Source organism: Panthera pardus, unplaced genomic scaffold (genome assembly GCF_024362965.1).
Source record: "Panthera pardus isolate Hobbes unplaced genomic scaffold, ASM2436296v1 HiC_scaffold_11, whole genome shotgun sequence".
NCBI lineage: Eukaryota > Metazoa > Chordata > Mammalia > Carnivora > Felidae > Panthera > Panthera pardus.
The window spans coordinates 79812388-80099449 of NW_026526666.1; the positions used below are offsets into that span (position 1 = coordinate 79812388).

At 42.7% G+C, this 287062-nt stretch overlaps 7 protein-coding genes and 2 long non-coding RNA genes across 26 annotated transcripts; 6 read left to right on the forward strand and 3 right to left on the reverse strand.

Moving 5' to 3' along the window:
* Positions 1-289: 289 nt before the first annotated feature.
* Positions 290-16848, forward strand: SFPQ (splicing factor proline and glutamine rich). Of its 3 annotated transcripts, XM_053897724.1 has the most exons (13): positions 290-1204; positions 1894-2082; positions 2420-2721; positions 2811-2906; positions 3939-4135; positions 4253-4337; positions 5052-5169; positions 5501-5549; positions 5630-5751; positions 8160-11339; positions 14524-14571; positions 15268-15354; positions 16757-16848. In XM_053897724.1, exons 1-10 carry the CDS (start codon positions 395-397, stop codon positions 8295-8297), a joined length of 2106 nt encoding a protein of 701 aa, XP_053753699.1. In that variant the 5' UTR covers positions 290-394; the 3' UTR covers positions 8298-11339; positions 14524-14571; positions 15268-15354; positions 16757-16848. The 3 variants fall into 3 exon arrangements, with proteins under 3 accessions (XP_053753699.1, XP_053753695.1, XP_053753701.1); XM_053897720.1 differs by having other exon boundaries at positions 8160-14571; XM_053897726.1 differs by lacking the exon at positions 8160-11339.
* Positions 16849-49844: 32996 nt separating this feature from the next.
* Positions 49845-76027, reverse strand: ZMYM1 (zinc finger MYM-type containing 1). The gene is given in 11 exon segments (XM_019429845.2): positions 49845-52821; positions 53563-53600; positions 54265-54402; positions 55285-55438; positions 57773-57854; positions 57856-57977; positions 58065-58233; positions 64143-64392; positions 64582-64654; positions 66494-66663; positions 75792-76027. Coding segments are annotated over 10 exon segments (3423 nt in total). The 5' UTR covers positions 66590-66663; positions 75792-76027; the 3' UTR covers positions 49845-50520.
* Positions 76028-93420: 17393 nt separating this feature from the next.
* On the forward strand, positions 93421-135775 carry ZMYM6 (zinc finger MYM-type containing 6). 8 transcript variants are annotated; one of them, XM_019429859.2, is made up of 16 exons: positions 93421-93589; positions 94708-94874; positions 103661-103745; positions 104621-104870; positions 107817-107985; positions 109771-109962; positions 112872-113022; positions 113446-113561; positions 114632-114907; positions 115078-115228; positions 115814-115986; positions 117293-117440; positions 118886-119026; positions 119472-119512; positions 132003-132147; positions 133858-135775. In XM_019429859.2, the coding sequence occupies exons 2-16, from the start codon at positions 94782-94784 to the stop codon at positions 135687-135689; spliced, it is 3963 nt and encodes a 1320-aa protein (XP_019285404.2). In that variant the 5' UTR covers positions 93421-93589; positions 94708-94781; the 3' UTR covers positions 135690-135775. The 8 variants fall into 8 exon arrangements, with proteins under 8 accessions (XP_019285404.2, XP_019285403.2, XP_019285405.2 ...); XM_019429858.2 differs by lacking the exon at positions 93421-93589 and adding an exon at positions 93674-93888; XM_019429860.2 differs by lacking the exon at positions 93421-93589 and adding an exon at positions 93674-93876.
* On the reverse strand, positions 117512-118929 carry LOC109255287 (uncharacterized). The gene is made up of 2 exons (XR_002075167.1): positions 118869-118929; positions 117512-117564 (listed from the first exon to the last, which is right to left on the reverse strand). It is a non-coding gene; the product is annotated as an uncharacterized LOC109255287 (long non-coding RNA).
* Positions 119089-137333, reverse strand: LOC128775611 (uncharacterized). The gene is made up of 3 exons (XR_008420456.1): positions 137222-137333; positions 126499-126610; positions 119089-119385 (listed from the first exon to the last, which is right to left on the reverse strand). It is a non-coding gene; the product is annotated as an uncharacterized LOC128775611 (long non-coding RNA).
* Positions 137232-140414, forward strand: TMEM35B (transmembrane protein 35B). Of its 4 annotated transcripts, XR_002075166.2 has the most exons (5): positions 137232-137339; positions 138768-138948; positions 139051-139105; positions 139403-139584; positions 139861-139972. XR_002075166.2 is itself a non-coding variant. In XM_019429868.2 (4 exons), exons 1-3 carry the CDS (start codon positions 137232-137234, stop codon positions 139098-139100), a joined length of 339 nt encoding a protein of 112 aa, XP_019285413.2. In that variant the 3' UTR covers positions 139101-139105; positions 139861-139973. The 4 variants fall into 4 exon arrangements, 3 of the variants coding, with proteins under 3 accessions (XP_019285413.2, XP_019285411.2, XP_019285410.2); XM_019429868.2 differs by lacking the exon at positions 139403-139584 and having other exon boundaries at positions 139861-139973; XM_019429866.2 differs by lacking the exon at positions 138768-138948.
* Positions 140415-144474: 4060 nt separating this feature from the next.
* LOC109255231 (platelet-activating factor receptor-like) lies at positions 144475-145482 on the forward strand. The gene has a single exon (XM_019429746.1). It carries the CDS (start codon positions 144475-144477, stop codon positions 145480-145482), a length of 1008 nt encoding a protein of 335 aa, XP_019285291.1.
* A 34540-nt stretch (positions 145483-180022) lies between these two features.
* Positions 180023-243091, forward strand: DLGAP3 (DLG associated protein 3). Of its 5 annotated transcripts, XM_053897785.1 has the most exons (13): positions 180237-181070; positions 197657-197692; positions 202244-202326; positions 203634-204791; positions 209198-209403; positions 209717-209789; positions 220438-220651; positions 220940-221253; positions 221585-221670; positions 239594-240078; positions 241018-241109; positions 241347-241490; positions 242219-243091. In XM_053897785.1, exons 4-13 carry the CDS (start codon positions 203685-203687, stop codon positions 242435-242437), a joined length of 2940 nt encoding a protein of 979 aa, XP_053753760.1. In that variant the 5' UTR covers positions 180237-181070; positions 197657-197692; positions 202244-202326; positions 203634-203684; the 3' UTR covers positions 242438-243091. The 5 variants fall into 5 exon arrangements, with proteins under 5 accessions (XP_053753764.1, XP_053753760.1, XP_019285435.1 ...); XM_053897789.1 differs by lacking the exons at positions 180237-181070; positions 197657-197692 and adding an exon at positions 180023-180210; XM_019429890.2 differs by lacking the exon at positions 197657-197692.
* A 4809-nt stretch (positions 243092-247900) lies between these two features.
* On the forward strand, positions 247901-251918 carry SMIM12 (small integral membrane protein 12). Of its 2 annotated transcripts, none has more exons than XM_019429936.2 (2): positions 247901-248034; positions 250986-251918. In XM_019429936.2, exon 2 carries the CDS (start codon positions 250991-250993, stop codon positions 251267-251269), a length of 279 nt encoding a protein of 92 aa, XP_019285481.1. In that variant the 5' UTR covers positions 247901-248034; positions 250986-250990; the 3' UTR covers positions 251270-251918. The 2 variants fall into 2 exon arrangements, with proteins under 2 accessions (XP_019285481.1, XP_019285482.1); XM_019429937.2 differs by lacking the exon at positions 247901-248034 and adding an exon at positions 248239-248261.
* Positions 251919-287062: the final 35144 nt, after the last annotated feature.

Here is a 287062-nt window from a genome sequence, read left to right on the forward strand (position 1 = left end):
CAGGAGCTGATAGGGCCGTGGCTTATCAGGGAAAACTGCTCTGGCGAACCCATTCAAATTTCTCACAGCAAATCACAGTGGCCTGCAGCCAACTCCTTTTCTGCTCATTGGCCAACTGGAAACTTCAGCCCCTCCATGCCTCCCTCCTCTCATCCGGAAGCCAATCGGAAAGATTAGCGTTCCGTAACTTTGTGTCATCAAGTACCGTACTTGCAATTGGCTATTGGAGCTACAGATCGAGAAGTAGGCGGGGCCAAGCCAGCTGGCCTATATAAGAGGAGGACAAAGGCGGCGCGCCGCCTGTGTCATCCGCCATCTTGTGCGAAGCAAGGTGGCCTCCACGTTCCCAGAGCGTCTTCTCCGCTTCTGCCTCGACCGCCCCTTGATTACAGACATGTCTCGGGATCGGTTCCGGAGCCGTGGCGGTGGCGGTGGCGGCTTCCACCGGCGCGGAGGAGGCGGCGGCCGCGGCGGCCTCCACGACTTCCGCTCCCCGCCGCCCGGCATGGGCCTCAATCAGAACCGCGGACCCATGGGGCCCGGCCCGGGCCAGGGTGGCCCCAAGCCCCCAATCCCACCACCGCCTCCGCACCAGCAACAGCAGCAGCCACCACCGCAGCAGCCGCCACCACAGCAGCCGCCGCCACTTCAGCCACCGCCGCATCAGCCGCCGCATCAGCAGCCGCCGCCGCCGCCACAGGACTCGTCCAAGCCCGTCGTTCCTCAGGGACCCGGCCCGGCTCCCGGAGTGGGCAGCGCTCCGCCGGCCTCCGGCTCGGCACCGCCCGCCACTCCCCCGACGTCTGGGGCCCCCACGGGCCCAGGCCCCACCCCGACCCCGCCGCCCGCTGTCACCTCGGCGCCCCCCGGGGCGCCCCCGCCCGCGCCGCCGAGCAGCGGTGTCCCCACCACCCCACCTCAGGCCGGGGGCCCCCCGCCTCCACCCGCAGGGGGCCCGGGGCCCGGTCCTAAGCAGGGCCCAGGACCCGGAGGCCCGAAAGGCGGCAAAATGCCAGGCGGGCCGAAGCCCGGCGGCGGCCCGGGCCTAAGTACTCCTGGCGGCCACCCCAAGCCGCCACATCGAGGCGGCGGGGAGCCCCGAGGAGGCCGGCAGCACCACCCACCCTACCACCAGCAGCACCACCAGGGGCCCCCACCCGGCGGGCCTGGTGGCCGCAGCGAGGAGAAGATCTCCGACTCGGAGGTGAGTGTCTCCCGGAGGTACGCGTCGGTTTCCCTAAGATGGCGGCGGCCCCCTCCTCCTTCCTTTCCCGGCCTCCATTTTGTCGGAGACCGGAAAGAGCGCGTGCGCGCGGGCGGCCGAGGGCGGGGCCGCTGCCGGAGTAGGGGGCGGACGGCGTGGGGCCTCTAAGAGGCCCGAGGGAGGCTGGCCTGGGGAGGCAGGCGATGACAAGCTGCCCAGGGCCACGTTAAAGCTAGCGGGTCCTGGGAACCAGACTAGAGCGTGCTGTGTAGGGTTGGAGAGATCTGGGAACTTCCGGCCTTACCGGAGCAGGCACAAGTCATGTGGGTGACAGCAGGGTTTTGGTCATTTTTTTCATGTAATACTTGATTTGTCTTAACGTCTGCTACGATATAGATTTGTTAGCGACACTAAGCATATACAGCTGACGAGGTTGCTCATGTAGAGTCGAGTCTAGAGAGGGCTGTAGGTCTATTCTCGAGTGTTCTGGATGGTTTGGGCTGTTTGTTCGGATAGTTAACTGCATTGGAAATCCGCAAATAAGTGAAATTTTGTTTTGATTTTAAACGGCATTGAAGAATAACTCCGTTGGTGGTGTTACCCAGGCTGGGAAAAGCGAACATTGTTACTGAATTTTCCTAGTTGATGAGGTGACTGGTGTCTGAAAAATTTCCTTTCTTTTTCATTAGGGGTTTAAAGCCAACTTGTCTCTCTTGAGGAGGCCTGGAGAGAAAACTTACACTCAGCGTTGTCGGTTATTTGTTGGGAATCTACCTGCTGATATCACAGAGGATGAATTCAAAAGACTATTTGCTAAATATGGAGAACCAGGAGAAGTTTTTATCAACAAAGGCAAAGGATTTGGATTTATTAAACTTGTGAGTTTTTTTTAATTTAATGTGGATTTAGAAGAGTGTTTTCATCTTTTGCTACTGCAGACGCTAGTGTTCAAACCAACAGCAATAAGTTGGTTTTTAAATTTTTCACCTTTTTTACAAACAAGATGCCACTTACATGGCGAATAATTGTCGGTACCTAAGAAAAGAGGAGAGTGGGTGGATAAGACATTTAACTACCTACTCTGAGTGGTGTCTGGGAGGGCTGCTTGAACTGAGCCTGAGGAAGAATAGGAGTGGGAGTTAAGCTTTTAACAGTTTCAGAGTGGACATTAGCCAATAGGAGGTTATTAACATGAGCATGTCTGATAACTTTCAGGAATCTAGAGCACTGGCTGAAATTGCCAAAGCTGAACTTGATGATACACCGATGAGAGGTAGACAGCTTCGGGTTCGCTTTGCCACACATGCTGCCGCCCTTTCTGTTCGAAACCTTTCACCTTATGTTTCCAATGAACTGTTGGAAGAAGCTTTTAGCCAGTTTGGTCCTATTGAAAGGGCTGTTGTAATTGTGGATGATCGCGGGAGATCTACAGGGAAAGGCATTGTTGAGTTTGCTTCCAAACCAGCAGCAAGGAAAGCATTTGAAAGATGCAGTGAAGGTGTTTTCTTACTAACAACGTAAGTTCTTGTGCTTATCCTAATTTTTATTTATTAACTTGGATGAGGAAGTTGAAACGAAGTTAAGACGGAACCATTTTTGTTATTAGAACTCCTCGTCCAGTCATTGTGGAACCACTTGAACAATTAGATGATGAAGATGGCCTTCCTGAAAAACTTGCACAGAAGAATCCAATGTATCAAAAGTAAGATTGATTTAAATTTTAAGCATTTTTCTTATTTAAGTCCAAACAATTTGCAGTAACTTTTCACTTTTGCCTAGAAAATGCAAAATTCTTCAAATGCATATATGCTTGATAGAAATCTAAGGCTCAGGAAGTTTAGAGGTTTTGAAGCAGAGATCTTCAAATGCCTAGTATTCATTGTTGAGATAGGCATAGTTTACATGGAATTTTGTTTTGTCTTTAGAACAGTTGTGTGAATAGGTATTTTCCTTTTTAAGAATGGAAAAAAAAATACTCCTTGATTAGGCATTTGGTTAGAGGAAACAGAATTAGGAAATGAGGAAGGTAGGATTGCTTTTCAGTGCCCATTATTTTCTGTTACCATACAATTCTGGGACATGTATTACTTTTTTACATAAAGGTTTAAAAATTTTAAAATTTTTACTCATTTTTGAGAGGGTGGGGAGGGGCAGAGAGAGAGGGAGACACGGGATCTGAAGCAGGCTCCAGGCTCTGAGCTGTCAGCACAAACTGCAAGATAACAACCTGAAGTGAAGTTGGGCGCTTAACTGACTGAGCCACTCAGGCGACCCAAAGATTTTATTTTTAAGTAATCTCTACACCCAATACGGGGCTCAAATTCATAAGGCTCAAATGCACAACCGCAAAATCAAGAGTCATGTGCTTCTGACTGAGCCAGCCAGGCATCTTGGGACATGTATTATTTTTGATGTAAAGCTATTTTTTAAAATTTATTTATTTTGAGAAAGAATGCAAGTGGGGAGGAGCAGAAAGAGAGAACCCAAGCAGTCTCCATGTTGTCATGATGTGCAGAGCCCAACTCAGGGCTTGATCTCATGACACTGAGATGACCTGAGCCAAAACCAGAAGTTGGACGATTAACCGGCTGAGCCACCCTGGCGCCCCTGCCATCCCCTGCCTTTGGGTATTTCTTAGAGTCGATAGGCCAGGGGCAAAATCAGTGTTTTTAGGGTAATTGAGTAGTCTTTCTTATGTGCATCCACAAATCGGTTCATGTTGAAATATTGTCAGGGAGAGAGAAACCCCTCCTCGTTTTGCCCAGCATGGCACATTTGAGTATGAATATTCTCAGCGATGGAAGTCCCTGGATGAAATGGAGAAACAGCAAAGGGAGCAAGTTGAAAAAAACATGAAAGATGCAAAGGACAAATTGGAAAGTGAAATGGAAGATGCTTATCATGAACATCAGGCAAATCTTTTGCGTCAAGGTAAAAAAAAAAAAAAAAAGATCCTGTTGTGTAAATTTCACTGATAGGCTGAATTGCTTTTTGAACTTTTTAGAACCCCACTAATGTGAATTCACAACAAAATTTTCTAATGTTTAGATCTGATGAGACGCCAGGAAGAATTAAGACGCATGGAAGAACTTCATAATCAAGAAATGCAGAAACGTAAAGAAATGCAGCTAAGGTAAAATTTTGTTAAACTAAATTAAGCCTTTTCTTCTGCATAAACATTTAGAGGAAAAGATACACCTAAGTCTTGCAGGTGAGTGTGGCATACAGAGGTTAAATACGGACATATGTCAGTGTTGGTTTGACACTAAATCGGAGTAGAGTGTAAGGTTTTCATTTAGGACACCAATTTTCTTTGCCAGAATGCTTCTAGGTCTGTTCTAGACTCTCTTTAGGCTTTCCTGTGTGTTTGCTTTAATCTAGACTTTGTAATTCTTTTTTAATGTTTATTTTTGAGAGAGAGGGTGAGCGAGCTAGGGAGGCGGCAGAGAGGGAGGGAGACAGAATCCAGAGTGGGCTTTCTACTCAGAAGAGTGCCTGGCTCAAACCCATGAACTGCCATGAACTTGGAGAAGCCGAAGTCAGGTGACTAATCGGCTAAACCACCCAGGTGTTCCTCTAACCTAGACTTTGTAAAGCTCTGAGGCAGACCACTAGCTTTTTCCAAGTTGACTTATTTATTTTAAAGTTCATTAATTTTGAGATAGCATAGCATGGGAGAGCACAGGTAGGGAGGGGCAGAGAGAATCTCAAGCAGGCTCTAACTCACAAACTGAGATCATGACCTGAGCTGAAGTCACATGCCCAACTGACAGCCACCCAGGCACCCCTTCAAATTAACTTTTAAAAGATGTGGGTGACCGTTCATGTGCTTGATGAATATTTCCAGGCAAGAAGAAGAACGACGTAGAAGGGAAGAAGAGATGATGATTCGTCAACGTGAAATGGAAGAACAAATGAGACGCCAAAGAGAGGAAAGTTATAGCCGGATGGGCTACATGGATCCAGTAAGTAAAATTCTATTGCAGTCTAGTTGGAGTTGTCTACAAAACTTGTAGGTACCAAAAATATGAAGTCTTACTAAGTTAAATATAACATTTCACTTTATAGTTTTTGTTTTTACAAGTGTATTATGATACGCTTTGAGTTTTATCTTCTTGGCTGGGCCTAAAGATTTCATTGGTTAGGAAGAAGCTTTATCGGTTTTTGGATAATTGAATTTCAACAAGTGGTTTCAGGATACTGATTTTAAAAATAGTCTTCATCTTTGAGTTTTGGAGATTTTTTTTGTCTAAGAATTCTTGGTATGGACATATGAAAGGGATTTTTTTCTTTCAGAGAGAAAGAGACATGAGAATGGGTGGAGGAGGAGCAATGAACATGGGAGGTAAGCATGAAAATAATATTAGCAGTACCATTCAAGAGCTGTATTCTGGTTGAGTTGTAACCAGCATTTTTGTTTCCTAGATCCCTATGGTTCAGGAGGCCAGAAATTTCCACCTCTAGGTGGTGGTGGTGGCATAGGTTATGAAGCTAATCCTGGAGTTCCACCAGCAACCATGAGTGGTTCCATGATGGGAAGCGACATGGTAATGTATCCTGTGTGACGTAGTACAAAGGAAATTCTCATTTTTCACAACTTACGTGTGTGTGTTTTGTTTTCTGTTTTTTTTTTTTCTTTTGTTTTGTTTTTTTAAGTAGGTAACTGAACCTCTTTTTAGTTCCCGTATCATGTAAATCATAATATTGAGGAAAACTTTGGCAACATAGAAGAACTCAGTATGCGGTAACCTAAACAGAAACGGTTGCCAACAAGAAGTCAATGCTGTCAGTAGTATGTTGGAGTTCTCTTCGGCAATAAGTAGACATAGGTGCTTTCCATTATATTGCTTGTGTACTTTTGCACTCTAGCACATGGCAAATCCAAATTCTAAATGTTAGATGATGTACCTGATTATTCTACATCCACGTGAGAGTAATCAAATGGCAAACTGTCATTCATTAAGCTGATATTTGCCATAAGTATGAATCAGACTTGCAGTTTATAGTTTTAGGCATGTTTTAGTGATGTGTAGGACTTTGACCTATATTTGGTGTGGTTTCTACCCATGAGAAGGGAGTTGTTTACTGTTTTGACTCGTCGTTTCCCACTTGTTGGGCCTGTCAATAGGTGCACCTTCTAAAACACTGACATCTCTATATTGCTACAGGATAGCAACAATCCATGACCATTTTAAGCATACTAGTTGTGTGCATTTGATCTGAACCTTCTTGATGCTTTCATATTTTAACTGTACAGGTAGTCTGTCAGGATGCTTTAGAAACAACCAAGTGAATTGGTCTGAGTGGCTGTGTTAGGGCTTTACAAATCCATAGGAAATTTGAATATTGGATTTAGAGGTGGGTTTAGAGAAGTGTGCATTTTCATAACTGAGTTGAATATGATTGGTTCACCTACAGGCTTTTGGCAAAGGAGAGGGAAGCTGCAACACATAGCTCTTTAGGTTTATTTTACAAATAGGAATGTAAGGATTTATTATGGGGTCTAATCCATTTAAAGCCTACTTGAGGTTTTTTGAGAATTAGAATCATAAATAGCTGGTTGGGTAAATGTAGTGTTGTTTTCTTCAAAATGAATTTAAAAAATAACATGGGTAACATTTTGGTTTATACGCTTCCTAAAAGGCAGATTGTAGGTCTGTATCAAATTTGTAAAATATAATTTGGCATGATGTTCCCACAATTGAGATTTTTTCTGTCTCCTGTAACAGGTAGGGTTCTGAGATGTAATAACATAACCGTGAAACCCCCAAATTTTCTCATGGCTTTTGAGAAACACCGTACAATGCGTTAAAACCCTGACATTTTTAGGTTTTTGAGAAATAGTTTAAAGAATTGAGATTCAGTTTAAGTAGTCCTATAGTATATAGTAGAAAACATGTTTGAACTATGTATAGGAAGTTAAACACTGCTTTTTTCCCCTCCCTTTTGGAGTGATGTTTTCTGTAACTGATTTATTTTGAATAGAATTTGTAAGGCTTTTGTGCTTTGCATATCAATAGGATTTTTCTGTTTGGGAACATAGGTTTCTAAGATTAAAGTACTTAAAACTAGATGGAATTACGAATTCCTGCTTTACTGCAGTCACTTAAGCTTGGTGTTAAGCTGTTTGGGAGATCCCCAAAACATGGAATCATAGCTAAGTGTCCGTAGACTTTCAAAGACCCGAAGGAAAAGCTGGGCTGGTGTGGGGGTGGGCTGTATATTTAGTCAATTTGCAACTATACTACTGTGAACATAATTGTCTCTGCTTATTTAGTGATGGTTCTGAAGGTGGTATACCTGTGAGAATATGGCAACACTTTTAATGAAGTTACTGTGCCGGTTAAGTGACTAAATCTGTTAGTCTTTTATGCTTTTTCTTTTTGTAGTCTGGTAGCATTTTATTAAAACTTTGAACGTTTTAAGATTCTGCAACTTAGCAGATGTGTCTTAAGATCTTGAAAAGCACAAGGTTTCTTATGCAGCTCATGCCACTAACTGGTGAGTAGGTCTTTGTCACTTCATTGAGTGAATTGAATCTGTCTGGTTGGGCTTGTTAGGCTTACTTGGAAATTAAATTTCCTGTTCAGACCTTGAAAGTGAGAAGTTTGCAAGCTTTTGCAGTGGGTTAATCTGATGTGAAATTTCTTAAAACTCATTTTGGAATGGGTTTTCACATCTGCACTAATTCTTAAATTTTTTAGCACTACAGGGAAGACCTATTCTTTGAAACAGGTGTATGAGAATGGCTCAAGTGGGAACATACCACAAGGCATGTATTATCGTAAACTAATTTTCAAATTACCCTTTTTTCCTTTCTATGTTCCCGGTACCTGTGGATCGACTCATTGGTGATTGTATCGACGAACGTTGACTACGGAACCTTCTAAAATATTTACTTAACACACATGGACATCAACTACATATAATGAACTGTTAATTACTGTTCCAATAGCGTACTGAGCGCTTTGGGCAGGGAGGTGCGGGACCTGTGGGTGGACAGGGTCCTAGAGGAATGGGGCCTGGAACTCCAGCAGGATATGGTAGAGGGAGAGAAGAGTATGAAGGCCCAAACAAAAAGCCCCGATTTTAGATGTGATATCTAGGTTTTCATTCCAGTTTGTTTTTGTCTTTTCTTGTTTAGATACCAATCTTTTAAATTCTTGCATTTTAGTAAGAAAGCTACCTTTTTATGGATGTTAGCAGTTTATTGACCTAATATTTGTAAATGGTCTGTTTGGGCAGGTAAAATTATGTAATGCAGTGTTTCAAACAGGGGAATTCTTTTTCCTTTTTATTTCCTTTTTTTTTTTTTTTTTAACTGTATAATGTCCCTCAAGTTATGGCAGTGTACCTTGTGCCACTGAATTTCCAAAGTGTACCAATTTTTTTTTTACTGTGCTTCAAATAAATAGAAAAAATAGTTATAATATTGATCTTCAACTTTGCCATTCATGCTTCTATGCACATTAGGCTAGGTATTCCACTTCGAAAGCATGAGCGTGTCTAGGCCTTTGAATGGCATATGCCATTTCTGGGAAATGTATCTGTAGGCTAAGCATTGCTTTCTACAAATAAGTACCCCCTCCCCCCCCCTTGTTTTAAAAAGAAGAAATGCATATTGAAGTAGTTTCATGATTTGTTTGGCATTATAGGAAGCAAGCTGGTGCTAAGTATTTTTAAATGGTTATGTAAGCAAGCTGAACTGTAACTCTTCCTTCAGGAATGTGTATTAAGATTATGGAATGGGTGAAAGACTTGGTAGGGGGAGAAAGTGGGTATGACTAAATGGATCTTTATGGCCCTATGATCTATCCTTTCCTTGAAAGTTTCTGAAGAAAAAAGTGGAAAGATCATTTTGTTGCATTCCTCCATTCTTGTTTTTAAAAGAACAAGTCCCAAGCCCTACAAATGGCTTGTATTGAACTTTCATATTTGAATTAAAGATTGTTAAACATGAAGCCTTTTCATGTATTACTTCAAGCGATTTATGAAGATGGGGTTTAGTGTGAAAAATTCAACTTGCAAGTAAGAAGCGTAGTAACCATGAAGTAGGTTTAGCTACGTATACATTTGTACTCTGTAACTTTTACATCTCCTTGTGCTACTTCTGGTGGACAAAATCTGTAGGGCTATGAAAACTTGTTCTCTTTTCTAAGAACTAGTGGTGACTGTTAATGACCAGTAGCGTTGTAGATCACGATTCTTACTGTAAACTATTTGTTAACCTGCTTTTCTATAGTTTACTTTTGATGTAGCACTAAATCTGGAGAGAGTTGCTCATGCTACACAGTACAAATACCCCTTTCTCCCACCATAAAGTTTTGGAGTGTTTCGATGGTGTTGTCAGCTGATTGTCAACTTCATTGAATCTCCTTCCATTAGGATAAGACATTCTGACTTAACATTAAAGTAGATTGTTATTGTTGTCTGATAGTACGATGGGAACCTGTTTTCCCAGCGTATGTATGTTAGCAGAGGAACAGCTTCCTAAAAGTAGGTAAAGTAATTGAATGGTTTGGCTTTGTTCTTAGTTCCATTCAAATTTGTACATTACAGAACTCTTACTATGGAATGTGTCTTCCTCCTTTTCACCTCTGTTCTTGGTGCTAATTGGCAAAGGTAAAATTCTAAATCAAATCTTCGTTAAATGCTGAAGTTTAGTATTGTGCCTGAGTACAAAGGGAAACCTCTTGTTGAAACCCTGAGCACTTTCTGCATAGGAAACTGGATAATACTAAAAGTAAAACACTAGTGGAGTATAAAGGCATGTCACTCAATTCTGGTTGTGTGACTTGACAGGTACATGGTGTGCTAATTAAGGAAGAGAATCTCCTTAGAATATGTTTATTATTTCTTCCCCAAGACACTTGGAAGTCGGTAGTAGTTCCACCATAATTCTATCCATGAGGAAGTTTTGTCCCAAGTCATTAATTGGTGATATGTATGAGGTTTTCTGTATGGAAACAAGGGTCTGGATTTGAAAGGAATCCATTACAATTTGATTGAATTGTATGGTAGGGACTCCACTAATGATAAATTAAGGGGTGTTCATGGGACACCCACAGAGGGTGAACGTGAATGTGTGTGGGCGGGGGCTGGTGGGGAAGTGGGAAAATCTGCCTATAAAATTAATGTTTCAGTTTATTTTTCAGATTACATGCCTTTCTTTATAAGGGATGCTGGCACAGACCCCTAAAATAAGCTTTTGTTAGTACTGTACCTTTGAAGAGTGGTGAAGGATGCTAATGGATAATCTCCTGAAAGTTGTGGTTTTGCTAGCCTTACTGTGGGCTGTAGAATTGCTAAACGTTGTTTAGCAAATAATGTTGCTTAGTTTCCACTAAGTTTTGCCTTTTCCTCACTGAAACAGCAGTGTACCAAGGGTTGTAAGCTACTCAAAGAGACTTTCAATAAGTCTTGGAATGCATATGGTAGTTTTTAGCTTAATGTGAATTTAAATCCTCTTAAAAAGGAGTTTCCTAAAAGCTGATATGAAATGGGTGGGAAAGGGAATGTAGTACTTTTGAAGTATTTCAGCCATTTTTCTTATTTAAAGAAACCAGCTGCCCCCATTTCCTCTTCTCCACTTTCTCTCGTAATTTTAAGAGGAACACTGATCATTTTAAGCTTATTACTCCTAATCTTTAAACTGCATTCTCTACGAGATCCCAGTGTATTCAGTAGGTACCTTATAAGATTAACTGAATGGCTCACATTATTTAGTGAAACCATAATCCTCTGCTTAGAACACTAATTAAAACTCCTAAGAAGTCCTATAAACCCCACCACTCTTTATATAGATGTATTATACCACTAATACAAACAGATAATAATTTGGGAAATTGTAACGTTACGCCTGTGCAATTTTTATAAGTGGCATATTATGGCAGACAAAAATTTAGATACTTGGCTTTTCTCGGGCAAGCCACTACGTTGTGGCGGGATGTTTTCTGGTGTTCTTGGACTGCAATTGTGCACTATTAAAGTAGTGGCCTGCTACATAACTGCATTTAGCCAGCATTTCTGCAGTGCGTAACTGTGAGGAACGTAGTACCGCAAATGGCAATGGACATTAGGACCCGGATGTAGTATTCCTGCTTGCTCCAAGATTCTCATTGCCGACTGCATACAGGTAGGTAACAAGCAATATAATCTAACTTGGTGACTTGCTATGTACTTTTATTCCGTGGGCATTCTGACATCACACTTCTGACCATGAAATTACAGTGCAGCACCTAACACTTGGATGGTAAAGCTAGCTGCTATCAAAACTGCGTGGGTTTGGGTTTCAAGCTGTAATTTGTCAGGCAGAAATCAGTGCTGTTGCAGTTCTCAGATAAAAAGTGCAAACTTGATTCTTTGGTACATCTGATGCAGTTGTGTGGTTTCCTTTAGTTGCATTGTAACTGAAGAGAACGTGGAACACGTCAGTGGTGTGGGGGAGAGGGAATCAAACCATACTTGGAAAGTAGAGTGCTTTTAGCATCTTGACATGGACTGTAATAGCATGTGATACTGAGTCTCTGTTGTAGCAAACTGACCTGCCCATAGGTCAGCAATATCCATTTCAGAATGCAATCTTGGTAATCATTCTGCAGGTTGGAGTGAATTAAGACTAAAAAGTACAGTGGTTTTTTTTTTTTTGTTTTTTGTTTTTTTTGTAATGTGACTTAAATTTTTTTTTTAATGGGCTTCATGGGAATACCTTTGTTACTAACGTGGGCTTAGATGGGAATCTAATGTGAATAGTTCCAAGTTATGTGACTTGTCTAAATATGTCTATGCTCTAAACCTGGGGGAAAGTGGTGTGGCATGTTGACTTGCCTGCAGTTGAATACACGTTGGGAATCATTTCCCAATCCTAAGACTTCTTCGTCGTATTCTGTAGGATGACTGCAAATGTTCAGAGTAGATTTTTGAATTTGGTTCCCTTAGCTTTAGGGATGTGATGTTATAATCCAAAATGCTTACCAAAAATAAAAAAATAAAAAGTCTTCAAAAGCAGCTTTGGTTGCTTAGGACTTCAGCTTTGTAAGCTTTGCATCGACTGTTGTTCCAGACCTCAATTCAACTTAACTTTGGTCTCCGAGCTGGTTTTTAGCTAGCATGCATGGAAACAGCTTTCACGTATAATGCTTTCTGCTCTGTAACTGGAAGTTTGGTTTACTTTGCATAAATGCCGGTGAAAACTCTTCGTGACTATGAGAATTTTCTTCCATTGTATCAAGAAAAATGGCTTGCTCTTTGGCAAGCAATTCACAAGGTGGGGACAAATTTGTACTTTAATACGTAGTCTATTCAAACAAATACCTTGACTCTCCTGTTAGGTGAAAAAGCAAATGGTGACTAGTTTAGCTCTTTGTTAATAATACAATGCAGTTCAAACATAATGCTCAATATTAGTGACAGTAGTGTCGCTAAATTGACATACAACCCCGATGGGATTTTCCTGTGGCATAATCCATTAAATCGGTGGCCAACGCTTGCTACCGTGATTTAGTGATTCAAGTGTTTAGAAATAAAAGCTCAGGTTCATTTCTTAACAGTCAATAACAATTTTGAGAGAACGTACTTGTTATAATATATGGACTTGAGGAACATCATTGGGGTGGGGGGTTAATTTTGCTTCATTTCTGCTTATTTCAAGATGAGTAGGCTTTTGCACTTTGAAATGAGAAACCTGTGACTTAAGTCAATTCTAAACTAGTTTCGATTTGTATGTAGCTATAATTTGTGAATCTTAGTGTAGAGGATCTTAAAATCACTCACTCAAAAAGCTGGGAATAAATGGGCTTCAGTAACACCACTATACCGAGGTGCTTGCATTGTATTTCATAGTGTTTCCTTGTTGCAAACCAGAATTATTCTTTTTAATGAGAATGGTCTAAAGTTCAGAGGTGTGATGCCAGAATGCATTTTCGTACTGTTAGGCCCTTGGAACAGATACCGGTGCTTTCTGAAAGATGAAAGAAATGGAATGGGTGCTCTTCACACAAGGTTGCAAAACCTACCAAGAATGTATAATAGTCTCATTTTTCCCCAAGAAAGAGATGCGTGTGACTAGTTTTGGACTTTTAACCTTAATGGGGGTTGCATGTCTCCTATTGTTAATCATTGTCAGCTGCAGTGACATGATCAACAGTCCTGCATTTTTATTGCCTTTCCCTTAATGATTTTGGACAGGTTTGAGAGAGCCAGGATGCTTGTTCTGGGCCTTTATTTGGTTTTGGCTTTAGCTGATAATGTTTCAGTGTCTGTCAGCTAGTGCAGTTCTCAAATGGCTGCCTATTAGGGAAAGAATTCTGAGGATTTGACTGCTCCTAATCATCTGTCATTGCTGCTAGATAATGATTGGCAATTTTTAAGACTCAACTGTGGAACTCTCACAGTTGTACACCATCAACCATAAAAATGTTGCTTTTGAACACCAGTGCTGAAAAGATTTTATTTGGAGGGTGAGAAGGGGGCTGGATGCAGAGTACTAGGATAATCTGGAGGATGGGGGAGAATGCAAAACGATATAGTATCCCTTATGGATGGTACATGTGCAACAGGGAACTCTTATTTTTTATACCCTTGGCAGTAACTGATAATCAGGGAGGAAGAAAAACCTGGAACTTGAATTAAGGCTGATCTTTCTGGTTTTTGTGCACTGCGGCCCTACCAGGCATATATATAGTGAAGGTGAATGTCTTCTCCCTCAGAAAAATGCAGGTTCCTTGCTGTCCCGAATAAGGCATAGCTTTCCTGCCCCAACTTAAAACTCAGTGAGGACTTGGAGGGAAAGAACGAGGCAAATACATAGGATTGCAGGATAACAGCTGCAGTGTTGTGTACTGTGGAGTGGGGAGGGCACTCTTCTTGGAGGACTCCTGCTGAAGGTGGTCAGTCCACCTGAGAATGGAAGACATACTTGAATGGGGGGCAGGGTATGTGCTTTTACATGAAAAGAGAGCTGATGTTAAAACTCATTTGGTAAGGTAAACGTTGTCACATACCTTCACATAAGGGATAGTATATTTTGGGTTGCAGTCAAACTGGATTGTGCTCAGACTGGTGAAAATAGCAGTTAGGCTTTTGTATTTCAATTAAGATACAATTTTTATTTGAATTCAGCTGTCTACTTTATTACTTTACATAAGAATAATTTTAGATTTTTTCCCCCCATCAAGTTTCTTCCTGTTGTTTTTTTATTCCGTAACTTGCCCCCAATCTTTTGTCTCTGGAATTTACTCTTTAAATTTTGAAGTTAACTAGCATTTTCAAAACCTTTATACCCTTGTCTTTTATATTAACTTTCTTTTATTATTCTTTAGGTAAGAATGATTGATGTTGGCTGATATTGGAGTACTCATTCACTTCAAGTAAGTTTCTTTAGAAGTCCTAACCTGTAGAAGAGTTTGAGTTTGATTTGTAAAAAGGTTAAATAATTTGATTTAGCTATGTGGGGCAAAACATGTTTGATTTTTAAGATGTTTACCTCTCCTAAGATAATGTCCGAGTGTTTTGTTTCTGAAAATAGTTGTTTGCATGTGAATGTGAGTGGGAAAGAGAAAGTGGGGAGTATTTTATTATAAAAGTGTCAAACAGTAGGAGAATTGAAAAAAATGGTTGGATCTGTACCTGAAACTAATAGAACTTTGTGTGTCAGTTATACTTTGTTATTAACTTCGTATATTAACATTGTATGTTACTTTTACAACTATAGAAAAAGATACATGGTTATGTAGAGAAAATGGGCAAAGAAGGCTTGAATTGGTGGAGAATTGCCATCTTTTTAGTACTCTAAATTCCACTTTTGACCCATTCAGAATGGGTCATTGGTAGAGGAGGAAAAATTCTGAAGTGTTATGTGAAGAAAATTTAGAATGTCACCTTGGTGTGGGCCAGGTCCTTCCTAAGTAAAAACAGCAAAAGAAAATACAAACCACTGATTGGAACCCAGACCTGTACCCCAGAATGTGCCTCTTGTTGATGTGAGAATACAGTGTACATACTAACAATTAATTTAAAAAAATGTAATATGTAATATGCTATATAAATTCTATTTTTAATGATAGGTGGATAAGCTATTAATCTCAAGACGATATCCCACAACATGAGCCAAGAAGGAAAGCCACAACTTGTTAGATTCAGGAAGTGTCTGGGTAAGTGGAATCATTCTTACTTTGTAAACTGCCTTCCGGACAACTCTTGGGTGTTACAAACATGATTATTTATGTGTGAATATTTCATTTTAACTTACTCTGTGTTAAAACTTCCTTGTAGGGAATATGTTTTTATAGTACATATTTATAATCATTTTAACAGCCTTCTTGAGGTTGTAGGTCTTGTTTGTTGGTTTGGCTCAAGCCTCAGGAAAACAGGGACTTCAGTTTTCTGTAAGAGTATGTATGTATATCTACCTTTGTCCATTGAACTATGCAGAGGAGAGTTTGGAAAATTTAAAGTTCCTTGGTTGTTTTTGTATTTTTATTTTAATGTTTGTTTATTTTGAGAGGGTGTGTGCGTGAGCCAGGGAGGGGTAGGGGCAGGAGAGAGAGAATCCCAGGCAGGCTTTGAATTGTCAGCACAGAGCCTGACACGGGCTTGATCTCATGAACCAGGAGATCATGACCTGAGCCAAAATCAAGAGTTGGGTGCTTAACTGAGCCACCCAGGTGCCCCAGGGTTCCCGGTTTTTTAACCACATAGTCATTTGATGGGATCTCCTATAGTTGATCTCATCTGGTTGATGTATTAGAAGGGTTGGCAATTTTGGGGTTTGTGTTTGTTTGGTTTTGTGAGTTTTTTTTTTTTTTTTTTTTTTTTTTTTTTTTTTTTTTTGAGAGCAAGTGTAAGCGGGGGAAAGGCAAAGAGAGACAATATCTTAAGCATGTTCCATGCCCAGTGAGGACTCCCATCTCATGACCATGAAGTCATGACCTGAACTGAAATCAAGAGTCAGATAGATGCTTAAGCGACTGAGCCACCCAGACACCCCCCGGGTTGGCAATTTTAAAGAAAACTCAGCTCAACTCTGCTATTCTACCTGGGAAAGCCATCGTAGACAGTAGGTAAACAAATGGACATGACTGTGTGCCAGTATTTTACAGTAAGGTAGTAGGTGGACAATAGCTTACTGTCTTCTCATCTAATACAAATTGCATAAATAGATAACTAGATAATCACTCAGGTTTAAAGGGCTGTCATAATCGTAGTTTGAAAAGAGAATAATGTAGAAATAGCAATAATTAATTGACTATATCTTAAACCTAGGGAAGGTGCCAATTAATGGAGTATCTTAGATCTTCCTTCCAAGAGTGGTTGCTACTTAAGTTCTAGTGAATGGAAGTAAACTTGAATCAACTAGCTGGTGACAAAGTCTGGTGTTAAAATAATCTGCCTCTTAAAGAATCCTTAATTATATAGGTCATTAAATATTGTTAATACCGCACTCCTTGATTAGTATTGTTTGGTGTTAGGAAGTTTACTTGGTGCGAAATGGTAAATGTTTGAGAACTCTGATTCTTAACATATTTTGGAGTAATTGTTTCTTTTAATTGGCAGGATCAGGTGAACTGTGTCCAGAAAACCAGTGAGGAAGAGGGCAAAGAGGAATGAGCAACCTAATTGTTGTTAATAAAGACATTTTAAAATCAGATTGTGCTTTTATGTGTTTTGGTTTTTGTTTTTAAGTTAGGACCTTTTGTTTCCTAGAATTCTCCTTATATGTCATCACCTTGTTTCTAGGTGATATAAAAAGATGCTCCATATTGTGGGCATAGAACTGGTTATAATTCAGGACTCTTTCTTGGACCTTTTTGACAGAGCTACTTCAACATTAATTACTGATCAACCTTAACGGCCCTTCCTCACTGTCCTAACTAACCTGATTTAGCCATCGATAGTTTAAAATTGCCTTCATTCTTTATAGGTTTTATTCCTAAAATTAGCGTATGATGAATACAGCAATTAACTACATGCCCCTCCTTCATTGGGTTTCAGGCATTAATAGCATTTTGTGTCCCACTTTGTATTTTACAAAAGAATCCTCAGATGCTGGTTATTACAGGGTACTCCTGTTAGTTCACAAAGAAGCACAGACAGAATTACAGCTTGCCAAATGACGAGGTTTCCTCTAAGTTGAATTTCATAATGCAGTAGCATATGGACAGGGTCTTTGAATATAGATGTAGGGAAAAGCTTGCTGGAATTGACTGTAAAATCTGCTTAGTAAAGAACTTTGGAAGTAAGATCTGCCTTTCTCCTTTCACTCTAGTCGTTCTTGAAACTTGACAAGATGTTAGTCAAAGGACTCTTTGGCACTAGCTTAAGCATTTGGGATAAGGTGTGTGAGGCCTATGTTTAAAAGGTAATTCTGTTGCTAGGTCTCTGGGCCTCATTTGTATAGTGCAGAATTTCAGAAAGTGCTAGTTTGTTAGCTTGCTGTAAGTAAGCAGAAGAGAAGAAACTTGGAATTCAGAAGTTTGCTCAGTGTTACTTGAAAAAGAAAGCCACAAAGGATTGTTGAAAGTGTAACAGTCCCCCCTCCCATGGGATTTGCTTTGAAAACGCGTGTGGTCAGTACCAGGGATGAGGTCAAGACCTTGTTTTTCTCATACTCCTAGTCCTTGTTTCACTGTGGTTGGCATATGTTTTAGAGGCCAGCCATCCCAAATCCAGAATCTTCTCAGTCCTTTTTTTGGTTCAAGTTTTTATTGCTCCTTTCTGATTGCTACGTTAGGAACCTAATGGATCTCTAGGCAAAAATTAGTACAATGGTTTAGGGGCATAACGGGATCTTAACTACTGAAGTTCAAAGTATTGAGCTATTTGCCCAGCCGTGTTATCTGCCAGGTTACCCAATTTGCAGTTTGCTTATCAATAAAATGAACATAACTTACTTTGGGCAGTTGGGATAGAAATTGATGGATGTGGTGTTTAGCACAGTCCTGGCTCCAAAGTTGCACATGTTACCTTAAAATGTATTTATTAGTCACCAGGGTTCACAGGCAGCAAGTTAAGAATTCTTCTCCCTGTTTGTACAGTGTAATTAGGTATAACCGGCAATTTTAAACTTGATAGCAAAGAATAGAGGAATGTATTCATTTTTGGTAAGCTTTTAGACCATAGAGTCTAAGAGGAAAAAATAGGAATATATCCTTCAGGCTGAAGGGCTTGGGAAGTCCTGGGAGAGGCCTTTTAACTTGGGCAAGTTACTTCATTAAACAGAGATTCTTACTTAATGTTACCAGTTGTATGTGGGTAAATTGGTATTTTTAGTATTTGGCCCAATGTTGGGTAGATGTTAAGTGCGGAGACAAGGTGGGAGAAAATAAGCCTGAGAAAGCTTAGAGCTCAAAATGTGACAAAGTCCACATGATTCTGTAGCAAATGATGTGTGAGGCTGTAGTGTCTTGGCCTAAAATGAGTTTCAAACATACTGAAGTCAGAGGAACCCGATATTCCCCAAACTGATTTTATAGATTCAGTGCGGTCCCAGATGACTTATTTTTTAAATTTACTTTTGAAAGAACATGAGCAGGGGAGGGGCAAAGAGAGGGGGAGACAGATTCCAAAGCAGGCTCCACATTGTCAGCGGAGAACCTGATGTGGGACTCGAACTCAAGGTGTTCATTCGTGAGATCATGCCCTGAACTAAAACCTAGAGTCAGATGCTTAACAGACTGAGCCACCCAGGCGGCTCCCCCAGATGAGTTTTTAAAGTTTATTTTGAGAGAGGGAACACAAGAGGGGCAGATAGAGAACCCCAAGTAGGCTCCACATTGTCAGTGTAGAGCCCTACTTGGGGCTAGAACCTATGAACCTGTGAGACCATGACCTGAGCTGAAGCCACCCAGATGCCCCTCCCAGATAACTTTGAAATCGATAAGCTGATTGGGGCGCCTTAAGCGTCCGACTTCAGCTCAGGTCACGATCTCGCGGTCCGTGAGTTCGAGCCCTGCATCGGGCTCTGGGCTGATGGCTCAGAGCCTGGAGCCTGCTTCTGATTCTGTGTCTCCCTCTCTCTCTGCCCCTCCCCCGTTCATGCTCTGTCTCTCTCTGTCTCAAAAATAAAAAATAAACGTTAAAAAAAAAAAAAAAAGAAATCGATAAGCTGATTGATTCTAAGATTCATATGGAGGTTTACCTCCTACCATGTGCAAAAATTAGAGCAAACTACCCTTAAACTCAGGTATTCTGGTTGCTAATGCTGTATAATAAATTTATCCAAAGGAATTTGGTACTTCGATCAGTTTTGTGAGTCAGGAATTTTAAAAGCGCTTGACTTGGCCATTTTTGTTTGGGATCTCCTGAAAGTGCAGTCAGTTGATGGGCTGTAGTCCTCTAAAATTTCAGCTTCACATTTAAGATGGCTTATTGGTTGACATGGTAGAAGGTGGTTTTTGGCCAAGAGCTTACCTTGGGCTGTTGCCTGGAGTGCCTATTTATGGCTTCAGCATGACCATCTCAGAGTAGTCAGACTTACATGGCAACTGGCTTCCCTCAGAGTAAGAATCCCAAGAAGCCCCCATGAAAGCTGTATGACCTTTGTGACATGGCTTTGTCACTTCCTCCATGCTCTGTCTAAACAGTCACAGCTCAAGCAGATTTAAGGGGAGGGGATCTGTCCCCCCCCCACCTCTCACCTCTAATTGGAGGAGTGTCAGAATTTGCAGGTATGTTTTTTGTTTTTGTGTTTTGACTTTAATTTTTAAGTGCAAATATGTTTTTTTGTTTCCTTATTTTGAGAGACAGCGGAGGAGGGGCAAAGAGAAAAACCCAAGAAGGATCCTCGCTGTCAACGCAGAGCCCGACATAGGGCTCAAACCCATGAACAGTGAGATCATGACCTGAGCCAAAACCAAGGGTCAGATGCTCAACCGACTGAGCCACCCAGACAGATAATGTTTTAAGACCACTACTGTCTTGAAATTCATAGGCTAATTAGTTATCTGTTTATTTTTTCATTTATCAGCAATACATTTGATCTTAGCCAAAAGACCAAAAAGTGATCACAAACCAGCAGTGGATTTTGTTGTCTCTTGTGCATATACATATTTAAACAAGTGGAGATACAAAGATGTCCTGTCCTCAAGATGCTCTTCTGGTGGGGAGGTCTACATAGTTGAGAAGGAAGAGAAACCTACACTTTTATGTAGGTCACAGAAGTTTATTCTAATAATATTCTTCACAACCATTCACTAGTCCTAGACATATGCTGAAGCATGAAAGTAAGAGAATGATCTGTGTAGTGGTAGGCAGTTGGATATTATTTATTTTTAAGTAAGCTCTGTGCCCAACATGGGGCTCAAACTCATGACTCCAAGATCAGGAGTCGCATGCTCCACCAAAAGGCAGCTAGATGCCCCTGACTATTGTTTTAGATGGAGATTTTAACAAACAGTGCGCTTAGCAATCATACACAGAAGGGATAAAAAGGAAGCAGGGTTAGAGGAAAGTTGAAATGTGATGTTACAACAGAGGTCTCAGCCGATCCATGAAGTCTTTTAGAGTTGTCCCAAATTGAGTTAAGGGGGTCGAGCCCTTTTGTCCCGCCGGATATGGTCTGTCTCTAGTGGAGTTGGGGAAAGATGAGCATACACCTGGACGAGGCATCTCCTTCAACTGAGGACAACTCCCAGAGAGGGACTGCAGTTTTGAGCCTGTAGGACGGCTGGGGAAGCAAGTGCCTTAATTCTAAAAGGGCTATCTGGTGGCATACCAGAGTCCAAAACATGTTTACCTAAAGCTCAGGGAAGACTACTGGACTGGCAGTATATATATGAGAATCATTAGCATCTAGGTAACAGATGAAGTCATGGGAGTAAATAAAATTGTCCAGGAAGTACATATACGATGAGGAGTGAGGCTCCTGGGTGGCTCAAGTCAGTTGAGCATCAGACTTTTGATTTTGGCTCAGGTCATGATTTCACAGTTTGTGGGTTTGAACCCTGAATTGGGGTCTGTGCAGGTAAGTGTGGAACCTGTTTGGGATTCATTCTCTCCCTCTCTCTCTCTCTCTCTCTCTCTCTTTTTCTCTCTGCCCCTCCTGCCCTCCCTGCTTATGCTCTCGCTCATAAATAAATAAACTTAAAAAAAAAGAGCCTGAGGGTGCACTTCTGAGAATACTAGGATTTGGGAGTAAGAAGAGTTCATGAGAGATGAGAGAGGATACAATGAAGTGATTTTAGGGACTCCAGGACAGGAGAGAAGATAAATTATAAAGCAAAGATTTAGAGGCAGAGAAAAGTATTAGAGTCTAGAGTGCAAGTAGATGGCTCACCCTTGGTAGGAGAATTTTTTATTCCTCTGAAACCGGAGGGAGGATTAGGGCATCTGATGTTAACCCTGCTAATGATCCTACTGTTTGCTGTGCTGTGAGTCAAAAGAACCTGTCTTGGGGTGCCTGGCTGGCTCAGTTGGTAGAGCATGCAACTCTTGATTGTGGGGTGGTGAGTTCAAGCCCCATGTTGGGTGCAGAGCTTACCTGAAAAAATGAAAGAACTTTTCTTACTCGGATCCACTGAGTTTCATTTTTAGCACATACGGAAATGCTGGCAAGCTCATGAGCTTGCTTGCTTAGTCATCTTCCTTGGAGTCTTGTTACTCCTTGCCATCCTCTATGAGGTTGGAGTTGTCTTTTGATCATATATAAAGTTCATTTCTTATAGACAACATATTGAATCTTGCCTTTAAAAACTTTTTTTTTAATGTTCATTTTTGAAAGAGAACACAAGGAGGGGTGGGGCGAAGAGAGAGGGGGACACAGAATCTGAAGTAGGCTCCAGGCTCTGAATGTCAGCACAGAGCCTGAGGCAGGGCTTGAACTCACGAACCGTGAGATCATGACCTGAGCTGAAGCCTGACGCTCAACCGACTGAGCCACCCAGGCACCCCTGAATCTTGCCTTTTCATCCAATTTGACGATCTCTGTTTTTTATTTGGAGTCTGCTTTTGACCACATATTTAGTATTATTACCAATATGGATTTAAGTCTCCTACCTTATTCTGTGTTTTCTATTTGTTCTATCTGTTCTATGTTTCCTTTCCCCTCTTTTCCTGCGAAACATAGAACAGATAGAACAAATAGAAAACACAAGAATAAGGTAGGAGACTTAAATCCATATTGGTAATAATACTAAATATGTGGTCAAAAGCAGACTCCAAATAAAAACAGAGATCGTCAAATTGGATGAAAAGGAAGATTCAGGGGTGCCTGGGTGACTTAGTCAGTTAAACATCTTGACTTTGGCCTAGGCATGATCTCGCTATTCCCAAATTCGAGTCCCATGTCATGCTTTGTGCTGACAGCTCAGAGCCTGGAGCCTGTTTCGGATTCTGTGCCTCCCTCTCTCTCTGCCCCTCCTCCACTTGCTCTCTCTCTCTCTCTCTCTCTCTCTCAAAAATAAACATTAAAAAAAATTTTTTTAATAAAAAAATAGAACCTTAAAACATCTTTTCCCCATCCTTTGTGTTATTGTCATACTTTATTTTTGCTTGTGTTATAACCCCTAGAAATAAGTTATTTTTGCTTAAACACTCAAATATATTTTAAACAAGTTTGAAAATTAGGGAAAATGTCATATATATGCATATATGGCCTTTTCTCAAGAACTAATTCCAGTGTCTTTACTGCTAATGCCACAGTTGTTTAACAAGGTTCCTCTGTTTTGGATAGACAGAACATGAATGTTTCCCTGGCCTGTGTAAGCTCTAGGTTCATTTACAACTCCTTGATTGTTCTTTGTTTTTGTTTTTGTTTTTTTAAGTTTATTTTTGAGACAGAGATGGTGTGAGTGAGAGAGGAGCAGAGAAAGAGGGAGAGAGAGAAACCCAAGCAGGCTCCATGCTGTCAGCACAGAGCCCGGAGTGGGACTTGAACTCACAAAACCATGAGGTCATGACCTGAGCCAAAATCAAGAGTCCAACACTTACCTGACTGAGCCACCCAGGTGCCCCCGCAGACAAAGAACAATTACTAAAAAAAAGAACAATCGGGTCACCTGGGTGGCCCATTTGGTTAAGCATCCAACTCTTGGTTTCGGGTTGGGTCATGATCTCACGGTTGGGGAGTTCGAGTTCCATGTCAGGCTCTGCACTGATAGTGGAGCCTGCTTGGGATTCCCTCTCTCCTCCTCTCTGTACCCCTCCTCTGCTCACACTCTATGTGTGTCTCTCAAAATAAAGTCACTAATTAAATATTAAATAATTGTACTTTGATCTTGTGGAGTCTCATTCTATATGTGCACAGTTTGGTGCAAGGATTCAAATGCCAAAGATTTCTAAAGAAGCTTTATACACTGGGTGCCCAGCTGGCTCAGTAGGTAGAGCATGCAATCTTGATCTCCAGGTTGTAAGTTGGAGCGCCATATTGGGTGTACAGATTACTTAAAAATTAAGTTTTAAATGGAGCACCTGGTGACTCAGTCAGTTAAGCATCCGACTCTCAATCTTGGCTCAGGTCATGATCTCATGGCTCATGGGTTTGAGCCCTGCGATGGGCTCTGTGCTGACAGTGCAGAGCCTGCTTGGGATTCTGTCTCTCCCTTTGTCTGCTCCTCTCCCTCTTTGTCTGTCTCTCTCAAAATAAATAAGTAAACTTAAAAAAAATTAAAACTTAAAAAAAAAAGAGGCTTTATATCGATTTCTTTCTCTGCATAGCTCCCTCCATTCTAGTGGTCTGCTCTACAGATTCCAGCTGCTTCAGCCTCATCAAACGTCCATCTCTTCTCCTCAGTGCAGCAGACTATCAAGCTCTGCTTGCAGCCCTTTTCCTATCCAGCTAATTGGATAATGCCTCCAGGCAGGTAGCTATGACAAGCCCTCACCTCATTTGTTACTTTTTTTTCAGGATCACAGTACTGCATAGCCTGTTTTCCAGTGTGTTATGAACTGGCTTGTATCCCTCCCAAATTCGTGTATTGAAGCCTTATCTAGTACATATCAGAATAGGACTGTATTTGGAGATAGGGCCTTTAAACAGGTATTTAGGGGCACCTGGGTGGCTCAGTCGGTTAAGTGTCTGGCTCTTGGTTTCAGCACAGGTCATGATCTCATGGTTCATGGATTCGAGCCCCGCATCAGGCTCCATGCTGACAGTGTGGAGCCTGCTTGGGATTCTGTCTCCCTCTCTCTGTGCCCCTATCCTGCTCACTCTCTATCTCTCCCTCTCAAAATAAATAAACATTAAAAAAATTATTTTAATACAGAAAATAAACAGGTAATTAAATTAGGTCAAAAGTTTGGGCTCTAAACCAATATGACTGGTGTCCTTATAAGAAGGGGAAGAGATGCAAAGGCTATGCAAGAACACAGTAAAACAATGTCAGTGGGCAAGCCAAGAAGGAAGGCCTCAGAAAAAGTCAAACCTGATACCCTGATCTTGGACTTTTGGCCTCCAGACTTATAAGAAAATTAATTTATATTATTTAAGCCATCCAGTCTGTGATTTTTATTAAGGCAGCCCTAGCAATCGAATGCACAATGTGGGGTGCCTGGGTGGCTCAGTTGGTTAAGCTTCTGATTCTTGATTGAGGCTCAGGTCATGACCTCATGGTTTGTGAGTTTGAGCCCTTAGTTGGGCTCTGTGCTGATGGCATGGAGCCTGCTTGGGATTCTCTATCTCCCTCTCTGCCCTTCCCCTCTCAAAAATAAATAAACACACATTAAAAAAAAAATAATGCATAATGTACAGTGAACAGTTATTCAATATACTTTGCATAGTTTTCTGGTTGTTTTTTTGTTTTCGTTTTGTTTTTTAGGCTTTTTTAAATTTTCTGGTTGTTTACGGAAGGACAAATCTGGTACCAGTCCTGTGTCTGAGCTAGAAGCTGAATCCAACAGATTTGTTTTACCAGAGGACAGAACAAGTTGGAAAAAGTTATAAATATTCATGCAAGTCTCTATTTTACACTGGAAAACATGATGAATATTAAAAAAAAACAGCTTTATTAAAGTATTAAAGTTATAACATCTACAATAAGCTTTCTCTCTCTGCCCCTCCACTGCTGGCACACCCATGTGCGCGCTCTCTGTCTCTCAAAAATAATAGGGGTGCCTGGCTGGCTTAGTCGGTTAAGCATCCTACTTCAGCTCAGGTCATGATGTCACATGAGATTTGAGCCCCACATGGGTCTCTCTGCTGTCAGCACAGAGCCCACTTTGTATTTATTCTCTGTCACCCTCTCTCTCTGCCCCTTCCCCACTTGTTCTTTCTCTCTCTCAGTCTCTCTTTCAAAATAAATGAACTTTAAAATAAATAAATAATTTTAAAATATACATAAAAAAAAAGAAATTCCATTTATTCAAATTGGTGATTCTGGTTTCCTTCTCTCTCTCTCTCTCTCTCTTTCTCTCTCTTTTTTTTTTTTTTCTTATTTGGGGCACCTGGATGGCTCAGTTGGTTAAGTGTCCAACTTTAGCTCAGGTCACGATCTCCCAGTTTGTGGGTTCAAACCCCGTGTTGGGCTCTGTGGTGACAGCTCAAAGCCTGGAGCCTATTTCAAATACTGTCTTCCTCTCTCTGCCCCTCCCCCGCTCATCCTCCATCTCTCTCTCTCTCAAGAATAAATATTAAAATTTTTTTAAGTAAATAAAGTTTATTTATTTATTTTGAGAGAGCAAGAGAGCATGAGTTGGAGGGGGTGGGGCAGAAAGAATCCCAAGCAGGCTCTACACTGGTCAGCACAGAGCCTGACTCCGGACTTGGTCTCATGAATTGTGAGATCATGACCTGAGCCGAAACCAAGAGCTGGTCACTTAACTGACAGACACCCAGGTACCCCTCCTTCTATATCTTCTTATTTAAATAGTTTTATAGATTGTTATATTTTGAAATTAGATTTTTAAAAAATTAAATTGCAAGTTTTTCTTTTATAGTTATCATGAAAGAATTCTTGGTTAATATTTATTTTTTCTTTTGTACATACCATTTTGTGAAATGTCACTATTTTCCATTTTTTGTTATACAATGCATAATCATCAAAGTTTTATTTCTTGGATTTAGTCATTCTTTATAAAATAGCCAGAAGTTCCCAAGACTTTTAAATTGTCTTCTTTTCCATCCAGTTTATCTTTTTGCAACACATTCTTCCTATTCTGTGAACCTAGCAGGTTTTTAAATCTATAGCACAGTTTTATATAAATTTAACACTGTGTATTAATCTTATATACTTGATCTGATTCTTTTTTCTTTTATTCTTTTTTTGTATTTCATTGCTGGGCTCTTGCATCTTTCTGATTGCTGTCCTATGTTGCTTCCTACCGTCTGTGGCCTCCTGACTATTCAGGCTGTTCACCATTCTTTACATCCTCTCAGTACTTATTTTATTTCCTTCTCCTTTGAGCCTAAATTTCCTCTGGATCCACATAGGGTGCCTTAACTTCCACAGGCTGCTTGCACTTCTTCCTTTTCTACTGTTTTCTTTTTCTTCCCTGGACAAACGTGTTCATCCATTTAAAAAATAGCCACCATGGGGGCTCCTGGGTGGCTTAGTCGTTTAAGTGTCTGACTCTTGATTTCAGCTCAGGTCACGATCTCACGGTTTGTGGGATCAAGCCCCACGTCAGGCTCTGTGCTGACAGCGTGGAGCCTGCTTGGGATTCTCTCTGTCTCTCTCTTTCTGCCCCTCCCCTGCTCACGTGTGTGCTCTCTCTCTCTCTCTCTCTCTCTCTCTCAAAATAAATACACTTAAAAAAAAATTAGTCACCATGGTCATTTCCTAACCCCCTTTTCTCTTGTGGGTTTTCATCCTCTTTCTTCTCCTTCCCTCCTCCCTTTCTTTTTTGTTTTTTTTTTCCTTAGTGTGTCTTGTTTTGTACAGCCATTACTTGAGCCTGGGGTTTTTTTTGAACTTTTTTTATTTTTTTATTTTTTTAATGTTTAGTTATTTTTGAGAGAGAGAGAGAAAGAGACAGAGATGGAGTGTGAGCAAGGGAGGGAGGGCTTTGAGAGGAAGACACAGATTCCGAAGTAGGCTCCAGGCTCTGACCTGTCAGCACAGTGCCTGATGTGGGCCTTGAACTCACAAATCGTGAGAACATGACCTGAGGTGAAGTTGGACACTTAACTGACTGAGCCACCCAGGTGCCCCCTTCTTTTTTTTTATAAGGTGTTCTAAGATGTGGGGGCGCCTGGGTGGCTCAGTTGGTTGTGCATCCGACTTCGGCTCAGGTCGAAGCCCCGCATCAGGCTCTGTGTTGATAGCTGGGAGCCTGGAGCCTGCTTCAGATTCTCTGTCTCCCTCTCTCTCTTCTCCTCCCCTGCTTGTGCTCTGTCTCTCTCTGTCTCTCAAATATGAATAAATGTAAAAAAAAAAAATTTTTTTTGAAAAAAAAAGGTGTTCTAAGATGTGGCTTATAGAACCACAAAATATCATCTAGTTCATCTAGTTCCTTTTGGTTATGAGGAAACAGACCCAGAAAAGATAGCAGGTGCCAACCTTGCTGTGTTCAGTTTTTTCACAGAATGTTTCTTCAGCTCATGTTCAGACAAGCTGGTTAGAACTGAAAGGATACAATTGATTTAAAAGTTTTCTTCTAATGGGGCGCCTGTGTGGCTCAGTCACAGGCTCAGTCAGTTAAGTCTCTGTAAGTGTCTGACTCTTGATCTTGGCTCAGGTCATGATCTCACAGTTTGTGGGTTTGAGCCATGCATCGGTCTCTGTGCTGATGGTGTGGCGTCTGCTTGAGATTCTCTCCATCTCTCAGCCCTTCCCCTGCTCATGCTTGGTCTCTCTCTCTCTCACTCTCTCTCAAAATAAGTAAACTTAGGGGCACCTGGGTGGCCCAGTCAGTTAAGCATCCAACTTCAGCTCAGGTTGTGATCTCATGGTTCATGGGTTTGCGCTTCATGTCGGGCTGTGTGCTGACAGCTGAGAGCCTGGAGCTTGCTTCAGATTCTGTGTCTCCCTCTCTCTCTGCCCCTCCCCTGCTCATGCTTTTTCTCTCTCTCTCTCCCTCTCCCCGCCCCCCCCCCCCCGCATAAGTAAACAAACAAACTTAAAAAAAAAAGTTGCCCTCTAACACAGTGATTCCCAAAGTTGATTGTGCCTTACAATCACCCGAGGAGCTTTTTTTTTTTTTTTTTTTTTTTAATTTTTAACCTTTATTTATTTTTTTGAAACAGAGAGAGACAGAGCATGAATGGGGAAGGGTCAGAGAGAGGGAGGCACAGAATCCGAAACAGGCTCTAGGCTCTGAGCCGTCGGCACAGAGCCCGACGCGGGGCTCAAACCCACAGACCGAGAGATCATGACCTGAGCCGAAGTTGGACGCTCAACTGACTGAGCCACCCAGGCGCCCCCGGAGGAGCTTTTAAAACAATAGCTTCATTAGCTTTTCCCCAGACTTACTGAATCAGAGTCTCCAGGGGTAGGACAGATGGGACTTTATCTGAATAGCTTATGTCTTGCCAGATTTGGGAACTGATGTTCTAAGGCACTAAAAGAAGAGGTGAGAAAATGTTTACTTGCCTTTGGAGTAAAATTCTCTTTGCTAAAAAATTAAACTAATTTGGCAAGCAAGACAGTGGCAACTTAGGTTGTGACACAAAGTAGGTGACATTTGTTGAGTCTTTGTAGTGTACTTAGCAAACAACTTTTCACACATCAATCCATTTAATCCTCAACGCAACATTGAGTTAGATTCCCATATTATCCGCATTTTACATTTAAGGAAACAGAAATCTGAAAAGATGAAGTAAATCACCTTGGTTCACAGAGTAGTCAAGTGGAGAAGCAGATGACCCAGAGCTGGCTAGAGTTAACTGTTGGGAATTTTTCTAGAACTTTTGTACCCTGTATCTGGAAACCGTTAGAATTTGATTCATCTTTCTGAATATATACTAGTAGGCATTAAGCTGTATTCCTTTCTCATTTATAGTGGTATTTAAATTCTGTAACACATAATGAAGTTTATGTTCTTTAAATATATAGATTACAGGGGCACCTGGGTGGCTCAGTTGGTTAAGCATCCGACTTTGGCTCAGGTCATGATCTCGCGGTTTATGTATTCAAGCTCTACGTTAGGCTCTGCACTGATAACTCAGAGCTTGGAGCCTGCTTCGGATCCTGTGTCTCTCTCTCTGTTCCTCCTCCACTCATGCTCTCTCTCTCTCAAAATAAATAAATAAACATTAAAAAAAAAAAAAAAAAAGACACTCTTAACTGACTGTGCTGCCCACATGCCCTGCCAGTTGATTTTGGGGGTGGGTGGGGTGGGAATGTGTGTGTGTGTAAAACATGTTTATACACATGTTTTACATGTGTATATATATACATGTTCCCACCCCCATATATAGACACACACACACACACACACACACACACACACACACACACACCCATGTAAAATCTGGTCTAAAAGTATGATTTGTTTTTCAGAAAATGAACTCAAATAGTGTCTTTAAAAAATTTTTTTCTTTAAATGTTTTTATTTATTTTTGAGAGAGAGATAGAGCATGAGCAGGGGAGGGGCAGAGAGAGAGGGAGACACAAAACCCAAAGCAGGCTCCGGGCTCTGAGCTGTCAGCACAGACCGCGGCTGTGGCTCGAACCCACAGACCCCGAGATCATGACCTGACCCGAAGTCGGACACTCAACCGCCTGAGCCACCCAGGCGCCCCATCAAATAGTGTCTTTTGTGAAAATGAAATCTGGTACACAATCATACTTCTCTCAATTTGAAGATACTCAAAATCCAAGGAACTAATCAGTTAATTCTGAAACAGAATTTATTCGGTCATGTATTAAAACTCTTGCATTTAATTATTTCATAAGAAAAGCCCCTAAGTCTTGCCCTCTGAGCTCTTTAATAATAATTTAAGGTAGTTTTAGCAAGCTTGTTAGTTGTTTTGTAAGCCTACAGCAAATCAGAAAAAAAGGCTGCTTTGGGGCAACTGACCGGCTCAGAGAAAGCATGCCACTCTTGACCTCAGGGTCATGAGCTCAAGCCCCATGTTGGGTGTAGAGATTTTTTTTTTTAATTTTTTTTAACATTTATTCATTTTTGAGAGTGGGAGAGACAGAGCATGAGTGGGGGGAGGGGCAGAGAGTGGGAGACACAGACAGAAGTGGCTCCAGGCTCTGAGCTGTCAGCAGAGCCTGACACAGGGCTCAAACTGACGGACCGCGAGATTATGACCTGAGCTGAAGTTGGGCGCTTAAGCGACTAAGCCACTCGGTGCCCCCGGGTGTAGAGATTATTAAAACACACACAAACACACACACAAAACAAAGCAACAACAACAACAAAACAAACCTTAAAAAACAAGGAAAGAAAAAGGGCTGCTTTGATTTAGCATGCTGATAGTGAAGAGTGCCTGCCATGTGTTTGCTTAATGCCAAGAGGCTGCTTTCTCTGAAGAGGATTTCTTCTTTCCTACTAAAGTAACTTCTTTTGGCTCTTAGAGCTTTGCCTCAAGTGTCACCATTTTTTGGTACCTTCTCCAAATGCTTATTTATCACCCAACCGACTGAAACACCCAGGTGCTCCTCTAGCACACTTTTAAAGAACTTGTTCCAGGGGCGCCTGGGTGGCTTGGTCGGTTAAGTGTCTGACTTCGGCTCAGGTCATGATCTCACAGTCCGTGAGTTCGAGCCCCGCGTCGGGCTCTGTGCTGACAGCTCAGAGCCTGGAGCCTGTTTCAGATTCTGTGTCTCCCTCTCTCTCTGCCCCTCCCCTGTTCATGCTCTGTCTCTCTCTGTCTCAAAAATAAATAAACGGGGGCGCCTGGGTGGCGCAGTCGGTTAAGCGTCTGACTTCAGCTAGGTCACGATCTCGCGGTCTGTGAGTTCGAGCCCCGCGTCAGGCTCTGGGCTGATGGCTCGGAGCCTGGAGCCTGTTTCCAATTCTGTGTCTCCCTCTCTCTCTGCCCCTCCCCCGTTCATGCTCTGTCTCTCTCTGTCCCAAAAATAAATAAAAAAAAAATAATAAATAAAAAATAAACGTTAAAAAAATTAAAAATAAATAAATAAATAAAGAACTCGTTCCAGATATAAAAATTTTAAAAGACAGGGCATCTGGGTGGCTCAGTCGGTTGGGTGTCTGACTTTGGTGCAGGTCATGATCTGACACTTTGTGAGCTGGAGCCCCGCATCAGGTTCTCTACTGTCCGCACAAAGCATGCTTTGGATCCTCTGTCCACCTTTCTCTCTGCCCTTCCCCAACTTGTGCACACGTGCTCTCTCTCTCTCAAATAAATAAGCATTTAAACAAATCTTTAAAAAACAAAGTAAAGAAGACTTCCTTTTATACTCAAGATGGAGCATCAGAAACCAGATCTACCCCTACTGCCTAAAACAAAACAAATAAACAAAAACCCAGGCAACATACATGATGTAATGGTTTTCAAAGCACTGGACGTCAGAGAGCGGACGGTGGTTGTTGAGAGATGAGAAATAAATGAGGAGAGACTCCTAGTTGTCCCAGCACACTGCCTTGGGAGAGCTTCTGGGCTATGGTGCAGGAAGAGGAACCAGGTAGAGGTCAGTGAACTGAGTTAAAGGAGATGCCGCTGAGTATCCCGGGTGGCTGCAGTTCATAGGAAAGACAGCCTTACCCAGAGAGACAACCCCAGATACTGGATAAAAGAACCTGAAGCAGATAGTCCTTTAGCGTGAAGTATTATGCTTACTTGGCTAGGAGTTAGGCTGTGTTTACTGTTTCCTATAGCTGTGGTGTTAGAGGCTAGGCTTTGTGTCCCTGTTTTTCTCCTTTGTTGCCTTGGGCATCCCTAGAGACTCCTTAAATACGGCCTGAGGCTTGAAGTCCTTTTAGCTGTCATCCTCTGCTATTATACAGGAACCCTACTGACGTGGTTATGAGGTATGGAGGAAGAGGAAGCATTCTGTAGTCCTATGATTCGGTCTCAGTCAGTGAGCCCGAGTTGGGTATTTTCCTTCCCCCAGGTCTGTTAGGCCTTGGTAAAACCCTAGTCAATTAGGCTCTGGCAAAATGGTTTCCTTTGACAGCAGGCCTTGTGAGTGAGAACAGAGAGACTTGGAAGTATTTCACAATGGTTACTTTCCCTTTCCTTCTGCTGGAAGCACAAGGAGGATTTTTCTAGTTTTCTTTGAGAACCAGTTGGGATCCTGGAGAACTAACACAAGTATGGAAGCTCCCCCTAAGAGTAGGAGAGTGGGTGCCTAGAGATCTGAACTCTCAAGGTTGTCCACACTGAGGGTCTGGCAACCTGTGCATTACAGTTTGAAGTGTTCTACTGGTGCTGGCTAGTTTCTGCTGCAGGCTTTTCCTCCTGGGCTTCCTCACCCGGTTGGCTGTGATTTTCTCTATCTGCCTATCTGTCTCTCCAGTTTGGGGACAGCAGTTTGCCCTGTGACTTCAACTTTCTGGTGAATCTAAGAAGAGCTATGGATTTTCAGTACATTTAGCTTTTCTTGTTGTGAGGACATGAGCATTGACTTCCAGACTCTTTGTGTGTTAGTCTGGAAACTGGACATTTGTAGAGGGTTTCCCTCAAATATTCAGCGGAGTACTAATCAGCTCATGTGTGTGAAGAATCTTCCTGAGGCCAAGATAAAACCATTAGAATAGATTAGAGAACAGTGCCTGGCACTCACGTAGGGCTGAAAATAGTGCCTGGTCCTACCAGCCAGACTGGAAAATCTCCTAATTCTCACTGGGATGATACTCAGGAAGGTCTTGCCTCAGTCTAATTAGCCCTAGACTGAGTACTGCTTCACACTACCAAACAAATTATGAAAGCAAGAACAAAAAGGATCAAGCTATTTACAAGTAACTGAATCAGAACAAAGATCAAGAAGGTTTATAAAAATACAAAAATATCCAGTACTCTTCTTTATCCATTCATCCATCGATGGACATTTGGGCTCTTTCCATACTTTGGCTATTGATAGTGCTGCTATAATCATGGGGGTGCATGTGTCCCTTTGAAACAACACACCTGTATCCCTTGGATAAATACGTAGTAGTGCATTTGCTGGGTCGTAGGGTAGTTCTATTTTTAGTTTTTTGAGGAACCTCCATCCTGTTTTCCAGAGTGGCTGCACCAGCTTACATTCCCACCAACAATGCAAAAGAGATCCTCTTTCTCCGCATCCTTGCCAGCATCTGCTGTTGCCTGAGTTGTTAATGTTAGCCATTCTGACACGTGTGAGGCGGTATCTCATTGTGGTTTTGATTTGTATTTCCCTGATGATGAGTGATGTTGAGCATTCATGTGTCGGTTGGCCATCTGGATGTCTTCTTTGGAGAAGTGTCTATTCATGTCTTTTGCCCATTTCTTCATCGTCTTTAAAGTATCTTTATGTCATCCTCATTTTTGAAGGGTATTTTTCACTGGATATAGAATTGTACATTATCAGCTATTTTCTTCCTGCTCTTTGAAGCTATATCATCTAGCCCCTATTTCTCTCTAGAGGTCAGTAATCAGTCTAACTATTGCTCCTTTTATAGTAAACTCTTCCCACTCTCGACTGATTTTTTTTCTCTTCATGTTTGGCTTTCTGTAGTTTGTTTCTCTATGATATATTTAGGTGTAGGCTACTTTTTATTAATCCTGCTGGGAATGTTTGACTTCTTGAATCTGTGAATTAATGTCTTCCTTTATGGAAAAAAAAATCTCACAAAAAATTCTCAGCAATTACCTCTTCAAATATTAATTCTGCTGCAATCTCTCCTAAGACTCCAATTAAACAAATGTTAGAATTTTTAAATCAAATCCTCTATGACTGGGATGACTAATTTATTGTCCATCTTGGAACACTTCCAATAATAATTAAGCTATTAATAATAACTAAAAGTACTAACCTCAGGACACCAGGCATAAACTGGACTGCCCAATCCACCATGCTACATGGTCACTTTATGTCTTTTATTTTCTCTCCTGCTTTTTTTTTTTTTTTTTTTTTTTTTGTTTACTGACTTATTTTGTGAGAGAGAGAGAGCTCACACAAGCAAGTGGGGAGAGGCAGAGAGAGAGAGCGAGAGAGAGCGAGAGAGTGGGAGAGAGAGAATCCCAAGCAAGCTCCACACTGTCAGTGCAGAGCCCGACACGGGGCTTGAACTTGCAAGATCATGACCTGAGCTGAAGTCAGATGCTCAACCAACTGAACCACTTAGGCGCCCCAATTCTTATTTTCTTTTTGCTTAGCATTTGTACACTGGGGCATGAGTGACATCAAATGTTAGGTTCATCCTCTCCAGATTTTTGCCCTGAGTTCAATCTTGGTCTGGTATTTCTTTAGCAATTTGATTCTTTTAGGGAAGATTTAACAAAAATATTATATGTAGTCTTTTTAGTTGTTATCAGATGGAGTAATGGTCCAAATTTCTAAGTTCACAATTAATAGAAGCTGAAGTCATAGACACATTTAAGTGTTTTTAAATGTATTACTTTAAAAAATATTTTTTTGTTACTGAGTTATAAATCAATTGAATTGTGATCAAAGAATATTGTCTGTATGATACTAATTCTTTGAAATTTTATGAAAGTTGATTTATGACCTGATAATCAATTTTTGTAAATGTTCCATGTGTGCCTGAGAATATGTATTCCCCAAATTGGGGTGCAGTGTTCTATTTATATCTATTGACTCAAACCTCCTATTGGCATTCCTTAAATCTTCTAGAGGTTTGCTTTTTTGTCTGTTCTTCTTATCTGTAATTGAGATTTGTGTTTAATTCTCTAAGTATAGTGGTGGATTTGTTCATTTCTTCCAGTAAATATATGTATTTTTGCTTCAAATATTTGAAGGCTATGTTGTTTGGAATGTATATATTTAGAATTGTTTTTCTTTCTGATACACTGAATTTATTATTATTATGTAGTAACACCATCTCTTTTTTTTTTTTTTTTTTTTTGGTCATAAAGCCTATTTTTAGGGTATTAATGTAGCTATGGCAGCTTTTAGATTACGTTTGCTAGCTACATCTTTTTCAACCTTTTAAGTTCAACGTGTCTGGATCTTTGTTTTAGACAGGTCTCTTTTGAACAGAATATAGAGCTAAATTTGGGGGCGCCTGGGTGGCTCAGTTGGTTGAATGTCTGACTCGATCTTAGCTCAGGTCTTGATCTCAGGGTCATGTGTTGAAGCCCTGTGTTGGGTTCCACACTGTGTGAAGTCTACTTAATACATTTTTTAAAAGTTTCTCTGGATACAGAATTTTAGGTTGATAATAATTTTTTCTTGGTGCTTAAAATAGTATTCCATTTGTCCTCTGTTCATTGTTGCCATTGACAAATCTGCTATCAACTTGTCATTCCTTTGTATGGTTTTTTTGTTTTTTTTGGTTTTGTTTTTTGTTTTGTCTTTTCATTCTGTATGACACTATAGCTCAGATGTAGGTTTCTTTTTATCATCCTTCTTGATATATATTTGTATCTCCTAATTTATAGTTTTAACAGATCCAATAAATTATTGGCCATTATCTCTTCTAGTGTTGGTTCTCTTTCATTCTCTTCATTTTCTGATTTTTCCCCTCTTGAGACTCTGGTTAGACTATTATTACTTTTCATTCTACCCTTCACTTCTCATTTTTTGTCACATCTCATTGTGTCTGTGTCGTATTTTGTTGTCTTTGCTTTTGCTGTGAAATTAAAAAAAAAAAAAATTGCCAAGACCAATGTCAAGAAGCTTACCACCTATGTTTTCTTCAAGGACTTTATTGCTTTAGGTCTTACTTTCAAGTCTTAAATCCATTTTGAGTTGATTTTTGTATATGTAAAGTATGTGTATATTGTAGGATCTAAGTGTTTTGTAGTGGGAGGTCCCAATTTTTATCTATTAAAATAGGTCTTAGGAATCATCTGCCATCTTGTTGTTTCTGTAGCTATCTTAGATCTTCATTAGCCTACTGAACGTTTTTTTTGTTTGTTTGTTTGTTTGTTTTTTCCAGAGACATAGATTCCATAATCCTTTTCTGATATCCTTGTTTTTAACTGTTGTGGCTTGCTGAACCAAAACAGTTAAATTTGACACAAATTCAATGTTCTTTCCTTCAAGAATTAATCCTCCTCCTGGGCTCAAGTACTGAACAAGGAACACCTAGCCTCACATAAACTTGTGGATGTATTTTTTACCCGAGAAATCTCAGATATCCACAAAAGACTGGAAATCTCAGATTTCTACACAATTCTCCCAAATAACAAGCTTGATAGGGAAATAGGCATACACAAATCTGATTTTGTAATGGAAGTGCAGTGTAATATCCTTGGGTCATGTTAATGACTACAGATCATGGGAACAGAAGCCAGTTCCTTTCTATTTCCCCAGAATTTGTCAACCCTTAGTTTCTTCTTTTTCTTTTGAAGGAGACTGAGTTCTGCATTGATGTGATTGAAGTCCCTCCACAGGATTCCTTTGGGGCTCTTCACAATAACTGCATCCTTTCAGAGTAATGTGGACACTTTCTGGAATGTTGATAGTATGATAGTTCTTCAGTCTTGTAGTAGATGTGGCCAAGAATTTTAAAGTCTATCTTGTGAGGCATTTTTGTTGAATCCTTTTTAGTAGTTATATATCTCTTTCTCTAATCTGGGAAATTAAAAACATTTTTAAAAATTTGGACTTAATTTAAAAAATTTGGACTAATCTGGCTGGCTCAGTTGGTGGAGCATGCTACTCTTGATCGCAGGGTTGCAAATTTGAGTTCCACATTGGGTGTAGAGATTACTTAAAAATAAAATCTAATAAACAAACCAAAAACAAAACAAAACAAAACAAAACAAAACAAAACCCTTTGTACTTAATTTCAAACTTACAAAAAGTTTTAAGAATAAGAGTAGTACAAAGAACATCCGTGTATCATCATTGGCTCAGTGTCACCTACTTATTTTATTTATTTAAACAATTAAAAAAAATTGTTTTTAACGTTTATTCATTTTTTGAGAGACAGAGAAACGGAGCACGAGTGGGGAGGGGCAGAGAGAGAAGGAGACACAGAATCCAAAGCAGGCTCTAGGCTCCGAGCCCTGTGTCAGGGGCTGGAACTTACAAACTGTGAGATCGTGACCTGAGCTGAAGCCAGACACTGAACTGACTGAGCCACTCAGGCACCCCTCAGTGTCACCTATTGGTAACATTTTACTCCATTTACTTTACCATGAGTGCTCTTTTTCTGTGCATACAGATGTGTATTACACATGTAATAATTTTTTTTTTTTTAAAGAACCTTTTGGTTGTAGTTGCTATTTTGGGAAATAATTTACTCCTCCCCACCCCTTTCTGGAACTCATTTTATACAGATGTTATTTCTACTTCTATTCTTCATATCTCAACTTTTTTTCATTCCTTCCATTTCTTTATGCTTCCTGTTGCTTCAGGACAATTGCTTACCCTGATCTCTTTATCAGGTTATTATTTTTCCTTGGCTGTAGGCTTTCTGTTGTTCAACCTGCCTCTTTCCCCCCAAATTTTCCCATTTTTTTTTATTGTAGTAAAACACACATAAAATGTGCTATCTTAACCATTTTTTAAAAATTAATGTTTATTTATTTTTGAAAGAGAGAGAGAGAGAGAGAGATCAGGGGAGGGACAGAGAGAGGGAGAGAGAGAATCCCAAGAAAGCTCTACACTGTCAGTGCAGAGCCCAACATGGGGCTTGATCCCACGAACTGTGAGATGACCTGAGCCAAAATTAAAGAGTTCAGAGCTTAACCAACTGAGCCTCCCAGGCACCCCTTAAACATTTTATTTTTTAGTTGGCTCCACATCCAACATGGGGCTCAAATTCATGACCTCAAGTTCAAGAGTTGCATGCTCTACCAACTGAGCCAGCCAAGCATCCTTTCATTGCAGTTTTGATGTTCCTTAATGATTGGTGGTATTGAGGATCTTTCCATGTGTTCATTGGATATTTGTTTATCTTCTTTGGAGAAATGTGTATTCAAAATCTTTGAACATTCTTGAATCTCATTTTTGTTGTTGCTATTGTCAAATTTAGGAGTTCTCTATATTCTTATATTAATTGCTTATTAGATTAATTGCAAATATTTTCTCTCTCTGTGAGTTGCCATTTTATCCTGTTGATAATGTCTTTTGGTGTACAAGATTTATAATTTTTCATTAAATTTATCTATTTCTTTTTTTTTTTTGCTTACGCATTTGGTGTCATATCCAAGAAGTCATTGCCAAATCCAGTATCATAAAGCTGTGCCCTATACTTTATTCTAAGAGTTTTATAGTTTTAGGTCTTACCTCTAGGTCATGATCCATTTTGTGTTAATTTTTGTTTATAATGTTAGATAAGAGTCCAACTTCATTCTTTTGTATGTGGATATTCAATTTTTCCAGTAGAATTTAAAGAAAATACTATCTCCCCCCCCGCTTTTTTATGTTTATTTATTATTTTTGAGAGAGAAAGACAGACTGCAAGTGGGGAGGAACAGAGAGAGAGAGAGGGAGACACAGAATCCGAAGCAGGCTCCAGGCTCTGAGCTGTCAGCACAGAGCCTGACATGGGCCTCAAACTCATGAGTTTCAAGATCATGACCTAAGCCAAAGTCAGATGCTTAACTGACTGAGCCACCCAGGTGCCCAGAGTCTTTTCCCCTTTGAATGGCCTTGGGACTCTTGTTGCAAATCATTTGATTATATATCTGGTTTATTTTTGGAGTGTCTGCTCTCATTGTTTTATATGCCTATCTTTATGCCAGTATCACACTGTTTTGATTATTGTAGCTTTGTGTATTTTCTAGTTTTCCCTCTTGTTGATTTCTAACTTCATCTCATTGTGGTCAGAGAAGATACCTATCTTTTAAAATCAGCTGAGTCTTAATTGTAGCCTAACACATGGTCTGCCCTAGAAAATGTCCCACATGTGCTTGAGAAAAATGTGTATTTTGTTGTTAAGCGTCCTGTATATTTCTGTTAAATCTAGTTTTGATTTATTGTGTTGTTCACGTCCTCTGTTTCTTTACATAACTTCTATGTGGTTGTTCTATCCATTACAGAGAATAGGAGGTTTCCAGCTGTTATTGTAGAACCATTTCTTCCTTTAATTCTGTAAATATTTGCTTCATATATTTTGATGTTCTGACATTATGTGCATACATGTTTATAGTTGTTATATCTTCTTGCTGTACTTGCCCTTTTTATTAATATATGATGTCCCTGTCTCTTGTAACTTTTCCTTTAAAAATTTTTAAAAATTTTCAATTGAAAATTTTTTTTGATGTTTATTTATTTTTGAGAGAGAGAGAGTGAGAGAGCAGGGCAGGGCAGAGAGAGACGGAGACACAGAATCTGAAGCAGGCTCCAGGCTCTGAGCTGTCAGCACAGAGCCTGATGTGGGGCTCAAACTCGTGAACCGTGAGATGATGACGTGAGCTGAGGTCAGACACTCAACCTACTGAGCCACCCAGGCACCCCTAATTTTTATTTTTTAAAGTAAGCTCTATGCATAGTATGGGGCTTGGACTCAACCTCTAGATCAAGAGTCACATGCTCTACTGACTGAGCCAGCCAGGTGCCCCTCTTGTAACCTTTTTTAAGTATATTCTGCCTGATTTTGTATAGTCACCTCTGCTCTCTTTTTGTTACTGTTTGCATAAAATATATTTTTCTATTTTTCCATTTTTTCTTCTTCCTTCCTTAGTTTTCACACCCAGCATAGAGCCTATGTGGGACTTGAACCTGAGATCAAGACCAGAGCTGAGATCAAGAGTTGGATGCTTAACTGACTGAGCCACCCAGGCTCCCATTTTTCCACTTTCAACCTGTGTCTTTGAATCTGAGTATTTTGTAGACAGCATATTATTGTATCATTTTTAAAAAAATTCAATCTGCCAATCTCTTTTTGTCAGAGTTTAAAAGTAATCTAGAGTAATCTAGAAAAAACATTTTCAGCTTGTTCACTTCCTTGGCCACCTTCCTAGAAAATTTGGCCTGTGTAAACAGGGAGAAGGATCAAGAGTCAGCACCATTTCCTAGATATAATGTAAGAATGAATGAGATCATGTAAATAAAAAAGTTACTTTTTACTTTCCTCCTTTTTAATGTTCTTGGTAGATGGTCAACACTCAATAAAATGGTACTTAATACTGATCATTTAAATTAATTAATTTACTTATATTGAGAGAGAGTGTGAGCCAGGCAGGGGTAGAGAGAGAATCCAAGAGGCTGCCACTGTCAGCACAAAGCCCGACATGGGGCTTGAACTCACGAATTGTGAGATCATGACCTGAGCCAAGATTGAGTTGGATGCTTAACCGACTGGGCCACCCAGGTACCCCAAAACTGATAATTTTAAGTTGACATTGTATATATCGTAATTCTTCTGCCTCGCTTTTATTAATTGAACTCATTTGGCAAACATCAAAATCATATCAAATAAAACTCTCCATCTAATCCATACATATTCTCTGTTCTCTTTAAATTCTCCTTACTAATCTCTAGGGATTCCTTTTTACTGCCCTGCAATCATATACTTTTTTCTTTATTAAAATCTACTTCATGTCATATCCTCTTTTTTCAAATGTGTAATGCCTTTTCTTTCATCTTCATTTTCAGCAGATAACCTTATTTCTTATTTCATTGAGAAAACAGAAGCACTCAGAAGAGAAGTTCCATGAGCTTCTACAGTCATATCTCGTGTCCTACCTACACCTGTAAATTCCTGTTCTGTTATGGATGAAATTTCCTTATTTCTAGCTAAGGCCAACTCCTCCATTTGTGAACTAGATCCTATCTCTTCTCAAAGACATGATTCCAGCAAATCTTTCTCTTTTCTACACATTACTTAACACTTTTAAAGATAGTATATATTTCACCTCTTTGCTTCGTTATGGTTTATCACCTCCCACTAGAATGCAAGCTCCATGTGAGGTGGGATTTTATTCTGTTAAATGATGTATTCCCAGTAGCTATCTGGCACATATTAGATGTGCTCAATAAATATTTGTGTACTCTTATTTGGGAATATTGTCTAGTATTTAAAAGTTTATACATCCACAAGAAGAATGACAAAGAAAGAAAAGGCATACCAGTTAGAAATGAATAAATTGTCCTTATTTGCACATGACAAAGTCTATGTAGAAAATCTCAGAGATTTTACCAAAAAAACTTCCTAGAACAAAGTGAGTTCAGCAGATTTGAAGGGTATAGAATAAATACACAAAGCCCAATAGAATTTCTTTATACTAACAATGAAAATGTAGAAAACAAAATGAAAAACAGTACCTGTACAATTTCTCAAACATAAAATAGATGATCCTCCCTTCCTTTCTTATTTCCTTATGCAAGATGTTAATGTAGGGGAAAACTGGGTGAAAGATATGTGTGAACTCTTACTTCCTGCAACTTAATATCAACCTACAATTATCTAAATATTGTCTAATTTAAAAATATTATATAAGGCTGATAGTTGGTAGATTTTTTAAAAAGATTTTATTTATTTTTATTATTTGTTTACTTATTTTTGTCTTTTAATTTACATCTAAGGTAGTTAGCATATAGTGCAATAGTGATTTCAGGAGTAGAATCCAGTTATTCTTCCCCTACATATAACACCCAGTGCTCATCCCAACAAATGTCTTCCTTAATGCCCTTTGCCCATTTAGCCATCCGCCCACCCACAACTCCTCCAGCAACCCTTAGTTTGTTCTCCATATTTAGGAGTCTCTTATGTTTTGTCCCCAAGATCTTATTTTTAAGGAATCTCTGCGTTCAACGTGGGGCTCTAACTCATAACCCCCAGATCAAGAGTTGTATGCACTACGGACTGAGCCAGCCACGTGCTCCATAGTTGGTAGATTTCTGATATTTTGGGGAATATTACTTCAAATATTTTACCTTTAAGCATGATGTTATATATTGGCTAGGCCTATACAAATATACTAATACTAATATTACCTACATTTTGTTAAAGGAATAACTTTTCTAATTTTAAAAAATTTTAACATTTGTTTAAAAAAAATTTTTTTAACATGTATTTATTATTGAGAGGCAGAGCATGAGCAAGGAGTGGGGGGTGGCAGAGAGAGAGAGGAGGAGACACAGAATCCGAAACAGGCTCCGGGCTCTGAGCTGTCAGCACAGAGCCCGATGCAGGGCTCGAACCCACAAACCACGAGATGATGACCTGAGCCGAAGCCGGATGCTTAACCAACTGAGCCACCCAGGCGCCCCTTAACATTTATTTTTGAGAGAGCAAGACAGAGCACAAGTGGGAGAGGGGCAGGGGGGTGTAGACACAGAATTGGAAGCAGGCTCCAGGCTCTGAGCTGTCAGCACAGAGCCCAACGTGGGACTTGAACTCATGGACTGAAATATCATGACCGGAGCTGAAGTCGGGTGCTAAACTGACGGAGCCACCCAGGAGCCCCAACTCTAATTTTACCTATGTTTTAAAATCAGGTACAAATGTTAAAAGCCTTATCAATATATTTTTTTAGTGTTTATTTTTTGAGAGAGAGCATGTGCACATGCACGCATGTGTGAATGGGAGAGGGACATAGAGGGAGACAGAGGATCTAGAGCGGGCTCTGTGCTGACAGCAGACAGACCGATGTGGGGCTCAAACTCACAAACCATGAGATCATGAGCTGAGCTGAAGTCGGATGTTTAACCGACTGAGCCACCCAGTTGCCCCACCTTATATAATTCTGTAGTATTTATTGAGATATTACTTTCTTAATTTGATATACTATTTTGTTGCATTTCATTCATAAGTTTTCTAACACTGAAACACCTTTACATTCCTGACATAAACTCCAATGGGTAATACTACGTCATTTACAAAACATTTCATTTATAGAAAACTTCACATACAAAAGTTGAGTAACTATACAGTGAGTCTCCTATGTACATATCACCTAGATTCAACAACTATGAAATCATGGCCAATCTTGTTTCATCTCAACCTCCTCCACCACTTTCCTCCTCCACCAAAGTATTTTGAAGTCCCAGATTTCATATAACTTCATCCAATAACATTGGAAATACTTACCTCTAAAAGACAGTGACTTTTTACAAAACATAACCACAATGTCACTATTAGGCTTTCACAATTAACAATTCTTTAATATTATCAAAATCCAATGTTCACATTTGTTTACAGTGGGATCCAAACAAATTTCACATATTGTAATTTGTTGACAGGCCTCCTACTTCTCTGTTAATCTATAGAATCTTCTGTCATATCCTACATTTTTCTTGTAAGTTTTTATTAAAGTGTTGTTTATCCTGTGCAGTCTTCCAGTATCTAGATTTTGCTGGTTGCATCTCAGTGATGTTTAATATGTTCCTTTGACCCAATCTTTCCAGAAATGAGCAGTTAGATGTAGGTTTTGGGGTTTTTTTGTTTTGTTTTAATAAAAGGCAGAAGATTTATTTGACCTGAAGAGAAACCAGATTATTAGATCTAGGGACTTGATGAAATTAAAGATTGAATTCTTTTGGCAAGAATACTTCATGGTTGGTTCTGTATCAGTCAGGAGACTGAAACCACATGAGTTATTTGAAATATATATATATATATATATATATATATATATATATAATTTTAATGTTTATTTTTGTGTGTGAGAGAGAGAGAGAATGGGATGGGGTAGGGGCAGAGAGAGAGAGGCAGACACAGAATCTGAAGCAGGGTCCAGGTTCTGAGCTATCAGCACAGAGCCCAATGCGGGGTTCGAACTCACCGACTGCAATATCATGACCTGATCTGAAGTCGATGCTTAACAGACTGAGCCACCCAGGTGCCCCTGACTTATTTGAACTATAGAACTAAGAAGGAACAAAGAGAGCACTGAGGTGTTATAGAAGCAGCAATTCCAGGTGACTTCTACCATCTGTAGCACTGGGGGGAAAAAGAAGAGATTGGAATTATTAATCCTTAAAAGCCTGGAAGAAGAGTTCTGTGGAATTGCAATCCAGACCTCTGAGAAGGACACAAGGCTCAGCTGGTGCTGATGTCCATTGGGAAGTACACAAAGTCTGGCTGTCCTTTAGCGACAGTAGCAGCCATGCATGATCATTGCCTAGATCCATTAATGCAAGAGGGGTAATTCTAATTTCATTATTCTTTCTTATTCTGATAAATTATTGTAAAACCACCCCTTATGTTAATGCCTCTCCAATTAATCTAGTTATCTGAACCTCATTCTCTAGTAGATTCCTCAGGTCCAGGGATCATGGAAACAATGTCCCATGAGTTTGTATATTGATGACAGTTTGTGGATTTTATGCTTGTAAGTTAATTTTGCTGGATATAAAATCCTAAGTTTATGTTACTTCATTGTTTTCTGACATAGAATATCATTATGAAAAACTATGAAAATAATCAGATTTACCTTCCAAGTGACTTGGCTTTGCGTGCCTGGTTGGCTCAGTTGGTTAAATGTCCAACTTCAGCTCATGTTATGATCTCATAGTTCTTGGGTTCAAGCCCCGTGTCGGGCTGTGTGCTGACAGCTCAGAACCTAGAGCCTGCTTCAGATTCTATGTCTCCCTCTCTCTCTGCCCCCCACCCACCTCCCCGCTTGTGCTCTGTCTCTCTCTCTCTCAAAAATAAACATTAAAAAATATATATTAAAAAAAAAAGTGACTTTGTTTTTTTTGGCCTGGATCCTCAAAAGGATTTATTTTATTAAAACTTTTTTATTGTTTATTTTTGAGAGAGAGTATGAGCTGGGGAGGGGCAGAGAGAGATGGAGATACAATCTGAAGCACGCTCCAGGCTCTGAACTGTCAACATGGAGCCTGACGCAGGGCTCAAAACCATGATCTGTGAGATCATAACCTGAGCCAAAGTCAGATGCTTAACAGACTGATCCATCCAGGTGCGCCAAAATGATTTTCTTCTTTAAATGAAAACATTAATTTTTTTTTTTTTTTAGGCCATGACTATTCTGGGTCGTGTTCCTAGGCACACAGTGTTATCTTTTCAATACATAAAGTCATTTTGATTTCAGGCAAGCCCCCTTGAATTACAGTGTATTGGGTCCAGTAAGGACACAAGCCATATTAGCTACTTGAGTAGAGGGAATATGAAACCAAAGTAATGAAGTATAGAGTTAACTAGATTACTGAAAATAGAAAGAAAACCCAAGATGTCATAGAAGTAACAGCTTAAATTCTCAGAGATGAGAGAACGAATAAAGGAGCTAGGAATTAAAATTTACAGGGACCTCATGGAGCTGAGAGACCTCTGAGGAGGGATGCTGGGGTCTTACAGGAGGGGCATGATGAAAGTGGTTCTGCAAGTGTTGTAAAAACTGCAGCTGGATTCAGTTTCTGCCAGGGAAGGAAGTTCTGCTTCTAGAATGAAGTAGCATTGCTGGAATGATGCTCACAACCACAAGCAGACATAAAGCCCAGGAAACAGATGGGAAGGAACAAATACTTTCTCTGACAGACTCGCAGCCTTTCTCTAGTGCCCCCTATTGGCCGAGGTTAACCAAGACCCAGCTAGAAGAGCAGAATTGCCGTGGTTTGGACTTAAAGCTTTACCATCATAAAAGACAGAATGCTGGGTGTGGAGCAGAGACAAAATCTTAATAACTGGCATATAGTTTTTAGTGTTTGTTCTTTTCTATTGCTTTAGATTACTGGATAGTTCTGAAGATTTCTTCTTTGGGGCACCTGGATGGCTCAGTTGGTTAGGTGTCCCGACTCTTGATTTCAGCTCATGTCATGATCTTAAGGTTTGTGGGTTCAAGCCCCACGCTGGGTTCTGTGCTGACAGCTCAGAGTCGGCTTCAGATTCTGTGTCTTCCTCTTTCTGCCTCTCCTCTGCTTGGGCTCTATCTCTCAAAAATAAACATTAAATATTTTCTTCTTTGAAGATTCCTTTTATATGGACATCAAGTCTTCTATATTTGATAACAGTTTCTCTTGAATCTTTTCAAAGTCTTTTGTCTTCTAATGTTTATTTTTTAAATGTTTATTTTTATTTTTTATGTTTATTCACTTTTTGAGAGAGACAGAGACACAGTGTGAGCAGGGGAGGGGCAGAGAGGGAGACACAGAATCCGAAGCAGGCTCCAGGCTCTGAGCTGTCAGCACAGAATCCGACGCGGGGCTCGAACCCACGAACCACGAGATCATGACCTGAGCTGAAGTCAGATGCTTAACTGAGCCACCCAGACGCCCCTGTTTATTTTTGAGAGCGGGAGAGTGTGTGAGTCAGTGGCAGAGAAAGAGGGGGACTTAGGCTCTAAAAGCAGACTCTGTGCTAACAGCACAGAGCCCAATGTGGGGCTTGAACTCATGAACCGTGAGATCATGACCTGAGCCGAAGTCAGACTGATGCTCACCACCCAGGCACCCCTCAAAGTCTCATCTTGATTGTAAACATTTTCTTCCTTTCCATCCTATTAATTACTTAACTTGAGAGACAGAGAGAGCAAGGGAGAATTCCAAGCAGGCTCCACACTGTCAAAATGGAGACCAATGTGGGACTTGAACTCACAATTCGTGAGATCATGCCCTGAGCCAAAACCAAGAGTCAGATGCTTAACTGAGCCACCCAGGTGCTCCTCCAAACTTTTTCTTAGGGATTATGTCGTATTCACTTTGGACTTCCTTCTAGTTTAGTTTTCACTTTTGAAGTGCCTTTTCTGCCTTTTAATTTTTTTTTTTTTTTAAATTTTTTAACATTTATTTTTGAGACAGAGAGAGAGCATGAACAGGGGAGGGGCAGAGAGAGAGGGAGACACAGAATCGGAAGCAGGCTCCAGGCTCTGAGCCTTCAGCCCAGAGCCGGTCGTGGGGCTCGAACTCACGGACCGCAAGATCGTGACCTGAGTCGAAGTCGGATGCTTAACCGACTGAGCCACCCAGGCGCCCCAATTTCTTTTTTAATTAATGTTTAATTTTGAAGGAGAGAAAGGGTGTGAGTGGAGGAGGGTCAGAGAGAGAGGGAGACACAGAATTCAAAGCAGGCTCCAGGCTCCGAGCTGTCAGCAGAGCCCGACACAGGGCTCAAACTCACAAACCGTGAGATCATGACCTGAGCCGATGTCGGACGCTCAACTGAGCCACCCAGGCGCCCCACTGCTTTTTAATTTCTAATGCTTTCCTGAATTACTATCTTTTCAAATCTTTTATTCACTTATCTGAGCTTTTCTAATGGTTATAGCTTTCATAATTTTCTTAAATTTTTATACCTTGGTTTAAAACACTTAATTGTGGGGGCACCTGGGTGGCTTAGCTAAGCATCTCACTTTGGCTCAGATTATGATCTCGAGGTTGGTGAGATTGAGCCCCACAATGGGTTCTGCATTGACAGCACAGAGCTTGCTTGGGATTCTTTGTGTGCTGACAGTTTGGAGCCTGGAGCCTGCTTTGGCTTCTGTCTCCCTCTTTTTCTGCCCCTCCCCTGCTCACACTGTCTCTGTCTCTCAAAAATGAACATTATGATGAATATATTAAAAAAATGAATAAATGTTAAAAAAAAATTTAAAAAGTATACTATTTCTGTGATCTTCTATTTAATGCATTTCTGGTAATCCTTTATTTAGTAATATTTCTGATAACAGTTTATGTAAGAAGTAGAACATGGGCTGTGGAGTCACACTGCCTGGGCACTAATCTTGGACTCACCATTTACCAATGTGTGATCCATAACCTCTTGTCGTTGTTTTCTCTGTAAAATAACAGGTTGTTGAGAGATCTAAATGAAATAACATGTGTAAAGCACTGAGAAAACACTAAATGACATAGCAGGTACTCAAAAAAGATAGCTGTTTTACTGTATTTTCCTTTTTCAGGTCTAGGTTTTTTGTTACTGACTTTACAGACTACACACACACACACACACACACACACACACAGAGTAAAATCCAAAACATTTGAATATTAAAAAAGAAGCCTAACCTCTTAAAATTAATTCCTGGTTTCAGGATGATATACAAACTACAACTATAAACAGCTAGAAAATAATGAAAATGAGAAAAACACATGGTAGACAAAGGTGACTTCAGAGGAAATTTCATAGCACTAAGCACTTTCTTTTCTGTATTATCATCTATCTACATAAAGAACTGATAAACAACCTCTTCTAGTATCTTTCTTGGATTTCCACATTAGAATGCTAAGTTTTCATTGGAGTTAGGGCCTTATTCTCTCATTGGATCTCCAGCAGCTAGAACAATGCCAAGTATATAGTACTTGCTCAAAGAATATTTGTTGAATGTGCACATACCACATATATAAATGTTCATTGGCGTATTATAAAAGTGCAAAATCAGAGAGTATAAAATGTCCCTTTATAAATAGAGAAAGGATGGGGTGCCTGGGTAGCTCAGTTGGTTAAGTGTCTGACTTCAGCTCAGGTCATGATCTCACAGTCTGTGAGTTCGAGCCCCGCATCAGGCTCTGTGCTGACAGCTCAGAGCCTGGAGCCTGCTTCAGATTCTGTGTCTCCTCTCTCTGCCCCTTCCCCGCTCATGCTCTGTCTCAAAAATAAAAACATTAAAAAAAATTTAAAAAAAAGAGAAAGGATGAACATGTATTTCATATAATAGAGTATTATTCAGCAGTTAAAGTAAATGAACTAGAAATTCATGTATAAATTTCAAAAACAACATTGAGTGAAAAAAGCAAATTGCTGAAAGATATGTACAATGCAACTTACACAGAGTTTTATATTAAGTTTATAAGTATGAAACAAGGCTATCTTTCAAGTATAAAATTAGACATGCATGTAAAGAAGCACAACAAATAATTGTTGCCTCTGGGGAAAACAGAAGAGGAATGCTCTCAGTAAAAGATTTGCAAGGGAGCTTCAACTTCATCTGTAATATTTTATTTCTGAAATAAAAATCTGGAGCTTGGAGGTGCCTGGGTGGGTCAGCTGGTTGAGCATCCAACTCTTGATTTCATCATGATCTTATGGTTCGTGAGATAGAGGCCTGTATCAGGCTCCATGCTGTGAGAAGCCTGCTTGGGATTCTATCTCTTCCTCTCTCTCTGACCCTCCTCACTCTCTGTCTCAAAATAAATAAACTTAAAAAAAAAAAATCTGGAGCATGGTAAAATGTTAGGATTTAACAGGATTAAATGTTACCCGTTATACTCTTTGTATTTTTATGTTAAAATCAAACATAACAACAAAAAAACCCCATAGTATTATTAAAAGGCAGGGCTGATAAATAAATCTAAGAATATGTGTGAAAAACAAGTAAATAAATCACTTTGGCCTAATCAAAAAAGGATATAGAAGATCAATGAGGAAAGTAAGTATAGTTTATAGAAAAATTTAAAATACTTTCTATACCTCTGAGTAAATACATTTTTAAAAAAGCCTAAATAAAATGGATGCTCTTTCTAGAAAAATTACAAATAAGAATTGATGAGAAACAGCAAGGGGAAAGTGGCAGAGAAATATTCCTAAAACAAATAAAATTCTAGGACCAGATACATCTACCACTAAATTCTTACAACTCTTTGAGGGACACATTTTCCTTTAGCCCCTGAAGTTTTATAAAGTATAATGAGAAAAAGAATCCTTTCTGATTATTTAAGAAATAGCAGTATTTTCATAAAGTACATTAAGAATTTATATTGTATCAGTTAGCTATTTGTGTCAACCAAAACCACAGCCATATTTAAACAGGACAGTTCACAGGAAAAGGAAATATAAATGGGTCAAGTAGATACCCAACCTTCTTCTTAAGTGAAAATGCAAAATTCCACTGGGATTAATAACAGACTGGCAAGAACCAAAATGTTTGGGAACAATGTTTATACAGATTGAAGGAAATAGGCAATCTCACACATGGTTGGTGATGTGGCATCATGCATGGCATAATTCTTATAGAAATCAATTTGCCAGTTATCTATCAAGAATAAAAATGTATAAATTTTCTGACCTAGTAATTCCAATTTAAAATTTTATCTTCGAGTTAACTCACTCGTGCAATATGACCTATGTGTAACGTTATTAAATGCAGCATTACGTATAATGGCAAAATATTGTGAAGAATTAAAATGTTTGTCACTAGGGACTATTAAAATAATTATGGTACATCCATACAACGAAAATTTATGCAGTTATGAAAAAAAATCAAGAAACCCTTTAAGTACTGATATGGGACAATCTCAAAAATATGTTAAGTGGAAAAGACAAGTTGAAGAACAGTGTGCACTGCAGAGTATGATCTATGAAAAATATCTCCAGAAAGATATCTGAGAAACAGACAACACTACAGGGAGAAATGGGTACTAAAAAAAGGGAAGGAGACTTTTCACTGTACACCATTCTGGTTTTTGAATTCTGAATCAAGTGAATGTTACATGTTCTGGTGAAAAAAAATTTTTCTTAGGAGATAAAATTTTGAAATAAAAACAAACATTCCAGCAGAAATACAAAATTCTTTTAGGTAAAACTCAAATTAGCAAGTGTTACATCTCTTTCATTGGATGGATAAACTTTTCCACAATCCCACTGAGTCTTTCAGGTTCCATCAGTTTATTTACCAATTCCTGCTCAATAGCCATTAGGGCTAGGCCACTAAGCTTCTCTTGTCCCATGGTATGACATAAATATGTTTTAAGACGAGGCAGTGTAGAAAATGAGTTTTCGGCACTTGAAGTAACTGGCCAAGACAAAGCAATATATAACAGCTTTGATATGCAAGGAATATTATTGTGAAGACCATGCTGGATAAACAAATAGCCAAGATTGATGAAGTTGATACAATCATAATCTATGACAAAGTTAAGCTTTGCATATTGCCGATAAAATCTAAGTTCTGGGATGATGTCTGCGTCAAGTTTATAAAATTCTTGGACATGTTTGGCTGTTGCTTCATTTAACGGTTCATTCCATTTAAATAATAGTTCTGAAATTTGCTTCATTTTGCAATAATCAAACTCTGAAAAACATAATTTTAAATTATTTAATATAGTGTCCAATCCTTGGTAATAAATATTAATTTTATATTGTTCTTCTGTTGAGGTAGGAAAAAAAGTACTATCTGAATTGCCAAGATCTATTGTTTTCTGAATTTTTCTTCTTTTCTGAAAAGAAGGTCTTTCAACTTCAAAACTTTTACTGGTTATTTTTTGACATATTTCCTCTGTTCCATCCCAGATAGTTTTGAAATAGACGTCATTTCTTTCAGATGATAAACATTCCAAAATTGCTTCTATTTTTGAAGACAATGAAAAAATATCTATGGTTTCACTCTGAAGCTCTTTGGAAAGAATTCCTGTAACACTTAACACTCGATAAAGAAATTTCAAACAAAAGATAAATTCAAATTTGGAAACCAATGTTAACAAATCACTCAATTCATCAGCCAAACTTGTATTTGAAGAATGGCTTGCTACAAATTCCAGTGTTTCAATAATCTCTGGAAGACCCTCGATCACTGATAGTAACATACGATCATGGGCTGTCCAACATGATTGTGATGTATGTTTCTTGCATGTTTTGTTTTGACTTAGTTTACAAATATTTTGAAAATGTGCAGACATTTCCCCAGACATATGAATAGTGTTGAACAAAGAGCTGAGAGTATTTAGAGTAATTCGGAGTTCTTTTACTTCTTTACAAAACCTAATTACTGCTAAATCCAAAAAATGGGCATAACAATGTATGTACAAAGCTCTTGGCTCTTCTTTCTTGAATTCTGCTGCAACTTTATTAAATTTTCCCCTCAAATTCATGGTACTATCATAGGCCTGGCCGCATATTTTACTCAAATCAACTCCAATTTGCTGCAGGTAAGTTTTGATAGTTCTATGTAAGTCAGTCCCAGTCATCTCTTCAACATCTATGAAACCCAAGAATCTTTCTTTTATTAAGACAGCCTTTGACATTTTTTGTGGGTATCTTACACAAATGGAAAGCTGTTCTTTAGTGGCACTATCAGTTGTCTCATCACATATTATTGAAAAAGCTGGGGAGACATTGATTTCATTCACAATATCTTGCAGTATTTCAGTCTTTATTATTTCAATAATATCATTTTGAATTTGTGTACTATTATAGAAGTCAACTTGTGAATTCAGAAGTCGGAATACTTCCTCTCCTTTATCTTTTGCTCTGATTTCTAACAATTCTAAAAAATTGCCTTTATTCACAGTTGAAATCGACTGATCATTTCCCCTTAATGATAAACTCTGCTTCCCAAGAAATAAAATATTTTCAATTATAAGCTTTAGGTACTTTTTATTTCCTTCCATCTGTTTTGAATGGATAGATAAATTATCATTGACAGCTTCATCACAAAACTGGGATTCCCTCCAAAACTGCAATGACTTCAAATGCATTTCACTTTTTTCATGCTTTCTGAATTTTTCCAGAGTCTTTTTCCAATTAGAAATTCCTTGGGCTGCTAATGATTCTCCTCCACAACTAAAATTTTTTTGGCAGAACAACTGGCATGAGTAACAGAATGTCACATCCTTTTTAATACTGCTTTTCAAATGCTGGAAATTTGAACACCAAGATTTCTTAACACTTCGTGATTTATCTTTAACTTTTAGTACTTTGGAAGTAAATTTTGGATGACATAGTCCATCACTTATTTTCACAGATTTCATATTGTATGTAGCATCTTGGTTTGACACTTGATCTTTCTGTACTTCTACACTGGAGCCAACTGCATTCTGACTGGATATTGATGAAGATGGTGAAAGGCTTGACTGTTCAACACTATTATTAGCAACACCAGTACTTGATTCACTGGGTAAACTCTTAGAAATGTTTGGGAGAAAAAAACAAAAACATTTGTTTGAACAGTTATCAAATGATTAAAATATCAAACATATCTATTCTAATAACACAAGAAAATGAATAGGTACGTTGCAACATGAGCTCCACTAGGGGGAAACATTAACAATTATTTATAACGTAAAGTTGCGATCTAGATTCAACATTAAATGTTCAAAGAATCTTGGGGTGCCTGGATGGCTCAGTTGGTTAAGTGTCTGACTCTTGATTTTGGCTGAGGTCATGATCTCATGGTTCGTGAGATGGAGCCCCCTGTTGAGCCCCTCTTCAGCGTAGAGCCTGCTTGGGATTCCTTCTCCCTCACAGTCTGCCCCTCCCCTGCTTGCTTACGCATGCTCTCTCTCTCCCTCAAAATTAAAAAAAAAAATGTTCAAATAATCTTTTGGTATGTAATTGTAATAAAAATAATTTTTATTGCTCATAGGACTATAGTATTGAAAAAGGTAATAAAGAACCCAAAGGAAAAACTATGACTAATAATACTTATGTTTAAATATTCTTAATAATTTCAAGTCAGACCTGAGACTTGGGAAATTGAATATGAATACCAAAAGATGTTTATTGCTCAACTTTTTTGAGTTCTAGGATGAAAACAGGAATGAATGTGGTCATATATATGTATATATATGAATTGTGTGTATATACACACAAATATACTTAACAAAGAAAATACAGCATCAAAAAATATTAGGAACAAAACTTACATCTACAATGACATTTGCTGTTACTGAAGAAACTGTATCTGCTAAAATAAAATAGAGTATCATCAATTCAAGATCTTATACTATAATCTACAAAATAGCATCATAAACCACAATTGCTTATTTCGTATCAGACAACAAAAACAAACTTAGAATAGGGGCGCCTGGATGGCTCAGTTGGTTAAGCGTCTAACTTTGGCTCAGGTAATGATCTCACGGCTCGTGGATTTGAACCCTGCATTGGGCTCTGTGCTGACAGCTCAGAGCCTGGAGCCTGCTTTGGATTCTGTGTCTCCATCTTTCTCTGTCCCTCCCCTGCTCGTGCTCTCACTCTGTCTCTCTCTCTCTCTCTCAAAAATAAACAAACATTTGGGGCGCCTGGGTGGCGCAGTCGGTTAAGCGTCCGACTTCAGCCAGGTCACGATCTCACGGTCCGTGAGTTCGAGCCCCGCGTCAGGCTCTGGGCTGATGGCTCGGAGCCTGGAGCCTGTTTCCGATTCTGTGTCTCCCTCTCTCTCTGTCCCTCCCCCGTTCATGCTCTGTCTCTCTCTGTCCCAAAAATAAAATAAACGTTGAAAAAAAAAAAAAATTAAAAAAAAAAATAAACAAACATTAAAAAAACTTAAAACAACAACAAACTTAAAATAGATTTATCAAGGATGGGAAAACAGTGTATATGTCAAATATCTTTATTATCAATTTTACCTTGTGAGACATCAGAGTTCATGATGGGTAGGGAGACATGAGTATCTGCCAGTGACACTATATTGCTTATAATTGGAGTTGTATCTTTCTTTGGAGAAAAGAGCCCCGTTGAAGCATCATGTACCATGGAAACATTTACTGATAAAAATAAGAAGATTTCTCAAAAACCAGGCAGAATCAATCAGAAAGCATTATTTAATAACAAGTTATTTCAACAAACAATGGAAATATCTAATAGCTTTAGGTATTGCTGGATATGAAGTAAGGCTAAGGAATAGGTAGGCTCTTTAGGATAACACATTAATAACCTTAAACTGATAAATTACATTTTCTATTATTTTGTATATTTTATCTTTGCATACAATTTCTTAGTTCTTTATACACCATTTGCTTGAAATTTCAAGCAAATCTTTACATGAAATTACCCACAAAGAAGAGAAAAGAGATTCCTATAGAATCTCCTAATGGGTATCATTTCTAACACTTCCAAGATTCTTAACCCTCAACATGAATGGAGCTAGACTGGTTTCTAAGCTAACAGTGCAGAGATTTCCATCATAAGCCAGTTTACATAATGTACAAGCCCCAGGAGAATCATTCACTTTATTATCTATGTAAATAGCACCAATGGTTCTATAGGAGGCTCTCTGATGGAATACAAAGTTGGCTCTGGGTTATTTGTGCTTTTCTACTAGTGAACTTCAAACTATTTCCAACTAGCTCTACTTCCTGTAAAAAATGTAACTAACTACTAGCCTTGTTTTTACAAAGCAGGGTTGAGTACAAAATTCTATATTCTAATACAACGATTTTCATAAATAAATATTAAGTCTCTGGTGGTGAAGTAGACTTTCTTTTACATAAAACTACTGGAAACTTTTTTTTGCAACAAGTTTTGCATTGTTTTGATTTTTAAGTCAAAAACTTAACCTTGAGATAAATCAAGGTTATAAATTAAAGGAAAGCAGTAATATTCTTCAATAGTTTCTAATCCTCTGATAACTGCTAAATAAACATTACCTGTAGAAGATTCCATCTTAGCTTTATTGTAAGCAGAGAAACAATTAATAGAACAGAAAAGGTCTGTCTTCCCCAAGTCATTGGTGGTCTCAATCATTTCATCTGAGGGCTTCAATGATTTGCAAAGAACAGATGTAAGTGTTTTGGCTGGTTTCTGTTTAGAGATTAAAGTAATATTCATATTCCCGGTATATGATATATATTGTTAACAAGCAAAACATATCCACCATTACTGCTATTAGCTGAAATATAATAAGTAATGATGATGAAGCCCTGTTTTACACTTTCCTAAAAGCCAGGAAAAAAAGGCACTACGGATTACAATGACTAAAATGAGGGAAATAGATCAATCCAAAATATAACTATTTGTGTTATGTCTCAGATATATATTAGTTGCAGCAGTAATATATACGCAAGCAATGAAGGAGGTCACAGAAAATGTTTCTCAATCCAGGCAATCAAAGCCAACTGGATAAATAAATAAAAGCCTTAAAATTATATCTCTTTCCTCAATTCCACTTTGGATATAAACTCAGGGAAGCCTTTTATTCGTGCTAAGGAGGAGCCAGAAAAGGGTGCTTAATTAAGTTATAACATGCTGTGAGAATTACTGTTTTTCTAGGCTAACTTCATGGTAAAAATTGCAAGCATATTATAAGAAGGCAGCACATAAGCAGTAAGATGTATAGAATATAGTGCATTCAGTAAGTGTACAAAGGTAAAGGATATAAACTGAGGTTCACCATCTATTGTTTCTACTGAAAGAGGAATCCTCATTCCCGGACTAGGCAATGGTGAAAAAGAACTGCTTTGGGGGACATAAAGTGCAAAGACAATTGAAAATATATAGGTTTTCTTCTGTGAAAGAACAGGATATTGGCAAAGGAATAATGAAACAAAAAACAGAGTCTAACTTTGAAAATTCTTTTACCCTTTATTAGTATGACTTTTTATACTGAGACACCCCTAACAATTCATCAATATTTAACATCAAGTAATAATAGTACTATGTATCATCTGTAGTTAGTTAATTATTCATATGGGAAAAGTAATAATTAATTTACTCTATTAAGATGTGGGGGGAAAACAATGTGGTCAAAGTATATTTATATCAAACAATCCACTTAAAAAAAAGTCACCCCATTTTTAGATTCATAGATTTGAACAATTTTCTAAATCTTTTTTTTTTTTAATTTACATCCAAGTTAGTTAGCATATAGTGCAATAATGATTTCATGAGTAGACTCCAGTGATTCACCCCGTATGTGTAACACCTAGCACTCATCCCAACAAGTGTCTTCTTTAATGCCCCCTTACCCATTAAGCCCATCCCCCCACCCAGAACCCCCCCAGCAACCCTTAGTTTGTTCTCTGTATTTAAGAGTCTCTTATGTTTTGTCCCCGTCTTTATATTATTTTTGCTTGTCTAATTCTGGATTACACTTAACTAACAATATGGATTTTCTCCATTATCACTATTACAATAATATCTGATATGCAGGGTGTAGTGTTAAATGGTGCTTTTTAAACTCCTTTACCCAAACCAGCCCTACCCCATCACATAGGCTGAATAACTAGGTACTCAAAACAGGCTCTTAAAAACAGGACAAAGCCTATTTATTGAGTGTGACTGATAAAGAATGAAAAGATGGAATGGCATTTCTTGCCTTCAGAAGGCTCCCATGCCTTCCATTCTCCCATTTCTGGTCCAAAGGCAAGATACTCTCATGGTGTGGACATTCTGTCATAGATAAAAGGTGGCTCATAAATGACCTGTTTGAATTGTTCAGACTTGCTGAGAATCCCATCTTCAATTGCTTATTTTTAAGGAAGAATTTACAGAGATAGGGAGTTGGGTCTCAAAGCATCATCTGAACAAGCAAGACAACAGTCCCACCTCATGAAAGGGGCTCAAACCACTAATTGTGTTAATCTCATTTAGTCCACCAAAGTAGAACCAGCTTCTCTGCTCTCAGAACCAACCACCAAAGGTTCTCCCACCAGAAATAGAAGATTATTTCTCACAGATTCAGATAAGCCTGTGACATTCTTGATTCACTTTAACCTTGCTTAGGGTTTAAGAAAACAGAATTAAAAACACCTTTGTGGTTGAGTCTTACTGACCAGTAGGCTATTGTTATTTCTGCTATCTCTAATCTCAGTTTATAAACAAGCTTCTATCTGCGTGGCTTTTTTTCAAGGCAGATGATCATCCTGAGATATTTTAGGAAAATCTCCATACAGCATTTATCATGAATTGCTATGTAAGAGCAACTGTCAGAAGTCTTCAGAAGTCTTTCATTTCATCTCCTTCAATGTGTTGCCAACTGAAACTATTCCCAATGGTACTAAAATCTAATCCCCACATTTTCCTGAAGTGGAACCACTCACAAGCAAACTAATGGAAGGAACTCAATCTTGGATTTTTCATTTAGTCCCATGCAAATTCCAGTGCAGTGGTCCTTATGCAACAGGTCTTTATTTTTACCTGCTTATATGCTGTCATACCCTTTGAACTAATAAAGTAATGGGACTGGCCTTTCATTGGAAGTATATGCAACAGACTAGACAGTGTGATCGTAAGCCCTACAGTTCTCACAACAGATCACAGGAGGCTGTTCAAGTGAGAGTGAAGAACAGGCATTACTACAAAGACAGTGTTTCACATTCTGATATTTTACTTCATACTGAATCTAGGATTTAAAAGAATTCACTAAAAATGCTAATATTTAAGCAAAATAATCAGAATCCTTAAAGTTTAAAAAAAAATTACAACTTACAACAGTAGTCTTCTGACACATGCTGCACTTGGTTAAAATGTTATTAGTACATATGGCAACAAATGCTTTTCTTTTTTCTTCATATGATGAAAGACAAGACTGGCTGCAAAAATTTTTGCTAGAGTCATCCAGCTGGATGCTGATCACATCCTTTAGATTTAAAATGTCTCTGAAAATAAAAACAAGGGCACTATTAAACACTTTTATAAGTTAAAGCACACTCTCAAGTAACCCTCTCCCGTTTCACCTACTTGAGGAGTGTGCAGCAGCAGTAATAGCCTTGAAATAAGAAAACCTTTGGTATTTAGTTCTAGGACTTACATTCAGTAGTGATGGATAAGTCATTTATACTCTCAAATGTTAATTCCCTCATCTATAAAGTAGGGACTATAAATTTTTTTGTAGTATTTTTTTTGAGAGAGAGAGAGCATGAGCTGCAGAGGGGCAGAGAGAGGGAGAGACAGAATCTGAAGCAGGCTCCAGGCTCTGAGCTGTCAGCGCAGAGCCGGAAGCGGGGCTTGAACTCACGAACCATGAGATCATGACCTGAGCCCAAGTTAGATGCTTAACTGAGCCACCCAGGTGCCCCCAAAGTAGGGACTACAAAGCACATCTGAGAGCGTAGTTTTGAGGACTACCTAGTCTGTATTAGTTAGTGCTAGTCATAACAAAATGATGATGAGAAATCACATATTCATTCCTCAGCAAATTTGGAATCTACAAAATATATCAAAGTACAGTCTACAAAATTCCAGAGATCCTCCAGAGACTTTCAAGGGGTTCACAAATCAAAACTATTTTCATATTAAAATGTTATTTGTCTTTCTTGTGTTAACATTTCAAGTGATGGTGTAAAATCAACAATGGGCCACTGCAATTCCACTCCTAGATATGCACCCCAAAGAAGTGAAGGAGTACTCAAAAAAGGATAGACACATGCATGTTTCTAACAGCACTATTTCAAATAGGTAAAAGATGGTGCCAAGCTGGCTCCATCAGTAGAGCATGCGATCTCTGGACTGTGGGTTCAAGCCCCACGTTGGGCCTGGAGTTTATGTAAAAAAAAAAAAAAAAAAAAGCTAAAAGATTGGAAACAGCCCAAATGTTCACCAATGAATGAATGGATGAACAAATTGTGATATATCCATACAGTTGAATATTATTCAGCTGTAAAAAAAGAACGAAGTACTGATATACATGTTATAACATGGATAAACCTTGAAAACCTTATGCTAAAAGCCAGACACAAAGGGTCATATGTTGTATGATTCCATTAATATGAAATATCCAGAAAAGATAAATCCCCAGCAAGAAGACAGACTGGTAGAGACAGAACATTTTACTTTGGAGAACAGAAATATTTTGGAATTAGACACCCTGAGTATACTAAACATTACTGCAATGGCTTTTTGTTATGTGAATTTCACCTTAATAAGCTGGGAGGGAAAAAAAAGGCTGGATAAAACGTTTGCCAGAGCCTTAGGCAAATTAAGGCACTTGCACCAAAATGTCCTAGTATTTGTTATTCACTGCCATACATTCACTGTAAAAATCAATTTATTGAACTTCACCCTTGACAACCTCTTTTCAGTATTCTGTGATGAAATGGGACACAGGCATAAAGTACTTCCCCTGCACACTAAAGTATGATGGCCGCCTCAAAGAATATCTCATGTGGGAATGTTAACAGTTACAACCTAAGGTAGCTACTTTTTTTGTGGAACATATTTTCACTTGAAAGAACAAACTATTATCCAGAAGTGAGTATCTGGTAAATATTTTCTCAAAAATGAATAAAGTAAGACTGTAACTTCAAGATAAACTGGCAGTATTCATTGCCAATGATAAAATTTGAGCTTTCATTGAAAATTAGAATTTTCAGAGGTGCCTGGATGGCTCAGTTAAGCGTCCGACTTCAGCTCAGGTCATGATCTCATGGTTTGTGAGTTTGAGCCCTGTGTCGGGCTCTGTGCTGACAACTCAGAGCCTGGAGCCTGCTTCAGATTCGGTGTCTCCCTCTCTCCCTGCCTTTCCCCCTTTCACGCTCTGTCTCTCAAGATAAATTAAAAAAAAAAAATTGAAAAAAAGAAAAATTAGAATTTTGGGGGTGCCTGGGTGGTACGGTTAAGCCATTGACTAAGCAAGTCAGTTAAGTATCGGACTCTTGGTTTCAGCTCAGGTCATGATCTCAACAGTTTCGTGAGTTTGAGCCCCATATCAGACTGTATGGTGACAGTGTGGAGCCTGCTTGGGAGTCTCTCTGCCCCTCCCCCACTCGTGCTGTCTCCCTCTCAAAATAAATAAATAAGCTGAAAAAAAAAAAAAATTAGAAATTGGAAAATCTGCCACCTCCAATTTGATTGCTTCCCAATAGTTAAACTTTCCTGATGAGATTAGTAGTGATGATGAGGATTATTTTTGGGGGTGGTGATTTTTTTTTTTTTTTTTTAGCAAATGTGATTTTTGAAATATTGCATAAAGAAATATGTTAACATTTAGAAGATCTGCATAACTCAGTGAACCATTATTTCCCAAATTATTATACCAGGTAACAAAAATCATTCATTTATGGGTAAAAAAAACATTCAAAGTACAGACAGACCAATGATTGTAACCTAACAAGACCAATGAATTTTAACCAAACAGTACAAAAAAATTTTGATATGGTTTCAGATTCTACATTCCAAATAACCTTTAACAATACTTGGGTGGAGTGCCACAGAAGAGCACCACAAAATCTAAAAGGCTATTAAAACACTCTTCCCTTTTCCAATTACATATTTGTAGGATCAGTTTTTTTTCACACTTCAGCTAAAACATTTTCCAATGAACTGAATACAAAGGCAGATATGAAAACTCAGCCAGACATTAAAGTGGTTTGCAAAATAAAATCATGCTTACTAAATTTTTCTTAACATTTCTTCTCATCAAATTAAAAAACATATATGGCTAGTTTTCATTAAAAAATCTTATTTATGTAGGGGCATCGGGGGGGCTCAGTCAATTGGGTGTCTGATTGTTGATTTTGGCTCAGGTCATGATCCCAGGTTGTGGGACTGAGCCCGTCAGGCTCTATGCTCAGCATGGACCCTGCTTGAGATTCTCTCTGCCCCTCTCTCTCTAAAATGAATTTTAAAAAATATTATTTATGTCAACATGCACTGAGTTATTATTTTTAAATGACTGTTTTTAAATAATGAGCTTAAAAATTTCTCCATTTTAATTTCTAACACAGTATATATTAGTAGATATAACCTATGAACTAAAGCTCTCTGTCTCTTCAATAATTTTTAAGAGTATACAGGGGTCCAGGGACCAGAATGTTTGAGGACTGCCAAGATATCTGGCTACTTAGAACGTTCAGAATATCAATCATTCAGTGTAATAATTATCCAGATGAAATACTCCTGAAATCAGCACTATTTTAACACTTCAACATTTACAAATTTTTAGTGTATTATGATCTTTCTGCCTCTTAAACAAATGGTACCAAAAATAACAGGTTCATTTCATGAACCCCAATCAGTCATTTTACTGGTTTAAGATACAGTTCTAAATGCAGTATCTGAGTTGTGCTATCCTTGTATTTCATTTGACAAAAATTTTTCTAGGTTTCACTGTGTGCCAGCTAGTGTTTAGGCACTGGGAATATAAACAGGAGTATGATCTGGTTCCTAATCTCAAGAGGTTCACGGTCTAACCGGGGCAATATCAATTTTTTAAAATATTAATGCTATGATTAATATTATGGGAATTATGAACACTACTGAAACACAGACCATGGAACAACTACTCCGAGTGGTTGGGAGTTAGGAAGAGAGGACGGAATGGTGTGCGAATAGACAAAAGGTAAAGATATTGGAGGCAGACCTTTAAGACAGAAATTAGCCAGATAGAAAGGGAGGCAGAAGAAACTGCATCGGCAGAAGCATGAAGTCTGAAAACGCTTACTGGTTTTTACTGCTACCAGCATACTAGATTGCTGGTTTCTAATCTACTAAGGCCTTATAAAGAAAAAATAAAAAAATGAATTTTCTTAAAAGTGCCTACAATTAGCTTAAACTAACTCTTAAGCATCAACTGAACAACTTTCCTATATATATAAGTGTTACAGCATTAGTGCACAGGGATATTCTGAACTCTATTGGTTGCTTTCAGGATCTCTGGTTGGTTCCACCTGGGATACTAAGGTACAGAAACAAGAGTTCTTCAAAAGAAGTCTTCTCTAACATAATTTAAAATGTCATTTTCAAAGCTAACTTTCATTTGGTTCATAAAACAGAATAAAGATTGCAATAACTCAAAACAGATTTTAAATCACTGCTATAAAAGAAACTTCAACAAGGACTGATAATTAGCTAAAACTTGAGAACTACGTATTAATGCAAGATGCTAATAAATGTGAAGGAAAAACAATTTCAAAACAAGCACAGGTTACTCTGAAAAATGGATGGACTCTCCTAGCCTAAGCACTACCACCTTTCCACCAACGTATACAATAGTATTTTGCATCAAAAAAAATTCTGTATTCCAAAGAAAGTAAAACTTGTTTCTTGTTTTTGCTTATACTGGATTTCTTTGCCTTAGAGAACTTACTATATCTTTCCTGTTTCAGCCTTTTCAATCTACCTGGGAGATGTGCTGAAGATGTATAATGGGCCAAAATAGTAACATGATACCTTAACTTCTGAGGGCCTCAGTTTCCTCAAAACCAAAAGAAAATGTTTGGACTGGATGATCTCTAAGGTCCCTTCCAGTTTTATGTTTCTGCAGAGAAAGAAAGCAGACTGAAGAAAAGTGCCTTACAGCCCTTAGCAAAAAAGAAAAAAGACACAGTATTGAAGGGTTGAAAAAGCACAAGAGAAAGGTCAGTTTCAGGGTCTAAGACTTGCAGCAAAGGGTAACACCAAAGCGCCAGCAACCAATAAAAAGGATTTGTAAGTTTGTTAAGAGAGTAGTAATAGTAATAATTAACATTTACTGAGTTCTTATTACATGCCACTATTGTTCTATCACTTAAATCTATTATTTAACGCTCATAATTCTTATGTACATTGAATTAAACAGATGGGAATACTAAGAAGTTCTCAGTGCTTTTCAAACTTTAGCATTATATACGTATCATCTGGGGACAAAAGCACTTCTGATTCAGTGGGTCTGGGTGAGACCTGAGATTCTGTGGTTTTATTTAACAAGTTCTCAGATGATACTAATACAGCTGCTATAAGATACAAAATATAACCATAAATGGAGAAAGCAAGATTCAAATTATGGCAATCTGATTCCAAAATAAGACATCTGAAAGGAATTTATTGTATTTACAAGCAAAACTGGTGACCTATGTGTTTTCTTCATTCTGAAACAAAAACATCTAAAATTTAGCAATAGCATTTCATGAGCGTTAACAAACCAGAATATTATGATAGGAGTCTCAAAGCACACTGATCTACATATCAGGGTAGAGTTCAAAGTTCTGGACATTTTCCACTAATTCATTATGAAATTAGTACTACTTCCTTTCTCTGCATCTAAATTGCCTTACATATGTAAAAATTAAAAAAAAAAAGTTAGCAATAAAGACCCCGACAGTAGCTCACAGAAATCTTGAAAAGATATCTATCCATTTATGTTTACCTGTGACTATTCGATTTTGCAAAAGAATCAAATAACTTCATTACAAGAGAAACGTTATATAATTTTATACCTTGGAAGATCCAAATAAACTGTTATATGATTAATGTGTTAGTGCATCCTATACAGTTAAATGATAAAATAGAATGGGCATGTAATAATCCCACTTATAGAGAATTTCGACTAGAAAGAAAAGTAAATTTCAGAAGTCACACTATTTAAAGTTGAAGAGAACTAGAACTCCCTATGTTTTAATTTGTGCAAATCTCTCAATAAAAAAACTATTTCTGAAGAATCTAATAAAGGAAGTGAAAGCAGAAGCAGCTTCTTTTCACTAAATCAAGGTGATACTACTTCAGAAAAAATGAAAATGTAGGTAATTACAACCAAGACTGATCGAGCTCTATGTAGGGGAAGTAAAAGTGGGCATAATTTAGAATTATATACTTTGAGCAGTTTGAACAAGTTTTCTTGGGAAGAGCTGGTGAACTGGCAGATGAAATGTATTCGGTGATACAAAACGTGGAGCAGAAGAGCTGAGTAGACCCCTTCCTCTGATAAGCAGTTTGCCCCTTCTGAAGAATTTTTTTACAACCAGAACAGGAAACCTGAATAGCTGTGGTTGAAACTGAAGGAAGCATTTTATTCATGCCAGATGATGTCAGAGAAAGCTGAATGCTTGTAGTCAACTGTGGAGCTATAAACACAAAACAGGAAGGAAGAAAATTAGTATTTACATAAAATTAAGTAGGCATTCTTTCATTTTCATTTAGAGGTTATTTCTCCTGGACGTGAAACCCAAAACAAACAATGCACACTATTCAAACATATTCTAAAAAAGCAGAATAAATTGGCTATTACATTTAGAATAAAGTGATTCTATTACCACTGTCTGAAAATGTAGTATTTATTTTCAGTTCATTCTCCTGAGTTTTGGGCTGCTGGGCTTGACAATACTCCTAAAAAAGAGATGAAAATAATGAATACACTGTGTATAAAACCAGCAGTTATTCAATAGAAAATGATAAATTATGTTTAAGTCTGTTCAGTGAATTGTATAATTAAACTGAACCATAGTACATAGGTGAACACTCTCCTTTTGGTGATCTTTGACTGACAACACCAATAAATCACATTATGTGTAATCATAACTAGATGTGACTTCAATAGTTTTTGTTCACACAGCCCTTCAGGAGCTACTACAAACAGAGGAGACACACTCAGTAATGACATCTATTTTCCATCCTTGTTCCAGTCATTAATAGCTAACTGTCTTCATAAAGACCATCAACACAAAAGTTGTTGGACTGGCCTAAATGAGTCTTACAGAGGAGGATGTTTCAGAGCAGCAGACAAGCTATCTAAATGTGATTTATGTGTTTGAATGTCCATAGACTGAGGAAGCAACAGATACTTCCTAGATGGACAACATTCCCCAGTGACACCAAGTCAATGAGAGTCATATCCTTACTTGATACTGACTTACTTTAGGCTATTTCTAAACTGAATATTAGAAATAAATTAAAACTGGGGCCACCTGGGTGGTTCAGTCGGTTGAGCATCCGACTTCAGCTCAAGTCATGATCTCATGGTTCATAAGTTCAAGCCCCGCATCAGGCTCTGTGCTGATGGCTCAGAGCCTGGAGCCTGCTTCGGATTCTGTGTCTCCCTCCCTCTCTGCTCCTCCCCCAATTGTGCTCTGTCTCTGTCTCTCAAAAATAAACAAATGTAAAAAAAAAAAAGTTTTAATAAAAAAAGAAAGAAATTAAAACTGAATTTACTTTTTATTTCATTAGAAATTTCAGCTGGTTCATATATAAACATTCTAAGGAAAATTTGGCCCTAGTACAGAATACTCACAGCTTGAATCAGTTTGTCACTTATAGGTTTTTTAGGATATATCTAAAAAAGTTTAAGAATAAACATGAAACTAATTTGGGTAAGATAATTACAAAAAAAATACAAAATTCTAAGGATTGAAAATGTACTAATTCTACTACTTCAATTGAGTCAGTAGCATAAAAACATACAATTAGTTACTCGTATGGTTTCTAGTTAATAAAAATGAAAAAAATGTGTTACCCTTAGCTAGGCCCATAATATCCTAGGCAATCCTTGTATCAATCCAAAAACCCAATTCCAAACATCTATTCTTCTCTCAAATCATATTCTTGCATATAGTTGTGATGGCACTTGACACAATATACTTTATATGATTTGACCAACTACTTTAGGGAAGATAAAGATTTAAGATTCTCTTTTCTAAGTTTATTTACTTTGAGAGAGAGAGAACACGTACATGTATGTATGAGAGTGAGGAGAGGGGCAGAGAACAAGGGTGAGAGAGAATCCCAACATGTGGGGCTCAAACTCACAGTGAGATCATAACCTGAGCCAAAATCAAGAGTTGGAAGCTTAACTGGCTGAGTCACCCAGGTGCCCCAAGATTTAAGATTTTAAACCCTTAGGGACGCCTGGGTGGCTCAGTCGGTTGAGCGTCCGACTTTAGCTCAGGTCATGATCTCACAGCTCATGAGTTTGAGCCCCATGTCGGTCTCTGTACTGAGCTCAAAGCCTGGAGCTTGCTTTGGATTCTGTGTCTCCCTCTCTCTCTGCCCATAACCCACTTGCATTCTGTCTCTGTCTCTCTCAAAAATAAACATTAAAAAAAATAAAAAGAAAATTATTTTTAAAAAAACAAAAAAAAAAGATTTTAAACCCATAAACCAGCATCTGCATAACTGGAATGTACACTTAAACGCTGTTCTAGAAAAAAGAAAATAAAGTAGAATACTTACCTGTGCATTGTCAGGTTCTGTCTTAATTTCATCCAGCTGCCCCAGTTGTGGTGCCACTGCTTTGTCACATTCGCTATCTATCGGTGATTCTTTCATCTTAGTATCTGATGCAAAGGAATCCACTAGTTCCAAACTAATGAATTTCTTCTTGGGGAATAGTATCCAGGTTCCTAACATAAAATATGAATTAATGGAGAGCCTGATTTTAAAATTAGTCCTTTTAAATATGGTAGGTTTCTGGAAACACAAAAGGTCTTTAGACAGCTTGGACTCAAGGTTCCTTCACAGTACCAACACTGGCTTTCTTCCCTTCATTCATTCACTATTCCCCAATATAGCTTTGCTGTATAATTCTCTGGTAGACATATCTATGCTTTCTTCTGGGACTAGTCCTCTCCACTTCTATTCCCCCAGGCCTGACTATAGCATAAACCACCAAACTCACAAGTTTACTTTTAACTTATTAAATAGTCTTAGGAGGGGCGCCTGGGTGGCTCAGTCGTTTAAGCGAACGACTTCAGCTCAGGTCACGATCTCACAGTCCGTGAGTTTGAGCCCCGCGTCAGGCTCTGTGCTGACTGCTCAGAGCCTGGAGCTTGATTCTGTATCTCCCTCTCTCTCTGACCCTCCCCCACTCATGCTCTGTCTCTCTCTGTCTCAAAAATAAATAAACGTTAAAAAATTTAAAATAAATAAATAGTCTTAGGAAATGTAAAGTCTTCTATCCAAGGTTAATCCAAATACCTGTACTCACTACCTCTCCCCCAACACTGCCTTCCTATAGAGCCAGTTATTATCTGTATCTTCAACTCTACTTCCCCTCCTTATTGGTTCTTCACATATAAACATTCAAATACATTCAAGGATCCAACTTTTAAATTTTTTTTAATGTCTATTTTTGAGAGTGAGAGACATAGAGCATGAGCACAGGAGGGGCAGAGAAAGAGGGAGACAAAGAATCCAAAGCAGGTTCCAGGCTCTGAGCTGTCAGTATAGAAGGATCCAACTTTTAAAGCTATTGCCCTCTCTCTGACTACTCCCTTCATTCATCCTTGAAATTCTCCCTTTCCTTGAATCCTATGACTCCAAGACCTATTTCTCCTATCTCTTTGCTGGTCTTCTTCTCTTTAAGTTTATTTATTTTGAGAGAGAGACAGAGAGCATGAGTGTGGGGAGGGGCAGAGACAGATGGGAGGGAGAGAATCCCAAGCAAGTTCCACAAGGTCAGCAAAGAGCCTGCTGCAGGGCTTATCTCATAACCCATGAGATCATGACCTGACTCAAGATCAAGAGTCAGATGCTTAACCGCTGAGCCACCCAGGTGCCCCACCTTTTAAATATGTTTTGAATCTATTTTTCCATTACATTTCATGCCTGCCTTCCTCCACCCCCATGAATGGATTTCTTTTTGGTAACTAGATAAGATAGCTAAAATCCAAAATCACAATATAAAAGACTGTTGCGCATTCAGGCTTAAAAAATAATTCCAGGGGCATCTGGGTGACTCAGTCGGTTAAGTGTCGGACTCTTCATTTCAGCTCAGGTCGCGATCTCACAGTTTGTGAGTTCAAGCCTCACATTGGGTTCCAAGCTGACAACGCGGAGTCTGCTTGGGATTCTTTCTCTCCCCCTCTCTCTAGCCCTCCCTGGCTCAAGCCTGCACTGTCTCTCAAAATAAACTTGAAAAAAAAAATCCATTTTACAGCTTTTGAAGAACTAAAAGTGCCTTTTAAAAAATGTTTATTTATTTTGAAAGAGAGAGAGACAGAGCATGAGCAGGAGAGGGACAGAAAGAGAGGAAGAGAGAGAATCCCAAGCAGGCTTCATGCTGTCAGCACAGAGCATGACACAGGGCTTAACCTGAAAACCATGAGATCATGACCTGATCTGAAATTGAGTCAGACGCTTAGCTGACTGAGCCACCCAGGTGCCCCCACAAGTGCCTTTTGATTGCTCAGTCCTGAGGCTCCTTTTTCAAGGACAGACTGGTTCTTTGTATCTTCTTTTCTCTCATCTGAGATCTTTTCCCCACTTTTCTGGTAGCTTTTACTAAAATCCCTTATCACAAAGCAAAGAATTAAATGAATCCTTCAGGCCTGTGAAGTAAAATAAAAGCTCTTATGGCCTCTGCCCAGCCCATACCAGCAAAGTAAAACTCACTGGAAATTAACTATTAAACTATCATTCACCTGAAAGAAAATAGGTAAGTCTAAAAATAAATTAAAAACAAAGCACCTATCGGGGCACCTGGGTGGTTCAGTCAGTTAAGCATCTGACTTCAGTTCAGGTCATGATCTCGTGGTTGGTGAGTTCAGGCCCCACATCCAGCTCTATGCTGGATAGCTCAGAACCTGGAGCATGCTTCAGATTCTGTGTCTCCCTCCCTCTCTCTCTGCCCCTCCCACTTGCACTCTGTTTCTCTCTCTCTCTCTCAAAAATAAATAAAACATGGGAATGCAAGCTGGTATAGCCACTCTGGAAAACAGTATGGAGGTTCCTCAAAAAACTAAAAATAGAACTACCCTATGACCCAGCAATTGCACTACTAGGCATTTATCCACAGGATACAGGTGTGCTGTTTCTGAGGGACACATGCACCCCAATGTTTATAGCAGCACTATCGACAATAGCCAAAGTATGGAAAGAGCCCAAATGTCCATCAATGGATGAATGGATAAAGAAGATGTGGTATATATATACAATGGAGTATTACTCGGCAATCAAAAAGAATGAAACCTTGCCATTTGCAACTATGTGGATGGAACTGGAGGGTATTATGCTAAGTGAAATTTAGTCAGAGAAAGACAGATATGATATGACTTCACTCGTATGAGACTTTAAGAGACAAAACAGATGAACATAAGGGAAGGGAAACAAAAATATATAAAAACAGGGAGGGGGACAAAATATAAGAGACTCATAAATATGGAGAACAAACAGAGGGTTACTGCAGGGGGTGTGGGAGGGGGGGATGGGCTAAATGGGTCAGGGGCATTAAGGAATCTACTCCTGAAATCATTGTTGCACTATATGCTAACTAATTTGGCTGTAAATTTAATAAATAAATAAAAATAAAAATAAAAAATAAAACATTAAAAACAAAAACAAAGCACCTATGAGCTTTTGCATCTTGGAATCCTTCCAATGTGTCAGTCATCACACAAATATGAAAATAATGGAAAGCACCCTGAAAGTGTAATTAATCTGTAACATGTTTCTGAAGCAGGGGAAAACAGTATAGAACTGTTGGAAAAACAAAAAGAGCAAAAAACACATATGAATAATAAATCCAGTACTTCCTTTTCCAACAAGATGCACATTAATGTAAAATAAGTCCTAGAAACCCTTTTTTTTTTTAAAGATTTTATTTTTGGGGTGCCTGGATGGCTCAATCAGAGCATGTGACTCTTCATTTCAGGGTTGTGAGTTTGAGCCCATGTTAAGTGTACAGATTACCCAAGCTGTACCCAAGAGACAGATGCTGAACTGATTGAGCTTCTCAGGTGCCCCCCCAAAATCTTTTATTTTTAAGTAATCTCTACACCCAACGTGGGCCTTAAACTCATGACCCTTAAATCAAGTCACATGTTCCTCCAACTGAGCCAGCCAAGAATTGAAACCTTTTTTTTTTTAATGTTTATTTATTTTGGGGAGACAGAGTACAAGCAGGAGAGGGGCAGAGAGAGAGGGAGACACAGAATCTGAAAACAGGCTCCAAGCTGTCAGCACAGAGCCCGAAGCAGGGCTCGAACCCACGAAGTGCAGGATCATGACCTGGGCTGAAGTCGGGTGCTTAACTGACTGAGCCACTCAGGTGCCCTGAAACCTCTTTTTAATATAGTCTCTCACCTGCCCCAACTGGGGCTAAAAAAAAAAAGTTGAAGAGCATTAATTGTACTAGGCTCAATGTGGCACATATTCCTGATGGTTACTACTACTTGGTAATAACCAATTAAAACATTTTAATTTAAACCAAAGAGGAATATAACATGAAGCAAAAAACAAAATTCACATTAATTTTTAAAGTAAAACAGGAGACTGCAAAGAATTACAAGCTATTAGGAGTTATTTCTAGACATACAAACAGACCTCCACAGAGAATGTATGTACTTTCCTCCTGGAAAATTGGTACAATACGGTTTATATAAGCTTGATTCTCCAAATTGCTTACCCTTAATCTTTTAATTCTTCCCCAATATATTGTGCTCATACTGTTCTCCTACCTGTAAAGTCATTTTTGCCTATTCAAATCCTACTCAGCTTCTAAACCAACTCAGCTCCAAGTTTTATCAGATTGGTAAGAATTAAAAATAAAGCTGATAGGGGTGCCTGGGTGGCTCAGTCGGTTGAGCAACTGACTTCAGCTCAGGTCATGATCTCTCAGCTCGGAGCCTAAAGCCTGCTTTGGATTCGTATCTCTCTCTCTCTTTCTCTCTCTCTCTCTCTGCCCCTCCCCCGCTTACGCTCTGTCTCTCTCAGTCTCTTAAAAATAAATGAATATTAAAAACATAAATAAATAAATAAATAGCTGATAAATCTAGGGGTGCCTGGCTGGCTCAGTCAGCAAAGCATGTGACTCTTTTGATCTCCAGAGTCCTGAGTTCAAGCTCCAGGTTGAGTGTAGAAATTGCTTATTTAAAAAAAAAAAAAAAAATCTAGGCAAAACAGAGTAGTCTTCAGTATGATAAACCCTCCTACTGAAAACAATGATAAAATTAACAGGCTTTGCCCCTGAGGGCACTTTCCAGGGCAGAGGAACAAGCCCAAGCAGAAAACAGGCATACTGAACTAAGGAGCTGGGAGTTCTGGGTCACCAAAGTAGTTGGAACTCTAGAGGCACAAGGGAGAGGTGAGAACCAAGGAGAAATAACCCCCCCAATTTGCATACAAGTATCCTCCTCCTCCACGTATTAGCTGACTTCCAAACTGCATATCAATACTCTGTAGATATGAAACAGAAAATAGCAACTGGGAGTCTAAAGAGCTGAAAAGAGATTATAGAAGCTTTGCAGAGCTAAGAACAAAGTTGAAATTTAAGCCCAGCAAAGGTAGAGGGGACTTGGTAAAGATCTGGACTTGCAGGTGAGACTCCAGGGGAGCACCATGTGCTAGGAGTACAGACCAAAACCCAGGAGAAAAGACTACTCCCTAGAAGAAAGCAAACCAAAAGTAAATAAGCCCTAACAAGGCCTAATACTAGCCTCAACAGGATTAATGTAATCTGTAAGAACTGTCTGCCTGCCTACAGGAAACAGCACTCTCTGGAGTTAGTGCAGTTAGTCTTTAAATTTTTTCATCCACAGTGTTCACAGTACAGTAAAAATGTATGGGTACACCCCAACCAAAAACTCCCAAATAAGACTGACTGAAAATCAATTAAAAGAAAAAAGACAATAAAACTGACCTACAGGTGGCTAATATTGGTATTATCAGGCTAGGTCTTTGGCACATTTGAGAAAACAGAGAAAAAGAGAAGTTTAGCAGAGTCCTGGAATTAAAAAAAAAAAAAAAAGAGTTAATGGAAATTTTGAGAATTGGAAAATAGGGAAATTAAGAATTTAATAAATTTTATATCAATAGTAGAAAGTAGTTCAGACTAATGCATAAAAGGGTAAAACTACAAAAAAATGTAAGTAACATGTGGAGTATGATAATATATCTATTTACAGATGTAAACAGAGTCCCAGAAAAAGAGAAAACAGACAATGCAACAGATATAATATTTGAAGAACTACCGGCTGGACAATTTCCCCCAGATAAAGAAAAATACCAAACCACACAAATTCAAGAAGCTCTATGAATACACAAATGAGGAAAATACAAAAGGGAAACACAACTATGTATGTTATAGTTACACTGGTGAAAACTAAAAATAAAATCTTAAAAGCAGCTGAAGAATAAAGACATAACATACAGGAGAACAAAAATTAGAATAAAGTTGTTTTCTTGTCAGAAACAAGTTAGTCCAAGATGCCTGGGTGCCTCAGTTGGTTACGCATCTGAGTTTGGCCCAGGTCATGATCTCGTGGTTTGGTTCCTGAGTTTGAGCCCATATCAGGATCTCTGCTGTCAGCAGGGAGCCTGCTTCCGATCCTGTGTCCCCTTCTCTCTCTGCCCTTCCCCGCTCACACTCCTTTCTCTCTCAGAAATAATAAATAAATTTAATTTAAAAAATAAACAATGAAGTCCAGAAGCCAATGGAGTATTTTTAAGATGCTGGGGGAAAAATACTATAAAATTCTCTAGTCAGTAAAAATATCCTTCAAAAATAAAGGTGAAATAAAGACATTTTCAAATAAATGAAAATGAGAATTTATCACAAGCAAACCTATACTGTAGAAATGCTAAAGAAAATTCTTTAAGTGAAGTACTCCATGGAAATTTGGTGTAAAGACTGGAAAGGGAGAAGTAAATAAAACTGCTTTTATTTGTAAAGAGCATGATGGTTGTATACATAGAAAACCCTAAGGAATATCCTCTCTCCCTCAAAAACAAAAACAAAAACAAAACTTGAATAAGTGAACTTAGAAGGATCATAGGATAATACAACATCAATATTTAAAATTTTTGTCTCTCGGTGGCTCAGTCGGTTTAGTATCCGACTTCAGCTCAGGTCATGATCTCGCAGCTCATGAGTTCGAGCCCCGCGTTGGGCTCTGTGCTGACAGCTCAGAGCCTGGAACCTGCTTCGGATTCTGTGTCTCCCTCTCTCTCTGACCCTCCCCTGCTCATGCTCTGTCTCTGTCTCAAAAATAAATAAAACATTAAAACTTTTGTCTCTCACCACTCCACCATTGTACTAGAGGTTTCAGTCAGGTTAATACACAAGAAAGAAAGAAATCTTGAGGGAATAAGTAAAATTGTCATTATTTATAGATGACATGTTCTATACATTGAAAATCCAAAAGGATCTTCAAGTAACTGCTGAAATTATTAAGTAAATTTAGGAAGGTCAATATTCAAAAATCATTTCTTTTCACTATAACAATTAAATATTTTAAAACAACCATTTTCTACAGCATCAATAAAACATCAAATACATCTAATGAAATATGTCAAGATCTCTACAATGAAAAACAAAACAATGCTAAGAGAAATTAAGAAAGATATAAATAAATGGAGAAATAAAGCATGCTTGTTGATTGACTTAATACTGTTAGGTCAGTTTTCCCCAAACTGAGCTACAGATCAGAATCCCAGTTTTTGTGGAACCTGCAAGATAATTCTAACATATATGCAACGTATACAGAACCTAGAATAGCTAAAATAATCTCAAAAAAGAAAAAAGTTGGAGGACTTACTAGTGGTGTGGTCACAAGAAAAATAAAGTGACTAATGAATGAGTCCAGAAGCAGTTATACTCTAACATTTTACTTCTTTGCATTATAGCTATTTCTTTATACATGGCACTCTGCAAAAACTTGTTTTATTCACTTGTGTTCTGTAAGCTTTTTTACTATCTTGATAGAAAAGCTGGAGGGGCGCCTGGGTGGCTCAGTTGGTAAAGCATCAACTTCGGTTCAGGTCATGATCTCACAGCTTGTGAGTTTGAGCCCTGTGCCAGTCTCTGTGCTGGCAGCTGAGAGCCTGGAACCTACTTTGGATTCTGTGTCTCCCTCTCTATCTGCAGCTCCACAGCTCACATTCTGTGTCTCTCACTCTCAAAAATAAACATTAAAAAGAAAAGCTGGAGGCAGAAGGCTAAATGCTTTTCAAACCAAACTAAAATGTCCTTGCTTAGTTCTACAGGCAATGCGGAGCCACTATTTATGAAGTATTTAGGTACTGGAATTAGAGTAACGATTAGGATGTCCCAACACTCTATTATAAATACACTGCTAGCACAGTATAATTACAACAATTTAAGTGTATGCAAGGTAAAAAGCAGAAAAGAGGGAAGAAATCTTCTAGAAGATAAAATTTGAGCTAGGTTTTAAAGTGTCTACAAAGGATGATGAAAAGTATATTCCAGGTATAGAGACGGCATGTGCAAAATGACAAACGTGGGAACTGTAAGAAGCGGAGTTATTGTTAAAGATAAAAAGTAGTGCTAGTGCAAGGAAATAACATTTGAGAAGCTGACATGGGTCATATCAGAAAGGTCCCTGAACACCAAAATCCTTGAACTTAACTCTTGTAAATCAGTAGCTTTAGGGGTTCAGCAAACATTTCATTCATATTATTTTAAAAATGTACTTTAAAAATCATGAAATATACTTAATTCTATAATATACCAAATGTTAAGTATTTTAGAGACTTCCAAAGCCTCAATTTATGCCAGATTAAGTGACCTTCAGAAAATAGTTTTTCCTGCCATCTAGCTGAATACAGCTCAATTCCTTGTAGCTACAGCTCAATTCCTTGTAGCTTTGTCAGTGACGAGTTAAGAGGACAGCTTTTCACCTATCCTTTTTGGATTGTGACCTGTTATATGCTCACTCACAGAAAATCCCAGAAGCAAATTCATTATTCTAGCAAGGGCATCTACTTCCCTAATGCTCTTGCTTCAACCTACAAGTTAAATGGCAAGGGTGCCTGGCTGGCTCAGTCGGTAGACCATGTAACTCTTGATCTTGGGGTTGTGAGTTTGAGCCCCACCTTGGGTACGGAGATTACTTAAAAATAAAATCTTAAAAAAAACGGCAAACTGTTGAATCCTGATACGGTCAAGACTAAAATTAATATAGTTTTGTTATAAATATTTTATTTTTAGTTCTTGTTATAAATTTTAAGTTCTTGTCTTATATATTTGTGATGAGGAATACAAGTTACTGTCAGGTGTTACTAGTGATCCAACTCTTGCTGAAATTGCATCCTAAGAAAGCTGGAAGTTACTGATTGCACACACTAATCCATGCAAACCAAAATACTCTCAATCCCCGTGCATTAAGGCAAAATACTGAAATAAAATGATAAAGACTGCACCTTCATCTAATCCCGATTTTATATCCCAATTCAACGAGTCAAACTTTTGTAGTAACTATTCAATCTCTTTTAGTTGAGATTCCGTATACACGTCTATTTGCAAAAGAACTTCCATGATGTCTTTTTTTTTTTTTTTTTTTTAAGTTTGAAAAGTCACCACGGCTTAATCGAGAGCCACCGGTACGATCAGATGAATGTTTTAAAAAAAGAGGCCGCGGACAGAGACCAAACGCCGAAAGCGCAGTTACGACGCAGGGGCAGTGGGCGGCGAGAAACGCTGGAAATGCTGGACAAGGATCCCCCGACTCTGCGGACAAGGTTAAAGAAAAGGACAAACACAACCAGGGGCCTGACCCGAGTTCCCGACTCTCACATGGCGGAAGCCGCACGCAAGGAACCATCTTTAGGACTCCGGCCCGACCCGACGCTTCTTCCTCCCTCTGACAGACGAAACTCTCAGCCCCTTTCTGGTAAGGCGCGGGAATAAAGACCGACAACACAGCCTCTTAAGGAGGCTTACTAAATCCCCTCAGTGAGGATCGCCGCAGGACGCTTCTCTAAGGAACTTAACTCTGACGCGAAACAGTCAGGTAGACCCCGCCCCTTTCCCGCCGAGCTGTGCGGCCGAGCATGCGCAGCGCAGCTGGCCGGGAATGATCCAGTTCCCCTTAGCAACAGAGGGCGGGAAGAGCGTTTACAGTCCCGTGGGATCTGACGTATGAAGCCATGCTAGATAGCCACAAATTTGGACACTTAGAGGCTGGGGCAGCGTCGGGATGGACCCAGGAATGGCAGTTAGATTTACTGGATTCAAAAGATGGGTCTCTTAGCAATTTCTGTAAATCCCCAATTTCTTCATCCTTGGGTGCCTGTGTCATCTGCACGTGGATTGGAAAGACAGGGTTGGAAAAGTTCAAGGTACAGAGTAAATTACCAGTAAAAGGAATTACCTGCAGCAATAGAGGGGGTTCAGGCTTTTTGCATTTGCAGGTGGTCTTAGTATATTAAGATGATCCCAAATGAGTGTGTAAAAATCATGGTTTATTTTATTTTTAAAAATTTAAATCCAAGTTTGTTAACATATAGTGTAGTAATGGTTTCAGGAGTAGAATTTAGAGATTCATTACTTACATATAACACCCAGTGCTCATCCCAACAAGTGCCCTCCTTAGTGTCCATCACCCATTTAGCCCATCCCCGCACTCAAGTACCCTTCACCTCTCCTCAGTTTGTTCTCTATATTTCAGAGTCTCTTATGGTTTGCTTCTCCGTTTTTATATTATTTTCCCTTCCCTTTCTCTATGTTCATCTGTTTTGTTTCTTAAGTTCCACATGAGTGAAATCATATATTTGTCGTTCTCTGACTTATTTTACTTAGCATAAGACATTCTAATTCCATCCACGTTGTTGCAAATGGCAAGATTCCATTCTTTTTGATTGCCGAGTAATATTCCATTGTATATATATTCATGGTATATTTTATTTGAAAGCTTTTTAAATGTTTATTTTTGAGAGAGAGAGAGAGAAAGAGTGCGAGTGGGGGAGCGGGAGGGGCAGAGAGAAAGGGAGACACAAAATCCGAAGCAGGCTCCAGGCTCTGAGATGTCAGCACAGAGCCTGATGCAGGGCTCAAACTCAAGGACCTTGAGATTATGACCTGATCTGAAGTTGGATTCTTAATCAATTGAGCCACCTAGGCGCCCCATTCATGGTATATTTTAAATGCTACTTAACAAATTAACATTTTCAACACCTAAAAGAGTATAGTATCGAATAATTGTGCTATTCCTAAAATCATAATAGGATTATAAAAGATATATAGAGTTGAATGATGAATTTATTGCAATCTTGTCTTTGACCATGCTTCCTGAGATATTATCAAAAGTCTATGTCCAGGTCAAAAGGTCCTCCTGACCCCTGCTGCTATGATCCCTAAATGTCCTCTGCAGTTAACCTTAAATTCAGACCCTTTGGTGATTCTGAATACTACATTGGTAACTGAAGTTAGTCTCTCCAAGTTATTCTTATGTTCCTAATATAATATCTAGTAATTATGTGTATCATTTTATTATTTGTTCTCTGTTCCCTTTCCTTGCCTTCTTTTGGCTAATCTGAACGTTTTCTAGTATTCCATTTTAACTATTTAATTTTTTTTTAACGTTTATTCATTTTTGAGACAGAGAGAGACAGAGCATGAACGGGGGAGGGTCAGAGAGAGGGAGACACAGAATCTGAAACAGGCTCCAGACTCTGAGCTGTCAGCACAGAGCCTGACGCGGGGCTTGAACTCACAGACCGCGAGATCATGACCTGAGCTGAAGTCGGCCGCTTAACCGACTGAGCCACCCAGGCGCCCCCCATTTTAACTATTTATGACCATATATCTTTGTATAATTTTTTTTAGTGGTTGCTCTAGTGACTGCAATAATCATAATTAACTTTTTATAGTCCACTTAGAATTAGTATTTTACCACTTCAAGTAAAATGTAGAAATGTTATCCCTAAATAAATCTGTTTATCCTCTCTCTACCCTTTTGTTATAGTCATTTTATGCATTAGAATTCTAAACCCCATCAGCCAGTGTTAATAATTTTTGCTGTCAACCAGAAAATATTTTATTTATTTATTTATTTTTGAGACAGAGAGTGAGAGCAGGGGAGGGGCATGAGAGGGAGGGGGAGACAGAGAATCAATCCCAAGCAGTCTCTGCACTGACAGCACAGAGCCTGATGCGGGGCTTGAACTCATGACCTGTGAGGTCATGACCTGAGCCAAAACCAAGAGTAGGACTCTTAACTGACTGAACCACCCAGGCACCCCAACCAACAAATATTTTTAAAAGAACTCCAGAGGAGAATAGTCTATTATGTTTACTCATATATTTACCACTTCTGTTCTTTGACTCTTTTTTTTTTTTTAATTTTTTTTTTTTTAACATTTATTTATTTTTGAGACAGAGAGAGACAGAGCATGAACAGGGGAGGGGCAGAGAGAGAGGGAGACACAGAATCTGAAACAGGCTCCAGGCTCTGAGCTGTCAGCACAGAGCCCGACGCAGGGCTCGAACTCACGGACAGTGAGATCAGGACCTGAGCCGAAGTCAGACGCCCAACCGACTGAGCCACCCAGGCACCCCGTTCTGTTCTTTGATTCTTGATGTTCCCATTTCCTTCAGGTATCATTCCCCTGTTTGAAGAACTTCCTTTAGCAATTCTTTTAGAGCAGGACTGTTGCCAAGAAATTATTTTTGTTTTTCTTCTCTAATAATGTCTTTATTTTACCTCCACTCCTGAAGGATATTTTCACTGGATACAGAAGTGTGTTTTTTGATAGGGTGGGAGAAAAAAAATCCCAGTGAGGTGGTGACCATCAAATGACCATCACTGACCTAATCATAGTACCTGAGAGGTGGAGGACTCTGATTCCAGTCTAAGTCATATAATACTAATTTTGACACCTTCCCTCCCTGGTCCATCCATTTGTGATGTCCAACTCTTGGACAAATTATGTAAGCCAGTAGATTCTCTTTGTACTTAACCTACTTTGATTTGGTTTTCTATCTCTTGCAGCCAAAAGTCCTATCTAGTAAATGTACTCATGAGCAATTGCTGTCAACAAATGTGTTTTATTTTCTAAGTTAACATAAGTTTATCTAAGCAAGATAAAGCAATTGGTCTATAAGATGTGTAGACTATTGTTTCTCATAAATGAATGACTCGTGCAAGTAAAAAATATCAATGAGAGATAAGCCCTAGGTTTTGTCTAACAGCTTCAGGAGAACTGGAGCACTGAGTGCACATCCCTGCTTCTGATAATAGGATTGAGAAAAGAAAACACTATAAGAAAGATTGAATCCTGGTCCCAGGTGAGGATTTCCATTGAGTGTGTAAATTGCTTGTTCACGAGGCAGTTATCTAATTTCTGAGACATTGATTTGTATTGTATACTTTCCCTCCCTTGCATCTTTGTCAGAGAGATTTTGGTAGGGGCCAACGCAGAAGCTGTTGGAAGTCAAGAGCTGTCTTATGTTTTATAAAAATTCAACCCGACTGAAAAGATTATGAAAGTATCCAGGGAGTATGTGTATGTATGAGTGTGTGTGTGTGTGTGTGTGTGTGTGTGTGTAGGAGACAGGGAAGTGTCTTAGAGAAAACCAAGGAAGAAAAGGTTTCAGAAGGCTAGGAAGAGGGTGAAGGTCTATAGTGTGATTTGAGGAACGTGTACCATGTTCTTTAACAGCGCTGTGGGGAGACAACTGGACCCTGAACATAAGGAGTTTTATCCTTGCTGAAGATGCGCATGCCAAAGCCACTTGTCCTGTGGAGAACATGCAGATTGGGGCAGTGGCTGTCTCCAATAACCAATCTGGACTATTGAGCCAATCGTTGCAGAGTTTCCTTGATGCTTCAAGGGGGGTGGGGGGGTGGGGGGGTGGGGGGGATGGGGGGGTGGGGGGGGTGGGGGGGGTGGGCCCACCCTAGGAACTATGCAGACCTCTGGTGGCCTCCTTGAGAATGCCAATAATGACTGAGATTAAATTTTCTGCCAGTGTTGCAGTGTGAGGCTTCAGATTTGGAAGAAAATAAAATATTATTTTCTCCATACCTGAATATGCCCTAAAAATCATCGCTGTTACTTCTGGATGAAGCATCAGAACCCAACTTAATTCCTTGACTTACCTCTTTTGAATAAATAGCTGAAGAGAGAGGCCCAACAGCAGTCAAGCCATAGTCCTAAAATTCCCCAGGATCTCATCGATAATCAGTGGCAATCAAACCCTTAGGAAAACACCTGGATATTAAGAGTATTCTGGGGTGCCTAGGTGGCTCAGTCGGTTGACCTTGGCTCAGGTCATGATCTCACAGCTCATAAGTTTGAGCCCTGCTTTGGGCTCTGTGCTGACAGCTCAGAGCCTGGAGCCTGCTTCCAATTCTGTGTCTCCTCTCTGCCCCTCCCCCACTGGTGCTCTGTCTCTCTGTCTTTCTGTCTTTCTCTCAAAAATAAATGTTTTTTTAAAAAAAGTATTCTGCTTTGGGTCCAAGAATAGGAGTTCAGAAAGAATGAGAATTAATCCCACAACTTTATTCTTTGAATTCTATACCATCCAAAAGGCTTCTTATATATCCTCCCCCCCAACCATAGCCTGTATCACTTTTATAATGGAAAAAAAGCTCCATAAATTTCAAAGAATGATGCAAAATCGTAGTATGAGATTTAACTAGATAGTTAGTACACAGCTAATTGCCAATAACAAGAATAAGAATGAGTCAATTCTGTTTGTCTCCTTAATCAGCCCTTTTCCCTCTTCATCAAGGTTCTTTATGCTGAAGAAAAAATTTAAAAAGCACCCAAATTAAGTGTAACATCCTGTCTCAGGACAACTATTTGAAATATATATACTTTTTTTCCCCTGGTTATCAAACACACGAAATGAAACTTTCTTTGTAGGTCTTTCTCTGCATCTCTGCCTGACATGCACTTTCTCTGTTTCTGAAACTATACGGTCTTTGTCTCTTTTCAGCCCATCTCCTAGTACTTAACACAATACTGGGTAGGGAGTCACTTGATACATGTTTGTTTGATGAATGGATGGGTGAATGTATCCTTTCTGCTTCAGAATATCTTTGTTTCTATTTCTCACTGTTACATCCTAGGGGATGGTGGCATTATTCTAAGAGATGGGGAATACAAGAGGGGGAGGGGAGCTGTTGAAAGGGTGGGGCATTGGGGCAAATAATGGGTTCAGTTTTAGGTATGTTGAGTCTGAAACACCATGAAATACCCAAAGATAAATATTTAATAGGCAGTTGAATAAACAGTTCAGAAGAAATATCTCGGGAAGAGTTGTAGTTTTGCAAGTTACCATACAGAGTTGATGATTATAGCCACAGAAGTGGGTGGTGAGAGTACGTACACTCATTGTGGGTAGAGTGAGGTGAAAAAGCCAAAGACAGAAACCTTAAGGAACACTGATAATTAACAAATTAGTGTAGCTATAGGAACACAAGAAAGGAACTAAGAAGAAATGGCTAAGGCCATATGAGGAAAACTCGGAGAATATGGTATCACAAAGCCATGTGAAGAGAGGATTTAAGAGAGGATGAGGTCAATAGCAGCAATGCCATTGAGTGCTGAAATAAGGACTGATAAATAGCCATAGGATTTAGCAACAAAGTCATTAGTGAATTTGCCACGAGTGGTTTCTGTGGAAGGCAGAAGCCAGATAGCAGTGGATTGAGGAGTGGCTGTGATAGGAAGAAGTGAAAACGAGTGTAGTCAGCTCTTCTAAGAGGTATGTGGCTGTGACAAAGATAAGGTAGTAGCCGGAGAGACACTCTCTCCTTTGTAATTGGAGGAAAGAAAGAATGGTAGGTTTAATTGCAGAAAACTTTTCATTTTGTGCCAGGAACAGAGGAAGTTCTTATTTGACTGTACAGTATTTTCTCTATGAGGATAAGAGGTTATGTCTCCTGCTGTGAGTGAAGTTTTGGGTCAGAGATTTGAAGAGAAAGGAGAAACTGAATAGTCTTTGTGAAGAATGGAAGAGAAAACTGACAAAAGAGCCATGGGAGGATTTCTAGACATACCATCAGCCCAGTTGAGGCTGAGAACCCTGAGAATTTATATTTGTGCCAGTTTGGTAGACTCTATGACTTTTATCAACAATAATAAGCAGCGCAGGTGTGGGCATGGAGAAGTTGATTTAGGGTTTTTCCAGGTAGAAACGAGATAAGGTCCATAGAAGAGAATGGAGGATATCGGCAAGTGACTAGTAGAAAACATAAAAGGAAGAGAAGACAGCAAAAGGTGAATAAATAGAATGAAAGTAGACTGATGGAGGAACCAGAGGTCTTTATAAAATAGAAGGGCAGCTTTAGAGGGAGAAATTGAGTGAGAAAAAATAGGGTGTGGTCAGAAAGTGGGATATCTTAATATATTATTTCCGAGGAGGAGCAATTTTAGGCAAAGGATTCAAGATGTGTCATTGGAGTGGGGAGGCGCAGGTAGAAAGGGGAAAAGTTTGCTGAAATTGAGAAGCTAAATAAACTGAGAGACAAAGGTATTAGAAGTGTCCACGGGAGGGGCGCCTGGGTGGCTCAGTCGGTTAAGCGTCCGACTTCGGCTCAGGTCATGATCTCACGGTTCGTGGGTTCGAGCCCCGCGTCGGGCTCTGTGCTGACAGCTCAGAGCCTGGAGCCTGTTTCAGATTCTGTGTCTCCTTCTCTCTGTGACCCTCCCCCGTTCATGCTCTGTCTCTCTCTGTCTCAAAAATAAATAAACATTAAAAAAAAAAAAAAAAAAAAAAGAAGTGTCCACGGGAAAGGTGAAATCGTGGCAGAAGAGGAAAATGGAGCCGGCAGCTAAATTCTTCAATGAATGTTAAAGAGTGACTAGGAGATAAGTAGATGCCAGTAATAAGGAGGGGTACTCAAAGCCTGATGAAATGAGCTTTAAAGGAACATGAATTTTTACGTAAGAGTAGCAAAAGGGGGCATAGGGGATATAGACCCAACTTTAAATCCTAAGGCAGATGGGGGGTGCCCGGCTGGTTCAGTCAGTGGAGCATGAGACTCTTGATCTCGGGGTTCTGAGTTTAAACCCCATATTCAATGTAAAGATTACTTTAAAACCTTAAAAAAAATCCAAAGGCAGATGGTATAGGAGACTGAGCATCCTCCAATTTAGAGAGCTGCAAGTGAAGTAGTTATCATTAGAAATAAACACAGCCTGGAGACCACAGAGGAGCACATTGAAATGAAAGGGGGGGGGGGGCGGGGGAAGGAATTGGATCCACACATATTTTCAGATGCAAATGCTAACTCTATCACTTACAACCTTGGCACAAGCTGGGGAAGCTGTTTAACTAATTTTTGAGACCTCTAATTTGTTTGTAATCACCATTTCCCTGGCAATATGATCTTTTGATACCTATAATAAAGTGAGGAGACCATCTCTCTCCACTTTTGTGTTGCACTGTAATGTGTGTGTGAGGGGGTGCTGAAGTAGGGTTAATATTGGTCAGAAATTTTTGTAAAAACTGATGTTTCAAGTTTTGAGTTTTGTTCTTTTTTGTGTCTTCTTGAGACCTCATTCTTCCCCTGTCTTTCCCTTTCCCTAGATGTGACACCATTTGAGCCGAGGCTGAATCAAATCCAAGTGACAGACACTGTATTCTGTCCAGTAACCTATCCACTGTCCCTGAGGCTTCATTACTGCACCAGGCTTGTCCCGATGGCTTATTTTTTCCTTTCACAGGAGTTCTCTCTTAGAAGTCCCTTAGAAAACAGACTTCTTGGCTGTCCTATCAATTAGGTAGGCCTGGAGAATATGTCTAGATCCTAGCCATGGGGCCATTTTGGGCTTAATCTGGTTTCCCCACATTATGAAAAATCTTTGGAATTAGAACTGATGTGAGGTCTCCATGATATTTGGTTACAAACATCTAGCCAATTTCATCGTATTCTATTATGCCTGGTAAGTAATAGATGCACAGGTTAGGTTAACTTCTCTTTCTTCTTTGGTCCAAGTATCGCTTCTGTAATAATCACCACACTGTAGGCTAATTATCTGTTTGGTTGTGTGTCTCTCTCAGAAAGTGTATGTGCCACAGTTTTCCAAATTCTTTCAACCAACCTCTTATTCAAGTCTCCCATTTGTTACTTCCCCTTCTTCCTGAGGAGTATTAGTAAAAACACATTATCTACTTTGTGCCTTATGATTCAGTATTTTTCATGTCTAGGGGGCTTTTTTGCTTGGAGAATACTCACAGCTTGTTTGTTGTTTAATGCCCAATTGCCAAAATCCTATTTCTAGTAAATAAAATGTTGAAATAGTTTTTCTTGATCATTAAACCAGAATACACATTTGATTAATTCTCTGAAACAATTTAAGCTGGAATTACAAATTTAATATGGTTGATACTTTTGAATATCTCATAGGCGTTAAATATCAGCAAACTGTGCACAAACACAAAGATGACAAAATCGACTACACTTGTATCAATTAGGTAGGCCTGGATTGAATATTCAATGCCATGGGTTGACTATTACTGTATTATTTTTGTACCACTTTTATATCTCTTAAGATTATATTTACTTTCATATTTTCTTAAGGTTTCAGTAATAGCATTTTGATTATTTTCTGGGATTTCAGAAATTTTACCAAATCAAATAGAAAAAGAAATATAATTTTAAATCAGTTGAGGTTCCAGGATCTGTGATATCAACTAATTCTTTCTTGGTTGGGACATAAGACCTAGTTTTGTTGTCCAAGGTAATTAAGACCATTTATTTAAAACCCTTTTGTAATAGTAAAAGTTTTTAAATACCATAGGATTTATAATCCTCTGTCTTCCTTATGGTTTTTAAATTTTGAAACTTAGTGTCTATTTTGGAAATTATGTAAGCTCTAAGGTTTGCATGACCAATAGCCATCTTGCTATTATATGACATTGATCTGCTTAGGAACTTATGTATTTATCAGTATCTTATTATAATTACTAGAGCCATTTTGTTGTTTTATCTCCTGAAAGATAGAATATTGATTTACCCTTCTCATTCTTAGAATATCTGTTGAACTCTATTTTTACTTGCTTTTTGTAAATGTGGTGCTGAATAATTGACAGACTCGCCTTCTATCTGGTCGTGATAATTTTACAAAATTACTAGTGTTGATGGCTCCTTCCTCCTACCTTTTGGTTCATTTTTATCTGCTTGTTCATATGTAAATCATAGATCTAGGTAAATTATATGTGGATATATTTAAGTCTTTTTACAGAAGAAAAAAATATATGTGCAGCCACACCTGTACATGCAAAGACATACACATTACTAATCATTAAACATATATTGTATTCATCCTTTATTGTATTAAAATTTTTTTGTTTACTTAAAGCTATTTTTTTGTTTACTTTTCCCATTTGAGTCTTAGTATGAATGCATAGCCTTTGTAGATTTTACTTATTCCAATTTTCTCTAATTATGACATTTTAAATTATTTAAATTAAATTATTTAAATTTAAATTTAATTATTACAACTTCACCACTGGGTACATCTCTAAGTGTTATCCTTTTAGCTCCGCCCCTGACATCCTTGAAACATCCCTCCTTTCTTGCCATAAGAGAATGTTCTGAAGTCATACTATTTTTTCCCCTGCCCCATATAATCAGCCAATTTGCAATGAATTCCAGATAATTTTGGTGGATAAAACTACTAAAGATCAAATTTAGGTGTTAGGGATATACATGAGAGTAAATGTGGAGTCAAAATATTAGAGCTGCTATGTCTTTTAGTAGTGACAAACCTGGAAAAAAAACCAAACGAGGTCGTGAAGTTGCAATGCTATTTTCCATTTTAACATGTTATGTTACTTAATCATACTTTTCTTAGACTACATGGTTCCATTGAGCACTAATGCTTTCCCATGTATTGACAGGCATCATCTTGTTCTATGAATTATTTGCCCTTCTGAGAGTCAGGGAGGCCCTTAGGAATTGGAGGGCTGTTGCTCTCAATAGAAATCCTTGGACATCTATATATGTTTTAGTTATTGCATCTGAGTCATGAACAATTAAAGCTGAAAAAACCTTTAGAGACTTTCTTGTGTAACATAGGCAGATTACAGATATACTGGACATTTGTCATTTTTGGCTGTCTAGCATCCAACTCTCCCCCTGTTTCTAAGCATCCTGATCTCCCTTTTAGGAAAATTCTCCATTGTAAGTAAAGACAATTCCCTTGTCTGCTTCCTCTCACAGTGGAATAGAAAGGGATTGATTCTTTCTGTATTTCTTTCCTGATTTGGCCTGTAGCTTAGTGACCTAAGCTATGCCAATCAGATGATCATTCTCAGAACTTTGAATCTTGTTCAAGGGATGTTGTGAGAGAGGCTTTCATATGTTCATCAAACCCCATTTTCTTATCCTCCTGGGCATACAAATATACTACATTTTTCTTGCAGTCGGGTGCAGGCATGTGACTTGATTTCTGGACAATGGAACATAGAAACAATGGCCAACATCTAGACCTGACCTATATAAACCTCCCTCATGTGATCTTTGCCCTTTCTTTCCCCAACCATTGGCTGAATGGAGAAGACTCCACAGACATAGAAGAGGATAGAGCCACAGAATGTAAAGATTATGGGTCCCTGAGACAATGCCTGGAGGACAGCTGCCCAGAAAAGCCACTAGAACAGGAGTACTCATGTTGGACTATTGTGTGAGACAGAGACAAATGTTCACATTGTAGAACCTCTGTAATTTGGGAGTTTATCTTAGCAATTAGCTTACCCAGACTAAAAGACCAATTGTTTGGCATAAAGTTTATTTTAGCAATTATCAGTGACTTGGATCAAGCTATTCTTGCTGACAGATTTTGGGATTCTGTTCTGTTCATTGTCTAAACCTTTTCTTAGATTTTCTCATCATTCTCAAGGCCACCATATTTTCCCTTTTTGGCTTAAAACAACCAGACCTGGGGTGGTTGGCTGGCTCAGTCGGTAAAGCATGTGACTCTTGATATTAGGGTTGTGAGTTCAAACCCCATGGAGCCTACTCAAAAAGAGGAAGGAGAAGGAGAAGAAGAGGAGGTGGAGTACGCTTAATTGATGAGCATGGAACTGTTGACTCACTATATTGTACACCTGAAACTAATATAACACTGTACATTAACTACATTAGAAAACCAGTCAGAACATAGATGGGCTCTGCGCTGAAGGTGCGGAGCCTGCTTGGGATTCTCTGTTTCCCTCTCTCTCTGCCCTTCCCTGACCTGTACTTTCTCTCTCAAAATAAATAAATAAACTTAAAAAAAAAATAACATAGACTCCTTCATCAGCTAAAAAATCGAGGTTTTAAATGGTAAGTGTTTTGCTCTAGGGCACAATTCATAAGTGGCATGTCTAGGATTACTAACTTGACTTTGTATCTCCTGATTCAGCATTCTTTCTGTGTACTCTTGGGAGTTTCAAGGGGGCCAAACAATTAGCATTCCTCTTCCCCACTAACTTCTAAACCAATTGAGAAATAAGACTTAGGAAATGGTAAATAAAGGTACACATCACCTTCATTACTGGGAAAAAGGCTAGGTTGGAGGATAAAGACTCCCCACATGGCAGGCCTGCCCCTGCGATACTTAAGGCAGAGAAGAGCCAAGGAAAACTAGTTTCCTGTTGACAACTTGCTTCCATGTAGAAAGAAAAGTCCAAATTGCATAGTTTGTCCTTTCAAACTCTCTATTTAGACAAGTCACTACCTCAACTGACAAAGAACGACAGAGCAAATAGAAGTCAGTACTTCACTGTTAATGACTGACCCTTTGTATAAAATGTGGGAAATAAAATATATATCTTATCTATCAAAATAGATATTTTGGCTGCTAGAGATATTTTACTTCTTTTTTTATTTTTAAAAATATTTAACGTTTTATTTATTTTTGAGAGAGAGAGAGAGAGAGAGAGAGCGCACGGGGGAGGGGCAGAGAGAGGGAGACACAGAATCTGAAGCAGGCTCCAGGCTCTGAGCTGTCAGCACAGAGCCCAACACGGGGCTCAAACCCATGAACTGTGAGATCATGACCTGAGCTGATGTCAGACACTTAATTGACTGAGCCACCCAGGCACCCCAAGACATTTTACTTCTGATAATGTATTATTGTATAAAACACTGAAACAAAGTCCTCTAATATTCTACCTATTGTAGATAAGTGTTAACAGTTCGGTCTTTTCTTATGACTATGCTAAAATTGAGATTTATAGTATCAAAGGATTAATCTGTGTGAAGCACCCTGTGTAGTGCCTGGTACAGAAGGAATTCATTTGCTTCCTTTCTTTCTTCTTTCTTAATGCCCCAGAGCTTTCTCTAGTCTGAGAATCTCTGACGGGTTGAGCTGAGCTGATGTAACCATAGAGTCCAAGATGTGCCCTGGCTTCCAGAGTGATGGCACACGTATGCCTGCCAGAACTGCCAGAGAGCAGTAGTTAGGAACCTAAGCCCATAGCGGGGACCCTTGGGGCAAGAGCTGCTCAGCCAGGCCAGGCCCATGGCCTTTCCTATTCTCTGGTCCAGGGATGTAGACCCTCACCAGAACCAGAGCTTAGGGCTGCCTCCTGGGTTAGCACACTGTCCTGTAAAGCTCTCTGTGTGGGCTGGAGGGCCTGTGCCCTCCTTCTGAGCCTCTCCCAGAGGGGAGTCAGACACAGGGCTGGGCCTCACAGGGTACTTGGCGTGCTGTTGCATTCACGTGGCACCTCCCACCTTGGCTCTGCCTGTAACTCTGTGAGATACTGACCCTGGCCTTGGAGATGTCTAAGCCTGTTTCTCTCCTCTCTGGATTTCCAGGCTTAACAGAAGAAAAGACAGTGAGGAGCTAGGGACACAGTTGGAGAGTGTGTGGTAGAGGAGGCAGCACTGACTGCAGGCTTCCTCAGCCTGACTCTGCCTCTAATTCAGCTCAGATGTTTCTTCCTTCCTCCAGGGAGTCTTTCCTGAAAGCCACCTCTCTTCCTCCTCGACCTGGTTAATCACTCCTAATTCCTTTTTTTTTTTTTTTTTTTGGAGACAGAGAGAGAGAGCATGAGAGAGTGTTCATTTGCTCACTTAACCGACTGAGCCACCACCCAGGCACCCCTAAGCATCCAACTCTGGATTTTAGTTCAGGTCACGATCTCACAGTTCATGGGATCAAGCCTGGTGTCAGGCTCTGCACTAACAGTGCGGAGCCTGCTTGGGATTCTCTCTCACCCTCTGTCTCTGCTCCTCCCCTGCTCATGCTCTTTCTCCCTCTTAAAATAAATAAACATTTTTTTAAAAGATAAAATTTAACTCATCCATTTCTATGTCTCTAGTGCTTAGCACCAGCTCTGGCTCAATAATAATTGATAGCTTTAGTCATGGTGATTGAGAAAAGGAAAGGAAGTACCCAGGAGCTGAATTATGTAAGTGGGAATGAGGACAGAAGAGGGAGAAGGAGAATGCCTTCCTAGGGCCTAGCCAGGGTTTATGATCAGAACTTTCCTGAAGGCAGGGCTGTCCACTGTGAAAGGAGTTGCTAGGGGGGAGTTAACTCCCTGTCTTGAAAGGTGTGCAAACAGAGACTGAAGATCGCCGTTGCAGTGCTGCAGCAAGGATTCAAACACTGCACAAGCTCAGACCATATAACCACTAAAGGGCCTTCCATCTCTGAACTTTGAGATCGTGGTAGGACATAGGGCTGGTCCCAGAGAGGTACAGCACTCCAAAAGCTGCCTGTCTGTCTAGGCATGGTCAAGGTTGCCTGGAGGCCACTTGGAATAATGTCACAGCCTAATGAACCCCAACTCCTATTGCTTTCTTATACATGCACACCCATATTTACAGTAATTTAAATCACATACAACTTACATAAACTCCTGCCTGTATATAGATGTTGCTATGAATGTTTATCTTCATATATTCTTTTTTTTTAACTCTTTTTTTTTTAAGTTTATTTATTTCAAGAGAGGGATCAAGAGTCAGCAGTTTAACCAATTGAGCCACCCAGGCACCCTATCTTCATATGTTCTTCACCGATAAGCATGTTAAAACCTAACTTCACCAAATAAACACTCATCGACCCATGTTTATACACATTTCCTCCACTACCCCCAGGCCCAGGTAAGCTATGGGGCTTCCTCCTCTTGGGACTGGCCAGCCAGTCCTGAGAAGGGGAGAGGTGGAGAAGGCTTGGTCTGCCTATGATGGATAGAACTGATCATAAAGAAAAGGGTTCACTCTGTGCCCCCCAAATCACATCCATTTTTCTGAGACAAAACTCTATTCTGGTTGTGTCAGATTGTTATTGGACAATGCCCTGTGTTTCTTAGAAGCACTTCTGTCTAGATGAGAGGGTCTGTGAGGCATTGTCTTACAGCAGCACTCTTGAGTTGATCTTGACTTTGAGGCCACATTTACCTGCAATATCCTATATGTGATTTTTCTTCTGTGAGGTTATTTCTTGTTTTGATGATATTTTGTTAGCTGGAGAGACTGTCCTGGGCCCTTCATATTTTGTCTAATTTCTGCTTGAAAACAAAAGTTCCTTTTTTAGCTTATCTTTTGCAAAATCTTATCACAGGTAACTAAAATAAATCAATAGGCACTTTTAATATTCTGCCTGGAAATCTCCTAACCAGATCCACAAGTTCACTAACTACATTTTCTATCTTCCATGTTCTTACAGGTGGCAGTGCTGCAAAACATTTTGCTGCTGCATTACACTGGTTACTGTTTCTCTAGCCTCCAATAACAATTTCCTCACTGCTCTTCCAGCCTCCACTAACAGACTCCTTGTTGTCTTTCCAGACTTCTGCTGGCTGCCTGGTCCCAAAGTCAATGTCATGTTTTAGATTTTAATTATAGCAGTACTCCGTTTCTAGATATCAATTCTGTAACAGTTACCTGTTGCTAAATAACAAAGCACCCCAAACTAACTGGCTTATAATAAGAAGCATTTATTCATTCATGATAAATAAATACATTATCATCATCATCATCAAAAATCTGGGCTTAGCTGGGTAATTCTTCTGCTTATTTTGCCTGGGCTCACTCATGCGGCTGTAGTCATCTATCAACCTGGAGGATCTAAAGTGGTTCCACTCACATTATGTGGCATTAGTGTCGGCTATGGGGCTACTCTCTGCACATGATTTTTCAGCATTCAGTAGTTTAACCCATCTAACCTTGACATGTGGTGAGAATGTTGCAAGAAAGTGAAAGCAGAAGCTGCAAAGATTATTGAGACCTACACTTGGGAATTCACATGATATCACTTCTTTTTTTTTTTTTTTTTAAATATTTTTTTCAACGTTTTTTTATTTATTTTTGGGACAGAGAGAGACAGAGCATGAACGGGGAGGGGCAGAGAGAGAGGGAGACACAGAATCGGAAACAGGCTCCAGGCTCCGAGCCATCAGCCCAGAGCCCGACGCGGGGCTCGAACTCACGGACCGCGAGATCGTGACCTGGCTGAAGTCGGACGCTTAACCGACTGCGCCACCCAGGCGCCCCTCACATGATATCACTTCTGTCACATTCTGTCAGTCAAAATAATTCACAAAGCCAACTACAAAACAAGGGGCAGGGCCACAGACTCCCTCTCTTGATGAAAGAAGTTGCAAAGAATTTGCCATATTTAATGCCCCACAGGTAAATGCAAAAATTCTAAAGCAAAATTAATATTTAATGACTTTATATTGAAAACAACACAGCAGGAAAAAGATACAGATGTCCAATATTACCATTTCCATAAGGCAAGAAAGTGAGATAAAAATTATATGCTTAGAATGGAGGAAATACATTTGTCATTATTTTCTATATAGTTAGAAACAGAAAAAAAAATTGAAATATGGATAAACTATTAGAATTAATAAATGAACTCAGCAAAGGTGCTGGCTTCAAAACCAACATACAAAAAACAATTGTATTTCTATACTTACACTGGAAATAAAAACAATTAAAAAATGAAATTTTACCATTTAAAATACCATAAAATATCAAAGGTCTAGAATAAATCTAAAAAAGATGTGTGATCTCTATACTTAAAAACTATAAAATATTATTAGGAGAAATTACAGAAATAAATGGGGAGATATAATATTTTCATGGGTTGGAAGAGTCAACCATATCTTAGTTTCCAGGCCTGCTGTAAGAAAGTGCTACAAACATAAATTTATTGTCTTACAGTTTGGAGACTTGAAGTCCAAAATCAAGGTATCAGCAGAGCCTTGTTCCTTCTGAAATCTGTATGGGAGAATCCTTCCTTGTCTCTTCTAGCTTCTGGTGTTTACCTTTAATCCTTGACATTCCTCAGCTTGCAGCTGCAGTACTTCAGTCTCTGCCTCAATTGTCACCTGTTGTTCTTTCCTCAAATGTCTGTCTCTATGTCTCCTCTTCTTATAAGGACACAAATTATGTTGGATTAAGGGTCCACCCTATGCCAATATGACCTCCTCTTAACTAATTATATCTGGGAGAAGATAATTTGTAATACATATTTTCAAGAAAGGACTCATTGAGAATATATACCCATGATAAAATGGCATACAATCCAATACAAAAATGGGTAAGAGTCTTGAACAGGCACTTCATAAAAGAGGATATCCAGATATCCAAAAGAGGGCTCAACCTCATTAGAAAGCTGAGAAATCCAAATTAAAACTACAATGAGGGGCTCCTGGCTGGTTCAGTTGGTGGAGACAGTGACTCTTGATCTCGGGTTTGTGAGTTTGAGCCCTATATTGGGTGTAAAGATGATTTAAAAATAAAATATAATAATAAAAATAAAATATCACAAAGAGATACCACTATACCCCCACAAAAATGGTTAAAATTAAAAAGATGTACAATAGTAGCTATTGGCAAGGATGTGGGGCAACTGTAACTCTCCATTTAAGTTTTACGTGTATGTAACAAGCAAGTTCACTGCTAGGCATAAACCTAGCAAACTTGCAACAAAAGACAGGAATGTTCACAGCAGCAACATTCCTAATAACCAAGAACTGGAAACATCTCAAATGTACATAAATAGTAGATAAATTGTAGCATGTTCATAAAATGGAATACTATACAGCAGTCACAAATCAAAAAACAATTTTGAATGGAAAATACCACTTGGCTTCGAGCAAGTTAATTAATCTATTCATTTACATCTCCCAGATAAAAATTTGTACCTCTTGCAGGTGTGGTGAGGATTAAGTGGAATGATGCCGGACAAGTGTTTAGCAAGCACTTGACTTAATAAATGTCAGCCATTATTTATTTTTATATTCTCTTAACAGGCCATCTTTCTGGAAACCGGCATTAAAGAATAGTGCAGGATTTCTAATGCCCCCAACTTCCTGCCCCAAACTCTTACTTCTACCTTCTCACGCTTGGGTCTTGGTCTCTTTAAGAAGTCAACCATAATTGAGCAAAGGGGAATCCTGGGAAGACCCACTCGGCTCAGGTCCGGGGCATGACGGGAAACGGGGGGGGGGGGGGGGGGGGGCGGAGACCAGGGCTGCGCACGCACGGTTGGCTGGGTGTTGCGTTGTGATGGATCAAGCGGAAGAATTTCAGTAAGAGGAAATCATCCTGGTCTTTGGGCGCAAGCCATTGGGTCCTAGGCGGCCTTACCCACCCCGGTACTCCCCGGGAGCCGGGAGGTGGCCAGAAGGTGAGCGCGGCGGGTGGCGGCGGCCAGGGCTGCGCGGGGCGGGGCGGCGGGCGCGCCACGTGATGAGGCGGGCACCGGGTGGGGGCGGCGCCGGACGGGTTGCGCGGCTGACGCCGTGCGGATTTCGCTGCAGGGACGCGGTGACAGAGATTTGCGGGTCGCGTTCTCTCTCCCTCCGATACAACGTTGCCGCGTTTGTACTCGGTGACGGGCGTGGAGATTATTGGTGGGGACGAGACTTTCGGAGCGAATACCCTACTCCAAAGAGGGATGAGCACCCTTAGATGGTTGTAACTGTGGCAAGTGGTCGAAAGTTCTCATGTGTTCTTCCCCGCAGGCTTTCCCACCAGTTGCCCATTTCCATGCCTGGCTTGACTCTGGATAAAGACAACTTTGGGGGGCTTCCTTTTTGGTTCGGGTTTAGAACGTTTACCCTTAGGGGAACGGAAATCTGCTGAATGGCTAATAGAATTTCTTGTTTACAGGAAAGCATTTAAGAAGCAAAGCTTAGGGGGGCTTATTCGTGGGAATGGTTCCCAGGGAGATCCTGGAAGGTGCAGGTGGTCCACTTTAAACAAGGGTGTACTGTTGTTCACTTGTGATGGCATTTGGAGCTCTGGTCTATCTTTAGGCCAAGAAATGGGGCCCTTATGGAGGCCTCCAGCAGCGGCTGAGTTAGAAGTGGGGGTGGGGAGCTTGGTGTGTCTCCACTTTGAGAAATAAAAGCAGAGGTGGGCCTCCAAGTACTAATTCTCCTGGAGTCAGAAACTGTTTTCCGAGTCCTTTCCTCTGAGCGGTTGGTAATTTCTTCCCATATTTTGGGTTGCTGCTCTGGTTCCCTTTGTAACTTTCAGCATTTGAGAGACCAGAGCGTTTGGCTTTAAAGTTATTAGGGAGGTTGGGAGCTGTGGCCGGGAAACTTTCCTTATGTGGTGAGAACTACTAAAGGAGCAGAAGGAAGGAGAAGGGGAGACTAGAGTTAGTTATGGCCCCAGAAGAATTGTTTTTCAAAGGCTCAACTCTAAAGCCTTGAGCGCAACACAAAGCTTTTAATATAAACATGAAGGAAAAAATGAGAAGAATAAACCTGAATACCAATCCTTTATGTTGTATTTTAGGAGTCCAGCTATCCTTTCCCAAGAAGAAATCTACTAGCTTTAGACTGGGGAATTCCTTTACGTAAACAATTAGAATGAAAGAACCTTTGGATGGTGAATGTGGCAAGGCAATGGCACCACAGCAGGGGCTTCTGGACAAAATTAAAGAAGAACCTGACAATGCTCAAGTAAGCATTTCATTTTATTAAATAAAAAAATTTTTAAAATTCTTTTCTATCTGGTGAATTCAGATTTTTAGTTAGTCAGTTTCTGGCTTGTATGTTAAAACAACCCAAGCTGATTTTTCTCCCCATTAGATGGGTAAATCGGTTTTTCTGCTCTGTAAATGAGACCTTAGTAACTGTTTATTTCTTTTTGTAAAAGGAAAGTAATATGTATTACTGTTTTTCTATACTTGGTACCTTTTTTTTTTTTTTTTTTTTTAATTCTCTTGTATCTGACAGTAGTTTCCTTTTATTCTGTAAGTATTTGTGGTCTGTTCTGTATCAGGGGATCGAGGAGTCCGTTTAGTCCTTTCCCTCATTGAGCTTATACATTAGTGGGGGAGATAGACATTGCACAAGTAATTAATCAAATAATATATATAATTACACACTATGACAAGTGCTTTTCAAGAAAAGCCTAAAATGGGGAGTCTGACCTACGTGTGGTTGGGGGCAGAGGCTGGCTAGGGAAGGCTTCCTTGCGGGAAGGATGTGTAAGCTGAATTATGAAGAATGAATGGACTAGGCAAATGCATGGAGAGTGTTCCAGACAGAGGGATCTGCATATAGGAAAGCCCTGAGTTGGAAAGATGCATGGTTCTTTTGAAAAACTGCAAGACCAGTGGTCCTGGAACAGAAAAGGTATGAAAATGGTGATGATGATAATGTTGATCATAACACCAACACTGATAATAGATGGTATTCATATATCAATGTGTAGTGTATATTATGTGTGACTTCATAAATATTAACTTATTATTATTGATATATGTGCTTAGACTGTGGCAGACATCGTTCTCACAACCATGTTATTACTCCCATTTTACAGATGAGGAAACCGAAGTACAAAGAGGTCAAGCAATTTACCAGGGATCACACCTCATAAATGGCAGACTAGATTCAAATTCAGGTAGTCAGTCTTCAAAGCCTGTGTTATTCTGCCTCTAGGATGAGGCTCATGCTGAGAGCATTGGGAAGACATTGCAGGATTTTAAGTGGGAGAATGAGATAAACATGTTCAGAAAAATCATCTAGCTATCCTTAGGAACCTGGATTGGAAACCCGGATTGGGGATCAATATGGAGACATTGGTTAGTTGTTTTGGCAAAAAATGATTTTTTTTCTTCTTGGACAGTTCTTTTGCTTGAGACTCTAGTTATTACATAAGCAAATTAATAATATTAAAAATATAAATAATATAATAAAATAATAAATGATGGTAATATTTTATTTCTCATACCATCTTAAAGGCAGTATTATTTCAGGACAGGGACGCCAAAAAGCTTTGTTTCATTCGTCAACTCTATGTCTTCCTGTGCTGTGCTGAGAAGGCTTATGAGGTGTGTCTGTGGGGTGTGGGGTGGGGGATGGTGGCATCCATGACATTTATTTTCCCCCCAGATGGTAAATTCTTACTCTTCTTCTTCCAAAGCTGTTGCTTTGTTTGCCAAGTTTTGTGGATTCTACCTTTGAAGAATTTTTTTATTGTCTCTTCCTTTTCTTCCCTATTTCTTATTTCTCATTTGAACTGCATTTCCTACTCATCCTTTTTCCTGTAGTCACAGCCTCCCTCAAAACACTGTATAATGATGCTGTTGTGTCTCTACAGATCTGATGACACCATTCCCTTTAAAGACCCTGTCTCGTGTGATACAGTGTGAACTTTTTAGTGTCACATCCAAACTATCCACGTTTCAGCCTTTGTTTCTGTCTTCAGTATCATTGGTTATCCTTCCCACCTTTTCGAATCTACTCAGTCTGCAAATTATCTGCATTTTACTCAAAAGCATATCCTGTTGAGTTTTGTTTTCTCCCTTTGCACATGCCATTTCTTCTGCCCGTGGTATTCTAAACTAGGCAGCTTTGCCTAGATTTTCTCCTCTTTTAAGACATAGTTTAATAGTCACTGGGGTAGAATTAGTAATTCTCTTTTTTTCTATTGTATATTGCTTTCACTTTTGCTGTAGCATCTATACATCAATGAATTTTGTTTACATACACTCTGGTCTTATTTGACCTGAATCCTCAATTCCTGGGCAAATGACTGGCACAAAGTACATGCTCAAAAATTGGAATAAAAGAGCCTCTGTTTCACAGATGAGGAAACTGAGCCTGAAGGAATAAGTGACTTCATCAAGGTCTTGTAGCAAGTTGGGATACAAAACCAGTTTTTTAAAATTCCAGATCCAATTTTTCTTTCATTATGCCTTGTCTGTGGTACATAAATTTAACAAATATTGTGCTATGAATTGAGTGTTCTTTCTGAATATCAAAATTATGATAATGAAAATCCCCCTAACAGTTTACATTTTAAGTGTAAGTGGATACGAACCAACTCAGTTCTCTTTGGTTTATATTAAGGCTACTCAAGGTGAATAGGCTGTAATTTTTTTTCATAATTGATAGTGTGGGCTATGATAGAAAAGCCAATTAAACAAATCATGTGTAGTGTTTTCCATGTTGCATTCGAATTTTGGAAAATAGGAGGCAAGAAATAGAAAATGTTTAATATTTTCTGATATTAAAATATTCTGATAATATTTCTGATAATATAGCCTCCCCCCTCCCCCATCTGAAAGTAGTGTTCCTATGAAAACTTTTGTAAGCTGAAATGGTGTAAAATGAATTGATTACCATTGGTTTATATGGAAAAATTTTTGAGTATTCCTAGACCCCCCAAACTAACCACTCTTAGGCTTTTCTGATACCTTAGGACACATCTTACTCCCAGGTGCACAAAATAAATGAAGAGAAAGCACCAATGCTTACATAGTTCAGAGCTACAGCAGCATCAAGTTGATGCTGAGATGCTGAGTGTGGTTCTTGGGAAAGGAGCTCGGTCGTGCCACTCTCGCTTCTCACGCTGCACACTGCTCTGTAACTGTTCTCTGCAAAACAAAGCTGAAGGCTGTTTTTCGCTTTTTGCCTTTTCTCTTAAAAGTGAAAATCTTCAGATTTCTTTTGGTTGGCAAATGCAGGAACTGACCTAGGTCTTTTGTGAAAGCAAAGTGGAGTTACATGAACTTTTGAAAGGTGGGGAATACCTCTACTAAGAGTCTGTTCTGGATGTTAAAGTCACAGTCGAGCTGTCATTCATTCACTGAGTTTTTATTCTTGCTAACTGTGATTCATAGTACTTGTTTAACATTGTTATGAGTGGTGTACATGTATTACTCCATTTGATGAGCAGGACCCAGGAATTAAATACTATTACTATCCCTGCTTTACACATAAAGAAGCTGAGACAGGTAGTCACTTGTTAAATGTCACACAACTAGTAAATGGTTGAGCTAGAATGTAAACCCAAGCAGTCTGGTTCAAGATTCCCAACCCCTTAACCATGATACTGTAGGCTAAGTTGTGTTAGTTATTTAGTTTTCAGAAGATGAAAAGACAGGGCCTCTGCTCTCAAGGAAATTAATAGTGTAAGGAGGAATAAAGATACAGGAAAAAGGGGTAATTATTTATTGAGCGTGCCTCATCAGAAGCTGTGTTAAGCATGCTGTATGCATTCTCACTTAAATTCTACAACCATATGAGGGGCAGATCTTTACTCCATTTTACACATGAGGAAACTGAGAAAAGGAGAAGTTAAGTAATTTGCCAAATTCAAAGGCAGCATCAGAACTGGAATAGGAACTGGCTTCAAACTTGTATTCTTTCTTTTTTTTTTTTTTTTTTTTCCAAACTTGTATTCTTTCTGTTGCTTTGTGCCACCTCTGTACAGATACAGAATCACAGTCTTATGTAATTACTCTAAAAAAATTGTGTAAGGTACATTGGGAGAATAGAGGAAGGAGCCCTGAAGTCTGTCTGGAGAGGAAAGAACAGCTTCATGGGGTAGGTAGCACTTGAGTTGTAACAATTAAGGTTTTCAGGCATAGAAAATAGCATGTGTCAAGTCATGGAGAGGAGAGCGAATGTGGTATGTTTAGTGGTTGAGTGTTCAACAATAAAGAAGAGAAGAAAAGAGAATGAATTTGAGATATTTAGGTAGGGTTGATCAGACCTAGAGATAGCATATGAGGTATGTGGGTCAAGGAGGAGTCCCAGAGTACTTAGAAGTGTCTGTCCTCGGTAAGTTGAGTTTTTGATGATACAGTTTACTGAGGGGCTAGGAACAGGATTGGGGGGAAGTAATAAGTACCGTTTGGGATCTGTTGTGTTTATTTTTAATGGTTTTTTTCTTTTTCTTTCTTTCTTTCTTTCTTTTTCTTTTCTTTTTTTTTTTTTGAGAGAGAGAGAGATGCGAGCATGAGCAGGGGAGGGATGGGGCAGAGAGAGAGGGAGACACAGAATCCAAAGCAGGCTCCAGGCTCTGAGCTGTCAGCGCAGAGCCCGATATGGGGCTAGAACTCATGAACTGCAAGATCATGACCTAAGCTGAAGTGGACGCTTAACCGACTGAGCCACCCAGGTGCCCTGGGATCTGTTGTGTTTAAAGGGCTGGTGGGACATTCAACTGGTAATTTGCACTGGGAGGCATTTGCATATATGGGTATGGTATTTAGAGAGTTGCACTTTATCTTAGCCAAAAGGCCAAGAAGTGATGGTATTTAGAAATTTGGTGTAGTGTTTCCAGAGAAAATATAGAATGCCCAGTTAAATTTGACTCTCAAGTTAACAGTAATTATTTTTTACTGTAAGTATGTTGCATGCAATACTTGGGACATACTTATACTAAAAACTATTTGTTGTTTATACGAAATTCAAATTTAACCAAGCTTTTATATTTTTATTTGCTAAATCTGGTAACCTCATATAGGTGATAATTGAAGTTACGAATATGGATGAGATTGTTCAGGGAAAAAATGTAGAGAGAGGAGAGTAGAGCTCACGTCAGAAAGCTAGGAAATGGATTAATTTAGGGCTTCAGAGTGGCTTCAAAGTAGTTCCTGCAATCAGCAGCCTCAGCATTACCTGGATACTTGTTAGAAATGTATATTCTTGGGGGGCGCCTGGGTGGCGCAGTCGGTTAAGCGACCGACTTCAGCCAGGTCACGATCTCACGATCTCGCGGTCTGTGAGTTCGAGCCCCGCGTCAGGCTCTGGGCTGATGGCTCGGAGCCTGGAGCCTGTTTCCGATTCTGTGTCTCCCTCTCTCTCTGCCCCTCCCCCGTTCATGCTCTGTCTCTCTCTGTCCCAAAAATAAATAAAAAACGTTAAAAAAAAAAAAAAAAAAAAAAAGAAATGTATATTCTTGGACCCTGGTGTAGACCTTCTGAGTCAGAAACTGGGGTTGAAGCCCAACAGTCTATGTCTTAACAAGACCTCTAGGGGCTTCTGATACCCCTAGGGTTGAATATAAGAACATAAATGAAGGGTAGAAAGACATAGTAATAAATTGAAGTAAGAACCAGAAGACAATGAATGGAATCATTGGCAGTGTCAAATGTATCTGAGAAGCCATGTAAGATAAAACCTAAAAGTGTTCATTGGGTTAAGCAACTGTGAGGTGATTGGTTAATCTTAAAACAGTTTCAATTGAGGGTGCCTGGCTGGCTCAGTCAGTAGAGCATGTGACACTTATTCTCAGGGTCGTGAGTTCTAGCCCCAGATGGGGGTAGAGATTACTTAAGTAAATAAATAAACTTAAACAAACAAACAAACAAAAAACAGCCAACAGTTTCAGTTGAAGCAGTAGCCTGATAGCATTAGGTTCAGGAGGGAATCAAATTAAGGAAGGGGCACCTGGGTGGCTCAGTCAGTTAAGTGTCTGACTTCGGCATAGGTTATGTCTCATGGGTTTGTGAGTTTGAGCCCCACATCTGGCTTCTCTGCTGTCAGCGCAGAGCTGGCTTCAGATCTTCTGTCCCCACCTCTCTCTGCCCCTTCTTCTCAAAAATAAATAAGCATTTAAAAGAAAAATAAAGAAGTAGAGAAAGAATGAGGCACTTTTTCACTGACTGATTGGAAGGGGAGAGAAGAGGGTAGTAAGTAGTTCCTTAAGAAATAGGTTCCTTATAACCTGAGAGGAGAAAACCAGCATGGAGGTGGTGAGAGGCTGAAGGTACATGATACTATGGAGTGCTTAAAGATGGGAGAGGGAGCAGGATCCCAAACGCAAGCCTGTTTTTAGTCAGTCGTGTAAGAAGGTTGCTTTTTCCTGGAAGATAGGAGGACAGTTTGTTGATCAATTTGTAGGCATGGTGGTGGGGGGGAATCAGAGTGTTGAGGGAGTTCTTTGTTTCTGTTTTTCTTGGTGAAATTTAAACATCAGGGAGCTGGACATTTGCATGGTTGTGACTTAACAGTGATGGTTTGGAACAGTTACTTTGTGAAGTAAAAGGAAATAATCGGGGGAAATTTAACAGGCATGTTAGAAAAATATTAGAGATTGAGTTGATAAGGCAAATTAATTTTATATTGATTCTTAAGTGTTCTTTTTGGTAATTTGAAGGAGGGTGTATATAGGTACTTTTAACTTCCTCTCTTTTTTATGCAAGTGCCAATAAATAAACATTATTATTTTAGTATATGTAAGACTATCCACTTGGACTCATTCATTCAAGAAATATTTATTTATTTGTCTATTGATTGATTTAGTTTTTCAGAGAAAGAGTGGGGAGAGGGGCAAGGGGAGAGAGAGAGAGAATCTTAAGTAGGCTCCATGCTCAGCACGGAGCCTGATGCAGGACTTGATCCCACAACCCTGGGATCATGACCTAAGCTGAAATCAAGAGTTGGACACTCAACCAACTGAGCCACTCAGGTGCTCCTCAACAAATATTTATTTATTTATTTATTTATTTATTTATTATAGTTTTTAAAATTTTTAAATTTTTTAATGTTTATTCTTAGAGACAGAGTGTGAGCTGTGGAAGGGCAGGGAGAGAGAGACAGACAGACAGACAGACAGACACACACACACACACACACACACACACACACACACACAGAATCCGAAGTAGGCTCTAGGCTCCGAGCTACCAGCACAGAGCCCGAACCGGGCTCGAACCCACGAACCGTGTGATCATGACCTGAGCCGAAGTCGGATGCTCAACTGACTGGGCCACCCAGGTGCCCCTCAACAAATATTTATTAAATGCTATAATTGCGAAAGTAATAAAAGCTAGCATTTTTGTGTATAAATCATGCTTCAGTTTTGGCTTATCTGTAAGGGATCATGCTACATACTTCATCTGTATTAAATCATTGATCCCTCCATCATGGCCCTGTGGATTAGATAATATATTTTGTAGATAAGGAAATTGAAACTAGAAAAGATTAAAAAATGTGTTTGAGTCAAGATCACATCTGCTTCTGCTTCTGTCAGAACCCAGAGCCTTCTCTGTTAGGTTATGTTAACTGTGCCACATGTTGAGTGTGCAGAGGCAGAAAAACAGATATGGTGCCTGTTCTTGATGGCCATGGTCCTTTCAGTCTTGCACATTTGGGGTAAAGAAGGATGCTAGACAAACAAATTATCACTCAAATAAATAAGAAGTGACATATTGTGACAGGTGCTATGAGTGAAAGGAGTTGGGAGCTTAATTTCTGGTGGGGGCTGGGGTTTGAATTCATTATAGTAATTTTTTTATATTTGTCCATCTATGAGGAAGATAGCATGGCTTTTGAAACAGATAGACCTGGGTTTGATTCCCGTTTGTGCACTTAGTATCTTTGTGACCTTGGACAAAGTGCTGAACCATCTCTAAGCTTCACTTTCCTCACCTATAAAGAAGATACTGTAGTTCCTACTCATAGGCAGCAGCTCATTTGGCACCACAATGTACACTATGGGAAGTGGTAAATTAATGCAGTGGTTCCTAGTCTTTGGCATGTAATAGTCCAAAGCAGTTCCAAAAGTAGCTTTGGGAGCTGACATACCCATCATTTATTTTGCTAAGTATTGGGATGTTAAAATACAACTACTATTTATTATCACCATTGTTTCAGAAAAGTAAGACTTTTTTTTTTTTTAACTTTTTAATGTTTATTTTTGAGAGAAACAGAACACAGTGGGGGAGGGGCAGAGAGCGAGAGGGAGACACAGTCTGAAGTAGGCTCTGAGTTGTCAACACAGAGCCTGATGTGGGGCTCAAACCCACAAGCTGTGAGATTGTGACCTGAGCTGAAGTTGGACGTTTATCTGACTGAGCCACCCAGGTGCCCCTTAAGTTTTTATTTTGAAATATGTAAGGCTGTTTTTACAACAACATAATGTAGGATGGTTGTGATCTCAATAAAGAAATCTTTTTTAAAATTGATATATGTATTTTTAGAATTTTGTCTTGTAAAAAAATAAAACTTTGTTTTATGATTATATTTCATCTTAAAGCATTTTAAAGAATACATAATTAGAATAAATCTGATTTAGGCTGTGATGATGTTATGTATAACAAACAGATTGCATTGTGTCTTTATGCCATTAACAGATATGACAGTTTGTAGATCTGTAATTGGATCCAAACTCTACATCATTCAGATTTAATGTTATTTATCATTTTCTTATAAACACAGACTAAAGTAAGGGTAGTGCTGAACATTGAAGTAGCTGTATATGACTCCTATATATTACATTTGAAAAGTAGTAATAACTGTCATGAAAGATTTTCCGATTCTGAAAGGTCCTTTTTGTAAAGCTTAAATCTGTTCTAACAACTTGTAAATTTTGATTTTTGAGGTATTTGTGAAGGTGATTATGATTAGAATGTAGAAGAGATATGACAGACTTATTTTTTTCTTGAATTTCTAGTTTATTTAAATACTAACACTGTACTCATTTCTCTCTTTTCTTTTTCTTTAAGGAGTATGGACATGCCCCAAAGCCAAAAACTCAAGAAAGTGAACTGAAAATTAGTGCTGTGTTTTCAGTCAGTGACAGTCCTCTTGGTAAGAAATAGAACTGAATATGGGGCACCTGGCTGACTCAGTCAGTAGAGCATGGAACTCTTGATCTCAGGGTTGTAAGTTCGAGTCCCACAATGGGTGTAGAGATTACTTAAAAATAAAATCTAAAAAAGGAAAAAAAAGGAAAGAAATAGGACCAAGTAAGTTAATTATGATTAATATTGTTATATTCTAACTAGTAGAACTGAGGGAGAGCACGTCCTCATGGAAGTCTTTTTTTCCTTAAGATAAAGCAGTACTTTTTAAACTGGGTAGGTGGTGTTGACTAGCATTTTAAAAAGTGGAATTGAGGGGTACCTGGCTGTCTCAGTCAGTAGACCATGCGGCTCTTGATCTCAGGGTTATGAGTTCAAGCCCCACATTGGGTGTAGAGATTACTTAAAATCTTAAAAAAAAAATACATACATACATATATATATATATGTATATATATATATATATATATATATATATACACACCCCCCCCCACACACACACATACACACATACATGTATGTATGTGGGGGGGGGGAGGGAGAGAGAATAGAATAAGATTGTATTAGAATGTGATGCATGTAGTAAGGAAACATTATTTTGCAAAACTGTTTCAGTTATTAAATTTTACACATATAAACATACACAGAAATGTATGTATGTGTCTCCTGGGTTATAATGTAAAATATAGTTGTTACTATGGGTTATAAAAAAGTTTGAACCCACACCTCCCCCCCCCCAAAAAAAAAAAAAAGTTTGAAACTCCCTGTTTTAGAGTGTTTAATTGGATTTGGAGACTGAGAATTTGTCTTAAAAAATGGAGAATGTATATGTGTTTGTGTTGATACTAAAACTGTTTTTCCCCCCTTATTTTGTATTTATAGCCCAACAGTTGACTCCAGGCTTTCAGTTTTCTCTTGCGTCATCTGGCCCAAATGTATTGCTTCCTTCGGCTCCAGCCGTAGCTATTCAGGTTTTTTGTTCTGGTTGTAAAAAAATGCTTTATAAAGGGCAAACTGCATATCATAAGACAGGATCTACTCAGCTCTTTTGCTCCACGCGGTGCATCACTGGATATCCTTCACCTGTCTGCGTACCAACTCCTCCCAGGAAAACCTGCACAAACTGCTCAAAGTATAAAATTCTTAATTACATCCCTTTTTACTTTACTTTTTTAGCGTGTATCTAGTTTAGTTCAAATATGCTCTTGCTACTTTAAATCTCTTGAGCACGTTTCTATGGAAATAGCTTTTTAGCTGAGAAATTTGCAAATTCTTTGTAATGTTAAACAAGAGACTTGGTGTTAAAAGTATCATCTTAACTAGTTTTCTGTCTCTTTAAGTTTAAATTTTACTGTGGAAAGAAATAACAAACCATTTGTGGGAATTGCAGGGCTGCTCATATATCCTGTGACTATAGACAACAGCCATTCACAATTATTTATTATCTTGAAAGTTATTGAAGTATATAGCATATTATAACCTAGGTCTTATAATAGTATATAAAAGTTAGTTAACTCTTTAGAAGATTAAAAAAAATCTCTAAATGGCCACAAAATAATGTGTTTATTTCTTAAAAAAAGTTCTTTGAAGTTATTGCTTTATAGTCACACATAGATGCAGAGAGAGGAAGAAATAGTAACAAAGCCACATAAACTTCTTTCTCTACCTTAGTATGTTTGAAAAATTTGGCATGTTCTGCCTCTTCCCGTGGTAACATAGTTCTAAGAATGTATTGTGTTGTCCGAAGTGTTAATGTAGAGTGAAAAAAGTTAAGAGCTTATGGTGTAGATCATGCTCTATCCCTTACTAACTATATGATGTTGGGGCTAGATGTTTAATTTTTTTTAAGCCTCAGTTTCTTCATTGGTAAATAGTATCTACTTCCTCAGATTTTAATGAGACAATGTTAGCCTAGGGCTTAGCACATTATGTATCTTAACATATTATTTCTAGGCCCCTATTTTGTCTTTGGAGATCTACGACAGTTTCTTTATCTGTTTGGGGTGTTGCCCTTAAGTATCTAACAGTAGATCATGTTAAAATGAAAATCTCCAACTAAAAGGACAGAGGAATTTAAAAATATTTTACATAAATATTCAAATTTAGTTTTGTTCTAAAATGCCATTCTAATACCTTACTTAAACTCTTCTATAGCATTCTCATGAAACTGATCTAGAAGGGTAAGTTTAGTTTTCTGTTTTTAGATACTCCGTTTCAACATATCAAATATCAAAATAAAGTGAACTAAATTTTAAAGAACACAGCACAAGTTATACATCTAAATGCATATTTTTTTAAAATAGTTACTCTTGTCAGAGATGTTCTACCACAGCACTGCTCCTTTTCAAAAATTTTTTTGCTCTCTTGATTTGGCATTACGTTCAGAGCCTATGAAACTTTCCTTTAGACCAAGATAGGTGACAAATCTATCTTTAAACCATGGGTTTGATTTTTACAAATTGTCAGAAGTTGCTTGATGCCTTATCAGTTGACTACCGTAGACGATTAAACTGAGTCATACTGTTAAGCATGATATTTGACTATAACTTTGAAAAGTTGTTCTTAGAGTTATTGTAAATAAAGGATAAAGTAGAAGAATGTTGGAGCCATGTTTTTTGGAAGATGTATGGTTTTTCTAAGATTAAAGTTAAGGTGTAAGATTCATTTGGATGCATAAGGTTTAGAATGCATTTATATTCATGTGCACAGATTTCCATTAAAAAGTCATTCACTTTGGTTTACATATATGTATATTATACCACTGGCAGATTCACATTATTAAATAACATTCTTTATTGCTTTGTTTTTAGTAGAAAAATCACTATTCAAAATTAATAACTTCATCCGTGTGTAAGCATATCCACTTGGTTTCCAAGATTCACTGTCCTATTTTTAAGGTTAGGTGAGTTTTAGAAAATGAAAGTACTTTGTTGTTATTGTTATTCGTAAATAGTTTACTGTGAAACAGTTTTGTATAATAAAGGCACAGGATGGGAGGCAGAAGAGTGGAATGATGAACCACTGAATGTAGAATCAGACTGCCTAGAATTTGTATTCTGGCTTCATTGCTTACCAGCTTGTGACTTTGACAAGTTATTTAACCTTTCCGATTTGGTCTCCTCATCTGTAAAATGGCAATTATAATAATACTTATCTCACAGAATTTTTGTGAAGATTAAGTTGGATAATTTGAGTAAAGAGAATGATGTCTGGTACATAGCAATTACTCAGTACACATTACTGTATATAATATTATTGCCATTATATTCTTCGTGGCTTATACTAGTGCTTCTGATTACTGACCATTTCCTTTAGTTTTTTTATACTTGTCAGAAAATGGCAATACTCAGCTTTGTTTTTACCGTTAGTGCGTATTGCATCAATGGGCTCTTACAAAATAACTTGAGGAATCTTACAGAATGACTCAGTTATTTGTGTTCTTTCTGTCTTATTCTTATTTCCATCTGTCCTCTGCTACCAAACCTTAATAGTTCTTTTGTCCTCTGTTTCTTTGATCTCTTCAGTTATAGTTCAGTTTTATATATCATGCTTATTTTTTATATTAATCTTTGGTAGTTCATCTGTTTCCCAAATCTTGCATTTAAATTAAAAACCAAACAGACATGTCATTCTTTGTCTCTGCTGTTCCTACTCTTAGCAGCTGCTGGCTAGTAAGAGGACAAGGGTTTTGTGGTCAGGACTTGAGGGATGGCCACTTCTTCCATTGGCTCCAGTGGATGAAACTTGGTTGGAGCTGGAAGCCTCACGGCTTTTGTCATGAACATCTGGCTGAATATATTTTAAATATAATTTTCCCTCAACACATCTGTAAATTAGGTATCATAAACCCATTTTCTACATGAGGAAATTGAGAGAGTAATTACCTCACTCATTGTCACTCAGCTAACTAACAGAACTAATCATCAAGCCCAGGTTTTCAGATGTCTTATCCCTGGCCAGCCATTTTCTAGCATGCAATAGCTGCCCTTAGTAAACATAGTTATTTTAGCTCACAAAGAGGAAGAAATTACAATTATGAAGAACATATTTCATTTTGCCTTTTGTTATTTATTTTTAGAGACATTTTAAATCCAAAGGATGTGATCACGACCCGTTTTGAAAATTCTAGCAAAGATTTCTGCAGCCAATCATGCCTTTCTTCTTATGAGCTAAAGAAGAAGCCTGTTGTTACCATATATACTAACAGCATTTCAACCAAGTGCAGCATGTGTCAGAAGAATGCTGATGTAAGTTACATTGTACCTTTCCTGGGATTCTGCTCAGAGATCAGAGATTTTTTTTCATTTAATATTTATTTACCATTCAATTTATAGCATTGTAGGGGAGAAATATATTGGGGAAAAAATTTTTCTCATTCTAAAAATTCTGAATTGAGTCAGGGATAGCAAAACACAAGGAATAGCAAAACGCACACATATGCGTACAAACACAAAAGAGTACTGTCTTGAAGTTAAAAAATACCAATTTAGGTATTTAGAAATGATAGGGTCTAGGAAGAAAGGGTGAGGACACATTAAAAGTAATTTATGCCAACTGTTTCTTTCCTGCGATAGCATTTATCTTCAGTTTGATACCCAACTGCACTCATATTGGAAACTTAGTGGAAACCACCTGGTGATTCTACTTTGAAGTTACAACCCATGTGTGACTAAGATGTTTTGAATATAAGCCTATTCATAAGTCCGATAAACTTTAGGAACTCTTTATATCTCTTCTTTTATATAAATTCTATCTCTACCTTGATGTACTTTGGTTGATCAAGAAAACAAAAGGCTAAGCAACAGAAAGCTAACTTCTTTAAATGAGACAAAAAAAATGTTTTTACAATTACCACTATAAATAAGAAGTCTTTCTTTCAAATACCAAATCAGTTTCCTCAGCTGTACAACTATAATTTGATGGTTTTTACTCTTAGTACTTCACTTAAGTGATTTATAAATTTATCTACACAATAATAATAATTAAGTACCTTTCCTATTTTTTTCAGGATAAAAAACATTAAATGACGTGTTGAAGACACTACTAAAAATACTTCACATTTCAGTGATGGCCTCTGCATTAAAAATCTGTAGGAATTTTTCCAATTAACTTTCAGATATTTGCACAACCTCTCTGTTAAAAAAACAAAACAAAAAAACCATCTTTGAAATAATTTACATGAATGCTTTACATATCAAATATGGATTCACCAATCCCTGTTACCACAGTCATCAGTTTTAACAACTCTAAGTATGTTCTGTATTAGTTTTCTTGTTTATAAGGTATCAATAATAAGGAAACATTTTTAATATTACAGAATATTAATTATATCAGTTTCCCATCAACACGCTAGTCATTTAGTGATGATTATATTGGCCATTTCCATTGGTTGGCAGGAGGCTCTTCCATTAAAGGCTCCCATGGTTTCCACTCTAAAGTTTTCTTGCCAGACTTGGTTCATTTCAGCCTGAAAAATCACCTCTACTAGTTGGCCATCCTGCAGTTGGTCTTCTAATTTCTTAACATCTGGTTCCCCTTTAACCATACTCAACTTTTCATTTGTAATCTGTTCTGTATACTTTCTATATGCTGCATTTTTAGGCATTTGCTCAAGAACATCAAGAATGTTTTTTTTTTTAATTTTTTTTGATGTTTATTTTTGACAGAGAGAGAGAGAAAGAGAGAGAGAGGGCATGCATGAGTGGGGGAGGGGCAGACAGAGAGAGGGAGACACAGAATCCGAAGCAGGCTCCAGGCTGAGCTGTCAGCACAGAGCCTGACGCGGGGCCCGAACTCACGGACTGCGAGATCGTGACTTGAGCCGAAGTCGGGTGCTCAACCGACTGAGCCACCCACGCGCCCCAAGAACATCAAGAATCTTTGTGTACAATATTCCTAGCCTCTTGTGTGGACTCTGACAGCCAATCCCACAAGGCTGGTGGTCTTCTTCAGCAAACCTGCCATGACCAGAGATCAGAGATTTTTAATTGGCTTTACTTATTTTGGATGTGTGTGTGTGTTTTATTTCCTAGATCCGATTTGAAGTTAAATATCAAAATGTGGTACATGGTCTTTGTAGTGATGCCTGTTTCTCAAAATTTCACTCCGCCAACAACCTCACCATGAACTGTTGTGAGAACTGTGGGGGCTACTGCTACAGCAGCTCTGGACCTTGCCGGTCCCAGAAGGTGTTTAGTTCAACAAGCGTCACAGCATATAAGCAGGTATAAAGGCCCGTCCGTCACTCCTTCCAGGATGGCTGTGCAGGGATGAGGTTAAAATAAACGAGTGGGCTCTTCCCATCAATTGGTTTTGGGGTATGATTTCCCCTGCAGAAAAATGGGATAGGTCCTGGTGGTGTGTTGACTATAGTGAAATGATACACTAATGTACTTTCATGATTTTCTGTGAGTCAGAAATGTTTTATGATATATTGGTAAGTGGAGAAAGCTCCATATTATTTTAAATAAACTGTGGCCAACAGGCATAAGATATTAAAAATCAGTAGATCTAAAGCATATCTTCCTCTTTTTCCTTTTAGGAAAAAACAATACGTATTTAAAAAAAATTTTTTTTAATGTTTATTTATTTTGAGAGAGAGAGAGAGCCAGGGAGGGGAAGAGAGACAGGGAGAGAGAGAGAGAGAGAGAGAGAGAGAGAGAGAGAGAGAGAGAGAAAGAGAGTCCTAAGCAGGCTCTGCACTGTCAGTGCATAGCCCCATGTGGAGCTTGATCATCCCATGAACCATGAGATCATGCCCTGAGCGGAAACCAAGAGTTGGACGCTCAACCAACCGAGCCACCCAGGCACCCCTAGAAAATATTTTTTTTTAAATGTGTTTTGGGATGAATTGTAATTATTTTGGCAACATGCTTTATTCTACTACTTTACCTAATTTTTATTTGTTGTAATGAATAATAGATTCATTTGGTTACTAAATAGATATTTATGTTAATTATTACTGAATGAAGTCTTTAAAAAGTTATTTTTCTAAAAAAGCATAAATGATTAAATTTTTTCAGTTAGCAAGTTTGATTTATTTTTAATTCTTCCAAGTAGTTGGTGTTGGACATTGATCTGTGAGAAGTATCCCTTTTCAAGGAGTTACCACTTTTGGCATTTTGGTTACTGTTTTCACAAGAATAAAATCCGTGTTTTTTTTATATATGTGATCCAAAAATCTGTTGTTTCTAATTTTGTTGCTGGTATTATACTCTGTCAACTGTATAAGTGATATTCCTCTTTCCCCAGGAAGATTATATAGTGAAACTTCACAATTTATATTTTCTTTTCTTTTTTGGCAAAGATTTTTATTTATTTATTAATTTAATAAATTTAATAAATTTAATTTTTAAAAATTTACATCCAAATTAGCATATAGTGCAACAGTGATTTCAGGAGTAGATTCCTTAATGCCCCTTACCCATTTAGCCCATCCCCCTTCCCACAACCCCTCCAGTACCCTCTGTGTGTTCTTTATATTTATGAGTCTCTTAGGCTTTGTCCCCCTCCCTGTTTTTATATTATTTTGTTTCCCTTTCCTTATGTTCATCTGTTTTGTCTCTTAAAGTCTTCATGAGTGAAGTCATATGATATTTGTCTTTCTCTGACTGGCTAATTTCACTTAGCATAATACCCTCCGGTTCCAGCCACGTAGTTGCAAATGGCAAGATTTCATTCTTTTTGATTGCCGCGTTATACTCCATTGTGTGTGAGATATATATATATATATATATATATATATATATATATATATATATATCACATCTTCTTTATCCATTCATCCATTGATGGACATTTAGGCTCTTTCCATACTTTGGCTATTGTCGATAGTGCTGCTATAAACATTGGGGTGCATGTGTCCCTCAGAAACAGCACACCTGTGTCCCGTGGATAAATGCCTAGTAGTGCAATTGCTGGGTCGTAGGGTAGTTCTATTTTTAGTTTTTTGAGGAACCTCCATCCTGTTTTCCAGAGTGGCTGCACCAGCTTGCAGTCCCAACAATTTGTATTTTCCTACTGTTTAATTCCCCATATAATTTCTTGTTGAGAGATTATGTTGTGTCAATGACAGTATAGTGTAATGGTTAGCCTGGATCTTTGGAGCGAGATGAAATGTTTAATCTCCCACTTTTCTGTTTATTTGTTAATTGAATTAAAATTAATTAATTAATTAATTAATTTTTTTATAAATTTTTTTTTTTTAACATTTATTTATTTTTGAGACAGAGAGAGATAGAGCATGAACAGGGGAGGGGCAGAGAGAGAGGGAGACACAGAATCCGAAACAGGCTCCAGGCTCTGAGCTGTCAGCACAGAGCCCGACACGGGGCTTGAACTCACGGACTGCGAGATCATGACCTGAGCCGAAGTCAGCCGCTTAACCGACTGAGCCACCCAGGCGCCCCGAATTAAAATTAATTTAAACTTCTTGTTAATATAATTTTTAAAAGTATTTCAATATGTTGTTTGAAGGATTCCATGATACAGTATATATAAGTTAAATACAGAGTATTTAGTATAGGGCCTGGCTCCTGGTAAGCACTGAATTAAGTAATAATATTGGTAATTTGTATAAATGGTAGCCATCGTAATTATTGTTTCTTAAAATATGAGTAAAGTTACAGATACATTTTAGTGTAAAACTCAGCTTAAAAAACAGGTAGTTCTGTAAGATCTCCTAATTTACATTAAGCATCATTTCTGTTTCCTCCTGCTAAAGAGTCTTATTGATTATGTAACCTTAAAGGTGGTAGACAGTCTTATAGATTGATGTCCAAGACTATTGAGGATGGCCCTTTGGTTCATGGATTACCTGTTCATCTTAGATTATTTTTAATGAGAAAAGTGTATAACAAATACCAAATTCATTACCTTTAATGTGTTTTGTTGTTAATGTATGTGAGTGTAGTTACTCATTTTCTTCAGTTTACATTTCATTATTGTCTGAAAGAACTTATTTTTCTCACATCCCAACTTCCCGAAAAATCTATAGTTAGAGTGGCCTCATAGTCCTCTGAGCTCAGATATTTCAATCAAAGGCAATCTTTATAGTTAGTTTTTCTTTTTTCTTTTCTTAAACGACGTGTGTGTTTGTGCTAGGTATCTAAATGTTATTTTATTTTCTTGGTAGAATTCAGCCCAAACTCCTCCATACGCCTTGGGGAAATCATTGAGGCCTTCAGCAGAAATGATTGAGACTACCAATGACTCAGGAAAAACCGAACTTTTCTGCTCTATTAATTGCTTATCTGCTTATAGAGTTAAGACAGTTATTTCTTCAGGTAATGTTTACATTTGATAAATTTATAGATTTAGTAACTATTAAAGAACAATGTAGCTGCTTTTGTTTCATTTTGTTACAAGTTGAATTTATCTGTGTGGTTAAATAAAGACCCAAAGTTTAGTTTCAAAGAACTGATTTGTAAGTGAAAATAGTTTTTCACTGGTTTGGTTGAGGCATTTATTTTGTAGTTCCATATGTGAAAAGAAAGAAATAAAAACCACACTTGTAAGTTCCAAGTTAGTTTTTGTGTAAGTGAAATTTAACTGAGATTAGTTAGAGTTAGCTTTACAGATTATTGTAAGGTTGCTTGATTTTGGTTTTGTATACTACTGAATATTTTTTAATCCCCCTAATACCCTTTTGGATCATGTGTTCATCTATGTAGCTTATTCATTGGTTTTTTTTTGTTGTTGTTGCCAAGGTGTCCAGGTTTCATGTCATAGTTGTAAAACCTCAGCAATCCCTCAGTATCACCTAGCCATGTCCAATGGAACTATCTATAGCTTCTGCAGCTCCAGTTGTGTGGTGGCTTTCCAGGTATGGTCTGAGGTAGTATTTTACCCCTAAGTGCTCTTAGGCATTGGGGAATGGCAATATGTGAACTGCTGAAGGTCCATATTTACAAAAGAGTAAATTCAAGTTAGAAAGAAAAAAACTCTGTTCAACTCTGGTCCCAGAAGTCATTTCTGCAAAATGTCTAAGCCAGGTATTGAGCCTCAGTGCCCTCTTCCTAAATTCAAGGTCCTTACCTAAACTGCCCTTCCCTCCTACTTTTGCCCTTGGCGCTATCCTTTTCAAAAGGATGGAAGCTAAGATAAGGTTCAGGTAGGTGGCACGGTGATGTGCTCATGTGTCCCTCTCATCATGGGCCAGATACGTATTGACTCCTGGCATGGAATCATAAGCCTCCGTTTTCTTGTCCCATTTGCTCCTCACTCTCTGAGAGATACACAGAGAAGGTAGAGTTTAGTGATCCCCTGGGGTGGCAAGGTGCCTGATGCAATGTCCCTGGCACCAGGAAGAAAGGGACTACTGGTGGTCACTGTACTCTTTTTTTTTTTTTTTTTTTTAATGTTTATTTATTTTTGACAGAGAGAGCATGAGCGGGGTAGGGGTAGAGAGAGAGGGGGAGCCATAGAATCCAAGGCAGGCTCCAGGCTCTGAGCTGTCAGTACAGAGCCCGACGTGGGGCCCGAACTCACAGACTGCAAGATCATGACCTGAGCCGAAGTCGGACGCTCAACTGACTGAGCCACCCAGGCGCCCCTCCACTGTACTCTTAATAGCCATCAGAGGCTGGGTGGTGATGGGAGTGCAGATGGAGGGGTATTTTGGGGGAAAAGAAGGGGCCTGCTCTAGTTTATTAGAGCTCTGTATTAGAGGTGTTTGGAAAGCCTGAATTCAAGTTCTTAAACCTTTTTATGTTGCATTTCTCAGTCCTAATATTCTGGAAGTATGCCATTTAAACTCTTTCTGTGAACTACTTTATAAAATGTTAAAAAATATTTATAAAATGTTACAGGTAGTAGTTTATTAAAATGAGAAAATGAAAATTACCGAGTTGTTTCTCAGTTGCTAAAATCTTTGCCTTATTTGTGTTCGTTCAGAATGTATTTAACAAGCCAAAAGGAACAAACTCTTCAGCGGTGTCCCTGTCTCAGGGTCAAGTGGTTGTAAGCCCACCGGCTGGGTCATCAGTATCAGCTGGAGGAGGTAACACCTCTGCTGCTTCCCCTGCCTCCATCAGTGGCTCTCCTGCAGCCAGTTTCCGGCCTCTTGCGGCCCCATCCCAGCAAGTTGCTTTAACCCGGACACTTGTTAAACTCAAGTGTCAGCACTGTAACCATCTGTTTGCCACAAAACCAGAACTTCTGTTCTACAAGGTAAAGAGAAATTATGAAAGGGATTGAATTGTAAACATATCCATTAGCAGCATTTATCTTTTCATCTTTGACAGTCACTTCATTTGCTTTGAAATGAGAATGATTTCTTAAAGATAAAGCAACTGTTAATTAGGTCTTAATGACTTTTTTTTTTTTTTTAATCTCTGCAGGGTAGAATGTTTCTTTTTTGTGGCAAGACTTGTTCTGATGAATACAAAAAGAAAAATAAAGTTATGGCAATGTGTGATTACTGTAAACTGCAGAAAATTATAAAGGAGACTGTCCGATTCTCAGGGGTTGATAAGCCATTCTGTAGTGAAGGTAAAGAAAGCAAGCGGTTCAGCTTTGTCCACAGAGCTCGTGGTTGGTACAAAGTAGTTCATGCTGAGTTGGGCTATTCTACAATTAATTTCCAAGTAATTTTATTTCATGAGGTATAATTTGAGGTTTTTTCTTTCTTGAGTTTATACTTAATTCATTTTATTTTTCATGCTTACTTCACTTTAAAGTCTTTTTAAATATTATAATAATCTCAAAGAAAAACTTGAGACAAATTTAAATATTATACTTGTGATTATGATTTGCCAAATTGTAGTGATTTTTAAAATTACAGTCATCTAAATAAATGGCTTAAAACTAAAAAAAAAAAACTTTTGAAAGGTAATTGGGTCAATGGTATTAGGTTAGAGTGTAAAAAATCTCTTCATAAGTTTATCAGTGACTTGAGAGATCTTCCTGTTCTTGCACCCACTTGTAAAGAGGATACTTAAGCAATTACTGCTTCTTGGCTTAAGAAGCAAGCCAGAAACTAGCTTAGTTGGTGTCTGAGACTGTGGAAACTCACTTTACCTCCTTCAAGTTAATGTAAGTTTGATGTTTCTTCCTTTCAACCCTTCTGGTTCTCAGTTTGCAAATTCCTCTCTGCCCGTGACTTTGGAGAGCGCTGGGGGAATTACTGTAAGATGTGCAGTTACTGCTCACAGACATCCCCTAATTTGGTAGAAAATCGATTGGAAGGAAAGCTAGAAGAGTTCTGTTGTGAAGATTGCATGTCCAAATTTACAGTTTTGTTTTATCAGGTAAATGTAATACACCTTTTTGGTTTTCTGAAGTTAGTACAAATTATTTTCTTAAATACGTTCAGATCATGTGAAGTAAAATTTAGTGTTTAGAACTGGGTAAAATAAATTATGGGCTCCCAAAGCAAAATTCAGTTGAATATAAACATGAAATTTTGGTGGTAAAGAGCATATGATTTCTGGAGGCTTTGTTGTTGTTAGAGGGTATATTCCTTTTATTTTTATCTTTTGCTTTCTCTTGAGGCACACGAACCTTATTTATCACTGAGTTCTTTCAAGTTGCCTTTAAGTTGCCTTTATAGTTATGTTGCCTTTAAGTGGCTGTCTCATTCAGAAGGTTACTCTGATGAATTTGAAGTCAGACCTTGTTCTTGCTTCATAGGTCAAATGACTGTGACTGACCTCCTTACCCACTTATTTTTTAAAAAATTATTTTTTTGGAAGGCTAACAATGAAAGCTACAATTAATTGAACCACTAATACAGGTCCAGTGCTTCATAAGTGTTATTGCATTTAATCCTCACTATAATCCTTAGAGGTAGGTGTGTTATTACCAGCTTATAAATAAGGAAAAGGAATAAGATCCAGGGAGGTTCAGTAGTGTATTCTTCAAGAAGCTGGTAGGTGATAGCTGGATAGCACCTATAACACGCCAGTGAAATCATCTGTTTGTCTCCCTACCCGCTAAAATACAATATTTTTGTTTGGGAGGTATGTCTTTATCATAATTATATGGCGCCTATCTCAGTGCTCAAGACAAAGAGTACCTAATTAAATAGTTGTTGAATGAATCAATGTCTTTACAACTCCAAAGTGCATATTCTTTCTACTACATGATGTCACTGCTTAACCTTTTAAAAATAGAGCCTATCTTTAGATTCCTTCATCAGTAATTTTGAAAATGGGAGATCAGTTTTTATATTCTGTAGATGGACATATGTATGTAAAGCAAATAAATATATATTTTAATATTTATTTATTTATTTTGAGAGAGAGTGTGCACAAGAGCAGGGGTGGGGCAGGGGGAGAAGGAGAGAGACAATCCCAAGCAGGCTTTGCACTGTCAGCAAGGAGCCCAACTCAGGGCTCCATCTCATGAACCGTGGACACTTTTCCAACTGAGCCACCCAGGCGCCCCAAGTATATGCATTTTTAACCAGAATATTTTAAGGTAGGAACCTTACATTTTGTGATTTCACCTGATTTACATATCCTGTTTTCATAGTGCCTTCTGGTTTTATGATTAATGTTATCTTTTCATTATTTTATGGTTTTAAGCCTATCCTGTCTTACATTTTTTTCTCAGATGGCCAAGTGTGATGGCTGTAAACGACAGGGTAAGCTAAGTGAGTCCATAAAATGGCGAGGAAACATCAAACATTTCTGTAACTTATTTTGTGTCTTGGAGTTTTGTCATCGACAAATTATGAATGACCCTCTTTCACAAAATAAAGGTAAAAATTAAACTTGGCTAATGGGATCTTTATGTCAGTGCTAGGATATACTGTTAGTACACACAGTTGTAAATAGCATCAAAATTTTATTGAATTCAAATCGCCTGGATGTCCTTAAATTTTCCTGTAAGAATTAAAAAAAAATTTTTTTTAATGCTTATTTATTTTTGAGAGAGACAGAGCATGAGCAGGGGAGGGGCAGAGAGAGAGGGAGACACAGAATCCGAAGCAGGCTCCAGTCTCCGAGCTGTCAGCACAGAGCCTGATACAGGGCTCAAACCCACAAACCATGAGATTTTGACCTGAGCCGAAGTCGGATGCTTAAATGACTGAGCCACCCAGATGTCCTTCTTGTAAGAATTCTTAAAAATTGCCCTTCAGGGAAAATCAATCCTGATGCTTTTTGCTATCATAATCAAACACACCAAGGAATCAATAAATGTATTTTATAGGAAAATTAGATTTGATTGCTTTTGGTTGATGTTATCTGTACATAAATAATTTCCACTAAGGGGCATATGTTATTCAGTTAATAAACTAGAAAAAAATAGAAAATCAGGGCAAACAGAAGGAGAGAATAGAAGTATGTTAATACAGTTGCTATGACTGGTGTAAGATTTGATCAAGAGTTTGATTGTAGCCAAGGAAAAAAGAACCAACACATTAATTATATCAGAAAAAATAAAGTAGACCAGTTCTTCATAGGTAGCAAAAATGTTTTTGGCTAAGAATAAAATAATTTTGCAAGTAGGAAAGCTAATATGGTCAAAATATCCAGATGAATAGTTACATGTGTGGCATGTTCTTAAAGTAGCTCCCTGAAGTAGTACTTCTCTGAATTAGGGTAAAAACATTTGATATTATGCTGTCTGATCAAAGCCTGGAGTGCTGTTGAATTGACAGAATCCATGTGCTTTGTCCTTACAGTCTGGCCCTTGTCTACCTTTGCAATTTTATTGATCATCATCTTAATCACATATGCCATGTGCCAATCTTTTATGTCATCATCCATTCCCTAAGACCAGTCAGGTCAGTGGTAGAATTTTTATTTTATAATATGTGTTGACAAACAGCGGATGGGTAGCAAACTCACCAACTTCTTTATAAAAACTGTCATGTTAAATTTTTATTTGAAGCAAGCTTAGGTGGAGGAGTTTTAATATTCACTAATAGGAAAGGCCAGTTAATTCTAAAGCTAATACCTATATTTTTAAATAGCATTTGAAGTTTATAATTTTAGAAAATCAGGCTGTTTTTAAGTCCTAATGAATGTTAATCTGACCAGAATCACTCTTTTTATAGAGTTACATTATAGAGAGTTAGATATTTGCACTGTTTCTTGGAAACTTAGTTGTCGAACAGGGTTTTGTATGTGTTGTGTGTGTGTGTGTGTGTGTGTGTAACCCTTTTGTTTATACTAGGTCTTACCTTTTTGTTTTAATCAGTAAATATTTATAAGGCGCAAACTACTTCAATGGAGCTCCCTTCTACAAGGAAAAATACAACACCAGTTATAACCAGTGTGGTGTCATTGGCAAAAATACCTCCTGCCCAGCCCACAGGGAACACTAATAGTGTTTTAAAAGGTATGACTTGATGTAAAGGCATTTAATTAGACTATAGAGTTAAGTGTGTTGTCTAAGTAGCTCTTGTTAGTAATATTTACTTTTCTATTTCTGTGAGGAAACATGCCCCTTTTTCTCAGAGGGAAGTGGGTAGCAGGCAGATTGGCATGGATAGGGAAGGAAGAGGCGTGTACAATTTATTATTATTCTTTTAAACCTAAGTGATTTTAATATAGTTGCCTTTATCACCGGAGATTCTACTGTAGTAGGATGAAATTGGGGCCCAAGAATCCTTACCTTTCTCAGGCATCCCAGGTGATATTGATGCCCACTTTTCTTGGACCATTCTTTGAGAAATTCTGGACTAGACTCTGGCCCACCTTAGTGAGAGGAAAATAACTTGTTGGTCTCAGTGTTTACATCTGTATATTTTGGGGATAATAATGTGTGTGTTCATTTATAACAGGTGCAGTTAGTAAAGAGGCAACACAAAAAGTCATTGAAGATGTAAGTTTTATCGTTAATATTTTTCCTCATAATGCCACTTGGGTTTACTTTCATTTTGGATGTAGCATTCTAATATGTATCTGAATGCATTTCGCTTAGTCTTCAAAAAAAAGTAGAGCATTATGCACTGATTTTGTTTCGGAATCTTAAAGTTACATTAATAAGAATGCATTTCTGATTTATTTTGTTGTGTTCTGGCTCCTGAATTTCTTTCTTTCTTTTTTTTAAAATTTTTTAAAATTTAAAAGTGAGAGAGAAAGAGCAGGAGCAGGGGAGAGGGCAGAAGGAGAGAGGGAAAGAATGTTAAGGAGGCTCCACACTCAGCGCAGAGCCCAGTGCAGGGCTTGATCTCATGAGCCTGGGATCATGACCTGAGCCGAAATCGAGAGTCAGACGCTCAACGAACTGAGCCACCTGGGCTCCCTGGCTCCTTAATTTCTTTAAATTCTTGTTAATTCCATCTGGCTGCTTATTTTTCTCTTTTACTACATTCAAGTAGTTTTCTTTTAGACTGGAAAGTCTCTTGAAAAAGTTCAGTGTAGTGTTATTTTATGCATCTTCAAATTATGTGAAGCTGAAAATAGTGCAAAGTAAAAATACATTTAAGTTCCCACTTTATGTTTCCAATTTGAAGTATTGTGAAACTTTTTAAAATCAAAAAAAAATATTTTGAGGAAACACATAATTTCAAATCTGACTAGTTGAAAGGATTGCAAATTACCTCATTATTTTCCTATATCTTGTGTTAGCAGGAAACAAAATTCCCATCATCTTTTATCAATATCACATGAACCTAATGTATTGGATCTTGGGTTAATGTTTTTGGTGACTGTTTTTGGTAGCTGTCTTAACATTTGCTTTTGGTATAATTAAAGATATTTTTGTATGTCATATAACAGTGTCATTCAAGTTCATTAAGTAGTGGTGCTAGTGCTAAAAAACTGTACCCCAAATTCAGTATCTTTGGAACAGAAGTTAGATGTGATAAAACTCTGTGATAAAGGCCAGACCAGGATGTGATCCCCATGCTGTTCATTTAGGACAGTGCAGCCTGCAGAATATTGAGATAATGCTCAAAAAAACAAAAGCAGCATCAAAGAAGATACATCGTTTAGTTCACACACACACACTCTCTCTCTCTCTCTCTCTCTCTCTCTCTCACACACACACACACACACACACACACACACACACACACACACACAATCTTATAACCAGGCAAGAATAATGGAGTAAATGGAAAAAGTCCTGGCAACGCAGCTGCAAGATCAGTGCTGCTGTAATGCCCCCCTAAGTTCAAGCCATTGCCTGTGTTAAGGCCTGAAGTAATTTTAATGATTTGAAAGGAGTTGAAAGTGAGACAAAAAAGTTCACTACAAGTCATGGCTGGCCTTCTAATTTTAAAGCCTACCAAAGTTTTAAGAGTATAAAAATGAGCAGGCAAGCTATAGCTGCTAACCGAAGCTATCAAAACATTTCAGCTTTACCATAATCTAAAGAGGCTTTATCTTGAAAGACGACAGCCTCGCACCTGATAAACAATCTGCGAAAGTGACAAAGAAGGTGAATTTGTGCAAGGTTGGTGAAGGGGATGTTGAAATTTCGCTTGGGTGGTTCTCCATGGAGTAATACAGGAAGACTTGCTAGAATTAGAAAAACAAAGGCAGCTGGAAGAGGGTCCCGGCACTTACTGGGCCTTCAGCACAGCAGCCCGCAGCGAAGTAACTGGCATATGCTTTTGACCATATTCCAGCAACAATGGCTATTATTAAAGAAAGTGATCCAAATGTGGATTGCTGTTTCATGGTGGCAAGGTGAAAGATGGACAGTGTGTCTGCATATCAAGAAATCCCCAGAGGCAAAGAAAATGAGAGCAAAAACCAGCCACATCAGATTCATTCTTTAGTAGAAATCTTCCAGGGACTCAGACCAGCCTTCCCCATGCTGTGGCGAGATAGCTTGTCCTAATTTGATACCTTTTAACTCTCCCTTTACTTGTGTTGTTAGAAGATGATAATGATAACTTTTACTCAATTATTTTCAGGCAGGATACTCAGTAGTTAATGCAATATCATTAAGTTAACTTTGTACTTATATTTGTATATTGTATATTATACATTAAGTTATATTTTAAAATTACATGATTAATAAATTGCTATAACAGAATGAATAATTCTCTTCTTAAGCACATAACTGTATAATTAATAAGGGTATTAATAGACTAGGTTTTATACTAATGTTATTAGTATATATTATAAAAATATTCTATATTGGTTGCAAATTTATGTATCCTGAGAATGCATCCTTTTTCTATATATGGGACAGTTAGTTTTGAATTATTCTGCGTTTTCAAGAATACATCCCTCATTTAAATAGGACTGCCCTATGTATTTTCTCTCTATGTGGAGTACCTCTATAATTCACCAGTCATTTAAACTGTGTTATAGAATAGCTCTGATTAATGTTTTCAGTTTAGTCAATACAAAGTATATGTAGTACTCTTAAAATTTAAAAAAACTGAAAGTTTTAGAATCTTTTCTTTGTTTCTCTCAGACTTTAGTTTGACTCCTTCAAGTTGTTTAAATAGTCTTAAATTTTAGGGGAAGGTGAGATATAGAAAAGGACAAAGAAGAAAATCTGCACAAGTCAGGGCTCCTGTGTGGCTCAGTCAATTGAGCGTCCAGCTCTTGATTTCGGCTCAGGTCATGATCCCATGCGTCATGGGTTGAGCCTTGCATCAGCCTCCATGCTGACAGTGTGGGCCTTGCTTGGGATTCTCTCTCTCTCTTTCTCTCTCACCCCATCCGTGCTGTCACACACTCTCTCAAGATAAACTTAAAAAAAATGTGCACAAGTCAGCAGACTTTCTAGGTAGTAATGTTTTGACTAAACTTGCCATACAGACTGTTGCAACTCCTCATCTCTGCTGTTGTGCAGAAGTAACCATAGACAATCCATAAATGAGTAAGTGGCTGCATTCCAATAAAATTTTATTTACAAAACCAGGTGGTAGGCTGGGCTTGGTCCACTCCAAACTTTGCTAACTCCTGCTCTACTGTATTCTCACCATTGAGAATTAACCATTGTTAGATTGGGCTTACTTGCTTAGTTTTAGTCTATCTTTTTTTTTCTTTTTCTTTTAAAACTTATGTTTTTTTTCTTAAATTGAAGTATAATTGACATACAGTATCCTATTAGTTTCAGGAGTACATCAGTACATCAGTGATTTGATATTTTTATACATTGTAAAATGATTCCCACAGTAAGTTGTAGTTACCATCTGTCACCATACAAAGTTATTACATTTTTATTGATTTTGTTCCTTGTGTTGTACATTACATCCCCATGGTTTATTTTTCTTATAACTGGAAGTTTGTACCTCCTAATCCCCTTCACCTGTTTTGCCTGTCCCTCCTTCCCCCTCCCCCCCTCCCCCAAATCTCTCCCTTTCTCTGATAACCAGAAATTCTATCTAGGAATCTGTTTCTGTTTTGTTTGCTCATTTGTTTTGTTTTTTAGATTCCACATACAAGTGAAATCATATGGTGTTTGTCTTTTTGCGTTTGACTTATTTCAGTGCACATAATACACTCTGGGTCCATCTATGTTGTTGCAAATTTCATTCTTTTTTATGGCTGAGTTATATTTCAGTGTGTGTGTGTGTGTGTGTGTGTGTGTGCGCACACGCGTGCGCGCGTGTGTGCATCATACTTCTTTATCCATCCATCAGTGAATACCTAGGTTGCTTCCGTATCTTGACTATTGTAAATAATGCTGCAGTGAACATAGGGGTGTATGTATCTCTCCACTTTGGTGTTTTGGTTTTCTTTGGATGCATTCCTAGAAGTTGAATTGCTGGATCATATGGGAATTCTATTTTTAACTTTTTGAGGAAACTCCATACTGTTTTCATACTATTTTCTACAGTGGCTGCACCAATATACATTCTCACTAGCAGTGCATGAGGGTTTTTTTCTATATCCATGCCAACACTTGTCATTTTTTTGTCTTTTTTATAATATCTAATCTGACAGGTTTGAGGTGATGAATCATTGTGGTTTTTGATTTGCATTTCCCTGATGATTAGTGATGTGATCATCTTTTCATATACCTGTTGACCATCTATATGTCTTCTTTGGAAAAATGCTTATTCAAGTTCTCTGCCCATTTTTTAATTGGGTTATTTTTTTTATATTAAGTTGTATAAGTTCTTCCTATATTTTGGATATTCCCTTATCAGATGCATGAATTGCAAATATCTTCTCGCATTCAGTAGATTGCCTTTTCACTTTGTTGATCATTTCGTTCTCTATGTAGAAGTTTTTTAGTTTGATGTAATTCCATTTATTTATTTTAGCTTTTGTTGCCCTTGCCTGAGGAGATTGGTCCAAAAAAATGTTGCTGATACTTATGTCAGATAGCTAATTGCCGGGGTACCTGGGTGGCTCAGTGGGTTAAGCATGCAACTCTTGGTTTTGGCTCAGGTCATGATCTCACAGTTTTGTGGGTTCGAGCCCCTAGTTGAGCTCTGCACTGGCAGCGTGAAGCCTGCTTGGGATTCTCTCTCTGCCCCTCCCCCACTCATGCTGTCTCTGTCTCTCAAAATAAATTAATTAATTTAAAAAATGAAAAATAGCTAATTACCTATGTTTTCTTCAAGGCGTTTTATAGTTTCAACTCTTACTCAACATGTGGTGTAAGATAGTGGTCCAGTTTCATTCTTTTACAGGTAGTTGTTGGGTTTTTCCCTTATTGAAGAGATTGTCTTTTACCCACTGTATATTTTTGTCTTCTTTGTCATAGATTGACCATATATGAATGGGTTTATTTCTTGGTTCTCTGTTCTATTCCATTGATCTCCATGTCTGTTTTCCAGCCAGTACCATACTGTTGTGGTTACTATTGCTTTGTAGTTTGAAATCAGGGAGCGCGTGATACTTCAGTTTTGTTTTTCTTTCTCAAGATTTCTTTGGCTATTCAGGGTCTTTGTGGTTCCATACAAATTTTAAGATTCTGTGTTCTAGTTCTATGAGAAATGTTGTTGGTATTTTGATGGGAATTGAATTGAATCTATAGATTCCTTTGGGTAGTGTGGACATTTTAACAATATTAATTCTTCTAGTCTATGAGCATGGTATTGCTTTCCATTTATTTGTATCTCCTTCAGTTTCTTTCATCAGTGTCTTATAGTTTTCAGAGTACAGATCTTTCATCTCTGGTTAAATTTATTTGTAGGTATTTTGTTCTTTTTGATGCAATTGTGAGTGGGATTGTTTTTTAAGTTTCTCTTTCTAATAGTTCTTCATTAGTGTGTAGAAATGCAACTGATTTCTGTCTGTTAATTTTGTATTCTGTGGCTTTACTGAATTCATTTCTTATTAGTTCATTGACTGCTGGATAGTGTTGTATGAAAGTAATGCATTTTATTTATCCATTGCTTTGTTGATGAACATTAGGTTGCTTCCAGGTCTTGACTATTAAAACAATCTCTGCTACAATCAATATCTTTGTATACATCTCCTTGTGCATGTGTGCTGGTGTTTGTCTGGTGTAGATATGGAAGAGTAGAATTTTGAATTCAAAGAGTATTTGCATTTTTGTTTTCAAAATGTCTGTTTCAGTTTTTATTCCTACCAGGAGATTATGATTATACTCATTTCCCACAGCCTTGCTATCATTTAATGTTGTCAGATTTAAACATTTTTTGTCAGTCTATTAGTAATACCTTATTTTATTTTGCATATCACTGATAACTAGCAATTTTGCTTATATGTCTGTATTTTTGAACATTTGAATTTTCTTTTCATTTCCTGTTCTTAATTTTTCCCCATTTTTGTGTGGAATTACCTTTTCCTTATTGATTTATAGAATCTCTTTATATATTCTGGATTTGCCCCACCTCTTTCTGCTCATTTTCACTGACACAAAAAACATGCAGTAATACTTAATATCTATGAAAAATATTTTAACACCAGAGCCCTCCAGCTATTGTCCTATTTCTCTACTCCATTTTATTTTATTTTTTATTTTTTTTTTATTATTATTTTTTATTTTTTAATATATGAAATTTACTGTCAAATTGGTTTCCATACAACACCCAGTGCTCATCCCAAAGGTGCCCTCCTCAATACCCATCACCCACCCTGCCCTCCCTCCCACCCCCCATTCTCTACTCCATTTTAGAAAAACTCTAAGGGTGGCCTCAACTTACTGCCTTACTCCCTTATCTGTTATCTTTCCTTAGGGCACTTAAGTCAGGCTTTGCACCATGCCATTGAAACTGCTCTTGTCAGGGTGCCTGGGTGGCTCAGCTGGTTAAGACTTTGGCTGAGGTCATGATATTGCGGTTCATGCGTTGGAGACCTGCGTTGGGCTCTGTGCTGACAGCTCAGAGCTGGAGCCTTCTTCAGATTCTGTGTCTCCCCCCTCTCTCTGCTCCTTCCCTACTGTGCTCTGTCTCTCTCTCAAAAATAAACAAACACTGGTGGCGGGGGGGGGGGGGGGGGGGGGGGGGCAGAAATTGCTCTTGTCAAGGCCACCATGAACCTTTAGTTTTGCAAGTCCAGTGGTCAATTTTCAGTTCTCATTTAACCTATCCTTTCAGTAACATTTGATACAGTTGTTCTCCCTTTCTTCTTCAAATACCTTCTTCAACTTCTAGGTCAACATACTTGTCTTTTTTCTCAATCTTCCTGGGGACTCAGTACAGTCCTGTGGTTTTTAAACACCCCCTAGATGGTGGCTTATTCCCAGATTTATTTCTCTTGCCATGACCTCTGAGCTCCAGATTCATGTATCCAGTTGCCTACTTGACATATACACTTAGATGATTAATGGCCATCTCAAATAATATGTCTAAATCAGAACCCTTTTATTCCACCCCAGACTTCCTCTCTAGTGTTCCTTACTTCTTAACATTCCTGCTGCTACCTTCTTTGTCTGAGGCACCATCGTCTTTTCTCTGATTCATTGCAGTGACCTCCTACCTGTCTTCCTGCTTGCATTCTTGCCCTTTGCATTTTTTTTCTCCACATTGTTAGCAGAATGATTTTAAATCAGATTGTGTCACTCCACTGCTTAAAAATCTTCAATGAAATTCTGTAAAAGAAGAATAAAGAAGGGGGAAGAGGAAGAGCTAGTTTCCAAAATTATAGTAGAACTGTAAATTTTATGAAGCTAGAAAGATAAAACAATTGATACTGAAGCCATGAACTCAATAGAAGTCCAGAAATAGACCTAAATATGTATGTAGATTTAGAAATAATAAAGATAGCACTTCAGATCAGTAGGGGAAACTTATTCAATAAACAGCATTGTGACAACTGAGCATACATATGGAAAAAAATAAATTGGATTTCTACCTTACAAGTTACACCAAAATGAAGTCCACATGGAGAAAAGATTTAAATGTAAAAAAATAATAAAGTAGTAGGGAAGAATACAGGAAAGAATTTTAATAAACAAGTGGAGAAAGTCTTTTTTTTTTTTAATTTTTTTAACGTTTATTTTATTTTTGAGACAGAGACAGATCATGAATGGGGGAGGGGCAGAGAGAGAGGGAGACACAGAATCGGAAACAGGCTCCGGGCTCTGAGCCATCAGCCCAGAGCCCGACGCGGGGCTCAAACTCACGGACCCTGAGATCGCGACCTGAGCTGAAGTCGGACGCTTAACCGACTGAGCCACCCAGGCGCCCCAAGTCTTTCTAAATATGTCACAAAACTCAGAAGCCATAAAGAGTTGTTATGGAAATTCAGCTACATTTCAAAGTCAGAAGACATGAAAAAAAATTAAAAGGTTGCAATTCATGTCATAAAAAGCCAGTTTTTCCATATGTAAAGAGCTTCTATAAATCAATAAAAAGACCCAGCACCCAGTAGAAAAATGGGCAACAAAATCTGATCCATCCGACTAGTAAATAAAAATTATTCTTAAAAAAATTTTTTTTAATGTTTATTTATATTTGAGAGAGAGAAAGAGACAGAGGGCAAATGGGGGAGGGACAGAGAGAGGGAGGCCGAATCTGAAGCAGGCTCCAGGCTCTGAGCTGTCAGCACAGAGCCTGACGTGGAACTTGAACTCACGAACCATGAGATCATGACCTGAGCCGAAGTCAGATGCTTAACCAACTGAGCCACCCAGGTGCCCTGGAAATAAAAATTATTTTTAAACATATGCAAAGATATTCAACTTTAAAATTAGAGAAATTCCAACTTTATCAGATTGGCAACAATAAAAATAATGGATAACACTGTTAAGGCATTTTTACATGTTGTCAATTGCAGTTGGTAAAACTGCTACAGAGAGCAATTTAGTAAAACTTGTTAAAATTTAAAATGTAAATACCATATTACCAAGGAACTCCATTTTTAGGAATTTATCCTTCAGATATATTTTGCACATTTATAAATTGAAGTATGTACGGGGATGATTTCAGCATTGTTTGTAGTAGCAAAGGCTTGAAAACAGCCACATTGTTTGATCAATAGTCAGGGCCATTGTGAGTTCATTCTCAGTTACTGTGTGAACTAGAAAAAAAAAAAAAATAGGCCTACATGGGTAGAACCTGAAATATACCCCTCTCCTAGCTCATACTTAGTCATGTGGTCTGGTGAGTGGAATTCCCTGCCCAAGCATATACAGCAGCTCTTTGGGGACTATAGTTAAAATAAGTACGCTATATCCATTACAGTAGAATACTCTGCACTTAAAAAGAATGTGGTAACTATATATGTACAGACATAGAGTAGTATACAATAAATGAAAAAGGCCAAATGGTATAGCAAACTGCCATTTGTGTTTTAAACACACATACACACACACACACACACACACACACACACACCACCACCACCACCACATACCTATACATATGTATAGAAAGCCCTGGAAGGCAGCCAATGAATAGATAATAGTGGTTGCCTCTAAGGAGAACTGAACGACTAAGGCAGAATTTAAGAGGGAAATTAGTATATTTTTATGTTTGATATTAAAGTCTTTGAATTTTATGTCACATGTTACATTACTCATTCAAAAAATTATGCATATAAGTTTTTAAAGCATTTTTTTAAATGTTTATTTATTTTTTAGAGAAAGAGTGTGAGCAGGGGAGAGGCAGAGAGGGAGACAGAGGTTCTGAAGCAGGCTCCTGTGCTGACAGCAGAGAGCCTGATGTGGGGCTCGAACTCCTGAACTGTGAGATCATGACCTGTGCCGTCAGGTGCTTAACCAACTGAGCCACCCAGGTGTCCCCCCCACCCCCTTCTTTTTTAACTTTATAGAATTTTTTTTTAAAGCTAAAGGAAAACAGGGCACAAGATAGGAGTAGATAGTTCACAGAAGAGGAAACACTAATAATGCTTAAGCATGCAAAATACCTAACCACACTACTGTTAGATAATTTTTCATTTATTGAGAAATAACAAAAAGTTTCATAAATACCATATTAACTGGAGTGTTGGGAAACGGGCTCACATACATTGCTGAAGGTCATATAATATGATATAGAGTGCTTCTGTGGAAAGCAGTGTGACTGTACCAACATAATTAAAGTCTTCTGACCCACCAAACCACAACTTAGAATACCTTATTCTATAAATATACTAGCATGTGTAGAATTAATTTATATGTAGGGGTATTTATTAAAGCATTGTTTGGGGCGCCTGGGTGGCTCAGTCAGTTAAGTGTCCAACTTCAGCTCAGGTCATGATCTCATGGTTCATGGGTTCGAGCCCCATATCAAGCTCTGTGCTGAACACTTGCTCAGAGCCTGGAGCCTGCTTCAGATTCTGTGTTTCCTTCTTTTTCTGTCCCTCTGCTTGCGCTATGTCTCACTCTGTCTCTCAAAAATAAATAAATGTAATAAAAAAAAAAGCCTTGTTTGTAATAGCAAATGTTTTTAACATTCAGTTTTCAGTAGCAGAGACTCTTCAGATTACCTATGATACATTCAATGTATAAAGCTGTTATTAGGGTGGCTTTATACAAAGTTATGTAAATATACCTCTAAGATAGCTCGCTAATAGGTACAGTACAAGGTGCTAGAGCCTTGCTAATAATATGCCACCAATTTGTAGTCAGAAGCAACTTATTTAATTACATAGACCACCTTTAGAAGGATGTGTAAGAAACTAGGAGGGCACCTGAGTAGCTCAGTCAGTTAAGTGTCCGACTCTTGATCTTGGCTCAGGTCATGATCTCATAGTGTGTGGGTTTGAGCCCTGCATCAAGCTTCACACTGACAGTGTGGAGCCTGCTTGGGATTCTCTCTCTCTCTGCCTCTCTCTGCGCCTCTCCTGCTCACACATGTGCTTTCTGTCTCTCAAATTAATAAACTTCAAAAACAAAACTGGGAACCTTGTATTCAAGGTTGAGTCTGGACAGGGGGTAGATGGGTGGAAAACTTACTTTTCATGTAAATACTTTTATACCTTTTGTATTATTACAGAATTCAAAATTATTACATCCATTGCTTATTTAAAAAGTAAATTTAAATATAATCTGCAGTGCATTCCATCATATTTAAAATACAATCCTAATTTCTTACTGTTTTTGAAACTAAGACCTTCAAGATCCTATACAATTTGGCTTCTGCCAGCCTCTTCAAACATTTCATTCTAGCCCCTGCTTACTTTATTTCAGCCTTGTTCTTGTTGATGTTCCTAAAGCATGCTAGACTTTCCCATTTCAGGGCTTTTGCATCTGTAATCCCACTGCCTGGAGTCCTCTGACTTCAGGCCTTTGTGTGGTTTGTTCTTTTGAGTTGAGTATTCAGAAGATCTCTGCTCAAATATTTACTCTAAAAATACACTTTCTCCACACCATCACTCTCCATTCCCTTACCCTGCTTTCTTTCATAGCACTCGTCACTACCTGGAATTATACAATATATATTTGCTTTACTTGTTTATCTTCTGTGTCTCCCTGTGGGATGTAAAGCCCATAAAGGCAGGACTTTCTTTCTCTTTTTTTTTTGCTGTATCCCCAGGGCTTAGAACAGTGCCTGAGTTACAGTAAACATTCCGTAAATACTTGTTGAGTGAAAAACATGTTTTATTTATGAAAAAAAATTTTTTAAATTTTTATTTATTTTTTGAGAGGGAGAGAGAGAGAGCGAGCAGGGAAGGGGCAGAGAGAGAGAGAGGGAGACACAGAATCTGAAGCAGGCTCCAGGCTCGGAGCTACCAATGTAGAGCCTGATGTGGGGCTTGAACTCATGAACTGTGAGATCATGACCTGAGCTGAAGTCGGACACTTAACCACTTAACCGACTGAGCCACCCAGGCACTCCAGCAAACATCTTTTAAATACATTTTCTCTCTCTCTTTCTCCCTTTAGGATGTTTTACTCTTATTTTTGAGAGAGAGAGAGTGAGAGCAGGGGAGGGCAGAGAGAGAGGGAGACACAGAATCGGAAGCAGGCTCCAGGCTCTGAGCTGTCAGCACAGAGCCTGATGTGGGGCTCAAACCCACAAACTGTGAGATCATGACCCGAGCTGAAGTCGGATGCTTAACAGACTGAGCCACCCAGGTGCCCCTTAAATATATTCTCTAACTCTGTTGCTTACTCTTCAGCTTTGTTTTATAAAGACCTTTATTTACAAAAAAAAAAAAAAATTCAAGATAGTCAAATGTATTAGTCGTTTCTATTTTGTCTATAATTCTTGTGTTTCTTTTTTTTTTTTTTTTTTTTTTTTAATTTTTTTTTTTCAACGTTTATTTATTTTTGGGACAGAGAGAGACAGAGCATGAACGGGGGAGGGACAGAGAGAGAGGGAGACACAGAATCGGAAACAGGCTCCAGGCTCTGAGCCATCAGCCCAGAGCCTGACGCGGGGCTCGAACTCACGGACCGTGAGATCGTGACCTGGCTGAAGTCGGACGCTTAACCGACTGCGCCACCCAGGCGCCCCTTCTTGTGTTTCTTTTAAGAATACCTCCTCTTTGTTCTGGTCATTTGAAAGTTCTCCAGTGATTTAATTTATTTTATTTTTTTGTTTTGTTTTATTTATTTTTTAAATACTTTATTTTTAAGTTATCTCTCGTCCCAGCGTGGGGCTTGAACTCACAACCCCGAGATCAAGAGTCTCTGCTGACTGAGCCAGCTAGCCACTCCCTCTCCAGTGATGTTAAAGTTTCATTTTTTTCATGTTGAGGTCTTAAATCAATACGGAATATATTTTGCATAAAGTCTGAGTTGGATCTAATTTTTCTGAATAGCCAATTGTCTTAATCAGTAAAGGTTGTTTTTATTGTGTTGATTGTCCTTACTATAGGCAGAGTATTTTTAAAAAATTAATGAATGGAACTGACACTAATTAGAAGATTTAGGAATTAGTGTATATTTTCCAAAGTAGCTTCTTTATTGCAACTACTCTTTCACAGGAATTCTGTTTCTTTTACTATGTGCCAACTTTCAATTGATAGCGATTCTGGTCCGTGTTAAGGTACTAAAAAACATGTTTTTGGTTTCTGAATTTGCTTTTAACTAGGGAAGCACACAGATAGATGCCACAAAACTTCTGTCTTCCCAGTCTTCCAAGCTTTTAAAGAACAAAGCAGTATTGTGCAAGCCTGTCACACAGACCAAGGCCACCTCTTGCAAACCACATACACAACACAAGGAATGTCAGACAGGTATGTATCCTTGTGCTCTGCTTATGTGGAAAGTTAACTCTGTTTTGTTTTTGTTTTTTTTAAGAAAGGCAAAGAAAATCATATACCATTTCTTAAACGGGAAAACATTCATCCTTGCATCACATCCTTTGAACATCTGATTTATTCCTTTTATAATTATTGTCATTAACACCCATAACTACTAAATTGAATCCATCTGCACACACAGCATTATGTGGACAGACATCTCTGTGCACTGCTGTTTTTCAAATGTACAAACTATTATAACTATTAAGATACAAATTTCTTTAAAAGCGTTAATGATTTAACTGTAGTTCTTCTTTCTTTTTAAAAACAATGTGAATTAATTTGTCATTTACTAAAAATATAACTGTGTGTCTGAGGTGTTGGTGATCAGGAAAATGACTTGAATGCATATTTGGAAAGGCTGTAAACTATTGCTGCCCCAACCCATGTTAGCTGCCACTACCCTCATGTTTTCGATTACTTACATAGCCTACTCTGCCCAAAGCATTTTTTGATTTTTGTTTTTAATGATAGTTTTACTACACAGAATATATGTAGTTTATTTAAAAGTGTAATCTGTCAACAAGTAATCCTGAGTTTTTATGTAGGGTGCATTTCTTTTAGTAGGAGTCAAGGAGAATCCTGTTTTCCTTCCAAAGTAAATTTGATTGTTGTATATTCCTGTTAAAATGATATACTCTGTGTACATGAATTTATATTCTATATACATTCACATGTGGAAGGTAGTAAAAGATCTGTGGACATCTATATGTGTGGGTATGTGTGTGCTTATACATTTTTTAAAAATTTCTAGATTAAATACTGGATTGTTTAAGATGTACTGTTGTGAACTACTTTTTCCTTTGACATTGCTCATCAGAAATATTCCATGTCAATATAAATTTAAATATACATTGAGATTCTCAATGGATGCATAGATTCCAATGTATGTACCTATCCATCCCCCTAACATTGACACTTGGATCGCTTTTAGTTGCTTAATATTGTAAACAGTATTGAGTTAAGTTGTGTAAATGAATCTTTGTTCACTTGTCTAATTAGGTCTTTAGAATAAATCCTAAGTAGTAGAATTTCAGATTCAAAAGCTATCATGGATTTTTAAGGCTTTTTGATATGTGTTGCAAAACTGAAAAATTACATCAGTGTTTGAGAACACCCATTTCTCTTTACCCTCATTGACATTGGGTATTAAAACTACTAATTAACCCTTTTTTTTCCTTCAACTGTAATTTGGAGAAATTTCAAAGTTCAGAATGATTGAAAATATGGCACAATGAACATTAATATATTCTACACCTAGATTCACCAAATGTTAACTTTTTAAACATTTGTTTTCTTTTTTCTGAAATTTAAAAAAGTAAATTAATTTATTCTTAACTGGATGCATCCTGTGGACTTCAGCCCTAATTCCAGCAATCTGTTGAATATATATATATATATAGCATTGTTAGTTCACGTCCCGCAGCCTATAGTTTTGCTCTAGTCAGTGGCCAAGTTTTGGGCAAGGAGAAATTCTGTTTTTAATGGCACCATGAAAGTTCTGTGGTTTCTGTTTCAACTTTAGTGTATTCTTTTGACAAATATAAATACTAAAAAAAGATATTTTAAATGTGTGGGGGAAAACATAAAGACTATTGCTTATTTCTTCTTGAAAAATAACAGTGATTCAAATATTTCATTCAGATTTACCTATGCCTAATGAGAAAAATGATGCGGAACTTGATTCTCCACCTGCAAAGAAAAAAAGAATAGGTTTTTTCCAGACTTATGATGCGGAATATTTAAAAGTTGGTTTTATTATCTGTCCAGGATCAAAAGAAAGTTCACCAAGGCCACAATGTGTCATTTGTGGAGAAATCTTATCCACTGAAAACATGAAGCCAGCAAATCTTTCTCATCATCTGAAGACAAAACATTCAGAATTAGAAAACAAACCAGTAGATTTTTTTGAACAAAAATCTCTTGAAATGGAATGTCAGAATAGTTCTTTAAAAAAGTGTTTACTAGTTGAAAAGTCACTTGTGAAAGCTTCTTATTTAATTGCTTTCCAAATTGCTGCCAGCAAGAAGCCATTCTCCATTGCCGAAGAATTAATTAAACCATATTTAGTGGAAATGTGTTCAGAAGTTTTGGGTTCAAGTGCTGGAGACAAAATGAAAACCATTCCTCTTTCTAATAACACGATTGGACACAGGATTGATGAGTTGTCTGCAGACATTGAAGATCAGCTGATTCAAAAAGTCAGAAAGTCAAAGTGGTTTGCCCTTCAGGTAGATGAATCATCAGAAATCTCAAATATCACCCTTCTTTTGTGCTATATTCGTTTCATTGATTATGATTGCAGTGATATAAAAGAAGAATTACTATGTTGCATTGAAATGCCTTCTCAAATAACTGGTTTTGAAATATTTGAACTAATAAATAAATATATTGATAGTAAGTCTCTGAATTGGAAACACTGTGTTGGTCTCTGTACAGATGGGGCTGCAAGCATGACTGGCAGGTGTTCTGGCTTAAGGGCAAAAATTCAAGAAATCGCCACGAATACAGTGGCATTTACACACTGTTTTATTCACCGTGAGCATTTAGCAGCAGAAAAGTTGTCTCCATGCTTACATAAAATTCTTTTGCAGTCAGCACAAATTTTAAGTTTTATAAAGAGCAATGCATCAAATTCACGAATGTTAACGATTTTGTGTGAAGAAATGGGGCCTGAGCATGTGAATCTACCCCTTCATGCTGAAGTACGTTGGATTTCGAGAGGGAGAATTTTAACAAGATTATTTGAATTACGACATGAAATTGAAATTTTTTTAAACCAGAAGCATTCAGATTTGGCCAAGTATTTTCTTGATGAGGAATGGGTTGCAAAGCTGGCCTATTTATCAGATATTTTTTCACTTATAAATGAACTCAACTTAAGTCTCCGAGGAACTATGACTACCCTCTTCAATTTGTATAATAAAATGGATATACTTAAGGAAAAGTTAAAAATGTGGTTGAAGCGCACACAAGAGAATGATTATGACATGTTCCCTTCATTTTCCGAATTCGTAAACTCATCAGACTTAAATATGAGAGGCATTGCAAGCATTATTTTTGAGCACCTGGAAGGACTTTGTCAAATGTTCAATGACTGTTACCCACCAGAAGAAGACTTGCGTTCAGGAAATTTGTGGATAATTAATCCTTTTATGAATCCCAAAGATAGTAATCTCATGGACTTCGAAGAAGAAAAACTAGTACAGCTATCTTCAGATTTGGAATTACAGTCAGTATTTAAATCAATGTCTGTGACTCAGTTTTGGATAAATGCAAAGACAAATTACCCAGAACTCCATGAAAAGGCAATGAAGTTTTTATTGCCCTTTTCAACTGTTTATTTATGTGATGCTACATTTTCCGCTTTGACTGAGTCAAGACAAAGAAATCTGTTGGTTTCTGGTCCTGCTCTAAGACTTGCAGTCACATCTTTAATTCCAAGGATAGAAAAATTAGTAAAGGAGAAAGAATAGTAAGATGGGTATTGCTAATGATCAAAGTCTATAATTTTGTGTTAAATTTTGTATAAATATCCTAAAATATAATTTCCTAATGTGGATATGTGTTTTCAGTGATATGTTTTAATAATTTTTCTTTTTGTTGAGGAATAATTGTGCATTTATACCTAGTTATATATTATAATTTTAATAGTCCAAGGCAGAGAATTTAGCTATTTGATTGATTGGATCATCTGGATTAGGGACAAAAATGGTCACAAAAAGCCTGTTTGTAATGTATCAGCACACCTGGATGTTAATCTCCTTGGCCTTTAGAAGCACATGGGACATTGCAGTCTTCAGCCAGGCAGCCACCCACCCCAGCAGGTTGTGGGTAGGTAGAAAACAAAGATCTAAGCAGCTTAGCTGATCAGAAATAGAAGCTGCAGGAGAGTAGGGGTTTCTGTGGCGCTCTAGACCAGGGCTTGGCAAACTTTTCCCATAAAAGGCCAGATAGTGAATACTTTAGGTTTGGCAGGCCATGTGGTGGCAACTAGTCAATTTTGGGTTTGCAGCACAAAAGCAGCTGTAGGCAATACACAGACAAATGAGTGTGGCTGTGTTTCAATAAAACTTTATGAACATTGAACTAAGAATTTCATATAATTTTCATGTGTCATGAAAGCTGCCTTAAAATTTTTTTTATCATTAAAAAATGTAAAACATTGTTAGCTGGGGAAGAAGAAGGGGGAACCAGTGGAAAAAAACCGCTGACTAAATTTGGCCCACAGTTTGTCCATCAAGGTCTAGACTGATTTCCAGGTTATAGCAGATGGACCACGAGTGGCCTGTAGGGTTTTGTTAGTGGAAGTCTCTCTTACCTATGCTGCCAAGTGTCTGAATTTTCAAACACTTTTCATATTTTAATTTCAACTGAGAGGAATTGGAGGAAAAATATATTTTACACAAAGAAAACAATTTATAATTACTTGTTACCGATTTATTATTAATGATTTCATAATTTACTAATTTACAAATAACGTTTGAGCTCTTAAAGGTGCCAGACTTTGTGCTAGGCCTGTTCCTAAGGAGAACAGGCTTAATCGCTTTTACAGATGCAAATAGTGAGGCCCGAGGAGGTTAGGTGGCAGCTCAGATCCCAAAGCTAGGGTGGCTCAGGCTGGAAGGAAACCCCGGTCTTCTGCGAGGCACGTGTAGATGGTTACTCCTGGAGTCTGACTCTACTCAGCCATACTGGTTGGGAGACAAGAGACGCCCCTTGAATTCAAAGGGGCTCGTGCGGTCAGTTGAGCCACTGGGCTTCAGCGCCCCCATCTGAGAGATGGGGATGCCCCTCCCGAAGGCCGTCTCCCCTCGCAACAGGTGGGGGCCAGAAAAGAGGGTGGCAACAACCTCGGGGTGGGGGGCGGGGAGCGGGAGGTTCTGGCGCCGGTCTTCTGCTGGCCCTGGGGAGGGAGGAACCGAGCGGGCGGCAGGGGGAGGGTTTCGGCGGGGCCTCTCCTCTCCTCCCCTTCCTTTCCTTTCCCTTTCCTTCCTTCCCGGAGGACCTGAGCGGCCATGGCGCTCGGGCTCGCCGCTCTGCGCGTCCTGCTGGGTGGCTTCTTCGCGCTCACGGGGGCGGCCAAGCTCTCGGGGCAGATCTCGGCACCAGCGTCCGAGCAGATGGTGAGCAGCGGGATGTGGGCGGCCACGCGGCGGCGGGAACTGAGGACGCGGCCGTTACCCGCCCCCCCCCCCCCCCCCCCCCCCCGCGGTGACCGGCCCGCCTGCCCGCGCCGGTGCCCCGCGGACCCGCCTGCCTTCCGGCGAGACAGTGCTAGACTGAGACGTAGGCGCTCTCCCGGGGTGCTCCTCCGAGTCCTCTGGCTCTTGCCTAGACGGAAGGGGCACATCTTCCAGCTGAGCACTGGGAGCCCCGGGCAAACCTAGGGCTGGAGGAGGAATGCGCCGGGACCCCGGGGGGAAGAAGATGGAATGGAAGGGGGACCCAGAACCCTCCCTGCCCCTTTCTCCTCCTCCTCCTGTTTGCGTTCTTGGGAGGTTCATGAGGATGGGTTTATGAATTACTGCTTGGTGGGCTAGGAAACTCGCCCTGAAGGTGAAGTGTGTCTGCTAAAGGTTACACGGCAGGTCAGGAAGCAGGAGTCAATCTAGAGGCTCCCCTAACTCAGAATCCAAAGAACCCTTCCCGGGCAGCTTGAGAGGGAAGTCTACAAGTTCTTCCACCTTCCGGCTAGGTCCAGAGTCGGGAAAGCTTTCGTGCCCTTATGCTCACCAATTCCCCAGCCCTTCAAATAAGCCTGACTTGGAGACCCCTGCCAGCCTCCGTCTCCCAGGCCTGGGTTCTGCCCTTCCTCCCTGGTTTAGGGTGGTGGATTGTTTGCCGAAGTACATACCTCCCCAGAGCCAGCCGGCTTAGAGTTTCTTCCTTGCTGCTGACAGTAGGGGAGGTAGAGCTGAAGTGGGGGTGGGGGGCGATGCAGGAAAAGGTAGTCAGCCTGAGGCTGAAGTTGTCACGGAGCCCAACTCAGCACAATGAGTCTCTTTGAGCCTCCTTAACTAATCTTGTGTCTACTGCAATGGGATCCAGGCCCAGCATACCATATTCATAGTGGAATCCGTTGAATGAGCAACCTCAACCGTCTACCTTCCATCCTCACCCCCACCTCCCAATATTCCCAGCATAGTGTCATCAGGGGAAAGCAGGTCAGGCAGAAAGAAAGAGAAGCTGTGACATTCCTAAAGTTGGCAAGCCTAGCATCCTGGTCTTGGAATTTGGGGCTGGGTTGTAATCTGGTGAGAGTCTGTTGAGAAAATCAGTCCATCTCTGCACCACACCATCCAGCCCTTCTTGGAGGGTAAAGCCTGTTTCCTGATTCCAAAGCTCAGCTCCCCCCGCCCCTCCCCAGGGAGGCCCTCCCCTCTCCAGACTGACCTCAACCCTGGACCTGACCTAGAATAGTAGCTCCTTTGTTGGGGGGGTGGGGTGGGGTGGGGAGGGGTTGAGGGCACAGGCCCAGAATGTCCCTGTGGAGTGCCCAGGCAGTGGATCCTTGTTGAGTGTGGCTGACAGACATTCCCTGCTGCCCCTAGAAAGCCCTGTTTGTGCAGTTTGCTGAGGTGTTCCCGTTGAAGGTGTTCGGCTATCAGCCAGATCCCATGGGCTATCAAGAGGCTGTGGGCTGGCTGGAACTGCTGGCTGGGCTGCTGCTGGTCCTGGGCCCACCGATGCTGCAAGAGATCAGTAACTTGCTTTTGACCCTGCTCATGATGGGTAAGGGGGTGCAACTGGGCTGGGGAAATTGGGGCTTCTGGCAGAGGATCATGGAAGATCTGGCTGTTCCCTTTACTGTTGCCTCCTTTCCTTTTTTTCTAGAACCAGGAGCCCTCCCTGCTGTACTCTATTTTCCATGGCCTTTGGACTAGGACAGGTGCTTTTAAAACTTAATATACTAGAACGTGATTCTTTGTCAGACATACTTCCTACCTCATCAGTTCAGCTGGCTGCAGGGTATTCCCATTGTATGGATGTATATAATCTCAAAGTCCCTACTGCTCTCTCCTAAACCCTACCCTAGAGAGGAGGGGATGGAGTTGCAGCTGCCGGTGGGGTTATGTGTCTGGCAGGTGGGAATAGAGAGCAAGGAAGCCAGGGCCCCCAGAAAAGCAGAGAATTTCCCTGTGACAGGCAGTTGTAGAGCACCCCCTCGTAGCAGCTCTGCCCACAGGACCTGCTGATGTACCAAGACAGCTGCTGCTTCAAAGATCAGACGTCTTCAGACTCTTCTGGATCCCCTGGCCTTGTGTCACCATTGCTGCCACCACTGCCACCCCTCCCCCCCGGACTTGCTTTCCATCTCTGGGGCTTCCCTCATTTTCAGATCTTTCTCATACCTCCACCTTCCCTCCGGTAGGATTAAGAAAGGAGAAGGATTAGAAGTTGTTCCCAGATGCCCACCTACCTACCTCCCTGCGCTATTTGGCTAGATTGCTCCTGTTTCTTTCTCACCCTCTGAGAGGGGCTACATTAGTTTAAGAGGCTTCTGATTCCTGGTTCTGTTTGGGAGGCCAGAGAGGTGAGAGCAGCTAGCTCAGGCTCTGTGTGGGTGTGGTTAGGAGGTGTTGAATGGGAAGGCTTCAGCTGGAGAGGGGCAGGGGGCCTCAGGGACCTCACTTTCCATTCCAGGAGCTATCTTCACTCTGGCATCTCTGAAAGAGTCACCGAACACCTACATCCCAGCAATCATCTGCCTGGGGCTCCTGCTGCTGCTGGATATCTGCCAGCTCTGAGTCCAAACTAAGAAGGTGGTCAGACCCACTAGGAAGAAGACTCTTGCAAGTGCGTTCACGGAGTCCTGGGAGTCCTTTTTTCTCTTCATGCCTCATCACTATCACAGCAGGAGCATGGTGGAACGCAGAGTCAGCCACCTTCTTACCAGTGCATCCAGGGCTGTTCAGTGTTGAAGTAGACATCTTCTCTACCTGACCCTGCTTTCTCTCTGAGACATTCACTGCTCTCTTTTGAGGAGCACGTGTTGCACATACTGTCATTCCTCATGTAATATGGAAATAGAAAACAGAAAAGCAATTTAAATCCCCTCAAAATTTAATGCACCAAAAATAACCACTATCCACTCCTTTTTAATAACTGTACCTCAACTCTTACTATGCCTTTGTACAGATGTTTTTAATGAAAATGAGGCAATATAAATTACTTTATTAAATGTCTTTTAAAACTAACATACTGTAACACCATTCCGTGTCTGTTTTACCTCATTGATGTTAATGGCTGTATAGTATTCCGTTGTGAGGATGTACTGTAATATATTTATCCAAGCCCCCACTAAGGAACATTTAGATTGTCCCTAGTTTTTTGCTATTGTAAACTTCACAGTAAATCACCTTTGCATACTTACTGTCTTTCCCTCGAAGTGAGGGTGCTGCTTCAAAAGACCCGCACATTTAAAGCATTGGTATTACATACTTAAAATTTACATCTTGGCTATGGCGGAATCTAAGTACCTGCCTCTGCCCGTGTGCTTCCCAGTCGCGTGAGATATCCCCTCCCATTCTTTTACTTTGTGCACTTTAGATCTGCGGAGCTAACAAAGATGGGCATTGGATCATTGTTTTACAGGATCTGAAACTGCAGCCTTTGGTGGCGAGGTAGGTACTTAGTGCAGTGCTCCTTGGATATCTACATGGAAGCAGAGGACAGCCAACTCAAGGGATGCTGCATGGTAAAGCAATGCTGGAAGCCGGGGATGAATCCCAGAGGTCCCAGGGAATCAGAAGGGTGTGTGTGTGTATGGACAATTACTGAGGGAAAGTGGCCACGTTAGAGTCCCTACTATCACATCACCAACTGTCTTCACCTCAGTGGGGGCCTTTTGGAAAGTGATATGCCTCCCATAATGGAAGAGAGGAAAAGAGCTTATTTATGCAACTGCCATAGCCACCAGTCGACAGATTACTTTGGGGTTAGGGACAATGGCTTTTGGGAGCCCATAGGAATGAAAGTTGTCTGTGTACATTCGTCCATTTCATCTTTACTACACAGTGGTAATTTCTGCCCTGACACTGACTAGCTGGGAACCTCAAGCAAGTTGGCACCCTTAGGTCTTTTCCTCTTGTGTCTGAAAGCACAGTGATGCAATCTCTATTGTGTGTGTGTGTGTATGTGTATGTATGACACACACTGGTACATCTAAAAGTAGTATATGTAAATAGACGTAAAAAATGGAGTAGTATATTACAGCACCTGGGTGGCTTAGTCGGTTAATGTCCGACTTTGGCTCAGGTCATGATCTCGTGGTTTGTGAGTTCAAACCCCATGTCAGGCTCTGTGCTAACAGCTCAGAGCCTGGAGCCTGCCTCAGAATCTGTGTCTCCCCCTTCTTTGCCCCTCCCGTGCTCATGCTCTGTCTCTGTCTCTCAATAATAAATAAATGTTAAAAAAAATTTTTTTTAACGCAGTAGTATACATTCACTACATAGAATGTCGAAACAATCAGGAATCCTTTTCTTTGACAGAGGTCCAGCGATAACATACTTTCAGTTTCTGTGTTGGGTAATTTGGCTGCTTTGCAATGACCTCAAAGACTGATGTTCTTTCAACTTCCTGCTCTGCTGCTTTCAACTTATTGGCTCCTGCCCTCAGCATTGCAAAATAGTTGCAGTGGCTCCAGACGGCACATTTGCACATAACATCCAAAGGTGAAAAGGGACAGGAAAACTCTCTTGGAAGACCCCCAGATTTCCCCTCACATCCCATTGGCCAGAATTAGTCCCATCTCTATACCTAGACCACCCATTCGTAAGGAGAAAGGAATTCCTATGATGGACTTAGACTAGTTAAGATTTAGCCACCCTGGTCAGCAAAGAAAGGGAAGAGGTGGGCAATGGTACCCACCACTTACTAGCTTCTTTGCAAAATATGGGTAATAATGGTAAATACTTCATAGAGTTGCTGTGAGGATTTAGTGAGAAAGTGCTTACAGTAGTGCCTGGCACATAATAAGTGCTCAGTAAATGCTATCATTAAATAGCTTTTGTTATTAAATAGTTTGTTCTATAGATGGGAAGATGTGGTCAGAAAGCTTAAGTGCCCATGTGTCAGATCTGAGATTCATTAGGGCCTGATGAACTCCAGAACCCACACTTTGCACTGCACCGGCTGTCAAAAGTTGAAAGTGGGCATGCATAGCACCCCTGCTCCCTTCAACAGGGTAGAGGAGATGATCTGCCCAATGTGATTAAATCTGCCTTGTTTCCAGAATTCCCCCTCTGCATGAACATTATGAAGGCCATAAACATAGGACCTGGAGCCCCTAGGATCCTGGCCTCTTACCATCTCTACTCCTTCTGGGATGCGACAGTCAGCCTGTCTCCAGCCTGGACTTTGAGTAAAACCTCTCACAGCTGGCATTAGACTGAGGGCTCCTGTTTACCACGGCTTGGCCTGTAAGCTGATTAGCAGCTACAGGGCCCCCAGCTCGGCTGTAGGGCCCACCTAGCAGCTGTGGGAAAGGCAGGGTGCTGGAGGAGTGGGTTGGCCAGCTGGTGTGGAGCAGTTGGGATTGACAGCAGCAGGAGTATCTTGAGTTCCAGCAGTGCCTCCTTGGCCCAAGGAGAAGCCAGGCTTCAGGATATGTGCCCCCCCTCAAACCGCACCCTGAACCTTGGTCAGGTCAGTACCATGACATTCAGCTGCAAGGCTTTACTTTTACTTTTCTATCTCCCTCTCTGTTCCCCCTTGCCTCAAAGATGCTCCCTTCCCTTGCGACCCTGGCCGCACCCCACAAACCCAGCTTATAGCTGCCACAGGTGGGCCCCAGCCCCTCCAGCTGTTGGCCCATTCTTCACGTGGCATCCTGGGATTAGTGGGTTGATGGGAGGGTCTGAGATGTGGGGGTGGGAGTGGATTCTGCTCTGTCTCAGCTCCTTAAAGCCAGGCCCCCTACGGCCCTAGAGATTGCTGCAGCAGCTTTAACAGCAAGAGGTAAGACAGGAACGACCTGGAGGGATGGCAGGGAGAGGTTCCGGGTGGGGCAGTTGGGGCTAGAGCCAACAGTGGACAGAGTGGAGAGGGAGGGGAGAAGACATTCCACTCAGGGTCCCAGAAAGGATTGCAGCCTGAGGGGTGCAGAGGCAGAAATACAAATTTTGGTATTGGAGGAACTGAGTTTTGGGACACCCTAGGGGGGTGACTGTGCCAAAAATAGGAACAGGACATGGGCTTCTGCACTTACCCCCCTGGGGAGAGAAGAGGAATACGCCCAGATGTCTCTGTGTTGTTTTGTTTGCTTGGGGTGCCTGTGTGGGTGGTATACACATTCATCTGTGTGCTGCCTGGAGGGAAAGGAGCTAATGGTTCTGGCGTGTCTCCCCAGTGTCAGCCACAGCGCTCAGAGTTTTACTTATGTTTTCTCATAGTTCTCCCAACAACACTGTGAGGTAGGTATCTTAATCTCCGTTTTACAGCAGAGAAAGATTGGCTCAGTGAAGCGGAGTAATTTGTCCAAGGTCACATGGCAAATAAATGTGTGTATCTAGAACCTGCCTGATTCCTGGGCCTGTGCTCTGTTTTGCTTTGCTGGCCAAAATTTTGAGCAGACCCAGGATTTATTTGTGGTCAAAAGGTGAGGGGAAGGAATCAGGCTGGAAAGCCTGAGAGTTTTGAACCGTTTTTCAGCCCTGCTCCCCGGGCTACAGGCAAGCGGGGAGTGGACCTTCATTAAGGCAAGTCCAAGGTCACTATGCATGGGACTGTCCTCAGGGTCACTGCATCATAAGCCTGTTCGTCCATAGTATGTGGAGGAGGGAGGACTGCGCTTTTTCTGGGAAGGACTCTATATTCTGGTTTCTCCAGAACTCCCTGTTGGCTCAGCCTTGCTCGGGCTTAAGCACGTGCCGGTGCCTCCACATATCTGAACCATACTCCATCTGTGAGGGGCGTCACTTCCACCCTCTCAGTCACCAAGGTTGGAAATTTCCAAGCTATCTGAGACTCCTGTGTCTTCCTCATTTCCTGCAGCTTGTCAGCAAGCCCGTTGTACTTCAAGGGATTCTGGAGTCCACCCCCTGTGCTCCATCCTCAGGGGTGCTGGCTCAGCTCAGTCCTCATTCTCTCCCACAGGAACTTCCCTGCTCCTTAGTGTCCCCTCCCAGCAGGGGCTGAGTTAGAGGAGACGGGGGTGGCGGCGGGGGGGGGGGGGGGGGGGGTGGGGGGTGGTACGGAGGCCTTCTGTGGCTAGCCTCCACAGTGACCTCTCTTCCTCTCCCCGGTGCAAGGTCCGAGATGAACGGCAGTGTTGGGGACCCGGGTGTCGGCGGCTGCAGCCCCTGGGACGACCCTGCTCGCTTCATCGTGGTGCCCACTGCCTACGCCCTGGCGCTGGGCCTGGGGCTGCCGGCCAACGTGGCCGCCCTGGCAGTGTTCGTCCGCAGCGGCAGGCGCCTGGGCCAGGCCCTGCGGCTCTACCTTCTCAACCTGGCCCTGGCCGACGTGCTCTTCACGCTCACGCTGCCGCTGTGGCTCACCTACTACCTGGGCCCGGCCCACTGGCCCTTCCCGGAGGCCGCCTGCCGCGCGGCCGGCGCGGCCTACTACGTGGCCACCTACGCGGCCGTGGCCTTCGCCGCGCTCATCAGCGTGTGCCGCTGCGGCTCGGTGCGCGGGCCCCGGCCCAGGGCGGCCGGCCGCCTCGCGCTGCGCCGCCGGGGCCCCGCGCGCGCCGCCTGCGCCGCCGCCTGGCTGGCCGGCCTGGCCTGCGCCGCGCCCTCGTTGGCCGCGCCGCACGCGCTGCGCCCGGGCCCGGGCGGTGCCGCTCGCTGCCTGGAGCACGGCTGGGCGCGCGCCGGCCTGGCCTACGCCACCGTGGCCTTCTTCGCCGCCGCCTTCCTGCTGGTGCTCGCGGCCTACGTGAGCCTGGCGCGGGCGCTCGCGGCCCCCTCGGGCCCCGGCCCGGCCCCCGCCGGCCCGCACCGGCGCGCGGCCAGGACCATGGTGCTGGGGCTCCTGCTGGTCTTCGCCCTCTGCCTGGCGCCCTACCACCTGCTGCTGGCTCCCTGGGTGGCCGGGCGGGAGGGAGCCGCGGGCAGCGACGGCGGCGGGTGCCGCGCCGCCTCCACGCTCGACGTCCTGCACACCCTCAGCCTGGCGCTGCTGAGCCTCAACAGCTGCCTGGACCCGCTCATCTACTGCTTCTCGGTGCGCCGCTTCCGCCAGGACTGCTGGACGCTGGGCTGCCGCCTTGGGGTGAGGGCGCCCGGTGCACACGCGGCCTCCCTGGCCTCCTCCCCCTGAGGCCCGGGCTTCCCCCGCCTGCCTCACCACTGCCACCCTGCGCTTGGCGCACTGGGTGAAGGAAGCCCTCGGAAGGACTCGATTCCCATTGGCCGCCTCGCTGTAGAGTGCGGGGCTCGCTGGTTACAAGGGGGAATGAACAGCCTTTGTTGCCTGAATGTTCTCTAGACGTTGCAGTGTTTTGGATTATGCCGTGATCTGGCTCCCGTGTCCGTCTCAGCATCCTGTTATCCCCATCTCATCCTCTACCGCCTCCGCCCCTCTCCGTGGGTTCACTCACCATCTCAGTCCCTGGAACAGACCAATTTCCTTCCCTTCGAGGCCTTTGCGCCTGGCTTGGCCAGGAATGATATCCCTCTCTCTCCTTCACTAAGTTAATTCCTCTTCATCCTCACCTCTTTAAAAGTAACTCTTTATAGAGAAGCCCTTCTTGACCAGCAACGTGTGCGCGCACACATACGCGCGCGCGCGCGCACACACACACACACACACACACACACAATTGTATTAAATCTGATTGTCCCTTTGTAGCTATTTTCACAATTGTAATCAAGCAATTAATTAGGAAATTCATCTTTTCTTTTCTCTTGCCAGAATGTATTTACGTTGATCCATAGGAAGGTGCCATTTTTGTAGATCCAAAAAGGTTGAATATTGGCAATTGTATTTTCATCCAATTCAACTTAATAAATTCTGTGTTTACCTTATTCATTGCTGTATCCCCTGTGCTTGCTACTGTGTCTTGAACACAGTAAGACCTCAGTATATAAGATGAATGAATGAACCCTGGGCATTCTTAAAATGCTCAGACATTCCATATAGGTAGATTTTCCTCAAGTTTTTCTGGGATTCTCCAAGCTCATATTACCCAGGTTTATTCTTGACTCAGTCTTGATGATTGCTTCCTTTTGCTGTTGCTGGATACCTGCAATTCTGCCATCACCTCCACTGTGCCAAGACTCCTGTGCCAAGACTTGGTGGTAACCAAGCTGGAGATCTATCCTGCTATTAGCTGGGATGGGGATCTGCCAGAATTGCTGCCTTCTGCTTCAGCTGAGCTGGGACTCTGTCACTGGGTGCAAATCCCTGCCAATGTCACTCGCCACCAGTGCTTTCCCTTTATATGCCTTGATGACTCAGAAATTGGCTTCAGTTGGGGAAGAGAGCCACTCCCTCTCTTCAGCCATGTTGCAGGAGGCCCCACGGCAAGAGTGCTTGGGTCTCAAGGAGTTAGAACTTAGGAGTGAGAGCAGCATGTTCATGTTGCCCAGTCAGCTGGGTCAGGAAGGGTCCCCCAGTCAGCCACCAGGTCTTACTGACCTTCAGGTCTTATTTCTGAATTCGCTTTCTAATGATGACATTTGATAAGTTACCTTTCATTGGTCCCTTTTTCCTCCTTTTTTCTTTTAAATTTTATTTTAGTTTTCAATGTTCATTTATTTTGAGAAAGAGAGCTAGCACGCGTGTGGGGGATGGGCAGAGAGAGAGGGAGAGAGAGAATCCCAAGCAGGCTCCATGCTGTCAGTGCAGAGCCTGACACAGGGCCCAGTCTCACGAATGGCGAGATCATGATCTGAGCCGAGATCAAGAATTGGGTGCTTAACCAACTGAGCCACCTGGGAACCCCTCTTTTATATTTTAAAAGTAATACATGTTTGAAAATAAATTCAAAGCAGTAGAGAAAAATGTGAAATAGAAAGTAAAGGTCCCGTAGTGGTAGCCACTGTTCACTTTTTCTTGTGTGTATCTTTCTGTATGTTTTCTATTCCAGTACAAATATATGTATAGTTAATAGTCTTTAAAAACCCACAAATAGGATAAGATTACAAGGCTCTCCTGCAATTTCTTTTCTCATTTAATAATCTTGTACATCTCTTTATATCTTTTCATAATAATTGTTTCTTGTACGTCTACCTCATTCTTTTTGATAGATGCAGAGTATTTATTTTACTCAATGGGTCCACCATTGATGGGCATTTGTTTTCCTTGTTTACTGTAATAAATGAGGCAAATGAATGTCCTTGTTCACAAATCTTTGCATACTTGTAAAATCTGTAGAATAAATTCCTGGCAATGAAATTGCTTTGTCAAGGAGTACGTGTGTGCACTTAAATTGTTTAATTACATCACCAAATTGCCTTCAAAAATGCTGCACCAATTAGACACTCAACAGTATGTGATGGTCCCTGTTTTATCACACCCTTACCAGGTCTGGGTATTGTCACCTGCCCTTTCTTGAATCTGGACTCTTGTTTGCATTACCACTATGGGCATGGTTATTTTTTGTCTTTTTCCTAGAGGGGTGCTCAGTATCCTCAGTGTTTATTTGAAACCTGGTGGGGGTGGGAGTGGGAAGGAAAAGTTGTCACCTAAGACCTCACACCACCCAAATCTTAGCCTATCTTGCTTTTTGGAGGAATTAAACAAAAGCACAAATGAGACCCCAACTGCACACCAGTAGGTCCACAATAATTTTTAGCTCTCTCTCCTTCTTTGGGGATTAGGCTGGTTTATCCCATGCATTGAGGACCAGCATCTCAGGCCAAGGCCCACATCATGAATTTACTTGCTCTGGTGGAATGAATTGCTCAGCCTCGGGGCCATGCAAGGTTGGGTCATTGAGAAATGATCTGGTGTCCACATTAGGGCCAGCTGAGTCTCCTAAGGCTGAATTTGTTTCTGTCCAGATAAAAACATTATTCCCTATGGCCTTGTCCATCCCCATGGTCTTGTACTATCTTGCTTTTAATGTGACTTTTCCTGTAGTAAAGTAGTCAGTTTCCTTTGGGAAATGTCTAACTTAGTCTTCTGTGTCTGACCTGGGGAAAAATAACTTGAGATTTGATTGCCTGGGAGGTCAGACCTGGTGGAAAGAAAGCCTCTGTCTAGAGTTACAGTGTGTGAGAATCACCTTCTTTCCTCCGTGTTGACTCAAGAGACTGGAACCTGGGGTGCGGACCAGGAGGCAAAGAGCTCAAGGGATGAGAGAGAACAGTCTGCTTTGTACCGTCAGTCCTTCTGGATTCTTGATCCCCTTACTTATTCCAAACCTTCAAGAATTTGACCCAAGACCCCCCCTCAACCCAGGATGGAGAAGAAGGGAGCCCAGGTTGGTCCTTGATTAGATGTCAGACAACCCCTTTCTTCAGGATCCAGGGAAAACTCATCTGCCAACTGTTTTCAGCAGCTATCAGTTAGTATGCCCTAGACTCCCCCTACATCTTGCAAGACCAGGAAGCTCAATCCCTGGCCCTACCCACCTAGGCCATTTGGCTGTGGGGGTCCAAATGTGGTGCCAAGAAGCTGCTCCTGACACAGAAAGAATCAAAGTCCCCTTCTGTATTAGACCCCACTCCCTCTCCCAACTTACTCGCAGTCCAGATCTCTGTACCCAGCCCATCCCCACCCCTGCCCATGACCGGGGCTGGTCCAGGTCCTGGGCTCTGCACACACCAGCCTACCTGCCTCTAGCCCAGGTACCACCTGCCCTTTTGGCTTCTGTAGGGAAGCCTGTCAGATTTTACCTTAAATTTCTCTCTCTGTCTTCAGTCCTCAAAGTCCTCTCTCTGAAACTGATTCTTTGCCCTGACATCTATTTCCCTTTCCTCTAGCCCTAGGAGGATGGTGTTCATCCCCCTGTGGCTGCAGCTATCCCTTGCTGATCCTGAAACCACCCCCTTGGACTATATTCTGGCCTCAGGAACTACAACCTCCTTCCCAGAACAATCACCTCTAGGGCTCTCCCAGGCCTGCCTTTCCTGCTGTTGGTGCGTAACATGTCCACCACCGAGCCTAATCCAGACATATTGACATAAAATCATGCTTCCTCACCCCTAATTCCCAGTGAGCGCTAGTCTAGTTCTGAAATGTACTTGTGATCGGACCGCTGGGTTCACAGTGACCCTGAGCGTTTGTGGAGTGCTGGGAAAAAGTACAAATAGAGGCCTACATACTATGTGTCTAAATATTTAAAAGTTAGAAGTTAGGGGTGCCTGGGTGGCTCAGTCGGTTAAGCGTCCGACTTCAACTCAGGTCACGATCTCTCAGTCCGTGAGTTCAAGCCCTGCGTCGGGCTCTGGGCTGATGGCTCAGAGCCTGGACCCTGCTTCCGATTCTGTGTCGCCCTCTCTCTAGAGACTGCCCCTCCCCTGTTCATGCTCTCTCTCTGTCTCAAAAATAAACGTTAAAAAAAAAAGTTAGAAGTTAACACACTGGTAAACATGTTCCATCCTCCTACTTTGACAACTATACCTTCATAATGACAGGGCAGAAAAATAGGTGCAAAGCTGTGGTTTTAAGGACCGAAAGTCAGCACATTATCAAAAATGATTGAATTAAATTGTCACAGAAAATATAAAATATTTTAAAGTTCTTTCAGCGTTTTGGATCAACAACTTTATAGTGTTCATCATATTGGTACAGGTTTTGGTAATTGTTTCTTAAAATAATTTTGTGTACTTTCCCTACTTTTCTAGGATTCCAATTACAGGTAAATTTAACCACTTGAAATTGAGTCTGTTTATTTTTCCCAGTCTCTTTTTCCCCCTCTCTGTTCTCCATTTTGAATAGTTTTTACTGTGTGTCTTCAGCTTCACTGATGTTTCTTCTCCAGTGTCTAATTTGCTATCCAGTGACTTTTTCACATTATATTTTTCATGTCTAGAAATTCCACCTAGTTATTGTAAAATCTTTTATTTCTCTTCTCATCATGTTCATATCTTCCTTCAAATTACTTCAAATTTAGAAAACTATTCAGCAGAATATACTAATGCTAAACAAACGTGTTTCATGACTGTACGACTCAGCTCCTTGGGTATATGCCCAAGAGAAATGAATGCCTATGTCCACTAAAAAATATGCATGTAGTATATTCATAGCATCTTTTTTCATTATAGCCCCAAATTAGAAGCAAACCAAATGTTAATCAACAGTAGAATGGTTAATAAATTATGATATAGTCATATCTGGGATACTAAACAGCAATGAAAAAGATTTAACTGCATGCAATAACATGGGTGAATCTTACAATTGTAAAATTGAGCAAAAGATCCAGACACAAAAAGCTACATTCTGTATGATTCTATTTTTACATAAAGTACAGGCAAAGCTACTCTATGCCAATAGAATTTCAAAAAACAGTGGTTATCTCTTGGAATGTATTAAGTGGCATCATGCATAAGGGAGCTTTTATGGGATATCAGAAATGTCTATATCTTCATCTGGATAACAATTACATATGTAACAATTCACAGATCTATACAATTAAGATTTGTGCAGTTTATTACATATAAGGTATATCCCAATAAAAAAGAAGAAACTCTTATGCTTCTAAAAAATGTATAGGAGTAATGATGTGATAACCGTTTCAAATTTTAAAAACTTATTTTTAAAATAATTTTCTTACATTTATTTATTTTTGAGAAACAGAGTGAGACAAAGTGTGAGTGGGGGAGGGGCAGAGAGAGAAGGAGACACAGAATCTGAAGCGGGCTCCAGGCTCTGAGCAAGCGGTCAGCACAGAGGCTGATGTGGGGCTCGAACCCACAAAGACCTGGGATCATGACCTGAGCTGAAGTCGGACCCTCAGCCGACTGAGCCATCTAGGTGCCCCAAATTTTAAAAACTTCTGTTAAAATTCTAAAAGTTTCATTTAAAAAAATATTAAAAAAAATTTTAATTTCAGTATAATTAACATACAGTGTTGAATTAGCCTCAGGTGTACAATATAGTGATTCAACAAATCTGTACGTTGTTCAGTGCTTATCATGGTAAATGTACTATTAATCTCCTTCACTTATTTCACCCATCCCCCCAACCCACCTCCCCTCTTGAGTTTGTTGGTTTGCCTCTTTTTCCTTTGTTCATTTGTTTTGTTTCTTAAATTTCACATATGAGTAAAATCATATGCTAATTTGTCTTTCTCTGACTGACATATTTCACTTAGCACTATACCCTCTAGACCATCTATGTTGTTACAAATGGCAAGATTTTGTTTTTTTCTGTGACTGAGTAATATTCTATTGTATATGCATACCACATCTTCTTTATCCATTCATCTGTCAATGGACACTTGGGTTGCTTCCAAAATTTGGCTATTGTAAATAATGTTGCAATAAACATGGAGGTTAATATATATTTTTGAATTAGTACTTTTGTATTCTTTGGGTAAAGATCCAGTAGTGGAATTACTTCCCACCAACAGTGCACAAGGGTTCCTTTTTCTCCACATTCTTGCCAACACTTGTTGTTTCTAGTGTTTTTTATTTTAGCCATTGTGACAGGTGTGAGGTGATACCTCGCTGTGGTTTTGATTTGCATTTCCCTGATGATGAGTGATGCTGAGCATATTTTCATGTGTCTGTTGAACATCTATATGCTTTCTTAGAAAAAAATGTCAGTTCATGTCCTCTGCCCATTTTTTTAAATTGGATTATTTGTTTTTCTGCTGTTGATTTGTATAAATTCTTTATATATTTTGGGTGCTAATCCCTTATCAGATCTGTCATTTGCAAATATCTTCTCCCGTTTAGTGGGTTGTCTTTTTGTTTGTTTCTTTTGCTGTGCATAAGCTTTTTATTTGTAGACAATTATTTTTTAAACATTTTATTTTTAAGTAATATCTACACCAAACATGAGGCTGGAACTCACAATCCTGAGATCCAGTATCACATGCTCTATTGACTGAGCTAGCCAGTCACCCCTTGTGATAATTATTTTTGACTTCCGTATTTTCTTCTGGTATTTTCCAATATATATAATACTAGCTTGAGGACTCTGAGAAGATGGCAAAAAAGGAGTCACCAGGAATCTGTCTCCCCACCGAGAGGACAATTGCACTGGCAGAATCTCTCTGATGTAACCGTTTTGGAACGCTAGAGTCTTTGAAGGCTTGCAACTTCTGGGGAAAACTTAGGATGGTAAATTATGGCTAATTTTGGTCATTCTTAGCTATTAGTACAATAACACCATCCCCTCCCCCTCAGTCACATAGCAGACAGCTGTGTAATATTCCTGGAGCAACTTGCACATAGTACATGGGAGATAGGGTGTGCAGCTATGAGCCTGTCTTCCAAATATACGGGATCTGTGCTCTGATCACTGATAGTTGCTTCTGATCAAAGAGGTGCAAAGAGATGTGTGGCCATTGTCGCACCACCCTGACCCCCCCTTGTTGAAAAACACATTTCTGCTGAAGTGATTTGCAGGAGATTTAAAGGGTCAGGGTCTCTTTTTCCTCCTTTATTTTTGCTTTTTCCCTTTTGAGAGACAGATATGTAAGATTAGAACATTGAAAAGCAACTGCATATACAGAGAAAATTAGAAAGTGGCCACACTTGCCCAGGGAAAGGTCCAGAAAGACCAAAGATATTAAGCTTACACCTTATTCTGACCCTCAGCACAGAAATGGTCTAAAATGACCAAACAAACAAAACTCACAGTAAATAAAAATAATAATAATAATAAGATTGAGCAAACCCTAGGGAGGGGGAGAAAATGATTTCCTGAGTTACCATAATTTTAGATTCAAATTTGTTGTGTTCAGCAAAAAGTTCCAAAGCATACAAAGAAACAGCAAAGTGGCCCATTCAAAGGAAGGAAAGGGGCGCCTGGGTGGCTCAGTCAGTTAAGCGTCTGACTCTTGATTTCAGCTCAGGTCATGATCTCAGGGTCTGTAAGCTCAAGCCCTACATCCAGCTCTGTGTGCTGACAGCTCAGAGCCTGCTTGGGATTCTCTCTCTCCCTCTCTCCCTGCCCCTCCCCTACTCACACACACACTCTCTCTAAATAAATAAACATTTTTTTTAAAAAAGGAAGAAAAACAAACCACCAGAAATGGTCCCTAAAAAAGACCTAATGGCAGACCTACTAGACAAAGTCTTTCAAACAACTGTCTTAAAGGGGCACCTGGGTGGCTCAGTTGGTTAAGCATCTGACTTCAGCTCAGGTCTGATCTCACTGCTTGTGAGTTCAAGCCCTGCATCAGGCTCTGTGCTGACAGCTCAGAGCCTAGAGCCTGCTTCAGATTCTGCAACTCCCTCTCTCTGACTCTCCCCCACTCATGCTTTGTCTCTCTCTCTCTCTCTCAAAAATAAATAAACTAAAAAAAAATTAAAACAACTGTCTTAAAGATGCTCAAAGAACTAAAAAAACTGTGTGGAGAAAATCAAGAACATGGTGTATGAACAAATGAAATATCGATAAAGAAATAGAAAACCTAGGGATTCCTGGGTGACTCAGTCAGTTGAGTGTCCAGCTCTTGATTCTGGCCCAGGTCATGATCTCATGGTTCATGGGATAGGGCCCTGTGTTGGGCTCTGTGCTGACAGTGTGGAGCCTGCTTGAGATTCTCTCTTTCTGCCCCTCCCCTACTTGTGCTCTCTCTTTCTCTCTCAAAATAATTAAATAAACATAGAAAAAAAAAGAAGGGAGAGATAGAAAACCTAAAAGAAATCTGAAAGAAATTCTGGAAATGAAACGTACACTAACTGAGATGAAAAATTCACTAGAGGGATTTGAAGGAAGATGTGAGCATGCAGGAGAAAGAATCAGCCAACTTGAAGACAGGACAATGGAACGTATTGAGGCTAAGAAACAGAAAGAAAAAGATGAAAGAAAAGTGAGCAGAATCTCAGGGATCTGTGATACAATCAAGTGGACCAACATATGTGTCCTAAGAATCCTAGAAGGAGTAGAGAGAGAGAAAGGGTCAGAGTTTTTGAAGAAATAATGGCTAAAAAATTTGATGAAAGACATTTGATGAAAGACATGAATATAAATGTCCAAGAAGCTCAATGAATCCAAGTAAAATGAATTCAAGGAGACCCACACCAAGGCACATTATAATCAAACATTCAAAAAACCAAGAGTCTTGGGACACTTGGCTGGCTCAGTTGGTACAGCATGCAGATCTTGATTTTGGGATTGTGAGTTTGAGCCCCATGTTGGGTGTAGCGATTACATAAATAAATAAATAAATAAATAAATCTTTAAAAAAAGAGAGTCTTGAAAGCAGCAAGAAATAAGTGAATCATTATATTCAAAGATTGTCAGCATATTTTGCATAAAATTTGGAGGCCAGAAGAGAGTGGCCAATATATTCAAAGTGCTAAAAGAGGGGTACCTGTCTGGCTCAGTTGGAGGAGCAGGTGACTGTTGATCTTGCGGTCATGAGTTCAAGGCCCACCTTGGGTATAGAGATTCCTTAAATGAATAAAAACTTAAAAAATAATCCCAAAGTGCTAAAAGAAAAAAAACTGTCAATCAAGAATCCTATATTTGCAAAACTTTCCTTCAAAAGTGAGGGAGAAATTAAGACATTCTCAAGTAAACAAAAGCTGAGGGTGTTGGTGGCCATTAGACCTGTCCTGAAAGACAGGTAGAATCCTGCAAGGTGAGAAGAAAAAACACAGTAAACAGTAATTTTTTTAAATGTTTTTATTTATTTTTGAGACAGAGAGAGACAGAGCATGAGCAGGGGAGGGACAGAGAGAGGGAGACACAGAATCTGAAGCAGGCTCCAGGCTCCGAGCTGTCAGCACAGAGCCTGATGCGGGGCTCGAATTCACACACCGCGAGATCATGACCTGAGCCGAAGTCAGACGCTCAACCGACTGAGCTACCCAGGCGCCCCAGTAAACAGTAATTTAAAGTTGTATGAAGAAATAAAAGATCTCAGTAAATATAAATAGGCAATTATAAGCACTAGTATTATTGTCACAATGGTTTGTAATTGTATTTTTTGTTAGTTTTCTACCTGGTTTAGAACACTAATGCATTTATTTATTTGTTTGTTTATTTATTTATTTATTTATTTATTTATTTTTGAGAGAGAGAGAGAGATATAGACAGAGACAGAACGTGCACTCGTGCACACACAGGGGAGGGGCAGAGGGAGAGGGAGAGAGAAAATCTTAAGTAATCTCTATGCCCAGCACAGAGCCTGATGCAGGGCTCAATCTCACAAATGGAGACTTAACTGACTGAGCCACCCAGGCACCCCTAAACGCTAATGCATTTAAAGAAAAGACTTATTAATGTAAAGCCTGTATTACTATAACTTTGGTTTGTAACTCCAAACCTTGTTTTTTACATAATTTGGGGTACTAATGCATTTATTACTTTATGTTTTTGGACACTTAATGTTTAAACATGCAATTTTGGGCACCTGGGTGGCTCAGTCAGGTAAGTGTGTGGTTTCAGCTCAGGTCATGATCTCCCAGCTCGTGGGTTCAAGCCCCACGTTGGACTCTGTGCTGACAGCTCAGAGCCTGGAGCCTGCTTTGGATTCTGTTTCTCCCTCTCTCTCTGCCCCTCCCATGCTTGTGCTCTCTCTCTCTCTCTCTTAAAAACAAACAAACATTTAAAAAATCTTTAAAAATGCAATCCTGTGATATCAACAACCAAAAGGGATAGGGACAGCTGTAAAGGAGCAGAGTTTTTGTATGTTATTGAAATTGAGCTGGTATAAATACAAATTAGAGTGTTATAACTTTAGGATGTTAAATGTACTCCCCATGGTAACCACAAAGAAAATAGCTTTAGAATATACACAAAAGGAAATGAAAAAGAAATCTAAATGTTTCACCAACAAAAATCAACTAAATGCAAAAGAAGCTAGTAATGCAGAAAATGAGGGACCAAAAAGGTAGAAGCCATGTAGAAAACAAATAGCACAATGACTTAAATAAGTCTCATTAGCAGTAATTACTTTAAATGTAAATAGATGTAATTCTCCAGTCAAAAGGAGCAGAGCTTGGTAAATGGCTCAACTGTCTGGTATCTACAAGAGACTCACTTGAGACCCAAAGGCACAAACTTTGAAAATGGAAGGATGGAAAGATTCCATGCCATGGCAACCAAAATAGAGCAGGAGTGGCTATACTAATATCAGGTAATATAGTATTTAAATAAAAAAAGTTTACAAGAGGCAAAGAAAACCATTACACGTTAGCAAATGATTTAATATGGTAAGAAGATACAACTATTACAGGCATAGCTCATGTAGTGCACTTTGCTCTCCTGCACTTCAGATACTGTATTTTTATAGACTGAACGTTTGTGGTAACACTGCAGTGATATTTTTCCCAACATTTGTTCATCTCATGTCTTTGTGTCACATTTTGCTGTTTCCCACAATATTTCAAGCTTTTTTTCATTAGTATTATATTTGTTATGGTGATCTATGATCAGGGATTATGATTTGATGAAAGTTCAGATGATAGGTAGCATTTTTAGCAATAAGTTATTTTTTTAAATTTTTTAAAAATGTTTTTATTTATTTTTGAGGCAGAGAGAGACAGAGCAAGAGCAGGGGAGGGGCAGAGAGAGAGGGAGACACAGAATCCGAAACAGGCTCTAGGCTCTGAGCTGTCAGCACAGAGCCCCACGCAGGGCTCAAACTCACGAACCGTGAGACCATGACCTGAGCTGAGGTCAGATGCTTAACCAATAGCTAACCAGGCGCCCCTAGGTATGTACTTTTTAAAAAAACATAATGCTATCATACACAAAATGGACTATAATATAGTATAAATATAACTTTTATATGTACTAGGAAAGCAAAAAATACACTAAACTCACTTTATTGTGATGTTTGCTTTATTGTGGTGGTCTGGAACCTAAGCTGCAGTGTTTCTGAGGTGTGCCTGTAAAAACTTTTCACACCTAATGGCAGATGATCAAAATATATGAAGCAAAAACTTACAGAATTGAAGGGAGAAATAGATCTACAATGATAACTGGAGACTTCAATGCCCCACTCTCAATATTGGATAAAACAACCAGACAGGAGTTAAGTAAGGAAATAGAAGGCTTAAGCAACACAATGCACCAACTACATCCAACAGACGTATACCGAACACTCCACCCAAGCATACACATTCTTCTCAAGTGCACATGGAACATTTTCCAGGATAGACTATATGTTAGGTCATACATTAAGTCTCAATAGATTTTAGAAGGTAGATATCAACAAAGTATCTCTCTGACCACTATGAGATAAGGTTAAATGAAACAGTACATTTTCCAAACAACCAATGACTCAAAGAAACCACAAGGAAAATTAGGAAACACTCAGTTGAGTGAAAACAAAAATGCAATACGTTGAAACTTATGAGACATAGAGAAAGCAGTGCTAAGGGGGAAATTCATAGTTATAAATGCTTACATTAAAAAACAGGAAGGATCTCAAATCAACAACCTAACTTTATAACTTTAAGGAATTAGAAAAAGAATGAACTAAACCCAAAGCAAGCAGAAGGAAGGAAACCATAAAGATTAAAGCAGAGATAAATGAAATAGAGAATAGAAAACAATAGAGAATGTCAGTGAAACCAAAAGTTGGTTCTTTGAAAAGACTAAGAAAATTGACAAATCTTCAGCTAAATGGACTAAGAAAAATAAGAGAAAACTCAAGTTACTAATATCAGAAATGAAAGTGGGGACATTATTGCTGATTCTATAGAGATAAAAAGGATCATAAGAGAGTACTATGAACAATTGCATGTCAAAAAATTGGATAGCCTAGATTAAATGGACAAATTCCTAGAAACACAAAACCTAACCAAGACTACATTATGAAGAAATAGAAGAATATTTATGTAGCTATTATAGTTAGGAGATTGAGTCAATAATCAAAAAATCTCCCAATGAAGAAAAGTCCTGGACCTGATGGATTCATTAAGGAATTCCACCAAAAATTACAGAATTAACATTATTCCTGCTCCAACTCTTCCAAAAAATTTAAGAGAGAATACTTCTTAACTTATTCTATGAGGCTAGAGTAACCCTGATACCAATCTAGACATAGATAATACAAGAAAAGAAAACTACATACCAATATCTCTGAACACTGATGCAAAAATTCTCAACAAAATACTAGCAAACAGAATTCAGCACCATATTAAAGGATTATGCACTATGACCAAGAGAGATTTATCCCTGAAATGCAAGGATGGTCCAGCATATGAAAATTGATCAGTGTCATATTTGACATCAACACAATGAAGGGAAAAATCCACATAACCATCTCAACTGATGCATTTGACAAAATACAACACTTTTTCATGATAAAACCACTGAACACACTAGGAATAGAAGGAAACAGCTTCAACACAATAAAAGTCAAATATAAATAAACCACAGCAGACATTATACTCAATGGGAAAAGACTGAAAGCTTTTCCTCTAAGACCAGAAACAAGGCAAGGATGCCTACTTTCACCAGTTATATTCAATATAGTACTGGAAGTTTTAGAGCAATTAGGCAAGGAAAAAAAATGCAACGTACAGAATGGGAGAAAACATTTGCAAATCGTATACCTGATAAGGGATTATTATCCAGAATATAAAGAGAACTCCTAAAATTTAACAACAACAAAAAGCAAGCTGATTCAGAAATTACGAAAGGACTTGAATAGACATTTTCCCAAAGAACATATATGAATAGCTAGTAAGCACATGAAAAGATGCTCCACATCACTAATTTCTAGGAAAATGCAAAGCAAAACTGAGACACCACCTCACACCTATGAGGATGGCTACTATTAAAAAACAATAATAGCAACAGAAAATAACAAGTGTTGGCAAGGATATGGTGAAATTGGAACTCTTGTACACTGTTGGTGGAATTATAAAATGATACAGCTGCTGTGGGAGACATGGAGGTTTCTCAAAAAAATTAAAAATAAATTACCATATGATCCAGCAAGTCTACTCCTGGGTATATACTCAAAAGAAATGAAACCAGAGTCTTCAAGAGATAGTTGTACAGTCATGTTCATGGCAACATTATTCACAATAGCCAAAATGTGGGAGTAACCCTTGTGTCCATCAACTGATGAATGGATAAGCAAAATGTGGTATATACCTATATTGCATCTTAAAAAGTAAGGAAATTCTGTAATATGCTACATCATGAATAAAACTTGAGGACATTATGCTAAGTGAAAGAAGCCAGTCACAAAAAGGCAAATGGTGTAAGATTCTACTTACATGAGGTACATGGAGTAGTCAAAATCCTAGAGACAGAAAGTGTAATGGAGTTTTCCAGGGGCCATGAGGAAGAGAGAATAAGGAGTTATTATTTAATAGGTATAGAGTTTCAGTTTTACAAGGTAAGAAGAGTTATGGGGATGGATAGTGGTGAAGGTTGCAACAGCAGGATGAATGCATTTAATATCGCTGAAATGTACCCTCAAAATGGTTAAGATGGTAAAATTTATGTTATATGTCTATTACTATAAAAAAGGAAAAAAAGTTTGTTGTTCAATATGACTCTTGTTCCTGTAAAATCTAGTTGACTGAAGTAATATTTACTTATCGAAATTTTATATATAATTTCTTCTCTCACTATATTGCCCATTATATTGTTAATCTCATTTGAACTCTTTATCTCAGAAATGATTACTCATTTTGTCATTACCCTTTTATCCACTTTACATGTTTTCCATTCTATAATAAAATTTAAAAATCATCTGTACTATACCCAGAAAATATCTATTGATTTCTGGAAATATAGTGCTTTTGTTAGTTACATACCAAATATAATATTATCCTTTTAATAATATCATGGCAACGTTCTTTATCAAAGTGCATATTTGTTTAGTGCTGACAATTGTTGCTCCTTTTTTTATCCTTTTCTTCAGACATCTTATTGGACATAATTTCAACAGTTTTAGATCCAGAGGGACAGAGGCATCCTTGTGTACTTTAATAAATTGTGGTGTGTGTGTGTGTGTGTGCGTGTGTGTGTGATACGCAAGATTCTCCTAATCACAGGGACCAGATATGGACCTCTTTTCCTTCAATTTAAGGAGGCTACTGTCTGGACCCATATGTTTGCTTTCCCAACACTTGGCCTGTAGTAAGAAAATAAAATATTGAGAACAGTCTTCATTTCAAATATTTAGACCTATTGTCCTCATAAGTGGGAACAGCCGTTTACTGTTTCCTACATCTCAGGCACTGTTCTACACATTTTATACTTACTAGTGAAACATCAGTATTTAATCACAAGAATTCTATAAGGTAGTTTCCACTATTATACCTATTTTAACAGATGAGGAGACTAAGGATAGAGAGGCTAAGCAAATTGTCTAAACATTAAAATATCCCAAGAATGTCAACACTTTGCTGTTAAAATTTTCTCTCTTGAATCTAGGAGAAGCACAAAAATTCAAAACAAACTGGTTCCCAGTTCTTGTTTCAGAAACTACGGTCATCAAATCTATCTATCTATCATCTATCTATCTATCTATCTATCTATCTATCATCCATCTATCCTGGAGTTCTCATACCACAGGTCCACCTGTCTATGAGGGAGAGTCTCCTGGGAGTCCCACAGACATCTCCAACTCAACATGTTTAAGATAATATGAGTAGTTTTCTCCTCCAGTCTTGCTTTTCCTCCTGTGATTTTTATTTTAGTGAATGACACTGCTCAGTCATCTGAGCCAGACCCTGGGGTGATCTGAGGTTCTTCCTTTCTTCTTCTACCAAGTTGTCCTTATTTAAACATATAATTTAGTGCTGATAATGTGCTGTTTCTTGATTAGGACAAGTTACAGGAATGTGTTTACTTTGTGACATGTTGATCAAGTGGTACACTTACAATTTATGCAGTGAATATATGTATGTACATATGTATGCACATTATATACAATCCAGTTGTAATTCAATATAATTATTTTATAAATTTAAAAATGTAATTTACTTAACATTTTAATTAACTTAAAGAAGAAAAATATACTTCAAAAAAGCATTTTAAAAACTGCTTTAAAAATAAATGTGGGGCGCCTGCATGGCTCAGTTGGTTAAGCATCTGACTCTTGGTTTCAGCTCAGGTCATGATCTCGTGGTTCGTGAGATCGAGTCCTGGGTCAGACTTGGAAGTCTCTCTCTCTCTCTCTCTCTCTCTCTCTCTCTCTCTCTCTCTCCCTCCCTCTCCTGCACTTTCTCTCTTTCTCTGTAACAAAATAAATTTAAAAACTTACAAAAATGATATAAATGTAACAGAATGTTATGGTTGTGTATGAACTGGGGCTCAGGTGTTTCTAAGAAAGGTTGGACAAATCCTCCTCTCTTTGTATCCTTTTACATCTAGTGATTTACACAAGGCCTGAGGAACCCCTGGCGAGAAGTCCTAAACTCTTTTCAGAGATATACAATATGGTGGATGAAAGGGGTGACCCTAAATAGAAACCAGATGATAGGGAAGGAGACCAGAAACCACTGAGGGAAAACTCCCTATATAAATGGGAAAAGTTGTTGAGTACATAAACCAGCTCTAACAATAGGTCACAATAATGGAGAAGAGTGTCCATGTATAGGACAGTGGCTGAAACTGGAGGTGATTCCAATCCAACCACTCTGGTGGCAGATGTGCATCCTGGTAGACATGCATTATGAGTTTTAATTGGAAGAGTTAAATCACTGATTTTTTTAAGTTTGTTTGTTCATTGATTGATTGAGAGCTGGGGAGGGGCAGAGAGAGAGGGAGAAAGAGAATCCCAAGCAGGTTCCATGCTGTCATCACAGAACCTGATGCAGGCTCGAACTCACAAACTGTGAGATTATGACCTGAGCTGAAATCAAGAGTCAATGCTTAACTGACTAAGCCACTCAGGTACCCCTAAATCATTGATTTCTGAAATACCCTGGGGCTCAGTCAATCTCGTTATGTGGTTCCCCTCCTCTCTTACCCTGTGCATGTCTCAGGAGAATCTCTTTCTTACTTTCAAGGGGTGAAGACATGGACTTTCTGCCTTGAGTGTGATGCAGTGTCCAAGTTTCATGGCCTTCAGTCTACAGCTGAATTCTAGCACCAGCATGTGGGAGTTCCTACATGGGGTGGTAGGGATGACATCCATAGGAATGGAGTTTCAGCAGGAATATGACTCTTATGGAGACAATAAATCCTGAGGTTATGGAGTCCCTGCCTGGATGTCTATGGCAGTAAGAAAAAGAAGGATATAACTAACAGCTCAAGCAATTTCATGGCAGGACCTCTCCAACTGAGCATAACGTAGAAAAAGCATTCTCTCTATTTCACAAGAGATAACTTTAATCCCAAGCATCAAGCCAAAGCTGCAGCATTTCAGCTCCACAAACAATGGCTTGTGGCAATGATGGGATTCAATTGCCAGTGTGGGGTGGCACTTTCATGAATGGTTGGGACATGAGCATGCAGATTTCTGGCTCAACTAGCCATGGTCCAGAGCTCCCACTTTTTGCTTGCTTGCAAAAATCCTTGGTTTTAAGCTAACAAGATCTAGTTGCAAATGTTGATGGGTGACATTTGTATTACCAACTGGTAAAAGTTGAGAGTTTTGGTTATCTTTGTACAATTACATGTAGGTGTGTGTGCATGTGCATATGTTTATATAAGACTTGGTCTATACCCATGTTCTTGTTAGAGTGTTTCTTTCTTTTTTTAAAATTTATTGAGAGAGAGAGAGAGAGAGAGAAAAGAATGATTGGGGGAGAGGTACAGAGAGAGAGAGACAGAAAGAGAGAGAGAGAGAGAGAGACAGGGAGAGAATTTTCAGTAGGTTCCATGCTCAGTGTGGAGCCCACTGTAGGGCTGCATCCCACAACCCTGGGATCATAACCTGAGCCAAAATCAAGAGTCACATACTCAACCAACTGAGCCACCCAGGCACCCCTAGAGTGTTGCTTCTTAGAACAAATTTGACCATGTTGGTCTTCCTTACATGAAAACTCTTCACTGACTCATTGCCTAGGGGTCCAGCTTCTTAGCCAGGTTCACCACACCCTCCATAATCTTGCTCCTGTCTGTATCATTAATCTCATCCTCCTCTGCTATCCTTACACAGTGTAATCATTCTGAAATGGTACTTGGATTCCCACATTCATTGAGTGTCTCGTATTTAAATTTTTCTACAACTATTTTGGAAATTATGTACTCTCTTTCTATTCTTTTATTGATTACTCTAGAAATTTTAACATATTTATTTATGAAAGTCTGAAGTCAATCCCCTTACCCCACTGCCACTCCCACCCCAAATTCAAGGACCTTGGACACTTTAACTCCACTTTTTCCTTTCCAGAGATATAAGCTACTGTCCTACGCTTTAATTTCATCTTTGGAAAACTCACCAGAGCTCATGATTACTATTTTAACAGTCATGGTTTATGCATATGTATCTACATATTTACCATTTTCTTTGTCTTTATTATTTCCTGCATCCTAGACCTTCCATCTTAGATCACTCCTTACAGAGGAGATCACATTTGGTCTAAAGAACTTTTCTTTTATAATTTTCTTTATTGAGGGTCAGCTAATGGCAGTCTTTCCATTTTTTCTTTTCTGCAATGTCTTTATTTCACCCTGATTCTTAAAAAATCTTTTTAACTGTGCATAGATTTCTAGGTTGACTGTTCCCTCAGCACATTGGACATACCATTCCACTGTTCTCTGGGTGTCTGTTGTTGCTTTGTGAAGTCAGTTGTCAGCTTATCTATTGTTTGTTTGAAGGCAACCTTTCTTTTCTCTGGCTGCTTTAAAATTTTTTTTATTCTTGATTTTGCAGTTTTAACATGATGTAATAGGTGTGGACTTATTTCTATTTATTCCATTTGAAATTCATTGGGCAACTGTAGCTTGATACCTTTATCGATTCTGGAAAAGCATCAGCCATTATCTCTCCACATATTGCCTCTACGCCATGGTCTCCCTCTTTTGGGGGGGTTTCTGATTAGATATATGTTTGGCCAACTCACATTACCCTTCACGTTTTGTAACCTCTCCCTCAGAGCTTTCTCTCTCTAGGATGTCTTCCTCATATATTTTTCAGCTCTTTCTGTTCACTGATTCTATTAGCACCTGCATCCAGTTGGCTGTTAAACCCATTTATTGAGTTTCTAATTATAGTTATTATATTTTTCATTTCTAGAAGTTATATTTAGTTCCTTTTCTTATCTACTTGATCATTCTTTAAAATTCCTGTTCTTTGCTCATATTTCAAAATTGTCTTTTATTTTTTAATGAATCTGAGACACACAGAATTAGATAAATCTTAATCCTTGATTCATGGTCACACACTGTCATCATTGGACACAGACCTCTATTTTGTGTATGAATGTATGTATGTATGTATTTTTAAAAAATGCTTATTAATTTATTTATTTAGAGAGAGGGGGGTGGTGCAGAGAGAGGGGGAGGATCCCAAGCAGGCTCCAGAGTGTTAGCGCAAGCCTGTTGCAGGGATTGATCTCAGGAACCTTGAGATCATGACCTGAGGTGAAATCAAGAGTCAGAGGTTTGACTGAGCCACCCACGCACCCCTGCGTGTATTTCTAAAAGAATGCGATGAATTACCTAATCCCACCATCCAACTCAAGAGCTAGAAGACCTACCTATCTGCTTCTTCCCATCCTATAATTCTGCTTTCCCCCTTCTGAAATCTGTGATTATTGGGGTGCCTGGGTGGTTCAGTCGGTTGGGCGACAGACTCCAGCTCAGGTCATGATCTCTCAGTCAGTAAGTTTGAGCCCCGCATGGGGCTCTCTGCTGACAGCTCAGAGCCTGGAGCCTGCTTTGGATTCTGTGTCTCCCTCTCTTTCTGCTCCTCCCCCACTCGCACTCTGTCTCTCTCTGTCTCTCAAAAATGAATAAATGTTAAAAAAAAATTTTTTTTGAGATCTGTGATTATCATTCATTTTTTTTGTTCTTATAGTTCTAATAAATATATATGTGACCTAAATATATTGTTCAGTTTTAATAGTTTCTGAACTTTATGAAGAGTATTATGGCATATATAATATTCTGGGATTTTAAAAAATATCTGCATTATATTAACTAAGACTTTTCTATATTTTTGCACACTCTATAATTTCCATTGTGAGACTATTCCATGACTATTTTATTCATTCTTCTCCTAATGAGCATTTTGGTTGTTTCTATTTTTTTCTACTATCAACAGTCTTGCTATGAATATTCCTTTATCTATTTTTTGACAAACATGAGCAGAAATTTCCACTGGGCACATAGCTATGGGTGGAATGCTGGGTTGTAGTGTACATAAGATAGTCAGTGCACATCAGTATAGCTACAGGCTAACATCTAGTCTGGTTGGTCAGGCACTCCATTCTGATTAGTCAATATCCATGTGACATTGGTTGTTCATACTTTGAATATTATCCTTGAGGATTTATGAATGGCAAACTTTGTAAGCTAATGTCAAATTATTTTAAATCGTTGTCCTAATTTATACTTCCACCAGAAATAATATGAGATTGCGTTGATCCACATTATCTCCAACATTTGGAATTGACAGATATCTTAATTTTTGCCAATCAGATGGGTATGAATTGGTATCTCATTCTGGTCTTGACTTGCATTTCCTGTTTATTAATAAATTCAAGCATCTCTTCAAGCATATATGGCCATATGCATTTCCTCTGAGAATTTCCTGCTCATATACCTTGCTCATGTATCTTACTCATGTATCATTCATGTACTTTTCTATTTGATTGTCTTGTTTGTTTTTTTTTTTTAAGTTTATTTATGTATTTTGAGAGAGACAGACAGCATGAGAGATGGAGGGGCAGAAAGAGGGAGAGAGAGAGAGAATCCCAAACGGGCTCAGCACTGCCAGTGCAGAGCCTGATGCAGGACTTGAACTTACAAAACTGCAAAATCATAATCTGAGCTGTAACCTAGTTGGATGCTTCACCAACTGAGCCACCCAGGCATCCCTGTCTTGTTCTTATCGATTTGAAAGAGTTTATATAAAGAAAATTTAAAATCCCTTATGCCAATTCTTGGTCATTTATGTATATAATGAATATGTCCTCAACATTTGTAGCTTTTCACTTTCTTTAAGATGATTTATAAAATAAAAAATAATCAAAAATGAAAAAAGATGATTTATGAATAGAAGTTCTTCACTTTCATATAGTCAAATGGGTCGATATTTTCTTTCCGAGATAGTGCTTTTTGTATGCCTTAAGAAAACCTTCTTAATCCAGGTTCAGAAAGATATTTACGTATACTTCTGTGATGTGTCACACTAGTTTCATGTGTCAACATGACTGGGTCATGTGGTACACAGATATTTGGTTAAATATTACTTCTGGGTATGTCTGTGAAGGTGTTTCTGGATTAGATTAACATTTCAGTAAAGCAGATTGCCTTCCCCAATGTGAATGGGCCTCATCCAATACGCTGAAGTCTGAACAGAATAAAAAGGCTGAGTAAGAAAAAATTCTCTGTGTCTGCCTGTCTTCAAGCTAAGACATCAGTCTTCTGCTTTCGAACTTGGACTCCAACTGGAACTTATGCCATCTGTTCTCCTGGTTTTCAGACCTTTGGACTTGGACTAGAACTATACCATTAGTTTTCTTGGGTCTTTAATTTGCCTACAGGAGATCTTGGGACTTCTCAACCTCTATAATTGCATGAGCCAATTCCTTATAATAAATCTTTATATATATATGTATATGTTTAACACATATATAAATTATATATTTGTATATATATTTATATCCTTATTTATGTAGCTCATAAGCAAATATATGTTTATATATGCAAAATATATTGACATGTATTTTATATTAAATATATACTTATATATATATTTTTAAGATTTTTTTTTAAGAGTTTTAAATTTTAAGCAATCTTTACACCCAATGTGGGGCTCAAACGCACAAACCCAAGATCAAAAGTTGCATGCTCTACTGACTGAATCAGCCAGGCACCCCATATATTTAATGTACATAATTTACATAAATGTACCTTAAAATAAATATAAATCTATCTATCTGTCTATCTATCTACCATCTCCTATTGGCTCTGTCTCTTTGGAGAACCCTGACTAATACAATTTCTATAAGACATTTAAATTTATTTGATATTTAAGTCTTTAACCCATGTGGAACTGAATTTTGTGCATTATGTAAAGTAGGGATCCAATTAATTATTTTTCTAAATAGATCATCAGTTCCCCTTCTTTTCCCGTATATCTGCTATGCCACCTCTGTTGTACATCTAAGTTCCATATGTAAATCTGTTTTGAACAATCTAGTCTATTGTACTGATCATTTTGTATCTCTGAGCCAGCATCAAATGGTCCTGTTGCTATACCTTCTTAATAATCCCTGGTATCTGATAAGGCAAATCACACCACTTTATTCTTTTCTTCAGAAATGTTTAAGGTAATTAATTAGATCTCTTAGTACCCATTTTGGAGCTTTTACTATGATTTCCAATTAAAAGAATCCTGGATTCTTGGAAAAATGGCTATTTTTCACATCTGGATAGAAAATGTACAAAATGAGTCGAAACATTTTCTAATATTACAAAATGAGGAAATTATAAATATTTCTGGGACTGCAAATGACCCGGTGGCCAACTTGAACCCTGGTCAAAGATGGAAAAATAGAGTATAAGTACAACAATAACTTTGACGGATTAAAATACTTCAAATATATTTTAATACATACATTTGTAATGATACTAAAAAACCCTCATTGGTGACCTTTGGAATATGCTAGTGAACCATTACTTTTGTTTGATTATCTTACTTTGTATTGGGTTAAAAAAGACACAGCAAAATGCATTTAAGTGTATAGGCCTTAATATGTGCAAATTAAGTGTATAATCTTAAATGTATAAATTGATGAAAATTTACATTTATATACATCTATGTAACTATCACTCAATATAAGGTATAGAATAATTCTTCTCAACTCGTAACGTGTATATGTATCAGCTGGTGATTTTCAAGTTCTGATTCAGTAGGTCTATTGTGAGACCTTGGATCCTATGCATTTAATAAGCTCCCAGGTGATGCTGATACTGATGATTTGTGGCCCACACTTGAGAAGCCAGAATATAAATTCTTCTATGTTGTAGCGTGTAGTAGTAATAGTAGTTTTTTTTTGGTTGCTGAATGATTTTCATTTGTTAATAGAATTACTATTCCTACATTTATTACTTATTTTACCATTAATGGACATTTTTGTTTCCAATTTTAGGCCATTATGAATTCAATTGCTGTGAAAATTCTTGTACATGTCTTTGGGTGGACATATGCACTTACTTGGTAGGGAGTATATACCTAGGAATAGAATTGTTGGGTCATAGGGTCTCTGTATAACTTTAGCAGATACTGTCAAACAGTTTTCCAAAATGGCTGTACCGTTTCGCTCTTACCAGCAAGGTATCAGAGTCTTGGTTGGTCCATACTTCACCGACACTTGTACTGTTCTTGTTAAAATACAGTTATCCTGTTGAGTGTGTGGTGGTATCCAATGCAGGTTTTCTGGCCAGTGGGAGACCCTCTTTTGAGAAGTTCCTCCTCAAGTGATTTTTTTTTCCTACTAAAATTTGTGGCTTGTTTTTTTGTTTCATATTGGCTTGTAGGGATTCTTCACAGATTCTGGATGTGAGTTCTTCATTTGATCGATATACTGCAAATACCTTTTCCCAGTCTGTGGTTTGTTTCTTCACTCTCTTTAATGATGTCTTTAATGAACATAAGTTTAATTTTAACAAAATCCAATTTGTCAGTATTTTTTTCTTCAATTTTTGAAAGTTGTGGTAAAATACACATAACATAAAATTTACCATCCTGACCATTTCTAAGTGTACAATCAGTGGCATTAAGTACATTCATACTGTTGTGCAAGCATCACCACCATCCATTTCCCGGACTTTTTCCCTTGCGAAACTGAAACTCCGTACCCATTAAACAACCACTCCCCATTCCCGTTTCCCCTCAGTTGCTGGTAATCATCATTCTACCTTCTGTCCCTAGGATTTTGACTACTGTTAGTACCTTGTGTAGGTGGAATCATACACTTACACCTATGGAATAATACAGTATTTGTCTTTCTGTGACTGGCTTATTTCACTTATTTCTTTGTCTCTTGCAATGTTTTTTGATTTAAAATTTATTTTGTCTGATACTAGCATAGCCACTCCTGCTCTTACATTACTGTCCTCTCTTGTGCTTATTTTTTGTAGTGAAATGCTTATATTCCTTTCTCATTTCCTTTTGTGTATATTTTATTTCTTTTTTTTTTTTTAAGTTTATTTATTTTTGAGACACAGGGAGATAGAGCATGAATAGGGGAGGGTCAGAGAGAGGGAGACACAGAATCCGAAGCAGGCTCCAGGCTCTGAGCTGTCAGTACAGAGCTCGAGGCGGGGCTAGAACTCATGGACCACAGGTCACGGTGACCTGAGCTGAAGTCGGACGTCTAACCGACTGAGCCACCCAGGCGCCCCTATTTCTTTTTTTTTTTTTTTTAAGTTTATTTAGTTATTTTGAGAGAGAGAGAGAGAGAGAGAGAGAGAAAGAGAGCGAGCATGAGCTGGGGAGGAGCAGACTGAGAGGGAGAGAGAATCCGAAGCAGGTTCCCCATTGTCAGCAGAGAGCCTGACGCCAGGGTTGATCTTACAAACCATGAGATCATGACTTGAGCCGGTATCAAGAGTCCTATGCTTAACCAACTGAGCCGCCAGATGCCCCATTGTGTATATTTTAGAGCTCTTTTCTTTGTGGTTACTATGAGGATTTCATTTAAAATTTTAAAGTTATAACTACTTTGAATTTATACCAGCTTAACTTTAATAACATACAAAAAGCTCTATCCCCACTGCTTTTGGTTGTTGATATCACAAAATTATATCTTTATATATGGTGTGTTCTCAAACATAAACTAATAATTATTGTAAGTGCATTAGTCTCCTAAATTAGGTAGAAAACAAGATGTGAAGTTACAAACTAAAGGTGCAGTAATACTAGCTTTTACACTAACACTTTTTTTCTTTAAATGTATTAGTCTCTGAAATCATGTAGAAAACAAACAAAAAATGCAGTTACAAACCATTCTTACAATAATATGAGGTTTTATGATTGCCCATGTTTTTACCTTTACTGAGATCTTTTTAAATGTTTTTAAAAAGATTTTACTTTTAAGTAATCTCTACACGCAATGTGGGGCTTGAACTTCATGACCCTGAGATCCAGAGTCACATGCTATACAGACTGAGTCAGCCAGGCTCCTCAGCCTTTATTAGGATCTCTATTTCTCCATACAGCTTTGAGTTACTGTCTAGTGTCCTTTCATTTCACCCTGCAGGACTACCTTGAGCACTTTTTTGCAGGGAAGGTGTAATGGTAACAAACTTCCTCAGCTTTTGTTTTCTGGGATTGTTTTAATATCCTTCTTAGTTTTAAAAAACAGTTTTGCCAAATACAAGATTTTTGATTGACATTTTTTTTTCTCTTAACAATTTTGATATATTGACGACTCTAGTCTGGCCTTCAGAGTTTCTGATGAGAAATCTGCTTATGATCTTATTGAGGACACCTTGTAATGCGACAGGTCACTTCTCTCTTGTGCTTTCAAAATTCTTTGTCTTTGTCTTTTGGCAGTGTGAATATAATGTGTCTCAGTGTAGGTCTCTTTGAGTTCATCTTTGATTCTTTGAGCCTCTTAGATGTTTATATTCATGTCTTCCACCAAATTTGGGAAGTTTCAGACAATATTTTTTTCAAATATTCTCTCTGTTCCATTCTCTCTTTTAATCTCCTTCTAGGACTCCCACAATATATTTGCTGGTCCTTTGATGGTATCCCACAGGTCCCTTAGGCTCTGTTCATTTTTCTTCAATCTCTTTCCTTTCTGTTCCTCAGCCTCAATAATTTCCATTGTCTTACTTTCAAGTTCATGGATATTTTCTTCTGCCGGTTCAAATTTGTGTTTGAATGTCTCTAGTGAATTTTTCATTTCAGTTAGTGTATTTTTCATCCCTAGAATATCTTTTTAGATTTTTTTAAACATTTATTCATTTTTGAGAGACAGACAGAGCATGAGTGGGGGAGGGGCAGAGAGAGAGAGAGAGAGAGAGAGAGAGAGACAGAATCGGAAGCAGGCTCCAGGCTCTGAAATGTCAGCACAGAGCCTGATATGGGGCTTGAACTCACGGACCGCAAGATCATGACCTGAGCCAAAGTTGAATGCCCAACCGACTGAGCCACCCATGCGCCCTTCTTTTTAGGTTTTCTATCTCTTTATTGATAGACATTTTGTTCATACATTATTTTCTTGACTTTCTCCATAGCTTTCTTTAGTTTTTGAACATTGTTAAAACAGTTGCTTTAAAGTCTTTGTCTAGTAAATCTAGCATTAGGTCTTTTTAAGGGACTGTTTTTGTTTGTTTATTATTTCTCTTTGCATAGGTCATACTTTTCTGTTTCTTTGTATACTTTGTGATATATTGTTGAAAACTTGAGATTTGTACCTAATAATGTGGTAACTCTGGAAATCAGAGTTTCCCCCATCTTTCTTTCTTTCTTTCTTTCTTTCTTTCTTTCTTTCTTTCTTTCTTCCTTCTTTCATCTTTATTTCTTCCTTTCTTCCTTTAAATAAGTTTTTGTAAACTGTTTCTATGCCTAGGATCAACCTGAGGTGTAAACTTAAGGTCTTCTCCACTATTTTCTGAGACCATGTCTTTTCCTGGATATGCCCAGTGACACTCTAATTTCTCCTATATATGTAGTTGCTTTTAAATATCTTAGTCTTTAATGTCTAGTTACCAAAAAGAGAAAGAAAAATGAAGGGCAAAGAAGGATCTAACTTCTTAAACCCCTGGAAGCCACTTTAGCCAGGGTGTGTGCGTGGGTGAGAGGAGGTCCAAATACAACGGCCACCTCCTCTTTGTCTACATCTTGTTATTTGAAGTAACTTTCAAGGGTCAGAGCACAGATCCCTGATATTTGGAGAAAAGGCTACTTTTGGCACCCTGGCTTCTGCAAGCTGCTCCAAGAAAACATGCACAGCCACCTGTCAGGTAGCTGGAGGTGGGGGATAAGCAGATGTTACTGTGCTAAACCTGAAATTGACCAAAATTAATAGGAATTTATTGTCCAAGTTTTTCCTGGAAGTTGCAAGCCTTTCCAAAGACTCCAGAGCTCCAAAAATAGATTCTCCAGTGCAATTATTGCCTGGGTGAGGAGACAGGTTGTTGGTGCTTCCTACTCCATCATCTTCCTAGAATCCTTCTACGATATTTTATTATATGGTTATCACCTTTTGCATCCTGCTTAGGATTTTCCCACTCCAAAATCATAAAGATATTCTCCTATATTTCCATCCAGAAGATTTAATACTTTACCATTCATATTTAGGTCTGCAATCCATTTTGAATTGCTTTTTTTCATTAAGGAGGGCACTTGGGATGAGCACTGGGTGTTATATGTAAGTGATGAAGCACTGGATTCTACCCCTGAAGCCAAGACTACACTGTATGTTATTTAACTTGAAAATAAACAAACAAACAAAAAACAAAAGAAAAACAGAAAAAAAAAAAGAATTGCTTTTTTGTAGTCAGATTTTTTAAAAATATTTTTTGATGTCAATGTTCATTTTTTTAAGTTTATTTACTTATTTTGAGACAGAGAAAGAGAGAGAGAGAGAGAGAGAGACAGCAGGGGAGGGGCAGAGAGAGAGAGAGAGGGAGAGAGAGAATCCCAAGCAGGCTCAGGACTCAATTTCATGAACCGTGAGATCATAACCTGAGCCAAGATCAAGAGTTGGTCACTTAACCGACTGAGCCACCCAGGCACTCCAAGTCAAGGTTCATTTTAACCAACTCATGGTTTCTCAAACTTAAAGGGAACAAATCAAATATTTTTTTGCTTTTCCTATATGAACTATGCATTGAGGAGAGAATATTTCTCTTCATAGAAGAGATAATTGAGGAATGATGTTTCTCTTCATAGAAATGATCCAGCTAATAACTGAGGAGGGAATTAAATAATTGGTATGTCACCATTTTTCAGCCTCTAATGCATAAAAAAGAGGCATCATATAAAGAGATATTACCAGATACAATCATCCACTGATGGAAATATACAATACTAGCTATAAAAAATTATTGCCCTCAAATTGAACTTGTGTCTGATCAAACCTCTAGATATACTTAAGAATTTTATAAAATTTTATAAAAAAATATGGGGGGATAGAGAAATATGATAAACAACTTTGCAAGCAAACCCTCAAACTATAGGAAATTCTCAAGATAAACAATCTTCTTTCTGCAACAAATGAATTTGCTGAAAAAAAAATGGAGAGGGAATCTATAGATTAAAAAAGACTTCAGTGACATTAATCAATTATAATGTATGAGAAGAATCAGAGAAATTTGTATATTTTACTATATATTTAATGATATTAAAGGATTATTGTTAAATTTTTAGATGTGATCATTATAATTATATTTAACAAAAAAAATGCCTGTATTTTAGAGATACATACTAAAATGTTTATTAGTAAGATATTATGTCTAGGACTTGCTTCAAAATAATACAAAGAGAGGAGGAAGTGGAAGATATAAATTAAATGAGATTGGCCAGGAGTTTATAATAATTGAATTGGATAATTGAATAGATACAGGGGGAGGAGTATTATATTATTCTTTCTTCTACATTTTTGTTGTGTGTGTGTGTGTTTGAAATTTTTCATGATAAAAAGTTTAAAAACTGTCCCCTTGTTACTTTTCCATATTGATTTTAGAACCAGCTTATCAAATTACATGGTTTTTTATTGAAACTGCACTGAATCTAGGATCAATATGGAAAGAACTGACTTCATTATAAAGTTATACTTTTTAAATTCATGGATGTGAATTATCTTTCCATTGATTAGCTTTTTTAAAATTTCAAAAAATGTTTATACTTTTCTGCATCTTTATTAGGTTATTAAATATCTAACCCCTCATTGTAATATAGTAAATGATGTACTTTTGCAGATTACATGTTTTAGTATTGTGCTAATGTAAAAACATGCAAGTGACTTTTGTATATTGATCTTCTATCCAGGCACCTTGCTAAATACAGTTGCATCTAACAATTTGTCTTTCTTTTGTATTTTCTAGGTAAAGAGTTATGTCATCTGAAAATAACGTTAGTTTTATTTTCCCTCTTTAATCGTAACATGCATGTGCGTAAAAAGGTACCTTAAAAGAAAATTTGATAGGGCTACAATAGATAGGAAATAAACAAATCCACCATCATAGTGGGAGATTTCAATACATTTCCTTAAATTGGTGATAACACAAACAGATAAAAATACACTAAATATGTGGAAGACGTGAACAATAAAATTGTACAACAGAGACTTGACAATTAGTACAATTAAAGAGTACAAAATCTTCTCCAGAACTATCTTAGTATCTATCTTACACTACTGAGAAAACTCAGTAGTGTAAAATAAAAATAAGCATTTAAAAAATACCTCAATGTCTGTGAGTCAGGAATTCAGGAGGAGCTTGCCTGGGTGGTTTTGATTCAATACATCTTTAAAAAATTTTTTAATTTATTTTAGGGGGAAAGAGGCAGAGAGAGAAGGGGACAGAGGGTCTGAAGTGGTCTCTGTGCTGACAGCAGAGTTGGCTCAATTTTCTCATGAGATTCACGGAGATGATTTTAGTGACTGCAGTTATCTGATGGCTTGATGGAAGCAGAAGTATCTACTTTCAGACTGATTTACCCACATAACTAGTAAGTTGGTGCTAGTGGTTGGAAAGAAGCCTCAGTTCCTCCTCATTGTAGGTCTTGTCACAGGGCTACTGGAATATCTTCATGACATGGCAGCTGGTTTCCCTTAGGGTGAGCAACCTCAGATAACAAGGTGGAAACTGCAAGGTGTTTTATGACTTAGCCCCAGAAGTCACATGCTATCATTTTTGCAACATCTTATTGCTTGTACATAGCAGGCTTATTATTCAGTGTGGGAGGCGACTACCCAAGATTATTAATGCCTTGAGATGAGAATAATTGAGGGCCACCTTGAAGACTGATAAACACATGTGTTATGTTTACAAACACCGATTATATACTAGTCACAGAGCAAGTTTCAACAAATTTTAAAGAAAAAGTATCATACAGGCAAGGTTCTTTGATCACAAATATACCCTAAATACTGCTATTTAGAAATGAAAAACATGCTTTCAAATAACTCATGTGTCAAAGAAGAGATCATAATGGAAATTTAAAAATACTCAGAACTGAATGATAATAAAACATGTGAGATACAGCGAAAATAGTTCTTCAAGGATAATTTTTAGCCTTACATATTTATATGAAAAAAGAAGAAAAGCTGAAAATTAGGGAACTAAGTTTCCAACTTAAGTGGTAAGTTAAAGAATAAGTAAACCCAAGGAAAGTAGAATAAAGTAGATAATAAAAATAACAGTAGATATCAAGAAGTTAGAAAAGATACAATAGAAAAGATCAGCAAAATTAACAAATTGATTCCTTATAATGATTAAAATATGGACAAAGAGTCTCTGCCAATGAGAACCAAAAAAATAGAGCAGACAAAAATAAATGTTAACCAAAAAAATAGAGCAGACACAAATATATGTTAACCAAAAAAATAGAGCAGAAACAATCACAGAGGAAGCAGAGATTCAGAAGATAATAAGAGAATTTTGTCAACAACTTTACAGCAATACGTTTGAAAACTTAGACAAAACAGACATAGTATTAGAAAAATATAACTTATTAGAACTGACTCAAAAAGAAATAGAAAACCTGAAATAGTGCTTTAAATATTACTATTAAAGAAACAGAAGAAATAGTAAAACAAAACAAAACAAAACAAAACACTTCCCATAAAGAAAACACCAGTTCCAGATAGTTTTACAAATGTGTTTCACCAAATTTAAAAATATCAGATCATTCCAACCTTACATAAACTTTTTAGAGAAAAGAAAAAAGATAATACTTGTCCAACTCATTCTATAAAGCTAGAATAGCTTAGATACCAAATCCTAGATAACAAAAAAATGAAAATATCAGGCTTATTTTATTTATTAATATAGATGAAAAAATCCAAAACAAATATTAGCAGATCAAATCCAATGATATATGTACAATAAATCATAAAGTTCTTTGAGTAAGTTGGGTTTATTTCAGGAAAATAAAATCAAATATCAGGAAAATCTCTAAATATAATTGACCACAACAGATTATAGGAGAAAAACCATACGATCATGTCAAAAGATGCAGAAAAAGCCCTTGATAAAATTCAATGTGGATTTAATTAAAACTTTTAGTAAATTAGAACTAAATTTGAACTTCCTTTACTTGATCAAGAGAGGTCTCCAAAAACTCTGCAATAAATATCATCATAAAGAAGAAATGCCAGAGCATTAAATTCATACATAAGACAAAGTTACCTGCCATCATCACTTCTAACATTGTACCTTAGGACCTGGCCAGCACAATAAAAAAAGGAAAATAAGTGAAAGGCAACAGGATTATTTTATCTCTAAATATATTAAACAGTTATTTTATATTCTGTGTTTCACAGCTCTAAGTTGAGTTATTTGCAGATGTGTTTCTGCTACTTGTTGTTTTAGCTGGTTCTTGTTCTTTTTTCTTGTTTCTTTTTTTAAGTTTATTTATTTTTGAGAGAGAGTGGCAGAGAGATGGGGGGGTGGGACAGAGGATCTGAAGTGGGCTCCATGCTGACAGCAGAGAACCTGATGTGGGGTTCAAACTCATGAACCGCAAGATCATGACCTGAGCCCAAGTTGGCTGCTCAACTGACTGAGCTACCTAGGCGCCCCGCTGGTTCTTGTGCTTGATGTCATATTTCCATGTGTGTTTGGTGATATTTGATTGTGTTCATTCATTTTCTTTGGAACCTTATCTGTGGAAATCATTCGAGGCCTGAGCTTTATATTGGCTTCTGCCTGGCACCTGGGGCACTACCAGTTTGGAATCATTTAATGCTAAATTCTTGGTTTGAGGTTTTTCAGATGTCCCAGATAGTTGCATATTGTGTGAGGTCTAAGTTGTAGTTGTGGAATCTCAGGAGGTGATTCTTTTTTCCTACATTCATTGGTATTGCCAAGGTTTAAAACGTAATTTTCTTGAGGCACCTGGGTGGCCCAGTCAGTTAAGCGTCTGACTCTTGATTTCAGCTCAGGTCATGATCTCACAGTTTGTGAGACTGAGCCTCGCATCAGGTTCTGATGCTGTCAGCATGGAGCCTGCTTGGAATTCTCTCTCACTCTGTCCCTCCTCCACTCATTCTCTCTCTTTCAAAAATGAATAAATAAACGTTAAAAAAAACCCAGTTATTTTCTTGCAATTTCCTGGGTGTGGGGATGGGGCAAGTTTTTTCTAGTTCGCCTGTACCTTAGAGTAGAGAGAATGCTTTGAGGTTCTAAGTTTATGCAGAGGAGTGTTTGCTCAACTTGGGCAGACCCTGTGCTTTATCTTTTTTCCCATATTGCCCTGAGAGATCATGAAAACTGAAGCTCAATTTCACCTGTTAGCAAATACCCCCATGTCAGTTATTTATCGCCACAATGTTATGGCATAACATACCGTTCAAAAATTCAGTGGCTTAAATTAATAAGCATTTATTATTGCTCAAGAGTCCTCAACTTTGTGGGATGGTTCTTCTCATTCAGCTGGTCTCACTTAAGTGTCTGCAGTCAGCTACAGTCAGGTATATACCTCTGTTGCTCTTGGCTAAGCCCTCTCTTGTTTGGGGGTCAGCTGGCTATACCTGACCAAGAGATGGTGGCTCTGATAGTCTTGGCTGGGAAAGCCTGGCTCTCTTGCACCTGTCTCTTGTCTCCAGCAGGCTATCCCAGGCTTACACTCACCGTGGAGGCAGGAGTTCAAGAGAAAGAGCAGGAGTATGCAAGCTCTAAAGCTTAGGCTTAGAACTGGCACGTGACTTCTTCCCTATTCTATTGGCCAAAGCAAGTGGCAAGTCAGATTCACGGTGTGGGAAAGTAGAGTCTATCTCTTGATGCAGGGAGTTTCAAAGTCATATGGCAAAGGACATGGATGCAGGGAGAGGTGAATTGGTGCCATTTTTGCAACCAATGTATCATAACCGCCAAGACTAAAGTTGCCTTCAGTGCTCTTCATACTTCTCTGGTTTTGCCTTCAGTTAGATTTTGGCTGGGGTGATTTTAATTTTCTTGCCAGCTCATTGATGCATTTAAGAAGATTAAAAAAATTTTTTTTTAGCTATCACTTTTTAACACTTATCACGTTTTCAGTGGGAGGATCAACGAAGCACCTAGTCTGCCATACTGCTTGAATGACAGACAGTTTGATGAGTTCTTGTCTCTGCACATGTGTGGTTTTCTACCCTAATTCTCTCTCCCAACTTGGAGCCTACTCAAATGCTTCCTTTATGTTTCTTTGCTTTTCTGACTACTCCTCTTCACTGACGCAGAGTTGGCTGTTGCCTCTAAACTCAAAGTATTCTGTACTTATCTCTATTAAGGCATGGAATTCCTAACACGGCAATCATACTTTGTGAAGTGCAGGGTCCCTTGTTAAAGATTAAGAATTCCAAGATAGTGACAGCAGAGCATTACACCAAGAGTGGGGCCTTTTTAAGTGTGGGACTCTGTGTGACTGCACAGCTCACACTCCTAAGAAGCTGGCCCTGATCGTAATTATTGGCTTACATTTCCATCTCCCTTATATGTCACTGGATGGCTATGAAAGAACACGGCCTAAGGTAAGCCTGTCTGATTAATCATAATCAGTAAATCGTTGTTGAGTTAACTAATGAAAGCTGCCCTATATTCTCAGTTCTCAAACATATCAACCCTTTGATGACAGCTTTAAGAGAAAAGTAGAAAACCATATTAAATGTCCCTATTCATTATAAGATGCATTCCAATGTCAGAATAGTTAACAAAATGTGTATCTGAGAAACCATGGTGGTGCCTTTTGGTGTCTGACATGATGACTATTCTCATACTTCATGGAAAGCAAAATGGTTCTTTCGGTTCTAAAGTGGGTTCCTGAGAACAAGTTTCTACTTTATTTTCTGTCATATCTGCTCGTGGGTGGTCCCTGGCCTGGAAATGGTCTGCAACCTTAGCTCATGATTGAAAATTCTTGATGGAACAGGTGTGGTGGGCAGCAGGGCACGTAACCATTCTGCCAGGCCCCTGTCCCCAGACTTCTAAGTTTCCTTGGGGAAGGGCTTTCCAAACTCCTTTCTGTCATTTATGTCATGTGGCATCTGTAAACATTTCCCTGGAGAAAGGGGAAAGGGCGTAGCTCCCTTTTGGAGCTTTGAATTCTACTTTCCCTGCTTCAGTTTCCCCCTTTATACAAGGAAGAGCCAGGAACCCCAAAGGGGTACAGGGAAAAGGGAATTGTTGAGTGGATGTTCAATCATAACTCCTCCAAGATCCATTCCCGGAGAGGAGGACAGTTGGTCTCCCAAGCCTGCAAGCTCTCACTTCACCACCCCAAAGCTTTCAAGACCAGACGAGGTGAAGGAAGGAAGATGGGAAGAGGGCTTTAAGGATTCCTCTCCACCCCAACTTTCAGCGCCTGAGGCAGTGTTCCCTCACACCCACCCTGGGAAGTCAGGATCCAGGACCAGCCCCTCCCCCACATTTCCAGCCCCTCCCCCTGCGGCTTCCCCCAAGCGGCCCCTCCCCCCCCCCCCCCCCCCCCCCATTACAGCATCGCTTTGGGCGCCAAGACGGATTCCAGCCAGGAACTGCTGCAGTCAGCTCTCCTCCGCCTCTCCTGGCTCCTGCAGCCTGTGTCCTGGCTCTGCAGCCTCCGGCTGTGCTTCGGACAGTCCCCTTTCCCTTCCCCACCCCGCCCCCGCCATGGCACAAACCCTGGCTCAGGGCCTAGAGGTGGGCGGGCACAGTGGGCAAGGGTGGGAGCCCCAGCAAAGTCGCCAGGTATAGCGGGGTTCTCCCTCCACACTGGGAATGCCTGGGGCTGTGCGGACTGTGGGTGGGGGACTCCTGTCCGTGGCTTGGAGGCCGGGCACAGCGCCCCACCCTGGCAGGGGCTGGGGCAGAGAAAGGGGACTCCTCGAACCCAAGCCAGGAGCCGAAGTCGGGTAGCTGACTGGGAAAACCCGAAGGGTCTCCCGAGGCAACGTGTATAGGGGGCTGTGTGTGACATTCAGGGTGTGACTGTGCCTCGGTGGGCGCGATTCCGTGCTTGTGGGGCTGTGCGACTGTCTCCCCGGCCGCCCGCCTCGGGGCTTGGGTCCCTGTGCCTAGGTCGGCTGTGCTTGGTCGTGACACCGTGTGCCTGTTCCTGGGTCGGGCGGACACGGACCCGGTGGTCCCCGGAGAGGGGAGCTGGTTCGCACCCCCGAGCTGGGGGCCTCCCCAAGGCTGTCGCTCCGCCCGGCGGGCGCTCCTCCGAGACCCCGGCGGCGGTCCGCCGGCTGCGACCTCGGCCCTCCTGGGTCCGGTGCGGGGGCGGGGAGCTCGGTCCCCCTCCCTCTCCCGGGCTCGGCAGCCCTGCGTGGGGGCGGGGGCGGGGGCGGAGCGCGCGGGCGGGATCCCCCCGCCTCCCCTTCCTGGTCCCCGGGAAATCCAGCCTCCGTGGCTTGGCCGCCTCCCGCTCCCGCGCCCGCTGCCGCTCGGCGCTCGCTCGGGGCTCCGCAGCCGGCGCGGCCCCTCCGCTGGGGGCTCCGCAGTGCCGGGCCCCGTCCCTGCCCGCCCGTCCGCCCGCCCGCCGCCGCAGCGCCCCCGGCCCGGGCCGCCGGCACCATGTAACCCGGCCGGAGCCCGAGCCGGGCCAGGTAAGCCGCGGGGAGGGGTGGGGACGGGGCCGCGCTCGCGGCGCCCTCTGCAGCGCCCCCCAGCCTCGGCCTGGCTGCGGCCCCGGCGCCGCCCACGCCCCGGGCTCCCGCGGCCTCGGCTCCCGGCCCCGGGAGCGGTGGGGGGAGGGCTGGGCCTCCTCCGCCGCCTCCGCCCCCGCCCCGGCCTGGCGGCCGCGGGCCTGACCCCGGACACGGGCAGGGGGACCACGCGGAGCGAGGACCGGCCCTCCGGGGTTGAGCCTCGGGGGCCGGCCAGCCCCGGCCCAGTGCTGGCCGGGGCTGGAGGCTCGGGCTGGGGAGGGAGTAGCCAGCCGGGTTGTGGGGGGAAGTGGTGGTGTTGGGGAGATCCGGAGAGAAGTTTCCTTTGCAGGTGTGTGAGTGTGAGTGCGTGTCACTGTGTCTGTGATGAGTGTGAGTGTGTCACCGTGTGGGTCTGTGGGTGATTCTGTATGGCAGTGAGTGTGCGTGTGTCATTGTGGGTGAGTGTGTGTCAGTGGGTGTATGCAGTGAGTGTGGAGTGTGTTACAGTGTATGTATCTGTAGACATGTGTGTGAATGAGTGTGTGTGCTGTCACCGTGTGTGCCTGTGTATGTCTCTGTGCGTGTGTATGTGAATAGGATGTGTGTGTGCCAGTGTGACTGTGTCTCTGTGACTGGGTCCAGGTATCTGTGGCCTGTGTGTGTTGGCTGTGTGAGAATGTATCTGAGCAGGGTTCACTCTGAATCACTGACACCTGGGCCTTGTCCCTCCTCTCCCCAGGGGATTCCTGGTGGTGTGGAGGCATGGGACAGGGAGATCAGACTTTTCTGAGGTCAGATCATCCCTCCTCCCCTGTGACTCCTCACCTCTGACTCAGGCAAGAGCTGCATTGTACTCCCCACCTTGATCCTCACCTTCACCTACCTCAGGGGGTATCCTCTAGGATGCTACTGGTTGTGTCCTTCCTGCCTGCTGGGGCCCCTGGTGGTAGTATGACCAGGGGTGAGCTGGAGTGTCTGTGTGCTTCATTTTGGAGCCTGGGAACTTGTGTCAGCCCAGTAATGTTTCACCAAGGGCCCTTTAGTGCCAGGAGCTGAGGAGGCCAGGTGGAAGCTTCTGTCCTGTTGTTAGTCATCAGAGCAGGTGGCTGTCTCCCAGACTTCCAAGTCCTAAATTTCCAAGTTCTGGGTCATTTGTTCAGTTCCTTGGCTCCAGGTGGGTCTGTGCTAAAGCTCTTTGAAGTAATAATAGTAGGAAAACAATGCCCTTCTATCAGCCCAGGGCTTTTGAAAAATACTCCCCTCTCAACTCTTTCTTCTTATCCCCAGACAGCCTTGGGAAGCAGGCAGGCCAGGTTAAGCCATATGAAATTGTCAGTATTCAGTTGTTTTTGCTTTTTACCTATGAAAACAGCAACTTCATGTAATTCAACTAAATACAATGCCAATTTACAGATGAGGATGTTGAGGTTTGAGAGGTGAATTGCATTTCTCATGATTTCACCCTGCTAATCAGTGGAACAGAAAGACTCCAACCTAGGTCTTTGGGTGATTTCAAAGAGCTGGGCTGGGCCAAGGTTAAAGAATAGTACTCCCTGGTGTGTTCTCTCTGACCCTGGGAGCACTGATCTTCACCTCACCCCAGCATTCCCTGACTGCTGGGGCTACTTCTGCACCCAGCTGCCAAGGCCTAAAAGGGAGAGAGGGGGAGAAAGAGAGGAGGGAGGGAAGGGAGAGGCTTCGTGAGTTGGCAGTGAATCAGGGTCTAAAAAGGGAGCCGGGAGGGCTAGGGTGGCAGGTGTTTCTAAAAGGAACATGAACATAGGATGAACAGCCTCAGATACAAGCCCTGCATCCCCTCACTCCCACTGTCCCACTGATCTAGCAGACAGTGCCCACTGGCATTTTATGGCAGGGTGCTCATGTCCAAGGAGTGAATTTGTATGTAGCTATTGAATGATGGCCAGAGAAAGGACCTTAGAATTAACTTCGTCTAACCTCTTAATTATAAAGTGAGGACACTGAAGCCCAGAGAAGGGAGGGGACTTGCCCAAGGTCACACAGCAAACCTGTGTGTTCCTGGCTAGTCTTAGCCCAGGAACTTTCCAACCCCCCATGTTGCTTTCCCTTCCTGGAATTCTCCCCCTCCCGCCCCCATCTGTGCCCATCAGAGCTCAGCAGAGGGGATTTGAGGAGAAGAATCAAAGACTAACTAAGCCTAAGGCTGTAGATCTTTCAACCTGGGGACCTTTTCAAAAAGAGAGATAGATGTTATTGGGGATGGGGATTTGTAACCATACCCACCACTGAGTAGGCCATGGGCTTGTCCTGATACCTGCTGGTGAGGGGCTGGAGTTGCTGAAGGCCAGACTCCCAGACTTTTCTTCTGTGGCAGCTCGGCTGCTGCCTGGCACCTCACATCATCTCTCTCCAGCTGATGTTAGGGCTTGAGCAGGCTGAGCTCCATTTTCCTTCATCCCACCCAATTTCTGATGCATTTTGCCTCTAGCTGGCCTGACAATTCCTTATTTCATGGATTCCTGTTGGGTAGAGAAACTTCTGGGGCTTTTCTGGTTTGGGAAGGGTCTATAGTTACCCTTAAACCCTTTCTAATTAAACTTTCTGGAAGTCTAGGGGAAATGATAGGATAATTGTCCCCATTTCACAGATGGGAAGACTGAAATTCAGAGAGGGGCCTTCTATTTGGCTGTTTTTTGTTTGTTTGTTTGTTTTGTTTTTTCTCTTAGTCTACTAAGATCAGTAGAAGAGGTTCTTGGAGTGAGGCGATGAAGGGAGCAAATGACAAAAGAAGCTTTTGTCTAGAGGGGCTTCTATTGTCTTATCATCCCCATGGTCAGGAAACCTTTCCAGAGTCTGATATTATTCCCACTTGGTGGATTCAACGTGTTGTCTCAGTGGGAGTTGGAAGAACAGCTGTGTACCCTCCACTATACAAGCATTATGTCTTGATTCCTTCTTTACCCGCCCCCCAGTCTGAAGACTGCTGGCTCAGCGGGCCTCCTGCTGTCTGGGGAGTCTGGGTTTGAGCTGGGGTGAGGCAGTGGCACCATCGTTATGGTAACGAGCTGCCAGCTCATTGTTGCTAATAACTTGTCGAGTCCCTGGGCTCAAATGCAGCATGCCTTCCCACCAGCTCTTCTTCCCATGTCACAGAAAGAAAAAGTGAGGCTATGAGGGAGGGGGCCAGTAAATAAGGGCTTCTAGAGAAGTGGATGGCCTTGTCCTTGGATTGTAGCTAGAGAGTTGGGGGTAGGTCACTGGGGGACTGATTTACATGTTTGATTACATAAGTTTGTGTATGATTGCCTGAGCTATTACATGTGAATACACTCAGAGCATTCTTGTATAGACCTGTACATGCTAGCTGACATGTTCATATGCTTCTACACAGCAACCCACATGTAAACATGCTTTCAAGTATCAGAACATGCTTGCACATGAATACTGCCTCTACCATCTGCACATAAGTCACCCAAGAAATCTGGGTTTGTGGGGGTGTCCAGGTATGTGGGTGGGGATCTGATCTTTTTCTGATGCAGCTTCAAAGTGTCTTGTTAACAAAGGGACAGAATGGTACCAGGGTTCCTCCTTCCTTCCAGTCAAGAGCTGAGAATGGGAGTGGGCTGGGAATGATGTGGGGGGCTCAAACTCCCAGCTCCTGAAGGCCCCTGCCTCTGTGTCCTTTGAGCTCAGGTATCTCCTGCTCCCCTCACTCTCTGTTCTTTCTCATCCTCTCCTCTTCCTATGTGTAAATATTAAAGAGCTGAGCCTGCAGGGCTGATGTAGACATGGGGAGAGAATGAAATTAAAAAGGATTCCCTTGCCCCCATCTCGACACCCCCACCCCGCAGTCCCCCGCTACTGCCTCCTCCCCTTTCCCTTCTCCCCTCCCCTCAATCAGTGCTTCCACATGTCTCTCCTCCCCCCAGTCCAGATGGGAGCTGGCTCCTTCAGAAAGGGGGCTCAGATCAGGGTGTGGGGAGCTACCTCTCTCTGCCTCCCCCCACTACATCTGCCTACAGGGCTGGGAGCCCCCACGTGAGTATTTCTCTTATCTTTGGGGTGGTGGTTAAGAAGGAAAAGTGGTTTTTAGAACCAGCTGTGAGTGGCGTTGAGAGGCTCAGGGCTGAAAGGAGGTGGGTGGGGTCCTCTCTCTAGGTTCCCTCAGGGAAGCCTCGTGTCTGGGTTTCTTTTCTTTCTTTGGACATAGAAGGAAGGGGGCAATACCAGGTGCTCCCGGTGGACGGGAGCGAGTGTGGGATGGGCAGGGGAGAGGGGCTTCTGTTTTAAAGAGCACTCTTGTGCGGTGGGGTGAAGCATCCTGGGTTTCTGGGGACTGGCCCCTCAGAGTCGCTGGGAGCTGTCCCGAGTGCTGAACGGGACTCGGCGGGAATCTGCTTCTTCGGAACTGTCTTGGGTCTTGAATGGGGCTGCGTTGGGACCCGATGATGGAATGGTGACTAGGCAGTGCTGAGGGCTCACTAGAAAAATTCTCCCAGATGACCCACTTTCCAAGGAAGGAGTCCCTGGATGGAAAGATAGATTCTGGGGTCCTCCCTCTGTCTTTGGCCTCACAATTATTAGTGGTATTTGAGAAAAGGATTCCTCTTTTCCTGTTTCAGTTCCCCCTCCCCTTTCCAAAACCACCTTTCTGTTAGTGTGGAGGTAGGAATGGAGGATGATATTGTGGCTGTGAGCTCTCTTCTGGATAGTTTTTAGTGCAAGAAGCTCAGGGGTATGGGCACCAGCTTTTCTCTTACTGGGTCCCAGAAGTTCAGACTCAAGACAGTTCTGGATTAGGAGAGCTTAGGTTTGCTAGTTAGGCCTGGGGTAGATAGAGCTCAGGAGTTCAGGACAGTTTGATTGACTATGTGGTACTCCTTTGCCCGGCATACTTCGGAATTGAGGCAGGGGACAGTGAAATATTCTGCAAGCCTGTCTCATGCTCTGCCTACCCCAAACACAGCTCAGAGCAGCCTTTGGAAGAGACTTTTGTTGGGGAGGAAGATTTCCAAGCAAAGGATTCAAGAGTGGGTGGGGTTGTTCAGAGCCACAGAGCAGAGAAGGAGGAAGCCACTGGAGACAGGGCAATGAGAAGAGGAAGATTTGGGGGAGAAACCCCTCCCCCTGAAATTAGGGGATAGGGTCTGGGTTTCAATCCTCAGCTTCCTTGGAAATCTTTTCCCCACTAACCTAGAGTTGTCTCAATTTTCTGGGTTCTTGGACTTCATCTTTGTAACTCAGAAGGGAATAGAGCAAGGCCTTATTTCTCCAGGTCCTTTCCCTTGTCATCCCAGGGGGATGAGAGCCAAATGTCAGGACATGCAGATGAGACTGTGGGGGAACAACAGGCAGGAGGGGTTGATGGCAGCTTCACTTCCCATCCCCAAGAGCACAATCAAATATTCAAATGGGATCCTTCTCGAGGGGAGAGCAGAGAGGGTTCCAGATGATGCTGGGCAAAAACTGGGTGTGGCAGGGAGTTCAAGGAAAGGGGGAAGTATGTAGGGACCCCAAGCTGAGCCAGTTCATTCTTTCCCAGATGTGACTTCTAGTTAATAAGGAGCCCATCACCCATCATGGTTTTGATGTAACTCATCAAGATGATTCTGCTCTTCTCTAGCTGCTTGGGAGGAGCTGAGTTTTCCTATGCTGTGGGTGCTGGGAGGTGGTGGGTGTGGGTGTGGGTGCCTGTTTGGGGAGGGGAGGTGTTTGTGCTCCACTCAGCTCCCTTGGTTACATAACAGCTTTGATAAGACTTTACTTTGGATCTGCTGCTACTGCCTGAAGCAGTCACCCCTCCACCCCCACACGGAATACTGGATGTCCACCTCCCTCTCCCTGGCCCCTTGGAGAGTCCTGCTATTCATGATCCAATGTTCCGGCAGCCACTTTCCTGCTGGGAGGTGTCTTCAGCTTCCCTTCCTGCTCCCTACCCAGCTCCTGTTTTTTAAATACTTGCTTTTTTTGTTATCTTGAGCCAAGGTCATCATCTTTACATTTTGGAGCCTTGAGATCCTCTCTTTGGCAGGGTCCTTGGGCTGTGGTGGAAGAGGTCCACTGAACATCATGAAGTTGCCCTCTAGGAAAGGAGAGGCATCTCAGGAGGTTTTAGGGCCCAGAGATAATCTGACTGTTCCTTCTTCTGCTCCAGTAACTGTTTTGGAGTCTGGGAGCAGTGGACCATATCCAGAGGTACTGGGAGGAAAAACTCTGATCTTGATATTTTCTCTTTATTTTCTCTTTTTAAATTTAAGAGTTACATATGTATATGGGGGTGGGAGTGGGAGCTGCCTCTTCGGTGGGTAAAAGTACACCTACTCCAAGGTGTACCTGCTTCATTGTTACTGATCCTCCAGGTTGCCTGAGGAAATATTGGTTACTACAGGCATCGGACAAAGGGATAACAGAGCCCATTTTTAGAATGACTTTTTTTCTGAGAGTGGGTGGGAATGGGGTGTGTCCAGGACTGGGACATATCCTATTGATAGTAGGAACAACTTTCCAAATGGAGAAGTGGGAGACTGGCAAGAAAGAGAGGGAGTGCAAACCTGTGATGTCCTTTGGAGAGAATATGGACTCCTGGCTTTCTTCACAGGATAGAAGTCAGGGGATGGACTGTATATCTCTGCTCTTCCAGTGCACATGTATGTGTTTTTCTGCCTGTGAGTGGGTATGTGACTGTGGATATGTACACATACGCATGAGTATGGTGTATGAATGTGTTCAAACACATTAACGGACTTGTGTATAAGTGTTGAGACATGCATACATAAGTATATGTATGTATGACTTTATGTGCGCATCCACGTATATATGTGACTTTGAAGACAATTAATTAAACCTATGTGTGAGTGTGTGTGTGTATTGGGGTGCTTGCTCAACAGTGCATATGTGTTTAAGTTTGCATGTGAGCATGGATGTGGGGACATATGTGCACACATGAATTAATAGCGTATGAATATATGCACTTAAGTTGGGTCATGTGAATAAATGTGACCGAGAGAAAGAATGAAAGAGAGAGAGAGATTCTGGCTGAACACTGGGGCTGTCCAAAAGTTGTTTTCCCACAGGCTTGAATTTGATCCACTCTGATGCCTGTGGCTCTTCTCCAGAAAGCAGCCTCTTTGAGATGTCTCAAATTTTCATGTTCCTCACTACCATCCATAGGATGTGGGTTTTCAGAGGAGAAACCTATACAGGCCTTGAGGATGGCTAAGTGAGGGAGTCGAACCCAAGCTGATCAGATGCTATGGCGCTTAGGAGTGTATGTGGGGAAAGAATATGGGAGATTAAACATTAACGTGATCACAGACATTTCAAGAATCAAGCAGAACAAAGTAGCCTTGGTGGCTGAAAGGGGCAGGGATATTAGAGAGGCCTGAGTATGTGTATGAGTCTCACATGTGCAGGGCATGTGGCAATATGTGTGTATGTGTGTCTGTGTATATTACTTGTCTATGCTTCAGTATGCCTACCTTGACCTAAATGCACATTCTAACATGTACACACATGAATAAATCTACAGGAATGTATTTGTCACCATGTACTTACATGCTAACAAACATACATATAAACAGAGTATGCAGAGATATGTGGGCATATGCTAACACTGGCCTAATTGCAACTGGTGAGTGCATACATGTGCACCTCACTCACCCACTCACATGTTAACAACAGCCTGCAGATAGTCCCTTTTACACCACACATGCCTCATCCAATGCATCCCTTCGTTCAGCCAATGTTTATTTTATGCCTACGATCTGCTACAGTCTGTACTGCACACTGGGGATGGTCCTTGACCTCAGGTAACTTACAATCTAGGGAAGGTAAAAGACCTGGAACCAAGTAAGGAGAGTATTAAGGAAGGCGGTGCAACATAAGTGTTCGTTGGAGGTGGTGGAGACCTATAGAGAGGTTGGTCAGTTCTGGGGTGGGGAGGAGAAGGGTTTGGCAAAGGATCCATAGGAGAGGAGGCCTTTGAGCCACAGCCTGAAGTTAGAATAGGTATTCCCCAGGTGGACAACTGTAGGAAAAGGTGTTTCAGTGACAGGAAATGTCCTAGCTGGTCTCCCTATTTCCACCCTTGCCAGCCCCCTCCCCCATAGATTCTCCCCTGGAAAACCAGCCTGAGTAAGATGAGGTCCTGCCTTTCCAATGGCTTTTCATCTCAGAATGGAATCCAAAGTGCTTAGTGGGGCTTGAGTGACATAAATGCTGACCTCCCAGTCACCAGTGACCTCCCTGATCTCAGGTGTCATTCCTACAAGGGCTGCCTTTTGGTTCCACAAGAACCAAAGATGGTGAACACAGTCCCACCTTGAGGCCATTGTACTAACTTTTCCCTCAGCTTGAAACGTTCTTCCCCCAGATACCCATGTGATTTGCTCTCTTACTTTATTCAAGTCTTTGCTCAAAAGTCACATTTTTGGAGAGGCCTCCCCCACAGTCTCTCTTGACTATCCCCTTGTCTTTCTGTCTCCTCACCCCACTCCATTATTAAATATCTTTGTTTATCATCTCTCTTTTTCGGAGTCAGGGAGCCAAGCCCGAGGCTGATCAGACGCTGTGGTGCTCAGAGGTGTATGTAGGGGATATATACCCTATACATTCTAATATACATGCTATAATACATGCTGTACTAGAATATAAACTTCTTCAGAATGGGAGCTTTGTCCGTTTTGTTCACTGCTGTATTTACTGTGTCCAGAGGAGTGCCTGGCTCGGAGTAGGTATTCAATACATATTTGTTGAATAAACACATTTTAGACAGATCACACTGGCAGCCAGTGAGGAGAATAGATGGGGGTTGGGCCAAGATGTGAGGTAGGGAGACCAGTTAGGAGCCTGCTGAAGTAGCTTTGGTGAGAACTTAGGATGAGGGCCGCTTTGATGTAGAACAGTGGAAGTAGAGGTGGATAAAAGGAGATGCAATGTGTAAACACATGCATGCATGCACTCCTGTGCACACACATGCACACGTATGTATTTTGGCCAGTCAGATCTATTGTCTCAGCTGGAGACGGCTAAGGAAGAAAGTAAAAATGTCTTTATGTGTGTATGCGGTTTGCATGTCATGAACACCCCATGGCAAGCCGGACACCTTCCAGATAACCCTGGCTGACATTCTCCCTTCCTTTTGGGTCTTGTCACCACCACCCCACCTAGGCCTACCCTTGCCAGCCAGATTACAGAGGGCTGCTGTGTAGGGGTCCCTCTGGTTCCATTTGGTCAGTGATACAGGGCTCCTGCCTTAGGGAACAGGGTAGGGAACAACATTCTGGACAGGGGGAAGGGTCTTAGGAGGTCAGAGCCGCAGAGACTTAGGACAGAGGCCCTCGGGTCTGGACCCAGACCCGGAAAGGACTCAGGGCTCTGGGCCAGCCTTCCTGAAGTCAGATATGGTGGAGGCAGGGCAGCCTCCTCAGCATTTTCCCTCCCCTCTTCCTCTCCCTGCTCCATTCTGGGTCCTCTCTCCTGGTGGGGTGGATGCCTTGGCCGAGTATGGGCTCAGGAGTGAGTGGTTCCCCCAGGCTGTGATGTGAATTCAGGTATGTGGGGACATCCAGGGAAAAGGGACCCGTTTTCCAGAGGACGGAGGGGGGGGGGGGTTGGTGGGGGTGGTAGGGGAGGAAGCTCTCGGAGAGTCTCAACTTTGGCTGTTTTCCTCTCTCCCAAGAGACACGGGGAATCGCGCCGGTGTAGCAGAGTGCGGGACTGAGGTTAGACCTCAGGCGGGGCTGGTTGGCGGCCGGCGGGAAGGGACTGAGACTCGAGGCGTGGGGCAAGCCGGGAGGAGGGCCGGCGAGAAAGGGGAGAAGTGGGAGTGGTGGGCCAGCCCCGCCCCGTGCCGCTCCCCGAACTGGGGTAGGGCCGGTTAAGGCCTACAGCCCTCTTTGAGCTGCTCCCCCAGACCTCCAGGCTCGCGCCCGGGTTGCCTCATCCCCCCGAGGCCAGTGCTAGAGCCCCCTGCAGGCTCTAGGTGTCTGGGGGCCTTCTGCCAATCTCCTCTCCATCTGGACTAGGGGCGGGGGCGCTGTCGCCGCTCCCCTCCCACCTGGGCTCCCAGCTTGGGGGTTGGGCCGAAGCTGCCGCCAGAGCCGCCCACCTGCCCGCGGTGTCATGGCAACGACTCTGCCCACGTGGACGAAGAGGAAAGGGAGAAGAGAGGAGGTATCACGACAGACGTGAGGATGGGAGGAGGCTCCTCAGGGTCCTATGTGCTGGAGCCCCCACCCTGCCCGTGGTTTGGCCCTAGCTGCTTTCACCCCAGGGCCCCCAGGGCAGGGTGGGGCTTGAGCTCCAGTCCTGGCCTCTGAGTGCCCGTGCCCTTGGGTGTCCTGAGTAATGCTGATGACCTTGGCCTCCTGTGCTGGGGGTCTCCCTGGCAGCGTCCTGGGGGAGATGGGGCCGGGCCGTGGCATGTGCAGATCTCTCCTCACCCCACCCGACAAGTCGGGGATGGTGCCTGGGGCTGAGGGGATGAGAGCCCGACCTACTTCTCCATTTTCTCACTATTTTTCAAAAGGAAAATGACCCACTTTTCAGCCAATGGGACTGGGGCCTGCTCCCAGGCTGATTCCGTGAGCCCCCCTGCCCAGGCCTCTGCCCCATTCTCAGCCTCTTAGCCACGTGCTGGACCCACTTCCTGAGGGAAGCAGGTGCACCTGTGTGGAGGGGTCCTTCCCTGCCATCTGCATCAGGCTGTGGAGGGGCCTGCTCTGAATGAGGCAGGGGTGTGCTAGGCCCCTACCGATGGTAGGATCAGCCCCACTTTGGGCGGACCCCATTGGCAGCCACAGTCCTGGGCAGTTTGAGTGTCTGTCTGCTATCCCCATGCACTCCCAGGATGCATCTGTGGAGGGGAAGGGAGGGGTCGGGGGGGGGGGGTGCAATCCTCTCACTCTGTATCAATGGATGGTGGTAGGCTTTCTTCTCAAGCATGGAAAGGAAGAGCCTGTGGCCCTTGAGAACCATGTCTGTCTGTCTGTCTGTCTGTCTGTCTGCCGGCCTGCTAGAGCTCCTCCCTGAGAGCACTCCTGGAGGGTTCTGTCCATCTCTTTCTTCCCAAGCTCCTCCCCCTCTCTAGGATATTGGTCTGGGCCTCAGAGCCCCCTCCCTCCCTCAGCTATATTGGCCTGGGCTGGCTTGGGGGGGTGATTAGGGATTTAATTATTTAGTTTCTCCAGCTCAATAGATTAATTCCATCCATCACAGGCAGGCTGAGCCTTCTCCCCCTTTCAGGACTGCCTGGCCAACCCCAGAGGGAGGGAGCATCATTGCTCACCTGGGCCTAGTACTGGATCTGGGAACAATGGATAAAGTTCTTGTTGGGGGAGGATTTGGTGTACGACATTGAGCAGATGTGGGTGCCTGAGTGATGTGAAATGAACATGTATATTTGTTGTTTGGGGATAAACATGTGAATGAACATGTATGTGAGGTTTGTATCTGGGCAGCTTCTCTGTGTAGAAGCATCAATGTCCATTGGATAAAAATGCAGATGTGTGAACCCTTGTGGGAACAAGTTTGTGTGTATTTGTGCACATTATGTAGATGATGCCTATATATATGACAAATGCCACGTGAATTGTGTTGGATGATATGCATGGCTGTGTAATCTGACTCTGGATGAGCACATATGTTAAACTGTGAATAAGCAGCCTTGGCAACATGTGCCCATGTGCGAGGGAGGGATAGCAGGGATGGAGGTTTTCTGAGGCTGAGTGATGAGTCAGGACACACTGGGAGTCCACTTGGTGGCCTCATCAAATCCATTTGGTCAGAGAGACATGCTACTTTTGACCTGCTTGGGTTTGGTCTCCTAGTGGTTGAGAATGTTGGGCCTGGACTCAGACCAGATTTCAGTTCTTCTTCCTCCACCCTTGTGACCTTGGGCAATTTTCTTTATATTTTTCAATGAGCCTCAGTCCCTCATCTGTAAAATGGGAGTAAAAATGGTACCCACCGCAAAGGAGAGTTTGCGAGGATTGCATAAAGACGTGCATCAAAAGCACTTGACACAATGCCTGCTCCGTTGTAGGCATTCACAGAGCTGCACCTTGGACTTCAGAGTTGAAAGGCAGCAGAAGTTGTCTGTCTGAAATGTGTTCAGTGCTTGAATCCATTCTATAGCATCCCTCCAAAGTGGCCCTCCAACTTCTGCTAACATGCTTCGCTAGACAGAACATGCCCCGTTCTTCAGGAAACCCACATCACCCTGGTCCAGCTCTGCCTGCTGGGGAGTTCTGATCCAGCTGCAGGCAGTCATTTCCCTGCTGCCACCTTCTGTCTCTCCTCTACGCCCCGTGCCCCAGCTGAGGGGTACTACTTCTTGATGGCTCAATCACTTATTGAGCGTCTATTATATGCCAGGTCTTGTCCATACAGAAACAGATCAGATGAATCCTGGTTTCCAAGGAGCTCACAGGCCACAAACAAATATTTACCCTATTGGGTTGAAGTATGGGGCCTAAGAGGAGATAGCAACTGCTGTGTCCTGGGATTGATGGGGAGGGCACGCGTAAGTAAGGTTTCTTGGAAGAATGGACACCATTCTTCAGAGGGCAGAGCTGGGAGGGCAGGCCTTCCATATGGAGGGATCTCACAGTCTGTACTGTCTCCTCTCCCCATGCTGTCTCCCACTGTGGTTGTGGCTCCTGCTAAGCCTAGAAGTCTAGAGAGGAGAGCAGAGGCTAAGGTACCCTGGAGGCTGGGACAGGATCAGGCAGTGGTAAGGGGTGGGAGGTGTTACCACGTGAACTCTGACAGTCAGCCAACCAACCAGCCTTCATGGGGGCCCTGTGTGTGACTCCCCTGTAGGAGAAACCCAGAGGAGGAGACAGGTCTTGATGCAGGCAGCCCCCGTCCAAGCTGACACAGAGAGCTTACAGGACAGTGTGCTAACTCAGGAGGCAGACCTAAATTCTGGACTCCATGAGGAGACCAGACATCTGGGCCAGATGGTAGGAAAGGCCATGGGCCTGGCCTGCCTGAGAAGCTGCTGCCCAGTGGACCCTTGCCATGGGCTTGGGATCCTACCTGTTGTTCTCTAATGGCTCTGGCAGGGTGAAGTCTGGCAGCATCATGGAGGCCAGAGCAGCAGCAGCCCAAATTTTATCAAACACCTACAAATGGCAGAAGGTGCTGGGGTGCTAAAGTCAGAAGAAGCCACCATATGGAGACATAAGTGTCAGCTGCCTTGGTTAGATCAGCTTGTTTACTCATTGCCACAACCTTAGGAGGTAGGTATTATCCCTATTTTACAGATGAGCAAATTGGGACTCAGACAGATAAACAAGTTTTTCAGCATCATGCAGGCAGGTTGCAATATAATGGTTTGAGGCAGATGACTGTCTTTCCAATACCCAGCAACAAGGTCACTGGGCTTTCCCTTTCAGATCCCTGGCGTTGGAAGAGAGACCACCAGCCCTGGCTTCAGGGTTTGGTGGGTCTGCAAATCAAGGGCCTCTAGTCTCAAATGCCACTATCTTTGGCCGCCAGGGCTGCTCTGCTATCTTCAGCATGCTCAAGGTGTAGGAAGTCTTCCAAAGGAGCTCAGGCAAACAGAAAGTCCTGGGTGAAACATGAAATAAATGAGTTTCCAGAGCACCCATTTCTGATCCAAACCTGAGTCAGGTATGGCTACAGCCTCTGCCCAAGGCCATTTGAGAATGGTCTTAGAGACCCTCACACAGTTCCAGACCTCACACACTTTAGTGGTTTCTCCCTCGTTATCAATAGGATTGATGGACAGTTTGCCTGTATTATCTTAATCCTTGTGACAATGCGATGAGAAAGGAACTATTTTTGCCCCCATTTGGAAGTTGAGGTGAAGAGAGCTCAAGAGAGATGAAGGGCCTCCCTTAAGCCCACATGTCTAGTAAGTGGTGGACCTGGGACATGAACCCAAATAGTTTAACTCAAGACCCACAGTCTCTCTGACTAGCTGCGTCTGACCAGGGTCCTCTAGGAGTCTTGTCCTAAGAGTCCTGCCTTACAGCAGTGGGCAAGCATGACTTCCCCCAAAGGAGGCTTCTGGATATCTTCAGGAGGGGGAACATGGACATGACAAGGCAGAAGAGCCTGAGAATGGGTTCACTTGGCAGGAAGGGAGGAGCAGGCCAAAAGCAGTTGGCCATGGCTGCAATTAGGAAGGAGGAGGGGGTGGTGGAGATCAGGCTGAATTGTGTCCCACAGGGCCTTTGGCAGCCCTGGAGAAGGAGGAAAACTGAACTTTGCTCTGGTGTCTCTTGGCTATATGGCCCCAGCTGGGAGAGGAGCTGGAACCCAGAGAGTCTGAATAAAGAGACCTACTTGGTGTGGGTGGTGGACCCTGAGCCCTGAGATTCCCTCCTCAGAGTCTCATTCTTTTCTGCAGTGTGGGGAGAGTCATTTTCCCCACTCTTTCTTCCTCTTTCTCCCAAATGCCTTCCTTGAACTGTGCAAAGGGGCACATCTGGAGAGACCCAGATGCAGCTAGAAAAAAACCCATCTGTATCTGCCCAGTTGAGAGGGGCTAGATAGGTATGGTGAGCAGGGCTGGGTTTGGAGGCTGGACTTCTAATACTACATCCTTCAGGGGCTCTCTAAAGCTTTTAGATGGAAAGGAGTGGAGGTCCTTTCTCTGGGCTATTGGGCACAGGAGTAGAGTGGATGAGGGTAGCAAGTGAAGACTTTCATTCATACAGATACACAGATATATATGTCTATATTTGTATATCTATATATTTAGTTTATTTTTTGAGAGAGTTAGTTTATTTATAGGGAGAGAGAATGAGTGGGGGAGGGCCAGAGAGGCGGGTGGGGGGGTAGAGAATCCCAAGCAGGCTCTGTGCACTGTCAGCACAGAGCCCAGTGGGCTCCGATGTGGGGCTTGAACTCACAAACCGTGAGATCATGACCTGAGCCGAAATCAAGAGTTGGACACTTAACCAACTGAGCCACCCAGGTGCCCCCATGAAGGTATTTTTTTGAGCATCTGTTAATGTCAGGCATTGTTCGAGACACCCAGAATACTGCAGCACATGAAACAGACAAAGTCCATGCCGTCCTGCAGCTTATGTTCTACTATCAGGAGACATACTATAAACATGTAACAGATAAAGAAAATAATCTCAAAGAACAATAAGTGCTATGAAGGCAATGAAGCAGGCTGATGTAGAGCGTACCTGGGGGATGGGGCTCAACTTTAGTTAGTGAGTGGTCAGGGAAGGCCTCTCTGAGCTGAGACCTGAAAGATGAGGCAGAGGAAGCCATGGGAATATCTGGGGCAGAGCGTTCCAACAGAGAGAACATCAAGTGCAAAGCCCCCTGAGGTGGGATTTTCAAAGAGATTATAGGTAGTGTGGGTTATTCACAGACTGAGCACTGTCCAATGGGTCAGGAGATGGATTTAGACTTGCCTCTACCTAAATGTCTCGAGTGTTTTGGGGCAGTAAGCCTGTTTTCTGTAAAATTCCTACCCTAACCCCCCAGGAAGACTTGATTAAATAAAGCAATAAAGGGGAATGAAAAAGACCCCAAGCCTTCCTCCTAATATTCTCTTCCTCCTTCCTTCTCCATTTTCTGGGGGCAGTAAGTGTAGGAAGTTTTTCTCTGGGGTCCTAAGGGCTGGTGGTAGGATTGAGAGAGGTCAGGGACAAGGGCACCAGCCCAGCTACAAGAGATGCTGCCAAAGGCAGCTGGGCAAAGCCAAATGTTGAAATGGTCAAGGGGGCTCAGGCAGAACTGGATGCAGGAGGAGGCAGACAGCTGGGGGAGGAACGCCTACCCATGTACACAGGAGTATGGGCTACAGGTCATTGGCTGTGTGTTAAGGCTCCCCAGTAGTGAGCCCCCGCCACGTATGCTGCTGTTAGGACAGGGGGTGGTAGAGGACCGGACAGGAAAACTGAGGCAGAATCCTGGCCATGCTGGTTAAGTTGACACAGGGAAAGGGGATGGGTAGACAAAGCCTGAAACTTGCAGAAGCCCAGGACTACAGCAGCAAAATGAGTTCCAGGCCTTGCTTGTGGCAAGCTCTGTTGTGTTGGAACTGGTATGGGGATGACCTCATAGGTTCCAGTGTGAGGGGACTAGATAGGGCTGATCCCCAGCAAGAGAGCAACTGTACCCCTTTGCTGCCATCTGGACCATTGTGTCCAGCGTGTAGCTCTCCCAGACAGCTTCGTGGGGGGAGGCATGAATCAGTTAACATTTGATTTTTGAAATCTTTATCTTTGCTTTGCCCAAGGCATCGCTTTGTGTCTACCTCTGAGACATTGGCTTTTGCCAAACACGTCTGGCTCCCTGGTGCCCAGGTGTGGACAGCCTTGACTAAGAACTGCTTTTTTCCCAGCAGAATACCTTTGGTCTTATATGGTTGTCCTGGAGAGATTAAGTGACCCACCCAAGGTCACACTGTAAACCAATAGAGGCAGTTAAAAAAAAATTGAAAGGACAGATAATGAGAGCTACTTTTATTAAGTATTCTGTACGGTACAAGGGCTTTAAAGACTGCACTTTGTTAACCATCACATCACTATTACCTTTCTGATGGTTCTATTATTATTGCCATTTTACAGATGAGAGGCTAAGACCTGCCCAAGGACACACAGCAAGTGAATAAGTGGAAAGGGACTTGAACCCAGAAAGTCTGACAACAGAGTCTGCACCCATAACTGCTTTGATCCAGGGAGTTTGTGAGTTGCCTGGGTCTCAGAAAATGAAAAGCAACTGATTTGGCTGGGCAGGGCCCTGGGGGAAAGAAAAAGAAAACACTCTGACTCTTTCCTCTGCAGCCCTTTTCCTTCCTCCATTTTCCATTCTTTTTCTGGAAGGTAATTGCTTGGGGCAGTGACAACCTCCTGGCGAATTACACAGCTGGTTTCCCAGTGAGATTTGTAACAACAACCCCGCCAGCCTGGCGGCCCGCAGCAAGTTCCGGTTTAAGAAACTAATTGCTGGATTGTGTAGTTGGTGCTAAATTGGGTAATTTCTTGGTGACGGCATGTGTGCCAGTTCTTCCATTCCCAGATAGATTCGAGCTGCATCAGAGAATTTGTCATACACGGCACCCTCCCAGACTCCTCCACTCTCCACTTCCCGAGCTAGCACAGGCAATTGCAAAAGTGGCTGTTTCCCTGGGCCCAGAGGTTCATCACCTGAGCAGCTCTCTGTGTCCTGGGATAGTAGAGAGGTGACTTCATGCAGTAAAATGGGGAACATACCACCAGCACCTAGAATTGCCATAGGGCTTCAGGGAGCTTCCTTTACTCTGTACTTATCTGACCTTGGACTTGGAACAAACTCAGCACTCACCTTTGGGGAAAAGGCTAAACCATATACCACACTCTGGTTTGCTCTGGAGTGTGTGGGTACGTGTGAGGTTTTTGTTTGTTTGTTTTCTTCTTCTTTTGACAAATTCACTTTCATCACTGTGTTTACTTCAGAATGGCTTTTAATAAGGGTGTCTTCTCTGGGCTGACAGCACAGGTGGGAGGAAAGCTAAGGTGTTGGGGTGAGGCAACACTGAGTTTGACTTTGGGTTTTACCACCAACTCTGTGACCCAGGACAGATCAGTTAGCCTCTCCCAGCCTCAGTTTCTTTTTCTGTGAAATGGAAGTGGGGAGGATAGTACCTATCCCTTGGAATAATTGTGGAAATTAAATAAGATGTCATAAGTGAAATGCTCACATTCACTCAACAAACACCTGCCATATGCCAAGTATCATTCTAGGGGTGGGGGGGGGGTGAATAAGATGGATGAAATTTCTACACTCACATGGAGCTTACAGTGTAGTGGGAGAGACAGACAATCTCCAAATCACACACATTGAAAATGGTAATGATATAAGAGCTATACAGGTACCTAATGCCTTGAGAGCAAACAGCAGGGAGATCTGACCTAGTCGGGGAGGCCAGAGAAAGCTGCCCCGAGGAAGTAACAACGGGGCTGAGATCTGAAGGGTGTGTAGGAGTTAACAAGGCAGAGGTGGGCGGGAAGAGCTTTCTGGACAGGGGGAACAGGTCCCTGATGGGATCATGGGATTGCAAAAAGACTGGCCTGGTTGGAGCAGAGAAAGCAAGGGGGAGCATGTTGTGAGAGGGTGTTGGAAACGTAGGAAGGGCCGGACCCTGCAGGCCTTGTTGGACAGGTTATGGTGTTTTATCTTAAGAACATCAATAAGCCAATAAAGAGGTTTAAGCAGAAAAGTGACAATATCAGATTTCTGTTTCCAAGTGACCATTTGGATTGGAAGCTGGGTAGGAAAGGAAGCAGGGAGACCAGTTAGGAGATTTTTCAGATGCTCAGGCAAGAGATGGTGTTCTGAGTTAGCTGGATTGGTTAGTGGTGCTTTCTACTTACAAATACAGAAAACCTGGCCAACGATGGTTTAAATAAAGAAGAGTTTATTTCTTACCACATTTAGGCCCAGAGGAAGGCAGACGGCTTATGTTGGTTCCATGGCTCAATGACTCCAGGACTAGCATTTCTGGGATTCTCTAGGCCTTTCTCTCATGGTGGCAAGACAGCCCGCCTTAGCTCCAGGCTTCATGGTTGTATTCAAGCCTAGAAGAAAGGGAGGAAGGATGGTACTAGCAAGCTCCACCCCTTTTATCACAAAGGCAGAATATTTTCCAGAAACCATCAGAGTTTTATGTATGTATCATTAGCCAAAAGTGAATCCTGTAGCCTCTAGTTACAGGTGCTGGGAAGGGGGAAGGGAGGTTGAGAGTGAGTTTTAGCTAGGCAGCCAACCATTGTTGGTGGATATGGAAATAGTGGGCAGATCTATTTTTAGGAAGCAAAATCCGTAGGTCTTGGTGATAGATGGAATTATTAGTCCCCTCCTTGCTTGTTTTGCCTCTCTATGGATTAGTATATAAGGTGACAGCAGGAGAATATGATGGTAAAGTATACCATATAAGAGGAAGCCTGTATAATCCAATCTACATCAATGATGTCTTTTCTTTAGGAAATCCATAAATTGGGTATCTCCTTCCCCCAGCAGTTTGCATTTGATCATAGTTTAGTATTTGGACATTGGGGATTTTGCAAATTCAGAATAAAGGCTTCACATGAGGGATTACATTGTGTAATCTTTTAGAGTTCATAAAATGGTTTCATATACATTTTATCATTTGATATTAAGATCCTGGGAGATAGATGAGTGGGCATCATCTGGTCACTTGTCTAGTGTCACACACCTTCTGGTCTGAGAGCTTGTACTTTTTCCACTACCCAGTGCTACCCTATAGGACATGGGTAGTTTGTCTGAAGAGAAGCCCATCTCCCCTGAGACTTAGAGCTGGGAGAACATGGACTGATGCTAAAGGGACTGAAGTTTGATAATCTTGATGGAGGTTCAGAGGCTTCGCAGCAGCACCTGTGTGAGGCGGGGCCAAGGAGTAGGGGGAGCTTGGGAACATCTACCCTTGGGAAGCTCAGCATGACACTCCTTGATGTGACCACAAACAAAGCAAATGAGATGGTCTGAGCTTCTGCCAAAGTGGACTTTTGTGCTGTGAGTCTCAAACGTGGGTCCTGCCTGGGCAAGAGGAGGAGGATCATGATGTGGATGAAGGACCAGGCTATCAAAATTTCTTTCCAAAGCAAAGAGATGCTTCCAAGAGCTTTTCCAACAACTGCTTGTGAGGCCTCTTGGTCTGAAGTCACTTCTGCTTCCCCAGAGAAGGGCAGTGGAGAAGAATTGTTATCTAGAGCCAAGCAGTTGATATCTGTGAGGTCACCCCAGGTTCTCTCCAGGAAAGGTAACCAACAGCTTCTCCAGTCCAGGCCACAGGGTGGGCCAGGGGCTGGGCATGTCTCACCCTCTCCTCTGTGGAAGATTTCCAGGAGACTCCACCATTGTCTCCATTGTCTCACATTCCTCAGGGTCAGGAAGTTCTTCCTGATGTCTGACTGTGTCTCTTCCACTACTATTAATCATGCCTGCAAAGCTAGCTCTTCTTCCTGACATCCCTATGTCTAATAATGGCATCATTAGTCTTCCAGTCACGGCTGCTGCAAACTTCAGAGTTGTCTTCCTTCCTGACTCTCTCTCTCTCTCTCCCACCTCATCCCAGTATTTGCCAAACCCTAAATGTCTGCTGGAACTCCCACAGCCCACCCCTAAGAATTCCTTATTTGCCCACCTCTTCTGCCTTTGTGCCTCCTGTTTCCTCCTCTGGGAATTCTCTCTCCCCCACCACTTTGTCTTCAGAACACACAGCCATCTTGTTCTCCATCCCAAACACATCGTTCTCTGGGAAGCCTCCTCACTCTCCCTCTATTAAATCTGTTCCTGTCTTCATCTGAACTAGCATAATGTTTTGCTACCCCTTTCTAGTCCAGTCATTTATTCATCTACTTGGTGAACAATTTATTAAGCACCTGCTCTGGACAAAGCCCTGAGTGAGGTGTTGGAGATTCAGAGATAAATAGATATGGTTCCTACACTGCAAAAGACCACTTTCTAGTTAGGAGGACAGAAACTGAAACAGACAATTTCAATGCAGTATTATGTTTCTTTCATGGGGGAACCCAGGGTGTTATGAAAGCCCAATAGAGAGATATAACCCAGAATAAGAGTACAGAAAGTCTTTAAGGGACGGTGAAGCTTCATCTGGATAAGTGTTAGCCAAGAGAAAGGGTTGAAGGGAGTAGATGGAAGGAGATCTAGGAGGAGGGTACAGCTTGTGCAAAAATATAGCGACCTAAAATAACCCTGTCATGTGGGATTGGTCCCTTGTTAGACTATAAGCCTCTCAATGACAGAGACCACACTTAAATCACCTCTACACACTTCTTACTTAGAGTCTTACTTATGGTAGCTGCTCAACAAATATTTGTGGAATGGAGTTATATTTGAGGGCAATGGAGGAAAAAAAAAAAAGAAAAGCAGTGGCTCAGCACCATGGACAGATCACACAGACACCTGCAGTTGGAGGTAGTCCAACCTGTAAGCTCATTTGCATGTATTTGCATAATGAAGCCAACTTCATTTCCCGGGGGTCCAAAGGCTCTGCATCATGGGGGATCTAATCAGTCCTGGTTTGGGGGGGGGGGGGGGTTGGGAAGGGAAACTGTCAAGGCCAGAGGCTGGTCCTCTGAGGACTCTGGGAGAATCTCTTTCTTCCTTTGCTCACTACTCTTCTTTTCCATCAGGAGCCAGTGGTCCTGAGCCTTCTGAAGTTAGAGTTCTGTTTGGTGGTGGGGATCCTGACACCAAGGATGGGAAACCCCGGATGGTGAGTTGTAGGAGTCTGGGAGATGAGGAGTAGATTGAGGTTCTGAAATCAGAATGACTTGAGTTATTCTGGATGCAACCTGAAACAGTGGATATGGAGAGGTGGTGGTGGGGAGGAATGGAGGATGGGTCTCGGAGGTGCTGCTGTCTGGAGTCTTTGAGGCTGTCATCCCCTCCTAGTCAGCAGATGGCCCAGGAGCCTGGTCTAGGATGAGGGAGGGCGCCGTCTGCCAGCTCCTCAGTCCCTGTCCCTCCTGCTGACACCCCCTCCTGCTGTAGCTCCTGTCCTGGCAGCTCTGGAGTCCTGATTGGAGGCAGTTCTTGCTGAGAGCTGACCTCTCTGTCCTGTAGCCTTGGCAAGCCTGGGATGGGGGCCAGGGGCACTGGTTCCAACGCTTTCTCTCCACCACCTCCCTGCCCTTCCAGCCTACTGTTCCTGGGAGGAGGAACTCCTGAGTTCCAATCCCAGTTTAGGATTTAGATGCTGCCTTGTACAACCAACGTTCTTCCTCTTTATGGTTTCTCCTCCCTGTGTGACTCCCCTACAGTGGAATGGGAGTGGCCAATGGGAGTGAAAGGCAAAAGGGGAAATTTCACTGGGGAACACTTGGAACCCAGAAGAAGAAGAGGCAGTCATCTTAGGTTATTCCTTCCTGTCTCAGCCCTGGAGTGGGTGGGTGGGGGGGTGTGGGAGGGAGGAGAATGAGCCTGCAGCCAGATGGAAGGAACAGGGTGTGGAAAGAAGGGGAGGGGGTGGGTATGTAGATGCAGGTCCAGCGTTCTCTTTGGTTGCTGCTGCTAGAGGCCATGACCCTGAGGCCTGGCTCCTGGAAGCAGTGGGTGTGGGTAGGGCTGGGGCAGAGGTGTGGCTCTGGATCAATTTGCCTACAGCCAGTTTGTTGAAAGCTAGTTCACCTAATGACTGGTTTCATATATATATATATATATATATATATATATATATATATATATATATATATATATAGTCTGTTTGGGTATCCTTTTATTTTGGGTACCCTAAGGATTTTTAGAAACTCATTTGGCTGAGGGTATTTTATCTTGTGAATAAGTATTTATCAAATTTGCAGCATTTGACGAATGATGGCATTATTTTGTGCCCTTGTGAGTGTCTTTGTCTAGTATGACTGTTTTAAGGAATTTGAAGCTCATTTGTGGAAAGATAGTACAATTAATTACAATAAATTGATATGCATTACCTAAAGGGATACTGGAATACCTAATAATAGATAGTTTTAGGTGAAGTGGCCTGTTGTTCATTCCAAATCCTTTTTCTCTTTATTTTCCCAGGAGGTTCCTGGGGCCTGGCCCCCAACACTATGAAGAACACTTGCTGAGGCCATGAGGGGTTACCATGGCGACCGCGGTAGCCATCCCCGCCCAGCCCGCTTTGCCGACCAGCAGCATATGGACGTGGGCCCAGCTGCCAGGGCCCCGTACCTGCTGGGCTCCGGGGAGGCCTTCTCCACCGAGCCCCGCTTCTGTGCCCCGAGAGCTGGCCTGGGACACCTTTCTCCTGAAGGGCCCCTGAGCCTGAGTGAAGGGCCATCAGTAGGCCCTGAGGGAGGGCCAGGGGGGGCCGGGGTTGGTGGGGGGAGCAGCACCTTCCCCAGGATGTACCCCGGCCAGGGCCCCTTTGACACTTGTGAAGACTGTGTGGGCCACCCTCAGGGCAAGGGTGCCCCCCGCCTGCCTTCTACACTCCTGGACCAGTTTGAAAAGCAGTTGCCAGTTCAACAAGATGGCTTCCACACACTCCCATACCAGCGAGGTCCAGCAGGGGCCGGGCCCGGGTCAGGGCCAGCGTCTGGCACTGCCCCGGAGGCCCGCAGCGAGAGCCCCAGCCGTATCCGGCACCTGGTTCACTCTGTGCAGAAGCTCTTCGCCAAGTCCCACTCTTTGGAGGCTCCAGGGAAGCGGGACTATAATGGGCCCAAGGCTGAGGGAAGAGGTGGCTCCGGAGGAGACAGCTACCCCGGCCCGGGCTCTGGAGGCCCCCACACCTCCCACCACCACCATCACCACCACCACCACCACCACCACCAGTCCCGGCACGGCAAGAGGAGCAAGAGCAAGGACCGCAAGGGGGACGGGCGGCACCAGTCCAAGGCCGCTGGCTGGTGGAGCTCTGATGACAACTTGGACAGCGATAGCGGCTTCCTAGCGGGTGGGCGGCCCCCTGGGGAGCCTGGTGGTCCCTTCTGCCTGGAGGCTCCAGATGGGTCCTACCGGGACTTGAGCTTCAAGGGGCGCTCGGGCGGGTCGGAAGGCCGCTGTCTCGCCTGCACTGGCATGTCCATGTCACTGGATGGACAATCGGTCAAGCGAAGTGCCTGGCACACCATGATGGTCAGCCAGGGCCGGGATGGATACCCAGGGGCTGGGCCAGGCAAGGGACTCCTGGGTCCGGAGGCCAAGGCCAAAGCCAGGACTTATCACTATCTGCAGGTGAGGCTTTGGTGGGGGTGGGGAACAGGGTCCACAGTCCTCATTGAGGTTGTCACCCGGGGAGCTATCAAAGGGGTTGGATGGGAGTCAGTTGTCCCCATGATGGAGGCCTGGAGGCAGGGAGGTTCTGCCTGGCCTCACTGTGTCACCTCGAGCCCCTTTTGGGATCTCGGTTTCCCCATTTGTACAATGAAGAGGCCCTTCTATTCTGACATTATATGTCACTGCCAGGAAGACTTCCCTTCGACCTGCTGTTTGGACAAGCTGTGCTGGCCTCTGTCTCATGAGCTCGGAGGCAGAATGAGGTTGAGGGTAGGCAGTGGACAGGATAGTGTGGTACTCCCTGGCAGTTGCTTCCCTTGAGATTAGAGGTCAGCAGTTGGAAAGCAGTTCTCCTGCCCCCAGGCCTTCTCCAGACCTCTTTTCTGCTCAGATCTGGGTGGTCCAGATACTGTTTGAATATGAAGGTCAGTTATTTCCAGAATGTGCCTGTGCTGGGGTTTGTCATTCTGGGGTGCCTGCAGTAGGACACCACAAGGCTGTGGAAGAGCCTTGGGAGCCTGTCCTGTGGGTTTTCCTAGGCTGGGGACACACTGAAGTCTGAGGCCCAGATACAACACCAGGGCAGGGCTTCTAGGGAGTGGATTGTGCCCATGATAGTTGGCATGCTGTCTCCATCCTGTCTCACCACTTGTGTGGTCTCTGCAGGTGAGGCGAGGAGTTCTGACTCCTCCTTATGGAGCCCTTATCCATCCCACACTGTCCCCTCTCCATCTTCTCACTGAGGTGGGATCAGGTTCTTCTCACCATCTTCTCTCTCAACCTTCCTTTTCTCTGCCTCAGGACCCTCTCCCATACGCCTCATACCCCTGGTTTGCTTTTTTTTTTTAAATTTCATTTATTTTATAATCTCTATGCCCAACATGGGGCTCGAACTCATGACCCCGAGATCAAGAGTCACATGTTTTTCCTACTGAGCCAGCCAGCCAACCCCCCCACCCCACCCCACCCTGGGCTTACTTTCTTGAGGCCTCCCATGGGTTTAGGAGGAAAAGTCATTACAAGGTCTGGAAGTCCAGCAGACTTAGAGTTATCCCCCAAACCCACATTCCACGTGTTTAATCCACAGTCATTCATTCAGTGAGCTTTCCTGGGTGCTGTGGATCTAAAGAGGAAGACACAGACGCTGCTTGTGAGGAGCCCACAGGGTCGAGGTGGGATTGACAAGGAAGCAGGTAGAATAGAGTGATGAGGCTGTGATAGCACAGAGCCCCAGGCACCGTGGGGGCACAGAGGGGGCACCTCACCCACCTGGGGTGGTGGTGGCCAGGGGACTGCTCAGAGCAGCTTCGGGGGAGGATGGCCCCTGAGCTGAATCCTGGTGGAGCTGGAGTTGGTTGAATGCAGAAGAGGATTAAGGGTCTTCCAGGAAGAGGCTACAGCTTGTTCAAAGGTACAGAGAATTGACCTTGCATGTGTCTTTTGGGTGTCCCTGGCCTTGCTGGTAAGTTCTTCACACGTTAGGGCTCTTCTGGGTGGAGAACTTACAAGAGCTCAAGGGAAAGCAAGAAGGAGGGGTAGACAGTAGGGAAGGTTAGAAACTTCTCAGATTCAGGACTTCTGGGTTGTCCTTGAATTGCCCCTTTCCTGGGTAGAGAGGTCCTCTAAGTTGGGATTTGAAGGGTCCAACAGAAAGGGGCAAGGAGGGAACACCAGCCCTTCTTCTGCTATAACTGAGCCCTGGCTGTCCCTGGAGCTTCACTGCCACTCCGCTGCCTCCTGCTGCTTCTCCAGGGCTGCCCTGACCTCTCTGGGGGCTTCCTTTTTAACATGCACCTCACAGTGTCCTGCAGAGGAGCGAGGAGCTGCAGTGGCTGTGGAGTGGGAGCCCTGCAGTGTGGCAGAGAGTGCCCTGGCTATCCCATCTGCTGGCCTGTCTCTCTCTGCTTGCTTGTGGCTCCTCTCTGTAGAGTGCAGAGACGGGAATGATTCCTTGGGGCCTGGGGTTCTAAGACATCTGAGGATTGCAAAGTCAGAGCCTGTTTGGGGGAGAACTAACAGATTGCAGGGACCTTGCACAAAAGCAAGGGAAGCTGGCCCCATCAGACCAGGTGTCTTTGTTGGATCCTTAACCCTTTTGTTGGGACCCTTTTTCTCCCACTGGACCTCAGCTCTCCCTCAACCCTCTTTTGAACCCCTCTTTGTCCTCAGAGCCCTTGTTCCTTTATGTTCCTCCCTGCGTTACCCTCTTCTGATTGAGTTCCGGCATCTTCACTGAGCCCTGCTCCTCCTGGTGGGTTACTTCCATCCTGGAAACCCATTCCATCCCTGGGTCTCTGTTCTTGTATTTATCTCTGTCCCTTCACCTAGCCTCACCCCCAGAGTCTCTGTCCCTCCCCTGAACCCTATGCTGTCCCTGAATATTGACCTTCTTAGTCTCCATCCTCACCCCATTCAACCTGTTTCTTACAACAGGTGTTCGAAATCTTCCTTGCCTGCCCCAGCCCTCTCCCCCACGCCTCTATTTATACGTCATTCTTCCTAGTGTAGGCCAACCATCACAGGTTCCCTCACCTTCCTGTCAGCCACCTACGGATTCGTCTAGATCCCTAGCCACCCCCATTGCCTTCCTTCTTGGCTCAGAGAAAAAGCCAAGACCACTCACCCAGACTGATCCCTCTAGCAGGGTTTGAACCCATCTCCCCAGGATCCCCTCTATCCCTGAATTGACTGCCCCTTCTCCATCCTACATTTAAAGGCTAGCTTTGTCTTTACTGGCTCTTTCTCTTATTCTGAAAACATGCCCAAGTCTCTTATCCTACAAAATCTTTAACTCCATACCCCCTTCTGTCTACTGTCTTCTCTTCATACCCAAGTTCTTAAAGCATAGGTTCTACACCTTCACTTCCTTTCATTCTCCCTTTATTACAGTCTGACATCCACATTCCCTGTCCTCTAAAATGTTCTGGCATTGGTCCCCAGTAGTCTCTTGAGAGCTCTCCTTGAAAGGCACTTTTCAAGGCTTATAATAATAATAGCTAACATTTACTGAGGACTTACTATGTGCTGGGCATGTCATATTGACTTATTTATCCTTCCCACCAACCCTGGGATGTAGGCATAATTGTCATTACTGATTCATAGATGAGGAAACTGAGAGAGTAATCAGTTTTGCCCAAGTTTGCCTAGCAAGTGATGGGGCGAGATTTTGAACATGGATTTTAACTCCTGAGCCCGAATTACTAACCTCTGAATGCACTGTGGCATTTGACATTATCAACTCCTTTTATTCTGGAAATGTCTCCCGTTTCCATGACATGGCATTCTCCTGACTTCCCTCCTACCCCTCTGCCCACTCCTTCTCAGGTGACTTCATAGGCTTTTCTTCCTTTCTTTGCAGTCCCCTTTTTAAATGTCAGTGAATCCCTCCCCAGCTCTCTTTCTTCTTTCCCCTGGGCTGTTTCATTCACCCTTATGGATTCAGCTGCCGCCCATGACTCCCACGTGTCTGCCTCCAACCCAGATTTCTCCAGTGAACTCCAGAACTGAACATCCAACCACCTGCTCAGCAGTTCTCTGCCAGACTTAAGATGCTCAACCCTGACCTATCACCTCTTCCCCAAACCTGCTTCTCTGGGATTCTGTGGCTCAGTGAACAACAGCACCATCCCCCAGGTCCTCAGCCAGCAGCCTCCCAGTCATCTGTGACTCCTCCCAGCGCACCCCCCACCACCCCCTCACCCCCTACATCTAATCAGGCTCACTGATGCTCCTTAACACCTCATTTCCATCTCCTCGTCCCCCTCATTGTCATGGTCTTAATTTAGGCTCATCATCTCTTGCCTGGCTAACAGCATAAGCCTTTTAATTGGTCTCCCTCCTGCCACTCGATCCCCTGCCCTTCTCCCAGCGCTACACAGTGCATCCCCCCTTTGGACTGTCAGAGTGCTCTTTCTGAACCAAATTTGATGGCACTTCCCTGCTTAGAGCCCTCTGTGACTCCTCAGAGAGGGAAGGAGGGAGAGTTGGAGGATTTAGGATGTCAGCAGGTTAAGAGAAGGAAGGAGCAGGAGGGGTGAAAGGTGAGGGCAGGTGATACTTCACTGCGGGGGTGGGTCAACACAGGTCACTTTGGCCTCCGATCTTCAACCTCTTGGCACTTGGCATATCACCTCCAAGACTCCATAGGTGGCCCTCAATTAAGTAGTAAAAGGTCCATGGAGGATGATGAGGCATCTCCTGTAAGGGAGGGGACAGCCTGAAACCTTACTTCCAGCTCCGCTTCTGCATGCCCCTGAGCATGGCCTGCTCCAGCTAGCAGAGCGCCCCGGCAGTGGGGATAGAGGGTTCTGGCTTCTAGATTTCATAGGGACGTGTCTGAGAGACAGAAGCCCCTGTCCCTGCAGGTGCCGCAAGATGACTGGGGGGGTTACCCCACTGGGGGCAAGGATGGGGAGATCCCCTGCCGCAGGATGCGGAGCGGCAGCTACATCAAAGCCATGGGGGATGAGGAGAGTGGAGACTCAGAAGGCAGCCCCAAGACGTCCCCCAAAGCAGTCGCCCGGCGCTTCACCTCCCGCCGCTCCTCCAGCGTGGACCAGGCCAGGATCAAGTAAGGACCGGGAGGGCTGGGGGCGGAGAGTGGGAAGCTGATGCTGGGTCCCTGCAGGAGGTGTGCACCAGAGGGGTTCCCTGCCTAGGATTCAAATGGGGGAGTCTCGCTTTGCCCCACAGAAAGAGGGGGTCCCTGGTGAGATAGTGCCTCTCTGAGTGCCTCTTTAGGAGAGTCTCTTTGCCCAGGAGTCTCCTGGGAGGATGCCTGTCTGGGGGTTTCTGAGGTATAGAACCTGCTCAGAGGCCCCAGTGCTATTATTCCCCCTTCTAGCAGACCCCCATTCTGAATCTGGAATTTTGACCTTTCCCAGCTGCTGTGTCCCACCCCGGATCCATCCCCGGAGCTCCATCCCTGGCTACAGCCGTTCCCTCACCACCGGACAGGTAGGGATGGTCCAGCACACCTGAAGGAAAGGGTGGGAAGGAAGGGGGGTGGGGTCAGTCCCATACTCAGCGTATGCCTGCAAATCAGAGGTCTGCCCATGGAGAGAGCCCAGGTCTGGTTCTGGGGGAGCTGGGAGGCCTTGGGACTCCTGGATCTGACTCAGCCTGGGGGTCTCAGTCACATCCTTCAAAACCACCGAGGGGCCTCTGATGAGTTTGCAGGGGCAACATCAGTTTTCTGAGGTTTTCCAGTCCTGTCATGGCCTGATTACTCCCAGTTCGCCCCATGCAAAAGGCAGGCTTGATTGTGCAGATGGTACAGGGATAGGCAGAGCTGCGGTCTGAGAGATGGCCTGTGCTTGAGTTCTCTCCCCGCCACTCCAACCATTGGAAGACACGGCAACGCCTCTGTTTTCTCACCTTTAAAATGACAGTAGTAGTGATATTTATCTCAGGGGCTTTGTGAGAGTTCCGTGAGAAAATGTATGCAAACACAAGGTACCTGGCTCCAAAGTGGTACTTTATAAATGTGAGTTCCATCCCTAAGTGTAGACTTTTCCCTTAGCTAAGCAGAGGCGGTGCAGTTTAGTAATTACATGTATGGCATGAATTGGAATTCTAGCTCAGCTCCTTACCAGCCGAGTGACCTGGGGCAAGTTACTTGACTTTTTTGAGCCCCACTTTCTCTATTTAAAAATAGGCATCGTAATAGTGCTCGTGGCACATAGCCAGCACTCAGTAAAGGTTAGCTATTTTTACTGTTTGCCAGGGAAAAAAGAGCAATGCAAAAAAGCAGTGCAGAAGAATGTCCACATTGGCTCCTATTGTTTGCTGCTGAGGTCTTTGTTACATTTCCTGAATCAGGGAATCTGATTGGCACAGCTGTTGTTTCTCATCAGACTAGCTTATGTTGCTCAACCCACTAGTTCAATGCTCAGTCCTCATTTTACTTGACCCATCAGCAGCATCTAACACAGATGAGGACTTTCGCCTTCCTGAAACACCTCAGTCAGTTGGCTTTGAGGACACCATAACTTTTAGGTTCTCCTAGATTCTCTCTGGCTGCTGACGCTTGGTCTTGCCACCAGTGCCTCTCCAACTCGCCAGGATCTGAACACTGGTTTTTTTTCAGGGCTTGGTTTCTGGACTTCTCTCTACACTCACTCCTTAAGTGAGCTCATTTAGGCTCATGGCTTTGAATATTACTTTATTTTATTAAAATTTTTAAAAGTGTTTATTCATTTTTGAAAGAGAGAGAGAGAGAGAGAGAGAGAGAGAGAGAGCAGGGGAGGGGCAGAGAGAGAGGGAGACACAGAATCCAAAGCAGGCTCCAGGCTCTGAGCTGTCAGCACAGAGCCTGATGCGGTGCTTAAACCCACAAACCGTGAGATCCTGACCTGAGCCAAAGTCAGATTCTTAACCAACTGAGCCACCCAGGCACCCTGGCTCTGAATATTATTGAGGGCCTGGTGACTTCCAAATGTGTATCTCCAGCCCCAATCCTCTCATAATTGCTGGGCATGTGTGTCTAACTGTGTACTGAAATCTCACTTGGATGTTTAGTAGACATTTCAAATTTAAGATATCCACAACGAAACTGCTAGTACCCTTACCCCATTCCCCCTACCTCCCCAAACGTACTCCTCCGTCCACTGTTGTCTCTGCTTCAGGTAATGACAACTTTATCCTTTTAGGAGTTCTGATCTAAAAGCCTGAAGTCAGTCTTGACTCCTTTCTCTGTCTCACGTGCCCCATCCAAGCTTTCGGCAAACCGTGTTGGTCCCATCTTCAAGTATATCCAGGACCAAAGCACTTCTCACCTCCGATGCCACCACTCCAGCCTAAGTCACCATGGCCTTTGTCTGGGCTTTGACACTGCCTCCTGAATGGTCTCCTGCACGTGCCCCTGCCCCACTTCATTCTCTCTCAGTACATCCCAGAGTGATCATTTCAAAATAGAATTACGTTCACTCAAAACCCTCACCTTACTCAGAGGACTTACAAGGCCCTGCACGATCTGTCCCTTGCTACCTGCGAATCCCGCTCCTAATGCTTCTCCGCCTGTCACCCGCTGCAGCCACAGTGGTCCTCTTGCTACCCTTCTGACACCACAGGTGTGCTCCAGCTTTTTGTCTCCTTATGTTTTAGGTAGGTCTTTTGTAAATAGTTTAAGGAATTTAGTTTATATCTATACTGACAATGGCTCGAGGGTTTGGTACATTTACATTTATTGTGGTTACTGATACACCTGTATCAATACAACAGTATTACTGCTGTTTCATTGTGTGCCTTCTATTTCTCCTGCCTTTTGAGTGATGCTTTTCTACTCCTTTCCTACCTTCTTTTGGATTAGTTTTCTTCTTCATTTTTCTTACTACCAAATCCCACACTGGTTTGGCAGTTCTATTTTCTATTTTCATTCTTTGTGGTCACTCTTATAATTTTCATGTGCATATTTGACTTAGCAAGGTCTAAATTTGACAATTTCTTCTTTCCTTAGGATACTTTAGTTTTGATGACCTCTTCCCTTCTTATTGTACATGTTGCCTGGCATTTTGTTCCATGTTCTTTTTACCTCTCCAAATTAGTCTTTATTATTGTCACATTAAAATTTTTTTTTAACATTTTATTTATTTTTGAGAGAGAGAGAGAGAGATTGAACGGAGGAGGGGCAGAGAGAGAGGGAGACAAAGAATCTGAAGTAGGCTCCAGGCTCGGAGCTGTCAGCACAGAGCCTGACACAGGGCTTGAACTCTTGAACTGTGAAATCATGACCTGAGCTGAAGTTGGAGGCTTAACCGACTGAGCCACCCAGGTGCCCAAATTTTATGCTGTTAGTACTTGATTATATAGACTCATATCTTTAACCCCTCCCCCCATAACTTCTTACGTTTCATTCCTTCCTTTTAAATATTCTTTAGTTACAATAAATTACGTTTAAAAAAATAAAAAATAAATCTTCTTTAGTAATTTTTTCAGTGAATGTCTGTTAGTATAAAACTCTGCCTTAAACAAAAGATGTAGTCTGCCCTCGTTATTTAACATAAATTAGCTTATTATGGAATCTTAGGTCAACATTTATTTTCTCTCAGTGTTTTGAATGTATTCTTTTGTCATCTGTCTCTTCTTGTTGCTGTTGGGAAGTCTGCAATCAATCTAATTGTCTTTATGCATAGTTTTTCATTTCTTTCTGATTGCTGTTGAGATCTTCTCTTTGATTTTGGTGTTCTGCAGTTTCATTGTGGTATGTGTGTGTGCTCCCTGAATCTGAAGATTAATGTCATTCATCAAATCTGGAAAATTCTCTCATGGTTACTGTTTGTTGGTACATCTTTTTTCATCCTTTTACTTTCAACCTACTTGTGCTTCAAAAAAAAAAAAATCCAATCTAACAATTACCACCTTTCGAATGAGGCTTTCTTGTTCATTCACATTTAATGTGATTATTGATATGGTTGGATTGTGTCATATGTCATTTTTGCTCCTCTGTTCTTTCTTTACTGTCTTCTCTTGTATTAAATGAATGTTTTAGTGAACCATTTTAATTTCTTTGTTATTAACTCCCTTTTACTATATTATTTGAGTTATTAGAGTTGCTTAAGGAATTACAAAGTGTATCATAACTGATTAAAATCTAATTAATTCTGGTAAAAAAAATTAATTCTGGTAATTCTGCTCCAATGTGTCTCTTTTTTCTCTCCTCTCTTTGTGCTGTTATTGTCATGTACCTTTCCTATGCATATGCTATAAACTAACAGTTATTATAAAGGAATGTTGGTATTATAAATAATAGCTTTGTGAAATTTTGCACCTTTTAAAGAAGTTAGGAGAAAAAATGAGAAAAACATATCTATAGAGTTTTTTATATTTGCCATTTCTGGTCCCCTTCATCTCTTCCTGTGGATTTGAGTTACCATGAGGTATCACTTCCCTTTAGCCTGAACAACTTCCATTGTTTCTTGTAAGATAGGTCTGCAACAAATTCTTCAGTCTATATGTATTTGGAAACATCTTTAATTTTACTCCATTTTTGAAGAATAATTTTGCTGAATATAGAATTCCTGGCTGACAGTTTTTATTTTATTTTATTTTTTAAATATTTTTTAACATTTATTTATTATTGAGGGACAGAGCATGAGTATGGGAGGGGCAGAGAGAGGGGGAGACACAGAATCCGAAACAGGCTCCAGGCTCCGAGCTGTTAGCACAGAGCCCGATGCGGAGCTTGAACTCACGAACCGTGAGATCATGACCTGAGCCGAAGTCGGACGCCTAACCGACTGAGCCACCCAGGGGCCCCAGTGGCTGACAGTTTTTAATTTCAACATTTTGAATATACCATTCCACTGCCTTTAGCGCTCATTGTTTCTGATGAAAAGCCCGTTGTTAATCATATTGTTGTTTTCTTGTATGTGATGAATTGTTTTTCCCTTGTGCTATTAAGATTTTCTCTTGGTTTTTGGCTTTCAACATTTTGACTGTAATGTATCTGGCTATGGATCCCTTTGTGTTTAACCTACTTTGAATTTACTGAGCTTCTTTAATCTGTGGAATAATATTTTTTTTCATAACATTTGGAAAGTTTTGAGCTGTTATTTCTTTGTTCCTTTTTCTTCCCCTTTCTCTCTTCTTCTTTTGGAATTCCCATTACATGTATACTGCTTTACTTGTTACTGTCCTGTAGGTCTCTGAAGTTCTGTTTATTTTTATTATTTTTTTCTCTCCATTCTTCAGATAGGATAATTTATACTGATTAAGTTTACTGATTATTTCATATGCTGAGCCGTTCTAGTGAGTTTTTCACTTCAGTTATTGTACTTTTCAGCTCCAGAATATCTATTTGGTTCTTTAAAAAAATTTTTTTTTCTATCTTTTTGTTGTGATTTTTTATTCATGAAGTTATTGTGCTTTCTTTTAAATCTTTCAACATGATTTACTTTACTTCTTTTAACATATTTGTAATAGCTGCTTTGTAGTTTTTGTCTGTAAATCAAACATTTGGGAACATTCATATTTTCTTGTTTATTTGCATGTCTCATAATTTTTTTGTTATATTCTGAACATTTTAGATAGCGTATTGTAGCAACTCTGGATTCTTACTTTACCCCTTGATTGTTATTGCTTTGTTTATTATGTGTTTGTTAATCCCTGGACTAAATCTGTGAAATCTGTCTTCCATGCTAAACGTGGCCTCTGATGTATTCACTAAATTTCTTTTCTTTCTTGTTTTTATTTTTAAGCCTGCCTTCCTAGGAGTTGTCCTGTGTCTGTATAGCTTAGTGTTCAGCCAGAGATTGGTCAGAGATTGTGCTCAAAAACCTTAAGCCAGAAAGGCTTCTCTCTGCTTATGGTTGTGTGTGTGGACCTGGGAGTACAAACTTCAGGCTCTTTTTAAGCCTACCCTGAATTTTACTTTTTGCCAGTCTCTCTTGTGTTATCTCCTCACATGTGCACAAGTCCCATTGGCCAGAGAGGTGTGGGCAGCTCAAGACGTCTCTGGTCTCTGCTGTGTATGCACTCACCCCTACTTAACTCAAGATATGTGGAGAGCTCATCAAACCTTCTCTAGCTGTTTCATCCCCTGAAACTTCTCTGTTAAATCTCTGCCTCATCTCTTAGTCCATTGCTTGTCCCAAACAGCATTGAAATCTCAGCTTAGCAGTGCTGCTGGCTATTCCTGCTCTATTTCCCCCCCCCCCCCCATTCTTGATACTATACCTGACAATGTTCCAAATTAAGTGAGCCCAAATTAAGTGTCAGTGGCAATGAAGCAGCTGGTTTTCACAGCCTGCCTCACCCTGATTGAACTATTGCAACTGATAGAGCTGGGAACTTGAGTAATGGGAGCAGCCCCAGGCAAGGCCACCACGGACTCATGCTCTTCAGTAATTTTCATGTATATGTTTCTTTCTTGTATACCTTTGACTGATTTTCAGAGTGAGGAAATAGTTATTTTTGACAGTTTTGTCCAGCTTGTCACTCTGTCATGCTTGAAGTTAGAAGTGTGGAAAATTCTCCATCAGTATAATTATCTCCAAATATTGCCTCTTCTACATTCTCTCTATTCCCTCATCTGGAGCTCCTATTATTTGTTTTGTTTTAAGATTAAAAAAATGTTTATTTATTTTATTTTATTTTTTTGAGAGAGAGGCACAGCTCAAGTGGGGAAGGGGCAGAGAGAGAGGGAGACATAGAATCCAAAACAGGCTCCTGGCTCTGAGCTGTCAGCACAGAGCCTGACATGGGGCTTGAATCCACGAACTGCAAGATCCTATTCTTTCCTCCATGCATCTTAACCTCTCGTTCATATTTTCCATCTCTTTGCCTCTTTATGCTGCCTAAGTTCCTTAGATGTATCTTCTGATTCACTAATTTTCTTTTCAGTTGTGTCTCATCTACGATTTAACTCATTAATTATGTTTTTATTTGACTGACTTTTTCAGTTCTGGAAAGCTGGTTTGGTTTCTTTTAAATATTTCTAGTCTTCTTTTCAAAGTTTATGTTCTCTTCTTATATTTTCAGTTTTATCTTTTAAGTTTTAGAAGTTTTAAACATAGTTTAAAAGCTAATCTGTTTTAGCTAAGGTAACACGAGCTGCTGTGACAGATGAAGCTTGAATTCTCAATGGCTTAGCTCAATAAAAGCTTAGTTGTTTATGTCACAGTTTGTTTTAGTTATCTATTGCTGTGTGACGTATTATCCTCAAACATAGAGTCTTAAATCAACAAATATTTATTATCTCACCATTTCTGTGGGTCAGGAATCTCAGTGCAGCTTAGCTGGGTACCCTCTGGATCAGGTGATTCACATGGCTTCACTAAGATGTTGGTCAGGGCTGTAGTCATGTCACGGCTTGACTGGAGGAATATCTACTTCCTTACTCACTCATATGGCTGTTGCCATGTGATGCTCACTGGCTATTGGCCAGAGTCATCAGTTTCTTGACATGTTGGACTCACCATAGGGCTACTCAGAACATAACAGCTTGCTTCTCCCAGAGCAAAGACACTGAGAGAGAGTGCCCGAGATGGAAGCCACAGTCTCTTTGTAATCTAATCTCAGAAGTGACATTCCATTGTATCTGCCATGTTCTATGTATTACAATAAGTATAGGCCATACTCAAGAGGAGGGAACTATACAAGGGTGTTAATGCTAGGAGGTGGACATCACTAGGGGCTGTGTCGTGGGTAGTGTACCACATGGTCTGGTATGAACTCATCTTCAGTGGAACTTTATCTGTGACAATCCTGAACAGCCTGGGTTAGAAATTTGTTCCTCAGAAAATACTTTGCAATCACTTCTGTTAGACTATTCTTGGTCTGGGACCATTTTATGTTAATTTTTAATTTGCAGGGAGGTGTCTGGGTCACCCAGGCCTATGCAGACAGAATCCTGTATCTATGTGAAGACCAGCTTGTGGCTACAAAAATCTTAGAACATTGGCCTACTTCTCCCTCCCTCCAGTGCCTAGATTACAGACTAGCTTCCTATTATCATCCTGTGCTGATAATTAATTTTTTTTTAGTCTACTTTTCATGAAAGGTTTCCCCTTTCCTACCTTTATGGAGGTTCTCATTTCCAATGCTGTGTTTCATGTGGGCCCAGCGCCTTACTCCTACATCCAAGTGAGTGTTAATACCTAAACCCGTTAGTCCCTGAGACCAGCAACCTGCACCCCCACCTTCCACCGCCCCTGGGCTGTTTGCAGCCCTGACTCACACAGTTAATATTCTGATTTTCTAGTCTCCTCTTTGCTTTTGTCCCCTGGGGACACATCGTGCTTTCTTGTGAGCTCAGCTATGCATATAAAACATTTCTTATATTTTATCCAGTGTTTTAGAGTGTTTTGAAATGGGAGTGTTTTCCAAGGTTAGCTAAACTAAATGACACAGGTAAACTATGGAGGATGTTGCGTAGCCCCCAGATGAACCTGCCAACTCCAGCACGGACAATTTCAGTTAGACCCAAGCAAAGCGTTTTCTGCTAAATATCCCACACCCTGGGAAATATTTACCGATTCTGAGTCTGATTTGGAAAAAGGCTAAGGTTCCTATTTTCTAAGAGGATTCTTTGACTTTGACTCTACTGACAGTGGGGGCTGGGGGAAACAGGGTGGAAGACAGTGCAGGGATAATAGGAGAATTCACAGCACAATGTTACAATTTTATAATTCTAATACAGTAAAGATCAACACCGGTGCAATATTCCTCTGGGAGTCTATACAATTCTGTGTTTCCCTTAGGTCCTGGTCCCTTGTGGGAACACTTCAGAAGCTCCTCTTGGCCAGTAGAGATAGAAAGTGTGTCCCCAGGGAGTTTCTCACCTTCCCTCTGTCTGCCTTGGATAGAATTGGTCATAGGAATAGCATATGGTTGGGATTTCAAGAGCTTCAGAGACTCTGGGAAGGAGAGGCCTCTGAAAGGTACTGTCATTGTGATTTAAGACCCTCTGCTATATGCCAGATATTATGTCTAGAACTTTACACACAGAAGAGGCTTGGAGATACAGAGATGAGCTGCAAAATGAGATTCCTTCCATCTGTGGTATCCAGAATGCTCTCTACTGGAGTTAGATCAACTCTCCTATGCCCCAGAAGGGACTCTCTGAGCTGGATTGGTTCTAGTTGGGGAGTATCTTGAGCCTGGCCTAGAAATAGCAGGAGTTAGATCAGCTTCTGAGCTTTAGGAAATAAAACTGGTCCTTGGTACCCCAGAGGTCCAGAGATAGGAAACTTGCAGAAGTCATGATGAAAACCACAGCTGCCAGAGAAGTGTGGCCTGTGCCAAACATGGCAGAACTTAACTTCTACAGGATCTTGGATTGATTTTTCCATGACCTGTGATTTCTGTACACTTGTAATGAAATTACTTTATTTTATTTTATTATTATTATTTTTAATGAAGTTACTTTAGAACAAGCCGCAGAAAGAAGTCCAGACACTCCTTTTTGATTACTGGGCCCACACTGGAACCACTGAATCCAAATTTTCACAAAATTTTGTCCCTGAGCTTTGAAGCAGCCAAAGCAAAGAGAGGCATATGGTTAGAGAGCCTTGGGTTCAGATCCTTGGAGTGGAGCTTGAGTTAAGGTAGGTTTAACAAGGTCCTCAGGAGATTCTGATGCTCAGTCAGCCTGGGAAAAGAGCCAGGAAACCTGGCATTTAACTTTGGTAAATCACTTACAAGCTGGGCATCTTTGGACAGTTCATCGGCTCTCTCTGAGCCTTAGTTTGGGCAAATTAAGATCAGTAGAATTGGATGGAAATTTCTGCTCAATTTGAGGTAGAATTTAGTGATGTCATGTTATGCTTTGGAGGTGGAGTTATGGAAATGTCAAGTTGCATTTTACACGTGAGCCAAGCCACTACTTTATCTGTTGATTGCACATAAATATGACGTCATGAATCTCCTGGGAGATGTCACAAGATGCAGCCATGGGACACTTGGTGTCATATTTACCATGTGGATGCTACCGAGGACCTTATCCATGACTTCCTCCAATGGTCTCTACGTAATCACTCATGGGGGGATTTCTCTTGGGCTCAATAACAGGGAATAGTTGTGGTTCTCAAGAGCAGTGGCTTGTTTCCAGGTAGGTTCTGAGACCTTCACATGTCATCCACTGAAGGCTTAGGATGTACCAGTACCTGCACCAAATGCCCCACATGTTTTTCTTTGAGTCCCCTAAATATCCCCATGAAGATGGTACCATTATCATTCTCATTGGGCAGGTGATCAAACTGAGGCCCCAAAGCTTTAAGTAGTTAGTGCTAGGAAGGTGCAGAGCCAACATCTGAGTCCAGGCGGGTCTGGCTCTGTAGCCTGTGCTGCAGGCAACCTGCAAGCTATACTCCTTGATGCTTTGGCTGCTCTGAAGCTCAGGGTCAAACTTGTACTCATCCTGTGCTCTGGGTGTAGAACTTATCCCTGGACCACCTACCTTTATTTTTCCTTTGTGCCAGTTTTCTCATATAATACAAACGATGCTGCAATCTCTGCGGTACATTTAGTCTTAGTGCAGTGCTAGGGGACACGGTTCCATGAACAGAATTTTTGTTTTGCTTTTTTTCTTAGTTGCTTTAATTTTTTTTAAACCACCATGGATTCTGTACCACAAAATATCAAAACAAAAACTTTTGCTCCATCACTTACCCATTAATTTCTGCCCTGCCCCATGGTATATATATCTCTATAGGGTGCAATCAGTTTTGTAATGTAATGGATCATAAATAATAAGATAAAAGGCGCGCACTGCCTTCCCTGCAGTTCCCCACCTCCATACTGGGCAGGAGGGTGGATGTCCCTGGTCCTCTCCCTCTGGGTTAGGTGAGAGAAATGTGAGGGGCTGGCTGTAGGTGGAGAGAAAGATGACGCGGTCCCAGGTGTCCGGGAGAGGCATAGATGGGGTGGAAGGAGAAGTATGTAGGGTAAAGAACAGACCCCAAGACAGTGGAGGCAGGCCTGAAGAGCCGCACAGGGCATAGGATCCTCAATCCTTCTTTGCACAGAGTGAGGGTTTCTTTTCGTCCCAGCATCACACAGAGGCAGTCTCTGCAGATCCAGATATATTCCTAAGGCAATGCGCCTCAGAGACACCCGCTTTCATCCCAGCACCCCTGTAACTATCGTCCCTACCCCCTGCCCCCAGCTCAGTGAGGAGCTGAACCAGCAGCTGGAGGCCGTGTGCGGGTCTGTGTTTGGGGAACTCGAGTCCCAGGCAGTGGACGCCCTGGACCTGCCCGGCTGTTTCCGCATGCGGAGCCACAGCTACCTCCGGGCCATCCAGGCCGGCTGCTCTCAAGACGACGACTGCCTGCCCCTCCTTGCTGCCCCTGCCTCTGTCTCAGGGAGGCCCGGCTCCTGTGAGTGTGCCCTCTCTGCCCCCACCCCCCGCCCGGCCCTAGGTTGGAGAGCGCCCTGGGTTCTGGCGCTGGCCCCAGTCACAGCTGTGCTGTGTGATCTTGGGCAGCTGGCTTGCCTCTCTGGGCCGCATGATGGGGAGAACAAGCCTCGGCTCTGTACATAGCAGCGCTTCGAGGACGCGTGCCTGCTGCCTCCTCGGGCACCGCGTGGGTGTGGGGCGGTGGGCCACAAGACACCCGATGGGACGCGAGTTTCTCACCCGCTGCGTTTCTGCGTTCCGGCCACAGCCTTCAACTTCAGAAAGGCCCCGTCCCCCATCCCGCCGGGAAGCCAGGCCCCGCCCCGCATCTCCATCACGGCCCAGAGCAGCACCGACTCCGCCCACGAGAGCTTCACGGCCGCCGAGGGCCCCGCCCGGCGCTGCAGCTCCGCGGACGGGCTGGACGGCCCGGCCATGGGCGCGCGCACCCTGGAGTTGGCTCCGGTGCCACCCCGGGCCAGCCCCAAGCCCCCTACACTCATCATCAAGACCATTCCTGGCAGGGAGGAGCTGCGGAGCCTGGCGCGGCAGCGGAAGTGGCGGCCGTCCATTGGGGTGCAGGTACGGCAGGACGAGGCGCCGAAGCAAGCTCAGGCCCTGGCCGGTGGGGATGGGTTGACCTTTTCCTTGGTCTGCTCTGCGCCTGGTCATCGACAGGGCCCTTACAACCAGTCCCGGCCCACTCCCTTGTCACTTGTCGTGGAGCCATCGCCTCTACTGGTTGCCAGTACGATGCCTCTGACCTCCTGGGTCTCTTTTCTTGTTGGGTCAGATTGTCTTTGCAGAATCTGCCCACTGGCTTGGGGCTCAGCCTCTGCTCACCCCTCTGCCTGGGGAGAGCTTGTGTCCCTTGTCTAGCCCCGGCCACTGACTCCCGCTACCCTGCCGCCAGGTGGAGACTATCTCGGATTCGGACACGGAGAACAGGAGTCGAAGAGAGTTCCACTCCATTGGTGTTCAGGTGGAAGAGGACAAGAGGTAGGTCTGGGTGGGGCTATCTCAGGCTTCCTTGGGGGAGAAGAGGAGAGGAGGCTGCACAGTGCCCTTCTTGGTGCGGTCTGCCTGCACACCCTCTCTTTCTGGACTGCGACTAGAGCCCTCCTAATGGGGAGGAGTCTGGGCAGCCACAGAGGTTACCCTCGGAGATGTCAGCAGGGCAGCCATCAGATCTAAAGTGAGTTCTCCTTGTACCCGTGCCTGTCCTAGGTGTTCCGAGGCAACAGGAGTGGTTGGAGGAAGGGGCTGGTAGGGAGAGGTAACAGGTAGGTGCTGAGCAGGCCTCCAACAACTGTCCTTTATAGGGGATAGCAGGATTTTCCTAATCCCTCCTTATGACCTGTGGTGTACAAGTATGTGAGCTCAAAAAGAAACAAATAAACATGAAGATTGCCTCTCAGGGGCCTCTGGCAAATGTAATACTTCTCCTCACTTGGCTCACACAAGCATTTAACCAGTCAGGGGTACCTATTACATGCCTGAGATGGTAGAGTTACCAGCAGCCACTATTCTGGCATTAGGTGGCCTCAGAAACACTGCTTCCTTAATTTCCAGCTGAAAAATTAGCATTCAGCTCTGGAGGGGATACTGGGAGGAGTCCCTCTGTTGTTGGCTCCCTATGGGAAGATGCTTTCTCTAATGACCATGTGGCAGTGCCACAGTGGCCCGTCTGCCCTCTGGGCTGCGATGCCACCAGGCCAGTGGCCCGAAGTACGGCGGCTGCAAGAGTTTCATGGTAATCTGTGTTGTCCAGGCCATACGCACTAGAGGAATAAAGCTAGAGTCTTAGTAGCAGCCCCTTGAGCTGTTCCTAGCTGCCACTGTTGGGCCTCTTGACCTCCCCTAAAGTTCTGTTAGCTGTTTCTGGGAACCCCTGGGAGTAGTGTGTGTGTGTGTGTGTGTGTGTGCGTGTGTGTGTGTGCGCGCCTGATCAAGTCGTGGGGTTCCTGTGGGCTGCACCAGTTTTCTTTATGCATGCTCCAGCTCCCTGCAGTTCCATATGCTCCTGAGGCTGTAAATGCTTCCACCAAGGGTGATCAATAGCTGCCTTGTTGCCTCCATTGCTCCTGAAAGCCACTGTCCTCCAAACTCTTAATATTCCACAAAGATCCCAGGAAAGGAGCACTTTATGGCAAACCCAATTCACAAGTCCATGACCTGAGTTCCTGATTGGTGGGGTAGGAGTCATGGAGGGAGGCAGTTCTGTGTTCAGAACTCTTCCCCCAACTCTAATGCTGCTCTGTGGACCATCAACCAAACCCACTACCCACACTCACTCCTTTATAAGGCTTCTTGGTCCCTCATCCAGTGAGACCCCTGGGGGTCCCCCTATTCTTCCTAACAAGCCTGAATCCTGGGAAGAGTGCAGTAGACATTCTACTGAGATTCTGGCTAAATCAGTAAACTTTCATTCATTCATTCATTCATTCATTCATTCATTCATTCATTCAGAAAATGCTCATTGAGCATCTCTTATATGACTGTTCCTATTAAAGGCTCATGGAAACATCAAAGACATGAGTCTTGCCCTCACAGAAGTTATGGCTTGGAAGGGAACCAAGGCAGTGAATAAATACTCCACAGAAAGAAATATGATCATGCATTATGGTGTAATATGTAATGGGATATTATTACATGTTATGGTGGGAATATGAAAGAAAAAATCTAAGAGAGAAGGGATCTTATTTAGGGTAAGTGGGTAACTCAAGGATTGACTGGGAATACTCAGGTGATGATTGTTGGTGGAAGGGTACCAGGAAGAGGGAATAGCATATGTGAAGGCACTTGGGCAGGACAGAGTTTGACATGCATCAGAAACCAAAAGAAGGTTCTGGGGCTGGTGTGGAACGAGATGGGGCAGTGGTGAGGGAGTGGATTGGAGAATAGGCAGAGGTCAGGTCATGCAGAGCACGGGCATGATAAAGAACTGGAATTTAATTATAACTAATGAGTAGCCATTAAAAGGTGAAAGAAGCATGACAGGATCTAATTTGTGTTTACAAAAGATCACTAGCTGCTAAGTGGAGAATGAATTTGAGGGAAATAATAGTGAGTATGGGGAGGCTAGTAAGCAGGAATGTTTCCTGATACAGAAGAAAGGTGATAGCCTTTTGCATCATAGAGGACCTCTTTTTTCTATTTTATTTTCTAATTGGGCACTACCAGTGCACGGGAAGATTATAAAGTTTTATACGTTGATTTTTGTATTCAGCAGATTAGCTGCTGTCTCTTATTAGGACTCATAGTTTGTCTGAAAATCATGATGGATTTTCTATATAGTTGGTCATGTCTTCTGTAAATAAGGATATTTCTTTTAAATCTGTATTCTTTTAATTTCTGTTTCTTGCAATAATGCATTGTGTAGGACTTCTAGTTCACTGTGGAGTATAGCAGTCTTGTCCCATTCCTGACACTGGTGGTTATCTTCTCAAATCCTGCTCACAAGTAAGGTGATGTTTGGTACAGATTTAGGTGGATACTATTTATCAGGTTAAGGAAATTCCCTTCTATTCCTAGTTGGCTAAGAAGTTTCATTTTTATTTTAAATAGAAAATGAGCTGGAATTTTATTGCATGCTTGTTCAGAATCTACTTGGATGATCATAGATTTTCTCCTTTCATCTGTAATGTGAATTATATTAATAGATTTTCCATGTTGATCCATTATTTCATTCCTGGGATGAACCCTGCTTGATGCTATTGTCGGTTTGGATTAAGTTTTGCTGGAAGTAGCAGAGCCTCAATAGAATCTTTAAAAAAAATTTTTTAATGTTTATTTTTGAGGGGGTGCAGAGAGAGAGGGAGACAGAGAGGATCCAAAGTGGGCTCTGTGCTGACCAGAGAGTTCAGTGTGGGGCTCGAACTTGTGAACTGCAAGATCATGACCTAAGCCAAAGTCGGACGCTGAACTGACAGAACCACTCAGGTGCCTGGAACCTCAATAGTATCTTAAGTGAATTTCTCCTTCACTTAGAAAAAGAAAAGCCTGGAGGTAGAAGTGCAGTGTCAGGATCCAGGCTTTTTCTATCTTGCTGGTCTTGCACTCTGTGCATCACCTCCTTCCCAGGAGCTGATGCCCAAGCTCCAGCCAGTCCTATCTGTATTCTGAGAAGTACCAAGGAGGAAGAGAGGAGGGACACAGTCCTCCCTTGTAAAAAGGACTTTCTGAAAATTACATATGACATGCTCAGGTACATCACATTGGCTAAAACCTCATCATGTGGCATCTAGCTGCAAGGGAGGCTATGAGATGTATAGTCTTAGTTGGGAAGCAATGTACAATGAGCAGGGCACATTGCTGAAAATCAGGGTTCTTCTGGCTAAAGACAAAGAGAAGAATGGACATACGGAACTCTAGTGGCTTTTGTCACAGTCTTGCTGTATTATTTTTATATACATTACTGGATTTTTGAATAGCTACTACTTTAAGATGTTTTTTGGGTTTATTTTTGAGAGAGAGAGTGTGAGTGGGGTAGGGGCAGAGAGAGGGGGACAGAGGATCTGAAGTGGGCTCTGTGCTGACAGCAGCGAGCGAGATATGGGGTTCGAACTCATGAACCATGAGATGAACTTGGATGCTCAACTGACTGAGCCACCCAGGTGCCCCTACTTTAAGATTTTTATATCTGTGTTCATAAGTGACATTAGATGACGGTTTTGCTTTATTGTTGTTATTCAATTCAGGCATTTAGGTTATGCTGGAGTCCTAAAATGAGTTTGGAAGCCTTATCTGTGGTTCTGTTCTTTGGAACAATTTGTGTAAAGTAGGAATTATCTATTTCTTAACGTTTTGGTAAAAGTTGCCCATAAAACTATCTAGGCCTGATGCCTTTGGGGCTAGGAGAAACTTTTTGAACTACAGCTTTAGTTTCTTTCATGGTTATTGACCTATTCAGGTTTTCTTTTTCTTCTTGAGTCAGTTTTGGTGATTTATATTTTTCTAAGAAATGGGCCATTATACAAAAAAAAAAAAAGACAGTTTAAAAAAATTTTTTATAACATTTATTTATTTTTGAGAGAGAGAGAAACAGAGCATGAGTGGGGGAGGGGCAGAGAGAGAGAGGGATACAGAATCGGAAGCAGGCTCCAGTCTCCGAACTGTCAGCACAGAGCCTGACATGGGGCTTGAACCCACAAGCTGTGAGATCATGACCTGAGCTGAAGTTGGATGCTTAACCAACTGAGCCACCCAGGCACCCCAAAATGACAGTTTTAAAACATTTTTGGCACAAATATTCTTTGTCATAGTGTTATAATTTTATAAGTTTTTATTGTATCTGTAGCTTATGCCCCTTCTTTTCATTCCTAATACCATATATGTATGTCCGATCTCTATTTCTTGATCAATGTTGTCTGAGGTTTGCATAGTTTATCATTTTAATATATTTTAAAGATATATATATTTTTAGAAGAAGTTATTTATTTATTTTGGGGGGGGCGCAGAGAGAGAGAGGAAGAGAGAGAATCCCGAGCACGATGTGGGGCTCAAACTCACAAACCGGGAGATCATGACCTGAGCTGAAACCAAGAGCCAGATGCTTAACCAGCGGAGTCACCCAGGTGCCCCTTAAAGTTATATTTTATCAGTCTTTAAGAAAACTAGCTTTTGGGTCATTAGCATCTCTATTCTTTCTTTTTTATCTTTAATGTTTCCTTTTTTTTTTTTTTTTTTTTTACTTTTGTGTTATTATTTTTCTTTTTCCTATCTTCTGTGACTTTTTTACAGGTTCCTGAACACTATTTCTTATTTTTTAACATGTGTTTTTAAGGCTATAAATTTTCCTTTTAACTATGCTGCTATAACTGTACTTCATAAATTTTGAGATGCAGTATTTTTATTGTTCAGTTCTAAATAGTTTGTAACTTTTATCATAATTTCCTTTTTCACCTGTGAATTCCATGAATTATTTACAAGTTTTTGTTTTGTTTTGTTTTAGTTTCCAAATTACTTTGTGGGGGGTGGTGGGGAGCTCTCTTTCCACTACTAATTTCTAAATTTGCTGCATGTGGTAATAGTATGCATTCTGTATGATATTTTTTATTCCTTAAAATTTGTTGAGACTTCCTCTCTCATATATACATTTATTATATAAATGGTCAGACTTCTAAATTATATTTTTCAAATGTTTAGCTTTGATTTCTGTTTAAATTTTTTAGCCAGTTCTGAGAGAGTTGTATTAAAAATGTCTCACCATGATTGTGGATGTATCATTTTCCCTGGTACTTTTATTAGTTTTTTCTTCAGTTTGAGAGTGCTACTTAGAAGTATTCAGGCTTATGATTGCTATGTCTTCTTGGTGGGTTGCCCCTTTGATCATTAAATAGGCTGCTGATCATCCTCACTAAAGTTTTTTGCCTTGACGTCTATTTTGCTTGATTTTATCATTATGGTTGTTTTCTTTTGGTTAATTTTCCAAAATCTCCTTTTTCATACTTTGATTTTCAACCTCCTTATATCCTTTTTAGATCTGTTGCTTGTAAACAGTGTAGGGCTAACATTTAGTAGATGTATTTAGTCTATTTATATATATATGTATATATATATATATATATATACATATATGTATATATATATGTATATATATATATTGATTACTCATTTATTTGGATTTATTTTTATCTCTTTAACAATGCCTTTTCTACACCCCCCCTTTTTTCTTTTTTAAAGTAAGCATAGATGCCCCACATGGGACTTGAACTCATGACCCTGAGATCAAGAGTCACATGCTGTATTGACTGAGCCAGCTAGGCACCCCGTCATGCTTTTTCTTTGCTTTCCTCCTCTCCTCCTTCTCTGCCTTCTATTGAACTGATCAAATTTACTTTATTTCTTTTTTCCTTCTACTGCTTTGGAAGTTTACATTTTAGTAGTGATTTTCCTCAAATGTTTAGCAAATATACTTAATTTCATATTTTTCTACTAAAGTCTAAAACCAGTGAGTATTTCTACCCTTCATGGGCAAACACCAAGAAGCTTGGAACACCTTAATTTCCTTCTTAACTCCCTCTTCCCATCTTCCATGTTGTATTTGTCTAGTATTTTGACTATCCCTCCTTAAAAAAAAAACTCTGCTAAAGCAGCTGTTCTTGTATCTTCCATGGTCTAATAGTTTAGATTTACAAGCATATTTTAGACCAACTTACATGTTCACTATTACTTGTTACTGCCCACTCTGTCCTCATGCGTTCAGCGTTTTCTGTGCTGAGGTACTGCTTCAGCTTGGGACCAGTTGTAGAGCCCATGTCTCTTCTTGAGGTTTCTGGATTTCAGTGCTAGCACTCACTGTAACTCATACCCACACACAAAACGGACTTCCAGGCCACATTTCTGAAGCATGACCTGCATTTTCTAGTCCACGTTTGTAAGTAAAATGACCCTTCGTGGCTGCTGGCTTTGTACACGGGGTCTCCTTCCAGCTCCCCAGGATGCACGGGTTTGGGGGCTTTCCTCTCTTCCTCCCTGAGCATTACCATCTAGCCTCTAGCATATGTCTGGCCCACTATTCCTGTGGCTCACTTGGCTTAGATTCCCTCTCACTTCTTAGGTTTTGAATTTCCTTTTTGTCTCTAGTACCTGATGATTTCTCTCTTTCTATTTTCAAGCTTGGCACTATAGCAGAAACACCGTTTGGCTTTATTTTATCCAGTATTTCTCTGTGTTTCAGTGTGTGTGTGAGTGGGAGCTTTTCAAGTTAGTTCAGTCTGCCGTATTGATCAGTTGTCTGGACTAGGCTGATAGCAGTAGATACAGAGAGAAGCGGACCAATTTGAGAAGCATTTTGGAGCAAAGTCATGGAAGGACAGGGACAGGCTGAGGGGAGGTCCTTCTTGCTCTTGTGTAGGTATTCGTGGGGTCTTGGTGGGGTGAGCTGGTGAGGGGGAGAAGGTGTTGGATAAATGTCTAAAGAGCTGAATTGCCCGGGACAGGTGATCATGCTGGGAATCCAAGGGGGTGACAGGTGGGGAGAGAAGAAATCTGGCGCATCTCTCTGGCCAGGCTCCCTTGCTTGTCTGCTGCAGGCATCCTTAGTTGTCCACCTGCACTGTCCTTTCTGTCCCTTATGTCCCTGGCACTTTAAGTCTGACTTACCACACACCATGCCCCAAATGGTACATAAAAGCGAGCCATGACTACCAGCAGCCTTTCCAGGCAGACATCCAGGAGCCCCCACCTGCTGCCGCCCCATTTTCTTGGACTCTCTTGTTCTTACTCCTGTCTCACTGGCCCCAGTATCTGTCATCTCTCTCTGCCCGTTGGTTTTAGAAATTGCCAGAAAGGAAAGGTCTCTCCTCTTCTGCCTTTCAGTGTGTTCCCTGCCAACCTGTTGGGTGAAGAGTTCAGATTTATTGCCCCTTAGACCTGTTGTCAGTGGGTTTTTCCAGTTGCCCATATCCGTGGTGACTTGGCTTAGAACTACACAGGGATGGGTGGCTGTGGGTGCTTCTCCAGTTCCATCTCTGCTGCACCCCCAACTAAGATTCATTTGTCCACAGACATTTATTAGACCCCTATTATTTGTCAAGTACTATGCTAGGCACTGAGGATACAAAGGTAAGTGGAACCAGACAGCCCCTGCCCTGTGAAGCATACTGCCATGTTAAATCTAAGTAGCTCATAAATGATGTAGAAGTACAGCTGTGGTGGTGCCACAAGGGAGAGGTATGTGCACAGTTGAGAGTGTATCGTAGGGGGCTTTGACCTAGTCAGGGTTTGGCGTGGCTTTCCTGAGGAAGTGACATTTGGGTAGAGATCTCGATGAATGGTTAATACAATTTAACTAGGTGAAAGTGGGAGATAAGAGTGTTCTAGGCAGAAGGAACAGTATGTGCTAAGTCCCTGTGGTGGGAGGGAGCATACTTAAGAAACAGTTACCAGGGCTGTTTTAGGGCATCCTACAGCACCTGTCTACCCAGACCCAGCATACTCTGGGCCAGGATAAAAGAATGCATGGGAGGGCGCCTGGGTGGCTCAGGCGGTTAAGTGCCTGACTTCAGCTCAGGTCACGATCTCACGGTTCGTGGGTTCGAGCCCCGCGTCGGGCTCCGTGCTAACAGCTCGGAGCCTGGAGCCTGCTTCGGATTCTGTGTCTCCCTCTCTCTCTGCCCCTCCCCCACTCACACTCTGTCTCTCTGTCTCAAAAATGAATAAACGTTAAAAAAAAAAAAAGAATGCACGGGGATGCCTGGGTGGCTCAGTTGGGTAAGTGTCTGACTTCAGCTCAGGTCTTGATCTCATAGTTCATGAGTTTGAGCCCCATAATGGTCTCGCTGATGTCAGCACACAGAACCTTCTTCGGACCCTTTGTCTCCTTCTCTCTCTGCCCCTCCCCTACTCATGCTCTGTCTCAAAAATAAAAATAAACATAAAAAAAGAATGTATCACATGACCTTGCTAAATGTTAGAAGACTATTCCTGGGGCCCTTTAAGAACATAGAAACCATATGAGTTTTGCTTCAAACTCTAACTATGGGAATCCCCTCCTTTTACCAGTAGATCCTTCCTATTAAGAGCTTATCTTAAATTCCAGATTTAGCAAAAAGAAAACAAAATAAAGAAAAAACACCAGAATGCTCAGTTAAGTCTGGTTGTCAGATAAACGATGAAGAGGTTTTAGTATATGGAGTTCCCCCAAATTGCATGAGATATACTAAAAAATTACCTGTTATTTATCTGAAATTCAAATTCAACAGGGGCTCCTGTATTTTATCTAACAACCCTACTTATACCCAGTTGTGCCCAAACAGGGCCACCTGGAGAACTCTATGGGAGGAAGGCAGCCCCCTCCTCACCCCACCCCCACCCCCCCTTTCCTTAGCATCATGGTAATTTCTGACTTTGGGGCCTTGGGAATGGCATGTACTGAAAGAATAGAAGCCCCTGAGCCCTGGGAAGGAAGTTTCCATCCTCATGAATTTGTACTCCCAGAGCAGTCATGCGAAAGCAATGCACTGCTGATTGACCACAAGCCCTGGATGTGGATGTGGCCTCCATTCCTCAGTCTTTAACTGCTCTTCTTAAATCTCCTACCTTGACCCCACCTGTTACTGTCTTAGTCCCCAGGCTGGGGTGGTGGACTCAAGGCCCCTGATTGATGATATGTATAAGCCTTTAGCTGCTTTCTCAGAGAGGGAGCCAGTACAATAGGTGTACCTTGCTGAAATGTCAGTGCCCTTCCCCCTCCCTGCCCAGTTCCCTCCTTACACCCCCGCCAGCCTGCTGCCAAATACTCCTGGCAAAACCTCTTGACAACTCCTGAATGCTGAGCATTCCTTGGACGCTGTGTCTCTTGGGATAAACCAGTTTCTTCCCAGAGCCCTTTGTGTTATCCCTTAGAGAATCACAGTAGAAATGTCTCCCTGAAGTAACCATGTAACAACTTCCAGAATCATCAGGAATGTGATCATTGTCACCCCAAAGAGCTCGAGGGGGGAGGCTTCCTCAACCTTGTTAAAAAGCTTGGGGAGATGGGGCGCCTGGGTGGCTCAGTTAGTTAAATGTCCGACTTTGGCTCAGGTCATGATCTCACGGTTTGTGGGTTCGAGCCCTGCATCAGGCTCTGTGCTGACAGCTCAGAGCCTGGAGCCTGCTTCGTATTCTTTCTCTCTCTCTCTCTCTCTGCCCCTCCCCCACTTGTGCTCTGTCTCTCTCTCTCAAAAATAAATAAAGTGTAAAAAAAAAAAATTAAAAAAAAAAAAAGCTTGGGGAGAAAATATTGTGACAGGCATTGTTAAGAAGTAGTGATGATTCACAACTGAAGCCAGTTTATATCCTGTGTTTACAGCTATTGGTGAGACCACAGCAAATACTGCCAAGAACAGAATTAAGTAGGGACATAAGCCCTGGACTGAAAATTCATCTGTTAGAGTTAGGATTAGGTTTGGCTGTAAGTTCCAGAAAACCCCCAGTATGACAGAAGTTTATTTTGTTCTTGCTTACAAGAAGTCTAGAGAGATTAGGTTGAGAGCTGGTAGGTGCTGTGCAGTGTCGGGACCCAGGCTTCTTCTATCTCATTACTTCTCCATCCTTAGCACTTGGCTTCCATCTCATATTCCCAGATGGCTGCTTGAGTCCAGCCATCACATCTGCATTCCAGTCAGCAGGGAGGAGGAAGGAACAAAGAAGGGTACATTTTCCTTTTAAGAACATTTCCTGGGAGTTGCACATACCCCTTCTGCTTATATCCTGTGAGCTAGACCTTAGCTATATGGCTATCCCTAGCTGCAAGGGAGACTGGTAAGAGAATCGTTATTCAAAGTGGCCATGTGTCCAGCTTAAAACTGTGGTATTCTATTACTAAGGAAGAAAGGGAGGATGGATATTGGGGGATGATTAGTGGTCTCTACCATCCTTCCTTCCAACCAGCCTACCCACCCACCCACCCATCCACCAACCAACCAACCACTCAGCCAACGTTTATGTGAGGAATGGCTCTATTTATAAGGGAGACAGAAATGCAAATAACTAACTATAATACAATGTGCTTTGGAGTACAAAAGAGGTTTTATTCAGAATGCCCTGTGAGAACAGATGGAAGTGATCAGCAGCAATCACAATAATTAATAACTACAATCCCTCACTGGGTTCTCAGTGCTACATTCCCACTATTGTATTTGTCTAGCTCCCTTTCTTTTCAGTGAGAGCTATAAACCTCCCTGCCTCTCCATACAATAGCTAACACTTACAATGGGTAGGCCAGGTGCTGTTCTAAGTTCTTTACATATATTATCTCACCAGAATCCTGTGATCATTCTCATTGATAGACAAGGAAACTGAGGCACAAGCTGTAGAGCTGAGTTTTGGATCCAGGCAGTCTGGCTCCAGGGAGCATGCGCTTAGCCACTTTGCTGGGCCGCGTCCCCCTAAAGCTGCTCATTCACATTTCTTCCCCCACGCCCCCCACCCCCAAATATCCAGCCCACTCACTTCATTGTAATGATTGGGGTCATCTGTGGGACCTCTCTCCACTTCTGCACCGACCCCCACCTATTTGCATCCCTCCCCTCCTCTGCCATCAGTCCTGCCTGAGGTTAGGGCACTCCTCTTCCTGATTAAAGCTGCCCCTCTCCCACAATCCTGGGGAGGCAATGGAGTGTACTGCTGTAAGAGCTGGTCTCCACGACCAGACTGTACTAAAAATTGTTTTTGATCTTTAAAAAAATTGTTTTGAATTGTTATTTATTTTTTAATTTACATTCAAGTTAGTTAGCATATAGTGCAACAATGATTTCAGGAGTAGATTCCTTAATGCCTCTTACTCATTTAGCCCATCCCCCCTCCCACAACCCCTCCAGTAACCTCTGTTTGTTCTCCATATTTAAGAGTCTCTTATGTTTTTCCCCCTCCCTGTTTTTATATTTTTGCTTCCCTTCCCTTGTGTTCATCTGCTTTATGTCTTAAAGTCCTCATATGAGTGAAGTCATAGGATATTTGTCTTTCTCTGACTAATTTCGCTTAGCATAATACCCTCCAGTTCCATCCATTTGGTTGCAAATGGGAAGAGTTCATTCTTTTTGACAGCTGAGTAATATTCCATTATATATATATATATATATATATATATATATATATATATATATATATATATATATAATGGATGTATATATATATATATGGATGTGTATATATATATATATATATATATATATATATATATACACACACACCACATCTTCTTGGTATATATTCATCCATCAATGGACATTTGGGCTCTTTCCATACTTTGGCTATTGTTGATAGCACTGCTAGAAACATTGGGGTGCATGTGCCCCTTTGAAACAGCATAGCTGTATCCCTTGGATAAATACCTAGTAGAGCAATTGTAGGGTAGTTCTATTTTTAATTTTTTGAGGAACCTCCATACTGTTTTCTAGAGTGGCTACACCAGCTTGCATTCCCACCAGAAGTGCAAAAGAGATCCTCTTTCTCCACATCCTCGCCAATATCTTGTTGCCTGAGTTGTTAATGTTAGCCTTTCTGACAGGCGTGAGGTGGTATCTCATTGTGGTTTTGATTTGTATTTCCCTAATGATGAGTGATTTGGAGCATTTTTTTATGTGTTGGTTGGCCATCTGGATGTCTTCTTTGGAGAAGTGTCTATTCATGTCTTTTGCCCATCTCTTCACTGGATTATTTGTTTTTTGGGTGTTGAGTTTGATAAGTTCTTTGTAGATTTTGTATACTAACCCTTTATCTGATATGTCATTTGTAAATATCTTCTCCCATTCTGTTGGTTGCCTTTTAGTTTTGCTGATTGTTTCCTTTGCTGTGCAGAAGCTTTTTATTTTGATGAGGTAGGTCCCAATAGTTCATTTTTGCTTTTGTTTCCCTTGCCTCTGGAGACATGTTCAGTAAGAAGTTGCTGCAGCCAAGGTCAAAGAGGTTTTTGCCTGCTTTCTCCTTGAGGATTTTGATGGCTTCCTGTCTTACATTTAGGTCTTTCATCCATTTTGAGTTTATTTTTGTATATGGTGTAAGAAAGTGGTCCAGGTTCATTTTTCTGCATGTCGCTGTCCAGTTTTCCTGGCACCACTTGCTGAAGAGACTGTCTTTATTCCATTGGATATTCTTTCCTACTTTGTCAAAGATTAGTTGGCCATATGTTTATGGGAAAATTTTTTTTAAATTTTTTTAGTGTTCATTTATTTGAGAGAGAGAGAGAGAGAGAGAGAGAGAGAGAGAGAGAATCTGAAACAGGCTCCGAGCTGTCAGCACAGAGCCAGATGCGGGGCTCGAACCCATGAACCGTGAGATCATGACCTAAGCTGAAGTCAGATGCTTCACTGACTGAGCCACCCAGGCGCCCTCCCCCCCAATTTTTTTTAATGTTTATTTATTTTTTAGAGAGAGATGGAGACAGAGCATGAGTGGGAGAAGGGGCAGAGAGAGAGAGGGAGACACAGAATCTGAAGCAGTTTCCAGGTTCTGAGCTGTCAGCACAAAGCCCAACGCAGGGCTTGAACTCACAAACTGTGAGATCATGACCTGAGCCAAAGTTGGGCACTCAACTGGCTGAGCCACACAGGCGCCCTGATAACGGTCTAATCTTAAGAGGCCACTTATTCTCTTTAAGCCTCAGTATTCTCATCTGTAAGTAGGGATGATACTGACACTCTTATCGTGGGACTGTTTTTGAGGACTTAGCATGTTTTTATGCAAAATGTTTAAGTCTAGCACACACTAAGTGCTCAAAGCATGTTAGTTATTATTTATTGCCCTTATGTTTGGTCCTTTGACTACTGCTTCTTTCCTCTCCAGTTTTTCTTTACAGGTTGTGTTAGTTTCCTATTGCTGCTATAATCAATTATCACAGATTTAGCAGCATTGAAGAATACATTTAAAATTTTTTTAAAGTATTTGTTTACTTACTTATTTACTTATTTATTTATTTAGAGAACATGCATGTGAGTAGGAGGGAGGGGCAGAGAGAGAGGGTGGCAGAGAATCCCAAGCAGGCTTCTCGCTTGGGAGAAGCGTTGGCAGAGCCCAATGTAGGGCTCAGACTCATGAATGGTGAGATCATGACCTGAGCCAAAATCAAGAGTTGGACAGTTAACCAACTGAGCCACCCAGGTGCCGCAATACATTTTTATTATATTACTTTTCTAGGGGTCAGAAGTCTGAACTGTGTTTCACTGGGCTAAAATCAAGGTATTGGCAGGACTCCTGGAAGCTCTGGGAAGAATCCATTGTGTCACTTTTTCCTGGTTTATAGAGGTTATCCACATTCCTTGCCTTGTAGCCCACTTCTGTCTTCAGAGAGCCACAATGGCAGGTTGAGTCCCCACATTACATCACTCCAGCCTTGATCCTCTCATCCCATCTCCTTTGGTTCTGACTTTCCAGTCTCCCTCTTTCACTTATAAGGACCTTTGTGATTAAATTGGACACACCAGGATAATCCAGACTTTTCTCCTCGTCTCAAGATACTTAATATAACCATATCTGCAAAGTCCCTTTTGCCACGGAAGGTAACCTATTCAGAGGTTCCAGGAGCTAGGACGTGGACCTCTTTGACCATTATGCTGCTTCCCCTGTAGGTTCTCTCCTGTCAAGATATGGCATGGGAGAACCATTCTAGACAAAATATCCCTCTCTTCCCCTCCCCCCGGCTTTATTGAGATACAATTGACAAATAGCCAAAATATCGCTCCCTTAAAGGTATACTGTTTTCTCTCTTCCTCGTTTCTCAACTAACCTTTTTGAAAGAATTGCCTTGCCTAGTTTTCTCCACCTCCTGACAACCTCCTGCCATCTGCCTCAGCCTCCATGCTCCACCAAACTGGCTCTTGCCCTGGTCTCCCGAGGCTTCCATATTGCCAAATCAGTAGACACCTTTAATTCTCAACTGGCTGTATTTTCCATGTCAATTGCTCATTCCTTCTTGAGACCCTTCTGTCCTCTCTCTGCCTTTAGGTGACTCTCCCCTGGTTTTCTTCCTCTTCCTCTGTGGCTTAGATGCCTCTGGGGCATCCACTTGTCTCCATCCACTCATGAAATGTCCATGTTCCCCAGAGCTTTGCATCTCTGTTCCATTGCTCTTTTCTTAGGTGATCATGTCGCACACTGCTGGTTTTATTCTCTATTTTTATTTTTAATTTTAAAAAATATTTTATTCTTTTCTTTTTTTAAATGTTTACTCTTTTTTTTTTTTTTTTTTTTTGAGAGAGAGAGAGAGAGAGAGAGAGAGAGAGTGAGTTGGGGAGGGGCAGAGAGAGAGGGAGACACAGAATCCGAAGCAGGCTCCAGGCTCTGAGCTGTCAGCACAAAGCCCGGTGGGGAGCTCGAACTCATGAACCATGAGACCATGACCTGAACTGAAGCTGGATGCTTAACCGACAGCCACCCAGGCGCCCCTAAAAGATTTTATTCTTAAGTCATCTCTACACCCCACATGGGGCTTGAACCTAACAACCCCCAGATCAAGAGCCGCATGCTCCACTGACTGAGCCAGCCAGGTGCTTTACATTGCTGGTTTTAAATACTACTTGCACGGGGTGCCTGGGTGGCTCAGTCGGTTGGGCGACCAAATTCGGCTCAGGTCATGATCTCACAGTTCATGGTTTTGAGCCCTGCGTCGGGCTGTGTGCCGAAAGCTCGGAGCCCGGAGCCTGCTTCAGATTCTGTGTCTCCCTCTCTCTGCCCCTCTCTTGCTTGTGCTCTGTCTCTGTCTCTCTCTCAAAAATAAACAAATATTTTTAAAAATTAAAGAAAAATACCACTTGCACAAGGTTGACTGACTCCTGCTGAAACTCTGCCACTTTCTGGCCCCCTGCTGGGAGTATTGGTAAAGACTGTGCTTCTAGGATTCCCATAAGCTCTAACTTTTTTGGTCTTCCTCGAGGTAGACATGGTGAAGAGGCTTCATTGAGGCAGCCTGGGGCACTTATGCAAGCTTCTGTTCCAGCCCATGTGGCCTGTTTCCATCAAGACAGAATGTAATCTTCTCAGGATCCCCTCAGAGGTGAAAGGCAGCACACCAGTGGTGCTGAAGGACAGAGCCATGTTCCATGAGGGTACCAGGGAGGCAAACAGGGAAGGCAGGTCTTCAATAATGTCTTTTACTGGGGCAAGCCCCACCTTTACCTGTGTGGTTGGCAACTGCTGGAGCTCTGAAGGAGCCAAAGGTTAACGGGAGCTCAGAGGCACAGAAATATTCAAGATGGATATTTTGAAAGTGCATCCCAACAGTTCAGTTAGACACACAAGACTCTCACCTGAAACCGAGAACAATTTAACTGAACTTGGGGTGGGGGGTGGGGGGGCTGTCTCCAAATGCAAGAAGGCTGCTGAGGGAGATACAGTGCTGAGGATGGTCTTGGGGGCAATCAGGAGGCTCACAGAGGAAGACATGACTTGAGTAGGGAATGGACAGGGAGGGATGGAGGAGGAGGAGGAGGAGGAGGAGGAGGAGGAGGAGGAGGAGGAGAAGGAAGACCATTTCAGAAAGGCTTAGAGTCAGGGCCAGTGTAATCGACTTGGGGAATAAGGAGAATGCAGGGGGCGGTGAGGTTAGAGAAGAGGACTGCTTCCAGACTAGATGCTACCATTGGGGAAATGCCAGCAGAGGAAACCTGAACTTTATGTTGTTGGCAGTGGGGAGCTATGGAAGAGTTTGGGGCATGGGAATGAGCTGGGCAGAGATCAGCTTTAGGAAGACTGCTCCAATCCTGAGTGGATTGGAGGGAGGGAACATTCCCTCAGTGGTGAGGGAATGTTGGGCCCCTGATCTGAAAATATGCAAGGTATAATTTTTGAGAGAGGAAGTACCTTAGTGATTATTGGTCCATTCCTATCATTTTATATAGGATGTATGTGTGCATGTATGCTTACATGCACAATATATGTATAATTACATATATTGTATGATATATTTTACACACTAGATGGAGGGGAGTAACTCCCCAAAGGCACACAGCAACAAAGCCAGCGTTAGAACTCAGATCTGGTTCCTCATCTAGTGCTTCTCTTTGGTGCTGTGCTGAGTGGAGACGGAAGGGTCTTAAAAGGAGTCTGGTCCAACATCAAGACAGAGGCTGATAGAAATCTTGACCAGGGCAGGACAGAGCAGATGCCAGGGTAAAGATCATGTGGGAGGCAGTGCGGATATGTTCTTGCTTTCTCTGTCTCTCTGGGTGGGGGTTGGGACATAGGGCTTGTTGGAGACTGCACATGAGTGCATCTCTCTTTCCTGGGTCCTGCAGCATCCTTCTGGGCCTGGTTTCTATGGCAACAGGCTCCCAGCAGGCAGCCCGCCAGCTGGAGGGAAGCAGGCAGGCAAGGCAGGCAGGGAGAGGAGGCCTGGGCAGCAAGAGGAAGGCTGAAGTTGTGGGGGTTGGAGGAGACTCCTGGGAAGCTTGAGGGGTCCCTAGAGCTGGTCCCCCAAGTTCCCCTCTCTTTAGACCGTAATGGGGTGGAGGTAGCTTAGGACATATGGGTCTTTCTTTTTTGGTCTGGAAACTTCCAGACGTCAAACTTCTGTTCACCCCTCCCCACCACCCCCACATCTCCTGACTCCCACTTCTTCAAGCATTGTCTGACCCCAGCTCCATGCACTTCAGAGGCTACTGACTTCTTCATAGGAAAGAACTCTGAACTGAGGAGGGGGTGAAACAGAAGAAAGCCAACTGACTTTCTGTTTTGCAGAGGATTTGCATATTAACTCAAAGACAAGAAATTTCCAGGCCCTATGTCATTCCTGCCAACAACTTAATTCAACTCCACTGGCACTGGCTGACTGTGTCTGGCCAGGCTCTGGGCTGAGCTGTGGGGATCCCTAGAGAAGTCCTTTCAGCTGCAGGCTCCCCCCACCCTCCGGCCGCTCCAAGGCAGTTCTTCCTGATGTTCCAGCAGCTGGTGTGCTGGGAGATGCTTGGGCTGTGGAGCCAGCAGCCGTGGGTCCAAATCCTGGCTCAGCTGTTTTGTAGCTGGGTGACCAATGGCCTCTCTGGGCCTTAGTTTACTCGTTTCTGAAGGGCTGAAGACAAACCCGGGCAGTTGTTGTAAACTAGCAAAGGCATGCTGTTTGTCCAAATGCTGAAATGTTTCTGTGTTCATTGGTAAAGAGCCACCACCCTGGTCCCTCTCTCGCCCTACTGCTTCGCCCCTTGCTTCTGCAAGGCCGTGCTCTAAGCACTTTGGGTGCGTCCATCCTGAATGCTGTATGCCAGCATCTTTTCTGCCCACCGAGTACAGATTGTTAAATATTCTGAATACCACCCCTGTCCAGAGGCAGTGCAACAGGAATTCTGTACCCACCTGCAAGGGCTAGTATAGTTCAAGGTCGTGGATTAGTGTCCATCACATTGTAGGTTTCTTTTCTTCTTCCTTTTCCTTTGGGCCTGGGGTGGGGGTGAGGATGGCGATGAGAGCAGGAAGGGGCAGGGATGACAGCCACCTCTCTCACCAGGCGGGCAAGGTTCAAGCGCTCCAACAGTGTGACGGCGGGTGTGCAGGCAGACCTGGAGCTGGAGGGCCTGGCTGGCCTGGCCACAGTGGCCACAGAAGACAAGGCCCTGCAGTTCGGACGTTCCTTCCAGAGGCACGCTTCTGAGCCCCAGCCCGGGCCCCGGGCCCCCACCTACTCAGTCTTCCGCACGGTCCACACACAGGGCCAGTGGGCCTACCGCGAGGGCTACCCACTGCCGTACGAGCCGCCGGCCACCGATGGGTCACCAGGCCCTGCCCCTGCCCCCACCCCTGGCCCCGGGTCCAGCCGTCGGGACTCCTGGATGGAGCGCGGCTCACGTAGCCTCCCCGACTCAGGCCGCACGTCCCCCTGCCCTCGGGATGGCGAGTGGTTCATCAAGATGCTGAGAGCGGAGGTGGAGAAGCTGGAGCACTGGTGCCAGCAGATGGAGCGCGAGGCGGAGGACTATGAGCTGCCGGAGGAGAGTGAGTGGGGGACCCTGTGTGCGTGAAGAGATCACCACTGGGGGTGGGCGGAGAGCCGTGGAACAGGGGGGCCCTCTGGTTGGGCTTGAGTGTGCCTCTGTGAGGACGTTGACCTCCATAGGTCTCCCCTTGGCAGCATGGCATGCTGGGAGCTCTTGGAAGGAAGTGGGGAGCAGCTTCAGAGGCTGAGGTCAAGGTCGGACAGGGAAAGTGACCAGATGAAGGAGCTGGGCCTCTTAGGAGATGGCTGCCAGTCCAAGTCACCCAGTCCATGGGGATCAAGGGGACTCTGTTCTCATCTGAGCTGGTGTGGGAGTCCAGGTCTGATCTAGCGAGTGGGACCATACTTCAAGGCAGAGGGCAAGGCAGTGCATGATGTTAGATCACTGTCTGAGGCCTAGGTGAAGGAGACACAGCCCTGGACTGAGGGAAGCCATGGCCCTTCTCTGCAAATCCATCTGAGGGGAGACAGTCATACATCAGAATCCCTACATTTATGGAATAGTGACTAAGAAGAGTCAGGCATATAAAAATTTCCATAATTCTTAATGAGCCAAGGAGTCCTATACTGATGAGTGACAAAATTCGACCGATGGTGGTCATCGAGCTAGTGCCTGGCTAAGCCTAAAGGGCCAGGTTGGGGCTGGCTTCCGTCTGTTCCATGACATGGGAGGGAAGAGAGACACAGGAGGATAGGTGCTTACGAAATGGAGGTTGTATGAAGGAAGAAGCACTGGTGTCTGAGGATACAGCTGGCCTGGTGAAACGGGGTAGGAGCTGTTTGTTAGGAACTTGAGGATGGGACGGGGAGGGGACTGGAGGAGACAGACAGACAGAGAGTGCCAGATAAGGGAAGGTTGAGTCATTCAGGGCAGACATCTTGGAGGCTGGGAAAGGAGAGTCATCCGGCCCTTCCCTGAATCTCCTTCTGCTCTCCAGTCCTGGAGAAGATCCGCAGTGCCGTGGGCAGTACACAACTTCTCCTGTCCCAGAAAGTTCAGCAGTTCTTCCGGCTGTGTCAGCAAAGCATGGTGAGTGCCCATGGGCTAGAGCCTACCAGGTGTGCGTATGCCTGGAGGTGAGACCAGGTGTTTGTGCCCAACAGGGAGAGGCCTGGGCTCGCTCTTGTCTCCCTGTCTCTCATCCCCCCACCCCACTGTCCCAGGTTGAACTTCCTGGCAGTGAGGGTGGATGGGGCTTTCTCTGGTCCTGGCTGGGGCACAGATCTTCCTGACTGGCTGCCTCTCGTCTATCTCTCTCCACTAAAGGACCCCACTGCGTTCCCCGTGCCCACCTTCCAGGACCTGGCGGGTTTTTGGGATCTCCTGCAGCTCTCTATCGAGGATGTGACCCTCAAGTTCCTGGAGCTACAGCAACTTAAGGCCAACAGCTGGAAACTCCTGGAGCCTAAGGTAGGGGAGAGTCCCTTCAAGCCAAAAGGACAGACTCTGGAAAATGCCCTTCCCCAGACAGACCTGTTGTGGGGAGAGGCAGGGGAACAGAGGACATTCACAGGGAGCAAAGGCAGTCCTGGACAGGTGATGGTGACCATCTTCTTTCAATATGATCCCACTCTTGGTCACTGCCATCTGCTTGGCCCTGTGCTCATCACTGCCTGAGCTGCCAGAGCCCCGAGGTGGCTGCAGCCGCCTAGGACCAGCTGTAGTTTGAAGAAACAGAGGAGCGAAATTCCAGACTGCCCTTAGCTTGGACCTAGGCACAGCGGGGACCTTGGCGGGCCCGTCAGCCCTCACTTCACTAGAGGTTGTCTGTGATGAGGCCCAGACGTCTAGTAGCGAACCCCCATTTCCTTGCACGAGTCAGGGAAGCCGCTCTCCTCCCGACTGGGGGGATATCGCTCACTTCCCACCGTCTCGGAGGAGCGAGCGCTCTGATGCGAGTAGTCGCGAACGGCGACACCAGGGGGCGCCCGGTTTCCTAATTTTTAATGAAAAGTGGCTTTTGACCTTGCCGCCAGCACCCCCGGGACTTCTTGGCCGGCGTCGGTGGCGACGCCTTCGGACGGTTCTCCCGCGCGGGAGCCTGGTGTCAGTCCCACGGGAGGCGGGAGCGTGAGCTGGGGATCGGGGGTGGGGGGACCCCGACCTCCAGACTGAGCCGCCGCCCCCTCTCCCGGCAGGAGGAGAAGAAGGTCCCTCCGCCGATACCAAAGAAGCCCTCGCGGGGCCGGGGCGTGCCGGTGAAGGAGCGCTCCCTGGACTCGGTGGACCGGCAGCGGCAGGAAGCGCGCAAGCGGCTCCTGGCGGCCAAGCGCGCCGCCTCCTTCCGCCACAGCTCGGCCACAGAGAGCGCCGACAGCATCGAGATCTACATCCCCGAGGCCCAGACCAGGCTGTGACCGGCCCGGCCCGCCCAGCCTGGGCCCGGGCCCGCGGTTTTCTACCCGTACTGTACACCCAGCGTCGAGGTCACTGTGAACGCGGGCCGCCCCGTGCGCCCGCCCCGCCGGCACCGCACGCCCCGGCCCCTCCTGCCCGTCACACTCTCGTGGGTTTTTTACCTTCCTGACCCCACGCGAAGGCGCCCGGGCTGGGCTGGGGGCCGTGCCTCTCCGCCCTGCGCCCCCACCTGGACTCCCCTCCCTCCTGGTCCGACGCTTCGTCCCCACCTCCTCCCCACGGGCACCATCTCTGCCATTACTACCCCCCACGGGCCAGGCCGGGCCGGGTCCCCCATCTGGGCTCTGCGTCTCCCTCACCCCTCCCCCCACCCCGCGGGGCTGGGCTTCGTGGGGATCAAGCTTCGTGGCTTTTTATGAAGAATCCCGAACCCCACCTAGGAGCCTGCCCCACCCTCCCAGGGGCTCCACCCTCAGCCCTCAGCCCACCGGGCCCAGGGACCACAGTGGCTGGACCAACCCAGGACCAGGGCGCCTGGGCCTCTCCCCTTTCCCAGCTGCTGGGGAGGGGAGACGGGGCTTCCCTTCACCACACCTGTGGCTGTTCCCACATCCCCTTGAGTATCCCAGGAAAAATAAAACGGCAGAACTGCACTCGAGCCGGCTGCTCTCTCCAGAAGGAGCCACCTCTGCCCCGTGCATGGGAGCCGGGGGTGGTCGGGAAGTGGGTGGTGGGAGGGGAGGCCGGTAGCCGCTCTTTTGATATGGGGAGAGCCCAGTCGCCTGAGCCAGCTGGGGCAAAGGGGATTCGGCCCCCTGGTGGCTGCGAAGGATCTGAGCCCTACTGGAGGGGCCCGGGGGCAGTGAAGAAGGGTTTCCTCCTCACTCCTCCTCCTAGTTTAGTCCATTTCTCTGCCTCTCAATGCTCCCAGGCTTCCCTCCACCAACAGGGCAGCCCAGAGTCCAAAGCCTGGTTCACCGGCAGGCCTGCGCTCAATAAACAGGGTTTGCTGTTATTCTTAGACATGGATGGATATTGGTTTCCCTTCCCCGAAGGGTCCGGTGTTCCCTCTGTTCCACTCACTACTGATCAGCAGCAGAAACATTATTCAATTTAGTGTTGTCACATTTTTCTGATGCCTCCTCTGGGTGGGCACTTTGGTGGGGGGGTGCTGGGGGAGGGGGGCAACAGAACTTTCCTGGGAAGCTAAGAAGAAACCCAGACCTGGTAGTGATGGCTAATGTTTATGGGATGTTTGCTCCGGGTCAGGCAGGGGGAGAGCGATTTACATGCATAGAGCTCATCCTTATGACAGGTGAGAGAGCTGAAACCCCGGACAGGTTCAGTGACCCGTCCAAAGTCACAGGCAGGGCTCAGAGTGGTGGACCCAGGTCTGTCTAATGCCAAACCGTGAGCTTTTAGCTTTACAGCTTTCCCAGTCCAGAAAGGGTTTGATGACAGCTCCCACCCTGTCTGGCAACCCCTTCTGGTCCTTGGGGTTGATGTGTCACCCTGAGGCAGGAAGAAGAGCCATCCAAGTCTCTGACTGCCTTTTTGGGCCACATTGGACTAGCCAGTTCTCATTCATTTATTTAGCAGGTATTTATCAAGAACCACTGTTGGCACTGGCCAGCACCTGGAACGTAGCCCTGAACAAGTGTAGTTGCTATCCTATGGCACTAACCGTCTTATGGGAAAAACAGATAAGTAAACAAGCAGTTACAGAATGAGGGTGAATGCTGGAAAGAGCCACTGGAGCAGTGCCAGGGCTGGGAAGAATGTTCCAAGGTCTGATAACAGCTGTGCAAAGGCCAGGAGGAGGGAAAGCATTGGGAGTGCAAAGGCTTGACCCTGCTGGGCTTTTGGGTCAACTTGAGGAGAGTGGGTCTGGGTCCTGAGAGCCACGGGGAGCCACGGAAGGGTTTTGAATAGGAGAGTGGCAGAAGCAGCTATTTTCCAGGCTGGTGTGGGAGACCACCTGAAAAGCATGAGGTCGTACACACACACACACCTAGATGAGGCCACTGGAAGGTGGAGAGGAGCCCTATATGTTCCAAATTCCCCAAAGTGAGTCAGCTTGGAGCTGATCCCAAACAGATTCCTGGGCCCTGTCCAAGACTGTGAATAGACTCTCTGCCCCCAAATGAGTCTTTAACAAGTGTGCCAGGTGATTTTGATAGGCAGCCAGGTTTGAGAACATTTAGGTTGGATGACTGTCCAAAAGTTTCAACTAGAAATGCCCATTTGTCTATTTCCCCTGGACTTGCCAAGTGAGCCTTTGGCTGGGTCACTTTACTTCTCTGAGATGGAGTTTTCTCATCTCTAAAATTGGGTTTGAACTGGATGATACTCAGAGCAATCCTCTGGAGTGGATATTGTTACCATCATTTACAGCTGAGAAAACAGGCTTTCAGAATTTAAACTTACCCCAAATCACAAAGCTGAGAAGTGGCTTCGTCTGAGTTTTACCATCTGCACTATACAGCTCTTTATGGGTTGATGTCTTTTCCCAGAAACTGGGCTGGGTTTTCCAGGACCATGAGGTATATGGGACTGGCATAGAGGAACAGGACAGCCCTGAACAAGTGTAATGGGCATCTTGCTACAGACAGGACGTCTAAATCTCCCCATGTGGGGCTGATGTGGCAGCGAGTCCCTGGATGTTGAGGCCTGGGGAGATGTGCTGGGCTCCATGGGCAAGTGAAGGGTTAGATCCAGTCCCTTTGCTTAAATTGCTCCCTGTTTGGCCATAGCCAGGCATATAAACAGACAGGTACATACAAAGGGAGGCCTCTCCCAGAGGGGCTGAGGAGACCAGAAGATAGAGCCTCCAGCAGCCAGTTGATTCTAGGAAAGCTTTCTGCAAGAGGGGCATTTTGAACTGGGTCTTGCAGAATAAGTTAGAGTTTTGCAGCAGAGGAAGAGAGGGAGGACGTTCATTTCAGGCAAAGGGACCAGCTGGGGCAAACGAATGGTAGGGTAAGTGTATGTGGGGTCATGGGAAGAGCAGAGACTGGCAGTAGGTGACAGGCTCAGAGAGAGGCCAGAAGGGACCCATGGGAAGAGAGGGAGTTTTAGCTGGGGATTTCAAGGTTTTATTTAAGGTTTTGAAAGACCCTTTGGCTAAGAGTGGAAATGGACTGGGGGGAACAATGGAAAGCAGGAAGACCACTCAGGGAATTGCTAAGGTGGTCCAGGTAAGAGATGATGAAGAACTTCAGAGACATTCCAGAAGGCATAAGCTGGGTTTGGGGAATAATGCAAAGATGAAGAGATTTTGAAGGTGTCATTTAGGTTTTTGGCTTAGGGAATAAGTAAAGCCTTCAGTGGACACAGACATTACAGAAGGAGGAAGCAATTTGGGGAATACTGAACATACCAGTGACCGTTTACTGAGCACTCGGGGCGGGGGGGGTGGGGGCAAGCACTGTGCCAAGCACTTTATACACAGAAGGTGATATAATACTCAGAACCACCCTAGGAGATGGGAACTTATTGCCTGTGTTTAAACAAAGAATGTAAACAGCTTTTCTGAGATTAGCAGGCAGCAGGGCCAGAATTTGAACCCACATTTGATTCCTAAGTCTGTACGCTAGAGCTCCACTCAGTTCTGCTTGACGGAACTACCAGCCATCCCTTAAGACTCAGCTCAAGGGTAGGTGCCTCTGGTGAGCACTCTCTGATTCTTCTTGGGCTCCTCCTCTGGGCTACTTGTGCATGCTTCTGTTGTCACTCCCTTGGCAGTTCATAGACCCCTCTGCTTTCAGGGCCGGGCAATCTCTTCAGAAAACTCCTGGGACAGGGGTAGTCACAGTCAATTTTGCATCCCCATTGCCTAGAACATGTGGATTGGCTGACTGAATGCTAATTATTCTAGGCAATTCTATTTCCTTCTCCTCTCTTTTGAGGAACAAGTTCTGCTAATAATGGTTTCTTACACATTTACGTGTTTCTTTATACTGTTCCTTTCTCCCTATCTCCACTTCCAGAGCGTAGCACTTTTTTTAAAAAAAGTTTATTTATTTATTTTGACAGAGAGGGTGGGAGAGGCAGAGAGAGAGGGAGAGAGAGAATCCCAAGCAGGCTCCAGGCTGTTAGTGCAGAGCCTGACACGGGGCTCTATCTCATGAACCGTGAGATTACAACTTGAGCTGAAATCAAGAGTCGGACGCTCAACTGACTGAACCACTCAGGCACTCCAGCACTGACTTCTTTGAGATCATAGAGGAAGGGCAGCTAATGTGATGCCCTAAGCAATCTAGGAGGCTTCCTATTTGGAGGTGTCCCTGAAGCTGGAAAAATGAGCCAGAGCTACTTTGGTAAAGAAAGGTGGGAGGGGCACTCCAGGTAGATGAAAAAGCATAGTAAAAGAAGGCACAGAGGTGTGAACTGTTTGGTCTGCATGGAGGAATATGAGTTTAGCCTGCGTCCTACAGATAAACATGCTTGGCTGAGACTCGTGGAACAGATGTCAGAGGGGCTAGTGGGGGGTTACAGAACTTGAGCTTTGGTGTTTTTCTCTACACAGTTGACCCCTGAACAATGAGGGCATTAGGGGTACCCACCTCCCGAGCAGTCGAAAATCCGTGTGTAACTTTTGATTCGCCCAAAACTGAACTACCAATAGCCTACTTTTCACCACAAGCTTTACAGATAACCGTTGATTAACACATATCTTGTATATTATATATATATATATAATGTACTGTCTTCCTACAATAAAATAAGCTGGAGAAAAGAAAATGTGATTAAGAAAACCATAAGGAAGAAAAAATATATTTATGGTACTGTACTGTATTTATTGCAAAAAATCCGTGTATAAGTGGACCCACACAGTTTCAAACCCCTGTGGTTCGAAGGTCAACTGTATGTGATCAAATACGTGTCTGTACAGGGCAGAGTGGATACAGGGGGAGTGAATACTTGTATCTGAGGGGTCAGGTAAGACTTAGGTTTTACTGCATTTCAATTTTTTGTATACCAACGATAGTACCATTTATTTCCCTGTTGCTCTGTGCCTGGCACAGCACTTTACATGCATTATCTCATCAAACCCTCACAACTTTCTGTGAAATAGGTGTTATTACCTTTATGCATAAGCTGGAAAGGAGGCGCAGGCTGATTAATAATGCCCCCAAGGTCACATGGCTAGAAAGCTAGCCCAGCTCTGAAGCGTTCTTAGAGTTCTAGACTATATTCTGCTAAGAAGATCTTGAAGTCAAGGAATCTGTCTTTAATTTTTGTGTGCCCTGACCTAGGTCTTAGAAGACGCCTAATAAACATCAGTTGAATAAAGAATGGATGACCTTCCACTTTCTCCCCGCGACAAGCACGTGCTAACGTCACTGGGAAACCTCCACACCACCAGGGGGCGCAGTACCCTTCTCTGTGCAGCGGGGCCTGCTGAGGACGCCTAGCTTCCTCTGGTTCTCTGGCTGGAGCTCAGCCAATCGCCGCGCTCCGAGAGAGCAGGCGCCGGTGGGCGGGATCCCGGGGCGAGGGCCTGCGGGCCGCTGGGAGTGGAGACGTCGGTGCTCCAGGCGAGTGAGCGGGCGGAGGACGGGGCCCGGACGGTGCAGTGCGGGCTGCGGCGCAGGTGAGCACGCGGTCCCGGCGGGCAGTTCCCTCCCCCAGAGCGGCCGCCGGGGCCGCCCGTTGCCGGGGGCACGGCTCCAGGCAGTGACCTCCGAATTAGGGAAGGGTGATCGCGAGTGTCTGCTCCCGCCCCGGCCTGACAGCTCCTCTCTTCCCAGGGCTCGGAAGCTGAGTCTGGGCTCCCAGCAGACCCTTTGCGACCAGGGCTTCTCGGCCTCAGGCACGTGGGTGAGAACGGACGCCGACAAGGCCACGAGCGTGGTGGGATAACGGGCAGGGCCTGGGAGCCCAGAGGAGGGAGAAGGGCAGATACTTGGACGTGGACCTCAGTTGCGCTCCCATCTCTGGGCTGGTCTCGAGTGACGGTCAGGGTCGGTCCTTCCACCCCGTCAGATCTCATCTGCCCTTGTTTACAGTTCTCAAATCTCGGAACTGCGGCTTCGGGTCTCATTGGGTCTCCAGGGCGCCGGCACAAGGACAGGCTTCCCGGGAACCCACTTGACCTTTACCGGACATTCAGGCTCCCTCTGTGTTGGGCCGGAAAGAATACGTTCCAGTATTTGCTGCTTTCATTTTGATACCCCAGGGATGACTTGGAGAGTATATAGCTTCTTGGAATCAGAAAAGTAGCCTGCTGTATTCCTGCCGCCTTTTGAGGGCGAGGGGGTGGGTGACTGCTGTGATTTTACACTGGCGGGTTGTCTGAGCTGTCATTCATTCATTCAACAAACTGTTTTGGGGAGCTTTGTACCAGACCGGGGAGGGGGGGGGGGGGTGGTGGTGGTGGTGCACACAGACATGGTCCTTGCTCTTTTGGAGCTGAAGTGTTTTGAGAAATGCAGGTAAGTAGGGTAGGCTGCCAGCCCAACATCTGTCACAGAGAAAGTGGTTCTAAGGGTTGAATAAATGAATGAATTGACTAGTTGGGGAATGATTAGAATGTGGGCAGGACGACAGAGAGACCTTTGCTGCATGTGGGGAGTGATATGAATTGTGGACTCATGCTTGCTATGTTTGACGGCAAATGAGGGATCTGAATGGAGGATTGCTGTTTAGAGTAAGTGTTTACTTATAGGGAATTTGCATAAAAGGAAAGAAAATGAAGTATTAGGTTTGAGGTTCTTCAGCGGAGTTTTAACAACTTCTAAGTCTTATGATTTCACAAATCTGAGTAATCTTAGAGTTTGCCCAAGAGGGAAGCTCTTCCAGATAGTGACATGCCAAGTAGATGGGAAGAAATTGCAGGAAGCTCTCCCCAAGTCCAGGACTTGGAGGAAACAATACACCTGTCTGCACTGTGTTCTTACCACTAGAAAGAGCACAAGCATTGAAGTTTGGAGAGGCCTGGATTCAAAAGCTGTGGCTGTGTCACTTCTAGTGATCCTGGACAAGTTAACATAATGTCCTTGAGCCACTGTGGCCTTAGACACAAATCTGGGCTGATAAATCCTGCCTCATAGAGGTGTTGTAAAGATCAGGTGATGACTAGTGTGTGACTTGTCCAGCATAGGGCCTGGTGCTAAGACAAAGGACCCAGAGGGGAACCTTGAGGCTGCTGCAGTTTTTTTTCCTTGATGATGATCCATTATAGTCTTGGTGCACAGAACACTGGATTTCTCCAAAGAGAATTGGAACCAAAAAGAGAGAATCATTTTATCCTTGGTGACGTTTCAGTTGTACACTTTAGACCAGAGATAGCCAAGTTGGAGAAACACCTACAGAGTGCAAATGGAATGATCTTTTAGTTGAGACTTTGGGCAAGTTAGTTAACCCTCTGATAATGCCATCCACTTCTTAGAGTAGACATGACGATTAAAGGGAATACTATATATAAACTGCTTAGCCCAAGGACTGGCATATAAGAGCTTAATTTACTTACTTTCAGGATGCTCCAGAGCCATTCCACCTTTTTTTTTTTTTCTGCCATGGGCTTGTACAGTGTTTTTTTTTGGTTGTTTTTTTTTTGGTTTTTTTTTTTTTTTTTTTACAGAAAAACTCAAGCCCTAGTTTTTCAGTGTTGGTGATATTTTTAGGAGTTTATTATGCAAAATGAGGGTATGGGCTTGGTTGAAGAGAACGTATATTGTTATTTATTTATCTATCTATCTATCTATTTTTGAGAGGGGGTGGAGGGGCAGAGAGAGGGAGAGAATCCCAAGCAGGCTCCACGCTCAGCAAGGAGCCCAACGTGGGGCTTGATCTCCTGACTGTGAGATCATGACCTGAGCCGAGATCAAGAGTTGGATGCTTAACCAACTGAGCTACCCAGGTGCCCCGAAGAGAACGTATTTTGAAAGAGGTTTGGGCAGCAGTTTTGTAAAGTATACATATGTCTCATTGTTAGGGAAATCAAGGTCAGAATAGGAAAAAAATCATCATTATATAACATCCAGAATGGTTGAATTAGGGTTTTGGCCACTTAAATATGCTCCTTATTATTTTTGTGAGGCAAAGAAACTACTTCTCATTATCTTGGAGCCAGGAGACTCACAGTGGGACTACACATGGTAGGAAAATTATGGCTGGCTGTGTTCATGGAGAAACTGCATAGAGCAGAGAAAGGCTCTTGTCCATTTCTGTAATGTTGGCAAACTGTGGAGGCAGGGCCTGGGGTCAATAACAGACTTGAATCTTTGGTAGGTAAGCTCAGAGGTTCCCTTGTGGGGAACACTGCCATGCATGGTTGTGTAATTGTCAAAGAGCATAGTACATAAAAGAGATTCTTCCCCCTTTCCCTAACAATCATGTCTTTGAAAACTGCCTAGGTTGTTTCAGGGCCCAAACTGTTGCCTAAAGCAAGGTACCCTCTTGGATTACTCTGCCTGGGGTGGATGCTCAGTAAATTGTGCCAGGCTGCCTGGGAAGTGGAGAGCCCCAGTGGGTTGGGTTGTCCATATTCGGGGAAGAGGGGGTGCTGGTTTCTCCCTAATGCGGCCTTGTGCTCTTCTGCAGATGTCATGTGGCCTGTGCTCTGGACCGTGGTGCGTACCTATGCTCCCTATGTCACATTTCCTGTGGCCTTTGTGGTCGGGGCTGTGGGTTACCACCTGGAATGGTTCATCCGGGGAAAGGATCCCCAGCCCGTGGAGGAGGAGAAGAGCATCTCTGAGCGCCGGGAGGACCGCAAGCTGGATGAACTGCTAGGCAAGGACCACACCCAGGTGGTGAGCCTTAAGGACAAGCTGGAATTTGCCCCTAAAGCTGTCCTGAACAGAAACCGCCCGGAGAAGAACTAATGGAGGACACAGAGCCCCATGGGTCCTTCTGTGGGCCATGAGTGGCCCTGCCACCGTGTCTACCCGGCTCCAGAACCCACATGTCATTTGCTTTGTTGCTTCTTCTGGCCCTTCCCGCACCACCCAGCCTTGCACATACTGGCTGCTGTTCTGTTGCCAGGCAGACACGTGAGCAGCCGAGGGGCCAGTGAAGAGGAAAGGCCCTTGGGGGTTCTGGCCTGAAGGTTGCATCCGTTGTGTGGTGCGCAGGCTTCTCCGCTTCTGGGCGTGCTGCTGGGAGAAGTGTTATAAACGATGGCCGTCTGCTTCTGCGGGGAGGCTCTTCGGCCTCGAGGGGGAGGGGCTGGAGTTGGGGCTGCCTTAGGAGGCATGCCTGCAGGCCTAGTTCCTGTGTGCACTGGGAAGAATTCAAAAAGCTACCTGGCTTCTTTCACTAGTTTGCCCTCTTCCTGTGCTCATTCTTCCTGAAATCCTATCCTATCAGGTCAGGAAAGAGACTCCTCGGGGAGGAAAGCCTTTTTCTGTTCTTGGAAGTCCAGGCAGTTTGCCTTGGGACAGGTGAATTTGCTTGAAAACAGTCATGATTTTTCACCGCCCCCCCCCCCCATCACTGTATGGTACAAAACTTGATTAAAGTGGCATCTGAGAACCATGTTGATTGAATCCTATCTTCCAGATAGTGTTGGGGTCTCCTTAGGAGTTATGCAAGTGCAGGCACTTCAGGGGTGGATAATACTGGCCTTTAACTAAGGGCTCCGGGGCCCAGGCAGTGAGTCCTGGACGTGCAGGTTCCCAGCAGCCTTTTTATCATGATGGGAAGAGGCTTATAGGATATTTCAAAGTGTGAATTCAGTGTAGACCAGGGAGCTTAAGAATTGCTATCAAATTTCCCAGTTGTACACAGAACTACATTTTTCCCTATAAAAATAATATATATACATTAAAGAACATTTGGTAGAGATTTAAAAAGGGTCAGCCCCATGCCCAACCCCAGCTAGGGCTCTAGTACAACTACAAAGGTAGCATTTGTTCCCTTTCACTAATTCTTGGCATAGGTTTTTAAGATTTTTACATTATTGTCCACTTAATTTTATATTCTTTCTTTACATAGTTTCTCATATCGTAATCATTTTTTCTATCTTATCACATGGTCTTCACAATCCTACTTTAATAGCTTCACAACTGCCCATCAAGTGGGAAAAACGTAGTTTTCAGTAATTTCCCAGTTGCTGGATATTTGGATTGTTTCTGGTGGTTCACTAGTGTAAATATTGCAATACATATCTTTCATAAAGCTTTTCCTGCATTTTGGAGTCAATGGCAGGAACCACAAATGGCATTTTGGGTGAAATGGATGTGCAGTGTTGAGGACCTTGATGCATAATACCAAAGGTCTTTCTTAAATGGCTGCAGGAATTTATACTAAATGCTGCCGCTGAAGATGTCACTAGTGCTGTTGGAAGGGCAGTGAGAGCAGAGGGTGGGAAGAGGTGTAAGAACCTATTGTCCATGAAGTCAACTGACATTTAACCTAAGTGAGCAAAAGCAAGTAAGGAGCATATGATGAAGAATGAACTGTCTTTCAAGGTGATGATGGTGGTGGTGGGGGGGGGGGGGGTTTGTCCTGCTTCTCTTCTCTTGGGACCTGAGGCCTGCTGGTATAACAGGTGGGTGGAGGTGGAATCCTGAACAGGTGGGGTGGGCGGAGCTGGGAAGATGTGGAAGGGGGTGGCCCGAGGAGAGAGCAAGTCGTTAGTGGCCCTCCTCAGTCCCTGAAGCGAGTGGCAATGCTGAAATGAGCCACTGTTGCTTTTAGGGAATAAATCTAATGAGTGTGTGAGTGTCTACCACTGAGGTAAGCATGAGATGTCTGGTTCTGCAAGGGTGTGCCTAGCTCAGCTTGGTTAGCCTGCTGGCGGGTGACAGACCAGTGCTGCCGCCCTGTGGTGGTCCTGAGCATGACCAAGCCTGGCAGCCCTTCCCTGGCAGCCCTTCCCTGGGCTTAACAAGGAGCGGCAAAGGCTCATGCCCCCAGGGGTCAGTCGGGGGAGGTGGGGGGGGGGGGGGCTTAAGTGAGCGGGGCTTAAGTGAACAGGCCAGGCCAGGAATTACAGGGACCGGCCTGCCTAAAGGGGGCAGTGGCCATGCAGCATCTTCCAATTTGTGATGCCAAATTTTTCGTTTTTTTTTTCTTTTTTCTAAAAGATGCTAGAAATTTAGAATATTACGCATTTTTTTTTTTTTTTGGAAACTTGATTTTTAAATGTTGACATTTGATTTTTTAAAAAGAATTCAAAGCCTGCTAACATACCCGTGGATTTAATTTCATCCAGTAGCTGCCAATTTGTGACTTCTCAAACTGTCCCTTTCCTTTCAGTGAAATCTGCGAGGTATACATTTTTTTTTTTTTAAAGCAGTATAACAACTTGTGGCAAATATTAGGGCCCAGGATTAGTTTCTCTTGAAACCAGTCTAATAGATATTAGACACTTAATATCTAATATCAGTCTAAGCAGAACTTTAGAGGATAGAAAACCTACAGAAACCTCACCAAAAAAGTTTTCCCACAAACTAAGACATTTTTGGATTTGCAGATATTTCAGAATAACCCTGTCACTGCTGATGTAGCTCCGCCCAGGGCCTGGCTGCCGAAGCCCTGTCTTTGGAAACCTACATTGCTCCCTTCCAGGAGTCTCATTTTATGCCCCCTCTAGGGCAGTTTCATTTCCTAGGGTTTGCCCTCACTGAATCTCTGCCGCCAGCAGGTCTATTAATATCCCCAGCTGGCTCTTTCTTTCCCACGGCTGGCCGGGATCTGCTGCCGCGGTGGAACTCTGACACAGTGCGTGCCTTCTTGCCTCTGCTCAGGTGACATCGAGTAGCAGGGTTCCTGTGGTTGTGGGCAAAGGCAGGCCAAGGTGGCTGGAATGAACCAGGGCACTGGTTTCTTCCATGCTTGCTGATTCACCTTGGAGGCACATGTCCCTCTTCTGGACTGGCCCAATTGTCACGACTCACTGAAACACATTATTAGTAAGGAGAGGTGCTTGGTGCTTGCTAAAGGTGCTTGGCCCCTTCTCGGGTGTTTTCTCGGTCCAGTGATGGTGGTGGCTTTAGAGCAGGGTTATCCTGTCTGAGCTTGGCAGGAATCACTTCTGTCCCCTCAGAGGCCCAGTGTCTGGTGCTTTTCCACTCCCTCTAGAGCCTTTCCTGTGCCTGTTGCTGTGTTAGCACAAGTCAGCTGGGCAGCTGCCAGGATAAGCCTGCCAGGGAGCCCTTTGACTCTCGTCGGCTTCCCAGGGTCCCAGGCTGGTGGGACTGTTGGCCGAGTGAAACACGATGGGATTAGTCTCCCTGAAGCTGCCTGGGAGCCGGGCAGCAAACATGGAAAAGCTGTCTTGCCTCCCTTTTCCACTTTGGTGTGGACGTCTCTGCACTTGTAGAGTGGTGAGCCAGGGCAGTGTGGCAGAGTAAAAATAAAGTGCATTCTCGAGTCCAACAGTTGAGTTATGAATACTGCCTCCGCAACTAGCTGAATGACCTTGGGCAAGTCACTTAGCCTTTCTGAACCTCACTGTCCTCATCTGTAAAATGGGGATAAGAATACCTATATTTGCTGGGTGGCAGCAGGCTAAGGTAACATGTAAAGTTTTTAGCAGGGTCTATGACAACCAGTAGGTAGGTGCTCAATAATGTTAGCTGCTTTCATTTTACTGCAGGAAAAGCCTCCATTTCCTGCAATAGTTGCATGTGTCCTTGTGATCCTGGTGAAGTGGGGATCTGGAGGCAGGACCAGCCTTGGCTGGGAGAGTGATAACAGGACCCTGACAGGCCTGGTGGCTGAGGACTTCTTAGGAATATTTTACAGAAGGGACTGCCTTGGATAAGAACCAAGCTGGCCAGACCTGTGTCACTAAGTAGCAGTTCTGTTGGTGCCGTCTGCAGGGTCAGAGATGGGAAGTGGGGAGCAAGGGGTTGCAGAATCCCCAGGAGTCCTGTATCAGGAGCACAGGTAGAGGAAAGAGCCTTGGACTTGGGGACAAGGAAACTGGGTGACATGGGACATGACCTTTCACTTCCCCTGGCCTTGGCTTCTCCACCTGCAAACTGGGGATGTGCGTGTGTTCCCTGCTGATGGTGTAAAGAGAAGGAGAAACCAATCCCGAGGATGCTTTGAAAACCGCGAGTGCTAGGTGATAGTCCAGTGAAGCCTTACTTCTAGCGCACTGGATGGCAGCCAGTCTGAATAATGAAATGGAAATAAATGCTCTTCTATTCCTTTTCTGTACACAGTCTCCCAGAGTATTTGCTAAAGAGCAGTCTTTGGGATACCAGCTTTAAGAATGGAGAAGAGTAATTAGTCTGGATTTCCCTCCAGTATCGAATGATGGGTTTGCAGATAGCTCCGTAATCTAGTTGTGTGACTAGGAAAGTCACTTCACTTCTCCAAACATCATCTGTAAACTGGGGATGCTTCTGCCTCCCTCACAGAGTTGGGAAGATTGAGGGAATCCACCCCAGGTTTGGTGTGGAGCCCTCCCCCTCTGTCCTGTTTCTCCCTTGTTGTCTGACTCCCTCCCCCACCCCCCCTCTTGTGGGCTCCATTGAGCCAACCTGCAGTTACCCTCCTCTGTATCGCATCATCTTGCCTAAACTGTCAGTCTCTTCCTGGAAATTCTTCCTATTTCTGCCAGCATTTTCTTTCTGAAAGACATTTCTGATGAGGTCACTGCTTAAAGACCGCCATGGCTCCTCTCACCAGAGCCCCTGGCATGCCTCACTCCTTTCACCAGCTTGCTCCAGCCTCCCTCCCATCATCCCTGGGACAGAGGCCAGCCTTTGCCGCTTCCTGAGCACACGATGCTTGTTCCAATCCTGATACCTCTATGTCCATCGTGTGTCCCTCCTCCTTGGCTACTTGGTGAACTCCTGTGACGCTGCAAGATATAGTACGGGCTCAAAGGCACTTTCCTAAGCGGAGGCTGTCCTTCCCTCCCTGCTTGTCCAGCCCTGTGGTCATTGTCCTGTGGCATTTGTTACAAGGCACTGTAATGGGTGTGTGTCTTCCCCCGTTAGACTGTGTGTTCCTTGAGGGCAGGCGCCACGTCTTATCCACCTCTGCCCCTCGCAGGGGGCCTGGCACAGAGTCATTTTCAATAAATGTTGAGTGAATTAAGAGGCCCCCCGAGTGTGATTCTGGGGTGGAGCGGACAACTGGGGCTGGGTGCGGAGACCAGCTTCTATGGAAGCTGAGGGGGCAAGACCACCGGGCGTGTGCTTTGAGGCGCCTGGCCGCCTTGAGCTAATGGCGGCACTGTGTTGCTACTGCTTTGTCTTCCCCGAGGCTGGTCATGAGTGAAACCAAAAGAAGCCACTGGCTTCATTTTCCCAGGGGAAGTGGGGCTTGGGCAGAGGGCTGGCTTTCCCCACTGGGTGGGACCTGGACCAGCATAGCCCATGATGAATTTGACCCTGATGACTCTGTAGTGGGGAACAATGTCCTCAGGAAAGCATTCAGGAAACCCTTCGTGTAGTAGTGATCAAAGCCCTGCAGCAGCTCGGCAGGGTGGATGGGAACGCTCCAAGGAACCCGGCAAGGCCCTGGGATGGAGCCCAGGGAATCCCTTAATGCCCTTACCAGGTGGGGCTCTCCCTCAGCCTCAGCAGAACCCTGGGCCAACCCTGGGGGACACGGAAATCCTAGGGAGGCCTGGGAGTGCTGGGGGGTCTGAGGGAGCCCCTGCTTTGGGAGTGTCTCCGTTTTGTCTCCATTCATCCCTTAGGCCGGGGAGGGCAGGTAGGCTGCTAGGTGAGGCAGGCTTCCATTTCCTCATTTCACCTAAAAGCTGAGGTAAACCTTGTATTCACAAGAAGCCCTCTTCGTTTGTCCCTCATCCCCAGTGAGTTCAACCAGAAGGGAGAAGAGCACTGGTTCCTGTTGGGCTGACAGGGGATCTGAGGCCCCGAGCGGGAAATGGCTCACCCCAGATAACCAGCAGAGCTGGGTCTGTAGCCACCCGGTGCCCCCTCCCCTTCCCAGTTTACATGTTGTCATCACACCAAAGCAAGGTCAGCTGGCCTGCAGACGGGTAGACCCGATGAGGGAAGCACCCTTTGAGTGCAGGCTGGCCATAGGGCACAGCTGGGGCCCTCTGTGGGCGGCTCACGTGACATACCTCGGATGGAGGCCGCAGCCTGCTTTTCCTGCCCCTTCCCACTTTCGTTTTCCCAGTGCACGGACCACAGACAAACCTTTAGGGGTAGCTCTGCCTCTCTGACGCTCTCCAGGCTGTTTTCCCCACGCGCAGGAGGGTAGGAGGTCACAGACTTTCCCACAGATGGAGCCCCGTGTGTTTATAATTTGGTCAATTGATGACAAGGTTTGTTTATCTACTGTTGTCCCTAAAGCCCTGTCCTTGGCTGGCTGTCACCTCCCTGACATATGCTGGGGCCTCGAAGGGCTCCGATCCCAGCCCTCCCCGCTTCCCCTCCAAGAAACTCAGCTCTGGAGTTAGGCTGCTTGGGTTCAAAACCCAACATAGCCACTTAGAACTCTGAGGCCTCGTCCAAGCTTCCCAGCTTCTCTGTTTCAATTCCACGTGTCAGGTGGGCTAATACAGGACTTATCTCAGGGGGTCATTGTGAAGATTAAGAGAAAACATGCAAGGCATTTGGAACTGAGACTCACTGATAGCCCTCAGGAAAGGTGGTTATTTTGATTCATAGCAGTTTTTTTGTGTTCCACGCATGTACTCTTGCAACAAGGCCCTGTTCTCTGGGCTTTAAGAGGAGGTTCCTGAGTGTAGAGGGGAAATGGGCCTACAGTAATGCCGTGACAGGAGGCTGGGGAGTGGTGAGGGCATTCTGATCCTCAGCTCTGAGGCCCTTTGGCTTTGCCATTTGGTGCTTTTCTGCCCCAACCCCTGCTTCACTGCCTCCCCCACCCCCCAGCCTCTTCTGCATTGCTTTGGCATCTCGCAGCATCCCCCGGTTCCAGCTGGGTCCCCGACACCCACACAGCCCTGCCTTGGTTGGCCCACTCATTGGCCTGTAGGCAGGTGGAAGTTTCTGGAGGAGGCTGTAGAAGCTGGGCATCTGAGGGGAAGGGCCAAGCTGAAGGGGTCCTTCCTGGGTTATCGTGGCTCTCGGAGCACCAACCCAGCTGACAGTGTGTGAGGAGGAAGTCCCCCCAGACCCCTCATCAAGAGGAGGGTCTTAATTTGCTAGGGTGGCTGCAACAAAATACCACAGTCCAGGTGGCTTGAACGCAGGCATTACTTTTCTCACAGTTCTGGAGGCTAAAAGTTTGAGATCAGGTGCCTGCAGTGTTGCTTCCCTCTGAGGTCTCTCTCCTTGACTTGGAGATAGCTGCCTTCTTGCTCTACCCATGGTGGTCCCCCTGTGCACTTGCGTGACACCGCGTCCCGGGTGTCTTTTGTATCCAAATCTGTTCTTGTAAAGACAACAGATTGGATTAGGGCCCACTCTTAATGGCCTCTTCTAATTTAATCACCTCATTAAAGGCCTTATGTCCAAACACAGTCACATTCTGAGGTACTGGGGGTCAGGACTTCAACATGAATTTTGAGGGGACACAATTTTGAGGGTAAGGCAGCGGTAGGGAAAAGGCTGCCTCTGCCTTAGGGGAGAGACTTGGGTGTGGGGTACCCAGCCCCCTGAGGCAGGGGCCTGCTGGCCTCTGGCGCTGGCCTGGTTCTGGGGTGAAGCTGGTGCTGGCTCCCCCTCGCCTCCCCAAGAGACCGTAGGGTAGCAACTAAATGCCTGAGGCCGGAAGACACTGTGAGCTGATTATCCCTGTGGTCTCTGGGGTGAAGGAACAGTCAGCGGGCCCCAGGCATGGGTCCTGTCCTTCCCCTGCCTTATCAGAGCCTAGACGCCCTTCCGCCTCGAGGGAGCCTTTACAGGCCTGGCCATGGCCCCAGGCTCTCCCAGTGGGGGCTGACTTTGAGGGGAGAACTCAGCTGCCCTTGTGTTAGCTGAGCTGTGCAACTCACAGTAAGTATCCTTTCAGGTAGGGAGCGGTAGAAAGGCACCGAGAATTATGATTTTTTCCAGAAGATTTACCTGCCTGCTTGGGTTGGTTCATGCTGATATTCCAGTATAGACATTTTCCCTTGAGCTCATGTGTGTTTTGATAAAAGCAGAGGAGGGTGGGAAAGTGACTCAGATGTTTGCTGGGATTCGGAATTGGCCACAGATAACCAGCCAGCACCTTGCTTTGGCCCGGAGCCCACCTCTGTGTCACTTTCATGCAGCCCTGTTCAGCAGATTAGAGAACATTTCAGGGGCCTCTGATGGTGCCCTGCCCTTCCCCAACCCTCGGTGTGTCCCTCTGGGGTCTGCAGCCCCGGGGCTCATGTGGCCCCTGGTTCCCTCAGGGTCCGGAGCCAACGTACAGGCAGGGGTGGTGGATGCTTTAGGACAGGCTGCCAGCCACCTCCTGCCCAGCCAGCTCAAGTCCTGGGATTGCGATGTTCCGGCCTCTTGGAAGAGAGCTGGAGGACAGCCGCCCCGGTTCTCTGGTGGCCCTCATTAGTCTCGGCACCTGAGGCAGACAAATCCCAGCCAAGAACAGGGACATAAGCTTGCTTGCTGAGCTCCTGCAGGCTAAGTGTTGGGTGGGTGCTTCACGAAATCTCACTTAATCCTCCCAAGATGCCTGCAAGACAGGGATTGTCTCCATGTTAAGGAGGTGGAATCTGAGACTCAGCCACTAAGCCACCCTCTTAAGTCACAGGTGGAGAAGGTGGTGCCACTTAAGCCCAGGTCTGCTGGCTTCGGAGTTCTTTTCTACCCCAGGGAAGCTGTCGGTCCCTGCTGATTTCACTGTGCCCATGGCCTTTCTTCCCCTGGGACAGGGAGGGTGGAGGGTGGGAAAACTGGTGAGTGCTTCCTCCCTTTCCATCTCCAGAGACCTCTTTGTTCTCCCCATTCCTGGACACTGTGGGTCTGGGGCTCCTCACTGGCTGAGCTGGAGCTCTCAGGTCTCCAGTGGCTAGCTGGGAATGAATAGGGTAGTCACCCCTTGACCTGTCTGGCTTCCCACACCACTCCCCCTCCCCCAGGCAGCCACAATGGCCTGAGGCTGATTCAGTGCCTCCTTTATCGAAAGTGGAGAACAATGCTCAGAGGCAGGCTGCTGGCGGCAGGGTGGGTACAGCCCCCTGCCCTCTGAGGGTTGCTTCTCCAGTGCCAGGAAGTTGAGGGAGGACTGTCCATGTCTGGGGTCTGGGGTAGAAGGCCTAAGGGGGCACGTGAAAGGAGGGGGTAAATGGTACCCTTCCCTTACTCCCAGACCTGAACGTGTCTCCCAGTACAAAGCAAGGCTAGGGGTGGTATGACTCCGCCTCCCATTAGCTGGGTGACCCTCTGCCAATGACCTCATTTCTTTGTGTCCTTGCCTTGAACATGAGGCTTTACCAGCAATGTCACCAGGTAACAGAGAGGAAAGCTCTCAGTCTAGTGCCTGACTCCATAGAAAATGCTCAGTTGCTTTTGTTCCTAGCTGCCCCCTGTCTTGCTCTCTCTGATCAGCCTCTCTTGGGAGGCAGGGTTCATGGGGGAGGCACTGCCTGGGAAAAGACTTTTCTTGAGTCTAGCTGGAGCCTGGAGGGAAAGGAGGCCTCCCTGCTCTCTTGTTGTGCTGTGCTTTTCATGACCCAGAGGAAGCTGAAGGAATCCTGAGCATCCATTCTGGTAGGATAGATGGTTGAAGGGGTGACTGAAGAGGCCTTCATAAGCCTAGAGCCGTGCTTGGTGTGTCCCAGAGGTATGCAAGGAGACACGGGAAAGCCTTTCCCAGCAGAAGGCCTGAGATCCTGGAACTGGGGGCTAGGGGACTGTTACTGAGGAAGGCCACACAGTCTTTAAAAATAGGTCATTTTGTTCTGATTGGGCTTGGGTGGGGTTTGGCAAGGAGGTGGAGAAACAGGGCAGAGGCCAGCAGGGAATTCACCCTTGAATCAGAAATGAGGTGAGATGGGTGGCTTTCTTGGCAGAGAGAGTTGAATCCTGCCTGGGCCAGGGGGTGGACAGGGAAGCCCCACCACTGCCCCTGCCCCCAGCTTTGCCGAGCTATATTTTCAGAGACAGCACAGGAAGTGGGCTTTCACAATGTCAGGATACAGGAAGCTATCGGACTATTGAAGGCCACTTCCTGTGAGCTGGTCATTCACATACATTTGTCACCGGCTATCAGGCCTTTTGGGCCCTGCCATTGTCTGGAGGGGCTGCAAAAGCCTGGGGCCGCCAGCAGAGGCTCTTGGACACAGAATGCACTATTGTGCTGAACTGGCAGCACCCCATGGGGTGGGGAGGAAAGCCGGTGGGTGAGAAAGGGACAGCCTGCCTCTCATTGTCACTGACTGCACAATGAGGTTGGGGGCTGGGGTCTGCTCCTGCTCATGGGAGCCTGAACTTCTGGGAGAAGGGATGGCTGCAGCAGGAGTCTGCTTTCAGGCGTCATGCCAGACAGAGCTGGAAAGGAGTTCAGGCCCTTTATTAGCAGTGGTGGGTTTTCTAGATCTCTGCCAAGAACCAGTGTGATATAAAATGGGCTTTGAGTCGAGCAGACCTCGACTTTGAGGTCATACTCTGCCACTGTCACCTGTGTGACTTTGGCCAGGCCCCCTCACCTCTCTGAGCTTTAGGCTTGCTCCCACAAAACCAGAAGAATTACAACCACCTCATAAGATGATCAGTACTCGAGATGGTCTGTTGAAGTTCTGAGTACCTGGCATGAAATTAGAGGTCTGAGAAATGTTAGTTCCTTCTCCACCCTCATCTCCTTCCCTTCCAGCTTCACTTCTGACCCCGCTGTCTGGTCCTCCAGCAGTGAGCGAATCAGCGTGTGCAGGGGAGTGAAGAGGTATTTTAATATCAGCCCAAACAAAGAGCTGTGCCTTTCCCTATGCCAAGAATATCAAATCAGCTGTTAATTATCTGCACTAATGGACGGCACAGAAGCAGATCATCTTTCTTTGGCCATGTGCCTTTGGCCTTGTGTGTGAATCTGGGTGTGTCTGAGTTCTACAAATTCACTTCAGGCCAAACAGAGAAGTTGTAACAGGGCAGACCTAGCTCAGGAAGAGGCAGGTTAGAGACGTCTGGCAGCCCGGGGCTTTGCCCTGCTCAGCTCTGACCCGTCAGTGCCAGGAAGGGGCACTTTGTTCCTCAGCTGTGTAATGAGGTGGAAAACCAGGGGCTTTGAGGTCATACACTTGGGTTCAAACCTTGACTCTGGCCCTAACTAACTGTGTGACCTTAGGCAGGTTATTAAAGCTTTTTGTGTCTCAGTGTCTTCATTTGTGAGGTGGGGATAATCTCACTTTGCAGGGTTTCTGTGAGGACGAAATAAGGTAATGCATAGGCCTTTCTTTTCTTTCCCTTTCCCTCTTGTTCCCTGTCCCTTCAGCCCTACCCTGGACTGAGAGCCATTTCTGGTAGCTCCTGGTACATGGACACGGTTAAATGTTTGGATCTCAGAAGGTTTTACCGCCCCACCACACGGAAGAGCCAAAACTGCACTGTTCGATATGGTGGCCTCTTGCCATGTGCAACGATTAAAAGTGAAAAGTAATGGATTAAAACTAACAATTCAGTTCCTCACCAGCTGCACGTGGCTGGTAGCTACTGTACTGGACAGAGGAGCCAGAACATTTCCATCATTGTGGAATGTTCTGTTGGACAGCGCTTAGCTGGAGGATGTGCTATACCGCAGAATCTGATAAGTAGAAGGAAATAAATGAGTGAGGAGAGAGGGCTTGAGTGCGATAATGGCCCTCTTCTCCTTGGAGTGTCCGTGGGGTTTGGACTCTGTGTGTGGTGCTCTTCTTCCATCAGTGGAGTGAGTCCAGATCACACTTGGGCCAACACTCAGATGCCAGGGACCTCTGAGTGAGCTGCCCAAGTCGGCCCTGTGCCCCAGGGTTGGGCCATCTCCAGCCCTTGCACTCAGACATAGTTTGCCCTGTGTGCCACACCGCCCACACAGGTGTGAGTTGTGTCTACTTAGGACTTGGGGGGCACGACGGCCATAAGACTCTGTCTCTAAGCCGCTGCTCTGGGCTCTCTTCCCACATGGCCTTGCGATGACACAGCCTCCTCCCAAGCATAGTCCTGCATGTGACTCTCAGCGTCTTCTCACTCGGTGGTTAGCTGTAGGGGCCGACCTCACCACTCAGCCTGGTCTGATCCCTGACCCTTGGCAGGCCACTGGGCTCTGGAATTAGCTTTTGTTGCCAACAGCCTGGTGTGTGTGAGTCCTGGGCACCCCCAGACCTCAGCTGTCTGACTCCCAGCTATGCTTTTCCAGCTTATCCAGTTTCTAAGCCCTGCTTAGCTTCCTGACTCCCTGACTGGGCTCGTTACTGTCTCCTTACCTTTCTCTCTTTCCCCTCAGAGGGTCTGGGCTGGTTTCTGTGTTCCTAAGCTGTGGACTGGGATCCTGCTCTGAATATCCCCATCCCCTAAAACTCCAGTTCTGGAATATGTCTGCTTTGAGTATCAAACTGGTCTAAAGACATCAGCATTGGGCTGGATCTTGCCTTGGAGTAGCTCAGCCTCCCTGTTCAGGTCCTAGCTTCCTGTCCCTTCCCTGATGGGACGCTGATGCCTGCACCAACAGAGGAGTCCCAGTGTGTGTGACAACTGAGGCCACTGGGTTGGCCTCGTGGGCTTGCCTACCTTGGGCAGGCATACAGACAATCCCAGCAGCTAGAGTTCAGAGGAGTTTGGCAGGTGCTAAGGTTAGGAGTGGGTCTGGGGTCACACATGAGGCCAAGTTGGGAGAGATCAGGTTTCTTTTGCTCAGAATATATTCTCCCATTGCATATTTCACAGGTAGGGTCCCTGAAGGAAAGAAAAGAGAAATGGCTGACTCAAGGCCACACTGGAAGTCTAAGTAGAGATCAAACATCCATCTTTGTTTCTACTGACCAGAAGTCTCCCAGCCCCTTTCTCCACCCAGGCCTGGGGTCACTCCTGCCCTAGCACAGAACACCTTGTTCTCTTGTCCCCCATCTGAACTCTTCTCTTTCCCTCTCTGCCCTTGGGAAGTTGTAGTGAAAGAGGTGGTCCCCGGGCATCAGCTTTCTGAAGATACTAGAACTGCCCCTACTACCCATTCTTGCCTCTGCCTCATTTGGCTGCCAGCTGAGCAGTGGGGGTGTCCGGGGAGGTGTCTCAACCCAGAACGAACAATGGGCTGCCTGTGCCATTGTTGAGAGAGGCCCATGGGACCTTCTGGCTGGTGCCCCCTCCCGCTTTCCTTCTCCCTGGTGCTGCTGCTTTGTGCTGCCTCTCCTGGGAGGGAAGGGAAAGGGCATGTGGAGGCTGGACAGCGCCTTAAGCAAGTGGCCAAAATCCAGCTTACAGCTTTTCAGGCAAAAAGTGCTTCATAGTTTGTGAACCAGCTTCAGTGGCAGCCATGAAGGCCACCAGTACTTTCTCTGCTCCTCTCACCTCCGGGTGTCTCTCTGCGGTGGCACTACCCTCTGTGCACACCTGTTTCTTCCATGTGGAGGAATACGGCTGCTGAGAGCTCCCAAGTCTGATACAAGACAGGTTCTATCACAGGACTGACTGTAGTCCTTGCTTTCCAAATCCAGAAATCCCAGACAGGAGGTCCACTGGTCCATGTACCTGTCCCTTGACTGACAGGTAGTAGCCAGGGAAGGGCAAGTATTAGGCGAGAATGTGGCCGTTTCTGCAGTGGCCTGGGGAATGGGGCCAAAGTTTCCAGAGAAGGCAGGCAGTTTCTTAGGTGCATGATGAGGGTGGGGGCAGGTGTGATGGCACCTCTTGGGCAGGGCAGGGGCTTGCAAAGGCCTTAGTCCTCTGTGCTGCTGTGATCACTCACCACAAGTGCACTGGCCTTAGGAAGGGAGGTGGGGTGGGATGACTAAGAGGATTTCTGGGACGTTGGCATTGACGTGAACATCAGGGGTGCCCAGGTAGACTAGTGTACTGGAAGGATCATGGCTGTGGAGCCAGAGACCCAGCATGGCACTGGCTCTCCCACCTCTGCAAAGGACTTGGCCTCTTTGAGCTCGATTGACATCCATAAAGGTTCATGAGATGTGGCTTTCTGTGGCTTCAGCAACCTATGGCTACAAATGAAATCACATTGACGTTAAGACCTCACTTTTTCTGCCTCCTAGCTCTGCATCTATAGGACCCCAGACTTCTACTTGGTCACAGAGTCCCCAGGATATGCCACGTATGTTCGTAGCCTGCTGTTTCATGAGTGGCCCTGGCCTGCGGGCCCCAGAAGGGCTACAGGGACCCTTCTTCCAAGCCCGGTGCTGTCCCAGTGCCCTCAAACCTGCAGACAGGGTGCCAGGTGACATCACATGTCCCTCAGCCCTTGCTGAACTGGAGCCACGTGGAATTCTATGAAGAAGTGGAGAGAAGGCTCCTCTCACCAAATCCAAGTTGTACTGGGTCACTGGGCCCCCAAACAGTGTGGCTTGTGAGCCTTCTCCTACATAATCCCCCGGGAAAGGCATCTCCCCTGCTAGCAGCTCCCCCTCTCTCCCTGAGCTTCTGGCCCAGTCCCAGCTGAGCCGGGAGAAAGTGCATCTTGCTCTGGTCTCTCCAGGAGCCCCCTTCCTGTGTACTCCCCCCATGTTGGACCCTCCTCTTGTGGAGGGATGCTGGGAGGAGAGGGCATTGTCATTTTCATGTGTCAGATACAACCTGACTCCAGATCCTGATTTAGCCTCCTCTGGAAATCCCTTCTTCTCCACAACAGCAGTGACCTTTTAGAAGGGTTGGTGTGTTGACAAAAGGAGATACATGACGGATGTCCAATAAATGGTAGTTCCCTTTCCTTAAGCCAGGAGTTCAGTGGTCTCCTTTTGGGAAGGCAGGGACGATGGTACCTCTTATCTGCTGAGGGAGTAGGTGCAGTGAGGGCGAGGAAGGCCTGGCCTGGCCTGGCCTGGCCAGATGAAGCTAGTGTATATCCAGCCTAGCAGCTCTTCTGTGGTTTTTTTGGATGAGTTCCATGGGTCCCAATGTGGTCGAGTCAAAGGTCCCGGCTGGTTGTTAGGTGTGTCAGAGTTTGAGCCAAAAGGTCATGGGGGGTAATCCTGGCTGAGAACTCAGACCTAGGAGGGGAGTGAGGGACTACCTTGTTCCCCCTGGATGACTTCCTGCGGTGTGCGTAGCTGCCCCCACCCCCCCCCCCCCACCCCTCCCACCCCTGCCAGCAGGAATCCCCTCTGGAGCAGTCCTTCTGTGGCAGCCCAGCCCAGCCAATGGCTACTCAGTCTCTGCTAGAATGTTTCCAAAAGCAGGACCATCAGAGAGAAAAAAGTGTGCTCCACATTCAAAGACATCTCCATGTGTTGGAATGATGACAGTCTGGCAGGGCTAGGGGCATTTGGGTGGCTCTATCAGTTAACCATCAGACTCTTGATTTTAGCTCAGGTCATGATCTCGTGGTTTGTGGGATCAGCCCAAGTCAGGCTCTGCCCTGACCTCATGGAGCCTGCTTGCGATTCTCTCTCCCTCTCTCTGCCCCTCCCCTACTCATGCTCTCTGTCTCTGTCTCTCTCCCTTTCTCTGTCCCTCCCGTTTGCACTCTCTCTCTCTCTCGCTCTCAAAAAAATAAAATAAAATAAATATTAAAAAAATCTAGCAGAGGTAGAGGGTAAAATAATAAACTGAAAAAAGAATGGAAAGAGCTGGTTTAAAGATAGTCTCAAAAATGACCTTGGGACAAGTGGGGACAGGGACTCAATGAGGAGGGTGGGGGAAGGGTCTAGGCTAAAGTCACTGGGGCAGCTTTGGGATCTCCCTGAGACGAAGAGATCTTTCACAATGAGATGTTCTGAAAGCTAGGCCTAACTGTACCCCTGCCTCCCCCCCTTTTACTTGGAAAAGTTCCTCAGAGAAGGTTCTGGCTGGATCACTCATTCCCCAGCAAAAGTTGAGACCAGGTCATTGGCCCCTGAAGGGAGCACAGAGAGGTGGTGCCCTTGGGGAACAGGCAGGATAAAGAGTCAACTGGAAGCTGCTTCTGATACATAGAAGCTGTTGGCTCCCCAGGGGGGATGGCTTGTGTACTCAAGAAGGCTCTCAGAGCTGCCTTTCACCCAGGGACATAACACAGAGAGGTGTCCACCATGACCTGCTGTCTGTCTGTCCAGCCTTCACTTTCCAGGAAGGGACATAGAACCCCAGGATTAGCCACGTGCACACATGGAAGTGCATCACACACACCTCTGGCACCCTCATGGCTCATACACATACATGGATCCTGACACACGCGTGTCACTTCCTCCCCATCTTCAGCCACTCTTGTCCTGGAGTTAGTTGATGCAGGCCCAGGACTTCTTGTCTCCTCCTCCTCTGCCCTCACTGCCCCCCTCTCAGCCAGCCCCACCCCTGAGAAAGTACAGCTCAGGGGTCCCCAGGGCTGCACAGGAAATGCTTTGCACACTATGGGTCAGCCAGGCTATTTTCTGTCCCAGAACTGGAGGGAGGCTGGGCTGGGAGTAGCCAGTCATGACAGTCAGCTGTTTTCTGCCTCTTTCTCTGTGGCTTTTTCTCTGCCTCTACAATTTGCAGTGTTTGTCTGTCTCTCATGTCTCTATCTTGTCTCTGTATTTCTCTTCATGCCCCAGAGTCTTTCTGACCCACTGTCCTTTGCTTCCTTTCACTTGACTATTCATACCCTTCAAAACTCAGCTCCGTGCCACCTCTTCCAGAAAGCTTTCCCTGATCCCTCCTATCCAATCTGGGCTCCCCTCCCCTTTGCTTCCAAGAGCTCAGAACAGGATGCTCTCAGAGAATTGCACTGTGTGGATAAGAAGTGTCTTTGCCTCCTGGCCAGATTGTGAAACTCGTGAGCACAGGCTGTGAGGTGTGCCAATGTGAGCCCTCTTGTCAAGGGATACATAACTTGCCTAACAACAGATGGCTGCTGAATTGCCTTTAAGGAGGGTAGGTTTGGGCAACTGCAAGGCTTCTGTTTAGCTGGGTGAGCTGTGTAGCTTTGGAGCCAGAGAAGAATTACCAGGAGAGTCAGCACAGTAAGGGGCTAAGGCCAGAGAAGGATGTATTAGCGTCCTATTGCTGCTGAAATGCATTGCCACGAATTTAGTGGCCTAAAACAACACAGATTATTTATTTTTTATTTATTTTTTAACATTTATTCATTTTTGAGAGATGGAGAGACAGAGCGTGAGCGGGGGGAGGGGCAGAGAGAGAGGGAGACACAGACTCCAAAGCAGCCTCCAGGCTCCGAGCTATCAGCACAGAACCCAATGGAGGGCTCCAACCCACGGACTGCGAGATCATGACCTGAACCGAAGTCAGACGCTTAAGGGACTTAGCCACCCAGGTGCCTCAACACAGATTTATTTTTACAGCTCTAGAGGTCAGAAGTCTGGAACAGACCACATTGATCCAAAGTTGTTTCTCTCTGGAGTCTGTAGAGGAGAATCCATTTCTTTGCCTGTTCCAGCTTCCAGAAGCCACCTAATTCTTTCCCACATGGCCCCCTTTTCTCTTTTCTCCATCTTTACAGCTATTTCGAGTCCTCATATCACATCACTCTGACATCTACTTCTGCCTTCCTCTTCTACTTTTTATGATCCCCTTGATAATAGAGAATAATCTCCCCATCTTGATGTCAGCTGATGACCTTACTTCCATCTGTCACTTTAATCCACCTTTAATCCACCATGTAACCTAACATTTTCACAGGTTCTGGAGATCAGGATGTGGACATCTTGGCGAGGGTGGACATCATGCTGCTTACCACCTTGAGCTACTAGTGTGGTGGGAGGGAGACTGTGAACAAACATGTCTGATGAGTTTGGGGGGAGATCTTGTGGTGGGGTGTGCATGTCCTCTTTATTTCTTACAAACTCTCCAGCACTTGGACACATTGCATATTTTCCTTGGGGTACACGTGAAGGCATGCAGACTCTGGCTTCAAGGGTTGGCATGAGGAAAAAGCCCCGGGTTTCCCACCCCAGGAAGAGCTGAAGGCTGATTTATACATTCATTCATCGACCCGTATGTGTCAGGTTAGGCTTCTAAGCTCACAGCCCTTAAGTCGCTCACAATCCACTGGGGGAGGCAGGTGTACAAACAGGCAAGTTCACTCTAGGGTGGGAAGGTCGGTCATGAGGATCTGCACAGACAGAGCACAGAGGAGGCCCTCCACTTAGCCCGGAGAGAGGAGAGGCCAGGAAGACCTCCTCTGAGTTTTGAGGGATGAACAGAAATTCACCAGGTGAAGATGGGAAAGTGTATTCCAGGCAGCCTGGGATGTCAGAGAAGGGCACAGGGATGAAGATACAAGGCAGCATGAGGTATGTGCGTACGTGTGTGTGTGCACGTGTGCACGCATAAGTAACTGTGAGTACAGGTCCTGGCACATTAGTGGCACTCAGAAAATGTATCTGGAAGAAGTTCCTCAGTGTTAATGCTGTCCTATTTCTGTTTCTAGGCCCTTCCAGACATAACTAGATAGGAGACACCTCCTTTTGCAGAAGTCCCCCTTGAGTTACTGTGACTTATCTGAGAAGTCTTTTTCAGGGTCTCTCATTAGGAAAAAGAGGAAAGTTATTTCCTATCTGATCCCCAATGTAAGAATAATTCTTCTTGGGGGCATCTGGGTGGCTCAGTCAGTTAATTATCCAACTTCGGCTCAGGTCACGATCTCTTGGTCCGTGAGTTCAAGCCCCGCATCGGGCTCTGTGCTGTCAGTTCAGAGCTTGGAGCCTGGTTCAGATTCTGTGTCCCCCCTCTCTCTCTCTGCCCCTTCCCCATTCACACTCTGTCTCTCAAAAAATTAATAAATATTTAAAAAAATTTTAGAGTAAGTCTTCATATCTGAAGAAGGATGCTATACACTTTACTGAATCATTCGTAATGTCTCAGCTGATCTTTTTTTTTTTTTTTTTTTTTTGTTAGTTTGTTTCCCCGCTGAAGAAACTGAGGCTCAGAGAATTAACAAACATTTCCCAAGGGCCCATGACTGAGATCCCACAGCTGGACTCCAGCACTCCTGCTTCTCAGCCAGGAACTGCTGGGGTGTCTTGTCCCCTTCCCTCTGGTGCTGAGGCAACTGGGAGCTGGGCCTGGGTGGCCTGGTGCTGCCCAGGACTCTTCTCCCCCACTTCCCCCAAGGAGTTTCCTGAAGGTGGAAGTGGGTCCTGAAGTCCTGAAGGGTGCTGCACCTGGAGGGTGAGCTCATGTCAGCAGACAGAGCAGGGAAGGCAGTGCCAGGCAGGGGAGGGCCTGAGCAGTTCCCTTGGCCCAGGTCCCTGCCTCCACCTTTGCCTCCTCTTCCCGGGAATGGGTCCTTTCCCTGGGTTCTGGACTGATAATCAGGAGACCAGGGACCCAGTGAGGCCAGGAAAGTCCCTCAGTTTCCCTGTCTGAAAATGAGGATTGAGTTAGATGGGGGTTTCCCTGTCTGCTGAATACTCTTCAGGGAAAGGGTGGCATGGACAAATGAGGGAAAAGCTCCTGCTCCTGGACTTACACAATATTCAGTGGTGTATCAAAGGCTCCGACAGGTCCTGAAATGAAAAACCCAAGTTATCCAGGGTCTGTCACTTGGCCTTTCTCATGCTCCTGTCCTCACTGTGTCCCACTGAGCACACATTGGAAAATGCTGGCACAGATGGTCTCTAAGGTCCTTCCTCACCTCTACTTCCAAAATGTAAGTTCCTTGCGGCAAAGGTGTACTGTTGACACTTGTCATACATTTTTGTCTATCCAGCACCCCCAACCCCCTCTTTGTCGTGAAGGGGTCACGTATGAGTCTCGGAGGGTAGCAGAGCCCCATCTTTCACTACAGAAGCCTCCCTTTGCAACATACATCCTCCTCGTCCTTTCTGGCAGCTTGGGTGGGGACACGGGATCTAGGCTTAGGGCTGAATCCAGAGACAAGACCCAAAGATAAAGGCCAGCAGTGGTCTCATTCAGAGAGGCTGAGCCTGCAGGCGGGAGGGACACTCACAACATTCGGCATGAGTTTTCCACCCACAGTGTTGCCTCAACTGGAGCTCCTGCTGTCACACCTGCCTGGGTTCCCCACGGTTCTCTGGGCCTCATTTTTTAGTCTTCCTACTATTACTCTATATTCCTCCAATAATCTTTTCCACACGTGTTAGCCAGAGTTGTTATTACTTCTGACAACTAGGAATCCTGACTGAGCACATAGTAGATACTCCATAAATATTGGTCAAATGCGTCTGTACAACCAACTTCTGACCCACGACTAAACCCACTTTTTCGGCAATCTAATCCAGCTTGGTCTGGTTCTGCAACTCCTGAGTACAGACCCTCTGTGGGATGATGCAGCCTGGGGAGTTTGGAGATGGGTCAGACTCCATCTCTGTCTCCTGGGACCCCTAAGTCTTCTGTGGGAGACTGACCCACGCCAGCACAGAGGGCCTGACAGAGTCTGTGGGAACACAGGAGAGTCTTGCTAGCTGAGGAGACCTCCTAGCTTGGTGCACCTGACCTAGGTCTTGAGAAATGGATAGGTCAGGATGTGAGGGAGCATTTCCAGGCTGAGGAAACAGACAAGCCAAGGGAGGCAGGCAAGCCTGGAGCGTGCAGGCCTGGTATGTGTAGCAACAGGCAAGACCAAGGAGTCCATGCTAAAGAGATTGGCTTTTGTTCTGTTAGTCGTGGGAGTCACTGAAGTGTTGAGTAGGGGAGGGACATAATGACAGCATCAGTTTGGTGCCACAGGAAGAGCCTGGGTTTGGGGGCCAACAGCTAGATGTTGCCACCTTCGGAGCTATGGCTCAGGCAAGTCACTTGGACTTTCTGAGCCCCAGTTTCCTCTCCTATAAAAAGGGACACAATAAAACTCAGTAGAACCATTGCAAGGATTTGAGACTTACATGATTTAAAGTACTTGGCATATAGTAGGTGATATGTTTTGGAGTGGTGGTGGGGGTCTGGATCTGATGGCCAAGAAAGAAAGGTGATTTTATTAAAGCACAGGGACAGGACCCCAGGGCAGAATGAGGTGCACCCCTGTTGTGAAGAGTGACTGATTGTATTCTATGGAGTCAGATGAGGTAAAGACAAAAGGGAGGTTCCTAACAGTACTTTTACATGCTAAAGAAGACTCCTAAGATACTGGAGGCCAAGCTATTGTCAAGCTAAGGTTGTTTTTTCCTCTAGTAAGGCATTAAGACAGTAGGGAGTTCCTGGAGGAATGTTTTACTCTGCCCATCTCACATATTTGTCAATGGGCTGTAGACTATAAAGAAATTTAATTTTACCTGCCATTTCCTTCTTGCCTTTGTTTCCCACATTGCTGTGGAGGGGAGAGTGATGTTGGGGCTCCAGGAAACTGAGTCTATGGGTTTCTGGAGGTTAGGCTATTAATAAGATTGTCTCTTTATTGTAATTTCCTAAGACATTTGTAAACTGATGGAGACTCATGTCCTGCAGGACTGTGATCTCTATCAGTTAACCATTGGTTTTTCCCTTTCCTTTGTTCTTGGGCAACCAGAAGTATCAGAGGAATGTCACACATATCCCACAGGGGCAGGTGTGTGTGTGTGTGAGTGAGGGGGAATGCAGGATGTCAGCTTGCCTTATGCTCCCTCCTCAGTAGGCACCCAATGATAGATCATAGTATCATCGTCGGATCCCTATGCGAGAAAGATGAGCCCCTTCTCTAGACAGACTCCTTGAGAGTAGATCTGCCTTTTATCTCGTCATCCTTAGCATAGCTCCTGGCACAGAGTAGATGCAAGGTAACATTGTTTGACGAAGAAGGATGGACAGAACACTGTAGCCAGTGTGGAGGAAGGAATGGTGGGGTGAGACTCCCTGTCCCCACAGTGGAGAGAGATGTGTGCCTCATGGCTCTGTCACCCTTTCACTGCAGGGGGTGAGGAAGAGCAAGACTTCATAGACCTGAGAGTGTCTTGCCCTGTGCAAAACAGAGAAAAGAGAAGCTTTTGATTTTGGACATGCTGACTTTGAAGCACCAAATGGGTATAGGAGAGATTGGGCTACTCTTGTATGGATCTAGGAATTTGGCCCAAAGGCTAAAGTACACAGAGAGAGAAGCGCCTGCGTGGCTCAGTTGGTTAAGGGTCCGACTTTGGTTCAGGTCATGATCTCATGGTTTGTGGGTTTGAGCCCCGCATTGGGCTCTGTGCTAACAGCTCAGAGCCTGGAGCCTGTTTCAGATTCTGTGTCTCCCTCTCTCTCTGCCCCTCTCCCACTCGTGCTCTATCTCCCTCTGTCTCAAAAATAAATAAACATTAAAAAAAAAAGTACACAGAGAGAGACTTTAGCTCAAAATATGGATAGATTTTTGGGACTAGGTTGCCATTGAAGGTGATCAGATTCCCATTGATGGAGGTATATGAGAAGAAGCTGGCTGGCCATTGGTGGAAAGGCTAGACCACAATCTAACACTTGGTTGTGTAGTGCATCACTCAGCGTTTTCTGTGTAATAAAGCCTGAGTGGTATACAGCAATAGGGTGCGTGGCTCACAAGTCTGGAGTCAACGGAGGTTGGCTAGGCAGCTCTGCTGACGTTGGATGGGCTCATTCACATGTCTGGGGGCTGCTGCCTCGGCTGCTGTGGCTCGGCGCATTTCCACCAGTCTCTGCTCTCGCAGGCAGTCCAGGCATGCTGTCTTGGCTGTGGTGGAGATGCAAGAGAGCAGATGTAAACATGTAAGACCTCTGGGGGCCCAGGCCCAGAGCTGGCACACAGTCATTTCTGTTACATGTTGTTGGTCAGAGCAGGCCACGAGGCCAGCCCAGATCCAGGGGGTTGAGGGTGGGGTGGGGTAGACTCCATCTCTTTAGTGAGAAAAGCTACAAAGTCAGCTATGAAGTCATCTACAAAGGCTGTGGGTCCAGGGAGGGATAAAGTATTAGAGTCATGAATGCAGTGCCAAATGGGTGGTGATTAGCCCATTGTTTTAAAGTCTGAGTTCCTGGTAAACCTAAATTTTGAACATTTTCTTCAGGGATCCCTGTAAGGCCTGGGGGAGGGTGAATGGGTTGGCATTTTTTCCTGTGGACTGTTGTATAAAAGCCTCTTAATTCAGTGTTAATAATGCATTATTAACTTGGCATTAGTGATGGTAAACACTATTGGGTCCTCACTACACATCTGGTGTGTTTTAGCTCCCTTGTTAATCCCTGTGAGACAGGCATTATTACTTTACCGTTTTGTTGGGGAAAAGACATCGAACCTTAGAGAAGTCGAGCAATCAGCCTGTCTGATTTTGAGGTCCTGGTTCTCAAACAGGGAGCCGGCAGGAGAGAGGATGGGTTGGTAGAAGAGCTTGAGACCCAGTCTCCGAGGGAAGGGCCAGTGTGCTCCGAGGGGGCTCAGAGTTTGAGATCCTGGAGGCAGAGCCATACTGAGTGTTGAAGCTACCCCAGGTGGGTCTGGGCCTCTGTGGCCAAGGTGTGGGCTGAAGAAAACTCATGTACTTCTTCAACTGCTAGCTGCTGAGTGCCTCTCTTGTTCCAGTCACTGCTCTAGGTACTGGAGACATAGTGGGGGAAGAAGATGCACCAGGTCTGCTTTCCTGAAATTTACTTTTCAGTGGAGGCAGACACTAAACCTATAAGCAAATCATAATAAATCTTCCGCCAGTGACAGGCACTAAGGGCCAGGCCTCCCTTCAGGAGATTTCCCAGAGGGTTCAAGGTTGTGTTGATGACATAATGTACAGGTGAGAAGTCACCTTATGTGCTCCCTGTGGGTCTGTGCAGCAGGACCACTGGGAGATCACAGCTCTGAGGTAGTCCGGCCGGAGGCCAAGTTTTTTTGGATTGAATTCTCAGGCCAGGACCCTAGGAGCCCTGGGGGCAGGAAGCAGGTGTGGAGTTGGACAAGAGCATGGCAAAAAGGCAAAAAAAAAAAAAAAAAAAAAAAAAATAGCGCTGAGGACAGTGAGGGAAGATTAGTGAGGATTGGGACATCAGAGAGGTAGGGGTGGGGCCCTGGGTTATGTGCAAGAGGATGGGGTGCAGGCTGGACCCCTGGCCTTAGAGAACAGCCTATGGACCATTTCTTGAACAGGGTCTGGGCTAAGAAGCGTAAGGTCCTAGAGGTCAGTTCTGATGCCAGCTCAGAATATAGTTGCTGAGAGTCGTGTGGAGGATGGGTTTTGTAGCAGCATCTCCCTTCAGTGGAAAAGAGCCTGGATTGAATCAATATGTCTGTTGGGGATACAGAATGGGGGAGGAGTAACTCAGTGCTGTGGTGGGTGGGAGGGCTATTTGGTCACTAATATTCTCGAGAATTGCCAGTGCTTAGTGATAATAAGTCAATAATAAAATTAGTTTTATTACTTACACATTTGCTGTAGACAATGGACCCCTTTATTATCCACACCTAGGGTAGACGACCCCCCCCCACCCCCTGTGGCGTCCCTCTGTGCACATGCAAATGGTAGGATGAAAACAGAGCAGAACACCCCATTTCTAGCATCTGTTATAACCCCCCAGTGACTGGATGCGTACTCCCTCTTTTCCAAACACTTGGAATCAGAAGATAGCTGGCTGTGATCAAGTTGGACAAATCACTTGAATTTTCGAACTTTTCCTCATCTGCACAGTGAGGTGCCCAGTGTGGCATTCTTTGTGCACCTGCATCGGGCACTTTGGCATTGAATGATTGGGCCACCAGGGGTGGTTTGTAAGAGTCCCTGGACGTAGTGGGAGAAGTGGTGAAGGGTGCTTGTGGATTATTATATGGCTGCTGGACAGTAATATTAAGACCTTCTTTCTGAAAAGGAGGAAATAAATCCTGCTCCCACCTTTTGGAGGGGGAAGTCATGGGTGGGGATGGAAGACGGATGGAAGAGGGGAGGATCCAAGGACATAGTTCTCTCTGGACAGGGTCAGAATTGATGAGGATGGTGAGGCTTATAATCTCGGGGAGGGGTTCAGAGCCTGGGGGGTTGGCTGCAGGGGCTGTGACTCTTGGTGAGAGGTTATCCACTTACCTAGAGCTGAAGATGGGCCTATGGGGTCTGAGCCTCAGTACACATAGGTCTGGGCATGGCATGGCCTGGGGGAACATTTTGTAGTTATATCTACAAAATGGGGATGATTTCTCTGTTTACTAACTGTGGCAGAGGCTGTTAGAGCCCCACTCATGCCCCTTTGGCACCTACCTGAGGACTTTCTCTGGCTGTAGGACAGTCTCAGCCCCTCATAGGCAGTCTCAGAGAGCTAAGGTGCCCAGGAGCAGCCCTCAACGAAAGATGGGTGGCAGTGATGGGGGATTATGTCAGCTTCCTTGCATCTCTGGGGGACAATTCTGTTCTGTGTTGTGTTCCCAGTGTGACTGAATCCCAGTTGCCCACAGCTGTCTTGGCACACTGATGTGCCTAATGGGAACTTCCTAGGATCAATTCCTGAATTAACTACGCTGCACTCAAATCCTTACCTCAGAGTCTGCTTTAGGGAAATCCCAAACTGAGACATTAACCTAATGGGTCTGTTGTGAGCTTCCTTATGAAAAGTGAGGATAGCTATGGCAGGTCGATGATAGCCCCCCAGCAGCCCCAGTAAATGAATACAGCAGGCTGTACGTACTTTGTAAACTGGAGACCCTCACAAATATGAAGGGGCTCGCTAGGGCACGATGAAAAAGATCATGAGCTTTGTGGTCTGGCAGATGGGGATTTACATCCCAAGAGCTGTGTGGCCTTGGACAAGTCACTTTGCCTCTCAGTCACCTCATGTGAAAAAGGTAATGGGAAGCAATTCTTGTATCTTATTTCCTCTCTAGTATTGGTAAGGGGGCTGTCCCAGAGACTAGCCGAAACACGGGCGCCCAATGGATGGGTGCACTTTTGCTATCAAACGTTAGCATGCATGTATTTCTGAGGTCAGTGATGGTACTTGTGGCTTGGAAGCCCCTGTCCTCTCTTTTCAGTGTGGGCAGACTTGGAGTTGAGTGCTTTATCCCTGGAGGGGCCAGGAGCTCACTGTCCCCACCCTGACTCTGAAGCTGGCATTCTGGCCTGAGTGACCTCCAGGGTGGGCCCAGCCCTGCCCCTGCCCCTGCCTCTGCAGCCCTCGTTGGCAGCCTGGCAGCCAGGCCTGTCCATGCTTATCAGCTCCTGTGTTTGCTCAGGATGGGTACGGGCCTCCTCCTCCCCCTCAGAAAACAAGAAAACATGTTTTGCCAGTGGCGGGGTGGAGTGGGGTGGCCTCTCTGGCTTCCAGCCTGCCCCTCAGCAGGGCCGCCAGCGGGCAGCAGCCTGTTGTTATTGGAGGGATAGCTGGCTCTCCGGCCGCCTGTTTCCTCCAGCTGTCCAAGCATGGCTGGCTGGGGAGGAAGCCCCCAGTCTGCAGGGCCCTAGCCGAACCCCCTGTCACAACAAGGGAACAATGGCCTGGATCGGCTGGTGGGTGGGTAGAAGGGCAGCCTCCTCTGTTCCCTGCTCCCACCAGCGAAAGGGACAGTTTGTTGGGAGGTCTGCTCCCTGCTTGCCTCCCCCACCTTGTTTTCCACCTTGTTGGGCATACTGTCTCCCATCACAGGGCCAAGGAAAACAGTGGTCTCAGGAAATGTCTCTGGGCTGTTGCTGGGGTTCAGCAGCTCTGGGAGGTAGCAGAGCTGGGGAAGGGAACCAGAGAGGGAGAGGTGTTGCACAGGCTCCATTCTTTCTGGGACTGTAGCTAAAGAGTCATGATCTGTTTCCTCAGAGAACCTCAAGGACTTTGTCTCCCTGCATCTTGTGTCCTCAGGCCCAGTGCATGGTCTGGCACAGAGCAGATGGCAGAAATGATTTGTTGACTAAATCAATGAAAGATCGAATGTATGAATAAATTCAGTTTCTAGCTCTGCTACTACTGGCTGTGTGACTTTCAGCAGGTTACTTAACCTCTCTGAACCTTGCTTTCCTTATCTGTAGAAAAAGTGCTTCATAGAATTGTTGTAAAAATAAAATATACTTCCATCATTTTGATTTTCTCCTGGGGAGTCTATGATACAATAAGCCCAAGAGATTGTAACTAGTGTTAGTACATGATTATTGCCATTGCTGTTGTCCTCAGTTGTGATTTAGAGGAGATTGCCACAATATTTTCAGTAAGAGGTCTACAGTTTTGTCTCCATAGGTACAGGAAGTGGTGCTGAGCAGATGTTATCTCTCCTGGGGTGGGGTGTGCCTCTTCCCACACGTTCACAGCCCCCTACATTGTAGGCGGGCTCCTGGGCCAGTCTTGGTAGCCCTTGGGGGTGAGGCAAGTAGTTTGGGGTTCATTGCAGGACTTAAGTGTATCAGAGGCTGTGCGGGCCCCTATGATCTGTTATCCAGTTTAGTCTTCACAACAACCCTATGAAGAAGACATTATTATCTGCATTTTACAGATGGGGACACTGAGACTCAGAGAGATAGAGTCACATGGCCAAGGCCACACGGCTGGTAATTTATAGAGAGATTTGGATCTAGGTCTTAGAAACACAAAGTTTTGTTCATTCTCTTGTGCCTCAGTGCCTAGAGATAAAGACATGCTACTTAGATGTGGGATTTGGTCTATCAGTGACTTTAGACTCAGGATTGTAACCGAAAGTAAAGTAAAGATGGAGGTTTGAGCATGGAGCCGGGGATGGAAACTGAAGAGTGGGAAGCTGATCCCAGCATGAACTAGGGCTTTTGAGGAGTTGTGTTCAGAGTACGAGGGACAAGCATAGCAGATACTGTGTATGGGTATACATATACATATGCATGTATTGGATTAGTCAGGGAGGCTAATGGTATAACCACAACAATAAAAACAAATCCTTCATGGCTCAATACAATAAAGGTTTATTTTTTACTTATTTCACAGTCTGGCACACCACATGGGCAGTCGGGTGGGGAAGGGAGCTCTGCTCCATGCGATCATTCAGGGACCCAGGCTCCTTCCATGCTGTGGTTCCATCATCCTCTAGGGTCTCAGAGTCATCCATGAGACCATCTCCATTCTCCAGGAAACGGAACATGCAGAAGACAACCCACTCTTAATTGCCTTGTTCAGAGGTGACTCATACCACATTCATCTGTATTCTATCAGCAAGAACTAGTTGCATGGTCCTACCTAGATGCAAGGAGGATAGAAAAGGGATCTAGCAGTGTGTCCAAGAAGAAGAGACAACATGATATGGATGAGCCTCAACAGGCTCTAACACAAAAATATCAGTGATTTCTTTATTTCTGTATATCAATTATCTATCTATCTATCTATCTATCTAACAATTTTTGAACTTTCTATGTGCAAGATACTGTGCTAAGCTTTGGTCCACGGGGTACAGGCAAGGCACTCTGTGCTCGGGCAGTTGCTAACAGGACTGATGCTTGTTTTATTCAAGTTCCTGGATCTGAACTTATACAGAAGTACCTAGGTGAAGGGGCTCTAATAGTTTGCAAGCTTTTTGAAATGGCCAGAATAAAAAAAGCATGTCTTATCTTGGATGAAGTTGATGCTATTGCAAGGGCTTGTTTTGATGATGGTGCTTCAATGCTGGAACTGATCAATGAGCTGGACGGTTTTGATTGTCGAGGTAACATGGGAGTACTGATGGCCACTAATAGATCTGACGCTTTGGATCCAGCACTGAGGAGGCCAGGGAGATTGGATAGAAAGATTGAATTTAGCTTACCTGATCTAGAGGGTTGGACTCACATTTTGAAGACTTGTGTTCATTCCATGAGTGTTGAAAGTGATATCAGATCTGAATTGTTAGCATGACTGTGTCCCAACAGCACTGGTACTGAGATTAGAAGTGCCTGCATAGAAGCTGGTATGTTTGCCATCAGAGCAGGGTGAAAAATTGTTACTGAGAAGGATTTCTTGGAGGCTGTAAATAAGGTTATTAAGTCTTATGCCAAATTCAGTGCTACTCCATGCCATATGACTTACCACTGAGCCCTAAAGGCTTTCATGGAAACACTTCTTTTAATTGGAATCCTAACCTTATTATAGACTTGTTAATGGCCATTACACACAAAAAATGAAAGGGTTTCAAAATTGTATGGCTTTTTACAGACGTCTTTTCTCTGTAGTACAATGAAAGGTGATATTTAATATCATTAGGCAGAAAAGCTTATCACAATGTATGTTGACTGTTTTGATCCACTACCATTTAAGCATCCCATATCATAAAGTGCTTGCTTAGACCACGTAAGTTCTAGGCAAATGCTGGCTGGGTGGTGATTGTATCTTCCCATTTACATAGTGAGGTGGGTCTAATGCATGCCAAAACTTTCCTACCTAATTTACTTGGAGAAGAGCTGGGATTCAAGTCCAAGTTTGTCAGCTCTATCACCTATGTTTCTCCCCTTCATACTCTTCTGTTCTTCGTCAAAATAGCCCATCTCAGCACAGGACCAAACAGGACCATTCAATGTTTGTTTATTTTTTTCCTACTATGTTGAGTAATACAACTTTGGTCATTAAAAATTTTTTTTTAATGCTTTTATTTATTTTTGAGACAGAGAGAGACAGAGTACAAGCAGGGAAGGGGCAGAAAGAGAGGGAGACACAGAATCCAAAGCAGGCTCCAGGCTCTGAGCTGTCAGCACAGAGCCCCACACGGGGCTCGAACTCACGGACTGTGAGATCATGACCTGAGCTGAAGTCGGATGCTCAACTGATTGAGCCATCCAGGCACCCCAGCCATTTTTTTTTAAAGTGGAAGAAGCATCTGCTGTATTAGATTTTGCTTTGCTATTTGAGTTGAGTTCAAGTTAATCAAGAAGAATTAGTGATTTTAATGACCAGTGATATGGTAAAGAAGAAAAAAATATATATACACATAGTCATCTAATTTAGAAAATCCAGGTTGGTTTCATACAGAGAAGTACTTATTTTCATCTTATAAAATAATGGTTTAAAATTTTGGTAAATGTCCTGCTAGACTTCTGGTCTCTAACAGTGAGTTATTTTTTTAAAATAAAGTTATATTGGGGGCACCTGGTTGGCTTAGTCAGTTGAGTCTCTGACTTCAGCTCAGGTCTTGATCTCATGGTTAGTGGGTTCGAGCCCCATATCGGGCTCTGTGCTGACAGCTCAGAGTCTGGAGCCTGCTTCAGATTTTGTGTCTCCCTCTCTCTCTGCCCTCTCCCATTTGTACTCTTTCTCTCTCTCTCAAAAGTAAAATAAACATTAAAAGAATTTAAAAATAAAGTTTTATTAGGATCCTAAAAAACAAAAACAAAAAAGATACTGTGCTAAGTTCTCAATAGAGGTCATCTCATTTAATCCTTGCAACAAGCCTGGTTGGTTAGTACTAAGGAAGATGACTTTTTTTTTTTTTAATTTTTTAATGTTTATTTATTTTTGAGACAGAGAGAGACAGAGCTTGAATGGGGGAGGGTCAGAGAGAGAGGGAGGCACAGAATCTGAAATAGGCTCCGGGCTCTGAGCTGTCAGCACAGAGCCTGACGCGGGGCTTGAACCCACAGACTGCGAGATCATGACCCAAGCCCAAGTTGGACACTAAACCAACTGAGCCACCCGGCGCCCCAGGAAGATGACTTTTTACAGTAGGAAACTACCAACCATTGATCTGCTTTCTCCCACTGAAGTTTTATCTTTTCTAGAAATTCAGACTAATAGAATCATATAGTGTATCATCTTTTATGTTTGTTTGTTTGTTTTTTCAGTTAGCATGTTTCTGAGATTCATCCTGTTGTTGGTATGTTCAGTTTTATTTTTTCATTTTAGCCTTTATGGTGGGTTTTGTAGTGGTATTTCATTATGGTTTTAATTTGTATTTCCTTAAATTTCCAAAATGTTATTGAGCAGCTCTTCACTTATTTCAGTTATTGCCTTTGATGAAGTCCCATTTATCACTGTTTTCTTCTATAGTTTGTGCTTTTTATGTTCTGATAAATGTTTATCTAACTCATGAATTTCTCTTCTTTTTACTTGTAGAAGTTTTATATTATTAGCTTTCATGTTTAGGTTTTTGACCTATTTTCAGTTAATTTTTGTGGAGCTAAGATCTCAGGTTCCTTCCTTCCCACCCCATCCAATTGTCCCAGCATGGTTTGATGACAAAACTATCCTTTCTCCATTTATTTACCTTAGCATTTTTGTGAAAACTCAATGGACCATGTATGTATGGATCTATTTCTGGACTTTCTATTCTGTTTTATTGGTCTATATGTTTATCCTTATACTGATACCACACTTGTTGATTATAATAATTTTATAGTAAGTCTTGAAAACAGGGAGCATATGTCCTCCAACCCAGTTCTTTTTCTAGGTATATTGCATTTTTTATAAGTTTAGAATCATCTTGTCAATTTCTACCCAAAAACCCTGCTGGAATTTTGATTGTGATTGTATTTAATCTATATTATATTTAATTTATGTTGTATTTAATTTAGAAATCTATTTCAGGGGAGCTGATGTCTTTTTTTAAATGTTTGTTTATTTTTGACAGAGAGAGAGAGAGAGTGAGAGAGAGAGAGAGAGAGAGAGAGAGAGAGAGAGAGAGAGAAGGGGAGGGGCAGAAAGAGAGGGAACCACAGAATCTGAAGCAGGCTCCAGGCTCCAAGCTGTAAGCACAGAGAGTGATGTGAGGCTCAAACTCATTAACTGTGAGATCATGACCTGAGCTGAAGTTGCATGCTTACCCGACTGAGACACCCAATTGCCCCTGGGGGAATTGATGTCTTAAAAACAATGAGTCTTGGGGCGCCTGGGTGGCGCAGTCGGTTAAGCGTCCGACTTCAGCCAGGTCACGATCTCGCGGTCCGTGAGTTCGAGCCCCGCGTCAGGCTCTGGGCTGATGGCTCGGAGCCTGGAGCCTGTTTCCGATTCTGTGTCTCCCTCTCTCTCTGCCCCTCCCCCATTCATGCTCTGTCTCTCTCTGTCCCAAAAATAAATAAAAAAAGGTTGAAAAAAAAAATTAAAAAAACAAAACAAAACAAAACAATGAGTCTTGTTATTCATGAACATGGTATATGTCACACTTATTTAGACATTCTTTACTTTCTCTCTACAATGTGTTGTAGTTTTCAGGGTACAGTTCTTGCACATTTTGTTAAATTGGTCCCTAGTTTTCATATATTTGATGCTACTGCTAATGGAATTTAAAAATCCCAATTCCAGTTACTTTTTTAGTGGTATAAAAATGGTATAAAAAATGGTATACCATTTTTAGTGGTATAAAAAAAAATGAAGTTGAGTTTTGTATATTGACCTTGTAAGTTGAGATCTTACTAATCTCACTTATTAGTTCTAGTATCTCTTCTTTTATAGATTCCTCAGGATTCTCTAAACAATCATGTTATCTGAGAATAAAGGCGATTTGACTTTTTTCTTTACAAAGCTGCATGCCTTTTATTATTTTTTCTTGCCTCATTGCATTGATCAGCATAATGGTGACTAGCAGTGGTGAGATCAGACATCTTTGCCTACTTCACCATTAAATATGATATAAGTTGTAGAGTTTTTGTAGACAATCCTTACAGATTGAAGAAATTCTCTTCTATTCCTAGATTACTGAAAATTTTAAATCATGAATACATATTTAATTTTATTAAGTGCTTTTTTTTGCATCTATTGAAATGATCATGTGTTTTTGATTTTCTAATGTTACACTACATGCATTTCTGGAAAAAGCTTACCCATAATGTGTTATTTTATACATATATCCCTAAACTTTTGTTAGGGACTTTCATTGTCTATGTTCATGAGGGGTATTGGCCTATAATTCCTTCCTTCCTTTCTTCCTTCCCTCCCTTTTTCTTGGAATGTCTTTATCTGTTGTTTTTTATCAGGGTAACACTTGCTTCATAAACTGAGCTGGGATATTTTCCCTCCTTATCTATTTTCTGGAAGAATTTGTATAGAATTGTTAAGATTTTTTTCTTTACATGTTTGATAGAATTCACCAATGATGTCATCTGGGACCTGGAGGGGTGTGTGTGTGTGTGTGTGTGTGTGTGTGTGTGTGTGGTTTTAAACTATAAATTCTATTTCCTTAATAGATATAGGGCTGTTCCTGTTTGTTTCTTCTTGAGTGTGCTTTGGTTGTTTGTGTCTTTCAAGAAACTTGTCTATTTTATCTAAATGTTGAATTTGTTTGCATGAAGTTGTTCATAAAATCTCCTTATCATTCTTTTAATGTCTGTAGGACATAGTGGTGGCCACTCTTTCATATTTGATATTTGTGATTTGTGTCTTTCTTTGATCAATCTGGCTGGTAGTTTTTCAATTTTATATGTCTTTGTAAAGAGCCAGCTTGGTTTTATTCACTTTCTCTATTGTTCATCTATTTTTTAATTCATGGACTTCTGATCTTATCTTTGTTACTATTTAAAAAAATTATATTCATTTTGATCTTTTTCTAGCTTACTAAAGTGGACGTTTAGATTACTGCTTTTAGAACTTTTTATTTTCTACTAGAAGCATTTAAACTGTCCGTTTCCATTTAAGCACTGTTGAGCTTCATTGCAAATTTTATGTTGTGTTTTTATTTTCATTCAATTTAAAATATTTTCTAATTTTTCTTGTGACTTTTTTTTCTACTCCTGTGGTTTATTTATAAGTGTTGTTATTTTCCAAATATCTTTTTTTCCAGGTATCTTTCTATTGTTGATTTCAAGTTTAATTCCATTGTGGCCCAAGAACATACTTCGGATGATTTCAATTCTTTAAAATTAATTCAGATTGGTTTACGTTTATTTATTTTGAGAGAGAGCAAGAGAGCCCACATGCACCCACACACAGGGGAGGGACAGAGAGAGAGGGAGAGAGAGAGAGAATCCTAAGCAGGCCCCACGCTGTCAGCATGGAGCTTGACACAGGACTTGAACTCACAAACAATGAAATCATAACCTGAGCCGAAACCAAGAGTTGGACGCTTAACCGATTGAGTCACCCAGATGCCCCAGTTCACATTGGTTTTATAGCCACACATATGATCTGTCTTGGTGATGTTTCATGTGAACTCAGAACAAATGTGTATTCTGTTCTTGTTAGGTGGAAAGTTGTACAAATGCCAATTGGGTCAAATTGATTATTATAGTATATAACAACTATATAGTATATAGCATTGTTAAAGGCTTTTATATCCTTAATAAATTTTTTGATCTATTTGTTATTTCAAATTTACTGAAAGAAAAGGATTGAAATCCTTAGCTATAATTACAGGTTTTCTATTTCTTCCTTCAGTTCTCTCTGTTTTGCTTCATGTATTTCGAGACTCTTACTAAGTGCATGCATACCCATTTAGGATTGATAAATCTTCTTGAGTTGATAACTTTACACTATGAGATGTTCTCTTATTCCCAGTTCCTTGTTCCAAAGTCTATCTTGTCTGATATTAGTATAGTTACTCAACTATCTGTTAGCATTTGCATGATATGTTTTTTCCATCCTTTTTACTTACAAAATAAAAAGGACTTTATTTTTTATAGCAGTTTTAGGTTCACAGCAAGAATGAGCAGAAAGTACAGAGTTCCTATATACCTCCTGTTTTCTCCCCCCACCCCTGAACCTCTCCTACTATCAACATCTGGCACCAGAATAATACATTTGTTATAACTGATGAATCTACATTGATACCTTATTATCACCAAAAGTCTATAGTTTACATTAGGGTTCACTCTTGGTGTTATATGGGTTTTGACAACTGTATGTCATACAGAATAGTTTCATTGCCCTAAAATTATCTATTTGTTATTCATCTTTATCATTCAGGTCTATTTATCCCTTTTTCCTCCCTAACTCTTGGCAACCACTGTTGTTTTTACCATCTTCATAGTTTTACCTTTTCTAGAATATCATATAGCTGAAATAATACAGTCTTTTCAAATTGGCTTATTTCACTAAATAATATACATTTAAGTTTCCTCCATCTCTTTTCATGGCTTAATAACTTGTTTCTTTTTAATGCTGAATGATAATCTGTTATCTGGATGTACCACAGTTTATTTATCTACTTACCTGCTGAAAGACTTTTGGCAATTGTGAATAAAGCTATAACCATCTATACACAGGCTTTTATATAGAAATTTCAAATCTGGGTAAATACCAAGGAGCACAGTTGCAGGTTGTATGGTAAGAGTATACTTAGTTTTATAAGAAACTACCAAACTGTCTTCCAAGGTGGCTGTGCCATTTTGCATTTTCACCAGCAATGAATGAGGTCCTTGTTGCTTCATATTCTCACCAACATCTGGTGATTAGTGCTCTGGACTTTGGAGATTGTAATAGGTATGTAGTGGTATCTTGTTTTAATTTCCATGAGACAGCCGATGTGGCATATCTTTCTATATGCTTATTTGCCATCTGTATATCTTCTTTGGTGAGATGTCTGGTAAGGTCTTTGGCCAATTTTTTAAATTGGGTTGTTGATTTCTTATTATTGAATTTTAAGAGTTCTTTGTATATTTTAGATAGCAGTTCTTTATCAGGTGGTCTTTTGCAAATAATTTTTCTCAGTCTGGGGCTTGTCTTTGCATTCTCTTAATAGTATCTTTCAAGAGGAGAAATTGTTCAAATTTTAAAAAATCTTTAAAAAATGTTTATTTTTGAGAGAGACAGAGAGAGCATGAGTGGGGGAGGGGCAGAGAGAGGGAGAATCCAAAGCAGATTCCAGGCTCCGAGCTGTCAACACAGAGCCCGATGTAGGGCTTGAACCCACGTACCGTGAGATCATGACCTGAGCCAAAGTTGGATGCTTAACTGACTGAGCTACCCAGGCACCCCGAGAAATCGTTAATTTTTTTTAAAGACTCTTTTTTTTAATGTTCATTATTTTTGAGAGACAGAGTGTGAGCA

Coding starts and splice junctions, on each gene's coding strand:
- ZMYM6 (XM_019429859.2), top strand. CDS start 94,782: ATGAAAGAACCTTTGGATGGTGAATGTGGCAAGGCAATGGCACCACAG. Junction 115,229..115,813: donor TAAGCCATTCTGTAGTGAAG/GTAAAGAAAGCA, acceptor TCTGGTTCTCAG/TTTGCAAATTCCTCTCTGCC. Junction 115,987..117,292: donor TTACAGTTTTGTTTTATCAG/GTAAATGTAATA, acceptor TTTTTTTCTCAG/ATGGCCAAGTGTGATGGCTG.
- DLGAP3 (XM_053897789.1), top strand. CDS start 203,685: ATGAGGGGTTACCATGGCGACCGCGGTAGCCATCCCCGCCCAGCCCGC. Junction 220,652..220,939: donor CTCAGGGAGGCCCGGCTCCT/GTGAGTGTGCCC, acceptor TTCCGGCCACAG/CCTTCAACTTCAGAAAGGCC. Junction 221,671..239,593: donor CAGGTGGAAGAGGACAAGAG/GTAGGTCTGGGT, acceptor CTCTCTCACCAG/GCGGGCAAGGTTCAAGCGCT.
- TMEM35B (XM_019429865.2), top strand. CDS start 137,232: ATGGCGCTCGGGCTCGCCGCTCTGCGCGTCCTGCTGGGTGGCTTCTTC. Junction 137,340..138,767: donor CACCAGCGTCCGAGCAGATG/GTGAGCAGCGGG, acceptor TGCTGCCCCTAG/AAAGCCCTGTTTGTGCAGTT. Junction 138,949..139,860: donor TTTGACCCTGCTCATGATGG/GTAAGGGGGTGC, acceptor TTTCCATTCCAG/GAGCTATCTTCACTCTGGCA.
- SMIM12 (XM_019429936.2), top strand. CDS start 250,991: ATGTGGCCTGTGCTCTGGACCGTGGTGCGTACCTATGCTCCCTATGTC.
- SFPQ (XM_053897720.1), top strand. CDS start 395: ATGTCTCGGGATCGGTTCCGGAGCCGTGGCGGTGGCGGTGGCGGCTTC. Junction 2,722..2,810: donor GGTGTTTTCTTACTAACAAC/GTAAGTTCTTGT, acceptor TTTTGTTATTAG/AACTCCTCGTCCAGTCATTG. Junction 2,907..3,938: donor AAGAATCCAATGTATCAAAA/GTAAGATTGATT, acceptor AAATATTGTCAG/GGAGAGAGAAACCCCTCCTC.
- LOC109255231 (XM_019429746.1), top strand. CDS start 144,475: ATGAACGGCAGTGTTGGGGACCCGGGTGTCGGCGGCTGCAGCCCCTGG.